Consider the following 272,202-nt stretch of genomic DNA (forward strand, 5'->3'; position numbering starts at 1 on the left):
TGTCATTTTGAATAGCCACAGAGGGCACAGACAATCCATATTTGCCTTTGGTTAGTCACGATAAGCTGCCATTCAGCTCTCAGCAGCTCCATCAGACCTCCACTGAAGTTCAGACACTGTCACAATGCTTTCAGTCTCATCATCGCTCGGTAAATTACAGGTTTCTCTTCGTGTGACGAAATGGTTTGTCAGCACTTCTCTGAAGAGTTATTTTAAGCTTTTCAAGAAAATGTTTGCATCAAGTTGCGGTATGGTCTGGGAAAGACGATGCACACAGAAGCATTGGGAACATTAACAGACATTTACTCATCTTCCATTTCCACTTTAAGTTTGTAACAAACATCTAATGTGTGTATAATATATATCTTTATCTGCTGTGTGTAAATATTGAGTTTTAAATTTATTTTATTTGGAGTAAAACCAAAAAACCTTTTAAAGAAAATCAAGCTCAGTTGCAGCAGAACAGTTTTCAATGTCAGTTTTTTTGGGTTTTTTTCTTTTTTTCCCCCCAAGTCTTTGAGATTTCACCACTTGCTTCTGGGCCGTTCCAAGTCATTTAGTTTCAATAAAAAGTTATACAAATATAAGCCTTGATTTTTATAGAAAAGCTGCAATAATCAGTGTTAACCAACTCGTTAAACATACACCCTCATATTGAGCTGAAAAACACAAATTGTGAATAACTTGAGGAAAATTGGTTCAGTTATAAGAAAAACTCCTGCTTGCTCTTTCTTCCTATTGAAGATGTAGGTCCTACAATAGAAATGACCTCAAGCTGACCCTGAATGCAATTCTGGACGTTAATGGCTCCTGACCTTCATACTTGATGCATTTTAAGATGACAAATGGAGAGTGAGCTGTGATAATGAAGCCCTTTTCTAATCTCTTCGACCTTTCAGCGCACCTTACGAAGCTAGCGATGTTCACTTGGTCTGTTATTGTGTGGCGCAAACTTTTTTGCTGCCTGACCCCTGACTCGACCTTCTGAACGCTAAATGTTTTCTTACTGAACCAACTTATTCGTAATAGAGAAAATTCCCATTAGCCGCAATTTAGCTCGACCGTTGCAAAATATAACAAATGTTCACAAATAGGTTTTTCATTTTGATATACAAGGCCAGTGCATCTATTTTTCCTTGAAAAGCCTCAGACTGCTGAAAACTCAGGACCGGTTGTAAATTATTTCACACTTTGTCAAAGGTTTTCCGTCCAGCAGGACAAATAGACTCAACGTGCAGTTAGATCTACAACTGACTACTTTAGATTATACTATAAGTGTTAAAAGTGCCTAGTCAAAGCCCAGGTATAAATTTCCATTTGAATCTGTGACAAAACTTTTAAACTGTTGCCCACAATAACAAATTTCTTCCCTCGATTCATGCAAATTAAATTGATGGATTTTAGAAACATTTTTAGTTGCTTTATAACTGCTACATATAAACATTAAAAAACATCTAAATGCCACATTTGAGTTCAGTAATTACCTGGGATATAAGACGGTGCATGTATGTAGTATCTTTCTCCATCTTCTCTCTTCCACATTGATACTTGAGAGACCAATGAGCAGCAAGTCTTATCTTGTTCTTGAAAATACCTGGAAACATTTTATTATCTGTTTGCTTCATGTTCTCGGTTCTCTGGCCAATCTTCTCCATCTCCAGGGTCCCTGGGTGCAGGAAGGCGCTCATCCGCACAGGACTCTGCTGGGGTCAGGATGCCTGAAAGAGGGAAAACAGATGGGTAGAACGATACTTGATGCGCTTTTTGCAATTTCCTACTGCCCTGCTTTATTACAGCGGGTACATTTCTCCAACTGCAGTGGGAGAATGACCACCAAGCTTTTAAACCTCCAACCAGAAGGACGGTTCAGAGCTGGTGATGAAAGTCGGCTTTATTAAATGTCTCCCTGTGCTTCCAATATAAGCAGCGATCAACATAAAAGTGCTGCTTTTTAAAAAAAAAAATTGTCTTATTTTACCATTTGTTTTGTTAGAACCGGCATCACACCAGAGGTGGAAAACTGCAGTAATGAGGCTTCACTTTGTGAAAGCTTTTTCCTGAATAACTTCAGCCACATGTGGAGCTGCCCTTTGTTGAAAAAGTCAACATGGTACTAAACGTTCACAAACGAAAGAGAAAATCAACTGATGACGGTTCAGTTGCCTGACATTTACCAAATGGCATGATGTGGCTTGTTAGGCTAGAATGCAAAATGTTGTTTCTGATGATTTATTTTAGTCTCTAAATGTTGGAGGACTGGGATGTGGAAATATTTATAGCCAAAATGATGATGTTGATGTTTGTTTTTAGCCAGGAATGTAGATAAAAAAGCTCTATTCTTGGGTTACTTTAACGTTTCTTGCAGCAATGTGGTTCACTAAAGTTTCCTCCTAACATTTTCAAACACTAAAAAACAAAGAGTAGGCACAATTGGGCACATTTAAGTGAAATTAGTTTTTTAATTCAACGAAATATGTCCTTTGCAATTTAATAACCATCAAAGAAATTATTTGTTGGGTCTATGAAGTTTTAGTGTTTGTAATGAATTTGTGTATAACAGACACATTTTGCAAAATGGAAACGCAAAGAAAACATAAGATTTGAGTCACTCAAAGATATGATGTTCTTTACAAGTCAGGCAAAAAAATGAAACTATTATCTCCCAAAATAGCATTTCTATTTAATCTGATGACATTCCCAAAATTAAGGTTCTTCATTTTGGTTATGCTATTTCAGCAAAAGTATCATTTATTTTGAGTCTTCTTTACACATTTGGTTCACATATGGTGTTTAATGTACTTTAAAATGTCCTTTGACTTGCATTTCATTTTAACTTTACACTAACATTACACTAACTAACTTTACACTAACATTTCATATTAATTGAAAATGTCCCTCCTTATTCTATTTCCAATAAGACATGGGGTTTAATTTAATCAGTCCTTATTAACCCTGGGGCACCTGTAATTCCAGCAACCTAATTATTTTATTAAATTTAAGTTTGAAAATAAAATATGTGCTAAACTGTTTAGTCTTTCTAAGACAATGACATCCTGTTGGGTAAATAATACTATAATGCTTTGTGAGATTTTTTTATTGTCATTTTGTGACAATAAAAGTGACAAACAGTAGTTTTACAAATATTGTAACTTAAATTTAAGGCGTTTTAGGTGCATTAACATGCAGGTTTTACACACTGTTGTTGCTCTGTTACTCATCGCTGGGTCAAAGGTCGAGTTTGGTGGGTTGTAAGAGTTTGTCTCTTGGTGAGGAAGTGATCTAATCCAAGAGCGCTTTCCAAGGCAACTGGAAGTGCATTTCCAGATCAATGCATAATTGTCTTGTTCAGTCACAATCATCAATGCTGAGAAACAGCCACAAAACTAATGGAAACCCCTGAACTGTTTTGACTGTCACAGACTTTTGCATTATTTCTAAGACTTCAGCCCAACAGGACCAGGATCTTCTGCCGTTGGTTCGCTTCGGCGCCTGATTCCTGCTCTTCACCAGCGGGTGGCAGCGTCCCCAGCGTGCAGTGGAGCCTCAGCCCATCATAAAAGGTTTTTGTGTTCAGTGATCCTTGGAGGCAATCTCCCCTGGTTGAACACCCTCATGAAATATTCGCCAGTCTGGGAATCTGGAATCCTTGTCATGAAAGATGTAATTTCATGTCCCACCTGTGGTTGGTTGGAGTCCCTTCCTCATGCGTCTCTTGTTGAAAAGGACACACATTACATAACAACCTGCTGCAACCCCCATAATATTGTACATGATATTTCACACCTGAATGTTTTTTTTTAAATTATTACAGTAAAATGTGGCCTCGTTGTTGCTGTGTCCATCATTTTTCCACATTTGCTCATCCATTTTAATAAGCCCAAACCTCCAGAGAGGGAGCAATGTGAATTTCAATGCTGCTGATGATTCACAAAGTCCAAGCCAGGCAGAATAGGAGGCGGCTCTGGGGAGCATCCGCAGCCTCTGAAGGTCACTCTACGCTGTTACCATGACAGCGCGGGCCTCCCTCCGAGAAGTTGTTGCTGTTTGTGTTTTGTGGCGTGATTTAAGAGAGGGCTCGCGTAGGGCTGTGTGCAGAAGCAACACATATGCACACGCAAACGCCTCGCTCCTCATCAGCAACACAAAACCAGCAGGAGGGAGGCAGAGATGCATGTTGAGGCCCAGAGCAGCGAGAAAATCCTCCCAGCTTATCCAGAGCGTTTAGCAGCAAGCAGTGGCCGAAGTTTCACCTCTGTGGCTTCCTGTGTGTGAATCGACTCAGTGCAGATGGATTAGACAGACACTTGTACTAATTACCCATCTGTCATCCACACTTTACTCTAGACTTTAAAAATGCAGCCGCACTCTTTGTCCCTCCATTCATCCGTCAGCCATACGCCGCCTGCAGATCTATCTATGGAGTTTGTGCATTAGCAGGTGGTCACTCTCAGAGTGGGAGGAGTGCAGCGGGGTGGTCATCCATATTTGCAGGAGTCCACAGGAAGCTCTAACCAGGCAAGTATCCCTGATAGGTTTAGGAAATGTCCTGGAGGACCTGGAAATGACCACCTGGTAAGAAATAACTAAAACTCACAGAAATTTCTGTAGCGAATTTTCTGCAAACTGACTGCAGTTTGATTTTTCACCAGTCTAGAAATAACCCAAGGCTTTAAACCAAAGACTGCAGAATCTCATATATTCTGTGCTTCTCATCAGAAAGTGTTATAAAATACATTTGATGATTGAATTTCATAAAGTGAAGCAGCGAGCAAAGCAGTGGACAGCAGGAAGAAGAAATGGAAAGAATGGTGGATGTCTGGAGTTTTAATTCTATATATTTGTACAACAGACGGTAAGAAGAAGTAGTAAAAAGTAAGTGAAATGTCTTCTACATTACAGATGAGGAAGCGATTAAATGTGATCGCTTCCTCATCCAGGAATGGAAAAAAAATGCTTAACATCTTGAGCTACTTATATAAACTTTTCAAAACTATTATAACATATTAAAATATTCAGAAATAAGCATTTCTGAATAAAAAAACTAAATAATCAAGAATGAGTTTACTGGACATAAACTGAAAATATGGAGCCGGTTTAGCCAAATATCACCATGAGGCATTGATTCAGAGGAAATACTCATGAAAGTTGAGATGTTTAATAAGGATGAATCTTCACAATATATAAAACATCAAAATAAGTAATTAACTGAGATGATGAGACGATAATATCGATAAATTGTTCCGCTTAAAAATGCCAAACTTCTCCTTTTTTGTCAAGAGTTTATATATGCAGCTCAGAGGGGTTTTGTGAAGATGGTGAAGTTTTCTATTAGTCTTGAAAGAAAAGTGTCTGACCTCTTTGCTCGTAGAGGAATTTGACATTTTGACAGAATCGCTGTTGAAGAATGACGTGTGCACACCTTCCAAATCACAACAAGGTGTCGTTCGCCGCCTCGGGTGCAACTGGGGAGCTCAGACTCTGGGACGTGTCAACAGTTTCATGGCCTCAGGAAACTTGCAGGAAAGCCACAAAAACAGGAATATTTTTAAGGTACAAATAGATTTTTGAGTTTCTTTATTTAATAAAAATATCTACATGCAAAGGGAGTACAAAAATAATTCAACATTTAATTCTGCAAAATGGAAATAGTCTGTTTATCTTTTTATGAACTCAAAAATAAAAACTGAAGCTTGTTGATATTCAATACCAGTGCAAACAAGTTCTTCTCTTTGTTTGATTTCTGTTTCATTTTTTAATAAATAAAAATATTAATGATTTTTTTTTAAAGCTGAAACTTTCTCTGATGTCCTCCTGGCTTGTTCTGGTTTTCTTGTTGCTTCACTGGGTCATCAGATGCTGACATTCAGATTGCAAGAGGGCCTCCCTGTAGCATCTCAGGCTGCTGACACACGGCTGAAAAGGTCGTTCTCCACATTGTGATACTCGTGACTCTCCACCACCAGGACTCATCCGCTGGACGCCTGTGTGATGGTATGGATACAGGCAAAAGCTGCAACCAGCTGGTGGGAAGTGGCCTTCGGGAATTTGTGAGATTTTGACCTTTAACTTAGAAAGAAACAGGCTCAGCGCTTGGATCGGCAGGATTATTTCTTTTTTTGTCTTTCCTAATGACAGTTTGCATATGAAGATTGTTTCAACCTTTCGGTGTCCTGCATAACATTAGAAACTTGATGTTGAAATCAGACGTTTTTACAAGAGATCACTGGCTTGCTTCTCAAAAGAAAGGTCATCTTGGCTGGAGGGAAGAACACTCAAACGGAGCACGGAAACAGAAGCAGAATATTTTGCTTTTTAATTTACATAATGGCTGCTTGTGAGGGGGGATATAGCAGGAAATGTGAAAAAACAGCGGTGTTGATGGTTTGAAACTCCCCTCCAAAGCCATTAGTGATTAGATAAAGAGTGTAGATGGATTTGTAATGATGCTCTCTCCCATGTTCTCTGGCTTTATCTCTTGCCTCGGCTACAGGAGATAAAAGGCAGCAGGGGGCCCACACAGCCTTTGTTGTGAATGTTATTTCACTGTTATAGCCTCTGTATGGCGACTGCACCACCTGCTGAACCACCTGTCTGCTTTGAACACTGATTATTGGTAAGAGAAATGAAGCTGAGTCACACAATAAGATGATGCATTAACGTATTTTATACATCGCTGACATGAATGCAGTCATTCAGAGGCTTAAATTCACCCAAACAGCTGGTCAGCTTGGGAAAAATACGTTTCAGTTTGAGTGTTTTTAGATCATTTTGTGGTTTTTCACATATGTTATAATGTCTGCAAACACAACCAACCAACCACACGCACATACAGCTCACTTTGGTGAGACCAATTAATCCAAGTCGTGTTACATTTTGATCTTTGAATTTTGATGATGCTGATTTTTTTTTTTTTACCAATTTGAATAATACACTGCAGTGTGTTGCTTTATAACCAGGACTCAATGAGTGTAGTTGAGTGTAGGTCTGCATCAGAGTGTCTTTTTTTTTGTAAAGACAACGTTTGTGAGTTGGCGCTATATAAATAAATTGAACTAAATTTCAGTATTTTGTTTAAATGATTTCTTCCTGGTTGCACAGACATTTAAAGAAAGAAAAAAGATCTCAAATTAACTTTAAGACGATTAAAAGTGACTTTTAATGAGCAGCTGGAAAGGACAATAAATGCAAAAGTTTGGCACAAGTTTCACATGTGATGAACTGCACCTGTTCATTAGCTGATTGCACTTCCGGTCTGCAGCAGGTGAGTTCCTGGTCTGTCTTGGAGTTAAAAAGGTTTGACATTTACAGCGTCTCTGAACTTTTTCTTTCAAATTAACTGCATCTGCTCGGGTTTCCCTGTTATTTATTGGCTGATATTAATTATGTGTGACGATGGCAAAGCTTGTTTGTTGATTTGAATCCCAATTAGCCATTGATAACAATGGCCACTTTGTGATCTTGACCTGGTTTAATCTGCTAAAGTGCAAAATTTGCTAAAGTGCAAAATTTGTTTACCTATGTAGTTTATTTATTTATTGTTGTTTGTCCCAGTTTAGAATATTTAATGGCCTCCTCAAAAATCCAGGTTTCATTTAATTATTTGCTTGCTTGAAACGCATCATTAAGGATTCTGCTAAACAGTCTGAGCTGTTTAGGTGATAATTAAGTCAAATGTGTTGGCGCAGCTACCTATCAGTGTTCACTCCTGGGATGATTTTTCTTTTGGTTTCCTGTAATTGCTGTAAAACTAGGGAAGACATTTCTAGCAATAACAAGACGACTGTTCAATTGTCACATTCTGTCACATTTGCATATATGCCAGAATTTATTTATGTATAACTAGTTTGTATGTATGCATAACTTTGCATTACTTGCAAATAACTAGCATTTGCCTCTGCATTATTACATGTAAATTTCTACTTCATCTCTATGTATGATGCTGGTTTTTGCCTTGGTTTAGTTTTGACTAAAGTCAATTATGATTACTTCATGCTTTGGCACATTTATATCTCGTAAGCTGTCATCAGTTGGGACAATGTTGGACAGACTTGTACTAAACTAAGGCTGGGATGAGGGGGATTGAAGCAACAAAAGGCAAAATGTTTATTCCTCAAGTCTGGAGCTACTATCTGATAAGATGCAGTTGTTTCATCGGGGAGGTTCACCATCTGAGGATCAAATTGTTTCAAAGTGAAAATCAACATTTGTTGTTTTAGGAGTAGATTGGATCGTAGAAGATGTTTGCCAATCAGTCCTGATAAGAATCAAAGCCTCAGTTGTACACAAGTAACGGTTCTCATATGTTGGATGTTTTTTGTTTTTTGTGTGTGTGTGTATTATTTTTTTTTATCTGAACCCTGCTGGATGGAAAATGCTGCACTGATTATATGCATTCAAGAAGAATTGCCTCACTGATTATATGCTTCAAAGAGCAGTACTGATCTGCTGATTTGAAACAGTAGTTTTTCTTTTTACCTATAGTGCAATAGCTGCTTTGAAACAGTGCATGCAAACACAGTTTACCTTATCTTGTCTGTGTGCCTTCACTTTCCTATCTTCAATTTTCTGTCTCAAACCAGATATAGGTATTATTCTCCCTCAGGTGAATCTCACCACCTGCTTCTCACCAGAGTCCTGAAATGACTGTTTCAGTGGTGCATTTCAAATGATCAAGAAATGGTTTCTCTTGCCAGTTATACTTGGAAATGATGTGCATCTGTGTCTTCTCAAAATGCATTACTGTCCCTTAATTAAAATGTAATTGAGAGACTTAATTTGATATTTGCTGCTAACTTGTTTCTTTATTTGCAACTAGAGTAATTGATGTGAGAAAATGATCTTCTGGCTCTGTCTGAGCCGCCTTGGGAATTATAATAAGAAATTGTGTTTGCTGTTTGGAATGTGGAACAGTTAATACTATGAAAGCTAACCCTGAGCTATGGATAGAAGCAGAGTGACAGAGCAAACCTTTTTGAGAGGTACTTTGTGTTGCATATGAATGTTCTCATTACTCATAGTTTGTACTGCCTGCATCAGCGACAAACACTCAAGAATACGTATTTAATTCGCACTGTAAGAGCAAAGTTTACTTTCAGTCTTTTTAAGCAGCCAGAAGATTTTCCAACAGTGCATTGTGTGAAAGAGGAAGAGGTTAAATGCACAGGATAAGATCTCCCCTGAGTTTGTATGAATGAGGACTCGGCTTGAACAGTGTTGAACAATGGCACCGAGCTGCAGGCGGAGAGCAGCGAGAGCGACTCGTCACGTGACGAGCCACAGCGACGCTTCATCTGCCTTTTAAATGACGAGCATCTGAATGGAGAGATATAACCAGGCCAAGCCATGCTGGGTAATCCACCTTCTCTCGTCTTTTCCACAAATGAACTGATCTCTGGCCGAAAAACAACAGCCGTTTGATTTGCAGTGAAGTGAAGAAAATGTGGCAGCCGGGAAAGCCACTCGACCCTGGGCTCCATTCAGCCTGCGCCTCCAGCTGACAGGCTGATGAGCTGCAATCAGGCCTCCTGCTCTGGCTGGGGCCTGCTGTGGTGATAACTGGTGACTGGATTTGGAGGAATCCTCAGTCCGGGCTGATAAAGACTCCATTTAATACACAAGTCTTTTGTTCTAATGTGTTGAAATGTTAATATCAGGTAAATGTTAATTATTCTGGGATTTTTAATGTGAGTGATTATTTAACAAATAGTGCAACTTCTGCAGCCATCAACAAACTTTTGATGTAATTTTGGCTGAATTTTTAAACTAATTATAAGAAATTTGAGACATCAGTTCAATTAGTTGATTGCTTGTCACTGAAATTACTTTTTGGCTCAGTCCATACATTTTCAGTGAGGTCCAGGCCATTGCAGAAGCTCAGGTTTGTTTGCTTTATCTATTTGAAAACCAGTTAAAACACTCAGCATGATTCTACCGCCGCCATGCTTGGCAGTTGGTTTAAAATCCACATTTGGACTTTTGCAAACCAGTGCTTGGTCAGATGAGATGAAACTCAATAGTTAATTTTCTCTGTATTTTAACTATCCCACTCAAACTGTCAGATGAAGTGAATATATATTAACAGAGGGTTGTAATCAAGACAGAAGCCTGCTGCAGAAGTGTTTTGACTGAAATTTGCACCTGCAAAAAGGCTTTAGTCTGATGAAGCGTATGTTGAATTATTTGGCCAAGTAAGTAGATGTGCATTTACAATAGTAACTGGGAGACCATCAAGCCAAATGGCAAAGTACAAACCGTCAAGGCAAATGGTGGCGTCATGCTGTGGGACTGTTTCACCGTCGGTGGAAACCGGTGCACAACGTGGAATAGCCACGCAATTTAAACTTCACCCTTTCTGACTTGCATGGTCTAATATATTTGCAGAATGAAATCTGGAAATCTTTGGAAGGCAATTAATTGATGTAAACTTTTCAGTTGCTCTGCATTACATTAATACTCTGATCTCAGCATAAAGGTTTTGCAGCCGAAGAAAAGTCCAAACTTACCTTGAAAACAACTGTTGGACTCATTGAAACCTAATTTCTCTTGTCGAATAAGGAGATCTTATAGATGTAATGCTGGCATGGTGACTTGAAAGCCTGTCATTTACACTTATCTAAATAGCTGTCTAAGTAACACATCCTGGTTGCCATTCAGAGTCTGAGTGCTTCAGAGTCCATTTTCAATAGGATTTCTGTTCCCCTTGTAGCTTTTATTAAATTCTCATTTCCTTTCTGTGTTATTCTATCTTTCTTTAAATAATACTTGGGCCTGACTCTTTTGAAAATAGGCTGAAATTGTTCCAAATGGACTTCCAGAGCTGTGGCTGCTTTTATCCTGAAAGCTTTACACATGTAGGCCTTTCAGCAGCGACGGGCTGCACCTATGTATGGATGATGGGGGACATTTTCAGCTGTAAAAGCTCAGATCCCAGAGCAGCTTTGTGTTAAAGAGCCATTGACTTATTATTTCTATGTACTAGCAACTTTGAATTACAGTTTTTAAAGAAAATTGCAAGAGGAAGGAAACAGATGATGTGAGGACAAATATACAGTGCAGCGTGTCTGATGGAACTTTTTTATTATTATTATTACAAAACTGATTTACATTTATAGATTTTTCTGGAAATAAAGTAAAACTAAACATACAAAAACCGGATTTTCTGGTGCACACCAGACAGTGTGCATGAGATACTGTCTGACCTTTTTGCAAAGTAGTACATATTTTATATGAAACTATAAAAATTTAAAATAAACTTTTCTGATATGAACGTGATGGTATTTGAATGTTGATGTTGCTGTATTCTTCATCTGTATCACTGGCATCATTAATCTCTCTGTTTCTGCCGCCAAAGATAGAAGTAAAAAAATAGAACAATAATCTAACTGGACAAATATCATTTTATTTTTACCCCAACAGTCATTGCAGCGCTTTGGGATATAAATATTACACAATTTTATTCTGATTACTACGACGGTGAGGGGATTTTAAGTTCATTGCAATCCTTATTTGGATTACAGAGAGGACTGTAAAATGCACAGGTTTGACATTTGTTTTGTACCTACTGCCTTAACTTTGTTCAGTGAAAAATCCATTGTGAACTACTTGCAAAGTTACTCCTGGCAGACTGGCCTCCCTTTATTTCGACTCGCTCTTGAAACTGTTGTACCAAACTATTTCCTCCACTGAGTGGGAGGTGGGATGTTCCAGTTTGTTGAACTTGACTGATATCTGTGGATGATCGCAGATGAAAATTACAGTGCAGATCCAGCAGCTGCGTCGGCCGCAACGGCATAACAAACCTTTGCTCCTTTTAAAGGTTGCAACAAAATGTCTAAATGAACATGCTTCAGCGGTAATCGAAGCCTTTTTGTGTTTTTCTAAAGAGCTAAATTATAGATAACATAGAGCAGGAAAATTACAAGGTGCCAGTCGCACCCATCAGTTCTCCTTTACCATCCTGTGGATAATTGTTCTGGCTCTGAGATCTGTGTTGATCCCTTCAGGTGTGGAGAACTCTGCTTTTTGTCATTGCAGCCTTGACTGTTTGGTCTCGGTTAAATTGCATGCCTCATTTTGTAGTTGGCTTTCTCATTTTTATTGTGCGTGTTGCTTTGAAATGTACAAAATAAACTACTTTGTGATATTAATGTAAACTAATTAGGTGTCTTCTTGTGTGGGAGGACACAGTCTTCATCGTTTCATCTACCAGATTGTCCAACATTTTGATTGACAGGATTTTCTAAATCCAACACTGCAGGATGTCTGTTTTATGCAAATGTGAACCGAGAGTGTAATAATTTTAGAGGAACAGGATCTTTCTACCTTTAAAAGGAAAGATCCTCAAATCTGTAAATGACAGATTTACTAAGCAAACTTATACAGTACCTGTCAAACAATAAAAAAGCACAGTGCTTCACGAGAGAAAGATAAACTGCACTCAGACACAGAGCGATGTGAAACATGGCAGAAATCTGAGAGCAAATCGCTTCATGCTGCTGTCACTCAGCCAGTGAAAACAAATGTGTGCATTTCTAATTAAATCAGGCATTTTCCTGTCTCCTTTCTTTATGGTGCATTACCAGGAACGTTGCATGGAGTTTTGTGGGTAGAGTGATAAGCATTACAAATTGTTTAAATATTTTCATCATTGCAGTTCAGTGACTTCACTGTGAAGTGCTTAAATTTTCTGACTTACTTTAACCGTAACAGTTTAAATCGCAAATGTCCATTTATAGCCATGTGTGGAGCAAATGGGAGTAAATCCTTCACTTGAAGGAATATTTTAGTGCTTCAAACTTTTTGTATTTTGGCTGAAAAAGTAAACACAACCCTGTGGATTGTTAAAGACCCTGCTGTTAAATTTATATTTAAAAAGTACAGAATTATTTAACTAGGCCACATTGTGTAATGCCATTTTATTTACTGAATAAAAAAAACATTTGTAGTTTCAGCACATTAGCTAAAAAGTAGACATTTATTTTTCTGTGGATATTTTGTTTATATGCATGTATGAATTATTCAAACAACTTCAAGTGGTTCAAAGTCAAACTACAACTCTGTAATTTAAATAAGGACTAATTGCTACCGTATCTTTGAAGAGTTGATAATTACATTAACATTTTTATGCTGAAATGTTTCCAAGTTATTCTCAATCAAGCTTGTGGGTTGTTCCGCTGTTTAAAAGTGCTGGGTAGATTCAAGTCGGGTGGATGTAGTGATTTAAGGCTGGGATAATAATGCCGCTGAAGAAAATGATTAAGAGCACCTATGAGGCTACATTAAAAATTTCCAGGATTTGGAGGATTTTATTTTTTTTCCTTCTTTGGTTTCGGGAGCTGTTGATGGAGTGTCAGACCAGCGACCTACAGCTGCACGACTCCATTTGCACTACAGTCACATGACTGGCTGACTAAAAATAACCCTTTTCTCCAAGATGATACCAAGACTAAGAATAGATTGACTGGAGGGAAGCATTGTGATTGTAAATCACTAGTGAAATAAAGAGGAAGAGGTAAAGAATTCACACTAAAACAGTAAAATATCAGTGATGATGTGGGTGAGGTACTGCTGCCCTCATTCCAGTTTTAGTTGGTATTCTGGAGACGGCTTCAATGCTGGAGCAACATAAGGATAAGATGTTTTTATTCTGAGGATTTTTGAGGGGAAGATGGAGGGCAGATGCTAAGATGTGCAGGTCAAGGCCTCGACCAGAACCCAGGAAGCCATTTGTTGCATTGCATTTCCACTTCAATGCCCACCGCCATGCTGTGAATTCATCTCTTAAAGTGTGGGAGTGCAGTCACTTGGAAAAATGAGGGAGACGTTATTAAAAATAGATTTGCTGGATGTTGGATCAGAGAGAGAAATGAATGATTAATCTACTCTTAAATTTTCTTTTAATCTTGTTGCTTAGATCACAGCATTTTAGATCTGGTTTGGGTCATTTGGAGGTTTTAATGCACTCAGAGATGAGACAGACTTAAGTCAGTTTCCAGGGCTGGTTGGAGCTTTGGTTGCAGCAATAAGAGAAATTGCCACAGGGATGCTTTGGATATGTCCGATGTTGAAAACGCATAAGAGGATGTGATGGATTTTGTTTTTTAATGTCACCTTAATGTTTTCTAGATAACTGCGAAAATGTAAACCCACATCTTGATTCATATAACGTTGCAAAAATTATTGAAACAAGAATTGCTTATAGTCTGATGATCTATTTTAATATACTTTAATGATTAAATATGTGTCCATAATATCCCTTCACTTCATAGAAAAGAAGTAAAAAGTGTCTTTGCAACAATACCTGACTTTGTGTCGGAACTGCCAGTTCTTCAACATTTGAATAATGTTTCAGTTTATCTATCCAATATATGTAAAACATTTAATTTTACACTCCAGTCTGACATCTTTGTTTCCAAAAATCGTTCTGAAATAGCTAATAATATCTGAAACTGTGATAGCAATAGTGAAACTATCAGGCAGCACCACAGACTCTTTGGAAACACAAGTTTTAGAGCAAGTATTAGAAAACTGAAAAGGCGTCATCAGTCGTTTCTTTTTCTAGTTTTTCTTTTACATGGAGGGAAAATATGTTGGACAGTTCAAAACCTGTTGAACCAAGTTCTAACTTAAGAGGGTGTTAAAATAATTATGTGAGCCTTGTTTTCTCATCATCGGAGCTTGGAAAGGAGTTTTAGATTCATAATTTAAATTAATTTGGCCAGGCTATTTGTTTGCCTGTCTTATAAAGTTTTTAATTGAATCCATTTTAAGCCATGTCACTTAGTAGAACGAGCCAAATTCTAATTATACACGAGTTCCTGCCAAAAACTACACTTTGAAACTTTTTATTTACCCAAACTGATTACATTTTGAAGTAGCATCTAATTTGTGCCTTTGTTTTCAACAGTAAAGCGACAACTGAGGGTGTTTTTTTTTTGTTTGTTTGTTTTTTTCCCCAACATTGACCTGTTAAGCAGCGTCAGTCTTTTTCTTTTTTTTTTCCTCTCTTAAAATGACACTGATGTGTAATTTCTTGGGGAATCTTGCTCATTTCTATGCAGATTCAGTTGCTGCCCTTCGGTCCTGTCACCTCTTCCTGTCTCCCAGTGCTGCCCTTCTCTGCTCCTGAGCATCGTCATCTGAGGTGGATCTTGCCTTTTCAATCAACTGTTAACAGTCAGGCATGCTGATAGCCACCCACTGTTTACCCATCAGGCTTTTCTCCTTAAGAGGATGCATGCTTTGAACAAGAGGTGCAAGTTTGAGCTTCATCAACATGCATGAGCATTAGCAATCCTTCCCTATAAGCTCAGAGCGAGTGGGTGTGGGGAGGTGGATGCAGGAATGACACAGAGGCACATGAGTGTCAAATCATCCATCAGGCTGTCGTATGCTGTCACCCACCTTCTCCCAGAGATGCTGTCGATCTGTAAACAAGAGAGAGAAACCCCAGGCTTCCCGGGGCAGAGAGGAAGGGCCAGATAAACGTCTCCTCTGCGAATCGCACAGTGGAGGATGGCAGGTTTTACTGAAGAGGGACTTGAGCCACTCAGCTAAATGTTGATGACTTAGAGTCCACAAAAAATAGCCTTCATGCATTTATCAAGCTATTTTTGATACAATTGACGGCAACATATGTCACTATTTTCCTTGGAAATAGATAATACATACTCGTGTTACAAAAAAATGAAATTGAAAGAACTCGAACAATAGTTTGTTCTTGTATTTATTTTAATGATTATTTTCATTAATAATTAAGTTTCCTATTCAACAGAGCAAATTAAAGCTTAACAGTGTTTGGTTTTTGATGCTGAACTAGTTGGGACCATGATGCTTAAAGTTTGAAATATTATTTTTGCGTGTATTATTTCAAAAGCTATCTCATCTAGTTTGAGCTAATTGTTGATATAGATGTCAAACTTTAAGAAAACTTTTATTTTTACTTTCAATTGTGATCATTGCTGCATATAATTTTTCTCCAAAGTAACGATGAGCGTTTCTTCCAGAGCCTTTTTATCACTGACTCAGAATCAGTTATCCACATGTTGGGGACTTATGCAGCCCTTTATTGGCCCTCTAATTATTTCTCACGTCACATGATTAATATTGTCACTTTGATTTAGTTCTGAGCTCGTTAGATGAAAGACTGTGTCAGAGGAGACTGCTTGCACTGTGATAGGTCGGGATGTTTCCTGCCTGATCGTTTCTGGGCCTGTGAGGCGGCGCCGTCCTCCAGAGCGAGAAGGCTTTGGGTCAGGATGCTGGAGCGCGGCCTGCTGGCTTGGGAAGGGCCAGGGCCGTGACTGTGGCCAGGTTTTTCCTCAGCAGAAACTGGTGTGATGCAGCTTTTGTTTAAGCTGCCGTCAGAGCGCCAGTGGAGCCCCTCCAGAACCAACAAGCCTGTTTTTCTTTTTTTCTTTTTTAACCTGACGATCCACCACAAAAGACAATAATCAATATGCAGCTCAGAGCTTGAGATGTGAGTCAAGATGTGCAAATAGAAATGTCTCTGGAGGATTTTGAGGTAACCTTCTCAACTGCTTTCAGATGAGGGAAATCTAAAAGGAAAAAAATTATATTTTCACAAAGACGTTATTATGAAATTTTGTTGATCTGAAATATTTCAAAATGATTTGAAGATTAAAGTTTCTATCCTTGGAAACATTGTAAACCAGCTGCATGTTGAGGGTGTTAAATGGCTTCAAAGCAGTTCAGTGAATGTGATCTTCATTAGTAAATGGAGTGTGCTGTTTTATTTGCATACGCTAACATAATAAACTCCACTGTTATTACCTTTTGATGAAGCTCAGGTAATTTGGCTGAAAGCTTAACTTGCATGAAATGATTACTTTCATTACCAGTTAATCTGTGAATTGTTTCAGTTTGTTAATAAAAAGGCCTCATTAACATAAAAAAGGCCCTTCAGGATTACACTATTTTAATTTTGCTATGACAAATAAAATGTTTTATTACTAGATGGAATGTTTCTGTAATTTAAAAATGGATTAAATCTATTTTTAGATTCATTCAACTTACCATACTTTTGTTTTGTTTGGTAAACCTAAGACAGCAAGCAGAGAAAAATTTAATATGTTGGTTCTGCAGTCCTGAAATAACAGGTTCTTGACCAAAATTCAGGGTTGAACCTAATTTATCAGGTAAATTTTATACAAATTTTGTCACATGTAATTGGGGAATAAACGTAGGACTCATGTTTCCTACCAGGTCTCAGGTTATGTGGTGAAGTTTCTGTCTGTGTGGAGTCGTTGTGCATCAGAAGAAATGAGTTTACTCCAAAAATGAGTCTCGTTTCTACATGAGTGCCGACTCTTGAGTGTTCAGATTTTGGTCCAAAAATAATTACTTCAGTAATGGTTTCTATTCAGCTGAAGAAAGGTGTCGCACATCAACGCATTGATTTGTTCGGTGCTTGAATGGTGAATATGCGTCGTGATGGTGACAGCTTATTCAGAGCTACATTTGCAATATAATTATAATCTTAGCTAGTGGAAGCATGTAGATGTTGAATAAGAGTAACTTTTGTCCTCTTGAGTGAATTGTAGAAAAAAAATGAACATGCATAGCTTTGTGGAACTGCCATGATAATAAGATTTATTATCAAATACTGACCTTTTCCAAAGTGTTAATTCTTTGCAGCTGCTTGCACATTTTTGTCTTGCTGTAAAACGATTGGCTACATTTTGCACAAGCTGCGGATGATGACGATGCCTTGTCCCCAAAAACAAAGAGCCGTTATTCAAGATTAAATGCAAATGTTGAATAATTTTGTTTTAAAATGAGCTCAATAGTGAAGGCAATCTGTTGGTCTTTCTTAGTCCATCAGGTGTTTCCTTCTTTAAGAGGATGTTTTAAGAGGTTATGTGCATGGATGTGTGTTTTTTTTTGCTCGTTCACATGCAAGGGCAGGTCATGCCTTGACACAATTACACACACCATCATGCTGAAGGGTCCTAACAAGGAAGGCTTTTTTATAAAATTGTCCTTGATAGTGACATGTACCCACAAGAGAAAGATGGATCAGGCATTAATCTGTTGAAGGGTCATTTTAGGTTACACAGTATTGCCCACCACAATTTGGCGTCTCCCTGCTATCCAGCCAATCAGAGACAAGGACTCGGTGATGCAGTTCACCTCTTACTGGAGGGATTCCGAGGAACTGCCGCGTGACGATGCTTGGGCTTAAACAGCTCAGCCTCTCCTGACTCTCACACCTCCTGCTCCTCCTTCCCCCCTCCTGCCTTCAGGTTTTTATTCTCCAAGCTGTGTATGAGGAGCATCAGCTGTGTGTGTGTGTGTGTGTGTGTGTGTGTGTGTGTGTGTGTGTGTGTTTGATCAGTGCCATCCACACTGCTTCCTCCAGCCTGGGTGTACAGGCAGCAGACAGAAGCCCTCCTTCTCGTGTCTGAGCTAGGCTCCACCTCTCACTTTCCCTCCCAGCTCTCTCTCCATCTTTCTCTCAGCATCACACCCACACCCACACACACACAACACATGCGTACACACACGCAGATACACACACCCTCTCTCTCAGACTCTCCACTCCATATGAGCCTTCTCGTCAGGGCTGACAGCTTTGGAGCTGAAGGTGTGCAGCTGTTGCCAGGTAGGAAAGTACATTTTATTCACAGCTCACTCACCAAGTTATTGATGACAGTGTTTGTTTTTGTTAGAAAATATGTGATGTATTTGATGACTGTCAGTCCTAATAATGTAACACTACTGTTACTCTTCACTCCCAACTCCCCACCGTTTCCCTGGACTCCATATTTGGCGCCTGTTTTTGCCGCGCCTTTGTCGTCATGTGCAGTTTGTTTTTTGTCCCCGTATGCTCAGAACCTGCTTTAGGTGCAGGGTGGAGCGCAACAGCTGATCGCAGCGCTGCTTCATGTAGGCTATGTCTCTAGTTGCGAAGGGACTCTGTGTTGAGGATGTGTGGGCAGATGGAAAGACGATAAGAAGAGGGGAGGGGAAATCAGAAGGAAGATGAGCAGCTGCTTTCATCCTATAGAAGCGTATCCCTCTGTTGTTCTCGCTCCATCAGACAAAATCTGAGTCTACATCTCTGGCATTTTTATTTTTCTCTACTTTCCTCCGTCCTGCACTTGTGATGGGTTTGTGAAGAGGCAATCTGTTGATTCTGAAATGAAAAGAATAGGGATTTTTCTCCTGCAACAATTCATGCCTAATTATATATCTCACTTTATTTTCTTCCATTTGTTCTGTGAACTGATAGGATTGAAATACCACTTTTGGTTCAGCTGGTTACCCAGGATCTCTGCTATTGTTGTGTTTGGTGGGAAGCACCCCTTGCTGTAAAGGAGGCTTATCACCTCCCACAGGTTTTACTGATGGAGCGCCGATTGGCTACTGCACAGTGCACATGGAACGAGTCTCTCCAGAGTCTGTGCAAACAACGTCAAGCAAATCCATGGTGACTGCCATGCATGTTCAACTAGGAGTCGCTAAGAGGCAGATGGCCTATCACCCTCTTCTCCCAGATTACCTAATAACTCTGAAAGCATGATCAGCCGGTGTTAGGGGAGGGTCTTGGGTTGCTGAGGGTTGCAGTGTTACCTGCTGCTTTGACTACGTTAAGGCAGGAGACTCACGTGAATCAATTTGTTACCAGGTGACGAAGACGGTGTGAGCAAGGCAGCACTTTGTGCTTCCATCAACTAAATCTAAATGTTTTCCCAGGTAGAACGAACATTCACTGGATCGTCTACAGATGCTCTATTTCATAATCCAACAGTCGGTGTTGCTGCATTACTGCTTAACACACTTTGATGTTTTTCACAATGTTCAATTATTTATGTTTAAGCTGCAATGGGTTTTTAGAGAATGTTGGGGAACAAACATCATAAAGATGAAATAATACAGTTGTGCAATAATTTTATATCAAGAAACACACCATTTATAAATGTTAACTGGAAAAACGAAACAGAAAGCTAAAATAGAAAGTGTGGAGTACCAGGAGAAAAGATGCTGGAGTTGTTCTAATAAAATAAAACAATGGTATTATAAAATTAAAAGAATAAAGTCACATTACAAGATTAACTTGTCATAATATTACAACTTTATTCTCATAATGTTATGTCTTAATTCTCAGCTTTTGTTCTTTTAGTACTATAACTTTATTCAAGTAATTTTATGACTTTATTCTCATATATTTCTCATACTGTGATTATGTTACTTTGTTGTATTTAAACAGGAAAACAATTTGCCATGCAGTCCACAAATCTGGCTTTCACAACAGGAATGCTGCAGTTGAAAGTTATTTACTCACAGTTTTTAAACCATGGGTAAATAATTTGTTCTCAATTTAAAAACAATTTGAAAACTGATCTGGTGGTTGTGGACCAGATTAACTGAATTAAGGGATGGTTCCTAGGATTAGGTTGCAATCTAAATGGCTTATTTTCCTGTGCCAAGCATGTCTTTCCATAATACAAAATAAAGCAAAACATTTTCCAATAGTCAGAAAATGTGGCAAATGAATAATAAAATTATTCACTGGCCCTCCTTATCCAGTCTCTGAGCTTGAACTATTTTGCAAAAGAGAAGGGGCTTTAATTTAATATTTTTGATGGACATCCTGGTGGAAATGGAGCCTAATAAAGTTTTTATGTAGTAAGGAAGTGTCAACTCAGGAGGTTTCTAGTTGTAAAAAAATGGTAAAAACCTGGCATCCTTTTCTTAATTTATTACTGCTTTGTGTTGTTTTGAAACATAGCAACTGAATAGAAATGTGTAGATCCAGTGGGACGAAACATTAAAAAAAATCAGGAGAGCTTCTAATTCCTGAGCAAGGTGATGCGCATCATTCATAGAAGCAGATGTTGACTTCCAGTCAAGTAGCCACTGGGCTGCTGCCCGGGGAGCTGTGAGGTTGTTAGCGAGCGATTAATGAGGATTTCGGAACCCAAAGTCTCAAGCCTGATGTTTAAACAGCGCTAACCTTTTGTATCGGACAAGCTATCGAGGGTGAACTTTTCACCAGAAGCCAAAGGCCGTCCGGATGAAAGGGCATCTATCCGCCAGATTTACTTTGCATTTATCTGGAGACCCTCAATTATGATGACTCTATCAGATGATAGAAGAGTAAAGAAGCATCGGTATTGTAAGGCAGAGTGGTGTGTTTCTCTCTACTGGAGAGCAATGTAAAATGGAGGATATAAATAGAATGTGTGACCTTGTGTGGCCGTTTGGTAGTGGGTGTCTGTGAGCTCGGACAGTAACACCGTCTCACTGAGAGCGAGTGGCGCTGGTTCATGAATCATGATTTGCCCTGCATCTCTAGGATTGTCCTCCGTATGGACGTACATTCACGTAACATCAGATTGATTTTACTTAGATCAGCATCATCATTAACACAGAAGGAGAAAATCAATGAATGATACAGCATCAAAGGGTTATGCAGGTGTCCTTTTGTCACTGTGTTGTGATCAATATATTAATAATTACAATGTGATTTTTTATTTTCCCCAACTCTTGAACTGGTTCAATGAGTCTTAATTTTCCTTGCAAAATAGAAATAAGACTTCCAGGTTCATTTAAAGTATTTTCATCTCCCCCACATTCTTAAACAAGATGAAGAAAATCCCAACATTAATTGATAATCTTAGTTTGACTTTATCATCCCTGCAGAGTCTCTATTATAGTAATATTTTCTTATTTGACATTAAGCTAAGCAAGTTTTTATGCAGCTTTTAACAAGTTCTGCTGCTGTTATTGTGAGATATTTTACTACTCTGATGTAAAGGCTGACTTTCTAAAGTAGTATCTCATTTTCAGTGGTGTTTAAACTGGATTAGCTTTTTTAAATCCCAAAACTAAGTTTGATGTTTGTTTGGATAATTGTTTTAATAAATCAAAATCAAATCAAATTTTATTTGTATAGCACATTTCAGCAGCAAGGCATTTCAAAGTGCTTTACATCATAAACACAATAACACAAAGTCATGCAACATATAATAGACAATACATTGTTACATGTTACATTTCAAATACGATTCTAAACAGGTGTGTTTTTAGTTGCGATTTAAAGGAAGTCGGGGTTTCCGCTGTTTTACAGTTTTCTGGAAGTTTGTTCCAAATTTTTGGTGCATAGATGCTGAAAGCTGCAAAACCTGTTTCAATTGGACAGAAAACGCATTTGACCCAAAATCGGTTCATGTCAGACTCCCATCTCAGTTTGGTGTCTGTGTGTCGAATGGAAAACTCAAGCACCTGCAATCAGACTGAAGCAGACAGAGCAGAAACGACTCTTTATGAGAAGAGAAAGTCTAACTTGGAAACAGGATGCAGAATCACCAAGCGTCGTTTATTACTTTTAGGTTCATGTTACTTGCCTAACTGATGTCTTGGTCATTTCAAAATGTCTGACAATTAAAAGCTGACACACTGGTTACAGTGCGTATTGAAAAACCTTTGTTCTTGCTAAAAACAACCAAAAGAAATACTCGAAAATGCTCAGTGAAGAGGGATGTCCTACAAATGGGATTAGTAGTATCACTGCTTACAGCAACAATTGCTGAAGAACCAAAAGAACCAAATTTTTGCATTGTTTTTTTTCATTAGCAATGAGGACGGCTCTGGTTCTAAGCTAACTTCATCATACTGCTTATGTAACTGTGTGCAGTCTGATGGTGTAAAGCTTTTCCATGTAGTCCTCTGTGAATGGGCCTCTCCTCACAAAAGAACAAAGGTTGTGGTTTTCTCATTTGCACAGAACCCACGAACCCATTGTTTTATCAGCAACAAAAGCTGAGTCTTCCAGTTGGATGTGATTGCAATTTAATTTATGCATCATCTGGAGGAAAACAGTCAGGAAAACACAACCTAGACTTTCTGAAAGGCCTCTTAAAAACTGGTTTAAATCTTAATTGGAGATTCAGAAATAGTTTACAAAATTACTGACTAATTAATACTTAATTAGTTTCTCTCAGTAAGTGGGCCTGAGTTTAGCCAGATTAATTTCACAATGATATGACTCAGATCTGTCATGCAAAGAGAAATCTTTATTAAATAGACTTCTGTTAAGGTAGTCCATGTTTCCTTGTGACTGTCTGTCACAGACTTTGCTTGACAGACGTTATCTTGGGTTTATATGTACGGTAATGGTGGTGGCAGGGAGGTAGGTGTTTTGTGATAGGTACGAATGAGAAAATAATTTTAATGGTAAGACTGCCAATGTGAGAGCTGTAATTTCAAAATCCCCTTTAGCAGGAAATTGCTTTTGCCCTCCTACAACTCTTTAATATCCTGATTCATACTCAGTCCCGGTAAAATGCATCTTCCAGCCATAGCATTTCTCCCTCTGCTGCCCGACGGTGCTCCCCGAGGAAGTTATTGGAGATAAATACCATCTGGGGGTATGGAGGCTGCTAAGGGACAATAACTTGGCCTCTTTTCTCCATGTTGGTCCCATAGAGCCTCCAGTCTTGCCTGTATGTAGTGGGTGAACTGTCCCCTTTGCCCGTGAAAGAGTGGATTAATTATTGCTGAAGGGCATGCAGTATAAAACAAATCAGCCCTGGAGCACGTTTGAGTGTCTCATGAATGTAATAAGGCTCCTTAAAAATGCTCTCCGTCTCCACACTCCGCTATGGAAATATGAAGGGGTATCGCATAATTCACCTGCTTAAACTACTCAGTGAATTTATAAATCAAGCAGGTTGTGTCACCTTAGCTCTGGAGTGTAATTTCAGTAAGAACCCACCCAACTGCCACAGATACAGGGGAAAATATGAAGCCTGCAAGCATTTTACAGATGCATTTACTAAACACTAGAGTAATCACACATTACACATTGCTACATTGAATAGGTTCTCTGTAATTGTAAACACAAAATTAAGCTATTGAATTACACAAACATCAGCCGGTAGTCATAGTAGTAATTAGGTGTGAATGTAGCTTATCTGAAAATGGTAATAGCTGCACTTTCAAACCTTCATTGAAAACTTGTAATCACAACTCTTGTAAATTGCATTGACCAAAATTACTATAATGAGCATAACGTTGGCTAATAACCTTCACTTCCCATCTGAATGTACAGAAATGCATAGACATTTCCATTTTATCCCTGCTTTTTATCTTCAAAATCCTGGTGAGAAAATTCACTATATATTGAGTTATACATTTATTTACCAAAACAAATCCGACACAGATTATTTTAAAGTTTGTTTCTGACACAGCCTAAAAATTGTACCTTGTCTGTATATTTAAAAATTAAAACCCAATGTAGTAGACCCTCTGCTCTTCACAGATATTTGTAGATTTTTCTGTTGAACTATTCTCCAAATTACTTGCAGAAGATCTGCCTAAAATGTCGTCTCTGCAATGCTATCAGAGACGTTACATTGGTTGTGGGGAGCTTTTTATTTGTTTATTTTTATTTTTTCAAGACGCTTTTCAGTATTTTTGTCCTTTTTTTCTACATTTTAGATGCTACAAAATGTTTTTTTTTATATATATTTTGTCTTTTGTCTGATTTTCCTGCTCAGAATGTTATTTTTCTCTTTCTCCTGTGCAATCAAACCAATGCACACTCAACGTTTCTTTGAAATAATACCAACAAACTGTTTTTATGGACTGAAAACGGTCTTGATTATAATTTGTCTCTATTTGATTTGCTCTTTTTGTGTCAGGAAGGCATCTGTCAACCAGGAGATGAGCCTGGGATGTAAGAAACTTCAGGCTTTTATTCATGAGTTTATAAGAATGATAATAGCTCCAATTTTAGGGGAATTAGGCAATCTGTGCTGAATATCACAAAGGGTGAACAAATGCACACCTTGAGCAAAATTACACATTTACCAATCTATCATCACCAGAAACTGAATGCCCCCCAAGGCAGCAAAGGGTAATTTCTGTTTTTCTGTCAGGATTTAGTGTCTCCAGAATATGTCAACTCCACAAAGAGACGCCGATTCAACGCCTTTCTAAGTTGCCTCTTGGCTCCGCTTCACTTAACTTGCAGCTTTTGGGCACCCTTGGAGGATGTGTTAGTCATGACACAACATGACACTCAGCAGTGTTTGTGCAAAATAAATGACCGTAATGAGATGGAGTAAGAAAGCAATTAAAATCAGCGTTGCCCTCGCACCACCCGGTCCAGAATATAAATGACCTTGATGGATTAAAAATGTGTCAGGATAATTTCAGCAAGTATTTGAGAAGCATGAAGTGTAGTTGTCAGAGACACACAGAGCATTCTGGTTTCCCTTTTCCTGTCAGTTGAGTGGATGTTTGTCATGTTTGAGTACACCGCATTTCTCTGTTGTTTTGCAACCAATCAAGGTCATGCATGCTCATTAAATTTACTGCAGGATTAAACACCAAAAATGACAATGCACATAATCAGCGTTGCAGATTTAATATCGCTAAGTGACCCCACTGTGATGATGATTTTATTTTTCAGTCCAACACAGTGAGGCCGGGTTTGTCATCGATGTTATCCCTGGTTTACCATTGGGCCGGACTCCCCCAGTGTGGCCCACGACCTCTTGTTGGAGGCAACAAGAAATGAATGAGGAGTGATGCCTCCTGTCCAACACGCCTTATTTTTACCCGTCTTTACCCCTGACTGTTCTTCGTCGCTGTCAGTGGAGTGGAATGTGTGCCCTCCGCTGCGGACTGCTGAGATTTTCCTCTGATGCAAACATCCTTGTTTGTCACCATGGCAACCGTGTCCTCTGCCTGCTGTACGTTGTCATGCCAGCCAACACCCCCCCCCCCCCTTCCCCTACAGCCCCCACCATCATCCTCTTCCTCACCCATTAGGGCTTTACTGTAGCTGACACATGCAAGTGTTGAACATCGTTCTTTGTCAGGTTGTCGCTGTAAAGATTCTTCTCGAGTTGCAAAAAATAAAAAAAAACAATTATGTTGTCTTTACAGCTAAAGTAAGAAGTGCTTGACTCGGTTCATGAACGGCCCCTTAAAAATCCACTTTACACATCTATTTCAACAAATGTTTGATTCTATGTTTATCTGTAGCTTCTGCAGAGAGTTTGCTTCGAAATACCCTAGTTGCAGAATTTTTACTTAACATCCCCAGACTAGTTTATTAAAACTATTCAGTATTTGTCACTTTATATGTACTGTTTTGTCTCCATACATTATATTATTGTTCTTATTCCAGGGTAGAATGAATGTACAGCTTCAAGTAAATTCAAATATTAGAATTTTATTTTGGATTTTCTCTAGTCCAGACGTGGCCCAAGTATTTTCATAAAGCCCCACTATCATTTGAATGATTGTTCCTTAACATGATGCATCTATTATTGAGGGTGGATGTCTTTATATTGACTGGGTTGAGGCCAGAAAAAAACTCTAGAAACTCGATAATAATCCATTTTATTTGTTCAGAAAACTGTTGATGTGTGTTGGGAATCACTGACCTGTGAAAACACCCAATTATTCCCAAAATAGTCTCATTTGCCTTTTTATGTCAACCACTAGCAATACTATTATCATTCCTCACACTCAGTACCATTTTTTAGGATCTGGAAAAATAAACATTGTAAACACCAGCCATCTCCATGCTTCTGGTAATTTTTCCAAAAGGTGCAAAATATATATTTGAGGTGCCATCTTCCATAGGTTTGTCTCTATTTAACTTAAATATTGTAAATTGATGTATAAGTGTATAAAGCAATAACATTATCTATGTTTCTTCACATGGTTTATGGGCAGAGGGACACCACATCCAGTCCCTTGCAAAGCTTTTATTATACGTTATCAAAATAAAGGTTAGTCTATCTTTTTTTGCACTGGTGCCACAGAAAGCTGTACTAATTTAATGCTCATCAAATGATTTTGTCTAAGAAAGAATAAAACCATCTGATTATGCTGCTTAAAAACTTGAAAGATAAAACAGTAAGTGGTCTGGATTTATCACCGTCTAATTTTTTTTTGTTTACTTTTTATTTACCCTTGTGCGCCATAATCTCTCTGCTTTCTAAGAGATCCTGTGAAGATGGATGCAAATGTGGAGGCTCAGTGGTCCATTTTGTTCATTGTGAGCACCAAACCCCCTTTTTTTTTTCGGGACAAACATGTCCACCCAGTCAGACGGAAAAAAAACACTCATTACTCCAGCACCATGGGGCCAGTCCGGCCCTCTAGAGGATAATAACTAGGCATCTGCTTAAATCTGATATAATGCTGTTTTAATGGCTAGTCTGGCCTCTGTGATAGAGGCAGAAACGGTTGCAGTCTCTTAAGCTGTTTGACTCATGCTCCTTGCTGCCCAGGCTGAGGCCGTTGAAACAGGCTCTCTTTATTATTCACACAAAGGGGTTTAATGGGGTCTTTACAGTGGATCTCCGGGGAAACTTTACTATATTTTGAGAGGATGATTATCCTTGTTTACGGTTCTGCAAAGAACCTTCAGCTAAAACTGTCACGATAAGCAGCAACTTTGCAGCTGTAGGCCCAAAGAGCCATTTAGCTGCAGGTGAAATTTCTGGAGATTACATTTGCTGTTCCTTATCTCCTAAATTAACTCATTACCTTGACATGCTCCTTTCCCTGGAAACGGCTCGGACCTGAATTTATGATGAAATTCAGCAGTCCCATCATGTTCAGCATTTATAGTGAGATATTCACTAAAGACCTTTAACTGCTAACCCTGTTCAACCATTGATTTTTGACTCCACAGTCAGATAGGTGACCTTGAAGGATGTCAGAAAAGGAGGATGTGAGCGAGGGCAAAACTGGAATGCATCCTCAGAGATTAGATTCTGTCAGACTGGCAGCTTCGCTTTTCATTTATCACAGTAAAATCTCCAAACCTCGGCTGTACGGTCAAAGAATTGAGTGACGTTTTGAGGCAGATACAAAAAGAGTTGAACTTATTCAGCATTTTGGGAACCTCTGTTAAAGAAAGGTCAACCCCTGAAGGAGCACAGTGTGGTCAGAAAGTTGCAAGGCAGAGAAGAAGTTTCTGAAAGTTTAGCATCATTTAACTGAAAGATTCCTCCATCTGGACTGAAACATTCAGATTCTGTCAATCACTTCTTGTGCTTGAAGCTTACACTAATTGCATATGCAAATTCCCACAGATTATGACTTTGCAGCTACTGTAGGGTTTGCTGATTGTAAGTTATGATTATGATGGATTTCCTCACATTCATTTCCAAAATGTTGTTAATGAAGAGGCAGTCAGTTACAAATATGCATCAGGCATGAATTGTGTATTGCAGACCTGGAAATAAGGACTGAATCTGTGGAGGGTTTATCATTATTATTATTATTATTATTATTTTAGTTGAACTTTTAGACTGAAGAGCTCCAGATGTTAATTCACAGATCAGACTGTGTGTTGCAAATTTCTAATAAATGGTAATGTAAACCTTCAGTAAGAGATTTAAAAGTGTTTCTGTGTATTTTAAACAGCAAACGATGTGTGAATGTGTCAGATTTGAGATTAGAAGAGTAACTGAATAATTTTTAATCCTCTGCATACTTTGAAGATGTTAGTTATTGGCAATGCATATCTCATAAGATTTGTCTGTAGTTCTAGAGAATATGAATCTAAATTATTGCTTGAAACACACATAAGAACAAAATAATAAAACCTTTTGTCTTTTTAGTGCTCTTATGATTTATGTACCACTTTGTGTGGGTCAAACACATTAAAATCCATAATGAATTATAGTTTGTGGTCCAAATGTTACTAAATTTACAAAATATATCAAGACGTTGTTTTTTTTCTTTTTGTAACGCACTGTAGGAACATTAAAATTTCTTATTTTTCAAAATGTTGCACAAAAACGTTCACCCTTGAGTAGCTTTGTGAATAAGAAACTGAGTGTTATAAAGGGCATAACTATTAAAACACTTCACTTCTGAAGACCTGTTTACATCTCTTAATTGGTTTTAGTTCCACTTTGGTGAACATGGTTTTCAATTTTGCTAACACAAATTGTAATATAATGTGGAAAAACAAAAATACAATACTGTAGTTGGATCAGCAGTTCACTCCTGACTAGTCAAGTGAGGAAAAATTAATTGAAAACATTAGGAGTCTTATTTTGGAAAGACTTAATCCCAGCCTTTTGTCCTCTCAGTATCCCATTGATTACAGAAAGCTCTTTGCTGCGCTCCCAGGAGAGCATACTCTCCCTCCTGCAAATCACCAGCTGCTGATTGACCCTGCATCAGTGCTGCACCTGTAAATGATGTCCTCCTATGTTGCGTACAGTAAACAGTCAGTGACTCGTGACTCCATCATCCAGCTTTTGGGGTCACTACCCACTAGATGGCTCTCTGTTTACCCTCCCTCTGTCATCTCTTTTCCTGCTGCTCTGTCCATCAGTCTCTCTCTCTGGGAAAACTTGGGAATATTTGGTTGGGAAACATGAAAGAGCAGAGCAGTTTCTGTCTCACTATGTTTTAAATTAACTTTTTGGAGCCTTGAAAGAAGCACAAAATCACAGCCTTTCAAATTGTCCAACGCAGGCTAATTTATGGTTTACTTGTTTGATCTGCTTCGCCAATCAACCTTTAATCCTTGACTTGAATCTACAAGACAAACACAACTGCAGATCTCTTTTTGTTGACTGCTGTGGAATTGGGACCAACTTGGGATTGTGAATCAGCAAAGATCTAGTTGATCATGATGATGATTTCCTCAACTCTTGTTTCTGAGACTGACGTTTCTCCTGCGATGTCGTTTAAAAGAGGATTTGGTGTTGTTTAGAGGCTTAAAGGGGCAGCGGCTCGTGTAATCGGATACAGCCAGAGAACCAGTCGTTTAAATGTTGAATCAATATGTCGCTAAATACGCTGGGGCTTTGGTGTTGTGCCAGTGACTGGATCCAAATAACTGACTCTCCATTCATCACTGAAAGACTAAAAGAGTCTCTGGGATTAAATCTTTCTTAGTTCACGTCTGTTTTAAATAAATCGGTTGTCTCTTGGAAATGACACATTGAGATGATGCAACACAGCGCTGCTTCAAAACCACATTATTTGCGTATTGGTTGCAGGTCCAACTAACGTGCATTTATTACTTAGAAATGAACCAAATCAACGAGAACATAATGAAACTGAAAACTCATAAGGACTGCTGGTAATTTGTATATTAAAATGATTTGGGCTGCAGTTTAACATTTGAAATTCATAAGGAATGTTTTTGATATAAAAATCATTCTTTTCAGGTAGCTGAGACTTCTTTTTAAAATATCCACAAAAAATTAATGGGCTAAGCTTAGTTTTAATTAAAAATAACTAATTAACATTTAAATAATTAAAATTCATCCAGTGTAGCTGCTTTTTTGAAATCCCTTTATTTATCTCATGATGATATTAATATGTTCAATATTTCACAGCATTATTGGCTACATAGTTCATTTTTCTTGAGGAAAAAAGATTAACTACACTTTTAGTGCAATTATTTGGATATATTGGTAACCCAGAAACCCAAAGTAAACTGCACAAATCTTTACTTATATAAAAAATTTGCCAAAAATCACAGGCTTTTGTTGAGTACAAAATATATGAATATGGTTATAAACTCTTCACTTTATTACAGTTTTGTGGCTAAATCATTACTTTTAACAGTATCTTACCTATTTGCAGTAGTTGTCACATTTCTTACTAGTTCTTTACATGAAAGTAATATTTCCACATGTTTAATTACATACATTTTCTTCAGATACAATCATCTGTTAGAACTTCTCACTGTACCGCTAACAACAGCGTATCTGTCCTAAAATGTTACTGTCTCCATTTGTTGTCTGTCTTTCCTTGCTTCTCACCTTGTCATGAAAATGGATCCCCTCCTGGGGGTGCATCTGTCACTTTGACAATCATTGAATAAAGAGGCGAATCAGGAGATGCAAAACATATTTTAGTCATATGAAGATATATTATCAATGTCTGTGTTTCTGGGTGATCCTCTTTCTACAAATAAATGCACCATAAATGCAGAAACTCATTGTCTTGTTCAGGTTTGTTTATTTTCAGTATAGGATCCAGAAGCTGTTGCCTATAAAATGAATTACGTTCCAACAAAAGGAAAATACAACTTTTTTTTACCATACCATACCAACTTTATTTATAAAGCACTTTAAAACAACCACAGCTGAAACAAAGTGCTGTACATAAAATAGATAAAAACAAATACAGTTTAAAACAACAAACTTACAATATAAAACTAGATCTCGCTGGAGTTGAAAGCCAAGTGAAATAAATGGGTTTTAAGACGAGCTTTGAAAGTGGACAGTGAAGGGGCCTCTCTGACCTGCAAAGGCAGGTCATTCCATAACTTAGGACCCACGACAGAGAAAGCTCTGTCCCCTCTGAGCTTCCTTCTAGATCTCGGTACCTCCAAGAGCAACTGATCTGCAGATCTAAGAGACCGATAAGGTATGTAAGGGTGAAGAAGCTCAGTGAGGTAAGCCGGGGCAAGATTGTGCAGCGATTTAAAAACAAACATAAGAATTTTAAAACGGATCCTAAAATAAACAGGCAGCCAGTGAAGTGATGCCAAGACAGAGGTTACATGCTCTCTCTTTCGAGTTCCTGTCAAAAGTCTTGCAGCCGCATTCTGAACCAGTTGCAGACGTGAGAGCAGTGACTGACTGACTCCCAGATATAGAGAGTTACAGTAATCCAGTCGAGTCGAAATAAAAACGTGCATCACTGTTTCAAAATGCTGCCTAGAAAGAAAAGATTTTACTGATGCCAATCGCCTTAAATGATAAAAACTGGACTTAACCACAGCTCTAATTTGGCTGTCCAATTTAAAATCACTGTCCACCTTAAAACCAAGATCTGTAATAACAGGTTTAAAATAAACGTCCAAGGGTCCCAGGTCAACAGAGGAGGACTCACAGGAGCCACTGGGTCCGAACACCATCACCTCTGTTTTCTTTTCGTTAAAATTTAAAAAGTTCAAAGCCAACCACGTTTTAACATCATCTAGACATGCCAGGAGATGTTTGATTGACTGGACATCTTTCTGCTTCAGGGGCAAGTAAATCTGGCAATCGTCAGCATAACAATGAAATGAAATCCCATGTTTCCTGCAGATAGAACCCAGAGGTAGTAAATAAAGACAGAAAAGCAGTGGGCCCAGAATTGAGCCCTGTGGTACACCATATGACATTGAAGCAGTAGATGATTCAGAGTCTCTAATATTTACTGAAAATGTTCTGTCCTCCAGGTAGGACCTGAACCAATTAAGAACAGTGTCACCAATACCTACAATATGTTGTAATCGCGATATTAAAATGTCGTGGTCGACTGTATCAAAGGCAGCAGTTAGGTCAAGTAAAATCAGAACAACATGATTACCAGAATCACATGCTAAAAGATGCTATTATTTTTCTTAATAACAATAAAAATCAATCTAAAACAACAATTTCCTCAGGTGAGTAATATGCTGCAGACTAGTGATTCCCAACATATTGTCAAATTAACTGCACATTTACAAAATAAATATAATTTTTATGTGTTTTCCTTTGTTGTAACTTTTAAATGCAGTGTAGATTCACAGATTTTATCTGTTTAATCCTGATGCTTTGCAGACATGTCTTCTTTCAATAGTAACTGAAGGTCCTGGTGTTTTTAGCTTGTTGCCTGTGGTGCATTTAGGGACCTGGAAAGAAAAAAGCTTTTTGATGATCATTTAAGTTGACAGTGTGTGTATTTTCTCTCTCAGGAATTAATGCATGCCCAGTCTTGTTGTGGAGAACCAGGTGAAATCCTCACCCAGCAGGACAGTTCCGTCCCGGAGCTGTAGAAGCAGTTTGTGTGCAGCCAAAATCCCCTAAACTTTGTCATTAACTTGTGTAATGAGCTGATTGTGGGAGCACAGCGAGTCCCAGACGTACCCGTCTCATGGCCAGCTCCTTCCATCCCACCATCAGTCAGGGAGTCAGAGGGTCACATGTTTTATTCAACACAGCTGTGAGTATTTTTGGCACCTGGCTGCTTCATTCAAGGATGGGAGGGATGGAGATGAGCGAGTTCTGGGCCTTCCAGAATGGGGTCACGATTACTTCGTGCTTCCAAACCTACTGGACCAATATAGGCTAACATCAAAGAGCTGGAACACCTGTTTCCAGACAGAGTTCCTCGTTCAGCCGCTGCTCAGATGAAAGGACCCGCATAGTTTGAGACCAGAGGGAAATTGCTCCCAGATCAAAGTCGTGACGTTTTTTTAAATGGCGGAACAGAACGATTCTCAGCTGATGAATGTTTTGAGGGTCTGTGTGATGTTCAGACGAAGCCAAAGTCACACAGTTGAGTTTGTGATGCTTTAAACTTGTGTTCCTCTTGAGGCATCACAACCGTCTGAATGTACAAAGTGAGAAAAATTCTACCTCAATATTAATTGTCAAACCGAATATAAAACATACTTTTTCTTCATTTCATCTGAGGTCAACATGTTGGTGTGTACAAGATTAAAACTGTATTAAGACTTGACTATTTATTTTGAGTCCCAAAAGATTGATGGAGATACTAAACAGTTCTTTATATCACAAGTTTGAATTGTTTAAAGTCCGCAGGTGAAATAAAAGAACAGATTGTGGGATAATATCTTACAGCTTTGAGTCAATCCTTAAATAACTAATTACATTCAAATAAAGCAAGTTTCCAGTAGCTGTGTCCTCTGTAGCATAATTCTAAATTAATACATGTCTGTGGCCATGCATACGGCATTTTTTTGATAATAGATTGAAAATGTTCTGGGAGGTTTTTTATTTTCATGAAGAGATAAAAAACAAACAAACAAACCAGTTTCAAAGTCCTACTTCCCAGTGCGGAATTTTAAGGAGTCAGAAATGTCAAAATTTCCATTTTTGCACACAGAGAGAGACGGGCAGAAATTCAGGGGCATGTGTTTGAAGTGCGTCTCTCCAGAGAAAGTTCTTCCTCCCTTTATGCTTCCTTTGCTTTTTCCTCTTTCTGCAGAAATAAATGGAATGAGCAGAGGCCAGTAAAACAGAAATGATAAACATTCTGGATCATCCCAGTGCAGTTTTATGTAGCTGGAAAAACTTCATCTGCATCTGAAAAAAGAAATACTTCTATATACGTGGTATTTAATTTTTTGGTATTAATTCTGTCTGGGCTGTAAGCTCACAGTTATCCATGAACATCCACCCATGGGATGGTTTTGGAGGGGGGTAGCAGTGAGTACACAAGCATGATAGACGCTGCTCAGACTTTCCTCCTGGCTCTGATTGGTTGTTAGTGGAAATTATGTATTTCTTTAAATGGCTATTGACCCAAAGAGCCAAAGAGCTTGATTTTGCTTTTCACAAATAAACTCAGAACATTTTGATAGTTTCAATAACTATGTAAAAAGTAATCTTTTATAAAAGTTATTTTGAGGAAATTCTTTTTGTAATTTATTTCCAAAATACACTTTCAAGATTTTGTCTTACTTCTTGTTCAAAACGAGTATAATGTTTGCTTTTAAAAAAGTTTTAGAAACCAGCTCATGGACCAAAGAGAGAGCTGCTCCTTGTTCCATTTAATAAACTGCATTTCTCTAACAGGCCGACAGATAAGTCATAAAAGTCCTAACATTGTAACAAGAGCTTTCGCTGCTCCAGCAATGAGCTCTTTGGAGTGGATTTGAAAATTGAGCAAAGACAACACACCATGAAATGCCGGTGAATCACTCAAACGCTCTGCAGTGGCCAAAACATAAAATCCCTGTCTTCTTTTTAATTCACCATAAAATGATTTTTTTCCTCACCTCCCGCTTTGTGCAGCGTCCATTGAGGTTAACGGCCAAACGTTTCTGCAAACATTCATTAAGCATAAATACAAAATCAGAGTGATTCACTGGCATCAGCCACCTTTTGCCCTGTCAATTTGAATGCATGGCGTATCTGTAATTTATTCAGTTGCCGTAATAGGATTGCACCACTGTTGTAGTGGACACCTTCAATAATGGCAACTGCTATAATAAACTGGGCCCTTTTTCTCCTCAGCATGGCCTACACCTCCATTAATAGTAATGATTTCTCCTCCTACATGGTAGAAACGTACTGTTATTGCCCATCAAGTCAGTGGCACTAAGCATACAGCAAAATCTAAACATAAATGGTTTGAAGACAACAAGGTGAATGTTCTGGTCAAAGCCTTGAAATAAGCTCTTAAGGCTTAATATCCAGGAAACCTGATAAAGTTTGGGCTGGTTAGTTTCACATTTATTTCCCCAAAAGATATTATGTGATTTTATTCACAAAACCATTTATTAACTTATAAATAAATCCTTTAGAAATCCTGAAATATATACAGTCTTATATTAATTGTAGAAGTTGTGCAAAAGGGATACATTTCTTAGTTATTGTCAGATTGACTGAAGAAAGATTGTATTAAATGTGGAAGATTATTTTTTTATCTTTTTTTATATCGTGGTGCGTATGATAAGAATGACAGTGTTAAAAGGAAATTATTGAAAGTTGTTTTTTTTTTCAAATGTATCAGTTATCATAAAGCAGGTTGCAGGGTTTTCTTTTTTTTGTTGTTGTTTTTTTAAAGCATTAACTCATTTAAATCCAGACTGCTAAAGTTTGAAAATAAAATGACAAATTATAGCACCAGGAATAAATATGAAAATTAAAAATGTTGTGTCATATTGTCAGTGGTGTAATGCATCAGTTGTCAAAGAAATAGTCATGTTGCCAAGGGAAGGAGCAGAAGATGGAGGATTTGGGAGAAGCCAATGATGAATTACACAGTGAAGGGTTTGATTAGCTTTTTATCTGCTTACGGGACTCTGGGGGATGAGCGGAGATTGATGGGCTGCAGTAATCTGACATGGTGTTGTTTATTTGGACGGAGAATACTTGGCTGGAGAGCAGAGTGGAGCAGCAAGATGAGCAGCAAAGAGCCATCTGAACCTGCACCTCTGCAGGCTAATGTGAAGTTAAATACGGCTTTATATCATTTTTTTTTTTTTGAGATTTCAAATGTGTCCCGACCTGGAAATGGTTCGGGACACCAGCTGTATTCCTGGTGGACATTCACCTTGGGCTTTTAAAACCAGTTAACAAGAACAATTGTTGATTTTCTGAATGAAGTCTTACAGTATGAAACATTGAGTTTGCTACTACAGAAGATAAGCTAAAGACTTCCAGGATGTGAATTACAGTCATGGAAAAACTCCGGAACAAATTGCATCTTGCAGATAATTTGTAAATAAAACTGGTCTTGGAACACCTCCATCTTATTTACTGCATGTTGAAAATAAGTCAGATATAATCACACTTTAATAATAAAATTAAATCTTGGCAAGGAGATCCCTTTGGAATAAAAATTTCAGCCTTGATTAATGATGTATTATTTATATAAATGCCCCATTTGAAATTATGACAGCTGTTTGGCAGGACTGGGTTACTTAAAAAGTATAACTGGTTACAACAAACAAGATAGTTTAGCAGGATTGGGAGAGTGTTTAGTTATTGGCAGCCTTGCCTCAACCTCTAGGAAAGTTTCACAGCTAAATAGAACCATAGAGATGTCACTCTAGGGAGAAAATTTTAAATTAACAATTAAAATAAAGACAAATAATTCAAATTGGACAACAGGATGAGAGAAATTGATCCAGTTTTCTTCCAGCAGAGAAAATACAGACTTTGTTCCTCTAGTTTTTTCACTTTTTGTGCAATAACAGATAATCAAATGTTGATTTTTTTTTTTTTTTTTACATAAAACAACGTTCTTGAATGTTGCATTTATATGACAGGTTCCCAATGAACCTATGACATTGTGAACTAGACACAGGTTCACAATGTCTAGTCAAGCTTAAACTTTAATTCAATTATTTTGTTGTAGGGGAAAGCTAAAGTAGCTGTAAATAATTAGAAAATGAATTACCAAAATTAAAAGAAGCAGATCGAGAGACAAATATGTTCTAATTGCTTAGGAACAGTGAAGAAATTAAGCTTCTAAGTCTGAATAGGAAACTTTGCATTGCTTTGGAAACTGGTGAAAAGGATGCTATTCATGTGACTGACAATGCAGAAGAGAGAGAAGTTTATTTTTTTCACTGCAGCTTTAACCTTTTATTTAAAAAGAACTTCTCTTGTGTCGGTGTAAATGGCAAAAAGTATTTATAGAGCACAAGCTCAGTTCTCCATTTTGGTTTCCTTCTTGAACTGGCTGAGATATTTTTACTAGTTCGAAGAACATGCGAGGATGAAGTTTTAAACTTTGTTAATGTTTTAAAAGTGAATGTTTCAAAGCTTTGTATATGGTGTAGTGCTATCCTGTCCTCTCTCCACCTGTTCCTGCACACTGGTATTCAGCAGGCTGAAATAAAGCGAATCGAGTTGCTTCCATAAAAGACAAATTCTTCATTTCTGAAATATGTTTCTAAAAAATTTGGATATGTGGATACACACAACCCTGACAAGAAAGTTGCAATGTGTAAAGTACCTTAAGTCAAGCAAATTGATGATATATTAGCATCATCATCATTATAGAAACTCTTACTTTGCCCATATTAGCTGCTTTAACATGAAAAAACTGCTCAAATAAATTAACAATGACAGTGTGCATAAGAATAGTTTTTGGTAAACTGACATTCTTTAAAATGCCTGTTTTATTTTCTAAAATATGCACAAAAAATCTCTGATTATAGAGCTGAATGTGGTAATTATCCTCACTCTGTCAGGCAAATCTCTCTGAGATAATAAAGCAACGGCTTTCAAAAGCCGTCGTTCATCTAGCAGACACAAATGTTTCTATATTTGATGAGCGGAATAAATTTGTCTCACTTCTCTGTTCAGTGTATTTTATATAAATTTACATGTGGATTCTGGGAGCATGAGGGGGATCCTGCTGCTGTTGCTGACCAGAGTTGTTGTGCCATTGTTTTCTTTAGGTATGTGTTCAAAAAGCTAAAACCACAAAGCACCGAGTAACAGTGTGGTTTTGGAAATACAGCTTGATGGCAGAGCTGCACTCCACCCCGTGTGCATGCTTGTTTGTGAGTGCAGTCTGCCGACATCCATTTCCTTCACTTAGTGTTAATACATTGTATTGAACAACAAGCATGCGTGCTCCAAACAGAGTCCAGAGCCAAATAAGCATGTCTAATATAGCCTAGTATTTCTAAAATGGGAATCGGTGCTTCCAGAACGTCTGAAACTGTTGGGCTTATGAGCCTTGATGAATGTCAGAGTGCACAGCTCATCCTTTCCTCATAGATTTATAGGAATTGAAACCAAAGGACTCGTATGCTACTAAAGTGGATATGGATTGATACTATTTACACAACCTGCATCACATGTGGAGGGAGAATTAAGCTGCGATGAGTCAAACTATGAACAAACACTTTGAATCTGCAGTTCCGTCCATATAATTCGCACCCTTGTTAACAATGCGTGAATGCCCTAAAATAAATTTGTCTTTCTTGGTAACAGCATGATTTTATGTTGAATTAAAAAATATATAGCCTGACATTATTCTTACAAGTCCAAGTTGACTATAATTGCTTTATAGCCCACAGTCGTCCTCAAGCTTTGCTCACTTGTTTGAATATTTTCTTCCACCTCACACAGAAAACCAAACAAAAGTATTTATCAGAACAAAAAAGCAGTAAATATGTAAGCACTGATTAATACTACATACATTTTAAAAATTTATTATTGTAAATAAGAGTGCAAATGCACATACATGGTTTGGTTTTTGAGAAATTTGCTGTCTGTACATGTTTTGTTGTTAATACACATCAGAATAGTTTTGCATTTTCATGCAACATCCACATAACTCTTTAAAGAATAAGCAGGATTTTTTGGAATAGCAGGAGAATAATGACAAATTTAAGGTGGATGCTGTTCTTCCTCCTTCCGGCCGCCCTGCTGTTCTTTTGGCTCCAAATGAAGCGGTAAAAGGTCAGAGCATCCTTTGTTTCCTGCAGGTCATTACATTTTCTAATGACGCGTCAGATTTTGCCCCAGTTTGGTGCTGATAACTGTTTGTACTTCTGCAAAGTAAAACACATCTTTAAAGTTTGTCTATACACCTTTTTGTACATACAGTGATGTTTTTAATTGATGAGTGTTTTTTGTCATGGCGTCTAATCATGATAAACTAATATAAATTTGTCTGTGTGACAATATAACAGTTTCACTTTGGGGCAGTTTGAAATAATCTGCATTAAATGCCTCTTTGATGACGTGCTGATGAGTTGCATCCAAATCCCCTACATTAACAGCCTTTTGCAGTATTTGAAAACTAAAAGATCTGTTTAAATTTTAAGGCAGACTCTGTATTGGCCTTACTCTGCATGGACCCCTTGTTCAGTTTGTATTGCAATATCTCTGAGATACTGTAGCCCCACCTGCTGTACAGGAGCTTACAATGTCCAAGCTATGTTTAAGTCAGAGTGAGGAGAAATGGAGGCTTCACGCTTCTGCTTCAGTGCTTTGTAATTATGCATGCAACTGGCACACTTCAAGTTATTTATACCGTGGAGTGTGTTGCCCAACTGCCATGAATCTTCTGATTGGTGCTGCTGCTTTTCTAGGTCAGACTGTGGATCACAAGCATGCTCAAACACAAATATTCTCTTTCTCTCTCCCACACACAGCCAAATGCTTCCACTGGGGAAGGTGATGTGTGTTATTCGCCTGGTTGCTCCTCTTCCTCCCCAATCCAAATATAAACATGACTCACAGCAAGCAGTGGCTCTTAACAGTGACTCAAGATGGCTACATACCTTTGGTGGTTCGTCAAGAGGTCTACCAGGTCCTCTTGCCCCCATCAGCAGGATAGTTTTTCTTCTCTCTGTGTCATTTACTTATTCATCCAGCAGCTCAGAGACAATCCTAAGCTCAACAGCGCTTTACTGCCCGTCAATGAACGGATGATCGCTGACATTGCTTGGGAATAATTTATAGGTAATAAAAGTGCCACCGCCAGCTGTTAGGTGCTGCTCAACGACCCCTAGGGAGGCGATCAGGCTAGTGCTCATCTGGCAGCTGCAGAAGCAGGATGAATCTTGGTGTCACCCCATTGTATCTTTGCATTTATCCCTCATCCAGTGTTTTCTGCTCAAATGTTTAATGTTTGCAACAAAATACTCAAAGAAATCTAAGTAACTGAAGCATTCTGAATTGGTAAGCACAATAAATCAGCCCGATTTAATGAATCTGATTAACTGTAAATGACAATGCATCTTTTAATATTTTTGTTTATTACCACCTTAATTTAACGTTTTAGTGTTAAGGATTACTTAAGGAGTTATCCTCATTAATAATATCATTTTTCTACTTAATATTTATGAAGGAAATTAAATGTCTAGTTTGTTAATTTACACAATGTCAGAATCTGTTTTACTGCCCAGCTTTGATTGATCATGCTTGTTTTAAATCCAGGCAAACCTCACATTAAATATTAGCAAACTTATTTGTGGATTATTTTCTAATCCTCTTCTTTCTTCCCATCACTTATCTGGACCCTTTGGATTAAATAAAACAACCTTTCTCTACATAAAAAGACCAACTTGATTCTTTATTCTTTACATATCATTTAATTTTTTGGTAAATTTTTCAAACAATAGTAAACAAATCTGTTGTTATGTTGTTAATGAGCAGAAGCAATGGCCATTTCTGCACTGCACCCACTATTAAAACCACTTGATTCACCATTTTGTCTTAAAAAAAATCAACATTCAGTTGAGCTCTAAAACTAACTTGATGTGATTCAGTAAAGTTTTCTTTTAGAGCTTAAGCATCTGACCACCTGCACTGGATTCTTGTGACTTGTCACCTATTTGTACTATTGATCTCAACTTTCTTTGAACTTTATTGAAGCTTGTTGTTCTGACTTCCAGCTTTGTCACAGTATTGATCATCTCAACCACCTGCAAGGTATCGCTGCTTATCATTTTGGCTTTGAAGATTATTTTTCTTAGTTGTTGCTTCTCTGTTGTCATTATTTAGTGCAATAAATCTTTCACCTTAAGCCTTAAAAGTAGAAAAGATGCATGTATTTCATCTATTGAGTGTTACAGGATCTGTTTCAGATCAAAATCAATTCCTTTGGCATCAGATGTCCTAATATTCTGGCTACAATGCACTTTCTTTTTTTAGCCAGGCTTTCCAGGACTGGACACTAAAATTCAGCCGCCTGAAGGAAGCGAGTCTTAAAATGTTCCCTGTCACTTTACATTTCCAGTCTTTTATTAACGTTGCGCTGTGAAGAACAAGGAATGAAATATAACATTTGCAGCAAAAAAATATCAGAGTATCCAGCTGCACACAATCTAGTAACATTTTACTGTATACATTTATTTTAAAATAGTACAAAAACCTCAGTCAAATGTAACTTGAGTAATTTTGTCTATTGTTCTGTTTTATCCATTTGACCATAATGACTCTAGCAGTGATTTCCTGAAGTTCTAAAGTTTTGCGACTCTTCCCAGATTCTAATCGGTGTCATTTGTTTTTGAATAGCTTTAGATCAGGTTATAATTGTTGCTTTTGGTTCTTTAAACCTTCGTTTTGCAAATAGTCTCCATTTTATGTGTCAGGAAGGACTAGATGGAAATAAGATGATATTTTAAAAAGCTTGTTTAATAAACTCAGGTTATTTTTGTCTAGTATTAAAATAGACAAAAAATAATGACCTGTAATATTTTAGTTCCACTAAAAAGCTAAAAAAGAATAACCTGATTAGTTTACTCAGTGGGATTTTGAGGCAATCCTATTAGCAATTCACAGCATTTTTATATCTGCATGGAGAATGATGTTGAATTTGTCACTTTTTGCCCTAATAATGAGTCTTTTTCAAGATTTTCAGGAATTTTGACCAAACATGATTGATTTAGAGCTGGAAAAGAAACAGATTTTCTTCTTTCATAATTGTAAGTTAAAGCCTGCATAAAAAACAAATACATCAGTGTGCAGCTTGGTCAAACTTTCACTTTTTATATAATTTTTAAGGCAACTACAAGATGACACCCTGTATATGCTAGGGGAAATGTCGTCTGTCTGCTGCAAGTTTATTTTTTACACCGTAGCGCTTCTAATTTGGAAAGCTACCAGCTCCAAGCTGGGCCCATATTTCACCGGCAAGGCGTAGAGTTATTGATTGGGGAACCAACAGGCTCAGACAGTGGAGGGCACCTCTGTAGACCTGCCCACAACCCACTGGGAGCAAAGCATTGGAGGACTGAGGCAATCCTGTTAGCGAGCTGGTGAGCAGCTGTTATCCCCTATTATTTCTCTGTTTATCTGTTCAAACGTATTCAGAGCTTTTCCTTCTTTTAGCAAGATCCTCTTGGATAAAGTCCCACTTTCCGTCTTGCATCCTTGAGTTTAACTAAACTTGTCATTCTGCTGAAAATACAGGAGCAGATACTTCATAAGAAGTACACAAAAGCCATAACACCAATGTCAAATCTAACAAGAGGTTTGCAATGACAGGAACAAAGCGATATTGTTATGACCTGTTGTCAAGGTTTATGCTTTTGACAATGGACGTAGGTGAGGAAATATCCAGTTTACTTAAAACACTGCAGCATAAAATCTGTTGCAAATTCAGTTTTTATTATCGTTTTTTCATTGATTCATGCCACCTTTGTCACATACATCCATAGACGAGCTCCAGTAGAAAAAAGCAGCTCAATCCTGTAAGGACAAGCTGATGTGATGCAATTGGCCACCTTATGTAACACATATCTGGTGGAACTGGAGCAGAAAAACCACGAAAACCAATAACTGAATCCCCTCTTTATCCTTCTGGTGAAGGATCCTCACCTAAACACTTGAAATACAAATTCTGCATGTACATCTGCAGAAAACTTAATCACAAAACATAATTATTTTTCTTTATGCTGGTTGGTTGCAATTTCATTAAGCGCTAATTAGCAATCAATACATGATTTTCTGAGAGGGTCTGTTATAGCACAGGTAATTGCTTCCTTTGATGTGCTGAAATGCAAATGGAATAGGATCAGTTCTTGAGTTGTAGACTGAAGCTGAGCACCGCGGCAGCAATAAGAGCTCTTTGTTTTCCTGCCCTTGATAATGAATGCTGTGTGGCACTGGGAAATAACGGTCCTCATTTTGGCATTTCCTATGGACATCAAGGTCCAATTTATAGGGGAAATAGGATATCCAGAAATGAATTAACAGACTAATTTTGATTATAAACACAACGTATTCAGTATCTCCCTGCTACAATAAATAAAACTTAGAATACTAACACAAATAACTGAATTTGTTAAATAATTAGATATCATTTTCTAGAGTTGGTGCATTATCATATAGTTTCAGGAAGAGACTTTACACTGATTTTGGTTTGTTCACATCTTCATTTGATATGTTTTGGTGCCTTAAAGGAGTCAAAAATTGAAACTGTTCATATTTTCTGACATGATGTAAAAAGAGAATGGTATTGATTTAATGTTCTGAGCTGTAATGACTATAAGAGCTGTTTAAAAACACTTTTCCTTACTGAATAGGCAGCTGATTACAATCATGACAGAGGCACTGCTCTGCCATATCACTTTTCAAGATTTGTTTATTTTTAAAATTGCTCAACAAATCCATAGGTCAAATTAGCATTTTATTCCTTGAAGAAAACACCAGGAGGGGGTATTATGCATAAATCTCTTTAAATATATATACATATATATATATATATAGATAGATAGATAGATAGATAGATAGATAGATAGATAGATAGATAGATAGATAGATAGATAGATAGATAGATAGATAGATAGATAGATAGATAGATAGATAGATAGATAGATAGATAGATAGATAATAGATAGATATAGATAGATAGATAGATAGATAGATAGATAGATAGATAGATAGATAGATAGATAGATAGATAGATAGATAGATAGATAGATAGATAGATAGATAGATAGATATCCCTGAATTTTATTCTTCTGAAATCAAGATGGAGAACCTCTCCTATGACGACTGGCATTACTGAACAGAGTCTCGCTGCCTTGTCTGCAGCCCTCTGCTCTGTTAATTATGAATAATGGACATGAGCAAGGGAGGGAGAGTCCCTTCTGGCAGAACAAAAAGACAACTGATTAGGTAGGGCCGGCTACGTCACAGAAACAGAATGTTTTCAGACTGACTGACTGCTCTGTTCTCTTTAGAGAATTACTTCAGTCCATTAGAAACAACCACAGAGCTCACATTAGTGTACTGCCCAAAACTAACCTCTCCCATGAACGGCAATGGTTGAAAATCTGATTTTTCATTCAGTGACCCTGATGATTTGATGGGTCCCCACAGACTTGTTCTATTCATACATTATGCATTCACTAAGACTGCACTAGCTTGTATTGTATCCCATTAACCTGTAACTGCATCTAGCTCCCCAGCTTTATCGTTTTGGTTCTTTTCAAAGACAACTTACAAAAGAATTACGTATTTAAAACTGTCAGAAACTCGAGACCTTTTTGTTTTGAACTGCCAGATGATGCGGTTTGACTCTTTCATGAAACAGGAAGGGTTATAAAAGAGATTCGGGATACCGAGTTTTCCATTGTGATGGGCCACTGGCAGAGTCTGGATGCACCCTGCTGGCTTCACAGCCTCCTCGATTGGAAGTGGAAACAGTCTGTCACTTTGAACTGTTATTGTGCTTCAATGAATGCGGTAAACCCAACTGAATTTTTCTTGTAATCGCACTCATGTAAGCACCATTCCTGTGCTCCTGCTGTGCCAATCAGCATCCCCACATGTTGGTGCTAGACTCTAGCTTGACTTGCAGATTGGCTGTATTTTTAGGAGGGCTGTCTTTCTTTTGGGGGAAAAGAGCCATATTTGCAGGCATTAATTCTTGAAGAACCAGTTACCGTGAACTCCTGCCTACTTGTGGCAAAAATCTGATGTTTCTGTGAAACGTAACTCAAATTTGCCTATTCTTGGAGTATTTTTGTTAACCATATAATAGATATTAAAGACAAAATCAGCCTGGGAAGCTGTAATACCTAAGGGCAGTGCTACTTGACAAACTATTAGGTGGTGCTTACAAAGCAGCCATTCATTTTCCTTGATTCACCTGAGATAAGTAAAACCATAGAGTTTAGCTTTTGCTGTTGTGCTTATATGGTCACCACTGTGATGCATTTTAAGGTTTATTTGGTGCTTCAACTATTGAAATTGGCAGTTATAAACAGGGAATCTCAAGAATCCTCAACCTTAAAAATACTGGAGGTCCACTGTGTGCTGTTTCTAGAAGTTCATTGTTTAAATAAGCACTGAAAAGTAACTTTTTGTTCTACATTTTTCCTTTTTTGTCCTGAGTTACCTGAACTTGAAAGAAACAGAAATCCTTTTCCTCACCAGCTCATTCTGAGCATCCCCAGGCCGGTGGGGAAAATCCATGTTTTCCTTTGTCCCAGGATTGCCTCACAGAGGAATATGCCCAGAACTCTTCAGAAGGAAAACGCCTCAGAGGCATCCTGAGCAGATGCCTGAACTACCTCAGTAGATTCATTTCTATGTAAGCAAAGCAGTAGAGCAGGAGCTCTACTCCAAATTCATGACGGCTGGATGATGCTTGTACCTTGCAGTCTGCTCTCCAGGTGATTTTATGGCTCTCGCTATTTGAAACTGGATATGCTTACACGCATTGCAGCCAGGCACTTGGCTCTATTTACATGCAAATATTATTAAATAATATTATTATTCTTAACAAATTGACACCATCCTAACTTTTTAACTCGTCAATATCAGTATGTACGGCTATCTCAATTAAAATAATGTGCTTTTTTTTTTACTGTAGTGCCAAAATCTTTATAACTCAAGTCTATTTTTGAGTAGTCTTACAGAACACTGCAGAACAGAACATCCTGTGTACTTTGGAAACTATTATGGCAGCAGCATTTAATAGAGATGTCTAATCTCATATTTAGGATTCTGGATCTGTTTCTCCTCACTCTTTCTGTTTTTGTTTATGCCTTGTGCCGACTGCAGTGGTGAATTATGTTTTTAATCCTCATCTGAAAAGCGTATTTACCTGTTTTGTCTGTGGAAAATGGCCGGTGCTTGCTGTTGGGAGCAAATCTCTTCAGAGGTTTACTGTATTGTCTACAGCAGGTCTAATTCAATTCATCTGTCCTCTGCTGCCAGCTGCATGTCCCAGTCAAACCATGCTCTCATCAAACAAACTTGATTAAAACAGTCTAATCTACGTGGCCACAAGATGACGCAGTTTGTGTGTGTATGTCAGTGTGTTAGTGTGTCCAGATATAACAGAGGACTTTTGTTTATCCAGTATTTCTGACAGCAGGCCACAAACATGCTTGTAGAACTGAGGGCCGCAGACATTGACCTCTGCAACAGAATCACAGTATAAGTATCAGCTTAAAAAACATGTTACTTCTTTAGAGTTCATGCTGATACAACTTGTGTGCTTCTGTAGTAAATGTTATGATATGTCTAGTGATGGCTGGATGCAGGCGACGAAGACAGTTTGCAGTTAAGAATATTGACATGTGAGGTGATTATACAAAGACAGAAAATACAGACATTTTCAAAGTAAAAGTAGCAATCTGCTTCAATTTGCTGTCACTTCTGCCCCACAGTGATTTCGCCAGTCGTCGAAAGTCTGAAAGTTGTCATCAGCGAGAAATATCACATTCGATACCAATTGCATGAAATGTGAACATAACATTCTGTCTCAAGCTGACTTAACCTCCAAACTGACATTTGATCACAGATTTGCAACAGAAAATGGACATCTGGGGAAAAGTAAGATAAGAGTTAAGACTAGGCATCTGGACATTGTTAATATTGCTCATTACTGTCAAATTAAAATGTCTACTAACTTAAAATTTAGGAAAATACTGATTTTTTATAAATTCCATGCTATAAGGAGTTTAAATCCTAGCAGGTCATCGACATCCTGTTTCTACATAGCTTTGTACGTTGTTGTTAAGGAATGTAAAACATTTTCAGAAAATGTTTAACCAGCTTTTGCATGTACTAAACGTAAGCAGGAGATAGAAAATCATTGTTGGCCGTGAAATGACATGGGAACCAAATACAATTTGGGCTCATGAAGTGGGCCACCTCAATACATGATACCCAAAAACAGAAACTGTGTGGGATGAAAACAAAATTAGCTGTTTTCTTCTCATTCCCACTGTTCATAACTGAACCTACCCAAACTAATGACATGTCTAAAAGGGCAGAAGTAACGTTTCAAACTGTTTTTCTTTTTCTTTTGCTTCACAATTATCATAACAAAGCCTCTCTGGAAGGGAAGTTTATTTAAATAAAGTCTAGTGTGCATGGATTTAGTGTGACAGGGAGCAATTTTTGCTTATTATAAGCTCACAATTGTCTGTTTCCATTTGTCCGTAATGAAATGGCTGAGAGAGAGAGACAGTCGCAGTTATCTAAATGACCAATAAGGCAATTATTGTTCAAGGTAATACCCTCTTTATTCTTTTATTTTTTTATTTTTATTATTCCCACTTCCTGTGCACATTTTTTGTCTGTTAGCTTATCTTGCATTAAGTTATTGCACTTGTCACATCGTATCTTGACACATCCGGAAGCTATAATGGAGTCTGATGGCAGAAAACATTTTTAGAAAACTGAAACTGTAGCTGTAAAAGGATGGACATGTTTTAAATCCAGTGAGTGATGGCTCTTTTTATAAAACCCCCTGATTTTATGCAACACAATGGAGGAAATTCATCAAAAGGCACAAGGAGGCTTTCAGCTTGATGCTAGTCACAAGAATACAATACAGCAACAGTAAGAAGCTTGATTTTAAGATTTTATTGTAGCTGTCAAAATAGATTTTAAATAGATGGTAATGTTTGCAGAATGCTGTATAATGACTTCATTTTCAAAATCTTTAAAATCGTATAATTTGATGTCAGATTGTTGCATGCAACATTGCAGATGCTTAGTCCTCAAATGTCCTGCGATTGGTATAATTGCCTCTGAGCTGAAGTCTAACTTTGGGTTCCCACATCCCGACTCTCCTTGACTCAGTGGTTCACGCTAACGAGTGTTTCCAGGCAACCATTAAAACTGAGCTGGTAAATCAGTGCTGGCAAAAAATAAAAAATAAAAAATGAAGAAAAAAAATCTGTGCTGCTTCGTGAGATCTTTTTCTTTTCTTCCCAACTTGCTATTTATGTGCCATCTGTGTGCAACAACAGTTCCTGTTTTCACATTAACATCATAGAGGTGGCTCTCTTCTGCCAAGATTTAATTAAGTTGGGGTCTTAATTAGCCACCATCTTGAAGCCATGTCTTCAGTAACATGGCTGATGGGGAGGAACCAGGAGAATTTCTTTTTTTAGTTTCATCTGTAGGCCCAGTTATTTTAATATTATGCGCTATGGAGAAGAGGTGCATCTCCATAGGTTTAAAATGTATTGAAAGTTTATTAATTTGGCCATATGGATGCAAACATTGAGACGCCGGAGTCAGGCACATAATCCTTGTTCTAATTCTTTGCTCTGCATCCATTTCATCAACTACTCCATGTTGTAAAAATAATACCTTGTTGCCACGTTTACACACCAAAGAGACAAACATTTTTCGCAGGTAACACAATTATGACACCTCTGGTTCTGTAGCCTTTGTGCACAATGCGGTTTTCCCTGTTGCTTGTGGCCTTTGTCTGCCAGTTTTTTCTTCCACTAAACTTTACACATGTGAATTACCCTTCTGGTATTGGTGCAAGGTCAGAAATCCAGCATTTCTGTATTTTGAATCCCTTTTTTCCTGTTTTATTTCTGAGAATTAACTTTTTGAATTGACATAAAATCAGGTGGTTTGGTATTTCCATGCTAGATTGAAGCAAATATTTGAATATGTTGGCCATGTAATGCTGCCAAGACCAGATTATTGCCAAAACGAAACATTTGAGATTGTTGAAAACAATCCCATCATGGATTAAATGGTTTCCAGAGAGACTTGTTGTGGCAAATGAGCCAAAAAACAACTCAAATTAGCATCAGCAGCAAATAATCCACATTCGTTTTGCACCTGTTGAAGCCAAATAATGCAATTTGATTGCATCATTATCCAGAGTGCAGCATCTGAGTATCATTCAGTGTGATTGTGTTACAATGAGAGAATTGAGTCTTGAGCAGACAAAATCAGAGAGGAGGGGAAACTGTACGAGATTTAGATTTACTTTTCAGACTGGCTTATCTTCTGTGAACGTATTTCACAGAAGATGGTCGTTAAACTTGGTATGTGGACAGATGTATAGAAAAACCTTTAATAAAGATATGTAAAAGTCGTCAAGTTATCGCATTGTTACACTAAAGTTGATTATTTTAGTGTGATATCTTTTTTTTTAACAAGTAAAGTTTTGGATCCTGAGCAGTTTTCTACACAAGATTTCTCAAGTTTTATGGAATAAAATAAAGTTTTTCCACATTTCAACATCCACTTAACAAGTGGATGTTGAAATGCAACAGATATTTTTGTTATTATTTATTATTTGACATTGATTAAACAAAACCTGAGATCGAAGTTGAGCAAACTCTGTAAACTCATTAAAATTCAAGGGCAAAGCACAGGAGAGGGCAGGCTTAGCAAACGCTGTGTCATCATCATGCAGAGAGACCATCTGAATGTTATTTCGCCGTCTGATTTGAGTGCCAGTTTCAAGGGCATTCTGCTTTACCCAGGTAATTATTGAGGCAGTTTGGGGCTCCAAGCTGAACCCAAACATTTAATTTATGCAATAAAAAGACATTTCAATTCATTTACTGAAACCTTAATAGGTTTATCTCATTTAGTCAATATTGTGCGCTTGCATTTGTTCCATTCATCCAGGTTGCATTACGGTCATGATTAGGCAGGCTGTGGCTCCAAGGTAACAGCTATTTGCTTGCTCCTTTGCAGAGAAGCATCTTTAAAAGGAGGCACTTCACTGCTTCCAAGTAAATCTAGCCCCTTCTGACCAATCAAAGAATGTAATCCGAGGTTGCCTACATGTAGTTTTGTTAATTGATCGTTCCACCCACATACAGAATAGATAACTGGAAAAGCCTTTTGTTTGTCTAAAGAGAAGGCATGTTAAAGAAATCAATGGTATGACTGCTTTTTGACCTTCTTCTGTTCTTTCTGCAAACAATTAGGCCAAATCTGTGAATGCGTTTTGCCTGTTTCATATATTCCTGTCACATAATCATTTTCATCTTCACACTTTCAGTTTTGACTCTTGTATTTTCAGCCAAGTAAACAGGCAAAAACGCAGTTTATTACTATCTGTCATGCGGTTTAATCTGATGACAAAGAGACATCTCAGGCAGCATAATTAGCAGGCACAGCATTACAGGGTTTCTTTCGCTCTCACTTTTTATATCTAATTTTTTTCCCTATTTGATTTCAGCGTCTGCAGCAGAAAGATTATCAAATGTTTTGATGTCAACAGAGAAACGTTGACTGACAGGCCTGGCCAGAGTGGAGCGCCAGATCATATGGTAACTGACAGTAGAGACCCATTCTTTATCCTCTGCACAGAGTAAACAAGGCAAACAAAGAATTTAATTATACTTTCCATCTCGGCAGAGTAGAACTGACGTTCAGGAGAGAATTTTGCTGGTCCATTTCTCCATTATCTTACTGTTAAATTTAAATAGAGCTTGAATGCTGATACCTGGTGCAGTGATCATTCAAATTTTCTAAATTTAATAAATAAATTATGTATGCAATTGCATCTCAACATTTTCAGTCTAAAATCGAAAACATCCCTGCTGCCTTCACAGAATATCAGTATTTATTCAGAAAGGTGAACTCACTTTACTGTGTGCAATATAAAGTTTGGCTATTATATGCAATGCCTTCATGCAATTTGGTGTAAAATCAAATTGCATTTCATTTTCTCCATCACAATGAAATAAGTACAAACTTGCAATGCTGTCCTAAATAGGAAATAGTGTCAACATCTGAGAAACAGCGGTATCCAGTCTCATTACATCCCACAAAATACAAGTGTGTACAACTGTGCAAAGGTTTGGCAGGCAGAAAGACTATTCATCTTTCTGCTATTTGCTAACAGCCTTGTTGCCACACTCCTGCCAAATTCTTCTGAGCCGAATTCAAGTGGGCCTCAAATCTGGCTGTCGTCGAGGGTGGCCGTCTGGAAGACAGGAAGAGTATGAAAGAGGGTCCATCCAGTCTTCATGCTGCATTAAAGTAGATGTAAGACTGGGAAAATGATTAATACTCCTAAGGAGTAATATCTCCATGCAGGATATTGACTTTGTGTCAATGCTGACGAACAAAAAAGTCGCTATTGTTCCCTAAACACTGGCCCTCCCAGGCTTCTTATTAAATAGATGTGGCAATTTGATTGTCAATATGAGCCTGAAAGTAATAATGCATGTTTGTTTCTTATGAGACTGCAATGTTCCTCAGCGCTACACAGGGGAATATTAAGTTCCTTGGGTCTCTATAGTATGATTGTGGAACAACAAATGCCAGAAGTATTCAGAAATCATTGATGCAGACTAGTAATCAAGTTATTGTGACTTTTTTAACCCAAACAAACTTTCTTTGACAGTACCCATTTTACATAAATATAAAATGTTGTTGCCATGGATTTTTCAGTGTTTTTTAATATACTGTAACCTTTTTGAGAGCAGTTTCCAGTAAAGGTGGAAAATAGCAATTTATATAATAGTTGGAAGACATCAATTACAAAACTTTTTGATGCATTTTAAAATTTCTACACATTTGTGAAATGCAATATTTTTAACATTTATTACAAAATGAATTTCAAAATGTTTGCTGAAGCTGGACAAAAAGCATCCATGAATACAAAATCTGTTCACAAATTCCCTTTTTTTTAACTAAGTCACTGTAACATCTGAATAGACTTTGATCTAAACCATGTGATTATAACTCTGGCTGCGCTTTAGATGGCAATTTTCTAGCTGGAAGGTGAACATTTGTGTCATTTTCAAGCCTTTCATTGAAGAAATTGAAATGTTTACAATATTAAATCAGTTACCTTTCGCTTTAATTCACAGACTTCCATGAGTCAGTGTATTAAATAAAGTCTCACTAGAACAGATTACATAGCATGCCCTACATTGCTTTTAAGATAGTTTGGATTATTTTGTATTTTTAGGATTTTGTCAAATCTTGCTTTAAGAATTAATAGTTTCAGGTAATATTAGTAGGGTAAGGGTTAGGCTTCCTAAAGTCTCCCAGAAGACTCCCAGAAGTCATTTGCAGATGTTTCGGAAGAACATTTAGGAAGACTGGGTCAACTTGTCAGTCCATCCTTATTTCACTTTTCAGCTTCTTATTACAAAGATGCATTGCTACAACAAATAATTAATGGACCAAATTTTATGTGTGGTTGGAGTGAATTTATCTTTTTTTTTTTTTTGTAGAGTGCCTTGAGTTCCCTTGTGATGTGAATTGGCCCTGTGTAAACAAACAGAATTGAATTGAATCGGCAACTCCAGCTTGATCAATACATTTTACAGATTTCTGAATCTTGTTCAAAACAGCCAATTTTACTCATGAAATTTCAAATTGCTTTAAATGTGGTAGTGGGTTCTGTCATTGGCCTCAAAATGTCACTACTGGTATACCTCTAGCTCCTCTGTTTATGTAACTTACCAAACTTGAAATGTCTGATCTTTTCATCTTCATGCAGCGTTTGGCGCAAACACAGAATATGTGCATGTGGAAACGTTACCATTTTACATATTACTCTTGACCTGCTTAATAGCTTCTTCACAACATTCTTGACATTAATCTAAAGACGCGCTCTGACAGTGCCATGGTAAAAATGTTTCTGCTCTCCTTCTCAACGTTGAGAGGATCAATGTTTGCTGTGGATATCACAGCTCAACTTATATCTTCAGTCAGAATAACAGCTAAATTGTTAAAACAACTTCTTACGAAACTCAGAAAAATAAAAAAAATAATTGGTTGTCTAATGTGTCAGTCTGCACCTTGTTATTGCTTTTGTGAAGTGCTAGAAATCTAATTAGATTTTAAACTAACCCTGAAAATGTATTTTTTCTCATTGGTCTCCACTGTTATTAGACTTTTGCTGGTTTCAGGAAACTTGTTTTAACTGTAGGACCCTTAGTTATTGTCACTTGTGGTTAAAAGTTTTTTCTTGAGCCTTTTCTAGGAAAACAAACATGTCTTGAGGTCTTCGTCGCCCGGCTTATTGGGTGTCAATGACTGCCAGTGAGCCAGACTGGTATCCCCAGGCATTTGAAGTCTATTTTGAGAGTATGTGTCCCTGGAGGTTGTTTGTTTTTCAGGCCCACATGACTGTTACACATTCATGAAACACCTTTTCAGTAAAAGCACAGAGTTGGCTTTGAAAGCCCTCCTGCTGTCTGCTGGTAAATATCAGCTGCTAATTAGTGCCTGTTTATATCTTTCACGGCTTCATCTTTTGGAAGATAGCCGGCCCATTCTGGTACTGATTTTTCTGCATTTTACCAATCGATGGACTTCACTGCTGCTGTCTTCTGTCTCTCTCTTCTCCATCTGGGGGTTTCTAGCAAAGGAAAGATGATGCTGGCCATTACAGGGTTACATTTTCATTTTCTGGTGAGAATTTTAGGATAACATTTGTGGGACAAAATTAAAAAAAATGCTCATCTCTTTTTGTGCTTTGAATGTTTTATGAGGCACATCAATTTGACCCCACTTGACTTTTTTAAAAAAAATTATTAATCAACCCACTAATATTGTGCAGGGAAAAGGCTCCAACTGATTTTTCGTCATCTGAAATTAGGGTTTGCAAAAATAAAAAAAATTTCCTTGATGTTTCATTCAAAGTGAATTACAAATTTTCTGAAACTTTACTGAGACTTACAAGAAAGTGTTAAATTGTGTGATTGTACATATGTATGCTTATGCAAGATGAGTTTGATCTCAGTGTTTCAGGAACAGTATTTCAGAGTTTTGGAGCTACAAATGCAATATCTCATCACTGACTTTTCTGTTAATTGTAGATATTCTACATTGGCACTGAAGGGTTTAATTAGTGGTTATTACTGGTTAACTACTGTTAAAAAAGAATAGCTCCAGGCACAAGGTGATTTTATTTAAAACTCTGGCTAATTATACATAGCTAATGCTGGACATCTTAGTTAGGAACATACAGTGACGGTGGTAATTTAATTTTCAGTAAAGCCTACTGTCTGCATGGACTCATTTGAGACATTGTCTAAAAACATTTCTTGGGCCACATGTGTATCGTCTTCTCTGTTAGACTCAGTGGAGCCTGGTTTTTCTGCTGTCAGGGTTTCTGGGTGTTTGTGATAATGGTGCCTGTGTTTGTTTTTCAGTGGACATCCATCTGGGAAAGGAAGTCTGAAAAAAAATTGCTCAGACTCAAGAACCTGTGAGTATGACCTCAGATAACTCTTCATCAAATCTCATTATAGTCCATGGCATTTATTAAAATTTTGTGTCATGTAAAGAAAGGTTAGAAAAAGTCCAATTATTTCATTTACACAATATGACATCTTACCCTCTGTTTCCCCATGACGTCTGCACACAAAATCAATCAAATCGGTAGATCCTCCAGGGAGTCAGGATGCTTGATGGCCTCTGGTCTCATTTGGGATGCAGACATTGTCCTGTTGCTTCCTTTAATGAGATCTGGAGGCGTGCAATCTAATATTCACCAGTGAGGCACCAACATGGCCCCTGAGCCTGTAGCCAAGAAAACTGTGTGTTAATTCAATGGAGTGAAGTCAGCTGTGATCAGAGCGACTGAAGTGGCCATTCACTCCAGAGGCTGAGAGGCACTGACTTTGTTTGAAACACGATGCACAAATACTCTGCGGCTTTGTTTATGCCTCGCTTAGTAGGTTGGACTTTTGCATAAATATTTCAGTAAATATTATTCACAAAGAGCTGCTTCGGGCTTGAACAAGCGCAGGTGTGGGATCAAAGGTACGGCAAGTCTGGCTGTGAATAACAAATACAAACATTTTCATGAGCGAGAGCTTCCCTTGAACTGACCAAAAAACACCAGTTTTTGTGAAATACTGTGACATGGAAGTTATTATTTTCATTGTTTTATTGTTCTTTGAAAGCAATCGCAAAGGTGTGCATGCTGATTGGTTTTCTTTTAAGCTTTTTCATTAAGTCATATCCATAAATGTGAAGGTTTTTACTGAAATTGCGTATCCTTCACCTCACATTAAAAGCTTGCTCATTATTAAAGCTGCTTCTATTATCAGAACTGCAACTGAGATATTGGTGAACCCTGGTGATAAGTAATCAAACAGAAAATGTTAACAATTTGTTCAATCAAAAAAAAGCACTGAAAATGTTTTCTCATATGCATGAAGCTGAGTTTATCGTGGCGTTACCAAGATAAAGGGCTTTACTAATGACGTTATCTCAATTTAAAGTCCTCAATCTCAGTTGTTTTAAAACAATCTTCTGTTATTCTCCAGTCTTTAAGTTTAAATATCTTCAAAAGCATCAAAATGACTACAAGTAGAAACAATAAAGTCTTGGTTCCTACTCATTTAGAGGGTTGAACTGATAAGAGGGACATATTTTAGACTTCTTGGAGCCAATATTACTAATTATTTCTGTGATATTTAGTGGCGAAACATCAATTTCTTTTATGCTGTTGATGATCCTTAAATCTGTCTCGGCTGTCAGCAGTGATTGATGGAGTTTGCACTTCCCACCTCCACTCGGCTGTGTTTTCCTCTGTTTACACCTCATACCTTATCTCACTTCCAGAGATCTCTCAGCCTCCTTCCATTAACAGACTTATTAATCATCCTTTGTGGTATGTGATTGAGTTAAAGCCCTTCTGCTGGTACGTTATTCAGAAATAGTGTTATTAAAAAAAATACTTATTCCCTAATAAATTCCTTGTGGTTTTGAATTTTTGTCACACTTCAATTTTTCAGATCATCGTGCAAAATGTTTCAAAGATAACGAACATCCATTAAATAATCAGTCTTGAATAATTTACCAAGCAGGAACAAAATCTGTTAAAACTGAGTGAAAAAGTTGTCTGTTTAAAAACCGATTGCACCTCTGCAACAGCAACTGCCATCAAGCACATGTGATAACTGGCAATATATTGGAGCGCTGGTTCTGAAGAGACAGGCAGTCCCAGAGCATGACATTACCACCACCATGTACGACGGCTTGCACAATTATCTGAAGTGCTGTTTATTTGCACATAAATCACTTAAAGCTTTCCACTTTTGTCTCAAAAGTATTTTCCAGTAGTCTTGACGATTATACAAATGTTTTTTGGCAATTTGTGGATTAGTTCTTCAGCTTTTTTTGGTCAGTAGTGTTTATTGCCTTGACACTCCCCTGTAAGCCATATTTGCCATGCCTTTCTTTATTTCTGTTGATTAATGGACTTTGACCTTAACAAAGGCAAGTGATGTCTTCAGTGCTTTAGATAATGTTCTTGGCTCTTTGTACAATTTTAGAAATCTGCCAACTACAGGGAAGATTTTCTAACGCTGCATGTTTTCTCTCTTTGTGGGTAATGGCTCTCAAGGCCATGTTTGAGGCCTGAAGTCTTAAAACATGGCTTTGTAATGCTTCTCAGATTTCTAGCTGCCACTGCTCTTCTGATTTTTTTTTACATCGAGGCGCTGTGTGTTGCTTTTGAAGCTCCTTTAGCCTACTTCATGTTGGCAGTCAGGTTCTGTTCAGGTGATTTCTTGATTATCCATGTTTTTCTGATCAAACTGAACCAAAAATGTGGGTGATATCTAAAGTATGAGCTAGAAAACAGGCCGGTATATTGTTTTATTTCTTTTAGAAATAGGTCAATTTAGATAGCTTTCCTTTTATTAAAGGATAATTTCATTTAAAAGGTCCCTGTGGTTACATTGATGCATGTACTAAATTATTAAAATATACTTGTTCTTTATTGGCATGGAAGCATTTATAAACATGCTGTGTTTCCTTTTTCTTAACACCTCTATTTAGTAATTTGATGTTGTAGTGGTTGAAGATTTCCGGGATTTGTTGTGAAGTTCATGTTACCTCATAAACCTGCTGGTGCCGTTTTCATGCAACCCTCTTAAAATGTTGAAAACAGAGCTCAGGCAAATAGCTGACCCATTCTGCAAATGCACATTACATTTCTAAGCCATTAAGATGTTCCATGGAAAGTTGTGTAATTGGTTGTAGTGGTTTTGCGGCTCTCTGATTTGAGTTTTACGGCTCTTAATGCATCCAGTTTTACCACAGTGCTGTTTACTGGTGGAAGTTTTCTAAACTGACAGATGGGTTGTAAACACTGCTGTCGTCTGGCTGCTGCATTCTTTGCTCTTTTTCTCTTTAGAAAACAGTTCCACAAAATACAACAATATGTACAACTTCAGCAATCATAATCACATTGTACTTACATTGTACTTACAGGCAGGGTTGTGATTCATTTACTGCACAACGTAGTTCCTGCAGAAGCAGGTTAATTTGTTAAATTCATTTATTGGTCAAATAAAACCCATTGTCATATTTAAATAATCGACTTTCACTATATCCAACATGATTCAGTTAAATATTTTTAGGAAAATGCAGCATCACAACGAGAAAATAAAGTTGTGCAACCATCCAGCCTTATCACATGGTTAAGGCTGACCCTAATCCCGAACCCTAACCCCGAACCCTAACCCCAAACCCTAACCCCGAACCTTAACCTTAACCCTAACCCTGATAGTGGAAGTTACCATGAAGTGATTTCTTTTGATGGGTAATTTAACATTATAAATGCTTGATGCTTTGAGTTTATCAACAAAAATCCAGAGTTGAAACTATTTATTCCACATTGTGGAATAAATAATCAACCAGAACAAAAAGCATTCACTTTTTAAAAAGATTCACAGATCTAATAAGAGCATATCAGCTGTAATTTTTAGGTTTATGACATAAGTAATGATATCCTTTCATGAACAGTGCAGTTTATATTTCTAAGCAAACCTCCAAATAGTTCCAAAATGGTGAAATGCACAATGTGGTTCTAAAAGATTTAAAAGCATAAAAAATGCCAGACCTGAGGTTGCAGGATCTCCTCCAGCTCTTCAGCATATGAGCAACCAGGCATCTGATGATGACAGCAGAACCCGGTGGAGATTCTTCCTTTAAAATGAATGAATGACGCACAAAAAAATATGTAAACTGCAAACTTTGCTTTTATTTCTTGAAGATTAAATTGTTTTATTGTTCCGTTTACTTGATACATACTTCGTTGTATCAAGTGATGACAAGGGGAGTCATATTGCAATCAGAGGGAACCACATTGAATCTTTTCCATCTTCTTTGAAGGAGTTTGAACCACAGTAATGATTTATAATATGCCAGCTTCTACATACATTTGCAGCCATGTGCCTTTTGGTCTCATCTAATCATTATCATTGTCATTTTTAATTAGAAAACTCTTTACTGGTGCAGCTGTGCTTCGGTTAGAGTAAATCTTAAAAAATGTGTTGCAAAAATAAGCATAATTATAGCTTGACACAATTGGATCCAAAAAGACTATTTTCAGTCCATATTGAATATGTCCTGCTCTGTTTTGGACCTCTCTCAGCCACATTCGCTTTCAGTGGTTGGTGCAAAATTAAGCTTTGTATTCAGCAATGTTTCCATTTCAGGAGGAGCAGGCAGAATTACTATTTCCCCATTTCATTCTCACTGAGCTACTATTTCATTTCCTGCCTTGTTCATTAAATCAAATCGCCGCCTGTCATTTGATAATAGTGCAGTGACATCAGGCAGAGACAATGTTGGGTCTAACAATTTTATGTGGTAATGAAAGACACTGCTGCTTTATTGACTTAATTTACTTTCTTGAAAATATTTGTATGGTTTTAAACTTCAACATTTTTAATTAAAATCAGAAATATAATATTTTGTATTTTAGGCTTCTATGAAAGTAATATGAACCATTTCTATGCATTTATGTACAAGAACCAGAATGTTACTCTGTTTGTTGTACATTATTATTAGCATATTTCTCCCACCTTTATACCCTGAACATCACCAAAATATTGCTCAAAAACATCCATTTGTCCTTATTTAAGATTATCTTTGCAGGGAGAGTTTTCTGTCTTCGTAAGCTGTAGGACAAGACATGGACACACCCTGAACTGCTTACCTGTCCTTCACAGGGTGACACAGAACCAAAAACGATGCAAACATCCAGACTCATCCTGTTGATCAATGTAGAGGAACCTCTTTGCTTAAAACTAATGTTTCTTCTCAGTTTTTAAAGTTCCTGAGACTCGCTGGAAAGATCCACGAGTTTGTACTTTTTGTGTAAAATATGACTAATTGTGTAAAAGTCCCTTCAAAGCCAGGAGAAAATAACATGTTTTTTGTTATACTATTTCCAAATATAAAGCAACAAAATTCATACTAAGAACCTACATTTGCAAGTGAGTGCCCTTTATGTTCCATTTAAGTCAGTGTGCGCTTAAAGCTGACTGAAAGTGTTCAGCTCTTTCCTCTGTGGGTGAAATTTCATGATCCTCACATAAAGTCCCTCCTGGATAAGCTTAAGAGAAGACAACATGAGGGAGGAAGGTCTGCTATGTTCAAAATGGCCACAGGGACGCCATTTCCCACAGAGCTCCAATTCCCCTGGCTCTGCAGTGCCAGGCTGTCCTTTGTGAGCCAAAGTGACTGAGACACATTGCGGTCACCATAGGCTGGAGGAGATATGACAAATACAAAAGCCAGACCCTGTTTGCTTCTTCCCATGAGAGAAGAACGTGCGGCTCATTGATACGGCAGGAGCTTAGCTGTCGAAGACTCTTCTGGTCTCCTTGAAGGGCTGTCAAGTTTGCCACTTAAGTTTTAGATCTTTGGTCATGAAAGGCTTCATGCTTATGAATTGAAATCCATTTTAAACATCTGCTGTCTTTGGAGTGCAGCAAGTGTTATTCTGATTATTTTAAATACCACAAATAGGATATTTTTAAGCTATTGTGTTTAGAACAGATGAAATTTCCCAGAATATATTTTATGCACTTCACTTTATGCAGTTCTGAATGGATTAACACATTACATGTTTTGAACAGAAGACATTGTTCTGAATTTTAAGTCATATCTTTCTTTTTGGATCATCTGCCTCAATTTTCTAAACATCTGCTTCAGTGTCACAGAAGTGAATCTGTGTGGATTTGTTCAAACACATCCTTCTCGGTTTTCACCTTCAGATTTTTTTTTCTTCACTTTCTTTTCAAGTGTAGACAGGAGCAGAGAAGTGTCAGCATGGCTATGTGCTAAAAACTCCTAGTGTGCGTTAAATTGGAAGCTGGTTGTGTTGCTCCTTGAGTTTCTCTTCTACAAGTCATACTGACCAATCTAGATCCAAGCCAAGCAGTCTAACATTTAGGTGTTTGTTATTCATGAAACACATGCAGTGGGAGTTGAACCCATTAAAAAGTGCATTTTTTTGTGAAATATTGCCCTAAAACATTGTTTTTTCTCACAGACATAAAAAATGTCTTTAGTTTGAGTAAAATAATAACATTATTTAGCTAATCAATCCAATTCAAATGTTGGCAAAAAAGGAGGAAAGCATTGGCCTGTTAGTATCAGGAACTGATACACAAAGCTAACTTTTAAAGGACAATATCAGCCAAATAACAAGCTGTAATCTATCTAAAAAGTCAGGACTTGTCAACAGTGTGTTCACTTTAAAAATGCTACAATTCAAAACACGTTTGATAAGAGATATTTAAGAGGTTTTTGTATCACTGAGTATTAAAACTCCCCTTATGAATAATTAATAAGCAGTTCAGAAACTAGTTAATAGTCCCCAAAAACTTCATAAATCATCAACATTTAAAGCTCCAAGTGCATCTTAATCATTTTTAGGAGAAAGTATCAACATATTTCATATCAGCCCTTTAGAAATATAAAGCAATGTGAACAAAATGTTCATTTGAAGTCAGAGTTATGGAGGCAGATTTAACTACAATGTCTTTGTACAATTATGATGTTCATCAGCTCCAACTTGGGCCTGGAATATGTAGTATTTTAGTAGTATTTATCTGAAATATTTGGTTCATAACAAAATACTCACATGGCTTAAGAACTGCAACAAACACTTTGGTGCTCCTTAGTCCTCTAAATAATAAAGATTATAGGAGTAAATGTCTGAACATTCCTCTATGGAGAGTTGCATCTTGTGCAGACTTGTGTATGAAAAACACAGTAATGTGTCCAAAGAAAAGTGGCGTTTATTTTTAATGCTAAACCTAAAGCTTAGAAAATAGCGGTATCTTCCTGTTTTACAAAGAAGACAAGAAAAATTTAATTACTGCAGAGATTTGTCCTTTTCTTTTTTCTGTCTTCAAAGAGCTTTGAATTAACTGAACAGATTGACGGGCTTTTTCCAGGGCTTCTCATCGTCCCTGCAGTCCATGCCTGTTTTTTACTTCAGCTCTGTAATGAGGAGCGCAGAGGCTAACCTAATTGTGGTAAACTGTGTATTTAGCAAACTTAATCTGGCAGAGTAATATTTAAACAAACTCAGTCATGCTGACGATGGTTGCTCAGCTCATGACGAGGATCAGCAGAGGCTGTGGTTGAAATTACTCAGAACGATTAGTGAGACAAAGGTGAAGTTGTCATTGACTGGCTGTCAGAATCTGACATGGATTTACAATTTCAACTATAATTTCATCCTACAGTCCTTAAAGTATATTCTCTTCTGTTGGCCCTTTAATGCTCCTGTTCTTCTCTTATTGTGCACTGATTTGTTAAAGATGCATAATTGCTTAATTACTGTGGTCTTTTGCTAAATTGTCCTGGATTGTGAGACAGTGATTTGCACCTTGTGTCTATTAGTTTATAAGAAATCAATTATTTGCTAATCAAGAACAAAAAACATTGTAGAACACGAAACAACATTTTTGTTTTGGAGGAATCGACATACCCTGAATAAAAAGTTGAATGAAGGTACAAATTAATCTTTCTGTTGCTGTAATATAAATTTTTACTGAGAAAATGTAACCATTTGAAAAACAGGACTTATACAAGATATTCATTATTTAAAATATTCTGAATTACACGATTGCTTTTGACTTGGGAATTGGTAGGAATGTTGATTCTGTATATTCAAATAATATTTAGTATAAAATCAAAAGTTAATACATAAAGCAAAATTATTCCTGCTGTAGTTAAACTAACATATTTATTATTACTCAGTTGGATCAATGATGAAAGGAGTTGTTTTGATTTTGACTCGTAAACCTAAGTAATAAAATAACTGGCCAATGACTGCTTGATGCTCAGACCAAAAGAAAAAATAGTTTTAATTTAATTTTTGCAATAAAATGTGTTGGCTTAGAATGTGGCTTCTTGTATGTCATGATTAAAAATTATATTTTCAGTCTGTTTATGACAATTAAGCCTTCTGACTGCATTTTCTCATCAATAGTTGCTCCATTTCTCTGACTTTATCCCATTTGTCTGTGTTCAAAGAATGACAGTAAGTTGTCTCGACTCTTTTCTTTCATAGCGATTGAGGTGAAGTGTTGTTTGCTCCACCCTCAGCTCAGCACATTTACAAATGCTGTTTGGTTGGTGTGCAAACTGGTCATGTGCTCTGCGTCAAACTTGGTGTGTTTCTAAGCAACTAAACACCTCCTAGCTTGCTGTTATTTCTGAAAACTACGTCAAGATTTTCACACTTCCAAGAATATGTTCTCTGCTCTGAGGCTGCTTCATTAGACCAGCATGCAGTGAAATAATTCACTTTATACATTTTAGTGAAAAATAAGAAAATAAGTTCTTTAAGTCCTACTTTGAGCTTAAAATAAATGTTATCACGAAATAAACAAACCTCCATAAATACAGGAAAATAAACTGTTAAAGAATACGGCAAAATGTCTCATTTTGAGAATAAACGTAAAAAATTGAAAACTAAACTGTAAAACAGAGGTTTCAGATTGCATTATTTATTATATAAACATCTGAGCAATTGTGCATATAAATTGCAGAAGCGTAAAAACAGCACAGCTGTAATTGCAGCAACAATTTCCACTCTTTTTTGCAGACATTTTGAAATGCACAACAAGAGTTTTGTTTTTTTTATTTTTTGTTTCATTTTAACTGTTAGATTGCTGGGAGTCACATGTCTATTACTGAAGCTTCTTTCAAAGCAACAGCTCTCAGTTACTGCTTTGAACCGGGAAAGTGATTGAAAGAACCGTTTTCCCTCTTAAAGGCAAGCAAGAAGAGCTGGAGTCAATAGATGATTTCTGTCCTGGAGTCAAGCTTTTTCGTAGGCCAGGAGCAGCTTTGATCATGAGGACCAAGCTGGAGAGGTGCATTGAGACCACTCTCTTTTGTCATTTTAATTTATTAGGCTTCATTTGGAGGCTGAAGATAAAAAGTCTGACTTATTTGCATTTGTGCATTGTCAGAGCAAGAGTAAGTCTGTTTTCAGATGTACAAATGAACCTGTTTTGAAGATGATAGGAAGCAACAAATAAAAAGGGCATGGATGATATTCTATTGATAATTACTGACACCCTTCAAATCAATTAAAAGCTCTTTCTCAATTACAAATTTGGGAGTCTCACATCTCTTAAAAAGAAATTGAAGAGCACAATCTAAGGACACTAGATCAGAAACCTCTAAATTAGACCCAGTCTCATGTTTGTTACGTTGATTTGACTCGACTTCTGTTTTCTGAACCATTTCTGTGATGATTTGATCATATTTTGGATCAATGTCTTGCTCAAAGCCTTCAAGAACTAAACATATTGGTTAATTAAACATTTGCTGGCCAATTAAACATTCAAAAATATAGAAAAGGCCTTGTTAGGCTTGCCTGTGAAGTCATAGTGCATATATAGTACATCCTGAAAGTTCACAACTTTCTAAGTAAAAATAGGAAACACAATGTATAGTCGTCGTTACACATAGAAACAACTTTACAGAAGTAGCTAATTTCTTGCAGCAATATTTTGACTTAAAGATGAATATTTATGTGCATTAGTTGAACAGTAATGTAACTAGAGACAAATTATTTGAATGTTTTTTTTTTCTTTCCTCAAGGTTTTTCTCATTTGGATTAATATATTTAAAACTTTTTTCGCTGTCACACCTTTACTTCCTATCAATAATAATAATAAAACATTATTTTGTTGCCTTAGCAAACTCAAAATGAAAAACAATGCATGCAATTCTTTAACAGGAGTTTGTTTTTACCATTGAAAACCTTTTACACAGGTACTGTGAGAGCAAAATAAAAAAATATTATCTTAATTGAACCAAACAAAATGCACTCTGAAATTAGTTTCTAGTTTTTCAGTATAAATATCAATTATATCAGTGATTTTATATGTGAATTAGAAAATTAATCAATCAAACACAAATTAAGTTGCAGACTGTTTGGAGGCTGCAGCACAAACACACTATTAAGCACAAAATAAGCCTTAAAAGGATGCAAGATGTATGTTTGTAGCTCTTATTGTGAAATGTTTTAAAGGAAGTTAATTATCAGTTAAGCTAGATAAACTACAGATATATTAGCAGTTCTTCTGCATGTAGGCACACCTTTGTGCAATGCTTAATATTGCCAAATTTTATATTGCTCGGAAAACTTTTTCAAGTCACACGTCTTAAAATTAACTTATTTTGCATTAACGTTGAGACAAACTGGAGGGAGAAGTCGGACAGCATGCATTAAAAAAAACACTCGTACGCATTTTAAAATTGTTTTTAAAGTTGAAAATTCACCAGATATAGATGAACTTCAAGCAGAAAGCAAAGTTTTATCGTAACACAAGAAAATTAGATTGTGAAAGTTTCCAAAACCAGGTATATAACATAACTTCCCCAAGAAGCTCTTGTTTAAATATAGAGTTTATAGATTCCTTTTTTTTTTTTTGCTTTAGTCACTGCTAGTGATATTTGCATCTCTAAAAATTCTCTGGGCCTGGAGCTGATTGACACTTAAAGTACCTTGACAGAAGGAGTAAACAAGCCTGCCTCTGTTCATCAAGGTAATCTTGTTTACTTGGTGGACAGCAAACTACCACAGGGATAAAGGCCTGTGAGCCAGATACTGTGATCCCTGCTCTCTTTGCTTTAAAGTAGATATAACAAGCTTATTATCATTTTCTGTCATTTTGAATGTTGCAGTTTATCGTCTCATTGAACATGGAGGTATTAAATATCAAGTATGATCTTAAAATTGTCTGATGCATGTTTATTTACTCTGTAAAATCATTTACTGTACATGGACTTCTTTCAGACTTCAGAGGGCTGGCATGAACATGCTGAACCGGGTCTGAACCCAGACTGGGAAAGACCTTTTTGTGTCCAATAGGTGGACAGAAAACCATTGAGGACATTCCTTCAATACAAGATGCTAGTGATTTTTTTTATTATTATTTTTCCACTTATAGACTTCTTTAGTTTCTGCATTTTTGCCACATTTAACTGTTGCAGATCATGAAGGTAATTCATTATTGAATAAATGATTATTTTATTAAGGCGGAAAATCTGTCCCAACCAACCTGGCTTCAAATGAAATAATAAATGTTTGATTACCTGATGTTTTTGTGAAAACTAAGTTTATTTTCTCCTACCTTTAGCCAAGCCTAGTTACTGCTAAACCTGCAGAATAATAAATCAATCATCAAACTGTGATTCCAGGACATCTGGTAAAATCTCTGAAGAAACTTAAATTTAACTAAACCCAAAACATTTCCTTCTAAATGTTAAACTGATAGAGAAAGTTCTTCAGGAGCAACTAGTGGCGACATGTTGATTTAGAAACTGTCAACATTTGATCTCACAACATTGTGCGTGTTTAGTGAATGTCCTCTTGATACTTAGAGAAAAATATATGTGTTCTAATTACGTTAGCATTCTGTAGAAACTACCCCCTCACTGTTGTAATTTGTAAATGACTGCCTCCTCATGAGGGGAGATTACCATTCGCAGTCATCTCTGTGATTCATAATTACTCTCACAGTGAGCAGCCATGAAATGCAGGGGGTGAGATTTTCATTTGTGTCAAAACATGGAACCATATCCACCATCACCACAGCTGCTGAAGTCTATGTTTTACCCCCTCAGAACTTGATTTGAACCCTTTTCTGTGATGAACAACAACACAGACTATAAGGTAGGAAGAAAACAATATGAAACAATCCTCAGTTTCAAGTTTCCGCTTCTCCAAGTGCTGCATGCTTTTCAGTTTTCTTATTCGCTCCATTCTTGCATGGCAGTGTTTGTGCCTTATAGGATTTAAAGTTCACCATCAGTCAATATTTTCAGCAGCTGAGTGGAGTCAGGAGTAAAACCTTATTATGTATAACAGAACAATGCTTCGGGGTGACAGCAAGGGGTGAAAGACAGAATGTGGCAATTGGGTAGAAATGGAACGGTGTGAAGTGTTTCAAGACCGTGCAAGTGTCAGACATCTTATTCACAATCCTGAATAAATCCAGTCAGGTTTTTTGAAAGCTGAGTGGCCAGTCAGCAGTATCTTACACCGTCTTTGTTACAATTTGTTGAGCAAGAACAGTAGAGGAATTGAAGTAATGATGCAGAGAAACATATTGCACATTTACAGTGAAATGGGAAGCTTAAAATATCTTCACTGTTGGACTAGTGGGAGGCAGATGGTGATCGTTGTGGAGACCTGTGCACATAGAGATCTGCCTGATGTAGAACTATAGCAGAAATAGCGTTAGAACGAGGCAGCAAGCTGCTTTCCATGGAGGGCTTCATTTCTTTTTACTTGCAAATATACAGCAGCAATAATCTTTGAATGCATCATTACTCTACAGCCGATTCAGAATTTCTGCTATCTTGATCAGTCAGGCAGTAAGTAAAGGATGAGAGCAAAGAGCGCTGACTTATCTATTTATAGATTGTCATAATTGGACGCTTCATATCTAGGTCGCGAAGCACACCTGTGACTAAAGAATGTTACTATGAGGATTTGCATGATGAAAAGAGACATGCAAGAGAGCACTGACACCTCATCATGTTCAACTAAAGACAGAAAAAGCTCTCAAGTGAATTATAACCAACTATGAATTGATTTTTTTGTAGGCATCAGCTGTAAATAAATTAAGCCACCTGCTTTTCCCAAACAAATTTTTAAAAATCCAGTTTATATTGGGGGGAAACTCTTAGTTCCCACTCTTAGTTCTCTGTAGCTGCTTCCTGTGGATATAGGACATTTTTATGCAAATGAAGCAAAATGCAAAGAATGCCATTTTGTGTCCTATTTTAACCTTGCAGCATTTCTTCATGCACACACACATAGATGTTCATTGTGAGCTGAGGTTTGGACTCCTGAAGCCAGACAAAGATGACCTCAGTAAGTCGGCTTTCTTGAGGAGGTTGAGTAGTTTTGGAGCAAAGAAATGCTCGAAAAGAGAGTTAGAGAATAATGATAATGATGTTTCTCTGTTTGACGCAGAGTAAATGTTGTAAACACACTGAAAAGACAAACGGATAAGTGAAACATAAGGGTGGACTCTTGCTGTTATAATGAATAGCTAGAAATACACATGGACCCAGTGTTTCTGCCAAAGAATTGAAACAGTTTTTTTTTTTTTTTTGTAGAACAGTGGCGTTTCACTAAATTAACTGTATTTATGTTTATAGTTTTTAAGACATAGCAAATATTGATTTACTTCCTTACAAAAATGTGAAGCTAAAAGATGAGACAAAAGACAAAGTTCACATTTTTAAAAAGACAAAGAAAAAGTTTAATGGCTTTATGAAGCTCCACATCCTATTTTATTTATGTTTGATTAGACAAAATAAAAGAAAACAGTTTTCATGAAGACAGAAAAAGAAAAACAAGAAATTCAGCGAAAGAGCGACATGGCTTAAAATGTTTTATTGTTCCTCTAGTTTTGTCATTCTTCCGCCATATTACTAAGATACCAAGACTTCAACTTGTCTAACATTTAACCTTATGCACAAGCGGCAGAATCCCCTTGGTGTCACTGAAACCCAGACACTGGATTATCAGAAAGAGTCATGATTCAGCTGCACTTCGCTAAAGTCCAGCAGCTCTGGGTTTTACACCAGTGCATATGATATGATGATGTAAGGTTTGCTTGCAGCAGTTCATCCCATGAAAGTCTCGACACACAGTCATCCAGTTTGCATATGAAAGGAGGTACATGTATGGATGCTTTTGTGGGACTTCATCATTGAAGCATCTGCTTCCGGCTGCCGTATCTTTGGCTCTGCTTTTTGCCTCTTCTCCTTTGAAAAACAAGAGAAACCACTCCTTTTTTTTATTGGCAGGTTAAACTCTTCAAGGTCAATTCGCTCTCTTTCTCTGCCTCTCACTATAGATTGCTGTGGCAATATCTCCTGTTGTGTGTCTCCTTCCCCCTTTTGACTGATTCTCAGTTTACATTCAGATCAAAAGATTGTGTCCTTGCCTTGTCGTCTGGTTCCTAAATAAGCGCCTGCATAATTTGTTGAGCATCATGATTGTTTCCCTGTATGTTTATCAAGGGGTAAAGAGGCAGAATTTCTTCATGTGAACTGTTTTTATGTTGGGCTTTGGACTAGATTTACTTTTGCATAAAATGAAAGATGCTTCCTGGGTTGTTGATGTCTACTTTAAGTGTGAATGATGACGATGGAAACTATTTTTGCAGACAGGCGCATAGAAAATAATTGTTGGACAAAGAGAAAGAGAAAAACTCTCCGCACAAAAAGAGAGGAATGAAGGAAAATTGTTACTATGAATCACAGTATTTTGTGGTGAAAGCTGATGAGCAGAAGAATTGGAGGAGAAAATGTGAAAACACAGCAGGAAACCAGCGCCGTGTTCTTTGAAGCTTCACAAAGGAACTTGCGCAGATGGCTGCCAAGACCCACAAAGGCAAATGCTCGGCTTCAAGCGGCTAATATCACGATGACTTGCACATTGAGTTCTGATCATGTCATTTGTTTAAACATGCATATTTTGCAGCGCGTTTTCGAACGACGATGCGTCATTGATTTGTGCACATGATTGTGATGGCACTCGCTGTCACCACAGGCTGCAAAGTCGAGATGTGATTTACAAGTGAGAACAGCTGGAAAGGCTGTGAAAGTCTGTGCAGATTTAGCAGCCTGAACGAACCCTGCGTACAACGAATACCTGACAACGACACAAAAAAATAGCCTCAGTTTGCTGTGAAGCAAAGCTGCTCTAGAGCTGATAACAAAAAGGAGAGAACCTATTAGCGTTTCTTCCTAAATGACGGTATCTCGACAATAGTTGATATGTAGTTGTTCAGGTGTATTTAATGCTTTCATCTGGTGTTGAGATGGTGAAAAAAAGTATAACAGATATTTTGTCATCTATTAAAGACTTGAAGATAACTGCCTTTACTATATTTTGTAAATAATTTGTTTTATAATCTTATTTGTTGTTTTAAATGTTAGTAATTCATAGAAACCTGTTTAGACAAACCGAGTTAATCAGAAATGCTTGACAAATTAAGATGAAAAATATTGATAGTCACCAAACTCAAACAAAAACATTTTAACACAAATATACAAATGGAAATCTGAAATTCTGCTTTGACTTTTGAAAGTGCTAATCTGCTTCAACATAGAAATACAATTTTTAGACGCAGTGTCTGGAAAATGTATGCAGACCGATAGATAGATAGTTTATTCATACTATATGTGCCTGGAAAACTGATCCACATTTTCTCCATGGGGAATGGAATCATCTTTTGACTGCAGAATAGTCCACATGTACATGCTTTTAAGACCTTTCAGTTTGGTAAATCTAATGCATTTTTCTGATAAATGCCCGGTTGGATAGATCCAGTAGCTCTAATAGGTTGATTTAAAATTATTCAGTCTTTGGAGAAAATGTAAAGCCTATGTGTACTGCTCTGAAGAATACCCTTACATCTGTAAAATACACAATTTTGCCTTGTAATTTACCTTGTTTTATACTAAATTAATATTTAATTATGTACTCCCACCTCAACTTGACACATAGTGCTTTCAAAGTAAATCCATTGACTCCACCCTCCGATAGTCAAATCTGTATTCTGCCACTAGTTCTGGTTCAGGAAAGGTTCAGTGCCTATTTACTGGGGTATTGTGAGTGATTCTGGCCTTGTTAAATCCCATTTTGTTCTGTGCAGCGTGGAGGTTGGCCTCCTCCAGGCATGTGAAGGTGGAGGCTGAGGCCGGCACACTGACTGCGTGAGCCAGAGAGCGGTCCAATTTTTCATCCTTATTGCCCGTGACATATCCAAAGTGGCAGAGCGCCGTCCACGGAGATACTAAAGATGGGCAAAAAGGGAGGAAAACGTGGAAGTGTGCAGCTCAGATGGATTGAGGGGAGTGGATTTCCATTTCCGTCTCCACACTTCTGAGCAGGGCTCCAATTTCCTTGGCTCAGAACAATGCAGCTCACCTGTGTCTATCAGGGGAGATGAAGTTAGTGCTGCTTTTCCATAACGTACGCTGCCTCTGGGCTTGTTGTGTAGGTGTACAGAGTGTTGAGCTCCATTAATTCATGTCATCTATGTCAAAACCATTTGTTATTTTAATTATATGTGATTCAGTTGTTGTTGGACGGCAATTTGCAATTATAAAATCTCTACCTGACATGTTTTGTTATCTTAATTCCAACCTTTCAGTCTGTCACATGCAGGCAGAACAGTTCTAGTGGCCAAGGGCAGCATCAAGGTTACCTGTGGGGGATGTGCTTTCCTCGAGTAGCTGGGACATCACACAGCCGGGAAGAATTTCCTCGCAGAGAGATTTCCACTCTCACTTTTCTTTCACTTTCATTCACGTCGCTGAGATTAAGATCTCTTGTTGTAATTATTGCTTTGTGAAGTGGCCCAATTCTGCCAACATGATGGTATCACGCGATCAGGTGAGGCGGAGGGTTTCCGCCACCAGCTGTTCATGTCCTTTGCATGTTTTAGTGGGCAGCAGTGAAATGCACGGTCATGTGATATGTGCTCGATGTTCGACTAGTTCCTGGAAAACTGCCAGTGGCTTCACTTTTTCCTTTGCCTCATCTCCTCCCCTCTGCAGCAAAAAAATATATAGAAAATCGACAGTAAGCAAAAGAAAAACAAAAGTAATCTACTTGGGTATTGGGGATTTTTACAGCTCCAGCTGTGCAATAAGGGCATCATTCAACCTTTGCAGTCCCAACATATGGCTGTCAGCCTCCCCAAACACAGATGCTTGACAGACAGTCAATTCTGCTTAATGAGCAATTGTTATGTATCACATAATAAAGTGTGGAAATAAGCAGACTGTGTCCTTTAGCACACAAACACTCTTTCACTGTTTGTAGCTTAAACCAAGGCAGGTTTAAAAAATATATCTTAGTATTATTTGCTGTAAGTAAAACTGAATTGCATCTGCACAGCCGTGATCCACAGAGGGATTATAATTTGTTTTTACCGGAAGCCTTTCCCTGAGCGAATAAATTCATTCACTTTGATTTAGTGGCTTTTCCTGTCAGGGTGAATGGATAATTGGTTATGGTTAAGGTTTACTAAAACAATGGCAGGTGTTTCGATGAGAACAAGCAGAGATTTATCATAAATGTTCAAGCAGAAAACTGACATTGTGTGATAAAAATGGAAATCTTCTAGTGCATTTGGGAAAAGAAGATTATTACCTTTCAGACAATATGCTATTTCCTTTGGGGAGTCAATGACTTGTTTTGATTTTGCTTAGTGTTTATATATTTCCACACATTTGAGGCAACATTGAAATGTCAGGGTGATGCACACATGCTTGTGCAGCTTATTCAGGATAGAGGGTTTGGGATTTTATCTTGCTGTTGCAGCTTATGGATCTATCAAAGCCATAAAGAAATAAATTGTGTGTTAGAGTTCATATTGTGTTTAGTGAGCACATGATCGCATTTCTGCGTGGGATATGTCATTGGCTATGTTTTATATATGTCAGTTTAGGTAGAAACATGAGAGCTGCTTAGCGGTGGATCGTGACTTTCAGTCCTGTGTGGGAAATGCTGCTACTCCCACACAACCACCTCCTTCCTTTTCTCTCACTCCAAATTCTCTTTAACTTCCCCTCATTTCTCTCTTAACCTGCTCTCTCAACTATAACATGTATTTTAAATCAAAGGTTTGGTTGGTGGCATAGGGAAAACTCAGAAAAGCATTAACAGTCTTATTGTTTGAGTGGATGCTTAATGATATGGAGGTCATTGGGTTATAACCTCAAAAGTTTCCTCTTTCAGCTTTTCTCCATCATGCTTGTATAAATCCATACGACTCAGTGATTAATAGACTTGCATCAGTTATTATTTATACCTTTTACTAAGGTATAAAATGTTTTATTGACTGCTGGTCAGCTGGCTGAAAGAAGACTGCTGCACTTTCCATCACTGCCAAGGAAGACAAAGTTGACAGGAATAATTACACTTGCATGAAATACCAAAACTAATATAAATATATTGTATTTAACTACAATTGGAAACTAAAAGTGTCACTCTCTTTACTGTTTTAGTTTAAAAGAAAAGCTTTCAGTAATTTTCTGTAATTACGGTGATAGAGTAAATGTAATACAGGTTGTGCTTTAACAGTCTCATCACCTAATTCTGTGTGAGAATGACACAATCACTTTTGTTTGAATAATAGTTTAACAGAAAGCCATTAGTTTGTACTAAACTCAGTAATTGTTTGATAAAATGTAGGTTAATGAATGAGTTAGTCCACCTTGTAAGAGTGGGTTCTTGAGATCTTTTTGATAACATAACAAAATCTTAAATACCAAAAACTGTGAAACTGAAGTATGTGTGTTTTAAAAATAGAGTAAAAGCAGAAAAACAAAGTAGGGATTGTCTCAGTGACAATCCTTGTGTCCTCAACCAAGAGTTCGTCATGGCTCTCTTATATTTTTATTTTTTGGATCAGAAACTAGAAAGTTTGAGAATCGCTGACACGGTGCAGGTTGAACATGAACCACACCAGCTGAAAATGTAACAGGTTTTGGTTCCCAATCCAACTGAGTCTACCAGACTGTCAGGTGTGGAAACACCTTTAGTTGAGACATTAGTTTTTACTCTTAGTGGTGTGTCACAAAAATATGACGAAGCCTGTGCAGCTCAGACAGCAGACGACTACAGTCCACAACAAGAAACAAAGGTCTGTTTCAAAGTTTCACTCTTTTGTTAAAACTATAATACAACACATAAAATGATACCCACCAAACACATAGTATGATGAATATGATATGCAAGGAAATAAAAAGTATTCAGTCAAGACAGAAGCAGAACTTCTTTCTTTTTTGTGATGATGATGCAAAACAAATTTTGCATCGTCTGGCATTTCCATCTATCTGACCTTGGATGTTCTTTATGGCCGGACAGTAACGGCGTTGCTAAGGTAATTCAATTAACAAACCCTCAATTTTACTACTCACTAAATCCACACTAATCTCCCCTCTGAGTCTCCTTTCACACACTCAGCTCGAGGCGCTCTGACATGCAACGCTGACTCCGCAACTCTGTCCCAAACGGGACAGAAGACGCGCAGTTTCTATCTGCACACAAATATCCAGATCCATCAGAGGAGTGTGTGCTTCTGTTTCCACCATGCCTCATGTATTTGTTGTCCAAATCTCAGTTCTGGTAAATTCCCCTCACTCTGCTCTCTCTCTTCTAGGTGTGTGAATCAATGGGGATCTAAGGTCAAAGGTCATTATTATCACTGCAGACATGATTCAGATCTGACCTGTGAGTAACTGGAGTTAGAAAATGAGGAGGAGGATAAGAAGAGAGGCGATTACTTGCACCAAAAACACCTGGATTTGTTAAAGTACTGAAGCTGCCTCATTCAATTAACTTTTGTTTTTTGACGTTCCCACAAAAAATTGTACTTAACAGCTGCATCAGCCTTAATTAATTTCAGATTACAGTCCATGTTGCATTTACAGTCATAAATACGAGAAAATATTTCTAAATTAGTACCAGAAACACTTTGATTTTTAGTGCAAAAAAGTCACAAAAACAATCACAAAATCCTGGAGGGACTGATATTAATTTTAAGAATTTATTAACAGTTTATCAAGAGCAATTTATTTTTTCTTCTCACCAATAAAATAATGATTTCTTCATATATTATCATATGTATATTATTGTAAAAACAAATTACTTCATAGTGAAATTATGTGTTTTTGATATAAAGACGCATAAATTATTACAAAAAAAAAAGATCAGCTTCACGCTTGCTCAGTTTGCCTATGCCTGGGGCCGGCCATACCATAAAGGATCATTGAGTTTATTTAGCTGCTTGTTTCACCCAGAAAATATTCAGAAATGTGTAAATGTTTGTAATCTTCTTTGAATGTCACAAAACCAGAGAAAAACCTTCAGATAAATGAAGAACAGTGGTTGCTGGAGGTTCTTAGAAAGACAAATGGGAACATTTACAATGTTTGCAAGTGAAATCTTTTGACAAAGGTTAATAGAATAAACATTGAGTGTCTAAAAAGTCAGCTGCTAAAAAAAATAAAGTGGGTGGAAAACAGCTTTCCCCTGGGCTTCCTATTCGCCTCTTCAGGATGAATTATTTTGGATTTTAGCCAAACATCTGTGAGACGTCCGTGTCATTGGAAAGTATCCCTGACCCAGCAGGTGTTCTGCGTGCATCGCTGCAGTCTGTTTGTTTGTGTGTGTGTGGGTGGGGAGTTTGTGTACAGTGTGAACCTCGTGCATGCGAGTGAGAGAAGCCGGCTGGTGGTGAAAAGCTGCACCTGCATGCATTGAGAAGAGTTCTCTGAATAGCTCCATATTTGAACAGCCTCTTGTCTACAGATAAAGCTGTAAGTGATTCGTGGCAGCTTCCTGCCTGCGGTTGAGAAGAGTGGAGGGAGGGGGAAGCATGTGGAGGAGAGAATCAGAAAAAGAGATGAAATGAGAGCATTAGCTGTAATTACGGCTTCTTTTCTCCATTTGAAAGTGCATTTCTCTGTTTCCAAGAGAATTAGTTCTGGATACTCTGGATGGGTCATAGCAGCATTTCTGTGCCATGAATCAAGTGAGAACAGTGTTGCTTCGAAAGAAGTACAACATTTACATATTATTCATTCACTTTAGTGTTGATTTTTTATGACTAAAGGTGCCACAATCACAATCACACCTACATTGGCACTTTTAAAGAGTCAGTCTTGCACCAAAACCTCATTTTGCCTCTCATTTAATGCATCATCTTGTCCAGACATGCTGATCTCTGATTTGGCTGTTCTTTTCGGTTTCCTCTTATGAATAGGTACATCATGTGAGTTAAGGTGGATTTTGTTACCTAAACCAATCGAGTCAGAATAGAAAAGTGGAGAAGCAATCCTGCAAGTAATTGCAACTTTTTCCAACAAAGGAGACTCTTCTGTACAAAATTAAACTTGCTATTAAATAATTAAGTCTGGAAATTGACATTTGACAAATGTTTAAAAATGTTTTAATGTGAGAAGACGTTTCTTCCACAAAACTTATATAGCAAGAAAACGTATTCATTTTGCACATAACCTTTCACATCAAACTGTACTTGTGTTGTTTTAAGGAATATTAAGGAAAATTTTTAAATAGAATACATTATATTTATTTTTTCACCCATTTAGCATTTACAGTTTTTAAAAATTAGCCATCAGTTAACATCTCAGTTTGTGAAACTGCTTTTAAAACATTACTTCTGACTCTTAAATGTTTTCTATTATAGGTTGAATAAGACCAGTAATTTGCTGTGTCCAAAGTGACCTCTGCGATGCTCCTGACATTTGGAAAATTGTCCTTTCTTTCACCTATTTCCTTTGATTCTGCTGGTGTTTTTCCTTCTAAATGCCATTTCAACCTGTTCAGTCCGTTCTGCTCTGTAATCTACCCATTTTCATCTTCCTTTCTTCTTCAACGGCAGTCGACCATCGATGAGTTTCCAACCTTTGTTGGGTTCACATTTCCTGTCCATTTCTTTTGAAACTGTCTCCCATCACATGGCAAAAACACTCTTAGAAAGTTCTCGGTTTTCATAACAAGAAGAAATGTGGCGCCTCATGCTGCACTTTTGAGGGGTAGAAAATATTTTCACAAAGGCCACATTGCACAGGTTTAGTTACTTGTACCAAAATAAGTTTAGCATATTTTTGGAACCATAAAACTATGAAACATACAGCCATATTTGAAGGTATTAAAATAAATTCAGCATTGAAAACATTGTGAAGCATTGCTTTTGACTAAAATGACACAAGCCTTCTCTACTTTTGAATATTTTGTAGCAAAACTTCAAGATTGTAAAAAATGACCAGTGGCAGACGAGGTTCTGTCCATTTATCAGTTTATTTAGCAGCAAAACTAAAAATGCTGCTTATTTTGTTGATAGTTTTTGATTAAACCTTTTTTAAATTAGCTTACATCACTCCTATTTCAACATCCTAGCACTGATCATCTGTTTTAAAATTCCTTTTACATTAATTTTAAAGCTCAGTTCTGTGTTCCTGAATTGCTAAAGCATCATATTTGCCCACACCAAAAGTTACTCTTAGTCAGGAGGACCAAATGTCCGACCCACTACACTGAGCCCTAGTTACAGTAGTAAAGCGCTGGGATGTGTTGAACCGACTCAGATATTTTCTTTACATGGTTGCTCTCCTTCCTGCTCTCATTAAGGTCTAGCTATAAGACTACTGAGCCACAAATCTGCAGTGGGAGCATCACTCGACCGAGTAATAGAGCTGCCCCAAACATCTGCAGAGCACATTGCCTATAGCAGACACAGCAGCAGGGAGGCGAGGCTTATTTAAAGAAGAGCAAGCTGCGAGGAGTCCAGGCAGAGAGCTGGTTGGCAATCATTAACAGAGACGCGCTGTTTGCTTTGTCTCTGTCAGCATTTGTCTCTGTGTGCGTTTCCATAGTCAAAATGAGCAATAACAACCTGGACGCTTTATTTATAATCTTATATCAGCATTAATGCATCTAAAATTAGCAATGGTTGATAATAGGATGGTCTGGTTTAGATATTTCTTTGAATTTATCAATTAAATATACGTAGTGTGCTTTTATTATTGACTGGTATTGTTTTCAAATCAATGGGCTGCAGCTCATCGAAAATGCTGCTGTTGAACCTGAAGGAAATGAACCATATTACACTGGTGCTAAAGTCACTAGACTGGCGCCCAGTTTGTAAAATGACCGATTCTAAATTCATGCAACAGATCTGGGCTCAAATACCTTTCAGATTTTCCGTCTTGACCTCTAAGGTCATCAGAGGTCATCAGTAAGTCGCTCAGTCAGGACCTGAACTGAAAAAGGTGAACCACCATTTATATTTTTTATGCTTCTCTGCTCTGACGCAAACTCTCTGAAAGTCTGAGATGTGCAGAAAATATTGGTTCATTTTCGTCAAAACGTAAAAAAATATCTACTTCAGTGAATGTCAAATATGAGTTTTTTTGTATTTGAAGTTATTTTTTATGTCATCCCTAAGTTTACTGTTTTTATTTTCATCATATTTACCTGTCTAGTTTGGAAAATCATGTAAAAAACACTGCTGGCATCTTTGGTCCGGCTTTGTCAGCTGAAGAGAAAGAACGACGGTTTGTCAGGTTTTCACTGCCGGTCCTCCTTCGTCATTTGCCATCCCCTCTTTGGGAGATCCGAGTGCCACATCCGGTCAGGCTGAGTGTCTGGAGGATGCTCGGCAGCTCCTCCAGGAAGAGCATTAGCATATACTTACTCTGGGAATGCCCTTGACTGGCTGTCTGTAGAATGGGACGTGAGCAGCATCAGATACACCAGCGACTTCCTGGGAGAGACAGAAATAAATAGAATGAGGCTCAGAGGGGGGAGAAATCAAGACGAATAAGCAGGAGCGAGCAACCTCAAACAGTCATCATATACACTGTGAATGCCTCATTCAGAGTGTTCATTAATCCCACCTTCTAGTGTTATTGAGCTTGCACAAGGGCTTTGTTTCATCCTCTCAGACAATATCCACAGAAATGGTCCATAAACCAAGAACAAGTTTGTAAATGATGTGTGGAAATGCACATCTAATAGTACCACCGACTGATATTTGTTTTCATGGAGCAGAAGGTGTGAGTGGGTGGGGGGAAAAATGTCAGAAAATAGTGAGCTGAGAGATCGAGGGGCTGTGTGCATTTTGTCTGACAGCGGAGGAGCAAGAGAGGGAGCGGTAGGGAAGAGAAAGGAGTCGGAGCGGAGGAAGGGGGAGGGGGCTGGAGTAGGTGGGCGGGAAGAGAGGGAAGGAACGGCGAGCCGCTCGCTCGCTCGCTGGAGCTGCTGACTGGGTGTTCAAGTGTGTGATCGTGAGTGCTTCTTGAGCCGTCGTGTGAATAAAAGGACGTTTCTTTTCAAGCCACTGATGTTTGTTTTTCCCCTTGTTCCTTCTTCTCAAAGTGCAACATCAAGCAGAAGTTGTCTGAAGCCCTTCCTGGGATTTTGAAGAGAACCCAAAGAAACACAGCGAGCTGCCAGGTAGGAGATCAAACCAAACATCATTCAGGCATACATTTACATGAAGGCAGAGCTTTTGTTTGTGTTTCTGCTTTGAAATGAATGCATGCCATGGCTGGCCGCTTGAAATGGAGATTTTTTGATATGTGTGAGCGCGTCCGTAAACACAGGACACTGTACTGTAACTAGAGAAGTCAGGCTGGATTGTGAAGGGAAAAGGAGTCTCTCATCATAAGTGATGGATGTCAAAGGGTTTCCCATTTATTCCTGAAAAGTGCTAAAAAAATGTAAAGGCGAGATTAACTTGGGAAAATCATTGAAGGTTTTTTTCTCCTTTACATGTCCACATTTCTGCACACGTTTTTTTTTTTATTTTGTAGTTCATTAATAATTAGTTTTTGGTTTCCATTCTGAGTGGGTCCTGGCAGAATTGGGCTCCTCATGGTGGTTAGGATGAGGGTTGGGCTCAGCTCCTCAGTGGAGACAATAACTGAGCTCTAGAGAAGCCAACAGATGTGACATATTTACCGCTTGTATCCAGTTTGGATCTGGTGTTGCTGCTTCCCGTTTGCCTGTGTTTGCTTTCTTTGTCATGTAATGAGAAGTTAACAGTGTAATCGAATCACTGCACTGCCTTCCCCGCTGTTTGTCATTTCCCCCCTCTGTCATCCCTTATCGCTTCCCCCTCTCTTTTTGGCCTCATTATCCCTGATTCGCCTGAAATGAACGAGTCAGTCTCTCTGCCTTCCTCCATCCATGCATGCTGAGGTGCCATAGATGTTTTATCAAAGTGTCTGGAGCTGAACAAAGCTTCCCAGCCTCTGTTATTGTTTGAACTTTTGCTCACTTAGAAACACAAGCGAGGTAAAATCCACTGTGAAGTTTTCAGACTTCAAACTAGTTTGGTGTCAAGTCCACTTTTCTTACATCTTCTAAATCCTTACTTCAGTGCTTTGTGGCTCCTTAGAAATACCTGGTTGTGTTTGCAGCATTCATTGTGAAATTGCAGTTTCTTTCTCTTTCCTTCCATCTTTAAATACAGCTGCACACATTAGAATCTCTCCATGTCTCCTTAGCCTGTGTGGTGTGTATCCAGCAGCATTAATAGTTAAAGAACAGAGTGTTTTTAATGAACAGCTGTTATGGTACACTGTACTACAGCGCCGTGCAGCAACATGCTGACCTTCACCTAACCTTGCAGAGCAACAGTGGTTGTTTAGACACTAAATAAAGGATGGCATCATTTACAAATCACATATTTTTTCATGAGAAGTTTGAAGGTAAGCAGCAGCAGGAAGCAATGAGATGCAGATATGCTGCTTTTTTTATTGAGTGGACCTATGTGTGGACCTCCGGACTGGTTCAGGACATTAAAGCTTCCCTGGAGGTGACAGCATCGCTGCCCAGAGCGGCATACGGCTTCTCTCGCTCCACTGGATCCAGACCACTCTCTCCGTGACTCACTGCCTCATCCGCTATGATTGGTTGTCCTTTCTACTCCAGGGAAGGACAGGATGAGGTGGGATCAGCCTTTTCTTTTACAGTTCATTTAAACATGAAAAAGTTTAAATGAAACCTCCTAAACCTTACAACAAAGTAAGGTTTAGGAGGTTTTGCGTCCTTTCACGACGAGCATCCCTCCTCCCACTCAACTCCTCTCCATCAGTGCAAGACGCTGTGACACGTGTGGCAGCTCAGAGAGCAAACAGGGCGTGGAGCTTCCCGCCTGCTGAGACTCTAGCTTGGTTGGCGCTTTCAGACGGTCCCAGCTGAGCCGAGGTCCGGGCCGCTCCACCCAGACAGGCAGCCGACAAAACGATCGTCTCATATCAGTGAGAAGAGCTTCTGGAGCGCTGGTTCAGAACCACGGACAGCGCTGCTGCACAGCACAGCAACAGAGACGATGCTGGGAATCAGCCCCTCCTTTTATAGAGGCCACAAGAAATGACATGAATGTGACGCAAAATATTCATCTTTTTTTTTAAAAGCAGTGATGTGGTGATTGGATTATGTAATGTGCAGAGGTGGCAGGTTCACCGTTTGGTTACAAAGGGAGCAGTTTGTTTCTAAAGTGCAGAAAATAGAAAAGGTGCTTTTGATCAGGTTGTCTGGCCTGCCGCTGTGGTGCAGCTGAATCCTCAGAGCATTTCTTCTGGATCATTGGTGCATTACATTACAGTCGATCCGTGCTTAATTACTTTTAACACAGAAAGCAGCTTAAATTAGACATTTTTGTCCTTTTTTTTTCTTGTTTTCTGTTATGTTTTTAATCACTGAATGCTAAACTAACTGCATAAAGTTTGTAATAACTTTGTATGCAAAAATCATTTTAAATTTTAATGTTATTTTTAGATGTGTTTGTTTTATTCCTTGTGCTGCACAGTCATCTACTTGCTTCCTGTGAGATATTTGGCTGCATTTTCCTTGAATCTAAACCACAATGTGCTCTTAGCAATGTTTTGGGTGAGTGTGTGTTTGACTATACCATTTAATTATGTTGTCAGTGAAAAGACCACTCAGGTGCCATTAAATCCCAGCAGAATATTAGCTTGCATTTATGCAAAATATGGCATTTCAGTTATATTATGGCAGTTTATATAGAAGGATTTTTAAAAATGCACTAATAGTTAATGACAAACACATAAAATATTCTCCTTTACATAATCAATCAAAATTAAAAGCAGATGGTTGACTATTTGTGGCAGTTTTTATGTTATTTATTTTTAAAAAATGGTTCTCAAAATGTTTACAATTGTGTGTTGAGAACTAGACGTAACATTGTTACCAAATCCTAAAAAGAGGATGATGATAAATGGATCTTTCTCATAAATTTCTTGTGTAAAAAAAAGAAATAACTATAATCTCTCGTAAACCAAAGTGCTAAATTACTGTATTTGTTTACTGCTTTTGTTGAACCATTAGCTCCAGTGTTGGAGAATCTTTATGAGTTGAAGGATACATCACAAAGAATAAATTTAATTAGGTGCAAAAATAAAAATTTCTGCTGATCACTATTTGTTTAAAGATTACTGTCCCTGATCATCATACATTTACAACCGAGTTAAAACCCTGAAAGGGACTCTTTAACTTGATCCTTTCAATTTGCCCTCATCCACAGGACTCTGCACACATTTACACAGCAGGAAAGTGAAACCAGTCTGGCCTCTGAGCTTTTGTTTTCCACAGTGGACAGCAAACCAGCCATTCTCCATGTACTGTAATTGAGAGTGCTAACAACCAACCAGGGACATTTGTATATGTACCCATTTGCATAATCAAATAGGCATAAGTTAAGTGTTTTCCACCAGTGTGTTAATAAAACTATCTGCTAACGTGTGCGGTGTGTTTCATGGCTCATCGCTGCAGTCAGATTTGTCTATCTGTAGCTTTCTACCTGGGATGATTTTCTTTTTCCATCTGTTCTAGAAATGATGCCGGTCCTGTTCTGTTCTTGTTTCTATAGGACGTGTATCTGTGGATCTAATGTTGAGATCTCATGTTAGACAGCTTCTGGGCTGCAGGTAATTTAATGTGTCAAACAGACCAGACTGGACACGTTGACTGCAAGAGAACGGTAAAAGGAGCTGAGCACATGAAATACAGTTGTATGAGTTTTGTTTTTGAAGAAGAAACTATATATTTTTTCCAACTTGGTCTGCTGGGGCTGTCTCTGTTGCTCCACTGCTTAAATCCATGTGCTGTCTGCTACAAATGTGATCTGAGCGGTACGTTTTATCACATATCTCTGACTCCACGCTATGCAAAGTATTCACCAGAGACCCCTGTTTACTGAGAGGGAAGAGGGCAAAGCTGACAGCATCAGCAAAAGTGCAGTTTCTGCAGCACTGAGTGCACAGGTTACTGAAAGGTAGAAGGAAACTCGAGAGAAGCTCACCTCAGATGTATTTAATAGTTGCATAGCAACAACTCGGAGCTTTTCAGCAGATATAGCACCAAGCAAAGGCTTGTTTTGTGTTTGACAGAATGTGGAATAATGGGTAATGAAAAGAGGAAAAAAGCTGTGCTGGAAGACATCTACTGTAACTACGTTTATTATCTTTATCCTCATTTGGTGAGCTGTTTAATTAGAAATGAAAGCTCCCTGCAGCCAGGTGCAGTACAGCAGGGTCCAATGGGGGGATACTACTGATCCATTTCTCTGACAACATACAAAGCGTGTTGGAATATAAATATATTTCACTCAATGGTTTTCATTTGTGCCTGATTGATTAGAAATAGCAACATTTTTGAATGTTTGAAGGGAAAATATGTCAGTACACAAGTGGTTAATATTGTTTTCATCTAAAAAAAAAAATCTGCAAGACAAAGTCTGAGTTGTTTACAAGTTTACATTCTGTTACATCTGACATGAAACTAACATTCCAGAAAAAGAAATGTCTGGTTTTGTTTTGCTTCTCCAGCCTCTGGATGACTTGCCATCCAGGAATTATGCTCTGTACCAGAAAACAATGTCCAGCAATTAGCTTGCAGTCTTAAGATCAAGTGTCTTTGAGCTGTGCAGCAGGAAAATAATCCAAAGCACACCAACAACTCTACACCTGAGTGTTAACAAAGGTGAATCATTTATTGTAAAATCTGAAAAAACCTTAAGAGTGTTGTGGATGTAGCTAGTAAATAGGATATTTGTTTCATGTTTTTACTTTCAGTCTTTTATTTAAAAGGCATGGAGGCTAAGATCAGCAGCTGCTTAGAACTTGCTTCCTAAAAAAAGCTTAAATTTGTCCTGTTTTCTCCCAAATCCTCCTCAACATTTAAGCAACAAACAGACGTTGTCTTTGTTTTAGTAGCTTTGTTTTCTGTACATTCATTGGGGTTCGTGGTCTCATCTTCTATCTGCGACCTTACAATACGGTCTTCTTTTCGCCGTTGAGAAGATGTGTTCTGTTAGGAGGCCAAATCACAGAAGGAAGAAAGTCACAGGGTTATCTACAAATCAGACACGTTCTCCCACCTCGGCCCTTTAATGCACTGACGCACCCTGAAGCAGAGCAGGCTGTGTTAAATGGAGGGTGATCACTGATTGTAGATGTTATTTTTTTACCCAGCTGCCCCATCGAGGAGAGTCACTGTAGGAGAAACAGATCCCATTACAGATGTGGCTTAAAGCACAACTACAGAATTACATGAGTAAACATTGGGTTTGTGTGCAAAGTTTGGATTTTCATGCAGATGGAGTTCAAGGTTCTTGGGTTTTTATCACAGATGCATAAATGGGTCATAGACAAGGCAATGAGGGAGAATACATCTACATTTTTTGGGTGAAAATCTGCACACTAATCAGGTAAAATGCAATCAGTTCTTTTGCTTTTCCTCATGATAACGCTCCCGCTGCCCTTCTTCCCCCACCTTTCTGATTTAATGCATGTCTGTGTGTTGAGACGAAGTGAGAAGATGAAAGTGAAATATGGAGCGAGTGCAGAATATTTCTCACTTTTTTATTCATTTAGCTGCGTCTGACTTCTCCTCACCTGTGCTTAGATCAGCTAAAGAAAGTGAAAGTGTCTGCGATCACAGAAACACTCCCGACCCCCGTCCTTAACGGCAACACGTCGAGCTCATGCATTATTCATTCCCTCCACCTTCACCTCCTGCCAAAAGTCGTGACTGACTTTTGGAAGAGGACGAGAAAATCTGAAGCCATGTGAACCAGATTTGCCCTTCTGCATTTAAATCAATTACCTGAGACCACCTGTGTGTGAGAAATGGTGACACATTGTGATAAACAGCTTCTTACTTCCAGTCTACTTATCTGCAGTGCAAAGTAAACATCACATGAAGATAATTGAGAGTTTTTGCAGCCAAGTTTCAAGACAAACTATGTAATTTGGGCCATAATCTTTAAAATTGATAATAAATGGAGAAGCTCCCTCCACTCAAAGCCTCCTCAGTCTCTCTCTGAGTCATAACTGTCAGCATGAATAACCTCTCTGGGTCCTGATGTGATAAATCCCCCAGAGAAAAAAATTACCCAGGATGCGCATATAGAGAGCGGAGTTCACGAGGAGAATGAGCTGCATGGTCACAGTTCGTTCTGTGCACTGAAACGTCTCCAGGGTGGGAATTCAGCCACAACTGACCTGTTTCACTCCTTTTGTAAACCAGAAAAAAAAAACATTAGAAAGTTTGTTTCACTCACAGCTGCAGACTTGAAGTTTACACTTTACAGAAACATTTCAGTTTGTTGCTTCAAATCACAACATTGAGAAGCCGAACATTATATTTCAATGGTTAGAAATCAGAAGAGGAGACCAAACGGAGAGCAAAGCAATCCTGTAATTGAGATATTCTGATCTGACCGTTTATAAACATCAGAAAATGAAACAAAACACTGGAGGATGTACAGAATACAGAAATCTAAATGATACCTGTCCCGGCTTTTAATCATCTCCACTGGATGACCCGTCTGCAAACATAATTCAGGGTTGAGGATATTGAGGATTCTGCATTCAGGGTGTTTGCAGCGTTAGTTTTCTGGCTCTGCTTCAGCCACTTCCAAAGAGAGAGAACTCAAAGCTGATGACTGAAGACTCCAGCAATTTCTCTCATTTTGAGAATCCGACCAGATTAATGTCTCGGACTTTTGGCTTGTGGTCCCAACGACCCCGATGTCACTGTTTAAAATGATTTCACTCATTAGATTACTTTGTGATGAATTATAACCTAAAAATGTTTTGTGTGTGACTTGCAGAATTAAATCCAGCTCACTTGATAAAAATGTTTTCAAGCTTCCTCAACCGGATGACATCTAATTAATCACATTCTGCAAATTTGTCTTGCAAACACTCAGTAAAGATTTGAGATGAGAAAAAAAAACGATCACAAGAGAAACAACCAGAGATACGTGTTCACAACGCCTCTGTAGTTGGACGCAATCTCAAGTCAGTCACATTATTCTCGCTGTACTTTCACTGGAAACGAAGCTGGAGTTTGTTGCTGGAGCTCAAGAGCTTTTTCAGTGAGCTGAATTGCACCTTGGGGGCATTTCTTTTTTCTTTTTCTTTTTTTCTTTTTTTTATCCGAACACACCAGTCAGATCTGTGACAGCGTCTAACCTCAGGCTCTCCGCTGCACCCGTCTCTTACCCCGCCCAGCTTCTCCCTTTTGGCCCATCAATCACTCCGGCCTGCATCACGCTCTAGTAAGCTTGACTGGCACTAAGGAGTGAATCTGGCTTTGCCAGCGCTGGGTGTGTGGGGCTGTTTACATCCTCATGTTTCTGTTTTCCTCCTGGAAATGTTCTGAAAGGATGCAAACTACCCAGGATTACTTTAAAATTCTAGATCAGAGCAGCGCTTTGATTCTTGTAGCTTTATCTCATCTTCCCATCCTGATCTTTATCTGCTCTTGCTGGCTGGTCACATCAGCTGGTCAAGGACCGTCCTTGTCAGGTCATTTGGCGTATAAACTGCCCGTCTCCTTTGTGGCTTCAGTGCTCACTCCGCATCCGTTTATCGATTCCAGCGCTGATCCCTTTCAGGCAGGCCCGAATGTGCATCTCAGACTCGGAAAACATCCCATCATGTCGCTCTGCTCATTACAGCATCTGAGCGGCGTCCTTCTTTGTGTCGGCACGATGAGCGGTGACAGCACTCCGAGTCATGTCCTTTTGTTCTGTTTACTGGAGTGAACTGGGAGCCATTTGCCAACCGAAGGCTGAGCTGTAAAGCCGAGTTGGGTCTGGGGTTGAGTGCTGACCCAATGTTTTTTTTTTTCTTCTCCTCCTTCCTCGCACCACATGGCACCAGAAAGGTACGCTCCGTCTAAAATCATTAAACGCATTGTGCGTTTTCTCCTTCCTGCTCATGGCTGATTGATAACGATGCAGTAATGGATGTTTCTTAACTAAAATGATAATTAAAATGTTGTGGGAATCCAAACTAGATCATTTCAGGCCTCGACTGTTAATTTTAATTTCTGAGCCAGGAATGCCTTGAGAGGGTAATGGACAGCATGGCCGTCCACATTTATAAACCAGAGTAAATTAGAGCTGTGACAGCCTCTAATTAAGTCTCAAGTCACAGAGAATGATTATTTTGCTGTTTTGTCATGGAAATGCGGAAGGCAAGGACAGAAATAAGGACATGTAATTGGAGTGACACACGACAGGATGAAGGCAAAGTTCAGCAGGGAGGTTGAAATTGAAAGTTTTCGCTCTTTTGAGGAGGTGGAAATAGGATGAAGGTTTTTTTTTTTTTTTGCAGAGGGAGCAGATGGGCCATCTGCTCCTGTTCTGGCCAAGAAAGGCGCTTTGGCTTCTTTTATCCTGCTTTCACAGTGTTTGTTCAGTCTTTCTGGATGACTCCCCACCCACCTGCACTCCGGTTTGCCTTCTTGTCCCTCACAGAGAGTCATTTCCAGACTTCAAGCACTTTTCCACTAGCAGGCTTCCTACAGCGGATGATGATTGAATAAGAAACATTTCCATACTTAACGTCCTATTCCTCCTGTCTGCAGATTCTTGTAGCTTTATCTCATCACACCTCCACCACCGTGCTTGACAGTACAATATGCTGCTTTGATGTATTGTCTTGGCAAATTTAAGTTGCAGTTTAATTTCCACTTTGATGAAAGAATTACAGACTGAGTAATTTTGGAAGTGGCCTTTTAAGCCTCCTCAGGTTGATGGACAGCAGCTGATTTTCTAAATCACTGCAGATGTCTCTGCTTTTTGGTAATTCCTTCAAGCACCCTTACAGGCTTTAGAACGGCAATCTGACAAAAAAAAAACTAGGCTTTTAAGAGCTTCTCAGACTTTATGATGACTAGTTAACCAAGTGGATTTGATTAGTGGTGCTTGGCCTCTACGTTTCCTCTTAATTCTCACAGAATGGGTTCTTGTTTTTAACAAATCTGGTTCTACATTTTGTGCAGCTTTTGCTGGATCCATCAGGATTTCCTTTAAGAAAATTGGATCCATGTTTGCTGTTATACAACCAAGTCAAAAGTCAGAACTTCTGTTGGTTAACTAGGGCTTAACATAAAGTTAAACAAACAAAAACACCAACTGAAAGAATTGGACCTAAACTTCTGGCTTATTGGATATACATGATACATTTATGGGTGTTTATATTAAGAGTTTACAGCCAACATTTTGAGGCAGGTTTGTATCTTATGAACCATTACCATGTTGGTTATGTTTCCCAGATTTTTCTGTAAAATTGTTCTGACATTAAACGGTTCATTCTCATCTGACCAAAGTGTTTGGATTCACTTAAAATCTCAGTAACATTATGTTTGTGATGGTAGGACAGAAAAGGCATTTCTTCAGTGTTCCTCCCAAACATCTGATTGGAACTTATTTCATAAAAACAAGCCATAGGTATAATAAAAAGTTGCTTAAAAATCTCATTAACTGGGAAGAAATTTAAATGAGTTGAATGAATAATTTGTTATTCCAATAATTATAATAAATCTCTATTCTCAAATTGATGTTTGTATTTAAAAAAAAAAGTTCAGTGTGAGATTTTAAATTGCACTAAAGTTTATTTTATTGCTGTTAACACATTTGTTTTCATTAAATAATAAATAAGCAAGTATTTATTGCTTTCTCAAACAGAAACTTCACTTTAAATTATAATTTTTGAGCATTTTACATATATTTTCTCTCTAAAACAGACTCACCTTATACAAGAAAATAATTATTTTTATTAATACTTAACCTTATCACTCCACACAATCTCTGTTCATGATATGTTCTCCCTTGAGACGCTATAATAGAAATGGCCCATTAAAAAGAAACCTGTCCATGGCTGTATGACTAATATAAGCCATCCTGTGTTTGCAGCTGTTTATTTTTTTTTCTCTAATTTGAGCAAAACCTGCTCAGTTGGAAGCAGTTTCTTTTTCCTGTTTTTATTTATTAACCCAACATGTGGCTTAAATATGTGACAAGCTAAGAAAAGGTATCCTAACACAAATCTGTTCGGAAATCTGTCCCTGCAGTGTTTGTGGGCTGGAACATCTGTTGATTTAAACAGGCGCCTATAAGTTCAGTTCAACATGGGAGGAGAGATTAATTGTGCATGAGGAGAAATTGTGTAAGTGTCTCAACATGCAAACTATTCAAAAGTGAGATAAAACAGAGCAGGGGTTTTGTTCCTGCTGCTCAGATAGTCTCTTAAAACTAAATGTGCCTCTTTGCATTCTCCGTCTTAAGAATGGATCCTGTCACGTCTCTATTTTAAGGGTGGCTAAATTTTCTCGCTAATTCCCAATGTTCTGAAATGTGTAAGAGACGGCTTAACGCCGTGCGCCGTCTCCGGTTTCCATGACGACCGTGATCCCTGCATAATAATCGGATTCCCACCGTAGCTGTGAAAACACTCGTTCCCGTTCAATCCAGGCAAATTGCAACAAGAGAATCTGCGACGAGGAATCTCGACTGTCCGGCTAAAGAGTTGTGTGAAGATCTGCTTGTTTTTGGATGCCGGGTCCAAGCGTGACGGGTCAGACCTCAACACGTCCCTTCATAACCACAAGGGCGTGGTTTTGAATAAAAAGAAAGATTTCAGATGTGCATTTTCATTTATGAGGAACAAAAGGAGAAAATGAAGCAAATTTACATTTCAAACATTTAAAGTGTAATTTTTGACACATATTTATCCCTGGATTCAGCTCCTTTTTTATTTCACTTCAAATTCAAAAGTACTTTATCACAAAGTTGTAAGTCATATCATCCAAGTATTTGTTGTGCATGGTGATCCTGTGGACAGACAGGATCTGTGGTAGCAGTCAGTCTTGCAGTGAATCTGGAGACCTCTGACTGAAGACTGTAGCTTAATCACATAATAGTTTCATAATTATTGGGGCAACAGTGACACTGTAAGTTGTTGCCAAGCCCTGCTAATCCTCTGCTAAAGTCAAAATGAGGCATAATTTACTGGATAGTGTGTTTAAAGCAACAACCTGAATGTAAAACAAACTCAATTAAGTGGAAAATAGTTCATTTTGAAATACCACAATGAGTCTTTTGTGCTTTCTCAGATGTTTTTGTAACATACAACTGGTGATAAAAAAAAGTACATTTTGAGAATTTTTCTATCAGTGAAAACTTCCACACCGAAGAGAAGTGCTAAGTATCAGTATTGACTAATTAGAAATGAGTGGAAATTTTACATTTCCCAACAGAATGTCATTGTCGTAATTAATATTCTGGTTTCATTTTTGCACAAAATGTAGCTGTTAATAAATAAATGGCTAAAAAAAATAAGAAATAACCATTTTAAATGTTTTTACGAACAAAACAGAAAACATTGCTGGAAACGAGGCACCAAATGAAATTCCTGCCTAAATCCTTGGGCTGCATCAGCTTTCTTTACATGTTTCTTTTAAACATGATTTGAAATTTGACAGAAATGCATGACTTGTTCTGCATATTGTGTTCACATCCAGCTCCGCTGTACCTCCCTGTTGCGCCTCAGGGTAGCGGTGCTTACTTGAGTTGTTTTTAACCCAAGATATTAAATGTGAAAGCACCTGAACACATTTGTAGAGGAATCGCAGACAGTGTCATGACAGTAAATATATTGCAGATGATGAAAATAGGGCATCCTTCAGAGTATGAAGAAGAGACGTACACCCAGGTTTAATTGCATCCTCCATTTCCAGTCTCTGGGTTTTGTTTTGTCATTTTTTCTGTCTTGCATTATGTCTGAGAGCAAAGGGGCTGACTCCATTAATTCTTTTCACTGGCACAGTCTTCGCCTTTTGCATTTATCTCCAGCTCAGCGTATGACAACTATAGATCCTCTCTCCTTTGCTCAAGACAAATGACCTTATTACCAAGGAGGACCATTCAAAGTAGGATCATGTCAGGCGTGGCGAAATGCTTTTGAGAACGTACAGAGCAGCTCCGCGCGCCGTTTCTCTGGGAGACCATCAAAAGGCCGTTTTACTGACCAAACGAGTTTTTAGAGCTTGTTTGGGCTTTCAGCTCGCATCAAGAGGCTCATCCAGAACCAGCACCAAAGCAGACAGCAGCCTCTTTCTCTATATAATCCAATACTCTCCAGACATTTCTAAAAGACTACCGTCAGCAGAACACAATTGTTTCACCATAATGAAGTTTTTGGTTTACTGACAAACATAAATGCTTGACTTTGTGTGTAGTTTTCAATGTGTTTGCAAGCACTCTTTCCCCTCCATATGTTGTCATAGCACTGAGGGCCAGAAAGATAGGTCAGGCACGCAATGTTCTCCCTTGTGGGAAATTAGCGTCTTCATGCATAATTGCAGGATAAGATAGCAGAGGCAGGATGCATTTTCCTCAGTTGTGTACATATAGCACCGAAGCCCTGATGCATTATCTACACATCACTGTGAGGAACTTTCTTTGCTGAATAATTCATGCTCACAGCTGTTTGTGCAACAGTTAGAAACCAGGTGAGTTCAAGCAAGTCAAACAAGACGCCATCCTATCAATCCAGAGCTGTTCTCGTATGATTTTCTTTCTTTTTTTTTCTTTAGAGATGAGCGGGAGATAAACAAGGCCACTGTGTGTAAGTGTCCAATCACAAACCATCAAGGCTAAACCATGATGGCAGATATTAAAAGCATGACTGATGGGCTAATAAACCTATCATATTTGTGTCAGTCATGCAGAATGGGCTCCCTGTCCTCAGAGTGGTTTCACTGGATTTGCGTGAATTCAATATTCCCACACAGATCACCTATTACCGAAAAAATTTAGATATTTATTTGTTCCTATAAACCTAAACATATTAAACAATTACAAAGATGGCTTTCTTTGAAGACAAAACATTAATTTTAAAATCTTTTCTGAAGATTCTAAAAGCATTTCTTTACTAGATTGAAATACATTTTTACTCAAGATCAGTCAGATCAGATGGATTTCAGACTTCTTCTCATTTGGATGTCAATTCGAACTTTGACTAGACCATTCTAATCCATTGGCATGCTTTGCTCCAAACCATTTCACTGTATGAAACTTCCCATCAACTATAATTAGCTGAAGAGAAGCATTCCCACAGCATGATGCTGCCACCATCAAACTCTTTCTTTCTTTGTTTGTTTATAAATGCTCTTCATTTCAGTTTCCAATTTTAAGTTTTTCTTTTTTTTACATTTTTTTGGAGGACAAAAATTCAGATTACTTGTAATCTGAATTACAAGATTTAAAAGATTTAAAATTCAACTCTTTGTCAGATTTCAAAGAAAACTGATGCTAAAATGGTTTAGAAAACCTGCCACGTATTTCTGAAGTTTCAGATGTGCAATTTGGCAACAGCGTTCAGAACGCCTCTCTTTAATTGCTTCAGTCAGAACTTGATTTTCTTGGCACATTTCTTTTCAACACTTCTGATCTAAAAGTGAAGCACTTGTGATGATAACTGCAATTTTTGAGCCAACATTGAGGACTGAATGCTCAAAAGTGGCTGAAAAATATAAAAACAAAATAACAGAGAAAATGTTGCTTTTTTTCCCAGAACCGCCTTTACGTGTTTTCCGTCTTGGCGCTGCCCATAGCTCCCATTCTGGGTGCAAAGTGCAAATTCTGTGAGGAACAAGTAAAATGAAAACTCTGTGCATGCAAGCATCTTCAGCACAGCTTGTTGATACCACAGGTTTAGCCTAACTGAACTTGTTCCCGCCTGAGTGACTTGTGGAATCATTCATCCTGGCTCTTTGCCCCTCAGGTGAGCTGCGTTCCTCACTCGATGTTTATGCAGGTTGTCAACATTTGACAGCGGATGAAACAGGGCTGGCAGTTGGTTTCCCCTTCGCCTGATCAGTGTGGACCGTTGGCCCACAGCTGAAGGTCAGAATAGGGCACAGCACCCTGACATGCATGAAAAGTTGTCCACTTGAGAGCAAAATTTATCACTGAATAAGGATTGTACAATAATATTAATATAAAATGAAACTTTTTCCCAGAAATCAGTCATTTTAGGTTGTTTTTGATGGGCTGCAGGAAATTCTTGGAAAGATTTTCCCCACATCAGTTGTTTTCTCAGCTCACAGACTGAGAAAAGCTGTTTTATCTCTCGAACAAGGACCAAATGGTTGTTATTTCCCACTAACAACTCATATTTTCTTTAAATGCCACAGAAATGCATTCAGCTGGAGCTAAACGGAGAGCAAACACTGTCAAATGTTGTGATTCTGCTTTCCTCCCGGCTGTTCTCCTTTTGAAAATCAATAGCTCCACGTTGCTTCTGCAGATTTTTTCCACAAGATAAAACCAATAAGGGCAAATTTGTCTACCTAAGGTCAGAAATTCACAATGTTTTCTGACAGATTCAGCTTCAGTTTTATTAAATTAAGATTTTTACCTATTTAAATGTTTGCATGTGCTTTTTTCCAAATCTAAAACATGTTATATTGTGAAACGAGTATCAGGCATAGATAACCTGTCAGAACAACGACTGAAGCTTCTTAACAGCTACAGAAAGTGAGTATTTGAAGCAAATAGCTAAGGGAAATTTTAAAATGGCTTGGAAAACTTATTTTTCTGAAGCCCCCTGAGCCTCAGCAGCTGCTATGTCTAATTTTGAAAAGTTTCCATTTTCCAATTTTTACATCTGAGCAGACATTTCTCACTTTCTGAACTGCTTGTGCTGTGGAAAAATGTCTCCCCTGAATAAGCAGGGATATTTCTTCACATTCCCACATGGAAAAATACACAGCTTGTCCAGTCAAGGGCTATCAGCTGCAGATGGCTGAAGACAATAAACATGATCAAACATGGAGGCTGGTATTCTGAATGCTTAAAGATGATGTAATCTGGCTCTTTTCTTTTTTTGGCTCCATTCTCTTATTTTCTTCCCAAAAGGATCTCCAAAACTTTTACATCAATGTGACCTTTCATTTCAGCGTATGATTAAATGTCCTGATTCATAACTTCCTTTCCAACCATAAACAATCTAAGTTGTGTAATGAGATGTGTGGGCTGCCCCTCACTATTAATGGCTTCAATAAATCACCTATTTATCTGAGTGGTGCTGAGTCTGAGCACTTCCCTCTCCCAGCAGCGAGCCACCTTCAAGCCATCCCGTCCTGTAATCTTGATTAATTCTGTTTACCTTGGAGCAGTCGTTATAGAGAATGGCTCCTATGATTTCAGCAGACTTCTTGTTTTGTAGGGTGGAGGTTGACCTCGATGTTGTTTGGCTCCTCGTTTTCCCCCAAGGTTACAGGCTTTTGTCGATTTGAAACAAAGTAAAAACGTTTGGCTTTCTGCACATTTGCTGGATTCTCATCTGCACCACAAACAGCGTTTATATACAGAGCCTTTTACGTCACAAGCACAAACCTTATTACATTCATATATTTATTCTGTATGGTATGACCAGTGTTAGCAAAACCATGCAAACTGAATAAACTGATCAGTGATTTTTTTTCTGAGTATTAGCAAAGGTAACTTTGGAGGAACAGCAGAGACTTGCAGCTCTGGCAGAAGAATCTCTTGACAGCACAAATATTAACTGTATTTATAAATATGACCATTGAGGAAATGGAGCAAGACGTTGGGCAAAAAAAACTATTTGGAGGTTGCAAGTTTGTAGCTTGGCATTTTAGGTATTCCACGGAGAGAAGATGGTTGCTTACATGCATATCTACAAGAAGAATGATGTATCTTAATTGCTTGATTAACTTTATTAAATCAACACTACATCCAGCATAAAGTAGGCAGTAACCTGTGTTTGTGTAACCTTCAATAGTTTGGCTTGTGTGTGTATGTTCTGTTTGCATGCAGAACATTTTGTGACAGAAAATAAACACGGCATTCTTATGGTTAAACATAGGGTTCACCTTCTAGAAGCACAACAACTCTACGTCTTTGTTGGACTAGATTAGATCTGGACTTGAAAATATAAACTTCTTCTCCAATCTGACACAACCTGAGCTGAAAATGGACAAAAATGTCAGCCCTTTATGTAAAAAGCAAGTGAATATTCTCCACAGCTGTGATTGTAGTGAAAGGTGATTTTACACAGCAGTGACTCCAAGGCACCGAATACAGATGCACACCACACTTTTGAGATTTCGAACGCCTTCTATTTCAAAGATATGTTCTGCTTTGAATTGATCAGTTTGGTCAGATCTGTGTGTCACCAGGTGGATTGTTGTTGCGATGTGCCGTTATAATTTGAGGAGGAATATTTCTTTTAGCATGTTGATTACAGCAAAGATGCCACTTTCCCCTAAGTCTGAGACATGAATAAAAATCATGGCAAATGGCTCTGCCTGCTCTCCATCTTTGCGTCTCTATTTGCCTAATGATCATGCAGGAGAGGGTCCCACTCCAGCTACAATGCTGCCTGATTGTATGGTCCTCAGCATTAGCAGAGATAGCATGTGCAGTGGGCTTACTTCCCCCCATCAGGTCATAGATGATGCCTCATTGTGTGTTCACTTTGTCGTTTTACTACTAATAGCCTTTTTCTCACAGGTACATGAACGGCTGAAACAAATCTGTGCTCTTTGGTGCTGTTTAGCTCGGTTGGATGAAGGTCAGTGATTACATCTGATTTTGTGTTTTGACAGGACGTTTCTCTGGATGCAGTGAGTGCAAAAACAAATAAAAATGGATTGCAGATATTTCTGCGGCTGCAACACTTATCAAGCAGTAATGAATTAAATTTTAGCTCGGTATGGGAGGTGATGCATCTCTTTATCTTGGTTAGAGCTGGGTGTAATACCACCAGCAGTCCCATGTACTCAATTTGAGCGAGTAAAGTTGATTATGTCCTACATGAAAATTTTATGAACTCTTGTAGAGTTTGTTGTAACAGGGGGAACTCATCCTGCTTCAAAGTTTCCCTCCACTTTTACTTACTACCTGAAGATGACAGCACTTCTAATAGTGGACTAGAGATGGAGGAGATGGGAAAAAAGCAGGAAAAAAAGAAAAGGCCCCCTTCCACACTGATCGCAAATGGAGTGGTGTAATAGAGCAATTTCAGCTCTGCCTGCAGCAAACTAGTCCCTTTATTCACATTCTCTGGTCTCTTCCTCTTTGGCTAGATTGCCCCCAGTTCCTTCACCCCTCACCCCCTATAAAATGGAAGAGGATGGTGCAGCAGTAAGCCATGCAGGGAGGCACAGCAGGGACAGAAACAGAGGCCACATCAAGAACGAAGCTGCTGCATTTCTATGTATTGTTCGTTCTGCGGGCTCCCAGGGTGCTGGACCTTGGGCTGTAAGGTGGCAGTGGCTTTGCAAAAGAACGTCCTTACAGTATATGGGTCCCCCTGGTGGAGTACTCGAGGTCCAATCACATATGTAGCTAAACTGATCCAGCTGCACACTGAGAACAACCAAACTGACTATATTTTGGGCTTCAGGTCGTGTTAATATCTATTTTTCTCCAAATCCTTTTCCTTGAACTACAGAAAAAATTTTATATAGCATAATAGGTCTTTTTTTTTTTTCGAACAGTTGTTTCGAGTCAGTGATTTCATAACCCTCTGGCTCATATTCAGCCGAGTTATTAACAGTTTTACTGTCTTGTTATTGCTGTCATGGTTTAATAAAACCAAACCTGTCACGGTTTTATGCTTAGGAATAATTTGAGGCATTGGATTAATGTTACAGCTCTTGCATACTTCCAGAGGCAGCTGAAGCTCTAGGCTATCATGTTTCCACCTGTAAGCCATACATCGAGTGAGATTTTAGCATTTAGTTATACATTAAGAAACAGATCGCCCCTCTGACGCTGCTCCTGTTTGATTTAAATCAGATATGAGGGAGTCAGCATAAAGCATAATAAAGCCCAAAGGGGCTGCACGTAGCAGAAGGGAGCAGAGGCACATCTGCTGTATGAGATATGACATACGCAAAAGCCACATGGCAAGAGATGCCATCGGCGAGTGCAGAAAAGTAACTATAGCAAAGTCAGGCGGCGTCTGACATCAATCGGCGTAAAACGATGGTCACAAAGACAGGATGTTAAAATAATCAGTAAAAATCTGATTAAAATAAACAAACATGACAGGTTGTAACATGTGTTTGCTGCAGTGAATTATCATTGATCAGAGAGTTTGAAAATGACATAAATGGATTATAAAAACTGTTTTTGTCTTTTTAAGTGCATCTGTGAGAATTTGGCAAATCCCAAACTCTGAGAAAAAATGGGAGCCTGTCTTAAATTGTCTTCATCCTTTAAAAAGAAAAAAACAAAGATGAAGCTCTGGAAAAATTACATAGTTATTAAAATGTCCTTAAAAAGTGGCACCTGTCCGCTCCTCCTGGGCGCCGTAGATAGGAAGCAGCCATGAGGATCTGGACAGCAGGCTGTTGGTGCTTTGACCTCAACCGGACTCCAGAGTTTGGCTCTGGACGGAGCCAGTCGGCCTCTTGTCCGTCTGATCGGATTGGGCCGCTTTGGAGAGACACAACTGTTCGCTGGTGCCCAGTGGGGAGCGACTGGCATTCTGCTCGTGCCAAACTGGCCCTCTGCTAAGACGTCCCTCCAGTCCAACTCCACCTCCCAAATCTCCTGCTGTTTTCAAAAAACAAGAATTATCACACCAACCCATTCTCCAGATTGCTACCTTTCATTATCCAAATTACCAAATTGGATCCACGCAAAGTTAATTTAAAAAGCTCATTTAAATTAGCAGTAATCTCAGTAGGAATATTCAAGAAATCAAGCCAAAATGAGCTAATTTGGTGCATCAGCCAACTACAGTTTGTTCTGCCTTTCATTTAATTTATTTACTCCTCATGCTCGCTCACTTCCAAACAGCGACGTCTCCTTCAGCGCCGCTCAGACTCCTAACTTGGGTTTGTTGAAAGGCATCAGGGTTGTTACTGGGGAAGGATGTCAGAAAAGATTCCACAATAGGAACCGGCGAGCCCCTGACATACTGCGCTCCATAAAAAGAACATAATTGGCTCCCTAATTGCTCTCAGAGGCATGTATCGCTGCCCCAGCTAGTCTCGGCCCTGGCTTAAGTCTCGGTACAAGTCCGGTGTCAGACTGTGTGACCCGAGAAAGACGAGAGGCAAAAAGGATCTCTTTCTTCTCCCGACGGGGGCCGCAGCTCCGTTTATTGGCCTGCGGGGGGCGCTTGCTTCCCCAGCCAACTTTCCTATTTGATGACCTGTTATTACGCTGATCCCAACAACATGACACGTCACATAGCATAACACACTTTCTTTGATTACTTAGAAAGCAAAGCAAAATGTTTTTGAATCTATTTTATTTAGACCAATGCTAAATGGTTTAATTTCATTTTATTTTCCTCATCTTTTAAAAATAGGTTTTGATCCCATCTGATCAGATCACCTTGCATTTCCTTCCATGTGAAATTTTAAAAAACAATACTTCTTATGGCTTTCTTTCCTCTAAACAATAATCTTGCATGTTTATCTGTTGTTTCGTCAGATTCTAAGGAGTTCAGACTTTCACACTCAAATTCAGAAATGAGCTTGTTTCTTTCAGCCTTGCTAATCTTCTCAGTGATCAGTCTGGATGATGATTACCTTCTGGCTTCCTCTTGGTGCCTCTTAGCCTCCCTGGGATATAATTACAGAGAAAATACCGGCTGAAGATAGAAAATTCGTATTTGATGAGCCATAAACGCAACACCTTGATGAGTTCATGGCAACCTTTGCACACTTCAGGCACACCTCTATCCATTCTAACTGAATGTTTTTGTTTTTTATTCACTTTGTCATTTAGTTAGTTTTACCAGCTATATCTCCAACGCATAGGTGTATAACTTGGATCTTAGACTTTGTTAAAGTCAAAGTCAGTTATTGCATATGCAGTAAATACACCAAACACGACTGAAATAGAAATGCAGGTGATCCTCGAGTTCATAAGTCCCATGCTGATTGTCGGGTAGAAGAAATAACAGACAAACGACATTTTCAGTGTGCGTCTGTCATCTCTCTGCTTCAGCCAGTCGTCTGTGAACGATTTTGTTCTGCATCTGAACAGACAGAGTCCATGTGGACTCTCCATGTTTGCTCTCCTGAGAAGACGCAGCTGTGGATGGGAATCTGGTGAAGTTGGTCGACTCTGACTCATGGAGTGGAGGTTTATTCAAGTGGAGATTTCATCAGCGCACATGAAATCAACAGTTTGTGGTGAAACTGGATGTTTTTGGTGTGTGGAATTGGAGTGATCTACTCTGACAGATTGGTGTGTCAGATGCGGTTATCTGAAAAGTACACAGATTGAAGTTTACTCAGACAAATTCTGTCACTAAGCTTTTTGGGAGGAAAAAAATAACGTCAATTGTTGTGAAACCGAGATGGCAAAACAAAACAAAAAAAACATGGCCACAAGCTTGACTTTGTGCCAAAGATATACACACAACTTTTCATAAGAGATAATAAAAGAGGAACTTTACTGAAAATTGTGCGTTGATTGTAAAACAGGGGAACAATCACGGGAATTTTCAGAGCAGGATTTTCTTTCTCAAAGGTATCATTTTGTTTGATTAGGTTAGTTTTAATAAAAACTCTTAAGTAATCAGTAACGTTTGGAAAAAAGATAACAATGAGTGTTAATTAAAAAATTCTTCCTAAAAAGCTACAAACTTCACTGTTTTGTATCTTGACTCTGACTTCTCACTAATTTCCATAAATAAAAACCAGATCTTTGCTGATTATTTGGTGTTGAATCATCCAAGGATCTTCTTTCTCAGTCGTCTTCTATCTTTGCACAATCAAAACGTTTTATACATCTTGTCCCTTTTGACAGAAATATGCCAGAATTTAGTTGAAATCACAGAAACTGCAGCAACCAAATCATTAGTAATAACAGAAGCCAACCTGCATCGATGCATCACTTGAACATGGTAACATGGAAGCTGCACCGCTGGCTTGGCTTCAACAAGCAACGATTATTATCACAGGAGGGCTTCTAGAGGTGGAGGGGGGGTGCCATTACAACGGTTGTTTATGTTCGAGACCTTAATGGTTGTACTGGGCACATGGTGATTATGATGGTGTCTCTAATTGTCCAAACCAGTGAGCCTGTCGTCGTGGAGCTGCAAAGGGTTAGAGGTTAGTATCTCGCTGTTGTGCAGTGATTAATCATTGTGCATTTTAATTTTGTGTGCAAATAATGTGAAGCTTGTGTCTGAGGACTGAAGAAGATGGAAGGAAGAAAGAGAAGAGAACAGGGAAAAATCACAGCTGGTGCTAAATAGAGTCATTAATCACTTAATTGATTAACTGTGATTTGGTTTGCTGCATGGTAATGTGTTTGAAGCCACATATTCACAAACTGCAAAAGGTCCAAGTTTAAATCTTAAGGGACGATGTTCTATTGTAGACATCCAGTGTAGTAATTTGCTTTTTTATTCATTGATCGTTGGAGAGAACCAGAATCTGGTGAGGGCATCTTGCAGAATCCGCATACAGAGGCATTATATCCCATCTTCATCCACTGTTTACCCTGCGAACCTCATCTCTGGCTTCCATCTGTGCAGGAATTGTTCTGATTTTAGTTTGCATTATTCCAGAGCAATTCTCAGTTCAATTTTTACCTCCTGATGTTGCTCCGTCTCATCCTACTGTCTTTTCAAATCTCTTTAATGGCACGCACTTTCACCACATGTAAGAGTCTATTGCCAAAAGCTAATAACTCTTTATGTGTTTTATTTACCTCCCAGTTATGAAGATTGCATATCAAAGCAGTGCAGAAAATTGTATCTGCAACAAGTACTTCAGCGTGATGTTTTTTCTTCCTGAAGCTCCGTATCTCTGGAGCTTCGCTCCACCTGCGGTCAGGGCTGATAATGACAAGCTTGCAAATGAGTGAGCCGCCTCTAAATGAGAAAATCAAAACTCATGTGAATGCACTGTCAGGCATGCCTGATGACAAACGATAAGCCTAAAGAGATCTGGACACTGTATGGGCTTTTTTCCAATGTGTCATGCACAGTGTTATCTGCATCGGCTATCAGCACCGTCAATAAGTTCTCTCACCTCGAGACAGCCTGCTTTGGGAAGCCTGTTGTGTTAATGAATCAGTCTGACACTTGAGGATAAGTCCAATTAAAATGACATTTTCTTCAATATTGTCCTAGTTCTTTTCTCCACCTTTAAATGCTTTGAATTACAAGTTAGTGGATTATGAAGGACTTCTGATTCGGTCTTCTATATGAAACGATAAAATGACCATGTGGTAATTTTATAATAAGACTTTAAGACATGCAGTTAAGATGAAACCCTAAATTAGTTAGAAATTTAACAACTTACAGATCAACTATTGCCATCTTGGTGTCAAGAAGCACATCACATTTTCTTGAGTTCATAACTAGCCTTGCAACTAGCATAGCAAATTCAGGACGGTCAAAATGTCAGAAAATATGTTAGTGGAAAGATTCTCCTGCAACATTTCTCAAACTGAAGTGATTTCTAACTATTTGTTCCCTCACATATTTATTCTGTTTGCTTTTTCAACTCATTACACACACTTTTACATCTAACAAAGATAATGAGTGTAAATACTGTAAGTAGTTTTCTAATGATGGTTTTTTTTAATGAGAAAAAGATTAGCTTGTAGGATAAGCTCTTGCAAAAGGATGATTTTCCATCCGTTTGTGGCCTTTAGGTTATGCAGTTGGACAATGATCCAAAGCACACTGCCAACATCCCCTTTGACTCAAAAAACAATTAAAACAGGATGGGTTACAGAGATCTTGTCAAATATAAGCCTTATGTTGCCTTGCAGGTCAAAAGTGACCCAGTGGCATGTTTAGCCGTAGAAAAAATACCCTAAACTTTTTTTTTTTCAACTTGAAATTTTATGACTTTTCCTCAATTGACCCCATTATCAGAAAAAGTGATACTTTATTTATGTTTCCATTTGGGCTTTACACCACTGGGGTACAAGGATTGTCTTATGGGTCATTTATTTTATGCTGGTGAATTGTAAAACACTTTAAACAGCAGAAAAAAGTTCAAAGGTCACACAGAAACTGTCTCTCATTTGTACACACACATTAAATAAACTGGATTGATGGATCAACCTGCACCTGCAGTGAACCCCTCGCATCACACACGCTCCCAAACGCAACAAAAAACTATCCGACATGATGAAAACAAATGCAGTACAGAGAAAATGAAGGTTTTGAACATCTTGATCTGCAAGATGAACATAAATCCTGCAAAATTATTTAACATTAATATAAGATTTCGAAGATCTTGTGGTCAACATCTTATGTCGAAGATGTTCTTCTGTTGAACACCTTCGACATTTCATGTTGCATGAGAGAAATATTTTCATAATTGACATTTTAAACACTATAAAAGACTGAGCTGTTGACAAAGTTATTGATGGTTGACTTTTTTCTTCTTTATGTATAGTTAATTCATCAGTAATTACTTCACATTTATATAATTACAATAATAAACCTTTACTGTGTCGAAGAAAACTTATCACAGTCGGTTTGTCGTAAAAAGAAAAGAGAAGTGTAATACCGCTGATTGTCTTTTTGTGTTGTGCAACAAAAAAATACATGATATAATGAATTAAAATGAGTTGAATTGATAAATAGCTAATTGTTTCAACATGCAAAAAAGATTTTGGATTTCAAATGCAAGTAAACTTTTTTTATTTTGGGGCTTTTGTCAGAGCGGGTCATTTAGAGAAATGTTGAGATAGTTAAGATAAATAAACAAATCAGAGGAAATGTATATGGTGGCACATACTTCCAACAGAACTGGTCACTTTATTAATTCGTTGTCAAATTAAGATGCTAAGGCAGCTACAAAGGGTTAATATGATAATCATCCCTTATCAGTTTCATTTTTCCTCCAGTGCTCTGCCATAATTCATTCACATCTGTTTGCAACGGCAGATTGATGACAGTTGGGCCGTTATTTCTGGTGAAGTATTTGTCGCCTCTAATCACACTTCCACATCCACTCTGTGGCACCTTCATCAGATTAGAAACCTGTCAGCCTCGTGTGGGTGTGCGTATTTTGAGCTGCGTGTGGAATCTCGGCGATCCAGCGACCGAAATGCGAAATCAGCCCTTCGATCTGTTGGAAGTGTCGATTAGATTCGAGATGTGGGTGCGTGTGGTGAAGACGTCCCAAAACGAGCCCAGTTATTCCGTCACTTAGACGGCGGCTGATGTTTAGTGACCCGCAGTTCACCCCAGTCAACAAGCATGCGGGAGGCTTTCAAACTGTGTAATTCAGCCTGTCGGCATAAACTTTCAAAGTCGAAAAGTCACGCGCTCTCATCTGCATTGAAGAGCAAATCTGATAAGGCAGGGCTCGTATTCCCTCCACAAAATGTCATCTCATGTTAGAATTTGCTGTGGACGCACACTGTTGCTGAGCACAAAAAGGGTTTGCAGTCAGGAAATAGCACCACTAAAGTACCTCATCCCCCCCTACTGAAAACTTTTTTTAAGACGTCTTGGATGATCTAGCTCCTGCTCATCTCTTAGTCACTGAGTGTTTAGCCATTTTCTTGTTTGAGCTCATCCACATCAGCAAACCACACACTCTAAACACAACTAAAAGGTCAGCTGCCAAGAGCCTGGAGAGAGCACTTGAAACACCGTCAGCTTGAAGAGAACATTGAGAGCTCTGGGAATGTTTCTCCTTTTCTTAAGATGATGAAAGGCAGCAAATAAAGACAAATAAAGAGACAGAAACACATCATCTGATACCGAACAATCAGGGATGACAAGTCGGTTCTAATTCATCCTGATGAATATTTTAAAATCTGCTGCTTTTTGCTGAGTCCGTCTCGATGGAGATGCTGTGCTTTGATTAGACCATGTCAGTTGGGATATCTGTGACTGCACCCTGCGGAGAGCGGGGTGCAGTGGAGGGAGGTGTGAACGAGTGGGTGGGGGAGAAACAAACCTAGAGGGGGCAGGGCTAAATAAAGTCAAAGTTAAATGCAGTTTCTCATTATGCATCCTTTTGCCAAGGTGAAATCCTTTTAAACAGACTTTTCAACTATCCTGTTTAAAAGCTTGTTTTTTCATTAACATTTTAAACTAAAAATTCAGTTTTCCTTTTAAAAAAAATGTGAATTTTAGGTCATCTAGAAAGATTTTGAAAAGAAAACATGTGACACATCAGGAATACTACTGATTGGACATCTGGTCAGCAGAAATTCACTGACATCATCCACAGCAACGGCAAGACAGAAAAAAAGTAAAGTCTTAGGAACCTGGTTGTTCAGAACGCTGCACTTTAGAATATAATTGGAAAGTTAAGTGGAAGGAAAACAGATCTCACCAGCTCATGTTACAACCATCTAGTTCTTTGTGTTGAGCCACATTTAAACCAAAGATGTCTTGAATGTTTTATCTAAGCTCGGCGGACTGTTGCTCAGATGAAAGTATATTTTGAGATAAAAATAAAAATCCCATAATCTAACAGTAATAACGCTTAAAACTGAGTTTAATGATTTTATTTAATTTTAATTTTTTGGTGACAATTTGTTGTCAGTTAATTGGTTCGTTGTGATTCTGCTCTCTGCTTTAAACATATCACTATGTATGCAGATTTTTTATTTATTATAATTTTGGAATTAATTTCCTGAAAATGTTTTTCTTTTATCATATCTAATGTATCGGGATGCACCTGCATAGAAAATAGAACAAGGGAAATAATTATTTGTGATATTAGAAATCTTAAATCAACATCCACTAGCTGAACAAACTCCTGAAGTTGTTTTAATTTTATTCCAGTAGGAATGTTTTCTACTGAAAATATACATTTGTGAGCGTATTCTTTCAAGGTACATCATTACTGTTGATTGATTGGCAGCAAACTACATCAACTCATTGGATCAATTTCTCAGAGACAAACACTAATGGAGTTTCACAGCAGGTCAGACTGACAGGAGAGTCATCCATTAATCACATTACTTTTATAATCCTGCATTAATAGAGCACCCTCTGCTGTTACTGGCCCCCTGTGGTTATTGCTTTTCACAATCCTGTTTGCCAGTAGGACAGCAGTTAGCCTTCTCCTAACATTTCAGAAATCTTGGAGCATAAAGAGAGAGAAATTATTTTTTTCCTCCTGCTTTTTTGATGTTAGTTTTTGCAGCAGCACCTTCTGGAAACTGTTTTTACACTCATCCTTGCTGTGCATAGAGGTTTTCATCGAGCCTCGTTTGTCACAGTTCCAGTTATTTTAACCTTTTTAATTAGTGATTGGAGAAATGGGTAACAGTCGACGAGCAGCTGCTTTTTTCTGGCTGCATCTTCTTATTGGATGTATTTTCTTCAAACTTTTTACAAAAGGTAAATGAATGTGATCAAATTTTAAGGTGGGACATTTTGAATTTCAATTACACGTTTATGCAGCTACAGTAAAAAAGTATTGTTGTTTTCACATGACATCAGCAGCACCAATTAATCACAAGTGAGAAAATAATTGAACTGTTTCTTAAACTATTTTTATGACACCAAGATAAAATGATAAAAGAAAAAAAAACATGACTTGGATGATTGAGAATGCATGTCCTTCCGGGTTCAATTTACCTTTTTAACATAAAAACCTTGTCGCTAAACCGCTGTCTCTCCCACTCTGTCATGCTCTCAGTGGTTGCCAGGCAGTTTTTCCCTGCAGGGTGACCCTGAATGTACATACTGGCTGCACAAACAGCCTCCTTTCATCTGTATGACTCACCTACCAGTGTTTGCACCACGGCCCCTGGCCTTGCCTCCTACATCATTCTGATTCCAGCAGACATAGCTCTCCAGGCGCTGCTGTATTAGCCCTGGCCCTCACCCACCTCTGTGCTTTAACCGCCCTCAACGCACAGACCAAAGGTGAGAGGCACCAAAGGCAGGGGGTGGGATTTGAAGATCATTCTGTCAGTCTGATAAGAGCAACAAATGGATGTTTGATCAAGTAAATGAGCGATCTGAGACACAGTAAACCAGAGGAAACCAAACAAGCTGGTATGAGTTCAATACCAAATCACTTCCAGTTTATGGCAGAAGCTTAAATTCCCTCAGCAGTGGTGAAAAATATCTTGTGCATCAACTTTGTAAAAGTCAAAGCTTAGATTTCCATCCAGGTCACCGTCTAAATGGTGGATCTGTTTCAGTTTCACTTGTTGAGCTTCTCGAGGCTTTCATACAGGCAGCCCTGTTTACGCCGATGTGTTCCTCCCTCATAAATAGACTGAACACATCATGCAACAACTCAGGCGGAGTATCAGACCTCCACAGTGCGAGGAACAAGAGGAGCTGATAAGAGCTGTTCAGATTGGGGGTTCTGGAGTCGTTCTCTCTGACAGACTACAAGCCGGATTTTTCTAACTTTCCTCAGCGCTTTGGAAACAGTAATTGAAAATGGGGGAATCTTTGTGCTTTGACTTAATAGAGCTGTTCTGGCCTCGCTGGAAAGCAGGGTTAATAACTTTTTGCAGTTCTATTACCCACTGAGATTGGCTTCAGGTGAGTTAAGAGGCTTCACTGGACAAGGAGAAGTGGCCTCAGGGCTTCTCAGCCTCCTCTTATCTCTGCCTGCTGCAAGCAGCTCACCTAACAATCATTTATGTCACGTTATATACGGACAGGACTCCCCTTGTGTGCATGCATGTGAGAGGACTCTGTCTTGAGGTCTTTAATCAAATGAGCAGATTTTGGTGGACACTTAACCGACGGGATGTAATTAATGTGTCACTTTGTCATTTTCCTCAAGTTACGAAGGACTGCTGGGATTAGTGCTTTCAAACAAGAGTGCAGAGGTTTTCTCCTTGAAGTCCATGGTGGTTCATCAGATGAATTGCTCTGATATTGACACGTGTCGTAGCTGCTCCATAAAATTGATGTTTTCTTGAAGCGAAGCAGCACTGACATCTCTACTGCCTTTCTTTAGAAATAAGGGAAAGAGTTTGTCCCGGGCACAGAGCTGTTTTTCTCTGATTGTTTATTTCATTCAGTTTTTTTATGCAATAAATTAGTTAAAAAGTCACATTTATTTTGAAATCCCCAATTTAAAAATTTATTTTGCAGTTATTGGAGTTGTTTTAAATAACCAACCTGGAAATTTACCCTAATGTTGTCCAGAAATATGTCTGTTTTTAATGTTTTTCCTACCTTATATTCTGCTCCATTGTTCAAAAGGTTAGTTGCCCCGTCTGTCCATTTGATCGGTATTTTAGGAGATTACATATATCCTTTAAAACTAGCTGATTACAAAATAACAAAAGAAATAAATAGATGAAAAAAATCACATTAATAAACCAGTTAAGCATTCTGTTGATATCTGTTTGCTGCATCATTGTATTATGCATGCAACATGAGGTCTAATTTGCTTAATATTTTTAATTTGTCATTCATTGTCATAACTCTGTTAGTACTCCCTTTGGATCTAAGCAAGTGTCCTTGGAATGATTATTAGTTTATCCAAATCTGCAAAGCGCCGTCTGAGTGTCTGTCAGAGGATTATGCAAAAACCACAGGAGCTCCCACACTTTTGAAGTGTAATCAAGTCTGGTTTAAAACCTCCGAGCAACTGCTGGCTGTTAAATAATCAACACGGTCTCACTTACACTCAGGAAGGCACATAATACGACTTCATTAGATTTTAATTGTTTCGAAAGAAAATTCAGTTAACGACTCCAGATTCAAATTAAAGGCACTCATTTGTTTACAACTACTGTATCTGACTGAGATGCTTCGCTGGCGGAGTTCGTTTCATAAAAGCACTCTTTAGTTTATCATAAATATTAGTCAATAACACGACATACATGTTATCTGAAGGATGTGCTCTGATTATTAGGACCCTCAGTAAAGTCTCAATAAATTGATCTTTCATTACAGGAAGATTTAGTTTTTTAAAAAACTAATTCTCCAGGTCTGACATGAAACTGAGGTTGATAATGTGGAGAAAGCGTTTCATTTGCTCTGCTAAAAACAGTGGAGAATCTGTAATGCTGTGGGCTTTTCTTCAAAATGCATGTGAATCTTGTTCAATAGATCAAAATGGGTCCACAAATGGTGGCGAAAATGGATATTCAGTGGTTTTCTCAATAATTTTGCAGGATTAAGTGTTTGACAGTCCTAAATATCTTTAATGGTGTCATATAGTGACTGGTGGAAATTGGTTTTGTTTTTTATCCTGTTAAGCTGCAGAAGCCATCACAATAAACTTCTGTCATGTTATATATGGACAGGACTCCCCTTGTGTGCATGCATGCATCTTTTCCACATTTACAGACAGGTTTTCTGTCTTTGTGGTTCAAACTGTGCAACCTTTAAGAGGACATTAATGTCTGTATCCCTATTTTCAGCTAAAAGTGTTCACTTGAAATACATACTGTATCCTCTCAAACAGAGAAGTCTTATTTTGGCTCCAGTGAACCAGGTTGGACTGGATTATGTTGGTACTAAATAACCGAGTGAAATCTAGCGGATAATTTTTCACGAGGTTGTTTCAAATAGCTTTAATTAGATGAATACCCCTGAAACAAAGCAGAGCCTTTGTTTGAAAACCACGCAGTTGTGATCATATTGTTTGACAAAATTAAGACCTGCTCTATTCTTCTCCAAAATCATGAGGTGTAAAACCAACCCCACCGGAAAAGCAGAGGATTCCAAGCCCCAAATGTGAGCTAAAAAAATGGTTTTAATCACATCGTTTGCTCTTGATTTATTCCATTATGTGCTCCATTATCAAAATGATGATGTTAACAGCGTTCTGATCCACGCTGGTGAGATGGGAATCTGTTGGTGCGGGAAACCAGGGAGCTGGTGAGGGGAAAAAAATAAACATGAAAGGATGATGAAGGAGATGGAACGAATGATAGAGGGAGAGGAGGAGGAGGAGGAGAGCGAGGAAGCTGACCCAGTTTGTGAAGGAAAGCGAGAGGTGATGGGAGGGAGCTGTGTGTCAGCTTTTCCGCTGCGATAGGGGACCTGCTGGGCCATCTGGCGGCCCTTTAATTGGGTTGGGGTTTTACACCTGAGCGGCACGCCTCCAAAAAGATGGCTGGTGCAGAAAAGAGGAATCTGGAAGCAGCAGTGTGTCGCATCCTGCAGTGAAGCAAAACCAGAATGAAGGCAGACTGGGTCAGATCAGCTGATGCTCTTGTCTTGCAATATGTTTAAAATTATTTTCTTACATTTTAACCACAAACTTTGGATTAGATGTGGCAAAGATCAAAAATAATTGTGAACTAGATGGCTAAGTATTCATAGTTTTCTAATTAGTGCATAAATTATGTCGTCAACCGAAATTTCCTTTTTATTTTACGTCTCTATCAGTGATTTTGTTTTGGGGGGAAAAAAAACTCAAGCTTACTCAGATTGGAGTAAGATCTGTGAACATTAATGTTGGTTTACTGTAACAGATTCTCACTTAGATTTTTAGCTGGACTTTGACTAGGCCCTCTCCCACACCTGAATGTACCAACCTAGCTTTGTTGCATTTATGCTTCTGGAAGACGAACCTCTGCTCCAGCCCCCAGTTATACGCAGCTTCAAACAGACTTTCTTTCAGGATTGCCCTGCATTTATCTCCACTTATTTTCTACATCTCTTTACCCACAGCATGATACTGCCACCACCGTCTTTTGAATGATGTGTTCAGGGTAATGTACGATTAGCTGTCTTTCAAAAAGCATTTTGCTTGTATGTCGAAAAACTCCCTTTGTGTTCCTCGTTTACGGCAAACTAAACAGAACTTCTTATGAATTTCGCCATGAACTTGTTGTGAATTGGTGTTATATGAATAAACTAAAATGAATTACCTGAGCTGTGCATCTCTGCAGCTCATCCAGAGTCACCGTGGCTTCCATGGCGGCTCTTTACTTTTTCTTCTGCTTGTCAGGTTAATGCTTGGTGGTTTACAGTTGTGCCACATTCTTGCTATTTTCAGATTTGTACTCTTAAAATGTGCAAAGATTACAAAAATATTCCAACCTAACCCCACCTTTTTCTTCTCCTTGACTTAGTTTCTGCTATTGACTGCATTATTTATTGATTAATGTTGTGTAATGTAGCTGAAACTTTACAGAACAGGTGCAGTTAGGGATTTCACAACAAAGCGGGGTAAATAAATACAGTGCACATGTAATTTGTTTAATTTGGGCTTGAATCACTTTCTGTGGGTGACGAAAAACCTTCAAAAATAGAGCGAAAGCATGATTTAAAGTGGATGCGATAGTGACAAGGTAAATATTGAGTCACACTACACATACGGCGTGATTATCCTGCGAAGGCAGACCTACGAGAGGGAAAAAGGTCAACACTCTCTGGTCTTCAAGGACGATAAATAAGCCTCAATCCACTCCAGCGGTAAATGACTCTGGGTTTCAAGTGGACTGCCTGCTGTCTGCCACTGCAGACGACGAAGACGACATGGAAGTTGTCATCTTATGCTTGACTGGGCAAGTAGTCATTAAGGCACAAATGTGAGCTGAATTATTGTTTCAGTTTTTGCCAGTAATATGAGGGCAACCATGAGAAGCACAACAGACACAGTGGGTGGTCCTCTATGCACAGTTTAGTATTCAGTTGTCTTTTTTAAAGTAAAGTAATGCTTGCTTCATCTCTAGGTATCTAATTCACTGCAATACATAAACACTCTTTTTTTTTACGTTGTGCAGAATTAATTCAGAAAATTGTACTTCATGTTTACGCTCACACAGAGGGGATGATCAATTCTTTTGTTCCACATCAGAAGCCTCCCACATGCACTCTGCAGAGCATCATTGTGCTCCCTTAAAGTCCTCGCCCCATGTTGAAGTATCTCTGTCACTGCCAAATGAATCGGCCCCCACACTAACCTTGCAGCATTCAAAGGGCGGCTGAGCCAACAGGTACATGCGTGGGCGTTCATGCAACCATGAGAAAAGAAGAAAAGGTTTCTTAAAGCTCATTTTTCAAACCTAAATCACTTCTGATGCATCATCTTGTTGTTTGATCACAGGCTGTTTTATTTGTTGCTTTTTTCTTGTTTTTTTTTTTTTTTACATTTTCAGCACCCTTGTCTTAAAAAGTCTCTGTTGGTGACGGTGAAAGATGCTGTGAAATAAATGTTAGTTTAATGTTAATATCACAGCTGGATAGTGACGGGATATGAAACTTTCCCTGAGTTGTGAAAGAGCAGCAGAGGTCATGAAAAAAAAACTGTTTCGCTCAATAGATTCTGATGTAAACAAATTAAAATAATCCCTTTGCTTCCAAATTAATCCTTTGTTTTTTATATCAAATATGTTTAGCATGTTGAGGATCGATCCCATCTCAGCAGCCAACTAATAATAGACTTAAATTTTGTGTATTTTATGTGGCATTTTTATAGAAGTCCAACAAAAAGCCTTTATGAAATAGTTCTGTTCCAAGGACTTCCTTATTTAACGCTGACTGAAAAAGAAAGAGAGAAAGCAATTAAATATTGTAATCAGCTGAAGGTAGGAAGATAAGACCTTCAGTAGTTAGTCTTAGTCAACTCAACTCCTTATTTAAATACCTAAAAAGACTGATATGTTATAGCAAACAATATTTAGTGTCAATGCAGTTATTTATTAGTGGAAAATGCTTTATTTTGATGTCATTTTCCTGTTTTATTTCACAGACTGTGTGCATTTGTACCAGACAAATGTTTCTTATTAGTTTTTGACAATTTGTCACTGGTCAAGGAAATGCAGAAGTCATTTCTTTTCCACATTTACAACACAGTCCAAAAAACTTAATTAATTGTCAAAAATGTTTTCCTTTTCAGTCAGAATGTCCTGACAATCTTCCAAGATTAAAATTCATTTGGATCAATACTGGGTCAGTTTGACATCTATCTTTCATAAAAGGCATGATTTATGCAGGAACATTGGCTTGTTTAAAAAAGAAAAGAAAAACATTTTAACTGCTTTCTGGTAAAATTACTCTTGGAGGCAAGTCCATATCTTTTCAGAATAATATATTTTTTAAAATATAACATCTGCTGGCAATCAAATTTAACTAATTAGCAGAGACACTGGTAAAATTATAATTATTTCTAATAAAAGGATTCATAATAGAAGTCCTAACTGAATCACATGAGCAATAATACGAATCTTTATTTGACATAATTCTAAGTTTAACAAACATAAATTGGTTTTTCAGTCTTTTTCCCCTCTTTTTTAAAGAAATAAAAGTGATTCAAAGAATTAATCCTCAAATATTAGAGATTTATTTTAAAATGGCATAAGCAGAGACTCAGCTCAGTTCAAATTAACTCAAATTAGTTTGAACTTCCCAGAATGAATGATCTTAATGCCAGTGAGGTTATGAAAGTGTAGAAAATAAAAGCAGTGTTTCCACTTTCCACATGAACTCTGACCTGTTTCTTTATATCATGGTTTCTGTTGGGGAGTTTTATGCTGGCATCTTGTTCTCCACTCTGACGCTCAAAAATAAATTTAATTTGTGTCCATTTTTGAGGTTATTTAGTCTTTCAAATTACTTTACAGAGAAACATTCAGTAAATCTTAGAGTCACAGCCACTGTAACGGCTGGGTATGTTAACAATAAAATAAATGGGGAAATATGAGTTTAGTGAGCACCAACTGTGGGAAGGAAGAAAAATTAGGCCATCAATCTTTGCTGTGTACTGGTTTTCTTTAGCACGCCATTATCCTTTTGAATTGCTATGGTGGCAGAGCAAATTACAACCTGTGCACCATCGGCACACAAATAGTTCCTATCTGCTGCAGAACTGCTGCATGGAGCTGCTCTGTATAATTACTGAATTTCACTTAAGCACATTAAAACATTTTATCTGGGAAGTAAATGCATCCATATCTTGTCACTCACTTTCTGTTCTGTTTTTATTTTTGGGTCTCAATGAAAACATCTTTACAACAGAAACATGCTGAATGACTGACTGCCACATTTTTAGTAAAAAAAAATACCCACTGGGAATTATTATAAACATTTCAGCAGCTCAGAACGTAAAGCTACAAGTGATGTAAACATAAAATATATTTGTCAGGTTGACTAGTTTCAACATTTATAAAATCCCTTTTGCACTTAGTAGATCATCATTTTGCTGCTATGATCTGCTGCAAACATATTTCATAGCCAGAATAAATTATGCAACATAATGAAAAATTTTAGCTCCTTCCTCATAGCAGATGCTTTTTCAGGTCAGGTCTAGTATCTTCCAAGACTTATTGTGAAACTGAGCGTTAGTGGATGAAAAATATGTTTGAGATTGCTGTCCAGTTGTAAGGTTGAAGTTTTCTCACCCTTTTCTCAGTTAAAATATTTGAATTTTGGTCAAATACTTTTGATATTCGTGTTATGCAACTATTGCAATACAGTTTGTAGTGGAAGTTGTGCAGTTTTTGGTCAAACTGTTGTAGGAGAGACGTTCTAGAAACCCCATACAGACGGGACATCCTATTGTGATGCTTGGAGATGATTTATCTGGTAAACGGTGAACATTAAGCTGCAGAAAACATGTGGCGCCGCATGAGCGCCTCTGCACAAAGAGCAGTGGATAACATATGAGTCACTCTGTTTCCTCTGCAACCAGACCTTAAAATAAAGTAAATACACCTGGTGTGTGTGAAGGGCTTTGTGTTGTGCTCTGCAACATATGTCACAACTGGGAGTGCAGGATCATAATTAGAGTTGCACTCCATCATCATTTCATTGCTATCGTGTGATCTTCACATGAATTTTAACATTGAGTGAGGATCTTTATTCTGATTTTAGAGAGCTGGCCAGTTTTCTGTGGACTCCAGCTGATGTTTACTAAAGCTGAGCCTGCAGCTGCTCACACATCCTCCTTCATCTGACGAGGCAGGCTCCCTGCCTCCGACATGCATCTGTCCCAGAGACTGAGGAGCTGAAAGAATCCAATCTCATCTATCCGAACTGTATTTATTTTTCCTTCTGCAGCGACTGCCTGGCTGCCCAGCGTCGCCACCATGAATGAGAGTCGAAGGGAAGCGCTGGCGGCTGCGGCCCCTTCGCTCACCACTGCCTCCTCCTCGACAGCTGGCTCCAACACCACCAGCATGGCCGGACCGGGCACAGGGGAGAAGGATGAAGCCTTCTCCAAGCTGAAGAACAAGTTCATGAACGAGCTGAACAAAATCCCATGTGAGTTTTTTTTCCCCTTTATTAACTCATGCATGTCTAAGTATTTACCACCATGTCAAAAAGATTCCTGAAAAGTAAAATCACTTTTGGCTGCAAAAACGACCAAAACTGAGTTTTCTGTCTAACTTTATCAGACTAACTTCCTAAACTTCACACTGACCTGATTTCAGTTAATAAGCCTTTGTTGAACTTCCATCATGTGATCATATTTTTTACTAAATGCTGGTGGGAAATCTCTGAATCTTTCCACATTAGAGCTCAGAATTTAAGCAGCTACATCTGTACATCAGTTATATGGTAACTAGCTCTTGCTTTCTTTGCTTGAAACTGTCGATGAATAAAGCAGATGTTTTTAATCAGTATCTTTACTAACATTCAGTCGTACCTACGACTCTCCAAGACAGATTTTCTTCAGGGTCTGTGATTCAAACAGCAAATCATTGAGAATCCTGTAAGAATCTCTTCGTTCTCCACAGAAACCAAGTTTCTGAAAAGAGTGAGTCACTGACTGTGCTTTCAAATGGTTTCACAGATGCAAAATGTGTGTAATTTGACTCCTTGTGGTTTTAGAGCTGTTTATCTGAAACCTTTCAATGTGATCCTGATTGTATACCCCATGAGTCAGGGATGATTCAGCCGTAGATCATGTGTTACTTTTTGTAGCAGTCAAGGTCTGACTTGACCTTTGATGAAAACGTCAAACAATCGAACGCTGAAAAATCATGAATTTCTCATTTTCTGTTCGGCTGTTTCTTAGGAAACAATAGGGGAAAAAAAGCTTTTTTCACTGAATATCTCAGTTTATACTATAAAAAGATAAAAAGTTATTTTCATTGTTCATGTTTAGTTTAGTACAAAAGCCGAATAGAACATCTTACAGTTTAAACAAAACTCTAACCCTTCATATTAATTCAGAAATTCTGTAGAAATGTATGTTTTTAAAAATCACTGTTGCAAACCCACCAGCAGGTTTGTTCGAGTGCCTGACTTGCTTTGGGTCGAGGTGGCTGTACGTTTGGGTCAAGATTTTGGTGCAGTGCATCTCAGTGTCTCTGTGTCGAACTACCTCTGTGCTGCACATATGGCTGCTCTGTGGGGGGGCATGGTGTCTGTCTACCTGCTCAGACTTCCTGCCCTTTGCTGCTCTTGGACGCTGAGAGTTGCAGACTTTTTGCCCTTATCGCCGTTTGAACAACTCTGCACCACCAGGTGGCAAATTAGCAGCCAAAACACAGTTAAAAACATAAATACAGCTCTAAGAGCTCCTTTAAATCAAGTCTTCTAGTTTATTGTCTAAAAACAAAACAGGACTATATCTCATGATTGTGCTCAAATGAATGCATTCATGTCCAACAATTATTGAGAATTTCCTCTCATTGTACGACCCAACCTCGTCAAAACTACTGGAGAAAAGGAGCAGAGGATTAAGAGAATTTCTTAGCAGAAGGGTTGATATTTTTCTAGCTTGTATCTATTTTTTTTTCTTTGTTTGAACAAAGTTTATTTATTTTTCACTATGAGACTTGTGTAACATAAAATGCTCTTTCTTTCTTAAATCAAAACTTATACATTTTTATGATCAAATCTCCTGACAAAACACATCCTCATCTGTTCCTAGTATCAGAACAAATCTCTCCACAGAGGTCTGAAGGTTTTGTTTTCATCAATATCCTAAAATATAATTGTACACAACAACAGGTTTGTGTGTAAGTAATATCATCTCACAAAATTACTTCCTATTCTCCCCAACACCACAAATGTCACCATTGCGGAGTTTCATACACAGGAAGTAATTTAGCTTAAATAAAATCCATTATTTATATGAAAAATAAACTCTCATGGCTGCAGCTAAAGAGCTTTAGCTGTGTGCATTCATTTAAAATAGAAACATGTTTGAATATCTTTGAGGATATTTGATTTCAGAGGATTTACAACCAAGACCTGACAAGTTTGATCTTCCCTCTGGCTTAACAATAAACGTCTTTCACAGAAATCCAGGCCCAACATATTTTCACGTCCCTTTTGGAGGCAGGTTGAGTTTTCAACTTATTTTATTTTCTATCATTTTTTAACTTATCTTTACCACACCTCTGGGAGAAAAAAGTTTTCTAAAATCATCCAAAAAAAACCTGCTGACCATCATGCAGGTTGTCACTGCTGGGTCAGACCTATTACTGTTTTCTATCACCTCATCCCCTCTATCAAAAGAAGGGACTTTGCTCTGCAGTGCTGCCAAGCGGATGATGAATGCCCAAAAGACTTGTTTACCTTGTGGAATATCGATGGAGTTTGGGGGGAAAGTCATGCAGCAAATTTAACAAGAAAATGTGAGAGGTGAAGCTGCATGCTCAGCACCGCAGCTGCAGAAGATCTTCTTTCAGGCTTATAACCCAATTTAAGCTCCACAGGCTTTGAATGTGTGGTGGCATGAAGCTGTCACAAAGGCCTAACTCGCTGCTCAATTTCTGTCAGTCATCACGCTTCTGAGCCGGGGATTTTTGTCAGCCCATGCCTCCTGCACAGCAAAAACTAAACCTATATAAATCATGACAAAATTACTTTTTTTCCATTTGACAGTTGGTGAGACGCTCCTTCTTCTGGTTGAGGTTACAAATATATTCTCTGAGAGTTTATATCATTAATTTGGAATTTTTTTCAGAATAATACATTCTAATTTGTGCAGCAACTTCACTGAAGTTGTATGATGTAAATTGCTCTGCTTGAAAAACGAACAGATTAAAAATGTTATTGATAAATTGATGACAGTTGTGCATCTGAATTTGCAATGTTTCTTTACAAAAACAAAACAAAAAAACTACATATCCCAGCATTATTTATTTACATTAAATAACTACAAAGATTTGTCAAAGAAGAAACAAACAGAAATCCAAAATGAGAAAATCCAAAATCAAAAAATGAACTTTTTTCAGCCAAACAGGAAATTGTACGACTTCACATTGTATCCGCTGCAGCTCAGTGTTTGGTGTAAACGTAAGATTTCCAGAGTAAAATCTCATTATCATCTGTTTTCAGCTATGATTCTGCTGCTGCTGCTATATTGTCAGCTTAACCAAACCACAGTGGGGTAAAGCCATGGGCAGAGTGTTGATCTCATAGGCATAACAAGATATAATGTGAAGGTTAATTGACCAACAAAGTCCTGTCACACTGAATTAGTGCGCTCTGGAAAGTGGATATAACCCAGATGCAATATAGCACATTAATAAACACACAAACATACCCAGACAGCATGAACCTCTCCTTCTGATGTAAAGTGCTCAGTATTACAAGTGAGAGGATGAATAATAATGTGATGATTATACTGAGACAGAGCAGGCAGCTTGTAAAGATCACTAAACACATGAAATGACAAAATAATTATTCACAAAGTTTTACACAGAGCATGTGTGAAATCTATTTATTGTTTCACTGAAATAATCCGAGTGATCAAGTCAATTTTAAGGAATAAATATTTACTATAATAAGAGGAAACGATATACACGTAGTGAGTGGATGTTTTCATGCATGCTTCCTCAGAAACAAGCTCAGAATGGTTTCAGTCACTCCTGCTCTGTATTATATATGAGTCACTATCTTTTCACACAGTCTGAATAAAGTCCCTATAGAATCGCCCACACCACCAAAAACGTCCCTGAGTGAAAGCTGACATTTACTGTATTTGAAGGTTTGAAGTGTTTCGCCTCTGAACGCTGATAAAAACCCAAACTCGGTTCTGTTTTCACGGTAACACCTGAAGCTAACTGGCTCTGATGCTGTGAAGCTAACGGGTGTCCTCCTCAAATAAACTTCATGTGCACAAATAACATTTAATGGCTTCACTTAAATGTAGTTCAAACTTGTTCAATAATGCAGTTATCATCAATTTTTCATTTAAGTGATGTCAAAATAGTTGGGTTGCAATCAAACAATTCTTCACATCGTCTTATATGAAGACATCTGAAGATAGTTGGTTTTCTTCTTTCATCATTTTAAACCCAAAAAGTGTCTTGAGCCCCAAGGGACAGCAAACACGGATCCACCAAGCATGTCCAGCCCATCAGAGAAACTCTTATTTTCCGAGCCACGTCGCCCGGTGGAACAACAGATAAGTGTCAGGAGTTAGAGTTCGGTGTGCGCTCCCGCTCACCCCCTTTTTCTCTCCCGAGAAAAGACACTCAGACAATGTAGTTAATTAGGGAATGCTTTTATTGCTTTCTGGGACTCAGGTTCCTTTAATTAAGGAACACAGAAGTGCCTTTCACTGGAAGACGTGGGCTTGATGAATAAGATAAAGTCGGGGAGTTTTTGCCTGGATTTCAGTTTAAATGTCATTCCATCAGGCTCTTTCAGCGCTGATGAAAGATTCCAGCCGAGTGACATAAGTATTTATGAGATTCCTGTTAATTAGTGCTTTCATTTGGGGGTGAAAAAAATAAAATCACTATTCTACAGTTTCCAAAGAAAGCTGATTGCTTTTTCAGAGCACTTTGCCAACTCAAGACCTGCCACATCTGTGACACTTTGCTTAAAAGCCGGTCTCCTCCCTTTCACTTGTGTTTGCATTTTGTGACGACAAGATAAAATATGGATCTTGAATCTTATTAAACATTGACACTACAAGTTGAGATGAAACATATATTCATGCATTTAAAATCTAAAGTTTGCTTGAGTTGTTAATGTTTTATCACCGTAATAAGAAATGTAGAAATGCCAGAGTTTAAATCGGACATTATGAACAGTGCCTGAGCTGCAGCTTGTTCCACATAAAGTTTTCGGAGGCTGATTGCGAACGAGGCCTATCCAGTGTCACCTCCATTACCGTGGCGCTGCGAGGCAAGGCCGGAGCTGTAGATCCAAAGTTATTTCAGAGCATCACTCACTGTTTTTCCTTGGAGGAGAGTGCTTATTGATTTTGTCAACAGGGAATCGATTTGTCTTCTTTCTCTCTCACCTCGGCAAAAGAACCACAAGCGAAGGCTAGTCAGCACAACCGCAGAGTGAACTGCTGTAATTTTAAAAGATTTTCTTTCTGTTTTGATGGAAACTTCTGGGGTTTTTACCAGATGGTCTTAAGAGGACTGGAGCTCAACCTGCCTCGTGTTTTCAATCAGCATGTTGAGTTTATGAGGATGTTTGGATTATTTTTTGAGATATGGATCGTGTCGAGTTTTATATGAGTTTTGTTAGAGTTGATTTATTTCTCTCTAAGGATATACATCTGCTAAACTGACTGTTTTATTTATCACAATGTCTATATCCCTTAAAAAATACCAACCACTTTAAACTTTTTACTGGATATTTGCTTCATATTGTTTGTTTGTATTTTTAAAAGTATTCACCTTTTAAGTGTTTCCACATTTTGCCACAATCTAAGCATAAACTTATAAGTATATTATTGGGCTTTTACATAATAAACTGTGTTTGTTTGACTTTTAATCACAGAATTGGGGTGTGGATTTATATTTCACCCCATTTTACTCTCACAATGACTAAGACAAATGGAGCAGGGGACTGAACCGACAAACCCCAATTTAAAAAAGTAATTAATCTTTATTTTTGCTTCCTAATTATTTTCTACTTTATGTTGTTCTATAAAACATTTTGGGGTGTGAATACCTTTGTTTTTCCAGGCGTTTTGATATTAGTTGGACGACCTTGACTGCTGGAAGAAGTCATCTCGTGAGGAGGTTCAACCTCCCGACTTTCCTCCAACCCTCGCGTTGTTGTGTCGGAGACACGGTGTTCCTTTGTGTCAACAGGAAGCAGGAAGCTCAGGCTGACGGCTGACTGCGGCACAGATAGGTGTCACTGTGTTTGCAGCTGGCTGTCATTGTGTTGGTTGAGCTGCGGCTCTGACAGTTCATATGTGACAGGAGGCTGACTGCTGCTTGTCCCAGTTTTTCCAGTCAAGGCCATGAAGGAGGCCAACAGCATATGCTGGAGGGAACAAACAAAATCAACCTTTTTCAGAACAGAAGAGCATTTCGATGAATGTGTTGTAGGTTTTACAAATTTAGCATGAATATAAATGAGTAGGTGACACTGTTATGTCTTTTTATAACGGTAATTAAATATGTCAGCCAGTGGTGTATTTTTTGATTGTTAAAATTTCATATTTTTTGTGAAATCCAAAAATGCTAAGGAAAATTTCAGACCAGATTTTAACCTTTAAAAGTATTTTTAAGCTGTTCATGCATTGGATTATATTCAAACATAAAACTAGCAAATGGAAATATTCTCTCTGATTCACTTTATTGTGATTCACGTTGGTTTGTAAAGATTAAGAAGAAAAAAAAGACATGGACAACAATATATTTTCTCATTTTAATGATTATTTGCCTCCTAAACTTAATAATTACTTGTGACACTCATTAGCAGCAACATGATAACTTATACTTGTCGACTAGATTTGTTCCACTCTTCTTTGCAGATTTTTTTAAAATCAGCTATGTTGGATTTTTTTTTTAAGAATAATTTGTTGATTTCTTCTTTTGCAACTTCCTGGTTCTCTTGGAGTAATTTTGGTGAGCTCCTGTTCCCTGTTTTCCTCATATTTCTGGAATCCTAAAGCTCTACAAACCTCCCTTGACCAACAGTCTAACAGTTTCCTTGTAGCAGTAATTAGGCCAAAATAAATCAGCTTTGCAAAAAATGTTAATTCATAATATTTTTTCTTTTACTTTGTCACAGAAGGGTGGGGTGCTTTGGATCACTTTATTTGCTTCAGATAGAAACTATTTGCATAAAACTGCTTTTTGTGTTTCGTCTGGCTGTCTTTCTGAAACTGAAATCTAGTTCAAATGTTTTCAACGCTGCACAGAAACCCAGTATGTAACAGAGGATGTGTCAAGTCTCAAAAAGAAAGAAAACCCCATTTGAACCTGTCCAGGTTGAGTGCATCATTGGATTGTCATGGTCACACCTGAATTAATGCCCATCAGACACGCCTGCAAAATCACCACCACCTTGACTCCCTGTGCACTCTGTGCTGACGCTGATTGCCATGAAAGTGTCAGCTTGACTCGGAGTCTTTTGTTTAAATGGCAAGTGGAAAATGCCAACATCTGTTACTTCCACTAAATTGGCTGAAGGTGTTTGGTCAGGTTTTCTCCCCATCGCTTGGAGTCTGCCACTTCTTGATGGGCCCAGGCGAGAGCTAAAGTGAAGCCCCACACCATTTCCTGCTTTTATCTCACCTCTTTGTGTGTGTAATCACTGCTTTTCAAAAACGTCCCTTCGTGTGCAGCGTCTGACCCAAGTTCTTTTTATTTAATTTTTTTTCCCCGCAGTGCCGTCATGGGCCATCGTCTCCATTGCTTTCGTGGCCATCATTCTGGCGTTGGCTTGCTGCTTTTGCGTCTGCAAAAAGTGGATTTTCAAAAAGAAAAACAAAAAGAAGGGCAAAGACAAGGGCAAAAATGCCATCAACATGAAGGACGTCATGGATGGGGCCAAAACCGAGGTACAGACTTTAATCTGCTTTTATCTCTTATAAATTAACTCTGAATCCTTTGAAGAGGCTAAGATTATGCTAAATCTTGTTCATGTGACCACATAAAAGAAGTTGAAGGTATTTCTCTGGAAATATGTCTTGATATGTTGTTTTTGCTTCTGTTTGGCATTATTTCATGCTTGTTTTCTTTTGCACATGATGACAAAGTTGCACTAGAATAGTGAATTTAATAATCAAATGCTTCTACTGCTTTATTTTGTATGAATTCACTCCTTAATTATTACACCCAAATTAACTTAACAATTCTCTGAATATAGATAAAACATTAAAGTTTTGGTTACTCAGATGACTTGACTTAAATCTCTGTCATCTCCTGCTGTGATTACTTCTTTCTTGTCATATGTGGACCTGCTCACTTGTTGCAGAGTGTGAGTAGCTGTGTAATGACGTGGTATCCACCCAGAGAAATGACATCACCAAACTTTAAACTATTTTTTTAGTAGTGCAGAAGGGGAAGTTGTGATGCGCAGACAGTGAATTGTGCCTTTGTGGCTTCATTAGAGGTGCCATCTTCAGCGGCCAACAAATGAAAATGTGTTTAATAAAATGCAACAACACCTCTGCCACTGGAGGTGGCTCAGAGTCACAGGCAGGAAGTAACAAACATGTTTTTGGAAATATCAGTTGCCTGACAACTGTGCCACAACTTTAAAAGCAATAAACTTATTTCCAGTTTGTTCCTGTAAGTAAGAGTTACTATTCTGCAATTTTTTGATGGATCCCTGCTTTGACACACCTCTGTTAAATAACTGAATTCCCTCATCTGTGTGTCATTGAGCTCTGCAGATGCCTTGTAAGCAGCCATTCATTTGATTTAGGTGTGTTGCAGGATTTTTGCAGCTAAATATTGTAGAATAATACCGCTTCAGGATTGGACTGGAGCTCAAAATGATCTCCTGCTAGACATGAAACTGCACTTGGTTTAGAAACATATGGTTTCAAAACACTGATGGTGTTTCTGCCTTTTTAGTAAGGTTGAAACTGATGGTAGATGTGCACAAACCTCCAGTTTGAAGAAAGAAATACTACAGATTGTGAGGAAGCCTCCTGATGCAATGGTTGGGTAAAAAGCGTGGAAGCGGCAGCATTGTGACTGCATTGCTCGACTGTTTCCCTCATATCCCCGCTGCCCTTCCACAACCAAGAATTCATACTTAAACTGCTAATATTTGCAGAAAAGAGATGTGAACCCTCTTTTTTTTAAAGAGCATATCTCTGAGCTCTTTGAATCTACTTCTTTAGAGGCAAGCAGTCATTTCTCCTGGTGTGCCCAGACTCTAGTGTGTTAACTCCTGTGTGTGGTTGTTTTAATTTGTGTTTCTTCCTTCTATGTCCTCCTTATCTGTGTTGTGTCTGATGACTGTTCGGGATGGTCACTGGCGGTAGGTTCCCAATTGCTGTTGGATCTTCTTAAGCCTGCTGCTCTGATGTTTTTTGTTTTTTTTTACTAGCCTCTTGACAACAACTACTGCTTCCATAGAACCAAATATATGTAACTATGCATTCTGTACATGTATATCTACTGTATATATGTGCCTACAACCTGCATATGCACATATATATGTATGAAAGAGACACTGGGTGCACATTGATGAGGTTGACCCACACAGGCTTTTTTTTTTTTGTGCCAAGCTGCCAAAAATATGTCTTGCTTTGGAATATAAATTATTTTGAATCATTTATATTCCAAATGAGAGCAAAAGTAAATGATTGAGAGGCTTTATAAGTACAGAGCTGTTTGTGATAGACATACACAGAACAGTGCATAATTGTGAGGTGAAAGGAAAGAAATTCGATTTTTTTTTACCATTCAAATGTGAAAAGCATGGTGTGCATTTGTATTCACCCACCTTGATATGCCAAAATTAAACCCAGATTGCGTTTAGATTTAGTAAATAGAGTCCACTTGTGTTTAATTTGGCATAAATCCAGCTATTCTGTGAAGCTTCATTAAAGATTAATATTGAGTAAACGACACCAAGAACAACTAGCACAACAAACAGGTCATGGATGAAATCATAAAGAAGTCGTTTGGTTAGAAAATGTCTGAGTGTCCATTGACCTTCAAACTGCGCAAATTGGAATAACAAAAATAAATTTGCTTATTGAAAACACGCCAAATTTGAAAAGTTCTTGCCAGGATGAGGTGGATTTTTGGAAACACTGCAATTACATTTTATTTTTTCTGCATTAGCAGTATATCAACAAAACTTTGCATACATTTGTAATGGAAATACAGCTACTGAGCCACGTCTATGCCGTCTTTTGAGCATAAGTCCAGCTCTAAACATGCTGTTTGACTTCCAGCAGCACAGTGAACCTAAGTACACAGACAGAGCTGCGATGAAATGTAGATGAAAGCATGTATTTTAGTTTGGTGCTGTCAAAGTCCAGCCCAAAATCCAATAGGGAATCTAAGCCATGCCATGAAAGTGGATGCTAGCAATTCAGAAAAGAATAATGAGGAAAACATTCATGCTACACTTTGTAGATGTTTGCTTCAGAAAACTGTGATTCTTTTTACTTCCTCTGCATAATTATGCACTTTGTTTCTCACATTTGGTTGTACGCGCATTTTACAGTGCACGTTTAGATGTAGCTTAGCATATTTTTTTTCCTGTCAGCTCAGATAAAACTGATCACACTTTTTCTCCTCAATCATTTTACCTGCCACATTTTTTTTCTCTCTTTCTCTGTAATATCAAATCGCTCTAATTGGATAATTTTCCTGCTAAAGGCAGAGACCAGACCCAGCAGCAGCTTCCTGATCCAGTCTGTGTTGTTCAGCCTCCTGCTTTCACATGATTAATTTAACTAATAGAAGCAGGCCCCGATGTTCAGTACATTACAACATCCTTTTTTACCAACACCTTCCACCCACCGCTGGCATGATGCTTCTAGCTACATCGGCGTAGAAGGGGGTACAGCTTTAGGGCTATGATGACAATGTGACTGTATGTCTGAGGTTGTAACCAGACATGGGAATGAGGAATCACTAAAGAGCACTGTTTGTATGACAGAGAATGCTCTGCATGCTAAACGATGAGAGGCACCTCGGAAAGGCAACTCTTGACTCTGAATGACTGCGATCTAGTCTTTGCCTCTTTAATCGCATGTTTTTTTTTCTTATGGGGAACTGCCTCTCTCCTACCACCCTACCTCTCCTCCCCCCACCAGTGCCACCACCTGCCACCCTCACCTCAGTGCCAGCCTAGAGAAAGGCCACGTTCACCTCTCATCCACTGCCACTTCTCACATTTCCCAGTTTTGTTTTTTCTTGCCAAATACTTAATCTGCCATCAAAGGAAATTGTCCTACTGAAAGCATCTTTCTCTCTGTCTTTCTGTCCTCCCCAAGTATCTCTCTATCCTCTCATTGCTCTCATTTCTGGCGCCATTATTTGATCTTTCCTCCCCTCAGACTCAAACACTCAGAGACTGACATAAAAGCACCAAAAGGACCAGGCCTGGGGCTTCAGTGCATCACAGAGCATGTCCTGATGTTAACTGCCATGTTTTAGTGCTTGCTCCCCTTTATCCCCTCCTCGTTTTCCACCTTTTACAGTTTGAAACAAGTGGGGGCTTTTGCAGGAGTAGGTTTTCGCAGGCAGGACCTGGGTGGGCGGGGGAACGGCTGGCTGGGTGCTAGCGCCCCGCTACAAACAGGCGGCACTGACTCTTGGTGGGTGTCTCCTTCAGGCCTTGAAGGATGAGGAGGATGCGGAGACAGGGCTGACTGAAACGCAGAAAGAGGCCGAGCCAAAGGAGGACGAGAAACTGGGCAAATTACAATACTCCCTGGATTACAATTTCACGGAGAATACGGTAAGGATCCGTTCTCCAAATCACTCAGTGTGTGTAGACTTTGCAAAAGACCCTCTTCTCGTAAGTATTGTCACATCCAACTTTAAGGCCGGCTGTTTGACAGCATCACTGTGAAGGTTTTATAAAAACCTTCAAAAGTTTGTGTTGCACCATTAATAAAGAAACACAGCCAGTTCTGCTTTGCACTGAAAAGCAGCTCCTACACCATACATATGTTCAAAAGACAGACATATTAAAATGTACAAAATAATTCTGCTTCCAAAACAATAGAAAGAATTAACATAATACCCTCACGAAATGGTTAACTTAAATGAGCTTGTTGTATTCCCAGGTTTACTCTATAAATAGCAAAAAGAACATTCTGCACAACAAAAGCTTGAAAACCTCTATTCTCATCAAGGTCTTTTAATTCAATTGAAAAATTATTCAACTCCTTCTATGAAGAAAATTTAATGCAATATGGATATATTAGGAGTAAAATACAATCTGTTTGTAGTTAACAAATCCATTTAAATAGCTACTTGAGGTGTTTTTTTAATTTAAAGCATAAAATTTAACTTTGAATGGTTATTGCTGTCTCAAAATAGTTTAAGCTTTTCATAACAGTTTGTTGTCAGTAGTATGAACAGTTCATCTGTTTCTGCTGTAAATATAAACAATTAGATTGTGCCCTTCAGTTTTGTCGTACTGAAAAGTTGGCTCACTGCGAGGAGTCGCTTTGAAATCCTGCTTTAAGATCTGCAGAGAATCAAACTCAGCAGAGCATTTTTGCTCTTTTTGAAATACTTCCTCTGTCAACCCTTGTTTGGAGTTGATGGTTAACTTTCCATATTTCCATCTGAAACTTCTAATCCTGCCGGGATTCAATTTGTGGTTTATCTGTTTTTCTATTATATTTCTGCCTAATCAAAAGTGGCCCCTGCAGATATCCGTCATCTTTGCAGTTTTTCCAGTGAGTGAGCTTTGAAAAAAAATCACCTTCTTTTCACCAGATGTTGTGCGACAGATAATGGAAGTGGTGCATGAACACACCGTCCCTCGCTGGGCTACCTTACTCCCTGTTATAAGCAGATCTGACAGCCTGTGATTAGGCGTCTTCCGGCGTCTGTGCACCAAGCATGCCTTTTTACATGAATTCAGACCTGATTGTTATACACGGGTTGAGCCTACCAAGACGCATTTCAGTTTGTTTGTTTTTCCAGGTGAAACAATTATGCAATAATCAACTTGAAATAGTTTTAAAAACTAGGAAGATTAAATTTCTATTTGAATCAGATCAGATGCGATGGCTGGCAGAACTTTCTTAAGAATAGCAATGGATATCAATCCGATAATTATCCCAAAACAAATTTTGACATCAAAGAATCTCCAAGTTTTTCTTGTAAATATGAGAAAATAGTCTTGAAATATCAAGGGGAAGACAGTTTGGCACAAATATAGCCGTTCTTTTTCCTTCGATCTACACCGGCCCTAATACTCCATATTACAGTTTTATATTTAATCAAAGCACTGAACATATTTGGACACCCTGTATGAGAACAATAGAGTTCAGATCTGCAAAATCAGCCCCTCCAATAAACAATGTATGTATATTTTTAAACTATACACAACACAGTCCTTTACCTGCACTCTATAATGCAAACAACACCCTCTCCCTGGTCAATATCAATATGTTTTACAGCTTCACCTGTGAATCATTCCTGACAGTAATGCTGCTAATGAAATTACACAGTGCTCACATCGTAGCTGATCAGTCATCCATACCTTATTTCTTTCGGAGGAGGCAGCCTTTCATGAAAGGGATATTTTATGGACGATATTACATTTCACAGTGCTGATCTGTCTTGTACAGATAGGCGGTGACAGCTCTCTATGAGGTTCTTGATTACAAAGGTAATGAGCTCCACCATGGCTCTGAAGTGTAATGAATAGATGACAGTTTTCACATTTGTGACACTGACCCCAAAGAAGCTATAGGCTGAGCTCACTGGAGATCTTGGAAGTTAAGAAACAGGAAGACACCTTTTAAAACCTTGATTCCTTCTACGAACATAAAACCTAAACCACTGTGCTGTGAAATTTTGCAGTAATAATTTGCTTTATGCTCAAATTGCTAAAACATTCCTAAAAAAGGAATGTGTCAAATAAAATGCATTATTTTCTTTTCGTTGTAAAAAATAAATACCATCAATGATCAAAATGTCACAACTATGCTTCATAGACATGCCGTAAAAGCACACTATTTTGTCTTTGCTTCACCTTTAAGACCCTCGCTTTAAGATCTCCCCGCTAATTGATGTCAGTGTGTTTAATGGGACTCTTGTCTCATGAAGGCCCCAAACTTAGCAAATGTCAAGTCCTTCCGAGGAGAAGCTGTAAACACCAGTTTCCATGTGTGCAAATACTAAATCAGGGGGATCAGGGTGCAGAAGCACTTGGAGATTAATGTCAGGTCCACACGGCAAAGCATTGTTTCTCTCTGTTAAGCACTGCAAATAGCTGCTGCCTGATGCTGGATTTATACACTAATGAGAGGAAAAAAGGTTTTGTAAAAGATCCAAATCGTTCGGGGAGCAGCGAGGAGACAACATGAGGCAAAGACGGCAAGTGAAGCACAAAGAGCCATCTCAGCACAGCAGGAAGAACCACTTTCTACATCATTACCGTATTCATTGTTCTTATACATACAGCTCTGAGTCCAGTCAGAATAAGTGGAATGGAAACTCAGTATTTAGAAGAGATTAATTTAAAAAACAATCATATTCATTTTATTATCAGACAGTCAGCTAATTTCCATATTTACTCTCAAAGACATTGTGGTGATATTACCCCGGACAGCCAGTTTTCATTCTGTGGAAGTGCTTATCGATGCATTAGGGAGAGAAAGTCCTGGGTGTGAGATGCCTCAGTGTGTGTGTGCTCATTCTGGTCAGCAGGCTGCTCATAGGACTGCAGCTCAACTTGCAAACAAAGGTTACACCAGCAGTCCTCTGCTGTAAGTAGCTAAACAGGAAAATCCCCACAGATGTGCAAACACAGAGCCACTGTTGTTCCAGTTCTGACTCTGAGGTCTGGTGTCAGCCAGATGGTTAAATGCAGTTTTTTTTTTTACCGTTTTAAATGATGAAACACAACAAAGCCAATTAGCAGAAGCAGCAAACTGGAAATCAGCCTTTCCAGGCACATCCTGCTCCAATCTTTCCTCAAGCATCAATGCCTTCCACAGTAAAGAAGGTGTGACATGATGTGTCTCCTACTGACGGTGCTGATGGATGGACGGATGGATGAAAATCAGGAGGACAGCATGCATTGAGCAATTGTTATACATAAAGTCTAAGTGCCACTTCCTGTCTCCGGTGCTAAGCGTACTTCTGTGAAGGTTAAAGTAAATGACAGCTAGATTGGCTCCTTTTTGTCTTATAAGATATGCAAATATTTCCTCCAGGAGGCTTCTGATGTGTTGTGTCATAAAACTTTAAGAGCTCAAATGTATTAACCTGCCAATAATGGAAATATTTTTCTAAACCTGGTCAACAGGTGACTGTTGCTCGGTTAGATTGACCACCAATACTCTGTGCTTTCTCATCTGGAAATACAAACTGCTGATTTATTTATTCATGCATCCTTTCATAACTGTTATATAAACATATATATATCACCGAGAAGATCCTGTTGAAGTGATCAAAGAAAAATTTGTAATAAACTTCCGCAAAACTGCAAAACTTCAACTTGTTTTTTCTTAAATCTAATAAAAAAATAATAATAATAAAAAAGGATAGACTGTAGAAAACATCTTTAAAGACTGTGAAACTTTCAATTATATTTTTAGGTTTTTTTTTAGATATATTAGAACTTAAAAAAAATAAGTTTTAGATTCCAAAAAAGGTCATCCTGATTTAAAACATAGAACTTTTTCTAAAATATTTTTTACTGTCATGTTTTTGTGCTACATAATTTTAAATCTATCTACACTGTAGAAGTTTTAGTAAATGGGGTTCTTTCCCCCAAAAAATAAAAATAATAATAATAATAATGCAAAGCCACAGAAATAGTCCATAAACCTTTTCTTTACATGTCTTGGTGGTCGTTTTTGTTCTCCACATGTTTATTTGTGGAGCTCCACACAGGAAGCTCCACACAGGAAGCTCCTGTCAGCTGTGGAGCTCTGCAGCTGAGCGCCATGGTCAGCCTCCAGATTGCGGCTTGATGGCTGCCTGATAGGAAGTTGATTGACTGACTAGCAGGACCTCCTGAGAGGCCTTTGAGTCGAGCCTCTGACTGACAGGTCAATCAGCCACCCAGGACCCCTGCTGTGGTTATCAATTGTCAACCGTATGAGGGGAAAAAAAACACACGTCTCATTCCTGGTGTGACACGCCGTGACCTTTACGGACTCTTCAGGAGCCGACATGTTCTGCCTTTGTAATATTGGAGCCAACTCCCTTAAAATGACACCAAATTATCTTTAGGATACCATTATTACCTAATGATTGATGCTGACATTTGCAGGAAGTTTCCTTTAGGTCCAGAGCCACACTTTGGTGATATTTCTTTATCTAATGTATGATTTGTGTCGGTCGACAGGCAGAGTTATAATTTGTGGACTCCCTTCCTTCCTGTTTCAGCTCATGGTGGGGATCATCCAGGCTGCAGAGCTGCCTGCCATGGATATGGGAGGCACATCTGACCCTTATGTGAAGGTCTACCTTCTGCCTGACAAGAAGAAGAAATTTGAGACCAAGGTCCACAGGAAGACCCTAAACCCAGTCTTTAACGAACAGTTCACCTTCAAGGTACGTCTTGCATTAGTGGTTTGAGCTTTGGCTGAGAGCTCCAACACATTTGTTCAATTTTGTAGCTGGAAATCTTTCACTTCTGTTGACAATCTGATTTGCATGCAGCCTTGAAATCTGGGAAGGTGTGCAGACAGCAACCAGCTGGTGCATTAACAAGCTCCTGACAGAATATCTCTCTCACACACTAACACTCAGGCTCAGTATGATTGGGATTAACACAGGCAGACGCACCACTACACCCGGGCCTCCACACAGCCATAATGGATGCATGGCTGCTGCTTCGCAGTGGAGAAAGTTTTGTCATTTGTTTGACAGTGGAGAGCTCAGGCGTTTGATGTATGTTGAGCATAATGCAATGAGATATTCATGTTAATATATCTTGGAAATAATAATACAAGACAGACAAAGAAAGATTCTTGTTTGTCTACCTGAAACTAGACCTGCATGTCAAGTCCTTTTAAACCTAATATCTCAATAAAATTAATGAGTTTCAAACAATTTTTCACTAATGTGAATAAAATCAAAAGAGAAAGCGAGAAAGCTCCCAAAATGAAAGACAACCATTCAAACTGACCTTGCTCTTGGCAAAGATGTGACTTGCATAAGAAAACTGAAACATGGAAAAAATCAAGCTGCCATATGAAAGGAGGAACGTCAGCATCTGTCAGGCTTTCCTCAAGTCCAAAGAAGATCCTGGGAGGGAGTAAAATATGAACCATCACAGCTGCTGCGATTATTTTGAGACGCTGGAAATGTACCACTTCCACGTGTCTCAAAATAATCCTGGCAGCTGAAATCGGGCCGACCATACAGTGACAGAAAATTCAGATTTTGATACGTTGTTTAGTTTTATTTTTTGTAGAACCTTTACAAAACCGTATAGGAATGAATTATGAATGTCCTTCTTGTTTTCATTACATCTTTCTGACAAGTTTTCCAAGTTATCCTAGAAATCAGCGTAACATTGTCAGATTTATTTAAATGCATAGTCCATAAATTAAAAAATCTGGGTGGTCTCTACAGAGTCCTAAGAAGAAATTGCGCATATGTACCAATCGCTGATAGACCACAGAAATTTGGGAGTTTTTCCAAACCGCCTTTCAAATGCCAGATATACCTGGCAAATTATTAGAGGGAAGACTTCAAATTTATTTCACCAGGAGGGTGGAAGATTGGGCTTTGCATGCACAATGCCTTCTTATTCAGAAATATATGCAAATCATAGCACAAGTTTCTTGTTTAGGATGGATGGCGCGTTGTGTATTACGCAGCATTTATATAGAAAAGCAATCTCAGCCACATCTTCTCATGCCGCTGTGGTGAAAATCTTGATGGCTTTTGCACCTATACAGCAGGTAGGATGTACTGAAACCTACTGATGGTGTTTCCGCCTCCAAAATAGGCGGAAACTGACTGTGGACGTGCAGAAACCTGGAAAAGGACAAATGGTGAAAAAGAATAATTACATAACAATTTGTGAATACAAAGGGAGAAGTAGTTATTGCCTTTACACTGAAACATGAGTTTTGACGTTTGATTTGACGTTTAATTTTGCATCCAGGTTCCTGAGACATTAAGTTGATCTTCATCCATTGCGAAGGGAGCCATTTTTAGCCTTTTTCTGCACCCATGATATCTTCAAAATGGGGCAAAATCTGATTTTAAGGTTAGTTTAGGTAAAATTCTTGTTTCAAAAGCCCTGTTTTCTCTCTAGGTGCCCTACGTAGAGCTTGGTGGCAAGACGCTGGTAATGACGGTGTACGACTTTGACCGCTTTTCCAAGCACGATGCCATTGGCGACATCAAGGTGCCCATGAACAAGGTGGACTTCAGCCGCGTAACAGAGGAGTGGAGAGATCTACAGAGTGCTGAGAAGGAGGAAGTAAGACTTCACATCTTTGCCACGATTATACAAAAATATTACATGTCTGCCATTATCCCGCTTATGTTGTACCACAGAACACGGCTCAAATTTGAAGTTGTACCTTGTTTCCATAATAGAAGAGTTTTTATTGCATAAGTGATGTCGCAGTCATTACTTTGCTGCTGCTTGTTCCTCCAACACGCTGGCGTGGCTGATGAAATCCATTTCTCCTCGAAATGTCACTTAATCATATGTCCACACTTCCCATTCAATTAATAGAAGTGTGAGTTTCCAGTCTCCAGCTCAGGAAATTCAATTTTCATGGTAAATGTCATGGCATATAGCACATGTTGGCAACCTTATTTTTAGCATTACAGTGGGTTGATTTGAAGGTTAATTATCACACCCGGAGTGGATATTTAGTTGAAGGGCATCAGTTGGCCATGTTTTGGTGGCTGCACGACTGTTTATATTGACACCAGAGTGACACTTTATATTTCTCATGCTGACCATCTATTTTCCAGCTAAGCCAAGTAATTTGGGGTTTTCTACACATTAAACAATTCTTTCTTGCATGTTGCTGTGCTTGATATTCATGGTTCTTAATGTCCATGCATCGGAAATTTTTTTTTTCAAATATCGACTCATCAGTTGTTGTTGTTTTTTTTTTTTTTTTGTCTAATTGGAAGAATAAAAAACCTAAGTCTTCACTATTCCCAAATGCTTCGATTACATGCGTTTTTACGGTTTGCAGCCCCTGGTGCCTCATGCTAAATAAAAGTAATATTATTTATAACTTTAAAGCTTTTATATCAGATACAATCTAAGGTTGCTGGGTAGAACAAAGTCAAAGTTGAGGATTTTAGGCAACAGATCCTGATTAAATCCTGATGAAAACCTTCTGAAAGGTCAATATTCAGGACAAGTTTGTTGATTTTGAAAACCTTTGTCTTAAAACTGCTACACATTAAACAGCCGTGTGCTGCAGTTCTTATTTCAATGAAGGAGAAATCCTGAATATGACTAACTTTTTAAGCCCATCATAACGAGTCAATGTTATGATGCTGATTTGTGAGAAGAGATGAAGTGATTGCAGCACTTTTCCCCCAAAGACGTAAGTGCAAAAAAGCTGATTTCAGAAGCCGTAAAAAGCAGAGGACACTTGAGAGACGCAGTTTAATCTGAAATAGACTTAAGTTTAGCAAACTAAATAGCATCGTTTCACATATTTGTACTTGACCGTAGACTTATTGTCTTTCAACAGCTTTTCACTCTTAGTGATTGACACAACTATTTGATTGGCGGACAATTTTAAATATATAAAACATTTGAAACATAATTGTTTGTTGTGTTATCACATTAGTTGTGCTGTATATTTTTCTTTAACAGTTTCCATATATGGAAGAAAAATCAATCTGATCTAAAACAGTTTCTGCAAAAATCCCCCTGGATGCTTTTAAAGCGACGATAGAAAATGTCTCCAGACTTTTACGCCTCCATTCATGCTGATTTGAGTTGAGCATTGTTTAATAACTCTGTCAGTGTTCGGTAGATTACGCTTTGATACAGACGCACTGACGCTTCTGAGCATCCAATCTCATTTCTTCTGCTGGTGAGGAGCTGAAATAAACAGGCATAAACATGTCTGCTGTCTTGCAAGGGGAAGTGACAGCTTTGTGTTTGCTCATCTGAATTGTTTCTTTGTAATCTCGCCTATCGACTATCCACTGAGATAGCACATTTCGATTTAGTTGTCCTGTTTTTTTCATCGTTCTGTAAAAGTTTGGAATCCTGTTTAATGGTTTTATGTCGACATATGCCATCCATTTGTTGGTTTTTGTCAGGTTCCGTATTCAAAACCTGATTGTAACATCCGGCATAAATTAATAAGAAAAGCATGGGATTCTGACATAAACGGTATCAAGTGTATCACTATCTGTGTTCTCCAACAGCAAGAGAAGCTGGGTGATATCTGCTTCTCTCTGCGATACGTTCCCACCGCGGGCAAGCTGACCGTGGTCATCCTGGAGGCCAAAAACCTGAAAAAAATGGACGTGGGCGGCTTGTCAGGTGAGGAGCGTAAATGGTGTTAATATGAACCGAGTGACTATTTCAGTGACGGGGCTTTTGTCTGTAATTATAGAGCAGTACTCTCTTTGTTTTTCCCACAACACTGTTGTTTCTCCATCTTCACACAATCTCTGCTTGAATTTCACATGAATAAATTTGTCCTCTGGTTCACGATAATGTCCATGAGATGCACATCTAGCTTGTAATGGTTATTTATTTATGTTTTGAAAATTATTTCAGTTTTTACATGTCTCATCACTAGAATGAGGTGATGGATAAGAGCTTCTATATTTTAAAATCACTAGTTATTACCTGAATGCTTTAAAGCTTTTAAGCTCCGAAAACCTTTTCCTGGATGTTCGTAGATGTCATGGACTGTTTCATACGTTGGATTTGAGGCTTGGAATAAAATATTTGTGAATTTCGCTGGTTTTGTGACACTTAATTGCACTGGTTACACAGCTATGCCTCTGCATTTTTTATATAGAGTGCAAATAAGGACTACATTAGAGATTACATAAAATGTTTGTATTGAATTTTAAATACAACCTCTCAAAATAAATTTAAGTTCTAGTTTCCTGTTTGGATATTTCTTATGGATGGATTGTGCAGTTCGATGTGCAGTGGTTCAGAAAATCAAGACACCTGCTCCCATATTTATCACTTCAATTCACTTTTAGGAATCAGCATGTTCTCTATTAAATTAGTCTATTTCTAATGTTTGACTCGAGCATCTTTTTGGTCAGATATATTTAAAGATGCACATACCCTAAAAGCACAAAATCACACTGCAATCTAGCTGTTCCTCCTTAGATTTTTCAATTTACATCATTCCCCATTGTGCATTTCCCTCCTGAACTGCCTCAACTCTTTCCAGCACAATTACCTCACACCTGGGTCCACTTGCTTGTGCTTGACAGGCCAGTCTCACTATGTGCCTGAACAACGTGCAGGACAGTAACACAGTGCGCATTAAAAGCTCAGAGCTCTCTTTCATCTTTGAAACCAATGTGAGCAGCCATTTAGCCACAATGGGTGGAGGAAACCAACCCCTGCTGCCATTTTATGATTGCAGCATCAGCTCTCGCCACTGCCGTTTTTGCATCCTAAGATTGTGAACATTTTGAACTTTCACCACGTCAATAAGCCAAGGAAAAATCCCACCATTTTTTGACCAAACAGCCTGAGAACCGTTTTGTTGTCACGTTCAGCTTTGCCTCTGTACAGCTTGTATCTTATGGTCAAATTTCACTTTAAATCTTAAAGTTTTTGCTGCTTTTTATCTGTTAAAAAAACAAAACAGTGTGTAGCAGAGGGATGAAATAGCGGTCTTCAACAGCAATAATTAACTTCGATGCACAGCCAGAGCTTAAGAAGGAGGACATGTAATTGATGGCCTGGGATCAGCCTTCTCCCCTTTTGTCATCCTGTTTACCATGCCTAATTATGGCTCACAGTGGAAGATGTGGGAATTATCATTAACCAATGTATAATCAGACATTATTCTTTTGATTTGCTCCTCATGAAGCAGACTGTGAGCCTCCTGGCATACTGGGTTACTCAAAAAACAGGCTGCAAAATGTTGTTTTTAAAAGTTGTAGGTGATTTTTTTCTGTTTGTGCTTCTTAACCGCCGTGATGTTCAGAGCACCATGTTCTTTAGCTGTCGTCTTAAAATAATCCCGCCCTCATTACAGACAACTTACTCCTTCGTTCTCTGTGCAGGCTGCACAGTTTCTAGGGACAATACAAAGCCAATCAGCCAATCAGATTTAGCTGAATTGTTTAACTCCAGGGGGCTTTTTTTGTGTCCAACAGCCAAGAAAATGACTTATTCGCTCATAACCTCTAAAACACTTTCAGTCTCCCACGGATGTGTCATTCTATTTTGTGCAGTTTATCTAATTGCAGTGCAAAATGGAACATTTACATTTTTCAAGTGAATGCACTGTAATACTGGTATTAACATCTGAAATGATTCAGAGGTTTAGTGAAAGACTAACTTCCTGAGATCAACTCAGTATGACGATATTAAGACTGAAAGTGTTTTGTTTGCCTCGTTTTGTATTTCCAAAAGTATCTCGGAGAGACAGCATAAAACCAAGTAATGGCCTGCAAAAAGTGGGGTTCTGAAAGCACACAGGTGCTGTGTGGACGGTAATGAAGCTGTCCTGACCCGAGGCAATGTCTCCACATCACGTCTTTCTGCTGGACGGTTTATTTGTCTTGTGCTTCTGAGCGGTCCCACAGGGAGGCTTCCTCCAAGTTTCTATGTGCGCCAGTGAGTTTGAGGGATCATTAGTTTGACATAAAAGCAATTTAGAAGTGATTAGAGAACACTTTTAAATTGGTGTCTTTTTCTTTTTCGAGAATTATTTAAGCTTCAAACTGTGATACTTAAATGTTTACCTAAAAGCTTAATTACCAGGTTGAACTCAAACTTCCAACTGTTAAAGCTGCCATCAATAGATCAGAGTAATTTGTCTGACTACTTAGCTTTGGCACAGATGAACTATGCTGATTTCAATTAAAGCGATATTTTACCATTGAAGCTTTGGCTGTTATCTCTTATTGCCAAAGTAGTTTGAACCCTTACAGCAAATTATTCATTTCACTGCTGATCAGCATTCAAATGTTTTGGAAAAGTTGTTTATTAAGTTATATCTCATTGGGTTATTTAACATTTCTAAATCTTACTGAACAGAGATCACATGAGGGTGATCTTCAAGGTTTGATTCTCAGGCTTTTTCTCTACCTCTAAATCCTTAGAAAACACTCAGATTTTAAGATTTCTGGTCCATTTCTAGCCCATTTTTAAAGTAACAGATAGTACTCAATGGGAAAAAAAGGTGGTGGTTCTTCTTCTTCAGTCTCTCTCTTTAGTGGAAATTTGTTCTCAAGAAATAAAAGGATTGAGTTGGAGATGTGGGAAATGCTCCAGTGAGCTGTGAGGGAAGATCTGACCAAAAGAGTGAAGCTTTTGATTTACAGGTTTGTTTCATGACTGAAATAAATAGACCTGTTGGTTGGAAAGGCTCTGCTTTAGAGATGTGAAGCTCCATCAATTAAGTAAAGCCATCAAAAAAAGTTTGCTGAGTTGCTCAGGCTTCTGATCCTAAGGTTTTCCATTCTACCTCAGTCAAAAAAAAAAACTGCAGGATCTCCCTGAATGAGCCAGAAGATGCTGCTGTAATGTTTGTTCGCTCCTCTTGCACATGCTAATAAAAGTTAATAGATCAAATGTTTTTTAAAGAACTTGGTATGAAGACTGTGATTATTTCAGGTGAGCTAAACAGCTTAAAAGCTTCCACTGTGGGTGAGGCTTGTTCCAGTCATGTAAACAAGACAACACTATGACAGTAAAGGCCTCAACTAGATAGTAAAGAGCTTGTTAATGTGGATGTGGACCACAGAGGAGAGTTTTTACTGGATATGCTCGCGTGTTTGTTGGGGACGTATGATTCACCACTGAGCTGAGTGTGTAAAACTGAACCGACAGCCACCCCTGGGTGCACCCACCATGGCAAATCCTAAATGATGGGAGGAAAACTAAGATGACAGGCGAGCTATATTTAACTGAGCAGTATTGGTGTTCATTTGGCACAACTCTGTAGGCGCCCACAGTGGCCACACTCGAGGAAATATCTGAAGATGTTCTGTATCTGTGTACAAAACCTGTACTGCAGAATCGATTTCAGGCATCTCCACTGCAGTGAGGGAGAAAAGGAGTCACCACTTTAGGCTCTTCCCGGCTTGAAATTCAAAAAATTAGACGGTTTTAGGAACTTGACTCTCCTCTGTCATGGATTTAGATCAGAGCTTATCCACAATCCTGTGTCTAGCTTTCAGAAGAAGATGTATGGATCACTGATGATGCACTCCCCTCCCAAAAAAAAGACCTGGGCCCAGATCCAGGACGCAGATGAGTAACCCTCTGGGCAGAGGAGACAAGTCCCTGCTGTACGCATATGTGAGGAAGCACTCTTGCATCACAAGAGCTGCCATTCAACCATAAAATGGGAGCGATTACATCCGTCTGGGAGGAGACGGAGAAATGGGCCGGATATGAGGTACAACGAGCCTCCCGAAACCCAATAATGCCAAACCGTCGTCTGCTGGCTGCAAAGATAAGAGCATCTGGACGGCCCTGATGTGGCATCACATGTGTTATCATGTGTAATCCCATTCAGCTGCTTCGTTGTATTTTTGGGGCACAAAGAAACAGTAGAAATGACTGTTGCAGCTGCGCTTTATTTCTGGATTTAAAAGCATGAATCGGGGAATCAGGCTTAAAAAAAAAACAATAGGATACCATTCTTTACTTCCTTTTATGCCACTAAGGGAAAAACCAGGTGCAAAAACTGATGACAACAAAAAAACAAAACTATTTGAACAAAACCATGATAATCCATTCTTGTCAAGTGTTTAAAATGTCATTAGATGGAGCACAATAAACTAAAGAACTAAGATAATTTCTCCTTTAAATTCTGGAAGCTTTAAGTATCTAAATTAACACCCTTTTAAAACAGTGAACATTAACTATCCTAGCAACCTGAATTGTACTTTTATTGCTTTATTATGTTTAGGCCAAAGATACTGTTTATTAAAAACTGTGTTGGTGATGTGAATTTTGTAAGTCACATATTTATTTCAACTTTGCTTGTATCACATTTAATGAACTTCAAACATAGTTCAGTGTTTAATTTGTTAAATCCGCTGTCCAGGCTCCATCTTGCTGTTTAATATAGTTCGTGTTTGTGTTGGATAAGCTGTACATGCGAATACTTTTGGATGCATTTGTTTCCTGCGACAATAACAGTCTCTTCCACTCCCATGCACTCAGCCCTCCTTCACAGTTTTCATCTTCCCAGCGCTTCAGCTCCTCTCAGCAGGAGAGTAATAATGGACACCCACTCCATTAGAGGCCTGTTACCTTTTCACTCTCTGTCATCTATTTATTCTCCATCCCCAATTCTGTTTGCGCCGTTTTCTCTCTATTTTCATGTCAGATGCCTTGCTCCAGTCCGCCACTCTGCAGTCAGGCCCTTATCCCTCTAAATTGGATGAAAGATTAAAGGAGCTAAGCTCATTCAGTTGTTGCTGCTACTGGAAATCTTGCTTTCTCTTCTAAGAATATTTTCTCCACCATGCAAACATGGCCTCTCTCAAACTTTATAAAGACTTTGTGCATATTGAATTCAGAGATAAATCCAGATTATCCAAGTCAGTGGAGTGTCATCAGCTAATTATGAGATCTGATTCAGTTTTGGTGCTTATCCATTCTGACGCTCTGAGGCTTGGTGGAGGATATTGTTAGCTCTAGATCTCATTTGATCACGAATATCATTGTGGGTGTTTGTTCCTTCCTCACATGCTTCAAGTTTTACTAATTAGTGACTTACAAAGAAAATATTGCCATAATTCAGAAAGAAACATTTTGTTTTTGCTTTTTTTTGGGGGGGGGACATTGAAGGACATTAATTTTAATAAAAATAAATGTTTTGAAACCAGATCCACAAATGTGAGAGGTAAAAGCTCACAAAGTCCTCGCCTTCCTTGGGTTTTATTTTTATTAAACAACTTATTGAAAGTTTGGTTGGAGTTGGATTCTCTGTTGCATACAAAATTGTTTAAACTGAAAAATATCAAATATTTAATATGTCAGGCAGTTGCATGAAGCTTATGTCAAACTTAAAATTTACTGGGAGAGAAAAAAATCTTTTTTTTCGTAAGAAATTTTTTTTTAAACTATCTGAAAATTTCTGATTTTCCTTTAACTTAAAAACCAGAGTTTCTGTTGCATTTTACAAAACTGTTTTTTAAAGTAGTCTGAGTTTCTTTTAATTTTTTAAAAGTGATTTTAGCAATAAATATGCAGCTTTTCTGAAGCATTTTGCTTATTTTTTCCCTGTTTCTTTCTTTAAATTTGATAAAGTATATTTTCCCTTTCCTAAATGTTGAGAAGAAAATGTGTAGCAAAGTTGTTTTTTTCCAAACTCTTAGACCAATAAAAAAAAAGAAGACATGTCAGAATTACCCAGAATGAAAATTAGGAGTTAATTAGAAAAGTTTGCAGTATTTTAAGTTTAATGTTATAATCTCAGATTAAACCAGTAACAGAAATGATCGCAGGAGTTCAAAATCTATTAATTACACTGTAAACCTATAAATCCTACTAATTCAAACATCATTAGACTGATAGTATGCTAACTTGCTTACAGTATTCCTAGTGTTAAAAAGTAAAAAATAATTGAGAATTTATGGGGGTATATTATTGATTACAGGGACCAGATTTGAAGTGAATAAAGAAATTAATAATAAGTGTAATACTGTAATACTGACATTCTGAGATGACATTTGCTGGTTTATCAAACAACTTTTGGGATAATTTTCTCTCAGAAGAATAAATATTCCTTCATTTTCCTCATTTTTATAAAAGAGAGCAGCAATGCTTTTTAAGAGATGGAGAGGAATATAAATTGACAGGAGCGGTGCATATTATACCCAATACTGAATCCTTTTTCCTCTTTTTATCCCTTTGTGTGTCTGTAGAAATTGTAGTGGACCTTGTTACATTCTTCTCCTGCCCATAGTTTAGTCTCATTAGGCTCCCTATGAATGTGCAAATTAACTGCCTCACCTTGTCGCTCCTAATGGCTCGATTAAAGCCAAAATATAAAATAAAAAGCCTTCATTTCATTATTTGAAAAGACGATTGTTCCCGTGTTTAGGAATCCAATCTCATTTGCTGACCAACAAGATGGCGGCGCGTGTAGACGCAGCGGCTCGGAGCTCCCGTGTTTTCGTTTTTGTTCGCTTGTTTTTATTGATGTCTTCGCTCAACACACTATTGGAAGCCTTGACAACTTATAGCAGATCAGAACTGTGGAACATAGGAGCACAGTTTGGACTTCACACACCCACCAAGCTGGACTTTATTCCTCCAGAGCTGCTTCGAACACCAGGGACTATGTTCATTCCACCCTTGCTGCGAAGGCGACGGAGGGGGCCGAGCAAACAAAAGAGGGGTAAGAGAGCCGGCGTGCGTGCTAGGCTACAAGCTAACCCTCACAGACCGGCCCTCCCCAGCCTCTTCCTCGCCAACGCCAGGTCCCTCGTCAACAAAATCGACGAGGTGCGACTCCGAATTATCTCTCGCCGGATGGACAGCTGTGTGACTGTTGTCACAGAGACTGGCTGGATGAAAACATCCCAGACTCAGCGGTGGAGATAACGGGGCGCGCTCTGTTCCGGGCGGATCGGACGGCAGCTTCGGGTAAGAGCAGGCGGAGGTTTGGCATTGTATGTACACAATGCCTGGTGTACAGCCACACACTCTGTCGGCACATTCTGCTCTCCTGACTTGGAATATCTGGCGGTGAAATGCAGACCCTTCAAGTTGGTGAGAGAACTCTCGTCCATTGTGATCGTGGGCCGTCTACATACCACCGCGGGCTAATGCTAAGTTAGCATTAGAGGAGCTATACTGCCTGATCAGCGGGCAGATGAACTCCAACCCGGAGGCGGCCATGATTGTGGCGGGGGACTTTAACCACGTGGAACTGAAGGCTGTGTTTTCCCAAATTCCACAAGTTCATAAACTTTCCCACCAGAGACAATAACATTTTGGATCAGGTTTACTGCAATACCCCCGGAGCCTACAAGGCTGTAGCAGGTCCACATCTGGGCATGTCTGACCACATCTCAGTGGAGCTGATTCCTGTCTACAAGCCTCTGGCCTGCAGAACTAAGCCGACCACCAGAATAGTTCAGGTCTGGACTGAGGAGGCCTCCTCTGCACTTCAGGACTGCTTTGAGCACACAGACTGGAGTGTGTTCAGGGACGGAGCAGACTTGGAGGAATACTCATCGTCCGTTCTGTCCTATATTCAGTTCTGCACCGATGCTGTCCTCCCGGTTAAGACCATAAAAGTGTTTCCAACCAGAAACCATGGCTGGACAGCACAGTACGGGCCCTGCTGAAAGCCCGGGATGCTGCCTACAGATCTGGAGACAGGTTGGCTTATAGCAGGGCCCGGTCGGAACTGAAAAAAGGAATTAAGCAGGCCAAGCTCCAGTACAAACAGCGGATTGAGGAACACTTCATCAACAACAACCCCCGAAGCATGTGGAGAGGCATCAGGACCATGACGGACTACAAACACAGCACTCAGCTGACCAGCCGCGACCCCACCCTGCCTGACACCTTAAACAGCTTCTTTGCCGCTTTGACACGGTGGGCAGCAGAGAAGCTGTACATCTACCCCGACTGGAAGAGCAGTACCAGCCTCTCGTCCTGCAGCAGCACCAGGTGACGTCCACCCTGAGGAGGATCAACACCCGCAAAGCTACAGGACCGGACAAGGTGTCAGGCCAGACGCTGAAAACGTGCGCCGACCAGCTGGCAGGAGTGTTTCTGGACATTTTCAATCTGTCCCTGCAGTTCACCATGGTTCCTGAGTGTCTCAAGTCTTCCACCATCATCCCTGTACCGAAGAAGACGACCATCACCAGCCTGAACGATTACCGGCCCGTCGCTCTGACCCCGGTGATCATGAAGTGCTTTGAGAGGATTCTTCTGAGGTACATCAGACACTTCATCCCTGCAGACCTGGACAGCCTCCAGTTCGCCTACAGAGCGAACCGGTCAACAGAGGATGCTGTCTCCATCACTCTGCACACAGCCCTGACCCATCTGCAGCATCCCAACACTTACGTCAGGATGCTATTTGTAGACTTCAGCTCAGCATTTAACACCGTCATCCCAGACAAGCTGGTGCTGAAGCTACTCAAGGTGGGGCTGCCTGCTTCACTGTGCCACTGGATCAGAGACTTCCTCACCAACAGGCCTCAGGTGGTGAGAATAGGTGGCTCAACATCGTCCCCACTGGTCCTCAACACAGGCACACCGCAGGGCTGTGTGCTCAGCCCAGCTCTCTTCACCCTGTTCACACACGACTGCGTTGCCATCCACCCCACCAACACAGTCGTCAAGTTCGCGGACGACACAACAGTAGTGGGTCTCATTTTCAGACAACAACGAGACCCACTACAGAGAGGAGATTCAGCAGCTCACTCAGTGGTGTTCAGCCAATAACTTGGTGCTGAACACAGGGAAGACCAAGGAGGTCATTGTGGACTACAGAAGGTCCAGGAGGACGGGTCACACTCCCCTTCTCATAGATGGAGAAGAGGTGGAGCGTGTGGACAAACATCAAGTTCCTGGGCCTCCACATCACCTCTGACCTCTCCTGGAATACCAACACCTCCCACCTGGTGAAGAAAGCACAACAAAGGCTCTTCTTCCTCAGGAAACTGAGACGGGCTGGACTTTCCTCACGGCTGCTCGTGAACTTTTACAGGGCGACGATCGAGAGCGTCCTCTGCCTCAACGTGACTGTGTGGTATGGTAGCTGCACAGCACTGGAGAGGAAACAACTGACACGGGTGGTGAGAACAGCACAAGGCATTGTGGGATGCCCCCTCCCGGACCTGGACTCTATTTACATAGGCCGGGTCAAGAAGAGAGCTGGATCCATAGCCATGGATTCAAGCCACCCGGGCCACAGACTGTTTGTGCCGCTGCCATCAGGCAAGCGGTACAGGAATATACGGACTACAACAAACAGACTGAGAAACAGTTTCTTCCCCACAGCCGTCAGAACCATTACTCCCTGCCGCCCCCTCCCACACATATCATAACCTCACATACACCCCCCGCCCCCACACAGCCATATTGTTTCTGCACTTGCACTGTCACATCATCTGCACTTTACCATAATTGGACCTGCTGCTTCTTCTTTGGTGTGGTTGAGTGCCTTTAGTTAATTTTAGTTGTATATATTATTATTATTGTGTATTTGTTTATTTAATATTGTATTTTTTGACTTTTTGCACGGGAGTTGCAATAGAAATTTCGTTGAATCCTGTTCAATGACAATAAATGCTATTCTATTCTATTCTATTCTATTCTATTCAAGTATAATTTTGGTTACAGTTTGGAGAACATAAACAAATTGGATGGATGGATAAATGAAAGCAATAGGTGGCTTGTGGTTTTCAGGAGGACACTCAGCATGATTGCCAGAGAGTGGGAGAGGACGGACAAAGCAGACCGATTGGGCGCCACTTCAGGTGGCGTTCGGACAGATGACAATGAGGCTCTTGAGAAGAGAAGGTTAACTGACTGATGCAAACACAAGAGGCTGATAGCCATCATTTGTAACCTCATGTTGATCTATTGTAGCATACATTTTCTAAGGATTTTGCTCCTTTTAGCTCATATATTTAATGACTTTGGGAACCATTCTAACTGTGCAATATTAGCCTTCTGTAAAACAACACAGCTGGTTGGTGCCGGAAGTTAGAAAAGTAGCAGTAATCACAAATTCAGTGGGCGATGTTTATTTACATGTATTATTTTTAAAAGAAATAGGTAGAAAAGATAAATGTTAATATTATAATTTTTTTGTCCACCTGACCTGATCCTTGTTTTTGCGGTGTTCCTCAGAGTATAGTTCTCTGCCCTTTTGTTCTTTCAACTTTTCCATCGTATTGAACAAGAAAGTAGTGTGATTTGGGTGTTGCTTTAAAATACATCAACACTTGCCTCAGACCTTAAACAAGAGAACTTTGGTTTGATTTAACTTCAGACAACGAGGACAAAAAGTGTCGTCCTGTGTATGGTTTCAATTGCACACTGACATTGTTTTGCAGAAGGTTTCATTCTAAATATCAAACTTGTTTGCTCCTCTTTTCTAGATCCATATGTGAAGATTCACCTCATGCAAAACGGAAAGAGGCTGAAGAAGAAGAAAACGACAATCAAGAAGAACACCCTCAACCCTTACTACAACGAGTCCTTTAGCTTTGAAGTTCCGTTTGAACAAATCCAGGTGCGTTTCTTCTGTCTTAAAAATCCTGTCCCCTAATTGGTAAGTTGCCAGAAAGTTAGGGGGGAAAAATTATCTTTGCATATTAGCTCTAATAAGTAGGAGCTCATTTAGCAAATAATCCTTTTAGCATCTTTTTCATCATAACAGTTTAATCAAAGGCAGTTCAGTTTAAATCGGCCTCAGTTCCCCAATTAGACGAGCCGGTGGCTGAGTGGTTGTGATTCTCTGCAGTCTGTTATTGTGTGCGGCATTTATCTCATTTATCTGTTTGCAGAGTTTCTTACAGCGTAATGATCATCAAACCTATCAACATCAGGCTGATTTTAACCAATTGTTACAGCAGCCATGATGTTCTTTGGGCTGCAGGAGGAAGGAAAAAATGTTTTCATTTAAAATAGGTGAATCTGTTGACTCGGAAAGTATGAAAAAACAAACAAGGTTATCTTCTCTGGCAGGTAATTGAGTGAAATTAATTAAACCTGTCACAGCTCACCAATCACGAGTTTGATACCCCACAATCAATGTAATCAGATCTGATCCTAATCAGCTCTGTGCAGATAAATACTCATACCTGCTACCTGTTTATCACTGAGGTGCATTGAATTGATTGAATCAGAAGCGTGTCATTGATTGAATTTATTGAACACTTTTTGGACGGCACTAAGCACACTTTAAAGACCTAATTTGAACACTTTGAGCTGGCTGTAAGCGTTAAACTAATGAGCTGTTTAAATATCTTCTCCATCACCAATGGCTCCTGAACACTGTGAAATCTGCTGACTTTAATTACGTTCTCACACCCACATATTATCAATGTCTTTGAGGAACACAGTTTAAATTGTTGATTGAGCTCTCTCTCTCTTTTTGCTTCAACTTGTTTACTTTTCCATCAAGTTACACTTAATGAAAAGTGTTGAATTTGTTTTATTTCTGGTTTAACTCTGAGAAATGTTTCTGTTTTGTTATGCATTATTTATTTTTTGTTAGACCTAAATGGTTCCTATGATTAACCTGAGTAAATACAGCAAACAGTTTAATTTAAATACAGCCAATATAATTAATTTTCTTGCTTAAAATGTATTTTCAAGACAGGAGCGTGTCTCCTGAACTCAACAGCCTCTAAGGAACACTTGGTTAATCTAAACGGGAAGCAATACAGGTTTAGAGCAAACATGCAAGAACCTTTCTAATTAGAGCAGCTTGTTTATCTCTGATTGATATGAAGAGTCAAAGCAGAAGATTTTGACTTTCCAGATGAAAGATTCAGTCTGAGGGAGAAACCTGCTGATTTTCCGTATTAATGAATCAAGGTGTCTGCTGATTCAGAATCAAAGGAAGCTTTATTTCAATAAGCAAACTGGAGGTGAACTGCAGCTATAAAGCTGAGCTAACCCCAGCTGGCCTTGAGGGAGCCTTATTCAGTGTTTCATTACATGCTGTATTAGCCACGCTCTTTTAAAGCAGTGGCTTGGATCGCACCCGGGTGGCGGCGACGACGGCGGCCCCGTCTCAGTGTGCCGCTGGATCGAAACTTAATCAGGCCGGTTCGTGCATTAATTCATATTCTGAGCTGTGGATTGATGCTCAGGTCACTCTTCTCTGCAGTTTCACTTTGAATAAACACACTAAAGCTGAGGGCTGGAGGGCGAGGAATCAAACAATCAAGTAGCAGTCAATAAAATCCCTCTGCTTCTCTCAGAGGAAACTTTATGGTTACTGTGGAATAGAGAGAAGCACGTGTCGTAAACATTGTAGACTTGTTCTACAAACCAGAATGATGCTTGCAAAATGGAAAAACAGCAGCAGGGATTGTGCCCAGAAAGACATTTCAATGATGTTGGTGTTTTTCATTTATTTTTAAATGGGCATTATTATGTAAATTTTACTTATTTTAAAAGTTCTAATGTTATTCCCTCATCAAAAACATACCTGAAGTGTAGCCCTGATTCTTTCATGCATGTTTTATGAGTGTGAGAGAATCCCTCCCTCATGACTCCTTCAGACTAGCCAGCAGGAATTAGCAAACACCTGGTGGAACTCTGCATGTGCTGAGCTCATTATACGAGAAACTTCTCAGTGCAACACTGGTAAAAACTTTTATAGTTAATTGAGGAGTAATGTTGTGTTGAGTTCAGAAAGAGCTTGACTTTCTTAAAGAGACAGAGGCCTAATTTCAATGCATTAAATTAGAAAATCAAATTCCTTTTGTCAAATTTAATACAGCAACAGGGTAGCATAGCAGGATGTGGTATAAAATGACAGTTGCTGGAAAACACATAATCCTGCCTCTTTAAAGCTAAAATGTCATAGTTTGTGGTCCTGCAACAAAAATGTGGGATTAGGGATTTCTAAACAGAAACTTGAGCGTTTCTAAAACAAACTGTACGTCTGCTGTCTTCCCCGCCTCCTGTCTCTTCCTCCCACTGCAGAAAGTCCAAGTTGTTATAACTGTTCTGGACTATGACAAGATCGGCAAGAACGACGCCATTGGCAAGGTGTTCGTGGGCCTGAACAGCACAGGCACAGAGTTGCGCCACTGGTCCGACATGCTGGCCAACCCGCGGAGACCTATCGCCCAGTGGCACGTGCTGAAGCCCGAGGAGGAGGTGGACGCGCAACTCGCCACCAAGAAATAGGCAGGGCCACTTTCAGCTCCCTGCCTTGTAGTACTCTTTAGCCAGTATGTGTAAATACCTCAGTGATATATGGGTCCATCCATCTGAGCCCTCCCTTTACCTTCTGATTACAGAGTAAATCAATCAAATGTCCCGCTTTTCTTTGTCTGTTAGGTTCTCCGTTTCTCTGATTTGATTGGTTTCCTCCTCTGAGCCCTTCACCACCACGACCAAAAGCCCCCTTCTTTTAAGCAATATGATCTGTATAGATAGCGCATGACTGAAAGAGTTTATTGTACCACGGTTGTATATATAAGTATGCAGACAAAAATGATTTCTAGTTTCTGTGTTTGTATGTTGTTACCCGTTTCCTAATCTGTGTATATCTTGATGTTTTTAATAAGATGTTCTATTTTAAATTATGTAAATGCAGATATAGAGGAAAGCTAATATTATATATCCCAGGATTTAAAAATTCTACCTTATTACTTTATTGCATTCCAGAGTAAAAAGACAATTAACTCCAACCTGCGAGTGAGGAAAATGTTCAGATCGTAAAGGACGGCGTCTGGCTTTAACTTCAGCATCAAGCATAGAGAAACAGATGAATATAAACCAATATAAGGCCATTATCTGCTATGGTTCTGTTGGGAAAATTATGCTGGATATTTTACAAGCACATGACTCCTAATGACGTACTTAGTTCTCTACCAGGACCTGCAGTATTTGTTTGGGTTGAACAAATCAGAGTTGAGTCTGTCTTCTTTTCATATTTGGCCAGATATTTTTTTTTTGTTTTTTGTCAAAATTAGTTGAGAAACAGACCTGATGTTTGAGGGGGGGTAGAAAAAAAAAGCACCAAGCTGTAGCCATTGTGCCCTTAATCTTGTTTGACAATATTTTGTTTAAACAGCCTTGTTGTACTTGGAAGAGTCACGTTTTAAGAAGGTTTAAAAAGAAAATGCAGATCTGGACTTAAGAGGACTATTTTTTAGTGCAAATCAGCGTGTTGACTATTTTTAGTAAAGTGCATGATACTTTTTATTTTTACGATCTTTTACTTAAGGCCGGAAAACACCAGGGAGAGCTCTTCTGTTGTGATTCCCTTGCCTTCAAACAGTGGAGTGGCCTAAAAAAAGACAAAAAAATCTAACTTTTCCTCAACAGAATGTTGAGCTTCTAAACACTGCCATTCAGGGAGACGGCTTGACTTGAGACGCTCTCTTCATGCACACTCCCACTCGCTAGTGGTTGTAGCTTCGGTTTTTTGGGAACAATGTCTCTGGCTGCAGTGGTGCCCTAAGTCGCAGTCCTTGCTTTGCGTTGCCTTCTCACAGTGACAATAGAGCTAGCCATGTTTTACTGCCAATTTTAACTTTTATGTGGCTGCTGTTTTTGCACTGGACGTCTTTGAAACTCGCTCATTTACTTCTCTAGAGAATATGTTTGCTTTGTGATGGGTCACCTGCAGGGGGAGCCAGAGATCCTCACAAGGACAAATTACAGCGTTTTCTTTTTAAGCAGGCAAGGAATTAAAAATAGAGGTGTGGGGAAATTGGTCCATCAATTTAGTAAACTGTACATTAGTAGCATTAGTTTGTTTTTAGGAGACATTTGTAAACTTTTTATGCTCAGAATATAATTTCAGATTGTTTTTTTGTTTTTGTTTTTTCGGTTTTATGCTGCTGAAAGGTTTAAGTGAGCATTTCAACTCCAGTGCTCAAAATTTATGCTTTTTTTCTTGTTCTACAGCAAGAAAATATACTTTTCTCCAAAACTGCTCTCAAAGTGGAGTGTAAAGTACTCCAAGAGTGCTCAAAATAGAGAAAATGGGCTTCAATCCATATTCCAAGTGTATAATTTGAGAAAAAGATTCCTTAATTCCTTAATATGAAGGATAAGAATATAGCGTATGCATACAACTTTCTACGCTGAAACAACAGATTGTGTGCATACAGTTTGTATAACTACTGTAACTGGTTGCAATTTGTACAGAATATTCCCTAAACTGGGTGTATTTGTACAGCAGCCAGAACAAATGGTTTGCAAACCTGCAGATTCTAATCCATGTATACAAGCTGACGGGATTCATTCCCGGCTAATCTGAAGGCATGGATTGCAACCCCACTGTTTGGTTTTTAAACTCCTGGAATAGATTCCAATCTGTGCTTCCTAAACTGTGGAGAATATTTGCATTCCATGGTTTGGTTTCCTCAACTAAACGCAACTGATTGCAATCATGTCACTCTCAAAACTGCAGGAACAGATAGCAGTTGTTTATGGAGTTTCTGATACTGATGAAACTGACTGTAATCCACACATGTAGTTTCCCAATTTTAATGAGTAAATTGTTGTATGTGTTTAGTTTCCCAAAGTGAAAGTTTGAATTTCAAATTGTAGTTTCTGAGAAGGTTTGAACATCTGGTTTTCTCAACTGTGAAGAAACTGACTGCAAATTCCTCTGTACAGTTTTCTAAACTGAAGGAAAAGCTGGTAATCTGTGTATATTTTTTATAAGCTAAAGAAAGGAACTATAATTATGCACAGAGGAAATGAGTTGTGTAGGTTTCCTAACCTAGAGCACACGTTGCAGTCCATGCATAACTTTTATAAACTGAGAGAACAGATTTCAAACTGCGTACAGTTTCCTAAACCAACAAAATGTATTTCCCCCACCTCCATTCTTTTATTCCACCTCCTTGCCTGTGTTAGGCTCCGCACCATTAGGCCAACAGCTTCAGATTACTATTGTCGCTAACCTGGGGAGCAGGTAAACAACCATAAAAGTTAATGGTCTGCTGTGACCATCGTGTCCTTTACTTACGGGTCCAATTAGGAGCAGAATAATCCATGAAAACCATGAAGTCTCTTATCTTGGAGGAACCTCTTGCATATACTCGATGCTTATATTTCAGGAGGACTTTCTAAATGTTTTCAATGTTATTGTGTAGTTGATAGCACTATTATGAAAAAGCTACTTGTCATTCCATAGGAGTCTCTGAGGACTGCTTTGTGTATCACTGTGACTGCCGTGTGTGCTTAGAGATGTAGATTTATCAGTAGGTAGCGAGTTCGTTCTGTAGTGATGTCGTAGCATTTAACGCCATCCCCCCTCCCCTTCTACACGCAACCAGAGAGACAGAGTGAGCGTGCACGCCGCCGCACGACGTCACGCGTTTTTATCCGAGCGGGTCGCTTTCACACAGCATTTTGTTGAGCACTGTGCAATACTTGTATGTTCATCCCATAGTGTAACAATCAGCAAGGATGGCGTTTGTCCTTCCCGGCGAGGCGGTACGAACCGTACATCCACCTTGTTCACCTCCTTTTAGAGTTTTCCTCCCTCGTTTCTTCTTTTTTTTTCCGCAGGTTTGTTTTTCTCCTCTTGCACACAATTCCAGCATCAGACGCTTCAGGGAGTCTCAGTTCAAAACCAAACAAGATAAATATCCCTAAAAATGCCATGTATATATCCACATCATGTCAGAAGAAAATAAAACGGTGAAATAAATATATCTATTTAGCAACTAGTATCATTCAACATTTTAAATCTCATCATTGTTAATTTTCTGCCTTAAGTCAAAATCCCTTTTTTATATTTGAGAAGAAACTCTGAATGTACAATACAAACTGTTAGTGTAGATTTCTTCAATCGTGAGATTATTAGATGTACTTTGCACTTTTTGTTGTAATAAAAAAGTAAACATAGTAACTTAAATGATTTTTAAATATACATTCATAACCTGTGTGAGGTGAAAGCTCTCCCCGTCTATTAATGTCCACACAGCTTCAGCCATGTTGAGGGCTAAAAGTGTCACAATTCAATAAAACCAAATATAATTTACATTTGTGATGAATAAATAAATAAAAAACGTGACTTAAATGCATGACTAAATACACAATGAAATCAATGTGAGTACTAATTTACATTCTGAGCAACAATCAATCATGAAATGAATAATCTGCACCGCAACTCAACTCTTACCCAATCACATTGTGTACAGCTGCATTAGCCCCGCCCACCAATTGAAATTAATTTAAATAGATCTTCAGCCTTCAAATGAAGTTTTGGTGATGAATACATGTAAATGTTGTGTATTTATTGGATTATTGAAACAGTTGAAAATTTTTAAATACATGTATTTTCTATTTTATTTTAATTATCACACGCATCATTTAGTTATTTTTGAGAGATGCATAAATGTATATGTTTATTTTATGATAAATAAAACAGCAAAAACATGTCAATTTGTTAAATACACAATTAAACTTGTAAATATGGAAATTAAGTAAAACTTTCATTTAACTTCTCTTAAAATTATGTATTAGTCTTTAATTATTTCATATTTCCTGTGCATGAAATTATTTAATTTAAATTTTATGTAATTCATAAGATTAAAGAAACAATGAGCAAATTAATATTGAATTGTCTCACTTTTGGCCATCAATACATCTCCTCTCTTGGACTTGAGAGAATTTTTGTTTTATTTGACATTTTTCACATGTTAGATCCATTAAACCAACAACAGCTTCAGATTTCAACAAAAACTATAAAAGGATTAAAGTCCGAGGCCTCGGCGAATCCAGGCCACGCTGAAGAAATTATCCGATCAAACAGAGACACATCAGGGAATTCAGACGGAGGGCAGCGTTGCAGAACCCATCGGATCGTGAGGTGGAAAAAAAAAAAACCTCACTAAACAAAAAGCCATTATTACCTGCACTGCAGCGCCACGCCCTCCCCCGCCCCCGTAATACGGTTTCCTACCAAAGCGTGCAAGTATAATCAACACCAATAAAAAATCTCCCCTGGAAAAAGCTGATCAAGCTCTCTGTGTGACAAGATTCTCTCCAGCGACAAAGCCACACTGACCTTTCAGAAGAAAAGCTGTGTAAAGTATTAGAATCTGATGCTGTAGAAAGATCCTAGTTGCCTTTGTGTATATCAACTGCCTGCTTGAGTATTTTGTGTGTGGAAGTTTTCTCTGTAATCTCGTAGAACTGTTTGGGGTGTTTTTTCCTGCCATATCGCTCGCAGCCAAAGCGGGCCGCTGACGGTTATATTTGCTGTGTATACCTTCATTTTCTGATGAGGTGTTTTACAATTTCGTTTCACTTTGTGTAGTGATTCACTCTGTGGAGTTTTCTGACTGTTGTTATATAACTTCATATACACAAATGATCAATAAAAATGTTTTATTTCCTGTTGATATGTCTCATGGCGTGTTTTTATTGCTCAACTGAAATGCAAAAATGCTTTTTCTGTATGTTTTATGTGCTGTGCATGTTGGCCAAATTGGTAGGTGTCGCCTTGCAGCAGGAAGGGGTTGGAAGGCATGGGTTCTTTCCAGGTACTTCCTTTTCCTGTGACCGCTGAAGATAGCCACTGACCACCCAGTGACCCCACAATAACAAGCAGGCAGACATAGACAATGGATGAAAGTTTTACATCTCCCAAACTCCAGGCAGTGTATTAAAAAGACCAACACTGCCATCTACTGGGAACAAACAAATCCAACCATCTCCATGAAAAAGAATGTCTCTTTACAAACAAAAATCTGAACGATGTTGCCCCTTTGCTCTGATTATCCCAAATAAAATCTGGTGCAACCAGAAGGCTTCAGGAGTCATTTAGTGGCTAAATGAGGTCCATCGTTCAGTTTGTCACCTCTAAACAGTGAAAATGGGAAAATACCGCAAACCACTCATTTTCCTGGAGGACTATTTTCCTGGAGGAGTTGCAGAGATCCTCAGCTCAGGTGAAATTCCCCTAGTAAAACAACATTATATTCACCAAACTCTGGGCGGTGAGGATTCTTTTCTTCAGGAGAAACAAAGAAGTCGGTCAAAGAAGTTAAGGGAAAGATAGAAGCGGCTAATTAAGATATTATGAGAAGATCAAACACAAGTTTATTCAGGCTTTTGCTGAAGGAAAACAAAACTGGATCTGTGCACCAGTTGATCTGATCTGGTCTGACTTTGTGACCGCAAGTTGCTAATCCTGCAACAAAACTGGTACAATCCAGTTCTGTGATTAGGTGTTCTTACTAAGCAGTCAACAAAAGGAGGAGCAACACCTAGCCAAGGGGACAAAAGGGAATAAAAGAATGACAAACATCTTGTCATAGTGCATCAACTAAAATGTTTATTACTACACCTATTTGAGGTCTGCAAAAGACTTGACTCTGGTCAGAGGTCCTTCCAGGACGATGACTCTAAATATACAGTCAGAGGGAATGTTATTGTTTCGGAAAGGCCTAGTTAAAGTCCAGACCTAACTCTGAGAGTTGACAAGTCTGAAGCGTTGATGTTCATAGCTTTTTCAATGATTCAATGTTTTTTGGTCTTCATAAAACTGAAGTATTTGGTGTGATGTGATCAAGTAAAGAATTGTTTGCAGAGCTAACTTTTCAATGAACTCAAATGTAGACCCACTTTAGCTATGAAGTAGCTTACTAAAAGTCACATTTCTACATTTTTTTGTGGCTTTTTATTTATGTTTTGCATCATTTCCACAGAATACTGTGCTAATCTTCATCAAATGAAAGATAAGAAAAACAGACACCATTAGAACTTGCAAATGTTAATACCAGGACAACCTACTGTCAAGCTCGCTGCATGAATTTGTTCTGACTGCAAAGTTTAAAATGAAGCAGTTTGGCTGCATAATATATTTTACTGCAAGACCAAAATGTGACATTTGTTATACCACGAAGTGGTTTGACACATAAGGTAAGATAAATAATGTGTTAGAGCTGCAGGAGGAACAAATTGATATGTGTCACTTATCTAGCAGCGATTATGAAGCATGTCAGCTAAAATAAAGAGAACCGGGTTCTGCATGAACAGAAATATAAATTGGGACAGAGTGCATCTTCACAGTGTGCAGTTTTTATGTTGCTAAAAATTATATAAGAAATATGCTTAGTTTTTACTTAGTCTTTATTTTTAGGAGGTGTGGAAAAAAGCAGCAACATATAACCAAAAGTCTTCACATTTTATAATTTTATATATGATTGGATGTTTTATGTTTCTTTGATTTTTAATCCATGTCTGTTCAAACTTTCACTTCCCAAGAAAGTTAGTTTGAAGGCATGATCTTTTACCGCCCCTCTCTGGTGAAAACGGTTTATTACAACATCCTACCAATGCAAAAATCTTTTAACCTTGCATAATTGCTAAGCCATTTTGTTATATGTGTGTGACGCAATTTTTATTTTGATCGTGAAAAAGAAACCAGGCATACAGACAATAAACAGACTATTTCGGATAAAACTAAATATTTATTTATCATTGAAGTAATGTATTTGTAGGGACAAATGTGTGCACATTCACATGCAGAGTGGCTGTATATGATGTGAATGGTCAAAAATGTAATTTTAAATCTACCTAATCGAGTAAGTCAAATGATTTGTGTCTGTAAATGTGAAGCACAGTAAAGAAACGGTTTCACTAATCACAAAAAGGGATTAAACAAGGTAAAGTTGCAGTGTAACGCCTGTAAACATTCATACGTAACACACGTAAGACATCGCGTGCTGATCCGGGTCTTTTTCTGACAACGCAGTTTTAAAATTTATGGGAGATCTCATTTACACCCCCAAAATTAGCCCCTGTGTACAATTATAATGGCATAATGGTTGATCTAATTGTTCCGTTGGAATACATAAAAAGCAAAAAAAAAAAAAAAAAAAAATTATAAAAAAAATAAAATAAAAAAAATTGTTTGCAGATTATTTCCATCAATTTTTATCAGAAATGTTAAAAATGACGTTGGATTTTCAAGGTTTCAATTATAGTGTTTTTGGCAAATAATGGGATTTATTTAGAATTCATTGAATTATATTTATTTCTCAAAAACAACCAGTAGTGTCCCCTTTAATCATTCATTTTCCTTGATTTACTAGAGTTAAGTAAATTAACCTGGTTACATCCTAGACCAAGACACCAAAAGATGTCATAACTTGATAATAAAACAAGAGTCCAGTGCACACGGTGGCTGCCTCGCCTCGTAGGAGAGAGCACGCTGCTAAAACGTGACCACGCTGTGACACGCACGAATCGGTTTGAACCAATCAGAGCGCAGCTACGAACCAGAGGACGTCGCCAGTTGGCGGAGGAACGGCAGTAGGTGCGGCTATACAGGACGAGCGGCGGTCTTCTGGCTATAAGGGGAAAAAAATCACCACATATTCTCACTTAGACGTCTGTTTTCTCGCGTGGAAACCCGTTTGGAAGAGAACGAGGAGGTATTTTAATAACTGGATATTTCTTTGGACGACATTAAAGCGACGAATTTCGTGGTTTGGAGTTTACATAACAGGCTTTCCTGGTGTTCACCGGTTCTGCTACGGAGTATTCTGGTCATTCGCCTCCTAAAATAACAGGCTAGTTAAATATTCCGTCTTTAACAGTCATATTGGGTCATTAGAGTAAGGGACAAGTCGAAAAGTTTAGTGTTTTTTCAATATTTACGGGTTTTTCATTTTTCTGAAAAACAAGTTATACAACAAACCAGGCTAGAGCGCTGCAGCCACCAGGGTCCTAAAGCTCGCGGGGTTCGCGTCATCACAGTTCCTTGGAAAACTCACTTTTTTGCGTCCAAATGCTTCAGGAATCAGCTGTTTATCAATTCTTCCACATTATGGAAAAAGTTCTGTTAGAGCAAGGCTAATAAAAAAAAATCCGGGCTCAAGTTTGTTTGTTTTTTTCTTATCTGAAGTGACTTTCTATATTATTCTGCTTGGACTAACAACTGCCTGCGAATTGGAATAATAATCAACGGAGCTCCGTTAAAAGAAGAAGAAGAAGACTGCTGATATCATTCACGAAAGGAATAACTGAAGGGCTCGTCCAGTTGAGTAATGGTCATTAATACGATCCACTGGTTCCGGAAGGGTTTGCGGCTCCACGACAACCCGTCGCTGAAGGACTCCTTGCTGGGGGCTGATGCAGTCCGCTGCGTTTACATCCTCGACCCCTGGTTCGCTGGGTCTTCCAACGTCGGGATAAACAGGTGGAGGTGAGAACAGCAACCTAATAACACACACCTCACAATGCATTCATATCAGGATTTTTACCAGGATTAAAATTAGGTCAATACAACATCAGATTATATCAATATTTGGGACAAACTGAAGTAAAATGCAGCATCTGCCAGGGGAATAAGTGGAAATCCGGTGATGCAAATCAAAGAAGTTCAGTGTGTGGTGATGCAAGAAAGCATTTCTTAGAACAGTTATTATACAGCAAGAAAACTTAACATTACTTTGATACCCTTAAAGAAAAGCCTGTGCAAACAGTTAAATTCAAATGCAACCTACCAGCAAACATGACCTTTAAGGAGGTTGATGTTGGAAAACCACAAGACATCCTGTTTGCCACTCACAATGTAGGGGACATGTGAGACATGTAGAACAGAGTGCTACAAAGATGCGAAAATGGCAGAACACAATGGTGGCAGTATGATGCTGTGTTGCTATTCTTCAGCATAGATAGGTGTGATGGATGGAGTTGCATAATGGTTGATCTAATTGTTACGTTGGAATTGTAAAGAGCTAAAAAAATTGTAGATTATTTCCATCTATTTTTATCAGAAATGTTAAAAATGATGTTGGATTTTCACTAGAAAACTTGCAAAGAAACCTCAGCCCTTTTATTTTTAAAAATATTTTTGAAGGAAACACATTCTTAATTGAAAGCAGATCTAGAGTTACTAGACTTCATTAATGTTGTAAGTGGACAGAAAGTTACTACAGGTACAGAAGAGACTCACAGTGACCCAAATTATTACAAAGGTTTATAAAAACAGTCCAAATAAGACTTGAAATAACAATGAGGGGATAGAAACACACAGAGTTACCAAACCAAAACATAACAAATAAAATCAGATGCAAATTTAACTTGATGAGACTCAGATAAAAGACCACAAAATTACTATATTTGACAAGTGAAATGAGCCTTAATGAGACTTAATGGATGGTAAATACTTCCAAAATACAAAATACAAACAGTTGGATTTCTATTGTTTCTCTTCTCATGGGTTAGTTCAATTAAACGTAGAGGTTTGTGTCATTGAATGAAGAAATTAATCAAAGATTAATAAAAAAAACATGGCTGCTGTGAATCAAAGTAAACCTTCGCACATATAAAACATGGCTTGACCCTTCAGAATCAAACAAGTTTCATCCACATTGTTGTCCTTTTCAAGCATATAGATCATTATTTGAGAAGTTAGTTTATGTCTACTAAAGGATGGCTTACAAATAAAAAAAATACAGCTAGTTCATTATTATATAAATGAGCAAAGGTCAAAGTATCAATAATCTGACTGATATATAAACCTGATTACTCATAGAACCAATGACTTTACTCTGTTGTTGTTGTTGTTTCAACTGATCTTCTAAATATTAATGATTTCCAGGACATCTGAGAAGTCTCTTGTATGTTTTTTAGAGTTTCTAGAATGTTATTTTTGAATTAATATCTGTATCATTGAAGTTTTTTGAGATAAACTTACACAAAGTAGAATAAAATGGAATAAGAGACTCACGTTTTCATTCTTAAAAAACAGATTCATTTAGAATCAGATCCTACATCCTTATAAATATATTCCAAGTGACTGTTGTCAGAAGTGACCTCATTATATAAATCCAGCTGTTCTGTGAAGGCCTCAGATATTTGTTGGATCGCTTTAGTGAACATCCAGTACTATGAAGTCCAAGGAACACAGCAGGGAGGCCATGGTCAACATTGTGGAGAAGTTTCCAGCAGCTGGAAAGACTCACTTCTTAACATTTAGAATATGTCGACTACTATCATTAATTTGGCAAATTTTAGCTTTTTTTGAAGAGCAAAACGTCTTGTTTACAGTTTGTACCTCAAGCAATGTAGATCATCATCCACTAATTATGTTTGAGATATTGTTTTTAAAGGAATGGCTGAAAAAAATCAGTGTATATTTATGTAAAGCTAATAGATTAAAGCTTATGCTAAAGCTAATTCAATTTTAAAAAATACCTTTTTGAAAGTATTTTTAAATGTTGTTGTATAACCCATGTATTTTCAGAGTCATTGGGAATTAATTGTGATGCTGTGTGCAGAAAGGATATCCTCCAGCAGTCAGTCATGGATTCAGTTTAAAATGCTTCTGACTGGAGACTATCCTGACATCCTAACAGCTCAGTTTCCAGGCAGCAGAAATGATATTTCACAGTAGCATCTTAAATCACACCAGCAATTGTTAACCAGTTCTGCTAATCCACCTCATTTGCTTTTGCCGCTGAGAAAGAAATTGTCAAACATTTGCAGCAGTTCCAGTAAACCATGGTTGTACAAATTATTGTAGAACCTCGCCGTGTTGCTCTAACCGCATAAAATGTTGATGTAGCGCATTAACGTTTACTTTTGTAGGGGTTTGAATACTTTCCCAGGTTATGATGTCGGAGGAATGTTTGTCCCTGCAGAGTTGTCCTTTTGTTAGATTGACGCTTTGGCCAGTCAAAACATGCATTCCCTCTGACCCAATCATTTCTCCATGTCAGTCTCCACTTCAGCTGCCGCTGCGTGTGCAAACCTCAGCGTGTTGTTCATTCATCAGTCCACAAATTGATGATGTTGTTTCCATCCAGAGTTTAATGTCATCTCCGAGAGTGGAGCTTCAGTTCTGATGAGCATCCATGTTTTTCATTCAGTGTTACGCAACAGCAGTCAGCTGTGACGCAGCGCAAACGCACAATGCCCTGATTCCTTCCTTCGTTCCGTTTACTGTGTACATATTCAACATTTCCATGCAGATTTTGAGTCAAAACACTATTAACACCGCATTACTCTGAGACTTTTCTCGAATACGGTCGCTCCAGACGACTTAATCACGGTAACTTCTCACTTCTCGCTGACTTTCTCCGGTCTGAAACAAGTAGGTCAGTGTGTCAATAGCAAACCCTTCAACTCTGTGGTTTGTCTGACCTATTCCTGCTGTCCTGGCAGACTGAAAGACCCCAGCTTGGTCCACAATGAGCTCTAATCCCCGCAAAGCTGATGTCGTCTGATATTTACTTTCACATCATGATTACAGACTCCTTCTTAGTGGTCGTGTTGGTGTAGAATGGTTCTATGAAGTAGTTAAAGATAAGAGGGAGAAACAGTAAAAGTTGGATACGGATGGGATTATAATTGAGCTGTGTAGTGGTTTTCTTTCTGGGTCAGTCTCACGTTGTTAAGCTGACCTTGGATCAGAACAGCTGTCAGCTTAAACCTCCATCTTTGTCCCTGAAGAGGTGCGTAGATTTCAGGGAGGGACGTCAGATGGTGACTCAACTAATCTCAACTAATTTAGCCAAGAGGAGAAGGTGAAAAGTTTCAAAAAGTTTCCATCGTCAGGTCATGGAAGGTTGTTTATGGTGGATATGGGGAGTCATTTTATTTGTTGCTCAGTGTTGTTGACAGGCAGGGAAAACTAGCATTTTAACACAAGGTACTCTTTAAATAAAAGCTTAACTCAAGTGTAAGAAAGCTTCAGAGTGGCAAGAAAAACACTTTAATTTTACAGAAAAGCTCAAAAATGACAAAAGATATCCTCTACTCCCCATCTATTCTCTAAAGTGTTTTAAGAAATGTCCAGATCTGGAAAAAATGAACCTCATGGTTTTTTCACCAAATATTGATTTCTGATCTCTTCCTGAACGAAAACATTAGTATTATTGTTTCTAAATAAATATTAACTTGTTTTCTTTGCATTATTTGAGGTCTGAAAGCGCTGCCTCTTTTTGGTCTCATTTTCTGCAAATAAACACAAAATTTTGGGGGGAAATTTCAAGGTTTCCCCCAGAAAACTCAAGTCTGGTGGTTGGGCTCTTGGCATTGATTCATCCAGAGGTCATTGCATTTTCGAGTTAAAAATGTTCAAAATTGACAGGAAATTTGAAAATATCACTTGATAATTATGTGTTATTAAAAGATTAGGGAATTAATACCTGAACAACAAATATAAAATCTTAAAAAATGTAAGCATTTTAAAAAGACTTAAAAAAAAACAACAAACAAACAATACTTTGAAGAGTAAAATAAGATAGAACATTTTTTAGAACTATCTTCCTGTTCAGGAAAAGTAAAAGTGAGTTTAGTCTCTTTCACCTATATATACATATATGTATTAAATATATCATTTATTCAATGTGGTTTCAGAAAATGCTGCTGAGGTTAATTTGTGTCATTAGGACATTAAATAACATCTGTTAATAATAAGCTAAATAAAAGTTTTATGCAGCTCTCTATGATATAAGTTAGTTTTACATTGTATGATTAATTTGTCTGACACAAAAAACAAATACATTTTCAACATTTTCTTAATTCTTCCACTGTATAAAGATTGTTTGATTCATCCAGTGTTTTTGTTTGATTAGTCATAAATTAAATCCAAAATAAGCATTGAAGTTTTCTTTAGTAACAGTTTGAAAAAGTCTCAACAATATTAAAAATGTCACAGCTTTAGAGCTGCTGTTACAACAGCAGGATCATCTCTTAAAAATACAGCTTTGCTTAATAGAAAGTTTAAAAATGGCCACTCAGTGTTTGGATTAAATTAAAAATAGCAAAAGGTTTTTAAAATAACGCCTCAAGTAATTGTATTAATCATCTTAGGTTATGGGCTTGTTGTATTATAAAGGAACGTTGGGATTAAATGTTCCCAGTATAGATCCTGTCTTCAAACCAGTTTAACTTTTGAGTCATATCATAGATTAAATCTGAACTGCACTCTGTTTCCTTTCTGTATAAATATAATTATTTTGGATTGAGTTATCATTGGATTTCATTCTTTTTATTGGAAGTATAGAAAAGAACGTCACTTAAATAAAAGTACAGGAGCTCAGAGATTCTGACAGCCATCTTGAGTTTCTTCCATCGTCAGCAAACTGTTAGCATGTTGCCCTGTAGTCCAACCCACTTTTGCTTTTAGTTTTTTGGTCTTCTCCTTGGTGTACATGTTGGAGTGTTATTGATTTATTGAGAGTGTGGACAGGTGTAACAAGTTCAAACAGGTGCAGTTGATGAGCACTTTCTTAGTGGGAAAAGTCATAAAATCTGTATAAAATTCTTATTTTGCTTAAGACCAACTTAAACTATATATGCTGACACATTATCTACCAATGCACATGCATGGCGACTGTTATGTCTTTCATTACCCATAAATAAAGTATTAATCAAACACTAAGTATGCTGATGATTATTTTTAAAAAGTTGAATCTTAGAGATAACATCTGATTTCTTGCCCAGTTATTTGTGTACAAACACCAGCTTCTTCTGCCTTCTCCCATTATCACCAGTGACACACTTACCTCTGCTTCACCATCGAGGTTTGTCAGTTTTGTCTTGGTTTACTGATGTTTCTGATTACTCATCTTTTCAGCCTTGTGAGCTGCAGCAACATAAGATCAAATTGCTTCTTTCAATTCTCAAAAGTGCAGGTTTTTGGATCTGGTTCACCTCAGATGAGAGACATTGTTCAGATGTAGGTCATCACAAAGAAACGTTCTGTTTTGGACATTCAAACGTAGAAAAACACTCTTATTGCTGTAAATTTTGTGCATAACATCTGATTTATTTCGAGGTCTCCGGGACATCCAGGAAGCTGGAACTAGAGCGCCACATGCAGGTTCAGAAGGAAAACTGGTTTATATTAAATTGATGTTTGAACTTGGAAAATTAAACTAAATCTATCCTATTCTCGGGCCTGCATTAGTATCATAAAATATCCAATGAAAATGAGTTTAATTTGATTCCTGATCTTAAATTGTTTCCTTTATTGAGTATATTTTTTCTATTTTCTCCAACAACAGCGTTCTTGTTTTACACCAGTTTTAATAAATAAAAGTTTGATGCAGCTCCTCTTCCTTCCTCTCTGCAGGTTCCTGCTGCAGAGTCTCGAGGATTTGGACTCCAGCCTTAGGAAGCTCAACTCCCGTCTGTTTGTGATCCGGGGCCAACCCACAGATGTCTTTCCCAGACTCTTCAAGGCAATTTGACCCACTATATCCCACACACTCGGGTTGCTGCTGGACTCTCATGGAAGTCCTGAATAATCGTTTTAAATCTGTTTTGCAGGAATGGAAGATCACTCGGCTCTCTTACGAGTACGACTCTGAGCCTTTTGGGAAAGAGCGAGATGCTGCCATTAAGAAGCTCGCCTCTGAGGCCGGAGTGGAGGTGACAGTTCGCATCTCCCACACGCTCTATGACTTGGACAAGTGAGTTGTCACACACCAAACAGTCCTGCTGCTGTTATTACTGTGTTGTTTGAAAACCAAATGTTTCTTTTTTGTGCTTATCAGGATCATAGAGCTAAACGGGGGTCAGTCTCCCCTCACCTACAAGCGGTTCCAGACTCTCATCAGCCAGATGGATGCAGTGGAGCTGCCTGCAGAGTCCATAACGGCTGAGATCATGGGAAAATGCACTACGCCGCTGTCTGATGACCATGATGATAACTTTGGGGTTCCCTCTCTGGAGGAACTGGGTGAGTTTAGCCTAAAGATGCAAACAATTAATCAAATTACGTTTAATATTCAATGAATGATTTATTAGATTAAAATAACACCGACTTAGACCTTACTATGTTGTAGTTTGGCCTCCATCTAGCAGAGGGCGCCACTAGTCATCTGTAAGCAGAGAAAGCTGATTCAGAATTAAAAATGGAGGAGATGTAACAGAACAGGAAAGAGAAACAGTTCAAACCGAGTTTTTATGTGGATTTGTTTTAAAATATAAACACTCGACAAACTTCTGAAATTTCACACTGACATTGATGGAGCAGCATCCACTTCTCAACCAAAAATTCCCGATTTGCTACGAAGGCGATGATGTAATGAGAGAAAAGCAGAAGGCAAAGCGCAGAAAAATTGCAACATGATGGAAAAAGACATGATGTCGGTAAACACAATTGATTTTGAGGGCTTTCTGAGTTTAATAATGTGAGAAACATTTTGCCCTTTATGGAAAGACAAAACTCCAGTTTTTAGCAAAGTGGCCACTTATCAATTAATCATTTGTCAATCAATAATTTGAACCAACTTCAGATTAAGTTGAATTTCTAGTTCAGCCATTCTTAAACAGCATAGAAGGAATTCTGATGATGTTCTGGGATATGAAGATGGCTGTAAATTGTGTGCTTTTATCATGAACTTGCAGGTTTTGACACCGAAGGTTTGTCTTCGGCTGTGTGGCCTGGAGGAGAAACCGAAGCGCTCACTCGACTGGAGAGGCACCTGGAGAGGAAGGTCAGTCCCAACTTGGTTTTTGTAAATCGCCTCGTCTTCTTGCAGTTCTAATAATGTGACTGGTTTTGCCATCAGGCGTGGGTGGCGAACTTCGAGCGTCCCAGAATGAACGCCAACTCTCTGCTGGCGAGTCCGACCGGCCTCAGCCCGTACCTGCGCTTCGGCTGCCTCTCCTGCCGCCTCTTCTACTTCAAACTCACCGACCTTTTCAGGAAGGCGAGTGTTTTTACCACCATGATACTTTTTGCTTTAATGATGCAAGTTTAATTATTTTCATTTCCGTTAGCTTTATATGTAGTCGAGTTTAACATTAAATAGAATAATTAAAGCCAAATGGTAAAAAGTTATTGGTCTTAGAAAGTTCAGCCGACTTTGATATGAATCCCTCATCCTGAGTAAGCATGTGGCGACAGTGGGAAGGGAGGACTTATTTTCAGCAGGAATGAAGAAAATCCGGTTTAGTTTGAGCGGTCAGCTTGGACTTGAGTACTTTCTATAAAAAAAGAAATAAACAGCTCAGCATGGGATCCATGAAAAAGAAATACAAAACAAAAATAGCACCCAGCAAAATCTCCATTAATGAGATCATCCTTGAAAGAAACAACAAAAATACAGAAGAGAAGACAAAGTCAGCTGCAGGAAGAGTAGCATTAGCTTTAATTAGGAAAAATAGCTCCATCTACGTCTTTGTGTGGAACCAAATCACAAATCATAAAAGTGACAGCTAAACACTGAGTCACTGCACCAGAAATTTCATAGTAAATGTCAGAAACATGTCCATCAATCTTCTTTTTCTGGATAAACACAGAATAACTGAGCGAGGAGTAGATTTAAAGTAAGAGACAGCAGAAGTTTTGTTATTGACTTCATCCAGGATTCAGACTCTGAATGTTGCTTGATGTTAAGAAATATATAAAACACAACTTTTCTATTTTGCCGTCTACCCCGAAATAACATAAAAAAATCTCTAACGTCTGATTGCAGGTGAAGAAGAACAGCTCCCCTCCTCTGTCGCTGTACGGCCAGCTGCTGTGGCGCGAGTTCTTCTACACAGCCGCCACTAACAACCCCTGCTTCGACAAGATGGAGAGCAACCCCATCTGCGTCCAGATCCCCTGGGACCGCAACCCCGAGGCGCTGGCAAAGTGGGCCGAGGGCCGGACGGGCTTCCCGTGGATCGACGCCATCATGACGCAGCTGAGGCAGGAGGGCTGGATCCACCACCTGGCCCGGCACGCCGTGGCCTGCTTCCTGACCCGGGGAGACCTGTGGATCAGCTGGGAGGAGGGCATGAAGGTAGGGGACGCCGACTCTGAGTCACTGTCAGGTTTCGCAGAACGTATCGGACCGTTTTGGTTTGGTCTTCAGGTGTTCGAGGAGCTGCTGCTGGATGCAGACTGGAGTGTCAACGCCGGCAGCTGGATGTGGCTCTCGTGCAGCTCTTTCTTCCAGCAGTTCTTCCACTGCTACTGCCCAGTTGGGTTCGGCCGACGCACCGACCCCAACGGAGATTACATACGGTACCGTCACTGACTCGCACTCCGAATTTAACGTTTCACTCGTAGGTCGATTCTGGCGACCGTACATTCTTAGAAGGTCAACAGCCATAAAATTGTCTGAGGTTTTTCAACCGTTTCAGGGTTATTGTATGAAACAAAATGAAGATGTTAATTTTTTCCTTCTGAAGTCTTTTTTGGATGAAAAATATTAACGGAAATGAACTGATAATGTCACAATCGGTTTAGTCAGTGGATCGGATTTCAAATGAAAACATGACCTGATTGAGGAAAAATTGATGTCATTTTTGGAGTCAGTGGTGCAAAATGGTCCTAATTCAGTTGAAAAAAAAACTTCTAAAAAATATTTTTTGTAACCTAGTGTAATCTCAGGTCTAAAATGTTGTCCTTTCATATTCTATGTGTTTTTTTGACATCTGTCCTCGTCTTCGTCATTGGCTCTCTTCTGAAGCTAAACATAAAAAGCTAGATACTCTCTGTACAAAAACCTTTTCACTACCACAGTTAAAGCTGTAGAGCATCACAAAATATGCGATTTTCTTATATTTGAGTTGTTGAAACCTGCAGGAACCATGTCTCACCTCCTTAGATAGTTGAATAATCTCTGTTTCCATCCCGCTGCTCAGGCGCTACCTGCCCATTCTGAGAGGATTCCCAGCGAAGTACATCTACGATCCGTGGAACGCTCCGGAGTCTGTGCAGAAGGCTGCCAAATGCATCATCGGCATGCATTACCCCAAGCCCATGGTGAACCACGCCGAGGCCAGCTGCATCAATATCGAGCGCATGAAGCAGATCTACCAGCAGCTCTCCTGTTACAGAGGCCTCGGTACACTGACCCGTTACTTTCTTTCTCTCTTGTTCATATGTGAGGTATCCTTCCACGTCGATTGACTCTTTATTGTTTACATCCTCAGGCCTTTTGGCTACAGTTCCATCCAACACTAATGGAAACAATGAGACGTCCTCAGATGCTATGGCGTTCTCCGTCGAAGCTTCACCACAGCCTGCTGCTCCAGCAGGTAAGAAAAAAAAAACAGCTGCTCCTCCTTTTTTTACATTTCTCATTAAAATTCAATATAAATGCGATTTGTCTTTGTTTGACTTTTCAGCCTATCAGATGCCAGTTCATTCAGAGACAGACTGGCGCAGCAGTATGATGGTTTACCTGCAGGGGGATCCACAGAACAGCACCAGCACACACAAGCAGGGTAAGGTTTAGCACATTTATCACTTATGAATTATTCATATTTTCATGTTAATCTGATTGTTTTAATCGACTCTGATGATTGTTTCATCTTCCTGAAGTTCCCAGTTACGCTCCAGCTACCAGCATGATGCGCTACACTCAAAGCAGCCCGCAGAATCCAGGTCCTGCACTGCAAAAAGGTGCAAAATAAATCTGTTTAAATGGGCGATGTGGAGAAGTTTCTGTGAAAACTTTCTAAATGTGACTTTTTCTTTTTGTTTGTCTCCAGGATTTGAGCATCATCCCGTCACACAGACCAGCGGAAAACGTCCCAATGAGGACTCTGGCCACGGCAGAGGCTCTAAAGTCCAGAGGCAGAGCAACCACTGAAGAGTTAGTGGCACGTTTATTTCACACACTCATCCTCACTGGCTTTACTGGGATGAAATTTGATGTTTTATGAAAAAATCAGCTTCCGATTCCTTATTAGGAACACCAAACATCACATTTTCTAGATTAATTTTGATCAATTATGATGATTTCTCGCTAACCCTGTCAAAATATAAAATAAACACTGAAGGTACAAATTTTCATTGGTTCACACAAACACGACAGAAAACAATCTGATTTGTTTTTCCTTTCTTTCAGACGTTTCTGCACATCGTCCTTCATATTATCAGCCAAATCAGACCAGACACTAAAGGACTAAATGTTTACCTCCAGCACCATGGTGTTGCATGAACGCACCATAAATGCACACACACACAGACACACACACACACACACACACACGTCCCCTGATTGAACAGACTGTGGACTCTGATGAGAACTGCACATCAGCGCCCGCCGGTGAGGCCGCGGCGGCTCTCACTGAGCGCTTAATATTGACAAACATCCTTGTGTATATAATGAATTTGCAAACTGCAGCTCACACAACTTGTACATATTTGGATATTGTATGTATGTTTTCTCTCCTTGTGTAGCCATAAACCCATTGATATATTTTTGATATGAGATCATGGATAGATCTTTTTTTGTTTTGATAGTTCTCAATAAATATTAATAATAAAAAACATTTAAAGACTTTCTGACAAAAACAAAAAACACTGAGAGCTTCTGTGTTTGCTAACCATCGTTTTCCCCAAACTTTGTTCTTTCTTGACCCACCTATCGTAAACTGACAAACAAAGACGAAGTGTTCTGGTTGATCTCAGTAATTGTAGACGTGTCTCATTCCTTTCCAGTGTGGAGGCAAAATAACATTAACCATCTTGATGTTGCCCTTTTTTTTAGTAGTTTTGGAGAGTAAAAAAAGGACTCAAGAGTCTTTGCATCACAGTGACTTCCCTGTAAAATCCTTAATAAAGAAGTGTCCCACAAACAAGACTGTAGCGTCTTCATTTGAATCATTGTGAGTTTTATCTTGAACACATGAGGAGTTTATATAGTTTACCATTTGATCATTATGTTGCTTCTGCAGCCGGTTGGATTTCAGCAACAAGGTAGTTCATAAAGCTCTATAAGACGGAAATAAAAGAATATTGCAGTGGCAAATTAAAGGAAAAACAATAAAGAGTTGCAATCAAGACTAAAACTAATGATGTTCCAGTTATTAATTGAAGCCAATCATAACCAAATGGGTTAGGATTTAAACAGTTTATTCCAGATTAGAGGAGTATTACAACTAAAGGCTGCTTCTCTTCCCACAAAAGATATATCTTTAAATAAATAAAGTAAGGTCACATCAAAGTGAGTAGATTCAAACATAAAACAGTCATTAAGGCAACAAAAAGAGGCTCTTATGTTGGGTATTGAATAATTTACAGATTGGTGCTGCAGATAATTGAATATTTCATCAAAATCTTTCAAATACAGATACAAGACCCTAACTTGGCAAAATGTTCCAAGGGGCTTTAGAAAAGTAAATAAATAAATCAGAAATTAGCCACTGAAAAATTCAAGATGGCTGCCGTGGTCATCAAGGAAATCTGCCAATATTAATCAGAGTTGAATACTTTTGGTTTCAAGTGATACATAATTAGAGCCATAGAAATCATATTTGCTGATAACTTTTTCATTTTTCAAGATGGCCCCCATTGAAAATTAATATGTAAAATGAAAGTGTTTGTATATCTTGAAGCATAGAAATCATTTTTTTTGTGTGTCCATTTTCAAAATGTCTGTTGTCCCAAAATTCAAGAGGAATATCAGAACCATAAACTGCGTGTTGAGCCTGTATTTTGAAGCCTGTATCCACATTTGAAAGATTTTTAAAGTGATGTGGTTTATCAGGTCAACATCTACCAGTTTATTAGCATTAGTCTCGTTCTTCACTCCTCAGCAGTCCTGAGTGGAGCCACAGGGTTAAAGAGCGGCCTCTGCTGCCGGAGGTTCAGCTTAGCGTAGCTCATCTCAAAGTCCTTCTTGGTTCCTACGATTACGTCCAAGCTGCCGGAGCGAACGTCGTACCCATAGGATGCCAGCTTATGGATCCGATACAGCACTATCTGCGTGGTGAGCTCCAAGACGTTTGGGGATTCCTTCACCTGCTCGACGCTCGCCCCGGCATCCATCAGTCCCTGAAAGCGTCCCGCCAAGGTGGCCAGTGAGTAGTACAAAATGGCCGGGCAGCGGATCACGACCTGCTTCAGTTCGTCCTCGGAGCAGCTGAGAGCATCCTGGACGTAGGCCAGCGCCTGCCGCATGGCTTCAGGCTGCAGCTCGGAGATGGAGGCTCTGAGGCTGGACACCAGGCTGAGCAGCTCCTCCGTGGTGAAGCCCCTCTCCCTCAGGAAGCCCAAACTGTCCCTCCAGCTCTCGGCTGGACGCAGCAGGATGTACGGGTTCTGGCTGAGGAGCTTCTGCAGCCAAACCCGGAGATTACCCTCATCCCCGCCCAGGTCCAAGTAGGTCTCTCTGAGGGTGTGGATCACCTCCTGGTTGCTCTCCACAGGTCGACTGAAGCTCTGCAGCGCGCTGGCCATCAGCTTGCTGATGATCTTCTTGTTGAGGCGAAGGCTCTGGAGGTAGAGGATGTTGGCCTGCTGGTTGCTGTGGTGGCTTACAGTGAAAAAGGAAGCTGGGAACTTCTCGATGATGCTCAGAAGGGCGCGTTGGCCGGAACATACGGACCCCCAGAGGTCCCGCTGGGCCTCCACGTCCTCTGGTCGGCACAGGACGGCCTCAGGGTGGGTCTCCAGGATGTGGGCGATCACCGCCGTGTCGGCGCCCATGTCTCTCAGCAGACCGGCTGTCTCAGCCACATAGGCGGTCTTCTCAGACAAGACCCAACCCTTCAGCTTGCGGACCTTTCTGATGTCCACTGACAGCTCGTACAGAGAGTCAACCGTGCGTTGATTCTCCTGCCGTTTGCTGTGGGAGGTGAGGGAGGCGGAGGGAGGCAGGCGCAGCCTCATCTTCTGGCAGGAGGCGCACAGAGACGTAGTGGTGACACGAAGCATCGCAGCGGATCTCTAAAGAAGAAAAAGAAGAAGAGCGTTCATTCCTCCAATCTGTGAAGAGTTGTGACAGCTAGCATTCAGCTAGTCCCTGAATTACTGCAACTATTTGCACAAGTCTCATAATCACTGACCATTTAGGCCTAATGCAAAAACCACTATCTCCATGGAGAGACATGGTGGTGGGAGCATCATGCTGTGGGGGTATTTTCAGCATTTTTGGTATATTGCTCTTGTATTTATTCCCTATTTCTACCAGATAACAGCAATAATTGATGGGAAGATAATTCTCTTAAATCGGTACTACTCTAACTTTTTGCCCTCTGGGCCAAAACTAGCAAATTAAAACAACTCACAGGCCTCAAATTTTGTTGAATTCAAAATGCAAAAATTTGTACGTTGTAAGTTTTTTTTTACCTGCTAAAAAAAATAGAAAAACAAAAAAATATAAAACATTTTCTGGGTCTATTTTGTTTGAATTTCAGTTGTTTTTAATTTTGTTGGGGATCAAAATCATTTGGACAAACATTTTGGACATTGTTGACTCAGGGAGCTGAACACAAAAGCAATCCACACTTTTCAGATTTTCATTCGTTTAAGAAAATATGGAGAAAACTTTACATAATTTTCTTTCCACTTTATAATAGTGGAATATTCTGGGTATCATAAAAACATCCGAATGTGGGAACAAATTAAGGATTGTGTATAATTTAGACGGGGAAAAAAAAACACTTATTATTGTTTTATCTAAAAGGATTTAGATAAAATGATCTCCACTGATTACAGTTCTCCCTGCAGTCTTCCACATGTGATGCTGCATGTGCCTGTTATGTATGTATTCTGGCTGCACCAGGCCACAGCTGCAGAGCCGCAACACGGAAGGAAATGATTGCAACGACAGCAGCCAAAAACATTCATCTAAACATACAGTTTATTTGATATCAAATGAACAATAATGCGGATTATTTTACCGGTTTTAAGGGGCTTTGTTTGCTGTGACTCCGTCGTCATTCCCACTGCTCTGCTTTCATAACGCAACCTGGTGGGCGGAGCTTGTGAGGCACGTAAAGGTACGTAACACCGGATTTGACTTTTTCCAGTCCAAACAGAGTAAAACTCATGTTAATAACACTATATGTCTATCACTAATATAGTCTTTAGAATAATTTAGTCATTAATTTATTAAAACTCTTCATAGAGCTGTCTTTTGATTTGTCTCTAAATAATATAAGTTTATTCATAAATTACTTATTTAAAAATGCACAATGAAAAAAATAAAAGTTTATAAAAATAAATAAAAGTTTTGTAAAATAAATGTTTGCCTCATCTTTTATTAATTTATGCAACAACTTTTATTAGACGGAGGAGAAACGAACCTAAACAAATAAATACATAATACACAGTAAATTTATGGATTTATGCAATATAAAACCAAAGACAAGTATAAAACTTAAATAAAAGAGAACGATCAAACAGATATTAACAGAAAAGGTTTTGAATGCACCACTCTGAAGTGAATCTTTATTAAAATACCTTGAAGTTGTTTGCAAGATTCCATGATCAAGAAGAAGAAGAAACGGTTTCACTGTCTAGCTAAATTATTTAAATTAATATTCTTTAAATTACTGATGCACATTTGGTTCGCACCTCAAATTTAGAGCTTAGTACAGCGTACGGAAATGTTTTTATACAAATGCTTTAACTTTGAAAAGCTGTAACCGGATGTGGATTCACGTTCAAGCGTCGTGACGACGTAAACTTCCGTTACAGATCAGACAGTAGCAGCAGTCCGCGCCTCCAGAGCTTCGCTCTCAACAAACAAGCAAAGCTAGCGGTCTGAACGGACTCAACATGTTGTCTTACATCATCGGGGTGAGTTTTCTTCTCTTTTGCAACATTATTTAGCTCGTTTAAATATCGGCTAGCTTCTCAGAGCTAACATTAGCCAACACGCAGTTTTTCCACATGAAGTCCAGTCGTCCTCCCTGCAGGAATTTGCGTGACTCATTTGTCTTGTTGCGGGGGGATTAAACCAAGATGACTTTTAGTCGCGACAACGCCCCGCAGGGCTCCTGCCCAGCATGTAGCTAATGCTAGCCGGTGGTCTGCTGTCTGACCTTCCTCTCGCAGCTGATCCGAGGAGGCTTTGACAGCATCATCAACCTCATCTTCAGGCTGCTGTTCTCCAAGAGGAGACCTGCCATCACCTTGGAGGACCCCAACATCAAATATGCACTCAGGTTAATCGACAAGCAGGTAGGAAAGAGGCTGTTTAGCAACGTCTGGTAATGTATGCAAGCTGCTGGTGCGTTCACGTGACAGCTGAAGTGTTTGATCTGATTGTTTTGTTTGCTGTAGATTGTGAGTCATGACACGAGGAAGTTCCGCTTTGCTCTGCCTTCTCCTGAACACGTCCTCGGCCTGCCCATTGGTCAGCATGAGCTGCTAAAACACACACACACACACACAATTTTTATTTCGACCACAAAGGCAAGATTTTGTGCACACCTAGATTTATTTTGACTGAGTCCCTCTACCCATAGATCTGAATATCTGCTAATATAGATAAACAGATCATCTCATAGCATTGCAATACATTGTCATTACAACACTGCTGTGTGCAGTGTTGTAATGACACTGCACACATTACCAATGCAAGCAGTAATCACATAAAGAAATGTGATTGTATCACTAAAATGTGATTGTATGACCAAACTGGAAAAAAAGTAAAACTATCAATCCTGACAATAAGAAATATTAAGAAATAACATTGGAATTTTATTTCTTAATATATTCCAATAAATGCCAAATTTACTCACACTAGACTAGAGTATTGATATTGCAAAGGGCTGTTGCACTGGATTAGATCCCAGTGCAACAGTCTGCTGGATGGAGTCTCTCACTAGAGTAAAGTGCTAAAGGTCACAGAGTTTTGGAATCTCCTTCGTTGATCTTTGTAACCTTTGAACTTCTGAGGCCGTCACAGAAAAGCTGCACTGATGCTGAGAAACAAAATGACACAATGACAGAAAAAGGCAACTTTTAGAGCAAATGAATTGACCTGGATTAGATTGAAGTGGAACTTAATAAATACACATTTTACAGATTCTCATTTTCCTTTTGTTACATAAAATTTATTGGAGTGCAACATTTTTTTGGTGTCTTTTCTCAGAATTATAAAACCGACATCCATCTCTGCTTTCGTCTTCAGGGCAGCACATCTATCTGTCCGCAAAAGTAAACGGGCAGCTCGTCGTCCGCCCGTACACGCCCGTCTCCAGCGACGATGACAAAGGCTTCGTGGACCTGGTGGTGAAGGTGAGGTCCAGAAGCAAATCGCTTCTCTGCCCATCTATTGCATTCCATGAACTTAAATGTCTTCTATCTGCTTTTCTCTAATAGATTTACTTCAAAGATGTTCATCCTAAATTCCCAGAAGGTGGGAAGATGAGTCAGTATTTGGAGAGCCTGAAGCTCGGCGACACAATCGACTTCAGAGGACCCAGCGGTCTTCTCATCTACAAAGGCAAAGGTGAGATCTGCTGGATTTGATCAATTTTCACCTTCGAACAAAAAATAAAAACAAGTTTGGAATCTTTATTCTTTTTTGTATATAAAATAAAACTGGGCAGAATGTTTTAAAGTTGTTGTACAAATCTTGAAAATTAAACTGAAGAGTTTTGAATCATTAAGCTCATAAGAAAAAAAGAGCTGAATTAGCGTCACTGCTACCAGCTGCTCGTCTTTGGTGTCTGACCTGCTGGTGTCTGTTTCTGCAGGTGTTTTTGCCATTCAGGAGGATAAAAAGTCTCCAGCTGTGAACAAGACGGCCAAGCATGTGGGCATGATCGCTGGAGGAACAGGTGAGTTAGACAAACACCATTTGAGCTTCTGTTTGCTTTCTGCCAACTCAAACCAGTCAGATAATTCTGGTTCACTAGATGATGTATCTCTATAACCACCGGAGATTATGTGAAAATCCCAGCAAATGGAAATATTATTTTTCTATGTGATCATTTACTTGTGGAGCTGATTTGATGCTGCAGCGTTGTGAGATACTCATACAGAAATTTTGTCATGAGAAACTTTCATTTGTGATTCTCACGAGTTCAGATTAATCTGATCAGCTGACTCTTTCAAACACAATCGACTCCAATTATTTAGTCACCGATTCTTATTTTAACTGCAAAACTGTGTAGTTACTCATAACACCAGAAGCTTTCTTGTTCTTTCCGCAGGAATCACCCCCATGCTGCAGCTCATCACCGCCATCATGAAGGATCCTCAGGACCAAACGGTGTGTCATCTGCTGTTTGCCAACCAGGTGAGGTCCACAGTTTATCAATAATGTTCTGCACATGTGAAGGGACCGTTGTACAATAACCCAACTCCTGCGTCCTCAGAGTGAGAAGGACATCCTGCTGAGAGACGAACTGGATGAGATTCAAGCCAACCATCCAGACAGATTCAAGCTGTGGTACACGGTGGACAGAGCACCTGAAAGTAAGTCCTGGAAGAGTGTTTGACCTGAAATCTGTCAGGTTTAAAAGCACTTCAAATGTCAACTAACCATTAAAAACAGTGTTCAGAAGACTTAACCTTGTTAAAGTGGGATGCAAACGCTATATTTAGCTATGAAACTAGTAATTTAAGTCTGTAAACGCATCATGATGTGATGCACTTTCAGTTGAATATATGTGCAAAGGACTATATACAGAGCCTTGAGGAACTCCAAAATCTAGTTCCATTTTCAGATTAAACAGACTTAATGCAGGATATGCAGTGTTGCACATTAATCTGCTCTGACCATTTTGCATAAATTAACTAGTGGAAATCAATCTTGAAATGTTTAGTTTGTTGAGCTTTTTTAATTAATATTTTGTAAACTTACCAGATTTTGACCAGTTTAAAAAAAATGCAAGACTCAAGGTTTGCATCCTAGTATTTTTACCCACTATGCATCTAAGAAAAGTTAATTTTACAGCATGAACAGTGACATGCAGTTTGTGTGGGGAAAGTGGCGCCATCTAGTGAACATAAATGAGGTTAAAGATGAAAAAATAAGTCTTACAGCTGAACTGTTAGTTATTTGTAGTTTTATTTTTAAAATATTCAACTTGAAACTGTTGCAGTTCCATGTTTTCACCAGCAGGTGTCATTAAAAACAAACTTTTCTGTGCTCAGACTGGGAGTACGGCCAGGGCTTCATCAATGAAGACATGGTGAGGGGGCATCTGCCCCCCCCTGGTGATGACACGCTCATCCTGATGTGTGGACCTCCACCCATGATCCAGTTTGCCTGCAACCCCAACTTGGACAAAGTGGGCCACTCCCCAAACCGCAGGTTCACCTTCTAGACGTCGGTCCGTTTAGAAGAAAAGGTTTGGATGTTTAAGGGCGTTGTTATTGTCTCTTCCCTAACGGCACTAAAGCAGAGGGATTTGCACAGTTTAAACAATGTTTATACAGCTATATTTTTGATGCAAAGGAATCGCAGCTAGGACCAAATCACAGGGGAAGCGTTGGATAGACCCGGAAGTTGGGAATCATGGTGAGATGGGATTTTTAGTTTGGCGTTGAGACATGTGAACAAATGGCTGTTCATCCAGTGCCTTAAAACCTGCAGAACTCTATATATTTTTTTTTGTTTAAGGTCATCACTGCTTCATTGTTCTTGAACGCCACCAAGCTGAACATGTTAGATTTTGCTAAATGTTACCCAAAGTGTAAATCTGGTTGCTTGTATTTAACATGGAGCATAAAAATCTGTTGCTACTGAAGAAACGTCTGGTGTTGTTTTTTAGACAGCAACTTCTACTAGAACAGAAAAAAGTCTTTAAACATTTATTTCTTCACTTTTATTACCAAAACAATTAAAACTCAAAGATTTGGCTTCTAAAAACAGTTCTTTGGTTACAAGTTTCTCACTTAGTGACTTCCTGCTTCACAGTTTTTGGCTTAAAGGGATAGTGCAGGATTTTTAAAATGAACAGAAGCTCACTTTTAAAAAGTCAGTACTATCCCTTTAACTTCAATGTAGCTTACAGTGGCACAAATGTTACATTTTTCTTTGGGGTAGCGATGAGGAGTCACAATTCACTCCTGAAACTACAAGGATTTTTTCCTGGTTCTCAAAACTTGACGCTATATTGTAGGTAAGACGATGACGACTCAGAACTACTCCACAGGAAGCTGCTGAACCTACATTATTGTAACAAATCAGCCTCCTCTGCTGTAAACAAAATAACTATTTTGAGTTCATGCATACTGTGAGAAACCTCAATAAATACAGGATGGAGACTAAATACTTTGGTCAGATGTAAAACCTGCTTCTCAGGAGTTCAGAGCTTCTGTTTTATCCTCCGAGGGACTAATTGAGATCACCTGGAACAGCTCATCCTCCTTCAGCATGCTCTGAAACACAAACAGGAAGTAACATTTCACATTTCCAGTCAATATGGAAACAGTATCGTAGCATATCAGCGAGGGAGGCCTCAAACCGTCAGGTTGTTGATTCCCTCTGAAAAGGCTCCAATCTCTCTGACTGTTCCTTCAGAATCCTCCATCTGCGTGGAAAAGGAGACATGGCTCAGATTTTACTTAGTAAACAATCTTGAACGACTTGCAGTGGAAACTCCTCTACCTGCTCCAAGTGCTCCAGAGTTTCTTCGTAAATGCGGACGTTTCTGTGGAAGCTGCTGCTCTTCGGCATCTCCACGTTCATAGGACAGATGTAATCCTCTCCGTCGTCATGACGTTTCCTCCTCAGGGAGCCAAAACCACCAAACGATGAACGTCTCGGCTGAAACAAACAAGTTCTGCAAGTGCAATTTTTCCAAAAAGACATTAAACCACAGAAGCAGATTTGCAGAGTGATTAATTACCTTAACCTTAGTGGTTGCTGTGAGGACGCTGTAATCCGGGTTTTCCAGACGTTCCTGTTTGAGGCGCTGCGCCTCTGAGCCGACCAGCAGGTGGAAGTGTGTGGCCAGGTGGCGTCTCAGCAGCGTTTTACTGGGAGGAATGTTGAGCAGGAGGGCGAGCGCTTCCACGTTGAACCGAGGCTCCAACACCTTCGAAACACAAAGCGGTTTGTCGATTCGATTCCGGAGGTTCCTGACTAAAAACACTCATCAGGTTTTCACCATCAGTCCTCCATGAACGCCGCTCCCTCTAAGGTTGGGCGCGTATTCTGCCAGATCCACGGAGCGCAGCCACTCCATCACTCTGTGGTTGGTCCACCGAGAGATCTCAGCCGGCGTGATGTTGCTCTGCACAAACAAAATGAAATATTAGCATCAGCTGTGAATCAGAGCAGAAATGTCAGGTTTCGAAATACCTCGTCAGAAGGGCGGCGGCGCAGACAGTTGGACTCATAGGAGTTCAGACGCAGCACCTGGATGGCTCTCTTGATGCTGAGGTGATGAAGAACACTCCCGACCTTCAGAGACAGCAGGTCTTCCTACGAAGGACGAAGAAACAGCAGCAAAGTCTCAACATCTTCAGTCTTTTGTTTACTTCTTTACAATGAAATTCTACAATTTAAAGCAGAGAATGGAGTTTGGGTACTAGAGAAACGTTTTTTTTATTATCCAAACTTGTTGTCAAAAGCTCCAGCTCACCACGGTCATGTAGTGCAACATGCGTCCATCGACTCGGGCTTCATCGAAGTTGCTCTTGTACTGTGGGAGGCCGATGTCATCCAGCCATCCTGAAAAAGAAAACAGTGCAGAAACTGAACCCGCTGCTGGAGACAACAGGCCTGCTCTGAAACGCCGTCACTCACTGGTGACCCAGTTGTGGTCCAGTTTGCCCTGAAGGTCATCGCCCTCTGAGCCAAGAGCCTGCAGGGCAAGCTGCAGCTTCTTCCTGTGGAGAGGCAGCTTCATTCCCAACTCCTAACAGGGAAAACAGGAAGAGTTTCAGAGTAAAATACATCAATCTTACAACAGTATGATGCTAAACCTCATTCAACAAGTGAAGTTGTGATTTGTGAACAGGAAACTACTCCCACCTTCTCCAGATCATGCTGTGATGCCTGCAGTAACGTTTGTCCCGATTTGACCCAGTTCTGACCCTGAGCTGAGTACAAGCCGAGGCCCTGCTCCTGGAGCCAGGAGCAAACATCCTCTTTCCTCCACCGAGAGAAAGGAACGTCAACGGCCCTGAACACACACAACAGGAAAACCCAGCCATTACCAGCCATTCTAGAATAAATAATTCATGTCACTTGGGTCTTTTTATTTACCACCCAATTACTTTATTTTGATCTATTAGACCACTATTAGGAACCATGTTAACTTCTGCAGTCGCTGTCACTTCTTCTTCATGGCGCTCGCTACATTTGGCCTTACTGCGCCCTCTGCTGATCATGTGGCACACTTTCAGATTGTTTGCAGTTCACATACTAGTTGCATATATTTGGACACAATCTGATTTCAGAAAAAAGTTGGAATTGAGCATTAAAGCCTGCAGTGTTACTGTAGCATTAGTTTGGTATAATCTGACTAAACGATCTCAATAAAAGTAGGTTGTTTTTTTTTTCCACAAATTGTAAACAGAATTTAATAAGTTTAATCAGGTTTGAAAGTTATTTTCATGAGTTACTGTATTTATGGTATTTAACAGCTGAGTGTTAAATAAAACAAAGAACAGAAAATATACCAACAGAAAGCAGATGTGTATCAAATGAAATATTGATAATTATTGCAAATCTCAACTTGTGTTTTGTGTCGCGTGACCAGCCGAGCCGAGGCCCGGCCGTGGCTCGGACTCCGCCCCTCCTGAACTCCGTCTCAGCTCCGTCGTCCAGGTTCAACGAGGTGGAGTGGCTTCTCTTCAACCTGCAAGAGACGCATGTTTAAATGACAAACGCTGAGTCCAACCAAAGATCATACTATACGCCTTGTTTTACCTGCCAAAGAATTTCCTGAAACCGCTCGACTTCTTCTTGGTTTCTGGAGACGACGGAAGAGGAGCCGCATCGCGGGGTTTCTGTGGAGGAACACCGGCGAGGTCGAGGTGATCCGTGCCTTTACGTTCAGTCTCAGCTGTCGAAGACCAAGCAAGGTACACAAGATCATTTTGATTCACTTAACCTCACAAAATAACATTTAAATACATGCATTTTGTTCTGACTTTAGCAAAATGCTGCTGTCAAAGTCTCTATCGACACTGCAGAATCTATTTCAGGCATCGTTCTTAATTAATAATGACACTATGTGCATTCAGTGGTACTCCAGGTACAGTATCAGTTAAGAAACCATAAAAGTGGTAAAAAAAAATAAGGTTCTGCTCACCCAGGTTGGGCGAGCTGGCCGTCTGTTTGCCGCCACGCAGCTTAAAAAAGCCTCGGCCAAATGAAGCACGAACTTTCTTGCTGCCAAAATTTCCATCATTTGTGTTCCCCTTAGAAGAGGAAGCAGTTCCTGATTTGTTCTTAACATAAAAGAAAACAAAACAACCACTAGATGGCAGCAGAGGGACTTGCAGGACAGCTGCAGAATCAAAGCTCAAAATATTTATCTTTAAATAAATGATAGATATTTAGCTCTATGTGCTGTTCAGGTGGTTCTACCTGCTCAGTGTTGCCAGTTACAGCTGGACCATCACCATGTGAATCATCTGAGGGGCTGAAAAAAAAATGCAATTCAGTGAGAAACAACATAAACATGTTGTTCAAACATCAACTGAAATACCAGCGAATTGGAACCGAAATAAAATTAAAAATCATGGATAAAGATCTACTTTCCACAAGGACAGCTAAAGTTGATGTTTCATTTGCTGATTTTTTTTAAACAGAAAATGACAGAAATCACCAGAGTGAGGATGCAAACGTTTCATTAGGACAAACGATCAACAGCAGGTTCTGCTAATGGGCCCATAAAACAATCAGTTCCAGTAAAATCACATGGTTTTTAGTGCCGGTACAAACTTAACCTAAAAGTTTTCACTCCTCCTGCAATTTTACACTTTTACTTGTTTAACAATTAAAACCTTTAATGTATTGGGATTTTATGTGGAACACTAACCCAAAATAAAACAAATTTTTAGTTAAAGAATGTTTTTAAAAAGATGGTTTTTGTATTAATTTAAAAACAAAATGGTTGTTTATCAAATGACTCATCTAAATTCTTAAGTTAGTATATAAGGAAAACAGAAACTACTATAAACATTTCTAATATTTATTATTATATTGTCTCATAACCATTTCTAAGCATTAAAAGACCATCAACTTGTCAACATTTTCAGACTTTCAAGTGTCGTCGCCCCCTGCTGTCCGTTCGATGAAATGTAAAGCAAGGTTCTGTTTGTACATTATGACTAACCGTGAAACTTCAACATGTCCCAAAGCAAAGTGACTCAAAGATGTTCCAAAGGAAATGGACAAGAAAACAGGACAAATGACAAACTTACTTACAGCAAATTTACGTCTTAAATTAGTTTTACCTTTGCCCTGCTTGCAGCTGTCGTTCTCTGTCCAGTTCATTCATTTCAGAGAGCACTGCTATGCACGGTATTGACTGAAAAAACAGGAGAAAAAATGATTAATTCATAACAGAAGCCCTGAACTCTCCAGGGAGACCATTTCAGAGTGGGAGGCTGAGGTTGGAGCTTTTCTAAAGGAAGTTTCCAGTCTGGGGTTCATCCTGTGTCAGCTGTTTGGACAGAGTTGTGTTTACCTCATCGCAGCTCCTTCCTGCATCCCCCTCCAACTCCAGGGTGACCGGATCCACCTCCATGGACAGAGAAAGCGAGGGATCATCTGTTATATCAGCGTAGTCGTCTTCTTTCAGCTTCTCTGTGAGAGAACAGGTCGTACAGTCATGCACTGAACCACAAAGACGGCTATAATCTCCTTTCAGAGCTTTGGCATCCTTTAGGGCTCTAGAAACCCCAAAGAAAAAAGCTCTGCAGTCAAATATAGTTTAACTGATTGGGTGTAACGTCATGTTTGCAGAGTGAACCACCATCTCACCTCTGACCAGCTCTTGTACTCTCCTGCACTTCATGAGTGATTCCTCCAGTTCTTTAATCCTTCTCTCCTGTTGACAGACAAAAGCTGAAGTCATGACGCATCTGGGAAGCTGGAGCAGCTGCTGACATGCTGCTCTGTACCTTCTCATCGTTCTCTGACGTCAGCAGCTCCAACACCCTCTTCATTTTCACCATCTCTGAATCTGGAAAGGTGCAGAAACAAAAGTTTTGTTCTGGAAGTTTAGCTCTAACTCCGTGTGGCTTTCAAGGAGCCAATAAAAACAAGAAATAATGAGTCAACAGGGACTCAGGTTGCAGGGCAGCAAGGTTCTTATTTCAGCTTGTTGGTGTTAATAGCCTGAAGCAGTCAGTCAAATCTTTCCAGTCTCGAGTTTCCACTTCTTTTGGTCCAATTTTTAAAGTATAAATCCCAAAGTTCACCATTTAGTTATGACACATATGAGCAGACGGATAAATAAGAGAAGGATTCTTCATAAAAATAAATATATATACATTTACAACCCTGACAATCCTCTTTATAAAACTGTCTTCAGAAACCAATCTTCAGTCAATTCCCTGTAACGCAAATTGCTACAAGATTCATTACAATAACTTGTTGGGGAATTTGAACTAATATCAGTTAGGACAACATTTAATTTCCGTTTGGGATCAATGAATTTTAACTTAAATCAATGGATGGATTCATAAATAAACAGATGGACTGGGAAACGTCTCCTTTCTCAAATGTTGGCAAATGTTTCTCAGTTGCTCCATAAACTGGTAAATGTAACTGCTATTGAACAAGGAAGTCCCTCCCTCATGAATTTTTTCACATTGATGGAAAATTGTTTGAGTTTAAGTAACTGCCAACTCCCACCTGCAGGTGGCAGTATTTCTTCTCTCTATTACATAGTCGCCTGTCATGTTTCTTCTTCTATATCAATAATTCGGAAGGTGTTTTAATGAGGAAAACAGACTGTAAAATTGCTTGCAAATATTTCTAAATCAGTTCCACAAACTTAATGATTTTGACTGCAAAAAAAAAAAAAAAAAACAACTCTAACAATCGCAAAATTCAGGACTTTACATCAGTTCAACATGTAGACAAAGTTGTTCATCAACTACAGGGAATAAAAAAAAATCTTTTTGGTGTTCAAATGAAATATTTTCCAAAGCAGTAGTCACAGAGAAATCCCAACAAAAACAAGAAACGAAACAAGGAATTCAGATTGTTGTGAAAACATTTCACACCTTTGTCTGCCCCTGTGATTTTGTTGTGGGTCTCTCCCTTCAGCCTCCTCAGCTCATGGTCTTGCTCCTCCAGATGCCTCTGCAGATCCTGCATCTCCTCCTGAACAGAGTCAAAATGAGTCAAACTGCAGCAAAAAGATTCGCATCTGAGAAGACGTGAACCAGGCGGTTTGTTCCATTTGCCATCGCTTCTGACTGAGACCGAGGCAGGACAGCAACATGTGTGCACAACTTATACACATTTATCTTAAAAACTGTACAGAAATCAGTGGATAAGTTAGTATTTTAAGTTGTGGTACCGACGGCATTCAGTGCAAACTTATGCAGATAAAACATGCAGAAACAAATTTAAAGAGTTTCACTTCTTCCTTTCACTTCTACCCAAAAGATTAACGTTCAGAAAACTCAAGCAGCACTCATTGAGGCACTTACAAAAGTGTGATGAAAGTCAGGAAAGCAGTGCTGAGCAGGTGAGAAGTAGGAGCTTTTAGAAAGAAGAAACAGGCTGGAGATTAAACCTTCACCTCATCTCCAGTGAAGAGCTTTGAGTTCCACTTTGGATGCTTAAACGGTAAGCAGGTTGCAGAAAGACATTAACAAAACGAGAGATGAACATCAGGAGCAAAGTTAAGAGCTCAAGAACGAAATAATAAGCAGAGATGATTAGATGAGAGTAAGTTATGGTTGTTAAAAACGCTCACTTTGGCTCCTTTTAGTTTCTTCTCACACTGCAGTCTTTCATTCTCCATGTCCGTCAGCCTGAACCTCAGGTCTGTTACTTCCTGGTACAAACCCTGAGGAGGGAAAATAAGATGAAATTATCAATAAGTTCAATGCAGACACTGTTTAGCGAAGCTTGGTTTCAGTATTAAGTAATAAAACATAAAAAAGAGGTGCAAAGCCAAATTTCAGTTTTATTTCTAACTAGAATTAGAATTTTTATTTGTTTGGCACATTTCAGCAAAACAGTAGATCCAAATGCTTGAAAGTGAAAGTTAGAATGAATCTGTTTCAGTTATTAATTAATTAAAGACAACTTCACAAAGTTTGAAACTGTCTTTATCTGTCTGAATATTCAGGTCCATCACTACAGCCACAGTTTGAGCCTCAACAGTTTCTACCTGTAAAACTTTCCACAAGTTTCACCAACTGAAGTTTAAGGCCTTTTGATTTTTGATCTCTTTTTTCTTGTTTTTGTTGCTGATGCGAACAAATCCGCCTTTTTACGGCAACAGTAAGAGCCAGCTATTCTGTAATCAATGTGTGTCTGCCAGGTAATTCAACATGATGATTGTAGGAGTTAAATTTAAAATGGTGATAGAAAGAAAAATAAACATTCATAGATGAATGTGTGCTTTTAGAGTCTATCCCAGGCAGTAAAAGGACACGATGGAAACTCTTACTCTGGAAAGTTGAAATCTGAGTGGGTGGATGGGGGTGGGGGGATTCAGGAAACAGCTGCTTGAATAAGAAGGGAGTTTGGGCCTCCTTTGTGACCCCCTAAAAAAGTTCAACCAACACCACATGACAGATCCGAGTCCTCAAGCCGAGCGAGACGGACTTCAGTGACTCTAAAAACAATGAGTGGACGGACTGGACGGCCGCCAGGATTCATGCTGCAGGTGCAACTTCAAAAGATATCTGCTCCATTTCACAGCCACTAAAAGTACATTTTCAAAGTGCGGATGGGGGGGCGTCTTACTTCGTTGCCCCTGTGATCTCGCTCCAAAGTGGCCAGCTTCAGCTTCAGACTCGACACCTCGGTCATCAGCTCCAGCTTCTGGGTCTCCAACGCCGTCCGGTTTAGCAGCTCCTGAGGATCAGGACGGACGGTCAGTAAAGTAGCAAAGCCTTTTCTAAAACAATAACAGCTTTAGTTTCCAGTCTGCTGCAGTTAATGAAGGCAGCGGCCTCACCTGCTGAAGCAGCTCCTCTGCAGCATTCAGCTTCTCCCGATGAAGCTCCAGACTTTTATCCAAGTCCCGGATCTTTTCTCCCTGCACCTCCACCTGGTCTGTCAACACACTGACCTGCAGTAACCACAACTTTCATTTTAAAATCGTGGCGTTTAACCTGACTTGATTTGCAACCTGATGAGCCGTTTAAGCAGTTCTAGCAAGTCCTAGAGCAGCAAACTACTGAAAACAGAAAAAACTTATTTGACGAAACTCTGCAGAAACAAAACATGTCAAGTATTTTTAGTCTCATCTTTAGAGCAAATACCTTAATACACTTTAATTAAGAAAAACTAACTTACAAGTACCTTTTCAGCAAGATATAGGAGCTTGTTTTACATAAATCATTCCTTAATATTGATGAAATTACATCTATTTCATCAATATTATGGAGTATTATATTATTAAACTATAATAGTTTAATTTTTTTTTGTTTTTTAAGCATTTCATGCTTAAATTTTGCCCCTTTCCCACCAGAAAACTTAAACAATGCCCTTCTTGGCTCAGCCAGCTAAGCAGTAAATTTAAACAATCAAACCAAATTGGATATTTATTAGCAATAGTTGTGTTTTGCAGCAATGAATGGACGTTTTTTTGTTCTTCACAAACCTGCAGAATAAGACACTCTTTGTCACTCTCCAGCCGTGAAAGACGTTCCTGGTAGACGGCCTCAGAGCCATGGACGTTGGTCTGAAAGAAACAGAACAGGCCATTGTTTCTACTGTTTGTCACACAGGAGCTAAAGTTCATATTTCATAGGAATCAACAAAGGATGGGTGAATATCTAGGGCATTATTATTTTAGAAAGGGCCAATAAAAAACCTCTGAGGATTCTTTGATTGCACGTTCCAGGCCATCTAAACAAACAGAAAAGAAATCTGTTGATGCCATGAATGTAGAAATTTAGTTAAACATGCAATTTGCAACATGCAAATCTTTATAGATTTTTCCACGTCACCGTTGCAGAGGGACTGACAGTAAATGTTTAATTTACTGTCAGTTAAACATGACAGTAAATTAAATTGTGGAAATTCTCCAAATGTTTTGGTTCACCAAGGCGAGTCTTTCAGCGATGAATCTGAGGTCTCGTCTTAATCTTTCAATAAAAAAAAGATGCAAATGATTAAGATTCCTGGGTTTTGGCTCAAATCCAAACTCAATAAGAACCAAATTCTTTAGCCGTTTTATACATTTAATTAAGAATCAAAGTTCCAACTTGGCTTTCAGGCCAAAAGTCAAAGTTATTACAAAGTTCTCCACCATTTTCAGGGTAGAAATATGAAAGTAGATCAGGGTTTAGATATGGAGCCTTGAAGTAAAGGAAAAGCAGATGGATAAGAAACAAATGAACCACTAAGTGGAAACTACTGCCAGGTAATAAACAAAGCTGATTCTCAAACCTCTTATTTTATTGATAATCAGACAATTAGTGTGAGTAATGAAGATAATGGAGATATTAAACCGTGATGCAGTTTCCAAAGCTCAAAGCTTAACATTACTGTACTTATTGTCAAGTCATGATGTCAAGCATCCTTCTCTTGCAGAAAAATTTATATTTATACATGTTCTCATAATTATTTCTTGCTTGACTACATTTTTAAAGAGAGAAATCATTTTAATCCATACTTTTTTTTTTCTTCACACTTATCTAGGTCTAAAAATGTACTTTAAATTCATACATTTCCATATTGAATCAGAATGCTGCAGTCTCTGTGAGACATTATTCATGTTTCCTCCTCCGTGTTACATCAGAACCAGTCAGGTCTCTGACGATAGCGGCTGAAATCACTCCATCTTTCTCTGACTCATTAAAGCAGTGGGAATGAAGTGGCTCCAGCGGTTTAAACACAGACATCAATTACGGCTTTGGAAGACTCCAGGTCATAAAAGCCCCTCTCCTTCTCTTACTGTCCGTCCGTGCAGCCACTCTGCCAGCCCCTCGGCGGTGGAGTCCGGGATCTGACAGCGCAGGTTGTCCCGCTCCTCGTTGTCCATCAGCTCCAGCGCGGCTCTGAGGTCCTCCAGCAGGTGAAGCACGCGGAAGCCACCCAGGAAGGGAGACGTGGGCGACTGGCAGTCAAACAGCCCGTTGGAGTAATCAATGGCCTTGGAGCCTGCAGGAGCAGACAGGAGAGTTAACAGGAAGGCTAAATTTATTTCTGATGAGTCAGAAAAGAAAAAGTCAAGCGATGACGGAACTAGAAGTAATTGGAACCCTAAATGAGAATCAAATGTGTTCTCAGTCGCTTTAAAGCTGCACTGTAACTTTTCAGAAAGATTTATGACTGAAGAGACTTTTAGTGTTAATCTGTGGGAGGAGAGAGCAGATGATAGAGAAATAAAGCTTTTTACGCAACTGGGTTTTTACTTCTGTTTCCAAAATGTGCCGATTTTATAAGGTAACAAAGTGGAGAACAGCCTCATGTCCATTAAACCCGAGTCACATGATGAAGTAAACAAACTTTGCTGTGTCCCTATTAATCTGAACAGTTTCCTTTAGAGAGCTCTCTGACTAAAACTGGATTTAAAGGCTTGAACTTTACTAAAACAATATAGCTCTGGACTCATTTCCAATTGATGTAAAAAGAGATTCAACGTTAAGATGATCGGTGCCTTCATTTGGAACTAATTGACCAAGAAAATGATGTTATTTTACTATCTTGGGGTTGAAGCCAATTCAAATGAATCAATTACATTTTTTTTAGTTCTGACCCTTGTTATCAGTTTCTTTAAGGTACATTACATTTTTTGTTTTCTTTTGCAAATATATTACAGCATATCTTCACATAAGATATGATCCTGTACAGTAACATAGTACCTATTTTAATTTTTATTATTATTATTAGGATATGGCAAATATATAGTAATATTTCGGCCCACTGACTTTATTGCTTTAACGATAATATTGTTGCTTGAAACAGTTTTCAAGTAATCTAAAGAGAATAATGGCATAATAATAATAATAATAATAATAATAATAATAATAATAATAATAATAATAATAATAATAATAATGCAAGAACCCATTATCAGAAATCAATAAACTTTCAATTCTAATTAACAGTTAACACTGTAACTGGAAGATATTTTAAATATCCAAAATAAAAAAACAAAACAACAGAAATAAATAAAATGAATAATAATATCTGTGTAAACAAAACTATCTTTCAAAAAAAAAAAGTCTGAAGTTTATTGTCATCCAGTTTTTGGTGGACAAAGAGAAAAATTATAAATCATTAAAATGGAGATTATTGAGTTTACATTTATCATGTGATTAATTGATTTATTGCGACAGGCCTACTGGTGTTTTATTTTGATATCACCCTTTTCCTAACTGAGCAACTCAAATTACAGCTTAAGCTCCATAATTATTGTTAATTATATTCTTACTTCAGAATCCGTCAAACAGCATAAATCAATCTTCTCCATTTCTGCATTGTTTCTAATTCTGTCTGCTTCATAAGCATCAGCCTTCACCAGAACACACAATGTTCCCATCATGCATCTCTGTCGGCTCCACGCCATCTGCCTTAAATGTCAGCTGTAATCAAGATCTCCCAGATTAACAATGAGGGAGCCGAATAAACAAATGAATACTAAAATATTCAGACAATCACAGCAGTGAGGAGGTGAGGCTCAATGATGGTTGCGGTTTCTGTGGAAACTGGAGAGACCGACGGGTGTCATGTGATCAGCCGTCGCGCTCCCATTGGAAAGGTCAGCGCTATAATTACACACATCAGCGGAAAAGTGGGGACTGTAAATCTGTAGGCTGGTCTGCTCATCTGCAGCAGTGGAAGTATAGCGAGCAAGAGCCAAAAGTTCATATTCCAAACGCAGAGCTTGAAGAGTCATCAGCTTCCACCAATTCAGGGACGACGGAAACTTCCTGCAATCTCTCTCATGCAGTGATGCGGACAAATTCAAAACGCCTCCATTTTCACAAACTCATTATTAAAGCAAACGTAGGAGAACTAGGAGGACAACGAGTTACAGTTAAGTAGAGAGTGGCCTTTGCAGCCTGCAGTTTAACGTCTTCCAGATGGGAGCAGATCCCATAGCACGTTCTGCCCACTTACATAAAAGCTCTTGTTTAGAGGGGTTACCTGCAATAATCCCGTCCATCTGCTCCAGGGCCGCTGCCAACATCTCACTAGCGTCTGACATCATCTTCTATTCAACCGATCTGAAAGAGGAAGAGGGGAAAAGTTAAGCTCAGCTTCAAACCAGCAACTGCACACATGCAATTTTCAGCTTTATTAGCAGATGTGACCTGACAGTAAATCTAAGAATAAAAGGAAAAGTATTGAGAGAGTTTGTCTTCTGTGTTCTGGGAGCTTCAGCAAACAGTCTGGCGGGTCTGGCTGCCCTGCAGCGTCAGGTCAGATTTACTTTACAAAAAGTTAAAGGTTCATCTTGTTGCATAAATAACTTTACCAAACTCATACAATTAAGTAGGGCCAAAAAACATCAGGTGGACGACAATAAATCAAAATATGAAAAAGTTCAATAACTTCAGTAAATGTTTTATACATTAAAACTTAGATTCACAACACACAGTGGTATATTTCAAGCAATATGTAGGTTTATTTTTGGTATATAAGGCTTTCAAGTAATGAAACCCAATAGTTCAGTTCATCTAAACATTTAAATATTACATTAGCCCAGTATAAAAATGATTTTTTATGTTGCAGTCATGCACAATTATAGGGAAGGACTGTCTAATAGATAGTCACTGCAAACCTCCTCAAGGGAGTTGAGCTTTTAAAAGCTCACTGACAAATGAAAACAATGACTGTTTAGTGTTATGTACATAAGAAACATTAAGTGGAAGAAAAAAATGTCACATTTTGCCATGTTAAGCCACTCCTGCATCAGCGACAAGTAAAGAGGATGATGGGATTTTTGTATTATTTTCTGTGAAACTGAATTTTGAGTTTCATTAACTGTCAGCCATAATCATCCAAATTACAAGAAAAACACTTGAAAAATGACCCGTAGAGCCACTTACCCAGCTGTTCTTAATTAAAACCAAAAACCACAGCAGCAATTACAGTTTACCACAAATCTGCAGTCCTGAATATCAGCAATCAGCGCGCAATAATGAGAGCGCTCTGCTATACCATGTCAGGCCTCAGCAACACAGAGTACAGACTGGAATTCGTTCAGAAGGATGTTTAGAGCCGCTACGTGAGGAAAAACAGGAAAGACGAGCCACTTCCGTCGAGTGGGGGGACAATAATGAGCAAATTACTCACATGAAGTCCTAAAAACTGTAATCTTCACTGCAGCATGCAGCAAATCCATGAGAAAATCTAACAACTTTGCTGAGCTGATTATGAGAAACAAGACCGTTATGTTGATTTGAAATGATTAGATGTATTCTTTTTCTTAATTTGCATGAAATAAAAAGAGAAATTGCATTATCGGGAATTGGACGTCAGCTTGGTACAGGGTCTCATTCTTCTCCCAAACTGTATCAAATTAACCCTGCAGTCCTTTCAGCCCCAGACAAAAACAAAGTGATCTCCACTCCAGGGTTTATTACCCAGCAGGCTGCGTTTCCGGTGCTGCTATCAGGAATAAAAGTACTATTCTCCCAGGGGTCTCCAGCCTTACAGCGTTGGCATGATCGGCATCTCAAACCTCCATAACAAAGCTGGACAGCATCCCCATGACTGCTCAACACGCATCACATGTGTTTCTGTAGCTAAAGTGAGTCACTCATCACTTCCAGCAAAATGTGATTTGCAGAAATGGCGACGGTGTGAAGTACGCACAGCGCCAGGACGCAACAGGAGGGAGGAAGGGGGCTGGAGCAGCGGCTCTGCTTCATTTCCTCTGTCTCTGGGGTCACCAGGTCAGAACCCTCAGGGTACCAAACGAGCATTAGGAGTGTAATTAAACCAATGACCTCAATATATAAACTTTTAAGGCTTCCTTTAAGCACACAGGCAAAGAAAAAAGGCAGGAATCTCTTTCAAAATGCTGTTCATTTTGATTTAGATTTGCAGCAGCCACAGCAAATGAATTACTGAGCAATAATGAAAAACAACTTGCTTTTCTGTTTGACTTTAACGACGCCCCGAGGAGTTCAGGTTAAGGAGACCCACAGACGGACATCTTACTGAAGTATTTCCGTAGTTTAATGGGAATCATTCATTCTCAAGGCAAGAGCTTTATTTATTTAGCTGTTGAGAGAAACTTACAGTCTAATAATCCATAAATACTGAAAATAAAATATCCAGTTGCGCTGATTCAACATGGTGAACAGATCAGTAAAGATGAAATTGAATCAGCTCCAAGGCAAAGTCGGGGTCGTCTTCAGAAAAAGAAAATGCTTTTTTGAGTTTCATGAGAAATCCCCTTTAGCATTTAGCAGATAGACTCTTAATAGCCCACATGGAAGTAATTTCAGGATAATATCCTGGAAAACTGAAATCCAATAAGCAGCCATTTCTGTGGCATAAAGTTCCCACGTTTAGCCCCTCAACCACAACTGGGACCCCATGAGGCTGAAGGAATCCCCACATTCACATCACAGCTAGTGACGGTTCCCATAAAATAACTTAGAGCTTTTCTAATGTCTAACATCCATTGATCAGTGTCCAGGAACCTTTAATCAAATTTCCATGACTTTGTGTTCCCTCAGGGTATAAATAAAGTGTGACACAAAGACTCCTAAACAGAAGGAGGGAACCAATAGCTTATCTTGGCAAAAAAAAAAAAAAAAAAAACAGTTTTAAATAAGATAATAGCATCTTTTGGCACCATTATAACGGGAGCCTGACACAGAGAAGAAGCTTGTTTACATAACCTGTTGGGATCATTAAGTCTCGATAGCAACCATTTGACACCATCTGCTGGGTGAAAGCATATTTTCCAAATGTTGGGAGACCTAAAACTGATCAATAATTACAGTAAGAGTTTTCCAGTAATTACTTGTGTGCATTTATCTTCCTACAGCGAAATTAAACAGAACATCATTCCTAATTCTTTTCCGTTTGTATTTGTATCAATCACAATAAATTAGTGATTTTCTGACCCCGAACTAAGAGAAAAACCCGTAGATGAGATCTCACCACTCAAGCTATCCAAACAAGGGTCTGGATGGGGGGGACTGTGATGGATGACAGAGTCCAGACGCCCACAGTGAGTGGAGGCCGAGCGCTACACACCACTCACATTCCTGAGCAGGTTAGTCTCCTTTAACGCCTGGTACCAAAATCCCTGCTGACGTCTTCGACCTTCACATTTCAAAACATTTCCAATGATCCAAAAAAAAAAAAACGCACAAAAAAAAAACACAGGAAATGTGTAAAATTATCATCAACACAGATGAAGTTGGCTTTCAGAGCAGAACTGCTCCTCCAGCAGGTATTTTTTCTGTAACCAGAGCCTAAATTATCAGTGACATCAGGCCTCTATTGTTGTTCAGGTTGTTTTGACTGTAACACACACACAGCATCCTGCCTCAAAGGATCCCAAAGTGTATTCTGCCCTGATGAGAACAGCATAAACATCTGAGAGTAACTGAATGAAAGAACAAACTTGTTTAAACCAGACAATCCCAGAGATCCAGGACCAGATTAACTAGAATCAGATAAAATCAGGGTTTAAAAAATGGAGTGAACCATTTTTTAAACTACAGACATTTTATGTGAATTAGGAAGGATCCCAACTTTAGAATCACTTTAAAAATGTTCTTAAAGAATGTGGCTAAAAGAAATTAAACATTATTGAAACTATAAAAAAATCTTGATCTGCAGCCAAAAACAACTAAACATTATTCATCTTATCGCTTTCCTCCTACGTTGAACTAGTCTCTCTGTGTCTCTTGCAGAGTTTTGGTTTTAACATCAAGCAGCTGGACTGAGAGACATACAGAGGGAGGAAGGAGTAGAAATCCTAAAAAATAAATACGAGGATAGGATTACGTGCCCATATAGTGAAAAGTTGATCTTCCAGTCTCACAAGCCTCCTTCCATCTGCAGCCTACTTCCAGCTGTGCTGCAGATGTGCAACTCTTAACCAAACTGGCTCATTGGAGGGGAAGCTGTATAATTTCTAGAGAAAATACAGCATCTAGATCCAGTGGAATTGCATTTTTTATTAAAATAAGGATGAATTCAATATTTTAAGGACTCTATAACAATGTGTGTGCTTCCAGTTGCATATAGTGATGGTGAAACCATGCTGTGTGTTGTTTCCTCCTGGCTTTCTGCCAACCACTTTGTTCCAGTTGGTTCTTACACTCCTCTATCAAAGATGTTTAAAACAGACACAGCGACTAAATCCACACACACACGATCTATAGACATAACCTAAAGCTTTGAGCCACCATTTATAAGTTTAACCTACATCTAAATCAGAAAATTAGATCATAGAATCATGTAAATCAGTCTGGTTCAGGCTAATGCAAACATACTCTAAATGGAGGCAGCATTATATTTAGGCTCCATCCAAAACATTGGTTGGTTAAAACTCCTGCTCCTTATTTGGTGTGCCTGTAGTTTTCCTTGTTTTATAGGTAAAGATAATTGGGGTAATGAGTTTTAATCTCTATTTTAAAAGGTACGTAATACAATATCAGTATTTCCCCCAATGTAATATAAGCCTGGCAGGCCACCAGGCTTTACTTGTGCCCCCACCAGGCTAGGCATTGTTTATTTATTCGAGTCTTTTCCAAAAGTTTGCATTTTTTAAAGACTTTATGGTTGGTGTTCAGGTGTCAATATCCCAATTTTTCAATAATATGATTATAAGAGATATTTTCAAATTCCCAGTCAAGTTTAAACTTTTTTTTTAACTCAAAAACACGACGGGCCGCTGGATGAATGACTTCCCTAGCGCCCAACCACCGGGCTTAGCAAATTTTCTGGGGGAATCCTTGAACATCATTAGAATCAAGATCATGAAATGCTGATGCTGTGCTAATAAAAAGGACTATAATATGGTCAAGGATAGATTCAGTCTTTTTGCATATCCTCAGAAATATCTCCATTTTCCTTTAGTACTAATCACCTGACTGTCTAAACCATCCAAGGCTTATTGTCTGAAACTGGCACTAACAACTTGCATTCTTTGGGCATAAATGTTTTGCTATAAATGGTTCTCAGAGGGTTCTTCCATACAATACTCCTAAGAAATCTGCAGAAGTAGTTTTCCTGAACCAGTCTTACAGGTGTGGAAAAAGAAAAAATTAGGAACAGAAATGTTTCTAAAGAACATAAAAATTGGACTAAATTACAGCTTTTTGTGTTGATTTCATCCAGGGAAGAATTTCGTTTTCAAAATTTTTACACACCTTCCAATTCAAGAGTTAAAAAAATTCACTAAATCTGGAGCGCACCATAAAATCCAGATTATACATTACCAGATTAGACGTGGGAAAATGATGCTAATGTTTGGACTACATAGATACACTGTGAATTTTGCATAAAAAGTACATGATTTGTCATTACAGAGGCGGTCCTAGCCTGTTTGGTGTCCTGGGCAAACACCCCAAGACGCCAACAATTATTTAAACTTTGGAGAATTTTTAAAGATACATATATAGAAGTAATGACGTAGACATGAAATTAACTTTTGGATGTTGGCCCCACTTTAAAGCCAAGCTTCCATCAAACACTCCTCTTTTGTTTACCCTCCCCCATGAGAGATGTTCTGGACTTTTAGTCTGAGCTGCTGTGAGGTCAGATTGTTTGACAGAAACGTCAGCCAGACTTTAAACGGCTGCTTTCTTTCTCTGCAGTGGCGGTGGCCACACGGACACGCCACACAAACAAGCCTTTGTCTTTCCCAGACTCACATGGTAGCACGGTAACACTGATCCCAAGTTATTGCAGATTTTCCACGTGGCCCCAACTACAGAGGCACAAATCACATTGGAAGAGGGAAAAAAAAATAAAGAGCTGGAGGAAATGAGTAAGACTTCCCAGCTAGCCAAGAAAAACTGCAGATATTTCCTTTTGTTATCAAGAAGAAGCCAACAGATATGGTGACTTATGGCTTAATCTCAAAGTTGTTGCTTTAAAGATAAAATAAAGCTGAAATAAACTATTTACATAAAAATAGACCAGAATTAAAAGAGAGGCATCCCAAAGTTCAGGAAGACCTTGACAGACTGGTGACAGGAAGCGCTTCCTGGTACATTGTGGATTTAGAAATGTCTTCCTTCTCAGAAACGTCCATTTTCCTGTGATCCTGAAGCTAAACACACAACATACGCTCAGATACTGAAGCATCAACTGAGCTCAGTTTAGAGAGGACTTTACACAGCTCTTATGGAAAGAAAATATTCTTGTTACCAGGATGATTTGAAGCAAATGTTTTAGATTAAGCTAATATCTTAATTGAATTTTAAAAGCATGTAAACATCCCTATAAATCTGAAAGTGACAGCTCGCTTCTTCCAAAAGACGCCACAGCAAAAATGCAAGGAATGCAGAAAGGATAAAAGGTTCCAGAGACAGAAAGGCCCAGGCAATTTTTGGACGCGTGACTTCAACACAGGCAAGGACAGGAAGTTACAAATCTATCAGTATTCTGATAACAAAAACCTAATTTTGTCCTTCTATCAGAGTCAAATAAATGACTCTTTTGTTTAAGGCAGCCAACTGAAAAGGCTAGAAAATATCAGTACAACTTTTTGGAAGCCATTAGTTGGGTGAGTAAGCTCAAAGTACAAATATGGCTGCAAAGATTGAGGGACACAAAATCCTTTGTTATGATTTCAGTTCTGGGGAAGCCAAGAGAGCAGAGGTACGCATGGCGCTGCCAGAAGCCCCTGCTGATCCTCACTGGGAGGTTTTTATTTAACTCATATTTATAAAACAGAGGTTTTACCTCTCAAACTCTACACTGTTTTAAGATAGGATATAGCCATTCTATGTAAATGTTACGTCAACTCCAAGAATACAAGTGCAATAAATGATGGATAGACTATTTGTACTTTATCCATACAAATAATCACAAAAGCTAAAACGCTCAGGAAAGAAACTTATTTAAAAACAAGTTGAGATTGTTATATATATTTGCTGGAGACTCTGGGATTCAATAAGACCCATTTGTCACTTTTTAAGTTTTAATAACCAATATTTGTGCCAAAGTTAATGCTAAAGGTTAACAGTTAAAAACATTGCATCAGAATTTAAAACTCACATGTTATTGTGTTGGTCCAAACTGGTGTCCAGTTAAATGAAAATATTAGGACATATTTGAAATTATGCATCACAAAAGGTCTTATCTAGATGTTTTCAATCGGCTTTATTCTTCATGAAATGACAAATTAGCTGGTAGCAGACAGCAGAGATAATGTAGTAGTCTAAGCATGTCCCTCTGCTGTATTTTGTAGCATGATTGGAAAGAAACACCATCTATTATCACAGCTTCTGAATAATCAAGACTTTATATTCTATATTTTGTTTTTTCTTTATCAAACAGGCGGCTATTATGCAAAAATAGCACAACATCAATGGAAGTGGGAAAGTTCTGATTTGGGTAAAAATTGAAGTTTATAAGTAAAACATAAACTTGTATGAATTTTTGAACACATTAAATGGACAGATGTGTTAATATTGAGAGGGTGGAAAGTGTGAGTTTTTAAGGAGGGAAACCCGTAATAATGCCAGCTAGTTAGGAAAAGGAGTAATTTTTATCATTTAACATTTAAACTGTTTCAGTTATGATTAAAACATATTTTAAATGCCTAGTGTGTGAAAAATTAGACAGCATTGAAGCAATTTTGTAGCTACAAAAAAATTCCTTTTAGTCAAGCTATTCCTGAACTGCAGTGCATCCTCGGTGCACAAAGGAGCGTAACTGCAGATCCTTCTATGTAAATATTAAGTATTAAGTTTTCTTTAAATCTATTCTTGGTCTTTAAGACTTCAAGTTGACTTCAGTAGATTGTTTTGTTCATTTTAGATAACCACATTCCTTCTTTAAATCGATGCATATAGATCTGCCAACATGAATTGGCAGCTTTTTATTCCATTTATCAGCCTGGAATAAAAAGCAACGTTCAATCAGTAGATTAATGGTTAATTCATTGAGATCTTTACCCTCATCACAGTATAAATATGTTAAAAATCACTAGTTACATGTAATTATTTCTTAGATTTTACTCATATTGTGTGGTCCTACTTTACAGACAGGTTCCATTTCATTTATTTCCTGACCACTTTTTATATAAATCAGATCATTTATTGAACTGAAACATTAAACTGTAATGAAAACAAATGATAGCTGCAAGGGGGCAAATGTTTTTCTAACAAAAAGCACAAAAATGAACTTTGAAGATGACAATTGTGACTATCATAAAAAGCAATGTATCTATTAAAAAGTTAATAAAAAATTAAGATTCACTTCTAGTTATTTTATATTAAATTGGTGTAAAGCTGCTTTGTTTACAACTAGAAGAAGAAATTAAAGCTGCAAGCAGCCTCGAACGGCCCTCGCAGCCAAGCGCCGCTCCGGCCTATTGCCACCGCTGGGTACTAGCAACCGTCGCCTCACGTCAGCCACCACAGAAGCTCTCACGCAGTTTTCAGCTCCTCCGCCCGCACCGCGGAAGCTGTTGCTCAGTTTCCATCAACGCTGGGCACGTGCTAACACAGAAGTTGTTGCGCAGTTTCCGCGCCCGTCCACCAGGCGGTACGCACTGATGCGTTCGGAGGCGCTCCTTGACGATGCAAAAAATGTGGTGCAGATTCATTGGTTTAGCGAGGAAATATAGCTGGCGGATTAATGTAGGACGTGCAGTGGAGTCAAAATATATTTCAATGCTGTTGTTCTCTTTAGAGGTCAACAAAGGTCATACGTATCCAATTTGGCGTCAGTCGGATGATCCACGTGTCATTTACAGCCGATCATATGCACATGGCGAAGTACTACAGTTCGTCATTTTTCATCATTTTCAGCTGTGTTTCTAAAGCACTCTATTTCATTGTTGGAGTAATACTTACTCAGAGTGGCGAATTACTGAAATGATTTGTAAGAAGTAAGAAAACGCTACATTTACTGCATGATTTAATTCAACAAAAATTATCTGAGACATTTCCATCCTTTTAGAAATTTCATGGCAACGCTCTCACAAAGTTTTCACGCCCATCCGCCCGTGGATCTGTTTGGCATTGGTGGAGGAACACTGACACCTACTGGCGAAATACTGATATTGTTCTTCATCCTGTTTATCTGCTGTTTCATTTGTGGAGCAATACTGACCCCAAGTGGCGAATTACTGAAATGGTTTATAAACGCCAAAATGGGATCAAAATCTGAACTTCAATCTAAAATGGCCGACTTCCTCTGGGGTTTAGACCATGGCTCCAAGAGACTTTTTTGTAAGTCCTGACATGGTACACATGTGTACAAAGTTTCGTAATTGTAGGTTAAAGCATGGCTTGGGGCTGATCATTTAAAATTTTCTAGGGGCGCTATAGAGAAATTAGGCCACACCCTACAAATATTGTGATGGATTCCTGTCGGGGAGTGGATGAAGATCCATCCTTGTGAGTTTGGAGCAGCTGCGCACAAAAATGTGGAATTGAGAGCCAAACGTATGGCGATGGCGTTACAGGTCACTTCGCCACGCGGCCACGCCCAGCTGCTCCATCGAAGCTGGTCGGGTTGGAATCCTCAATACACCAACATGTTTTCTGTGTCTGGGCACAGTTTCATGTTGATGAGGTCAAAGGGGTCAGATAGCGACCCTCCACAGTAAAACATGACACTTCCTGTTCTCATGGGGCGTGGCCTAAGTGATGTCATCATTCGACCATTGGGTATTGTAGGACACCCGATGATGATCAATCACAGAAACTTTGGTGCCTCTGTGAGTTTCTTTTTAGGAGATATAGCAGTTTATTTTTTTATGGCGAGTAGGTGAACTTTGACCCCTGCTAACCCCCCTTCAGCATACTCAAAAACTCACCGTTTTGATAACTTTAGATAGGACATGCCTTATGAACAGACTGACCGAGTTTCAAGCCGATCAATCGAAACCCCTAGGAGGAGTTCGATCAAATACCAAGGCTGTAAATGGCAAAAATGGGGTCAAAATTTGAACTTCAATCTAAAATGGCCGACTTCCTGTGGGGTTTAGACCATGGCTCCAAAAGACTTTTTTGTAAGTCCTGACATGATACACATGTGTACAAAGTTTTCGTAATTGTAGGTTAAAGCATGGCTTGGGGCTGATCATTTAAAGTTTTCTAGGGGGCGCTATAGAGAAATTATGCCACGCCCACCAAATATTGTGATGGATTCCTGTCGGGGAGTGGATGAAGATCCATCCTTGTGAGTTTGGAGCAGTTGGGCCTGAAAATGTGGAATTGAGAGCCAAACGTATGGCGATGGCGTTACAGGTCACTTCGCCACGCCGCCACGCCCACCTGCTCCATCGTAGCTGGTCGGGATTAGAATCCTCAATACACCAACATGTCTTCTGTGTCTGGGCACAGTTTCATGTTGATGAGGTCAAAGGGGTCAGATAGCGACAGTCCACAGTAAAACATTACACTTCCTGTTCTCATGGGGCGTGGCCTAAGTGATGTCGTCATTCAACCATAGGGTATTGTAGAACACCCGATGATGATCAATCACAGAAACTTTGGTGCCTCTGTGAGTTTCTGTGTAGGAGATATAGCAGTTTATTTTTTTATGGCGAGTAGGTGAACTTTGACCCCTGCTAACCCCCCTTCAGCATACTCAAAAACTCACCGTTTTGATAACTTTAGATTGCACATGCCTTATGAACAGACTGACCGAGTTTGAAGCCGATCAATCGAAATCCCTAGGAGGAGTTCGATCAAATACGGAGGCTGTAAATGGCAAAAATGGCCTCAAAATTGGACCTTCAATCCAAAATGGCCGACTTCCTGTGATACTTGCACTATGACATTAATTGTAAATTTTGAGCATTCTGGGGAGCTCTACAAGTGTACCAAATTTCATGTCTCTAGGATAAAGTAAGTGAATAGCAAAGGGTCCTTTTGAAAATTTCTAGGTGGCGCTATTGAGCCATTTTTTTATGGGATTTTTGCAATGACCTTAAAATACAAAATTTTGAAACTCCCTTCACGCGTCCGCCAAGTTAGGTGAGTTTTTGAAAATGATAAAGCCCCCAAAAAGGCCCCTCTTTAGGGGGGCAGAATAATAATAATAATTAAAGCTGCAAGCAGCCTCGAACGGCCCTCGCAGCCAAGCGCCGCTCCGGCCTATTGGCCACCGCGGGGTACGAGCAACCGCCGCCTCACGCCAGCCACCACAGAAGGTCTCACGCAGTTTTCAGCTCCTCCGCCCGCACCGCGGAAGCTGTTGCTCAGTTTTCATCAAAGCTGCGCACGTGCTAAGACAGAAGTTGTTGCCCAGTTTCCGCGCCCGTCCACCAGGCGGTACGCATCTATGCGTTCGGCGGCTATCCTTGACGATGCAAAAAAATGTGGTATAGATTCATTGCTTTAGCGAGGAAATATAGCTGGCGGATTAATGTAGGACGCGCAGTGGAGTCAAATATATTTCAATGCTGTTGTTCTCTTTAGAGGTCAACAAAGGTCATACGTATCCAATTTGGCGTCAGTCGGATGATCCACGTGACATTTACAGCCGATCATATGCACATAGCGAAGTACTACAGTTCGTCATTTTTCATCATTTTCAGCTGTGTTTCTAAAGCACTCTATTTCATTGTTGGAGTAATACTTACTCAGAGTGGCGAATTACTGAAATGGTTTGGAAGAAGTAAGAAAACGCTACATTTACTGCATGATTTAATTCAACAAAAATTATCTGAGACATTCCTATCCTTTTAGAAATGTCATGGCAACACACTCACAAAGTTTTCACGCCTATCCGACCGTGGATCTGTTTATCATCGGTGGAGGAACACTGACACCTACTGGCGAAATACTGATATTGTTCTTCATCCTGATTATCTGCTGTTTCATTTGTGGAGCAATACTGACCCCAAGTGGCGAATTACTGAAATGGTTTATAAACGGCAAAAATGGGATCAAAATCTGAACTTCAATCTAAAATGGCCGACTTCCTCTGGGGTTTAGACCATGGCTCCAAGAGACTTTTTTGTAAGTCCTGACATGGTACACATGTGTACAAAGTTTCGTAATTGTAGGTTAAAGCATGGCTTGGGCTGATCATTTTAAATATTCTAGGGGGCGCTATAGAGAAATTGGGCCACACCCTACAAATATTGTGATGGATTCCTGTCGGGGAGTGGATGAAGATCCATCCTTGTGAGGTTGGAGCAGCTGCGCCCAAAAATGTGGAATTGAGAGTCAAACGTATGGCGATGGCGTTACAGGACACTTCGCCACGCCGCCACGCCCACCTGCTCCATCGTAGCTGGTCGGGATTAGAATCCTCAACACACCAACATGGCTTCTGTGTCTGGGCACAGTTTCATGTTGATGAGGTCAAAGGGGTCAGATAGCGACCTTTCACAGTAAAACATTACACTTCCTGTTCTCAGGGGGCGTGGCCTAAGTGATGTCATCATTCGACCATAGGGTATTGTAGGACACCCGATGATGATCAATCACAGTAACTTTGGTGCCTCTGTGAGTTTCTGTGTAGGAAATATAGCAGTTTATGTTTTTATGGCGAGTAGGTGAACTTTGACCCCTGCTAACCCTCCTTCAGCATTCTCAAAAACTCACCGTTTTGATAACTTTAGATGGGACATGCCTTATGAACAGACTGACCGAGTTTGAAGCCGATCAATCGAAATCCCTAGGAGGAGTTCGATCAAATACGGAGGCTGTAAACGGCAAAAATGGGGTCAAAATCTGAACTTCAATCTAAAATGGCCGACTTCCTGTGGGGTTTAGACCATGGCTCCAAGAGACTTTTTTGTAAGTCCTGACAAGGTACACATGTGTACAACGTTTCGTAATTGTAGGTTAAAGCATGGCTTGGGGCTGATCATTTAAAGTTTTCTAGGGGCGCTATAGAGAAATTAGGCCACGCCCACCAAATATTGTGATGGATTCCTGTCGGGGAGTGGATGAAGATCCATCCTTGTGAGGTTGGAGCAGCTGGAACAGAAACTGTGGAATTGAGAGCAAAACGTATGGCGATGGCGTTACAGGTCACTTCGCCACGCCGCCACGCCCACCTGCTCCATCGAAGCTGGTCGGGTTGGAATCCTCAACACACCAACATGTCTTCTGTGTCTGGGCACAGTTTCATGTTGATGAGGTCAAAGGGGTCAGATAGTGAAAGTTCACAGTAAAACATTACACTTCCTGTTCTCAGGGGGCGTAGCCAAAGTGATGTCATCATTCGACCATAGGGTATTGTAGGACACCCAATGATGATCAATCATAGAAACTTTGGTGCCTCTGTGAGTTTCTGTGTAGGAGATATAGCAGTTTATTTTTTTACGGCGAGTAGGTGAACTTTGACCCTGCTAACCCCCCTTCAGCATACTCAAAAACTCACCATTTTGATAACTTTAGATGGGACATGCCTTATGAACAGACTGACCGAGTTTGAAGCCGATCAATCGAAATCCCTAGGAGGAGTTCGATCAAATACGAAGGCTGTAAACGGCAAAAATGGCCTCAAAATTGGACCTTCAATCCAAAATGGCCGACTTCCTGTGATACTTGCACTATGACATTAATTGTAAATTTTGAGCGTGCTGGGGAGCTCTACAAGTGTACCAAATTTCATGTCTCTAGGATAAAGTAAGTGAATAGCAAAGGGTCCTTTGAAAATTTCTAGGTGGCGCTATTGAGCCATTTCTTGTGGGATTTTTGTGATGACCTTAAAAATCAAAATTTTTAAACAGGCTTAAGGCCTCCGCCAAGTTTGGTGAGTTTTCCAATATGATAAGGCCCCCAAAAAGCCCCCCAAAGAGGTGGGAAGAAAAATAATAATAATAATAAACAGTAGGAAAACAATAGGCCTTCGCAGCGCTTAGCTGCTCGGGCCTAATAATAATAAGAAACAGTACAGAAACAATAGGCCTTCGCAGCGCTTAGCTGCTCGGGCCTAATTAATGAGTAAATATAATCAGGAAAGGTTTAAATCTGCATCATCTGACCATAATAAATCTCCTCCTAATGAGTTACTTAAGGTCTAAGAATAAAACACTCTATTCTTCTGTCCTTTCCCTCCACATTTCATTAAAAAAATGCTTTTTAATAAATTACATTAAAGTTCATTCTTTAATCTGCAGCTATAAACACTAAATATTCCTGTCTTCACAAAATTGATGTAATTTAAACTCAGTTATTTAAAGGGAAAGTGAAAACAATAAATGTAAAAGCAAAAAACATTCACAGCCTATAGATAAATGTGACATTTTCAGAAATTCACAATGATTCAAGTGACCAAACTTTCTACTAATATGTATTAGAAAGACCCCAAAACTTTTTATACAGACTTTACATAAATTAAACAATTAATTTGCAGAGTTAGGGGGTGAAGGCTTTTAAATTACCCGAAGAAACTGCAGCTGGAGTCGTTAATTAAATGAAGCCAGAACCAAAAACCCGTTCATCTTGAATTCTGCCCCAAAAAACTGAACAAAACTTCAATTACACTTTGCTCAACTCACCGCCTTCGGTGTAGAAATAGTTTCCGGCCTGTAATCTTTAACCTCCAGGAGACTAAAATCCCAAAAAGAGTCTTTATTGACTTCTCAGCAGAGCGGCATGCTTCGCCTTCACCTTCCCATTGAATTATCCCAAAGTTTAGGCTACAGAAAGCAATAAACCAAGTTAAGCTAACGGTCCAAAGTCACAGCGGAAGTTGTGCCTTCAAAATAAAGGTTTTTGACAGCATTTCCGCTTGCATCTTATGCCTCCTGTTTTTACTGTGAACTGCTTATTTTTTTCATTTTAAAGTGAACAAATAGCTTTGAGTAGTATGAGGTATCATTTTCTCAGTAATTTTAACTTCAAAATTCTGTAAAATGTCGTAAAAATATTGAGAAATAAAACATTTTTCGGAGACTTTTTGTACACAAATGTATTTTTTTGGAACCATTCAAGATAATTCAAGTTTTTTTTTTTCGAAAAAATAAGTTAAATAAGTCAGATAAATTTATCAAAACACAAAATATTTTAATATAGTAACTGCCAATGGAATACGTTAAAGAAAAATAGACAGACAAATAGAAATTTTGTATCTAACAGACAATAATATATATATATATATATATATATATATATATATATTATATATATATATATATATATATATATATATATATATATATATATATATATATATATATATATATATATATATATATAGTTGATTAAACTCAAATAAGTGCATAAAAAAGTATTGGTTAATCCAATACTTTTTGTCAAATGTGCATTAAAGGATCATTGAATCGTTTCTGCTGCCATCTAGTGGTCAAAGTAAAAACAGCAACTCTCTTTAACCTGCCCTGTCATCCAACAACGAACCAAACCAGCACTGGTTGGAAAAAATAAATAAATAAATAAAATCTTAGTTATTTCTTTGTCGTTGATCAACTTCTTTTTTTTTTTTTTTGTTTGCGTATGTTTTTTATGCTTTTTATATCTTTTTGCTTTTCTACTTTTTTGTGCTTGTCCTCCTGTGTTATTTTTTTTAAATCTTGCTGTCACGACATAAAAAACAACACCATTTCTCCTCATTTTGGTCTTTAGGCAATTGTAAATCTGAGTGAACTAAGATCAGCTGTGGGTTTCCTCAAAGCTCCATTCCAAGACAACTTTTATTTAAACTCAAAATATTGATATAAACATGTGGGTGAAGGGATTGCAGCAACAAACTGATCTTAAATCACGGATTAAAAACTTTTCAGTGCCTCTTACAATGTGATCTGTTGAAATCTCGTGATAAATCCACCAGCAGGGGGCGTTAGAGGTATTTCAAGCTGAGAACAAGCAGTCTGTTCCCAATACAAAGGAGTTATAAAACACAACATGTGTACTACAGACATGATGTAACAGACAAGAGCAAAAATAAATAAATAAGATATTTCTGGATGTAATTTTGTTTTTTTGACAGAAGTCTGGCGAAAACACGCGGCGTTTGATTTAATGGCAGTAAACAGCAGTCTGTTGCTGGAGGAGAAACAAGGCGATAATGGTACAGCAGCCTGCAGTGCAGCATAATGACTCTGCTAAGATTAAACCTGCTCTCTCACGGGTGGTCTTAAAGAACACAGAGAAGACCTGAGAGTCCTCTCAGATTCCTGCAAGTGTTTGCAACCAAATGTAAAATATTCTGCTGTTTTGTCACATGTTGCAACAAAATTACAGGCTTTTATTGCTTACTAAAATAAGATTACCTATCTTTGACTGAATACATTTACTGTAATGCACAAAATGCTATTTCAACTTACATAAATACACAAAAACTAAAGGAAAAACAATTTTAAATAAACTGTAATAAGAATGTGAATAAATTAGGACATTCCCACAGTAATTCCACCTTTAAAGCTCTGAAATTGGACATAGGTGAATCACTTTAGGTGTGCATGACTCGGCGTTTTGAAGGACATTTTTCTGTCTTCGTACCTCAGACATTTACTTTGGTGTCCTCCAGATTGTTAAAGTCAGAGTGAGCGCCACAGAGAGATTCAAAGAGCCATCTGAGGCCTGCAGAAGGGAGATTATACTCTTGTAAGATGCAGCAAAAAACTGTCCAGAAACTGTCCGTCAAGTGGAAAAGATTCAAAACATCCTTAAGAGTTGGTTCAGTACGAATTCTGCAAAAGAAAAACCGGATTAAACATTTTCCGATACCTTCCTTTAAGACATCTCACAAAGTATTGACTGCACCTGGATTATTGCAATGCTCCTTAACAGATTTAAAGTATGTAGACTTGGCAGATTATCCCCTCCTTTTTCAGGTGAAATAATCTCAAGAGGTTGAGGTAAAGTCCACTCCTTGTTTATAATAGGACAATGTTTGAGGATATTGTCTTAAATCAACTTGTAGTTTGTTTGCATTTGATAACTGACTAAAACCCTTGTATTGTTATCGAAGTAGACACAGAACAGATGATTAACATTGATTAATTATGAGCTTTTATCATTTTTATTTGAGCTCTATTTTAAATATTATCAAGGAACCATCTGTTTGGAGTTTATATCATCTTTCTGTTTGCTGTTGGGTGATTTTTCTCCAGGTAATCCTGCTCATTCCCACAGTCTAAACAGATATATCATAGATACATTTCTTGTGGGTGAAACTGTAGCAGTGTTTTCTTGCAAGAAGGTCTTGGGTTCTAATCCAGGCTTAGGATCTTTCTGCAAAGAGCTGAGAGGTTTTTCTATCTAAATGTCACAAGCTGTTGTGAGCTACAGGCAGACATGGGTCACATAAGAGAGCTTTTAAACCCTTCGGTTGGGTGTTTGGCTGTTAAGTCTCCACTCTGAAGCTTTTCTCCTTCAACCCTACTGGAGAAATCTCCATGTAAAACTTAATTTTACAAATCGATGTTGCAGATTTCTCTGTTCTCTCTGTGTTTGTGGAGAATCTTAAGAAATGTGCCGAAACGTTCAGGTGGGAATGACTTGAGAAAACCGAGCGGATTAAAACCGATCAGAAGTTTTCTATATTTGATTTGTGCGCCGGATGTTTGCCCAAGCTTAAAGATGTCTGCTCTGCACTTCACAGTGCAGACGTTTGACTTTTCAGTCCAGATATTAAAGTCACCCTCTGTTCTCTTGAAAAGCTTCTGTAGTCTGATATTTAAAAGCCTCTCATGTCCCTTTTAAAGTAAAATATTTACCAAAGTCCAATTTGTCAGTCAGATCCCCTTTATTTTTTTTAACAGTTTTAAATGTGAAACCCTGCTCTTGCTGACGTGTTTACTGTCTCAGTGCGAAGCTGCTATAAAGGGAAAAAGCCCAAGGGAACTTCAGTAGACTTTGACATGCTGCCACAGATCTGACGCAGTAAACTGGAGGCCAATTCTTTGAAGCAATACTGAGTAAAAAAAGCTGCTGACCTCAACTCTGTCAGCCTGCTGCTGTCTGTTGTTACCATACAACGGTAGGATGACATGAATAAGAGGCTCAGCCTCCATCCATCAATGCCAAAACACCACAGGATGAAGTTGGACTTCAATGAAAGATTTTTCTTCTATGTTGGTTTCACATGCATGTTTTCCTTCCAATTTTACCATTTTATATTAAACAGTAATATATCTGACCATTTTATATGAGAGAATGGTAAAATGTATTACCATTCTCTCCATTTTATGATAAAGTGGTAAGATTCCAGAAAACTACAAAACAGCCAAAACACTGATTGTGTTTAAAACCGACCCGATTGGAGTTGCTTTTGAAACATTACAAACAAAATATTAGCATTCAGAAATTGACCAAATATGATGCTTCTGTTGTTGATTGCGTATTTTATGACTTTGTTTTTTTGTGTGTTTTTATGATGTAAATCACTTTGACCCACCATGTTGCTAAAATGTGCGACTTAAATAAACTTAATTGATTTTTTGATTGATTGTTTTTCTAAAACATATCATCCCAAAAACCATTATTCTACTGTGCCGTTTCTGACTATTTCAATAAAAGAATTCATAACCCGGGCCCTAACCCTAACCCTAACCCTAAAAACCCACCTGTTCTACCTCTTCTTAATTTGTAGCTATTTTACGTTTATGTTGTCTGTGTTTTCTTCCTCTTTGGAAAGAGCCGGGCAGCTGGTTTTCTAAAATCACACAACCTACAAAAAACAAATAGCAGCAGGAAAATGGTGAAACGCTGCTTTCAACACAGCAGTCACAGGAGGAGCAGCGAGCCGGTTGGACGAGGCCTGACCTTTCTGTTGCGATCCGTGTTCCGCTAAAGTTCGGACGTTTTCAGAACTTCTGCATAACATAAACTGACTGGTTACAAACACTGACCTTAAGTAGCATTATATTATACTTTCTAAACATAGTCCCAGGGCTTTTACCAAACCTACTGGGTTTATTTTACCCCGTTTCACCTCTCACTTTCACTTCTGTTTGATAAACTTCCAACAAAGTTCTCATTATTTGTTAATTTTGTCATAATTATTTGATGTGCAGGGAAGCAGCTCATGTCCAAAAGATTAGCAGCTCTGCAAATGTGATCATGAATTTGTTCCCATCAGATAAATGATACTTCAATAGGAATCTTTTAGCAGGAGAACAGCAGAGTTACCCTTCTGTTGCTTCTTTGCATGACCCTGTTTGTCAAGTGTGTGTATGTCTTGTGAAGTTAATGTCAAACACCTCCAATGTGAGTCTCCAAACTCTCACACTCGCCGTGTTTTTTCTTCTTCTCTGGTTTTATGCCACCTGCTGAGTTTTCCTAAGGATATGTCACCATTCCTGTCATGGACAAAACAAGACGAAGGAAAGGAAATGGTGGAGAAAATTAATTGTCCAATTTGTCAAAACATGATTCAGATCAAATCTTTCAGTGGTAATCAACTGATTTAATATCAATTTTCTTGATTTTTCAAACTAGAAATTTGGCTTTTACTACTTCCAACTTGATATTTTTACATTCAATGCATCTTTATGCTTTAATTTCTTCAACTTTCTGTTTGACTTGTTTGAAAATCTGAAACAATTCCAGATAATACATGACTGCAGAAGCTTAGCAGCGCGAGTAAAATGGATTTCAGCCCCTTAATCTAATTTCTGCACTTCAGCCTGCAAGAGATAATATAATCTGCTCAACATTTTTTGAGGGAATAGTATGAGAGGTTTGCCTTCACCCTAAAACACTTTGCACAATTTACAACAAAAGACAGAAACTTTTAGTAAAAGTCAAAATTAGTATTTAGCAAAATAATTAAAAGTAAAACTGGATGTTTCTCAGATTGCAAAGTATAAAATTGCTATGATCCAAAGGTTGGGGTGTAAAATTGTGATAAAAGTGTTTTACACTTTTATAAAAATAAAAGAATCAGCCTGTAAAGACAAATATTTCAGATGCTAATGTTAATATTAGGTCCTGTAGAAGTTATGCAATGAAGACAACTCAGAGGTGGTTTTTTTATCCAAAAGCTGTTTTGAAAGAGCTTAGCCTGCAGGAGATTGATCACAGGATTAATGCAGCAGGGCCTCAGAGGGACGCCTACGCTTTGCCCGTTGTTTTAATCTGGGGATTCTGGCGTTATTTACACTACTTTCAAAATGAACCCTCAAAGGTCCATTTTCTCTGTTTTCTCATAGTTGGTGCTGAAAGAATCGAAGCTAAATATTTAATCATACGGTATAAAAACACAAACAACTGCTCTGCTAGCTACTATTCCCAACATTTTGCTTTTATCGAGTGAATAAACACATTATTTACAGCCAAATATGTTGATTATCTAACACTGATCTAAAATTTCAGCAGCAGTTTTTCCCAAAGGTCAAGAACATTTTATATATTTCAACTTTCTCCAAAGTGTCCAATTAAAGGATTGATTATTTTGGAGTTGTTGTTTGATTTCACTCTTTTTCAACGATTCCTATCTTCCATCTTATGCACAACTACACAAATTTATTCATGCCCTTCAAAGATTTGTTCACATTTTATGCGACAGACCAAGACAAAGTTAGAAATACTTATGAAGCAGAATGGTGTTTTGCAAACATTAATCTGAAATGTTACATGTTCAGACCCCTTTTTACATAAATCCAGTGACCTTCACAAATCTCCTAATTTTGAAATAGTGCTGCATAAGTTTGCTTTGCTGCACAGATGCAGATGCCAGAACATCACCAGACAGAGAAAACCTGACATGTCTCATCTGAAGACTAACAAAAGTAAGATGGAGCGGTGATGCGTTCTCCTCTGTGGTCGGACAGATATATAAACATAATCAGATTTACGACAGAAACACGCCACATCCCATCAGCCAGACGCTGGACTGATCTGTTTTATCGCTTATTCAGACGGTGGAGTGGGAATATCACCTCACACACATCAACAATACCGCCATAAATCTAATTTTGCTGATTGGATAAAGATCCAATTACAATATGAGTCTTTATTGCCAAAAGACTCATCTATAATCACATCTTTAATATAAAAAGTACTTGTGATGATCCAGTTAGAAGAAATTAGTCCACAGAGATACGTTCAATAAATTCAATTAGGATTTATAAATCTGCCATAACTTTAATTATTCGATTTAGAAATCAATATCTGACATTATCTTTATGATCATGATTATTAACAACAGCTCTGTTCACATTTTCCTGAGTCTCGCATCGTTTTGGCAACGCGAGAGAAAACAAATGACAGCTTGAATCCTGAATCCCCTCCAAGGACTTTATTTACCCGGTAAGATGCAGGCGGTGCTTCACCGGTGCAAACGATGCAAACAAGGCGAATTAAAGCAAAATAAACGTAACGTGGAGTTTTATCATCATTTTCCACACAAAAATGAACCTTCTGTTTTAATTTCAGAAGAGTTTGAACACGTCAGGGCTTAAATCTCTTTATTTTCTTGTTTTTTTTTTTTGTTTTGTAGATGTTAATGACTTTGTTTCTCATTTGTAGATGAATTTCTTTATATAAGTGTGGAAGTTTTTCTGTTTGAGATGTTCCAGGTTTTCAAACTGGTTTCAGTTTGGTGGTTTGTAAAATAAAGATGACAAAAACAATTAAAATGTAAAGTTAAAGTAAATTTTGTTTTAAACAAAGAGAAAAATTAGAAAAAGCTTTGATTTTCAAAAGGTCGAATCCTCTGAAAATTCACAAGTTTTTTGCCAAGTATTGTTTCAGAAAGTCACAAAAAACTTTTTGTTTGCTCATTTAAACTAGAAAAGTTTCTTAACCTTCATGAAATGACAAATGCAAAACTCCAGTCTGGCCTTTTTGATTCAGACACTTTGTTTAAACCCTGAATTGCAGCACAGAGGAAATCACACACTTTCATCACATCGATTGAACACTGTAATTGGTCATTCCCTTCACACAGGCGGGTAAGACAGAAAGCGATGGGTAGCGTAGCAACCTCTTAGCGGATGACATCATATTCAGCTCCGCTGGTTGACGTCGTTTCAGATCTGCCACTAATAAAATATTCAGGGTGCAGAGAAACATGTTGTGCATCAGTAACAGCATGAGATACTTTGGCATTTTATTCATCCAGACTCAGCAGAGAATGCATAAACAAACAATGACCAATATCTGATTATTTGCTACATTCATTAGTTCATTCAGTCGTCTTAGAGCTGAGAAAGGCTTTCAGAAATAAGAAGACATTCTTCAAAAACAGTTTGTTTGGAGTTAAACAGCAAAAATTCAAGTTTTTTCCTGTGATTTTAAGTGGAGTGTAAAGTCATCATTAAGTTTTCGACTTGAAAGTTACTTCAGTCTTGGCTCTTCAAATTTAAAATTAGTACAACTTTCTGCAGAGTTTTTCTTTAACAGAACATTTTTTGATGAACTCAGGACAACATGTTCCTGTTCTGAACCTTTTGGCTTTTATTCAATTTGCGTGTCCTAACCTCGGCTTTATACACTAAGTGCCAGCTGACGGCAGACCATTTGTCGTTGTTGCAGGAAATCAAAAGCATTTTCAGCCACATGTGAGAGTCTGAAAATGCCAGTGATTCAAGAGGAAACAATTTGCTTTTATCTCCAGGTTCTGTTTTCCAAGCGACAGTGAAACGGCTCCACTGATTCAGCACAAACAGATGAATCATCCTACCTGGATTTTCAATTAAATACGGTGAGCTTCTCTTCGACCCAAGAGAAAATTGTGTCAATTCAGAGGCTTTCGTGATTACTGAATTATGCTCTCTGGGGTTTTCCAACTGGGATCAACAGGGTGGAACGTGTCGGGGTCAACGTGGTGTGTAGTGTGCTTCCTGTGGCACTCTGTGTCCTGGCCGCTGAGCTGCAGGAGAGGCTGTGTGTTTGTATGGGAGTGTGCTGTTTGTCATCTGTACCTTGATGATGTGAAAGCGGCGATGAGCTCGATCCTCTGCAGCCTGTTGCTAGGTTTCCCTGCGCTCCACCTGGCAGGAGATCGACACAGCAGAGGCTTTTTTTCAGCTGATGTTTCAACACAGAAGTACTTATAATATAAGCTCATTTCTATGGATTTATTTTCTTCTTCAGACGGTAAAAACATTAAAAACATGAGAGCTTTTTATGTGGACCCCTAGCTTAAATATTATGTTATCAGTCAAATCAATGCAGTTTCTATCTATTTACTGACCAAATTATATCAATCAGTCCCTCCGGTTTCTTATTTAAAATGAACAAATCCCTGCAAACTTTTCTCAAATTTTTCAAAAACTTTCTTACTTGTATTAAACAGCTGCCTCTGCTTTAATTGATGTTTATATGGCGAGTAATGACAACTCACATTTACCGTCATAAGTAAGCGCAAATATTTCCAAATTAGTACCAGAAACACTTTGATTTTCACAGCAAAAAATTACAAAAAGAATCACGAAATCCTAAAGGGGCTGAACAGATGTTCAATAATATTTAATTTCAAGAATTTATTTATATTTTAACAGTTTTTGAACAGGTTTTATCAGGCACAACCGGCCCTTTAAGAGCATTCAAAGGAAAATGAGTTTGACTCTCCTGCTACCCCGACAGAAACAAACATTTAAAGTTGTTTAAAGATATTTATTTAAAACTTGATTGCAGTTTTGATTATTCAAAAGCGACAGTTTAACTGATTTTCTCAAACTGTTTAATGATTTGATGCTTCTTAATGTTATAAGGAAGCAATTGGAGCAGGAATTATTTTTTCCTGAAATCATTATTCTGTACAAATGTCGTCGTTAAGGCTGGATGCATTTTACAATCTCTCTATATTTCACTTCCAAGAGGCCAGATTTTTTCTTGCAATCTTTCAAAGTGGACTTGATCAAAAGTTCCCAGACTTTCTGAAGGTCTTTCATTGTTTTCTTTGGCTGATTTTCTCCTTATGTTGGTCCGTTTTCAGCTGAATGTTTTCTTTTTATAGTTATTAATCCTATGAGTCACATACAACAGACAACGAGGAAAAAAGCCCATTTTAAGTTGCAGAGTGACACACCATGCAGCTTTGCCTCAAATAATAAATAAGATTATGTTTCAAGAAGAATCTGATTCAAGAAAACAAGTTTCTTACTTTAATTCACTTTGGCCTTTTTGGCTTCAAGCCACAGCTTGATCGTTATCGCCCTGACGACCACAGACTGATTATGGGATGTCACTGGTCTCCGAGCCGCTGATGGACAAAACTATTTACGGAGAGCTCTTCACTTTGACGCTTTAATTTGCACCTAAGAGGCAGATGGGATGACATGGAGCAGAGAGAGAAGACTTGGATTCAACCCGGACCAGGAACCGGACCAGGAACCAGAACAAGAGCAGGAGCCAGAGCAGGAACCGGACCAGGAACCGGACCAGGAACCAGAACCGGACCAAGACCAGGAACCGGAACCGGAGCAGAAACCGGACCCGGACCAGGAACCGGAACCGGAGCAGGAGCCACAGCAGGAACTGGACCCTGAGCTCCTGGATTCCTCCAACACTTTAACTCCAACACTGCATAAATACGGATTTATTCATCTTTAAATAAATACATATTTATATTGTATTTTTACATATAAATCCATTTAGATACAGATTTTACTGTGAAGATATGATAAAAGTATTAAAAGATTTTACTGTATAATTGTGGATTTTTCTGTTTTTATTTGATAAAATTATTGTGAATTATTTTTACAGTGTAAATTAATTGTACATTATAAAACAGGGACTTTCATGAAGCTTTTGTTCTATTTGTTTTAAGTTTTGCTGTGATTTATCTGTTTCAGATCTCCAGATTGTTTCCAAATATCATTTCAGGAATATATTTAAACAGATTTTAAATATTTCTTTTCATGTATTGAGAAACAACACAAATAAAGTTGGTTATTCGGCCAGAAATGTGAGTGAATATTTGTACTAATTTATTCCTTTATTTATCATTTGTGGTATTAAACAAACAGCGTCTCATTTCCATCTCGGTTTTCTTGATTTCTTTGCACAGATGAGATGAAATAACGGTCATAACCAACATAATGGCACAGTGAGCCCAAAGTCTGATTGAACTCAGCAGGAAGAAGATTCAAAATAATTCAAAATGGTCATTTTTGTTTATACCTCCGGTTCTTCCACAGCCGTTTATATCCGTCTGTGATTTATGAGCTCAGCTGGAGTCCAGCAGAAATAAGGACAACTTGACATTTTTTCAACTATTAATTCCTTTTGTAAGTTCTTTCAAATTGGTTGACGTCTCTGAGAAATGTTGCCACAAAACTTGTAGAGCTGCATGGAGAAAAAGAACAAAATTGAGGAAAATCAGCTTCCGTGCAGAACAAGAAAGCAGCATAGATGAAGGAAAGTAAGTTAATTAAAGTGTTCTGATGAATAATGAGTTCAAGTCTGATATTTATACTCATTTTAAATACAATTTTTCGCTCTACTTGAAGTTAAATCAGGTTAAATATTTTCTATTTTAAGTCTGAAAGGATTACTAAAATTATTTGTTTGCTAAATGCCACAAAATGAGGCTTTAGACATTTCTTTAAACAAAAACTGTCAGGAGAACGACGCTTAAAAAGAAATCTAAACCATTAAATGGGTCAAATTTATTCCTCACCAGAAACGATGGTTTATAACTGACCTTTATTTACATAATTAAAATATTTTAAGGTTGAGATTGTGTTTTGGTTCAAAGAAAAGCAACAGATTATGTCATAATAAAATGTTAGAAATCAGAAACAGGGCCTTTCAGGCAGAGGTGTTGATGCTCATTTTTTACGTAAACTGTAATTGAAGGGTTCGTTAATTTACTTAATTTGCTCATGCATGCAAGCAGCTAAATCTCACCTCAGCCAAGACGCCTCAAACGCGTCAACACGAATATATTTCTGCCTCACGTCACTTTAATGGGATTGCACCAAAGCAGTGCACGCATAATTTAGCGAGCTGGCATTAACCCTCCAACCTCAGTAATGTAATAAACTGAAATTGCAAAGCAACTGGTCTAATCTCCACTTTATTAGCTGCTGCATATGAATAGGAGCTGTAACTGTGAGGATGTTGCTGGAAGCAGCTCTTCTGAGTTGACTGACAGAAGAAGAAGAAGAAGAAGGGCAGGGGGACTGCAGCGTCAGTTGTGGGTCACTGGGAGGACCGGCTCATTATTGCAGCTTCAACGCCGCGCGGCGAGAGGCGCGCCTGGAAAACGCTCTCATGTCAGAGGAAAAGGCGGGGCGGCGGGATGCGGGACGGACAAAATGTGAAAGTAAACACACATCCTGTAATGGTTCTGGTGGGGAACTGATTGAGTTTGAGTCGAGCTAATTGTTATTGATGACTTGATTAGTGATAGATCATCATGAAAACGTTTGAGATGCTTCAATTTTAAGTTTTTTAGTCAGCTTCACTCAGATTAATTCAAAATTCTTGTTTCATTTTGCTTCTGGTCATGGATACATTTCATTTATTTCAGATTGTATCACTATTTTGTGTCAGTGCAAGTTTTAACCAGCTTCTGGTTTCCAGATCAATACTGTTCAGTTTGCTGAATTGATTTGAAAGTGCAAATACAACTACTGCTGTGTTATTCCTGCAGTTTTTTCTTTTTAGGCTAAACTTCAGTAAGTTATTTCTGATTGATTTGTCTCTCAAATGCTGATTTTACTTCTGAAGTCTTAATTTATTGCCACACCGAAGGCTTTCCTCTAAAATAACTTAAAATGCTAAAATAAGAAATAAACGAAGCAAAAAGGGCAATAAGTTAAGAGTTCAGAGGTTATTTAGTGTGCCTGACCTGGTTTCTTAGTGTAAAAAACCCCTGTTATGTAACTGAACAACTTTGCACCTCATCTTTAATTGTGTTGACATAAAAACATTAGGTGTGAAAATGACTCAAAGCAGCTTTTACAAGTTTTCCTCTTATCGTCTCTTTAATTACTAGGGATTTATTGAGACTAAGCAGTAACTACAGACAGCAAACCAAAACACATCAAGCAGAATATATATAGATATCTATATATACACACATTTGTGTTTTTTCAAGCATTTTTCCTTATTCTGCATCTCGTTGTTGGTCAAAAACTCAATATCTTTCAGTCATTCAATGAATAAAAGTATGAAAAGTTTGATGCTGTATTGATTGTAATGTGTTGCTAAATTTACAGGAATCCATCATGCATCTGGTGACCATTGAAGAACCTCCAAAAAACCCAGACTGACCTGCCACCACCGACTAAGACTTTGGAAACATGGAGGCGACACCAGAGAAAACACAAACTCAGCAGTTCAGACAAACCCAACACTCAGTGACAGAAACAGCTCCTTCAGTTGGTTTGTCAAGGAGAAAGAGGTTTAAATACAGAAATATGGGTCATCTATGGAAAGAGAGTGCGAATTTTCTACTGAACTGGAAATAAGAGAAACTCTGAAACGACTTCAGCAGCAAATAACCTTCCTTCGTTACATCATTTTAATTTCATTAACAGGCCAAATCTTTTTAATCTGTGTAAACAGAAAGAAGACATCAGTCATAAGAAACCATGTGGGGACCGACTGGGTTTCCTGGTGTCTTTCCAGAGCAGACTCACCTCCTGGTCTTTATTGGCTCTGTATCTCCGACCCTGTCACTACACGTCGCTTGCAATCACAATTGCGCCTTGTTTTTTTCCTGTCATCCCCTTCAGCTCGAGGACGATGCTTATGTAACACAATGCACGACGCGTGATCACCAGCCTGCTTGTCTCTCTCTAGAAAATCAATCTGCTCCATCTCTTCTCACCTTGCCCTTTTCTCGTAGCGCAGTGCTGCTACTTTGTTTTCGCTCTCTGCCATGGGTTCAGAGTGTTTCCTGCCTGTACGGCTGCACAGCGGGGGTTCCTCTGTGGTGACTAAGAAGCAAGACTACCACTCTGCCTACAAACAAAAACACATACTGAGTTTGAAGTTTATTCCTCATGAAATACGGCGCTTAAAGACAAAATATTTCCAAGCAGCTGAAGGCGGTTAGCAATTACTGTCTCTGAGGGCTGATATTTCACATAAACCTCTCAAAAGACTCAAAGCAAACTCAAGTGAGTCTCAGAGAAGGATGCGTACAATTAATTTGCTGTCAAACGAGACTGAGAAGGACAAATGTGATGCACATAAAACATTCTGTTGCACTTCACTGCACAGGAGAGGCAGGAAATATATTAACCTTTCAAGCAGCAGGAGAACCATCCAGGTATCAGGACGGCAGTGAATGCATCTGCGATTAAAGGTTACGGGAAGATGTGGAGTAATGAGGCAAAGATGCAGAGGAGAGGCAGGATGAGCGATCCAACAACACAAATACACAAATCACACTTCATCCCTCTAGATGTATTCTTGTAAAATACAACCTGTAGCTCTCGATTTTTCATTTTTTGTGGCTTTCAGAGTTTAAATTGTTGGTGAAGATGATTTAGAAAACTGTTCAACTGGAGTTATTTCAGCTAAAGGGAGCAATTCTGATATTAGGGGGTTTGTTACTAATACAGTTTAATAAGTACAAAGTGGGATTGTCCTTGATGTTTGCATGTAATTAAATGTTTTTCTTATTTTTTCACATTGCTTTAAGAAAAGAAAAACAGAAATAGTTGCATTAGTTGTTTCTTCAGGTCCTATTGATGAAGTTAATGTTGGAGTTTTTTGGAATAAATGAAAGCATCATCAAAAAGCAGAAAACTGTTCTTACATTCTGTGAAAAACAAGTAAACAACAATAAAAAGACAAAGAGGCTTTACGTTATTGCCCAGCAGTTCGTTCTGAATCTCTGCAGATAATTGTCTCATTATCTCTGATAATGTTGTTTTTGTTGATTCAACGGAGGATTAGTGCTGCAGAGTAGTAGCTCTGTTTTCACTGAAAGGATTGTGACCTTTTTAAACTAAGAAGTTAAAATAAAAGAGTATCAGAGAGTCTTTGGTACTAGACCGGGTTAAAGAGATTTGGAGAGCGCCCACTGACACTGATGAAATAATCTAACAGCAACCTTTCTGGGAGAGTTAGCCTCATTTTTGTTTATATTCCTCTGGAAATTCTTGTTTTCTCTCTGGATCAGCTGGAAAATGCTGAAGTTTATCACAGCATATCTTCAGCTCCACACTTCCTATGAAAATCAGGCTGTGTGAAATCAGCAAGACGTAACTTAATGTCCTTGAATCATGCGCTTTGCTGCAAATAAAAACATAATAATGCATTTTTCTCATGTTAATGGCTGTTTGTCCTTTGTGTATCTCTGACAGGATGCGACCCGACTGTCGGCATCGGTCTCACCTTCTGGGAGTAAAATATTACGCTTCCCATAAATGACATGCTTGATTGTTGTCACCCAAAAGGTGAACGCTCTCCCACACGCAGGATGGCAGGGGTGTAAATTGTTTGGGGTAAATAATTGATCTGTCAGACAGGCGCATTTGTCTTTGCCACTCACTAAAATTGGAAATACAAGAAAACATGGCATTCATTAAAGGCAGAAATGACAGCAAGGAAAGAAGACAAGATCCATAATTAAAACAACAAAACTGAGATTGACAAAGCTAAAAATGGGCCAAAGTTTATGTTGCTGGTGAATCTTTAGAGGCTCTTGATTGAAAACTGGAGCCATTTTTAATTATTCTGACATTTGGGGTCGTAGTTCGGGAAACATTTGAGCTTTTGAGATGCTAATCAGCTGCTGCTGGCTGTATAATACCTCGCTGCCACGGTTATGTGTCATAAATGTCTGAAAATTAAAAAGTTTGAGCAAAAATCCAAAACTAAAGCATCAACAGCTCCAACACAAGAAAGGCACGTCAGAGCAGAGCGAGTCTCACATTACCAGCTAATGTGCTCAGCTAATCAATAACTGTAGATAACTTTCATTCATCAGCGTGAATTGCTGTTTCCTGTCCAGCAGACGCCCACACTGAGCCTCAGAGGGAAACGACGGCGCAATGAGTCGGTGGATTGATGCTTCGACCCATGCATGCACCCACAATACTCCCATCACGTCTTCTTCTGCACGTGTATAAATGCACAATAAACTATTCTGCTTTTCCATCAATTAAAAAAACCAAATTACGTAACCAAACTGGAGTAAAACATTTAATCAGATGATCCAGAAATAGCAAGTTTAGTTAAATAAGCTGTTCGTAGCTTGTGCTAAACATGTAATGAGGAAATTTAGCAGTAATGTGAAAATATTTTCTGGGTTTTTTTCCACTTAAAGGTTTCAGCAAATGTGTCTTTGTGCAGTGTAAAAATGTGAACACTCCCTAAACTAAATTACTTTTGTGAAGTATAAGTTCAGACTTTGACTGGGCCACTCTTTATTGAACTATGTTAATTCAAGACAGCTTGAGACTAAAGACACAAACTGATAACCAAACATTCTCCAGGACTTTTTGATAAAAAGCTACATTTGTGGCTGTATCAACATGATAAATTGCCAAGTTGTATATTTGTTATAATTTTATTCTGAACTATTTTTCTTTTCTTTCAGTGGAGTCGTATGAGAATCTGGTTAGACCACAACAATCACCAAACATAAACAGAAATGAAGAACATTTAGATTATTTTTGTGTTTATAAAAAGGAACGGAAACAAAGTGAAAACAACAGAGTTTGTTTTGTCGTGATAATTAATCATCTTAATATCAGGGCATCACTTAGGTTGTGTTTTTTTAGATAACAGCTTAATAAAATGTGATAATCTGAGTGATAAATTAAACCAGAGATGCTGCAAACATCCCAGTCACAGATTAAAACTTAATGCTGTAACTAATCACCTTCACAATATCATCAGAGGATCCTGAAAACAAAACAACACACCTCACTTCTGCAGCATCATGATCTCAAGAAAACAAAACAATGTTCTTACCTGAAGCTAATTTTTCATTATCACACAATGATAAGCTTTGTTTTCCCAAGATGCCTTCAGATTAATTCGTCATTAGTGGCACATAACACATTAAAATCGCATTCGAATCACTAACGCAACACGTGAAATACTGCAAATGCAGAGATCTGCTTGGATCTCATATTTATTTGTGATTTTGATTTAACTGATTCAAAGAACGATTATTCATAAAAATGTGGTTTGGTCCCAAACTATATCCTCATTGCAATTCTCAACTATATTGTCTCAAACATTCTGCAGCCTTGTTTGTAATTTTGGGAATTCAGATGAAATAATCTAAATGTTTAACAGAATCTCCTCCGACTGCTGAAAAAGCAAGTGAAACATTTTGCTTTTGCATCCTGTGAGACAATGTTTTGGTTTGTTTTTGTACTCCACAATGTCAGTTCTGCTTTTCCAACTGCTCAGTAACAAGGGATGTATTGAAATGATTCAATTACTTTGATATAACCTTGAATAGCGTTTTGTTTGTGCTGACTTTGAAAGAGCAGGCAGCAAATTAAATTAGCAAAACAGGCAAAAAGCTTCCAGGGCAGAAGGACAGCCAAGAACAAGTTTCCAACATCGCCATTTATTAATTTTTGGGGTGTGTCACAGCTTCAATAATTCACTATTTGTAGTGGTAACATATAACAGAAAGCAAAATATTCTCATTTAAGAAGGCAATGAGTTTCTCTAAAATGTATTTTCTTACATTCCCTTCATGCCGTACTGTCATTCTCTGTGTAGCAGAGTGTAATGCTCCTGGTATTACCCTACATATGGGGAGAAAGTAATCAAAAAGATAATTTTGAATCCATCGTGTTGCTAATATTTCTCAGAAATGCTTCAGTAATTTTGTGCAAGGAACTGAAAGGGAGCGTTCAGACAAAGTGACAGCTGCATTCAGACTCAGACAGACAGAACAATCTGGGAGAAAAACACTTGACAAAAGAAACTGTTTGAACAAACTTCATTTTTATGTCGAACTGCACAGCAATCCATGTGTGGAATCTGCTATACCATTGCTAGGACAAACAAGGACGCCGTAGCTGTAAAGATAACGAGCTAATTAGTCATCCATCCACAGTAGCTCTGAGTGCTAAATGAAAACCTTTTAGTCTGCAAAGCCTTTCATAACCAACATGTTACTACTGTGGCTGAAAATCTAACGTTCTTCTTTTCTCAGCAGGCGTCTCGGAGGAAACACGACCGTCATTAACCGCCAGATGTCGAGAGTACCGCAGAGGGACTCCTCTTTAAGCTCACAGTTTGATCGATCTGATGCCAATGAAGACGTGCTTATCTATCGTTAATATGACACACATACCCTACAAAATTTAAGCACAAAAATTTTTTGATGATGCTGATTTGTATCCTTTCGCTGAAGCCAGGGGATGCAGGAATGTTACAAAGGTATCAATCAGGAGAAGGGATGACAAATGCAAAATTTTGTCATTTGTTTCACCAGGAGTTTCAAAATCATTTTTATTTTGAGCCAAATCAAAAATCTGGATGTTCTTAAAGGGCCGGTTGTGCCAGAATGTATAGATAAAACCCATCAAACTGATCAAATATCAACGAACAGCTGTTTGTTTCAGCATTCAATAAGTGTTTCTTAAAATTAAACAATATTGAACATGATCAGCCCAGTCAGGATTTTACATCACACATTTTGTGATTTAGAAATATTTTTACAATACTTGCGCTATGATGTTAACATGACTTTTTATTAATCGCCGTTTCACTCACTATAACTTGACTTCAAGTAAGAATGAGGCAGCAGTCTCTTCAACCCAAAGTTTTGGCCAATTTTGAGGAAAAAGAAACTAAGCAAAATCAGAAAAATTTGTAAATTTTGGAAATAAGAAACACTGAAATGGCAGCTTCAATAACAACTTACTGTATCTTCAAACAACTTACTGTATCGTCTTAATTAAATGTGTCAAAAAAGGGAAACAGAAGAAATAACCTCTGTTCTTTGACATTTTCTCTATGGATTGGGAATGAATAAGTTCTGTTTTGTACATCCAGTTCTTGCTTGTCATTGAAGTTGCATCCTCTATAATCAAGCAAAAGACTAAAATTACAATCTCGCCAAAGATGAGTAGATAAAAATGTCAAGCAGCAACTGTAGCGTCCGTAGCATTACTTCCTAAGATGAAGAACGTGAAACAGCTGCAATTTTGGTCCTAATGTGAAATAAATTACATTTCCATTAGAGCTTTACAGTGATGTTTCATCAGCATGTTCCCTAAGTTAAGTGGAAACCCGCTATTGTTCATGAAATGATGGAAAACTATTTTGTTTTGGTGAACTAAATTTCCCCTTCTCTGCCTGCCAAAATATTTTTGTATCAATATTTTACCAGTTAACAAATCTTTGCCTCTACTTTAACCAGCCAAAACTTGAGAAAGTAAAGCAAATCATCCTTCAGTCATTGTTTAGGAGCATCACTGTTGTCAGTCTAACAGCACCATCTTGTTTTTCACACATTCGCCTCCTGAAAAGCAGCCTGACAGCCCAAACTGTTGCCTTTTACACTCCTGCCCCATTAATTCATCCAAAACCATTACCCCATGTCTGATGGTGCACTCTGATAAAAAAGGAAATCAACTAAGACTAAAGCCGTCTCTCACAACACTGTTATCCCTTCCTTTTGCTTTAGTGGAAGGTGATCGTTGATGAGCTGCTGCTTCTATAGGCACGCTATCTCAGGAACCCATCCAGGCACAGGGGTCGCAGACGGGAAGATAAGATCATCGCCTGCCTGAAAAAGAGCCGAGCCAAAGGCGAGACATTGTGATGGCCTCTTCTCCTTTGTCAGTGTGTTTTACAGAATAGGAGTTAGAGTGAGAAAAAGAATCAATGGGTTATGGGAGTGAGGATAGAGACAAACAAATTGATAGCAGATACGGAATGGAGATCATCAAAATAACTTTGTAGTTTTTTATTCTTTTGAACATTTGAACGAAGCTCAACACTAATGTAATATGTTTGGTTTATTTAAGGTTGCAGGTTTAACAGATAAGGAATGCGATCTTGAGTCATGTTTTTTAAAGGTTTGTTTATATTCCCCTAATATTTCCGTTTCTTGTTTTTAAAGCCTTAAAGCAGAGCAAATATATTCTTCTGAGCTCTCTTAGCATCAATACATGCTTGAATTCTACTACTGAGGTTAGCATCTCCAACTACGCAGATGACACTAAGATTTATGTTCGATTATGCAGACAGCACTTAGGTTTACATGCAATTACGCAGAGGACACCCAACTTTATGTCCAACTACGCAGATGACACCCAGCTTTATGTCCAACTACGCAGATGACACCCAGCTTTATATCCAACTATGCAGATGACACCCAGCTTTATATCCAACTATGCAGATCACACCCAGCTTTATGTCCAACTACGCAGATGACACCCAGCTTTATGTCCAACTACGCAGATTACACCCAGCTTTATGTCCAACTACGCAGATGACACCCAGCTTTATGTCCAACTACGCAGATGACACCCAGCTTTATATCCAACTACGCAGATGACACCCAGCTTTATGTCCAACTACGCAGATGACACCCAGCTTTATGTCCAACTACGCAGATGACACCCAGCTTTATGTCCAACTACGCAGATTACACCCAGCTTTATATCCAACTACGCAGATCACACCCAGCTTTATGTCCAATTATGCAGATGACACTCAGCTTTATGTCCAATTTATGTCCCACTAAACAGATGTAAAACATATTTCGACTTTTGTTTCATACATTTTCAGATATTTTTCTAAATTACAAAGGAACTCTTCTATGAAAGGCTTTTTCATAGCTTCCCAATAAAATAGCTTATTTATGACTCTGAAACAAGCTTCTTCAGAGTCTTTTGAGCTTTTCCATGGATGACAAAACTCCTAAATTCACACTATTAGACATGAAAAGTGAATAAATTACTGTGCGTACAACACATAAATCTAAAGATAAATTAGTTTTTATTGTAAAGGAAAGATCAATGCTTGACATCTTAATCCAGTTTATTTCTATCAATGGATTTTTTATTTGTTCTGGGAATAAAATCTGCCTTTTCCAACAGTTATGTTCATCGCAGCAGGTAAGCGCTCTTTGCACAACGTGTTTTATGTAACACTGCACCTATCTATTCTTATGTAACCATCAGAGTGAATCTCAGCCTTGGTTTCTCTTAATAATAAGCCCCCCACCAGATGTTCCTCAGGATCCTCTTTAATAACCTCGGACGGAGAAGAAAGGAGTGGATCCGGAGAGGAAAAAGGACTCCTTCAAAGGACGCTTCATTCATGTTTTCTCTGAGTGGGCGAGGGCTTAAGGACGGGTCATCTCATGTTTGTCGAGGGCTGTCAGTAGGCGCTGTTTGTTTGGGTTCTTGCAGATGATTTCAGCCAAAAGTACCTGGTGACTCTAATAAAGTCAAAGACGCTCTGTGACTTTCTGGGTCATTAGGTGTTCCTGTCTGGTAGAGATCAAATGGCAGCATTGAACAAAAGAGAAAACTATTTGAACAAACTGCTTTCTGCCTAAGCTATTGCATCACTGAATTATATAAAATGTGTGGATCATCGCTTGGATTTGAAAGTTTTATTTAAAAAGTAATCAGCCGAATAAAATGACGAGAAAAAAAAAACAGAGTGGAAAATAGATAAAAATGTGACATTGGGGTGGCATGCTGAGCATTAGTTATCATATCACTCGTCTCAGACTCAAAGTGAGAGCTTTGTTGAGTTGATGGACCAAAAACTCATCCAAAAATCACGCTGAGTGCCACTGAACCAGCATGCTCTAAACTGTGTTTAATTATAGCTGTGAGAGAAGTGGGGAGCGCGTTCTCTCTCTCTCTGCCGCTCTCTCTCTCTTTCTTTCTGTCTCGGCTTCAGCATGGGAGCCATTAAACATCCAGGTAGCCATGACGACAACTCAATGAAACCGAGACTCTCAAATTGTGGACGTTTGCGCTTTAGAAGAGTCTGTGGAAACAATCAGACGGTTGGTTGCCCGAAACACAAAACTGTGATTCAATTTTACAGAAAAAAACAGAAGGAATCATGAAAACAGGTGGTGTCGCCTTCGCACCGATGAAGATCAATTACAAATTCTCACTCAAACAAGTGCCTAATTTCAGATAATTAAAATCTAATAAGGGGAAGATAACCTGAGTAAAGAAAAGCAGAAAATACTGTTCCTGATTTAAGCAAATAAATAAAATAAAATCTGCAGCAGAGCATTGATCTAAAGTGCAACAAGTCCAGCTCAGATGTTGCGGCATAAGCTCCATCAGGTCATCTATCAAACACAAAAAGAGTTGGCCAAAATTCCTCCACAACATAAAAGACCCAGTTTTTGCCACCAATAGTGACAAAATGAGTTAAGAGCCAGGTTGATTTGCTTGTTGTTGTTTTTCCTTTAACACTGAAATCATTATTTCAGATCTACTTGGGTTAAACCCCGGGCCGATATCCTGGTCCGGAAAGCTTCAGTGAATTAAGAAGAGGTAAATAATTTCCTCTTTTATTGGATTTAAGGTGGAAAGTAGCAGCTAGGTTTTACTAATCAGATAGCGATCACCGGTTATTGCTGCCAGAACTCCGTATCAACAAAGCCAATGTACAAAGACATGAGCAATTATTTATATTTTTCCTCTAAAACCTGCTTGCAAAAGCCTGACTGTGTTTTTTTCTAGTTAGTTTTTCCTATTTTAGGTTTTATCCTATATCTTATAGCTATCTTCTTGGCAACCTTGGCTGCCAACTGACAAATTTCCAATGTCAGTTGGAAATTTCCACTGATATTCAAATTTCCAACACTTCACTGAAACTTGGATTTTATATCGATTTGATGGACAAAGAAGAATTTTAATCGTTAAAACTAAACTCTCCAACAAAGTAGTAGATTATGCTGCTGATAACGTTTCCAGTTCATCCATTTTATCCTTTATCTTACTTGAAAGCAGATTTTTTTTCGCCCACAAAAGTTGATTATATTTAAATGTATTCTCCTCGGCTTTCTTCCCCAACAAAACCTTGACATGTCATTTTGAAATCTCCAAAGTGTCTTTTTAACTTCGGCGTTTCCAGCTGACCCAAATGCAAAACGTCGCTGCCTTGTCCAGCAAATGATTGTAATTTGAACCGTGCGTCCGGATTGCCCTGGCGGCTCAAACTCTGCTGTTAATGTGGATTAATTGTGACGGTAGTGAGCAGCCTCTGGGTGAAATAATGACTTCACCTGAGGGGTCCTGAGTGGCAGCGAGGCAGAGGTAATTGTTCCGAACATCCCAGTGAGGCGCTCTCAGCTTGATCAGTTGCCACTTATTCAAGTGTGTGTGTTTCCGTCGGAGTGAAACAGAGATGAAGAAGAAGAGAGGCTCTTTATTACCGCAGTTCATCATGAGCAGCACTACTGAAAAGTTTCACACCCCAGCCAGGCGTGAACTACTAGAAGAGAATTGGATTGATTCTTTCTACTGACTGTATTTGATTCCCTGAAGAATTTGTATCATTTATTACTGATAAATAATCTAAAATCAGATTAGAGAAGCATTGCAATTGTTTGATAAAAAAAAAAAAAAGAAAAGCTGTAAAAAGTTCTCAAATTCAAGTGTTTTATTAATGAGAACAAACTGTTGGTTAGAAATTGTATAAGATTTTCAAAGACCAAAAATGTTTAAAAATATATATTTAAAAAGTATAAATAAATGTACATTTAAAGATGAGAACCTGAGATTTAAGTGTCATGTGATTTGGAAACAATTTAGGTTTGAATGTTTATAAGTTGATGAGTTTGAGAAGCGCATAAAATCATAAGACCTTTTGGAAAAGGGCATGATAATTTGTTTTAATTAAAAGTTTTCTTATTTCTCACTTTTACTTTTGTCCATGATGGGTGTATGGTTTCCATTTAGGACACAGGTGTCAAAATGTAAGGCACAGGGGCCAAAACTGGCCCGCTGTTGGCTTTTATGTGACCTTCCAGATTTTCACAAATCTGCTAAATTCAGACAAAATCAACAAATCGCCACATTTTCTTTCCTGATTTTAAAAACATTGAGTTTAATTAACAGACTGCTGTGTCAGCCTTACTTGACTTTATAGTAGCAGAATAATAAATAGTCACATTTAATATACATTAGCGCAAATATTGTACAAATTGCTTGCAGACATTTCTAAACTCGCACCACAAAATCTGTCATTAATAAATCACAAAATCCCTTATTTACTGAAATTTAATTGGTTTTATCAACATATTCTGGCACAACCGGCCCTTTCAGAACATTCAGGTTTTTGATTTGAGTTTGACGTCGCTGATTTAGGGTCTCTACTTTGAGGCGTTGCTTGTGTTAGCAGAAGAAGAAATAAAGACTGCCGGCTTGGCATTAAAGAGAAAAATGCTAGGAGTTGCAGGTGATGACCTAGAGCAAAATGAAATGGAAAAGATGGACAACTTGTTAACAGGTCAGCAGTGAGTCCTGACCCAAAGCATTCAGGGAGGTTTACTGACAAAACCTCTGCTACTCGCAGAGAAAGACAGGTTTTTATTTCAAGGAAAGCTGCAGAAATGTCCTGTTGTCTGACCTTTATGTCAGTGAAATAAAGAGATGAAGACTTTCAGAGTCAAAGAGAGCAGCTCCACTTTTTCTCGCAAAAATTTAAAGTGCATGAAGGAGAAACAGTAGTTGTTTATGCAACTCCATGGGCTCTAATAAAATAAAATGCTTCGTGCACTTATGAGTGGTAGGTGAAAGGTTCATATTTCACAGGAAGTATTTATGCAAATAGTGTTTTTTTAATCTGCTCAGTTTTTAGTCAGTTATATCAGGAATGTCAAACTCATTTTTGTTTTGGGCCAAATCAAGATCAAGGATGCTCTTAAAGGGCCAGTTGTGCCAGAATGTATTGATAAGATAAAATTCTTAAAATTAAATATTGTTGAACGTCTTTTCAGTCCCTCCAGGATTTTGTGATTTTTTATTTTTTTTGCTCTAAAAATCAAAGTGTTTCTGGTACTAATTTGGAAATATTTGCGGTTATTTATGGCAGTAAATGCAATTTCTAAGATATTTCACAAGAAACAGGAGGGACTAATTGATACAATTAGGCAGTAAACTGATAAAAACTGCATTAAATTGATTGTTAAGTATGTTTAACCAGAATTAATGTTTAGTCCAGAATATAGAGGGCCACATAAAAAGCTATTGCGGGCCAGATTTGGCCAGATGAGACTTCTTTCATGATCAATGATTGTGAAAAGTGCGAAGAACAAAGCTTTAGGTCTGCGCTGTTTTCAGATAATGCAGATTTTAACCACTTCTGATTTATGGGCATAATTTCTCACTGCAACAGGAAAACTTTGAGTAATCAAAGAAAGAAATATTGGATTTTTTCTCATTGGATTTACTGTTTCTATTTTAAATTTTAATTGCATATTTTGTTTGATTTAGTGTGTTCGGGGGAAGAACAAATCCGGAACGCTGGAGGAGACAAACGAGCGTCATCTGAAGGCTGATGTGGGGAAATGGATGTTGGTTAGTGCTAATTATTTCTAAAGGTAGAGAGAACGCTAAGCTTGTTTTTGTGGCGTTGGAGCCGAAGCTGCAGAGGGAGAATGTGGTGAGAAATGTCTGAGTGTTACAAATGTGAGAGCAGTTAACCTTTAAATGGCCTAATTAAACCACAGAGCCATTAGGAAACCTGTGATTAAACCAAACCTGCGCAATGACGGGAATGAGTCTATTTAGCAGGTTATATAAAGATCTTTTCTACTATTCGTCAAATAGTGAATATTTTTTACTATTTTATATATTAATCGAATGTTTCTTAGAATATCTGTTCGGTGTTCTGTTAAGTTTAGAGAAATAGCAACAAAAACTGCCATCATCTCAGCTACAGTGTGATTAAAAGCAGACCGCTATTCTGCGAAAATCCCCGTTCTTTTATGGAGAGCCATAAAATTGATCAACAAATAAATAAATATTTGTTTAACTTATTTATTTTAAAACAATTTTAAAAACCAATTAAAAATAAATCCGAATGTGTTGAATTAAACCGTTTTTTGAGGCTACACAAAATGATTTCAATCTTATTTAAGGTGTATTAAAATACAATATATAATTAGAAGAAAATGTATGTCTAATTGTAACTGGAATCCCACAGGGAACTGTGTTTGGTCTCTTTATTCAATTTCACCATTCAGTTTCTTTTATTTCAATTAAAGCTGCAAATTTTCAGACTTTTATTCTAATATTAAAAATCTTAAATCCATTTAGCTTTTAGAAACTTAGCCTAAAATTTAAAAAGAAGCAAATTAAAAACAATCAATTTCATGTTCTTAAAGTCAAAATTAAAAAAAGCAAAAGTGTCTTTATTAAACATTGTTTTGTGGAGTAACATTTTATACAAGTCTAACAAATGTGTTACTTCTGCTTTTCTTCCAGTTTTGTTTTTGAACTTCCAATCATTTTACTCCCAAATTTTAATGTATAAAAGAAAGTTAGACTTTAAAAATGCAGCCTGGAGACCACAAACTTTGACAAAGGATTTATAGTCTGTCAGATGGATGATTAACTTTTAAATAGCAGAAGAAATATTGTGCGGAAATGCAAATACTTTTTATGTAAATAAAATAAAAATGCTCCAGAATATCTAAGAACCTTGGATAAAATATGAGCAGCATTTTCTGAAGCATTTTTTCCAAGTGTTTTGGTATTTACCCAACTTAGCACAACATTTCAGAAACCAGCTTTATATTCTCTGGGGCCTGTAAATATAAGACGATAATCCCTGTCATGTCACTTGCAAGTATAAATCTGCCAAAAAGGCACTTAGTGACAACAAGGGCTGTGAGGATAATTAACACAAAACAGTCTTTTCAGGATCGCGCCACCAGGGTCGCTGGGGTGTCATTAAATTGTTCAGTAACAAATTGATCCAGCTTCACTCATCACACCTTTGCGAATGGGGAAAAAAAGAAACCAGAGCAAACAGAAACATGATCCAGCTCATCTAACACTGCCAAAACCTGAGAAGCTCCTGAGACAGAAACAGCGAGCTAACAGTGTGTTTGTGTTATTATATTAGTCTCACATCAGTGAGCTTGACTTTCAGAGACAGGACTGCCTCTCCGCCTCACGTTGTGTCGGCGCATTTAGATTCCTGATGATGTTCTCGTCGTCTCCAAACTAATCAATTAGGGAGGTAATTTCAGTGTTTTCCTGCGTGTGTTTGGTAGCAGCATGCTGGAAGCCACCAATGTTCCTGCTCATGAATGTTAATGATCAAATCGTTTCTCACTCATCAGCTCCTTTTCCAATGTCAGCCAATGTGACAGACTATGTGCTAAACGTCCGTCTGTATCATTTTTTTTCAGAAAATGATAAAACTGCTTCTAGATGAATGTGATCAAACCTGGTTCATTTAAAAAACGTGTTTCTTCTTTTCCTTCCTTCATCTTTACATGCTGCTAACTCACCTTGTTCTGTCTGCAGGTAACGGAGGGTAGGCTGTGTGCCGTTCCTCTGAAATATCAACGCTGCTGCATTGGAGGCCACTATGCTGACATTTACCATGACATTTGACATTATCAGACTCCGTCCTCCTGCAAGCAGACACAAAGGAACACAAGCAATGATTAGAAACTTGCTTCAAAAGCCGCTAAGTGTTTGAGTTTCTCACCTGCTGACACTATAGAGTGTGAACTTAGTCTAGTTTTTGCTTTGCCTCTGTGTATTTTTAAATGTTTCTGCATTGCAAAAAGTTTTTAAAATCCTCTAATTTTCCGAACTTTCTTGCAATCTTCATGTTTCTTCAGCTCTCTACATTTTTTGACCTTAAGTGTCTTTTTTTCTGACTCGTTGAGTTCTAGAAATGTACATTTCCACCAAAAAGCTTTAATTCAGACATTTTCTAGAAAAAACAAATATCAGAGCTCAAAAAGTGAACAATTTGTGACAAAAATATCAGAACATTTTTGATTAAAGGTACAAAATTTTTGACATTTAAAACTCAGAAAATGTACTCAGGAATTTCTTAAGTTTTTTTTATATAAAATTTCCGGTATGAATCTAAAAATGTAGTAGAAAACCCGAAGGAAATAACAGCTAAGGCTCAGAAAAAGAATCACAACTAATAAGTTGGCAATTTTTAGCTAAAATAAATAAAAAAGTAAGGCAAGCTGTGACTTACTTCCAGGTTAAAGCATATACTGCAGATAAGGCAGATTCATTAGTGCAGAACGAAATAAAAAATCAAATTTTTTCTCTATCAAACTGTAATAAAAAGCATCAAAAGTCCAAAGAAAACCATCTTTGGAAATTTGCAAATCCCTAAACAAAACTGGATTAACCAACACGCAGGAATGTTTGGTGTAATTTTGTAATCCAGAATACATATAACACCACACACAGATTTAAAATCAGATAAAAATGAAAACTGATATTCAACTCAAGCAGATATTGCAGCACAATCACTCATGGTTTTATGACATCACTGCAGAAATCTAAAAAAATTCTCAGTTTCATTAAAAACCACACAAAAGATTGAAATCCAGGTTTTAATCACAATACACATTGAAAGAGTTCAATGATAAAAACTATTTAAGGATTTGATTACAGTTGTGGAGTCAGAATAACCAGAAACCGACCCAGGAGAAAAATATCATTGATTGTAGCAACAATAGCAGAAAACACTGCAGTTCAAAAAAAAAAAAAAAGAATCATCAGCTGAAAAATTAACAAAAGCTAATTATATAATCAAAGAACAAAACTTTTCGCTCTGAATTATGAGCATTTATTACAATTTATCTCTATTCTTCCCTTCTCCACTCTGAAAACATTCCTAATTTCTGCAGGTTGACACAAAAATGTTCTGATATGTTTGCCTGCAAGTTGCTGCTTTAGATGCAACTGAAGCTTAAAAACTTTTAGATAAAATTATTTTGGCCTTCATCTGGCATTTCAAAACAATGGCTGATTTTACGAGATTATTTATGACCGAGCGTAAAGATGCAGCAAAATCTCAATTACTGAATAAATAAAGTATGTTTTAAATTAAAAGTTAAATGATTGGACTCCTTGCTAAATTCTGCAAGTCCATATCTCCACAGATTTGTTTCTAAAAGTGTGTTTTTCTAAAATGTCCTTTCCAAATCAAATGAAGATGCAAAACTACAGCAGAAGTAAAAAAAAAAAATTCTGCCAAAAGGGCAAGAAGATTAATTAAAATCTAGGGAGTATAATAGAATAATTAATCTGAAACAAATTAATTTGCCATTACTTTTCCTCCTCACTGAGGAAAAATGAATCAAGGATAAAATATAATAATGCTCATAAAGAAAGATTGAATCAATATATATTGTTTGAAAAATCAGTTTTTCTAGCCAACAGCATCAAAGTAAATCGTCGCCTCTTTTTTCCTGATGTTAAATCAATCAGAAATAAAACAAAACATAACGAAGGCCAGATTTGAAAACGATCTCATGTCTCTTTTCACTACATGAGGTGGTGGCATTGAGCAGAATAACTGTCTCACATATTAAACCTGCAGGTAATCAGTTCGTCAAGCTGCAGGAACCAAAATAATTATCCAGAATTACCACAACGATGGCAATTCATCCTCCCAAAAGGCCAGATCAGTGTCTGTGGAGGAGGGTCACTCCAACTCCTTAATCCAACAATTAATCAAATATAACCTGACCTTCTTTATTAGCTCTGATTGGTAGCCAGCAGTTCATCCTGGAAATGCAATATTTCAGAAACAAACAAACAAGTTCTTTGTGTTTTCAGGCACCAGAACGAAATGCAGAAGAGTTCAGAGTTTGTTCCTTCAAATCTCTGAGGGTGATAAACCAGCAGCCAACAAAACATTCCTGCTAACAGTGTTAGAAGCACTCATGTTATTAAGGAAAGCTTCACGTTGCTCTCGGGTCTTACAGTGTAAGAAAACATTTCTGTTTCCAGGCCATTTTCTGCCTGGTTTTGGCAGAGCTGTGATGAGACTTATTTAAATAAAAAGCAGTCCTGGTTATCCAAAGAGCCACAAGTCGGAGTTAATATTTTATTCTGCTATCTTTGGGCTCCTAATGAGAAAGCCTGTGAGGGGGGAGACAAATAATGTGATTGCTGTTATGTTTACGTCTTTGCATCAAGGTAATCACCCCGAAACGTTTCCTGCTTCCAGCGTTCCAATTACTGACCTATAAATAACAATTAAGTCTTTACTATAAAGTCATTTTGATTTTTTTTCAGCCACAAGCAGAACAAGTCCAGAACAAAAACAGAGCGTTGGGAACATTGTCAAGGTGACAGCAGACTTTTCCCATCTCACGTTCTTAAATATTAAATATAAAGTTTGAAAATGAATCTACCTTTTGGCTTTAAATCGATTGAAATGCAAACAAATGAACATCAAGATATTTATTTATCCTTTGACTGCTTTGTTTCTGTTAATGGAGGGAATAAGCTTTATTGATCGTTGATACAGCTCTGGAAAAAATGGAGACCACTTAAAATGATCAGTTCTCTGATTTTGGTAAATGTTTGAGTAAAATGAACTTTGTTCTTTTATTCTATGAACTACTGACAACAAGTCTCTGAAATTCCTAGTAAAAATTTAGTATTTATTTGCAGAAAATGATAAATTTTCAAAATAACCAAAAGATGCAGCACTTTCAAATGTCAAATAATGCAAAGAAAACAAGTTAATATTCATTTAGAAACAACCATAATAATGTTTTAACTCAGGAAGAGATCAGAAATTAACATTTGGTGGACAAACCAGGAGGTTTTCAATGGGGTTCAGTGCAGCATTTAGGAGTATTTATGGATAATATAAATATTTTACAACTTTCACAATAACAAGTGTTTCCAGAACAGCCAAACTGCCAATGCAGCTTAATGTTTAAAACTAACCAATGAAATTAAATCGCAACCTGATGGAGATTAGATACTGTCACCAGCTGGATTATTGTCTCAAAAGTTTTTGATTTAATTGAAACAGTCAACCGTACGTGACGGTTTGAGCGAAGCTCTCACTTATGAAGTTGGTTTGAAATGTGGTTTACCTTGGCTCTTCTGTGCCTGACCTATTCATTTCAATAATTTGACCCACAACTCAACTACATCCAGTTTTCACTCAGCAGTCACATCAAGGTTATGAAGCTCATTCAATTGATGAACAGACTAAGAAACAAGTTAAAGCACCAGAAGAAATACAGAAAGAAAGTATTCAAGTTGAAATGTTGAAACTGTAAAACTGTTTTAACTAATTTAATTGTAGAATTTTAAACTCCAGAAAACAACTTAAGATTAACAGCTTCTGCAGCTAATCTGACTACAGCTCATAAAATAAACACTTACTGCCTCTACAGTGGTGCCAGAGTTTATTTTTTTGATTAGTTTCATGACATTAAACTCAGAGAAGCTGGGAAATCCAACAATATAGTGAGTAGCGCCAGAGGATTTAACGCTCTGCTCGTCCGACACAACAGTTCCTCCAACCTAGAAAGGTTGGAGCGACTTCTGGCATCTGATGGCGTCCATGCACAGCAGAAACAACAGTTTAGACACGGTCAACACCGACCTGGCAAAGCACATGTGACAATATGACAAGCCGCCTGTTGGGGGCTGGAGGGTGACTTCCAGAAAGTACTGCATGCATATGACAGAAAACTATTCAGCCTGCAAATGTTCTCATCCTACAAACACTTAAACATTTTCGTTCTTGTAATGTACCCAAAACAAAAATGAGTTTGCTGCTCCGATACTTTCCCCTCACAAACATGTTTGCAGTGTGTTAGTCAGACATGTTTCTGTGACGTGTCTGAATCATAACTTTGGTGAAAAGCTTTCTCTTTCCTTTCCGGCTCATTTCCCCTCGGTGATAACATCCCTTCAGGACAGTTTCGTCTCAGAAGCCACAGCTGAAGATTTCCGAATCACCCGCCGTTTGGATGTGTCACTCTCCCGCCACAGCTGTTATTGCTCTCCTCTTTCCACGGCGATTTCCAGTTTCCCTTGGCTACAGCTTCATGCCCCCGGCTGGCACAGGGTGTAAGATAATGAAGAGAAACGCCATGTGAAGACGGGTTGGATAAGCATCTCCAGGGAAGCCATAACAAAGATTGAAGAACTTTCTGACTTTAGATTGCACAGCGTTCTGAACGAAGCATTCATTGCTCAAGATGTTGATGTTATAATCAATTTAATTCATTTGTTACTGAGAAATCCAGACATCAAAATAATTCAATTGTTTGTATGTTTATTGCAATAAAGTAAGATTAAATTATTTTATTAGATAATAAATTACTATTTATTATTTATGAGGTTAATGCAAACTGGGATGTTTTTAAAGGTCCGATTAGCAAAGTTGGACAATTTTTCTGACCTTCAGAAATGAATAAAATGGACAATCATAATATTAACACCACTTTTGGTAAAACATTAAATAATCATCCTTCTATGGTGCTGGGAAAAAAAATCCTTTTTTATCCTCCGTGTTCCTCATGTCTTAATCCTGCTTAACGTGTTATTTTTGCACTGCCTTGTTAAAAATCCAACGTTATTTTTTCAGTTTAAAATGGATTAAACAAAGCCTGAATTTCACCGTCAGCCATTTTTTCTATGGCGTTCTCTTTTGTTAAGACCAAACATGTAATCCTAAACTCCTTGTTGAAAGAGTGAACACATTTTGGTCCAGACTGACACGATGGTTGCTGCAGATTTGTCGGCTGCATCTTGTTGTGATCTTATTGTATTTTAACCTTTATGTTAAATTTGGACTACATTGATCTAATTTTCCTAAGATTTTTATCATTACATGATGTAAGAAAGCCGACTAGGTTATAAGAATGCATTTTGAATCATTTTCTAGGTTTAATCAAAGCATTAATGTACTGAAGTGCTTAAATGACACTGATTACACATTGTTACAAGATTACACCTTTTAACATGATTAGTAGTGGTTCTTCAGCCTGTAATCAGCTGCAAAACACTGTTTTACTTAAAATTATAAATTATTTTAATTAAATGAAGATTAACGTTCAGGTTTCTAAATGAAAACTTTAAAATCCCATCCAAAGAAAGTTGAGCCTGTGGTCAAATCAGCCAAAAACCTGATTTAACCGACAGGGAAACTTTTCATTGTTGATGAAAAGTTTGTTTCACAAAACTGGAAGATAATACCTGACATGAGCCTGAAACAAATGTTCTCTTTCCAGCAGAAAAACAACTTTAAAAATACAGATATCTGCGTGTTTTTCAGTCAAAGTTCAGGACAAAACACAGGTCCGGATCTGTGACCAAGATAGCAAATTCAAATCTTCATCCAATCTGATTGAGATTCAGATATTTTGCAAAGATGAGTTTCAGAAATGTTGGTTTCTGGATGTCAGAAACAATTAATTTGGAAGATTTTTCTTTCTCTTCATAATTCTGCACTATTTTGAGTTGATCTAATGCATAAATGTTTGGTTGAAACGTCACAAAGAGTGGAAATTGTTTTGGTAGGCAGCATATGTGCATGAATATTACAAAGAGGTCAAGTAGAGTTTATCCATGCGATTTATGTGACAAACTGTTTTATACCTGCTAAAAGCTGACATGCCCTGAACATTATGTCCTATCATTAGAATAATTTGGATTTTTTTCACAAATACTAAAACTTCTGGTGACCATCCAGAGACAACCGGGCTGCAGACTGGAGTTTATAATCCAGCATGTGTTGGACTGCAGACGGGGACACGCACAGGTCGTCTGTCGCTCATAGGGAGAACTCCAGTCATTACCAGAAAAAGTAATCTCGTTACAACCAGCAGCCAACGGGATTCACTACCAAACCGAGGCGCACTGCTATTGGGTGCAGCGGATGGGTTGGACTCCGTCACCCCGCTGACTGCTCCTCTAATCGCGGGAACGCGGCGCGGCCAGTCGCTCCTCTGCCTCCGCTGCGTTGCGCGCTGGTTATGGATCAGGACGCAGCGCGCCTCCCTGCTGTCTGCGGCGCGTAGAAAGGTGCCCAAATGAACCGCCGCCCTCCCGGCTCCTCTGGAGTGCAATGGCTTAACAGGAGAGACATGAGTGTCCGAGCGGATGACAGCATCACCCTGTGCCAGAGGGCTCTGCAGATCGTTACGGAACTTTGCCTTGCGGGACACGTGGACCGAGAGAAATGCGCGGACATTTTCCCCTTGGAGAGCAGCATACAAGGTAAAGGACACGCAGGTAAATTGTGAGAAAAAGTTTTTTCTTTTTATGTATTTTTAGTCATTTTTGGAGTAAAGAAAGCGAGCGCAGCAGAATCACGACAGAAAAGCAGTTTGTGTTTAGTTCATCATGTTCTGAAACTGCCTGTTACGCCACACCGATCAGTCTGCAACAGGTGCATCAGAACAGCTGCAACGTTCCTCTCTTTCTCTTTACTTTATTTCCCTTCTCACTCTTTCATATTATTATTTTAGGGATATGAAGGGTGGAAGGAGAGGAAGATGTGGAGGTCAAAAAGTCCCATAGTTTAAATATTAAATACAGACTACAATTAATTTAGAGCTCTAATAGCTTTAAATGATATATTACGTTTTTACTGTATGATGGGTGTTTTATGGTCTGGAGCTGCAGCTTAATAGGGGAGGAGCCAAGAGGACACAACTCAATAGATGAGAATATTCCCCAAAAGTGAAAATATTTGAATATTTATATACCTAATATAGATCAATTATGTTGGCATTTGATTTGCTGTCTTATAGAAAATTTGTAAAAATGCTTCAAACTGTCCAAAAAAAAAAAAAAAAAATCATCATTTACTGAGACTTTGTTCTGACTGAAGATCTTTAGAGCAGATCAGGATTTAAAAAATGAGATATTTATGTTGGGTCAGTTGATTTACTACAGACCATAAATACACATAATTACAAGAATATTTTTGTAAAACAACTTCCTCTTCTAATGAACAGCTTGATTCTGCTAAAAACTAAAGTATTATTAAAAATCCAGCTTTCCAAACTGTTTTGGATAGTAACTCAATGCATTGATATGAGTTTAACTAAAAGTGATTAATGATCAATAAAAAAAATCATTAATTCCTGAAGTAGATAGATATATGAAAAACTCTTTATTGGGTTTGGCTTCACAATATTCTCAATACTGTTGGTGTTCCTGTTGTTTGAGCATCTTATTGTTCATTCCATTTTTTCCTTCCACTAAATTTCTACAAATGTGCTTGAAAGCAGCACTTTGAGTTAATTTAAGTCGTAATTTGTGGCAGACCCTCCTGATGGAGGCTGTTCCTCCATCATTGTCATATAATACCAGAATATATTTTGATTCAAAGCTGGCACTGTGATCTGCAAAATCAACAATTGGGTTAAAACTGTTTACATGCAATGAACCTTTACTTTTTTAATTGAATCTTCTAATTTCTTAAAATGTGTTTTTGACATTGTGACACTTTGCAGATGCAGCCAGCTTTCTTACAGCTTTCTCTTCTGTTTTCTCTTTCTCTGCACGTTTGTCCGTCATATCTTTCCTGTGTCACTCGTCTTCTTCTGTGGCTTAATAAATGCAGACATCTCCATCAGTCTCCTCGCTGTGGTCGTGGGTTTCTGTGGCCTCGCCTTGCTCGTAGTCTCTCTCTTTGTCTTTTGGAAGCTGTGCTGGCCCATTTGGAGGAGCAAGACTCTGTCGGCCCACGCCGAAAATGGCCTCCACGTGGGTTTCCCCGAGGCGCCTCCTCCCAGTTCCACTCCGGTCGTCGAGTGCAAAGTGGCGGAGGTGGAGAAGAAACACCCGCCGGAGGTGAAAGTGAACGGACGGAGCAACGTGAAGTACCTCGAAGGAGCCATGAAGATCAGTCAGACGTCGCCAGACATCCCTGCAGAGGTGCAAACAGCCCTGAGGGAGAAGATCAGCAAACAGCCGACGAAGATCCAGAGGCAGACGACTGAGCCAACATCCTCCTCCAGGTAGCAAACGCAGCGCTGCATCCTCTAAACACCACCAGGCTGCTCACGTATGCGCCAGGATGGGAAAACTACTCAGTTTCCCACATCATTCCAATGATTTAGAATTAATTTAATGGGCTGGAGTGAGGTTTCAATAATGCAGCACTGCCCCTCCCCCACCTGCTGCTGTAACTAAACTAAAAGGAAGTAACTATTCTCATATATGCAACACCTGGGAAAATAATTTTTCACTTCATTTTAGATTCTAACTACAAACTTTAAGAGATTTTCTGGAATTTTTGTGCAACAGATCATCATGATGTTTCCTTCATATTTCAGTGCAGTTGAAGCTACAAGTCTTCAGCGGCTTGTTGTCATCAATTTTGTGCATCTAAATGGTCAAAGTTGTTAATAATCCTTTTTACCAAATATGAACGACTCCATCAAGGTGGATGGAGAAAATCCAATCATCAAGATCTGCTTCTCATGTAAAAATCGGCCGATCGCCGATCTCCAAAATTCAGAAAATCGGCACAGATAAATCGGTGCACCCTTACTGAGAAACTGTTCACTCTGGTAAAAACGTGGCAGCTTTCATCTATATGCAACAGTTGTTTTCCCCTGTACACCTTAAATATAGATCAATGTCACCAGGTCATTGCCAAAAACATGTTAAAAAATTACAAGCTTAGTTTTAGAGTTGAAGTAGATAGATATATTTTGTTTAACTTCAGTACAAAAGTTAAACAAAATAAAAGCATATCACAGTTTTCATATCAATAATATGCCATGCAGTTATAATTCAAAGTAGATTTTGTGGCAGAATCCCAAATTCTTCAAGTGTTTGCAATAAACAAAAAAAAAACACAAGAACAGTTCAGTCAAAACTAAAACTGAACTGTTAATGCGACTTTCAGTGACTTCTGACGTCTCAAAATTTACATTCTTGAAAATCCTTGAAACAGGAAGAAAACTGCATACATCAAAGTCAACCAAGGTTTAGTTTCATGACTTGTACTGGATTTAAAATCTCTGGTGAAATTGGAAAAAAGCTCTCAAACCCAGGAATTTTAGAAAACATGAAATATTTGCCTACTATTCCTCAGAAAAGCTGCTAGAAGTTGGTTGTCTGGTCATGAATTATGTTTGCAGCAGAAAGTTGCTGAAGCTGAGTTAATTTGGTGAAACCTCATGTTACATTTTAAACTGTTATTGATTTGTTTTGTTGCAAATTTCTGCAGGTCTGTTTGTTGTGTTGGGATGAATATTTGCACGTAATTTAGAAGAAAAGATCTCATGCCAGCCTCTTTCTGCTTTGGTTTGCATTATCCTCTCCAAGAAATATTCAAAACGGCTCCCTCCCTCTGTACCGAACGCGGCTCATGACTGTGTCCTTGAGGTAGTTTGCCACGGGTCGTGCAAATCATCGCTGACTGCCTGGTGACCTTGGCAAACTGAAACAATACAGAGAAAGTGATGCTCTATAGCATATCTAACATCTGGTTCGAACCCTATAATCACTTGTGCGTGAGAGTCGAGCTGCTATAGCAACGTCGGGAAGAAACCCCAGTCATTAAACAATCAGCTCTCACTTCCCTTTGTTCCCCAGCTCTGTGTTTAAACTAGAACGTCCATAATTAGCAGAGCTGCAGGCCGGAGCTGTCATGGTGGAAGGGCAGGTTCCTGGTGACACGCAGCAGCCAGCTGTGATCGGCTTCTCACAGGGAGCCGCTATTGACACTTGCTTTTTGCTCGTCATTAAGCTCATTAATTCAATTATTTTGCAGCCAAGGTCTTCATGAATCGCACACCCACCGGTCAAGCCGAGAGGCCGAGCCGGAGATTACGACGCCCACTTTCACAGGCCTTCCTCCCACTTTTCTGACAGCCAGGCCACTCTCTAAGAAATTCCTCCGATCGCTCAGCTTGGGGATGTTATGAAACCAAAGAGAGCATGAAAACAATCTTGACGTTTTGCGTTTTTTTTTTTATTAGGAGCTATTGATTTGTTGGAAAAAATAGCAGCCGCTCATGTTTTCACTGAGCTTTGGCTTCACATTTTAATGAAACACAGTTTGAATCTAGCATCGATTGAATACGTTGAGTAATGAGTAAACACAGATCACACTGTGAGAAGTATTTTTAGATGGGGGAATGTGTTTTATTTTTTTATTTTTATGTTTCAACTGGAGGTGGACCAATCTTTCGTGTGGAGAGCAATCCAGATTCGCCTCGCCGTTTTCTTTTTGTTTTTTAATTCCTGCCAACAGTGACACAGTGTGGCGTTATCTAAAAATACCACAGTCAAACGCAATGTAAACACTAACTCAGAGTTAGACTTACTCTGTGGATTCCAGTTCATCAACCCAGCAGTGAAAAAATGGCACGAAAAATATAACAAAAGATGATTTTTTGAAGTAATTATGAGTTTTGCTGTTTGGCATAAACAGGAAAATTGCAACATATTTAGGCCAACATGTTCAGTTAATCTTGGATCCGTTTAAGTCTCAGGTCAACATTTTGAAATTACTTTTGCAACAAAGATTTTATTCACAGCACAATCCCACGATCCTGCTCATCTGGTAGTTTGTACGGAGGCCCTGAGGTGCAAACCACTTCAGCAAATCGAAAGCACAATTACAAATTACAAAAGCACTACAACACGAATGAAAGAACGCAAAGGATGTAAAGAAAAAATTTAAAAAGGCTGAAATTAATTAAGGTGATGTTGCGCTGATTTTTCTAATCCAATCTTACATTTCATACTTTGTGTTGGGAAGGGGAAAAAAATCCAACACTAAAAGAATTTGACTCCTTTTTTTCATCACACTTCTCAGTTAAATTGAAGGCAAAGTTTAAAAGAAGATTCAGGTCTTTCTGCAAACTTGGTCATATTTCAGTTTCAGTGAAATGCAGGCTTGCATCATCCACCAAAGTCATGTATCTTTAGCCAGAGTAACTTCTTGTTCAAAAGTAAAAATGAGTTGTAGTCCAATCAGCAATTTCTTAGGTCTCCCACTGGGCTCTTCCGCTTTGCTCATGTTGTAGCGCTGTTGTAATTGTGCTTTCAATTTGCTGAAGTGGTTTGTACCTCCAGGCCACCGTAAGAACACACCAACCATTCTAGCTCGATGCTTCCAATGGTTACTTGCACTAAATTGTTTCCACGACCTTGACAGGATAAGCAGTTTTTCCTCTGTACCTTCTAAAGGCCAATAAAAGATATCTCTGCGTTTTGTCTGTATTTGAGCACAGACTGGTTTCTACAGCTGCAGATTGGTAATGCGTTAACTATCCACAAAAGTGCCAGTTTTAAGAATTTTATGTTGAAGTGGAATTGCAAACAGAGGTAAAAAAAAATCATGACAAATATTTAGGTGCAAAGTAAGTAAAATTTATGGTGATAATTTTCTCTTTAGCCTCACATAAGCTGCACAGCCTCCCTGTGTTGTTTACTATGCTTTAGTGTTGCATTTAATCTTCCGCTGTGCTTCCCATGCAGTATAATTTGTGCCTCTGCTGTGATTGTCTGACTGTCGGAAAGCAGAAGGGCCAGTTGCTAAGTGACAAGATTGGAGACTTGAGCAGAGTTTTGTCTGAGGATGTCTCACCAAAATCTGAACAAGGAACATAATTGGTAAATGGGTCTAAATCTGAATCCATGGGATTTAACTGTTTTTTCCGTACAACATAAAGAAAAAAGTCTTTTTGCGTCAAACTGCATGAAAGTACTTTATTTAAATGACAATTTAAGGGGGGAAAACAGCTATCCAATCCATTCTTTCTTTACCTGGAGGTATAATCGCCTTCTTTGTTCTATTATGAATGTGACTGAACATATTTTTGTTGCTAAAATGCTAAAAAGATCTCAAAACATAAGACATAACCCAATCTATAAAGTTTAATAGAGGACCACCGAAGCTGCTCTTGGGTTTTTTTCTTTCTTGCCATTTATTCTTGCATTTTAAAAACATGTTATGTTGGTGTAAACATGGTGAAATGAACCAAAACCACTTCTGAATAATGTTTGCACTGGCACCAGTTGTGTTCAGTTCACTTTTTTCACTTCTAATCATGTCGATTGATACCAACCCGATGCAGAAAACAGTGAAGAATTAAGTTAAAACTTTTGTTTTTAAAACATGAACTGAATTAATTTGTTTGGTAACTTATTAATAACTCTCATTTAAATACACCAGCAGCTCCTCAAGCAACTTTGGAAAAACAACTTCAATTTGTCCCATCAGTGCAGTTATGAGTATAACTGCCAATGTAAAACAAATTATGTAGATAATATAAACAAATAATACAGATAATATAAATGTCATTCCTTTAACTTCTTAATTTAAAGCTGGAGATGTTCAGTGCTCCTAATTTCATGTGAAATCCCAAAGTTTTTTAGGTGTAAAGACAAATCTTAAGTTTGAATAGATGTTTCCTTGAAAAACACCATTAGAAATCCTCTGTTTGTGTTTGCAGGTGAGATACTAATCATTCATAACTCCTTCAAAAAAACTTGAGCCGTCATATCAGACGTTCACAAAATGTTCTCTAACTGTTTCCACAGGCACAATTCATTCCGCCGCCACCTCCCTCGCCAAATGAATGTCAGCAGCGTAGACTTCAGCATGGACAAAGTGCCTCTCCGCCAGTCGTCTACGGTGAGCATCGGAAGAATAAAACCAGAACTGTACAAGCAGAAGTCTGTGGACTCTGAGGATGAGGCTAAAGGTCACGTGGAAATCTGTGGGAAGCTCAGTTTCTCGCTGCTTTACGACTACGAGGAGCAGGCCTTAGTGGTGAGGATCCTCAAGGCCTTGGACCTACCGGCCAAAGACTTCACAGGCACCTCCGACCCGTACGTGAAGATCTACCTGCTGCCAGAGAGGAAGAAGAAGTTCCAGACGCGAGTGCACCGCAAGACTCTGAACCCCACGTTCGATGAGACCTTCCGTTTCCCCGTGGCGTACGACGAGCTTTGCAACCGCAAGCTGCACTTCAGCGTCTACGACTTTGACCGCTTCACAAGCCACGACATGATTGGCGAAGTCGTGGTGGACAACCTTTTTGAACTGTCTGATCTGTCGAGGGAGGCAGTAGTATGGAAGGATATCCACGCAGCAACCACAGTGAGTAGCAGCTTAAAATAAAGCCTCGCCAAATCCTCTGATTACTGCTACCACGAGTATGACTGCAGCCATTGAGGGTAAACATTCTGTTAATAGGGTATTTATGATGTTTTTAGAAAGCTCTCATCAGTAAACATCGCACCAATCGACTCTTGAGAGCCTGAAATCCTCAGCAGTGCTTGACATATGAAGCAGGTGGAACGCATTACATAATTCAAACGCTTTGGGAAATGCATTTAATCAGCCAGACACCCACACACATTTTCCAGAAACTGCTGGGTATTCTGCACACATAAATATAACCAGCGAGTAAAAATATCCAGCAGCAGATACAGTGGATTTATAACAACAAAATAAACTGAAAATCCAGACTTCACAGCTATAAACTACTCCTGATAGACAAAGTATTTATCTCTTTAACACCAACATTTATCACACATTGCCCTTCTTTAATAACGAAAGCATTTATTGCGATGAACGCCGGGTTTATGTTTATAATGCATACTAATTTTGAAGCAACTGAGAACCTAAGATTTAGTTTCACACAGAATGAACCCAATGAACAAATAGATCAGAGATTTTCTAAAGAAGCAAACAGCTTTAAAAAGCTTTTATGGTGTTTGCTGCTACATTTTTATGAAGATTTCTGCTGTTTGCTCCCTGAAGTTACAGAAAATGTTGGCACACAGAAGTGACCCTGATTACAAGTTGGTGTCTCTAAAACACCAGAAGGTAACAGCTTCTAGTACTTTAAAAACAAACACTAAGATTAGGATGTTTGCAATACAGTCTTTAAAAGTGCATCAGCTTATGGAAAGTTTGTTTATTTCCATTTGAATGACAATTAAATTCATTGTAAAGTCAATGCATTGCAGAGTATGTGGAAAATTCAGATTCCATGTTCTAAATGTTTCTCCGACATTCGGTGAGGAAACTGCAGTGACCTTGCAGATAGATGCATTGGCATCTCAGATTCTGATAAGAAAACCAAATGCTTTAGACACTTTTTCTTATCTAAACCCTGAAGCAGCCATTCCCCAGATTTCTTATTTCACTTTTTTATACTCAATACTAAAAATAAAAAACAATACTAGATTGTATCTGGGGTTTCACTCTTCTGCAGAATGTTGTTTCAAGCTGTAGACTGTCTTGTTATTTGGGAACTCTATCTAAAATTGATAGAAGCTTGTAATGGGACTTGAAATCCCAGATTGATGTTATAATTTGGAATATTTGCCTTCTTAAAGAGTACTTCTTTTGTTGTTTGTGTGCTACATTTAAAAGTTTTGTGTCATAAAACACACAAATTTTAAGTAGCAGCATCTAAATGATGATATAATTTAGTTGTCAACATGTCATACTGTCAAGGTGCAACTGCACAAGATTAGTTATCATTAAGATATTGACCGAAAAATATTTTAAAACCTCATCGCTGGACAGAAAGGCAAACTTGGTTGTTTAACTTTACAATAATTTCTGGTCTGATGACTATGAATGCAAAGTTTCGGTGTTTTGCCAACTGCAATAACAAAAATAAGGCAAACTTGTTGTTCAGACTGTCATGAAAATATCAGATACAGGTCGCATTGAAGCAAAAATAAAAAATAAAAATCAAAATTGGGTCACTTCCCGTGTGATCGCAGCTACAATGCTTTAAATGTTACCGGCTTTTTAATTCACAGAATGAGGTCTGCTCATTCAAAGCATGCTAAATTTTTTTATGTTCTCTCCTCTCCGTCGCTGCAGGAGAGTATCGACTTGGGCGAGATCATGTACTCGCTGTGCTACCTGCCCACAGCGGGGAGAATGACCCTAACAGTCATCAAATGCAGGAACCTCAAAGCCATGGACATCACAGGCTCTTCAGGTAACCCGACCGCAGATAAAGCTCACATCAAAGCAAGCTTAAATTAACTGAAACGCGACGGAAAAAGTGGAGGAGACGCAAGATAAAATTGTTGTTTCAACCTCCAGAGAGAGAATGTATTTTCTTAGATGTTCCCTTTTTGGTTTTTCTTGCTTCAGTCAAATTCAGCACATTAAAAACACTACATTTGTCTAAGGTAGATCCGTATGTGAAGGTTTACCTGGTGTGTAACGGACGGAGGCTGAAGAAGAGGAAAACGACAACCAAGAAAAGCACACTCAATCCAGTTTACAACGAGGCCATCATCTTCGACATTCCCCCTGAGAACGTGGAGCAAGTCAGTCTCTCCATCATGGTGATGGATTACGATCGGTAAGTTGAAGACTCACTATATCTCCTGTTTTACATTAAAAAGTCGGATAAAAAGTGACATGGCCTTTCTGACTGCTGATGCTTGGATACATACCCACCACCTAAGGAAGTGGCACATGTCTGATTTTCTTGAAGAGTGAAATGAGCTTTCCATGAAAATTATAGATATGGGTCACAAATGAGCAAACTAAAAAGGTCTTTTGTGGCATTCAATGTGTAAACGCAGCAATGACTTACAGCCTTCATATGTTGATGCCTGCTCTTCCTCTTTTACATCTTTTAATATGATATAAAATGAAAATGTTGATGTATTTAACCTGTTGATCACCAACCAGAGCAAATTCAAATATTCAGTTTTAAAAATCGCAACTGCTCTTTCCCAAAAGAATTTCAAAACTATTTATTTTTCCTTTTAGGCCTGGGAAAGTCATTGCTTTATAAATTGAGGTGCATGTTAATGTAAGTGCCTTACTCATAACAGGGTTGGACACAATGAGGTGATTGGTGTGTGCCGAGCCGGCCCAGATGCTGTGGGCCTTGGACGAGATCACTGGAACGAAATGTTGGCTTACCCACGAAAGCCCATCACACACTGGCACGCTCTGGGAGAGGTACGCAATCATCCCCTCTTTTAATTCAGACTTTTTCATTCCTGAGTGAAAGGAGCTTCAACATACAGATTCACAAAGGTTCCTGAATGCAACATTTACCAGAATTTTCTCAAACTCTTTGAGTTGAATGGATATAAATCGGCAAATGTTAAAAATTGATCGATTTTGTCTTTTCAGGCCAAAACACTCATTGAAGAACAACCGAATATTTAATTCTAAGATTTACTTCCAGCTTTTTTTATAATTTTAATGGAAGTTTGAAATACCAAAAGCACAGCTGGAGAGTAATCTGCAGCTGCTTGTCGATGCATGGAGACATTTAAAGCTACTCTGAAAAATTCTGTTTTTGGCATAAAATCTTACAAAAACAAAAAGATTACGTGTAAGCAAAAGATGCAGAAAACAAGATTTCTTTCAAGTTTTTCTCATTTTACTTTTGCATCTTTAACCAAATGAAACAAAAACTTTTCTTCTATAAGAGAGCTGCTTCACTGACGTTAGTGTAATTAATTTCTTGTTCTTCTTTTGTCACATCTACTCTCCACCTGATGAATAGGAAAATACAGGTGATTGCATATTTTCAGTAGCAAAACTGTTTTACACTTTAGTTTAAGAAAAACTGTGATCAAAGGCAAAATAGAAAAAAATAATTATTCAACTGACCAAACAAATTGTGTTTTGATCCTAAGAGATGTTTCAGAAAGTCGCATTTTACAATTTGTGTTCGTAAGTTTTTGATACGATTCAAGTTTTGCTTTCATTTAAGTTGTTTGTTGCTAAATAATACAACTATACTTTTCTAAACTCAAAGGTTAGTTCTGAACCTACAGATCACTTTTCTTAAACGCATCTAAAACCTTTTCCCTCAGCTCAAAAGTAACTGCTGAAAATATACATATTTTTACAGATCTTATTGGTTATATTCATGCCATTTCCTGGCTTCTTTAAAGAAGATTACACTGTCCTTCAGGGTTGCACAATATCATAGAAAATCTTAATAAATGTCTCTGTAAGTTTTCATTAACGTCTCCAGAAATTATCCGTTATTTCCATGTAAATTATTGACTTCAGACTCCACTTTTTCTAAACTTACAAGTTTATTTTGAAAATATAGAGGATATTTTCTCAGGTCTGATAAGACACTTTTGCATAATTTACAAAACATGCACCTTATTCTCACTAGTCCTGTCTAAAATATATTTAAGTGCAGTTGCTGTGGAGCTGAAAGTAAAACCTTGGAAATAATTTTACTTAAATTTATAAAAAACCTTTCCAAAAACTTGCAAGAAACTTTTCTGAAAAGCACAAAGAACTTTCTTGGTAAACTCTAATTTTCAAGCATCTGAAGTAAATTATACCTGAAAACGTTATGACATTTATGATTTTGAGTCGTTGAATTAGATGTGGCTGTAACAAGGAAATATTGGGCCTTTTCTTAGTTTAATACTTTACATTTTTCTAAATTATCAGTGGTCAACAGAAATAGTGTTGTCTATATTTTAACGGTGTTAAAAGATAATTGACAGACTTTCTGAAGGTCATTTAAAGTTGTTTTGGGGACTTAATCTAAACAAAAATTTTCAGGTATGTTTCCATTATTAATATTATTTGGCTGAGGTTTTATTTGCCTCTGATCACAGTGAGTCCTCAAAGCTACAGAAATACCAGATAAGTTCCCAAAATCAAACCCAATGCCTCAGTAACTTTGCTCTGTTATATTTTGCCTTGCAGTGGCAGGGAAGAGCTGCAAGCTTTGAGAGTCAAGGTTCGTGTCCTTCGCCCAAACCTCTGCAGACTCCCTGACGATTCCAGGTAGAGTCAGAGGATCGCTGCTGTGGGAAACCAGAGATATTTACTGTTCTGCAGGGCACAGGGATGGAAAGCTGATCATTTGTTCTGGGAATTGAATCCGACGGAGACGGCTATGCACAACGCTCACAGTTCAACAGTTTATTTACAGAGATAACATCAATAATAATAATATTAATAACAAGAGTCTTTTCAAGGAGTCCATAATAGTTCATGTGCAACTATTTAATACCTTTCAGTATTTAAGCTCTTTTAGCCTTTGCTATTTTAATTTGAAATGGCACAAAGTTAAAGGGCTACGCCACTCAGAGCCATGGGAACATTTAGTGAATAAACAAGTCACCATCTGATGTCTGCAGGTAGCTAAACATCTGCAAGCGCTGAGTAAAATTCAGAAAATTCATCCATCACATTTAGAGAAACAGCTGCTGCAGGAATGAGTGGCAAACAAATTATCAGAGCAACAGAGATCAATGAAATACAAGTTAGTCTGAAATTGTTTTGTGCTGTTAGTTTCTGAAAGCCAAACTGAATCGCAAAATCTAATAAAAAAGCTGAGTATTTATTTTTTTACTGACACTAAAGTATTTAGGTAACACAAATAAAACTTTATTTTGTACTTCCTTCATAGTAAAGCTGAGGACTCTATTGATTTAGCTTTAGTTGGTTAGAAGTTTCCATTAGTCTGGGGCTTTTACTGATCTATTTGAATTGTTTTTTTCTCCAAACTGGATGATTATAGAGCTGTAAGGAGTGAGTACATTTCCCCCTTTTACCTGTAAAATTGCCTTAGTTCCTAATTAATTTGATCAATCAAAGGGTCCATTTTGACATTACAGCTTTAAACAGCAGCTACAAACTCATCCACTGCATCAAAGATGTGTCTTGAAAATATAAAATGTCCTATTGCAATTGATTAAGGGATTATGATGGGATTTGAGGGAATTGCTGCTCTCTTTAAAAAACTCTGCTACAAGTTTCAACAATATCGCAATTCTTTGGATGGACATTTTCCAAGTTGTTGTATGGTCACAAAACGACAGTTCAAAGTAATGATCAAACATCTAAAAGTGGTAAGAAGGGGTCGTTTTTATCTGCATATATACATAAACCAATCCCACATTAACAGATTATCTCAAATATTGAATTAAACGTTACTTGAAGAATTGGGAGACTGAACAAAAACCTTTTTTAATTAAATATTCTTCATAGTCATAAATTCAGGGAAACATTCTGAATTCATCCATATCAAATTTATTTCTGAAATCTTCGTGTTAATAATAAAATATTCAGCCTAGCAATTAGAGAAAGGCTATGTACTGTTACCTTAATGCACATGCAGTATATGATGCTTTCCTTCTGCTTTATCCTCAGTATGAAAAAAGTCCTATTTTTACTTGTAGCATGCCTGTTGCCACTTTAAATAAAAAAAAGCACCTACTGAAGGGAAAAGAGTGTAATGTTTAACTCTAAAAATCTTACATTTTGTGTTTACAGTTGTGTAGATATCAATGCACAGAATCCTGTGCACACAACTCTGTTTCATAAAAAGTTGGGACTGTGTAAATAGAAAGCAGAATGCTGCGATGTTCAGATGACGTCAACATTAAAGTATTATAGTGGCATCACAACAAAATTTGGACTTAGACTCGTTAGAAAAATCACTCAATAAGTAATTTTGCAGATAACAGGGATCCACTGCAGTTCTCTGATGAATTATCATGGTTTCTATGCTAGAAAACTAGAAAATATATATTTATTATCCCTATGTTACTGAAAGCATATTGCAAAAATACTGACTGATTGCAAATGTTGTTTAATTATTTAAGTAAAATGCATGAAACAAAGAATTGATCCGATGCCAAAACTGCAAATATTGAACAGAACCAAAAGCAGAAAGACATTAACACTTTTTAGCTTTTTATTTTCGTTCACATTTCCTTGCAATAAGCAAATATCCCCGGTCTACTTTGTACGCAGTCACAAATGTCAGTTTAAAATGTCAAATATACATACATTTAAAGAGCCTCATTGAAAACGTATTTCTAAATTCTTAACTTTAATTGAAAATCGATTTGTTCACTGCATGTTCATGTCTGTTTGAGGTTGAGATGGAATTGCACATGGATTTATTAACCATTCAAAACTGTCAGAGATTATTACCCCATGAAAATAACTCAGAAATAGTCCAAATAGTTTGGTTGCATTTTTTTTCTTTCCTCCTTTGAAAAAGTTTCTGCTTATATTTTAGAAGGGATGGGAAGAGATAGAAAGCCAATAATTGGCCTACTTTTCTTTTGCATTTTGCTCGTGGTTTGTGGTGCATGTCTACGCTAAAGAAAAAGATATAAAACCAAGATATCTCACAAACGATCTGTTAACATACATGGAAAACCTTAAGGAAACCTTATGTTATAGCAGAACGTACAGTGGCCACCGTAAGAAAGACTTTCAGTATTCAATTATGAACTGATCAATAGGTTATTGCGAGAGAACGCAAAAGAAAACAAAATCCTCCTGGTCTCTTAGATTAAGCAAAACTTCAATTTTCAAAATTAAAAAAAGAAAATCCCGTTTTTAGTGTAATACAGTATTCTGCTTCTAATTACATCCCACACAGACCCAACTGCGTTTTGGAAACAGGGTTGTTCTCGTCAGCAGATCTGTTTGTAAATACCAAGAAGTGAAACCTGGCAAGTTGTTGTGATTTTGTGGAAAAACAAAGACATCAAAAATGTATTTCTATCGTTTGGTGACACTTTAAGAGACTCAGACTTGTATTCAAGTGACATTTCTACATGTCCTGTAATAGTCGTGAACAAAAAAGTGGAGCTGGGAAACCCAGCGAAGCCAACTCTTAACTTATCAACTCGTTCTGTATGTAGGAGACTAGAGCTTTGAGCTGTAATTGTTTAACTATTCGGTTCAAACTGTATTAAGCAAGAAATAACTGCTGCCAATGTCATGATGTGTACAGTTTGTGATAACTTTTGTAAAACATTTGAGATCTGATTTATTGTAATTGTTTCATATGTATTTTAAAAACCAATAAAAATGTCATGGTTTGTCTTTTAGGTGTTAACGGGAATTTTTTTTTGCTTTTTGGAAAAATTTTAAGAAGTTCTAGTCAGACAAAAACTCAGATTTGAAAGCTTTAAGAGATGAGTTATAATAAAAGATAAAAAATGCCGACATTCCACAGTCTATTTGATATATTTACTGAATGTTTGGGATGTATTTAGTCTTTCTAAGCCGCCATAAATGCGCCTCTTCTGCTATTCCACACTGATAGGGGGCAGTGTTGAGCCCCTTAAGCACAATGGCTGAAAGGTGTTCTTCTATGGTCTGAAAAGACTGACAACATGCAGTCTTTTCAGAACAGAACCAACCCAACCGACTCGTCTTTACCAATCATCTCCAATGACGCAGATAAGGACAACGGACAGATATATACATGGACTTTATCTACTAATAAAAGGGAGATCAGTTGTAATTACAAAAAAGAGACCAGATGTAAAAATATTAAAAACTACAAACAAAATTTGACCTTTTAAGCTTTTAAAACAACTAAACATTTCAGGTGAGTTTGAAATTGGAACATAAGCTGCTATTTTTGGTTTCATATGTTTCTACATGTAACTCCACAGGTTTCTGTGCCTCACAATGAACGTCACCAGCACAAAGTTCGAAGTTCAACTTGATGTAAAAACATTTGGGGTAATGGGAGCAGAGACTGTGTCATCTGGGTCATCCAACATCAGCGTCTGATCTCACAAATGGTCAAAAACTCACTCCTAAACCTTGAGGAAATCCTTCCTGTTAAGGTTTATTTTTTTTCATCAAATTCAAATTATCCAAGCAAATACAAATAAATTCATAGATCAGAAACATTCCTGCTCACAGTAAAAACAAAACAAACAAAAAAAAAATGACATTTTACTGACTGTTATTCCACATCTGAACTTTTAATTAATGTCACTGAAAAAACCTTTTGCTCTGCAGGTGAAATCATCATTCAGTGATTCACTTGTGTCACCTGGCTGGACTTTTTACACCTGTCTAACAGAAGGAGGGAAGAGGTCGAACACAGGCCGACTGCTGACAGTTTAAACATTTGCTCTGCTCTTTGCAACATTTCTTCTCTTGTTATTCTTTAAAGGTGAACACATTACTTTGGACTCTAGTTTTCTACAAACCACAAATACTTTCAAATTTCTTATGTCGTTTATAAATTAACATTTGAATCCTTCATTGATCAAATGGATGTCAATAAGTATTAAAATACAAAATGGAGACCGCATTACTGCGGAAACTAACATCCACTCTCTTCCATATTTCTGCTTTTTTAATTCAGCCAATAAGCACCAAGGAAAATAAATGCTGCTCCCTGATTGGCTGCTTTGTAAATGCCAGCCAATGGCATGTCAAGTAGCAAGTGGCTTCACTGTACTGGTAAATGTATTCTTGATTCTTTTAGTGATTCTAATCTTTTCATTTTATTTAAAATGTTAGTTTATTCTTGCATGAATATTGAAATACAAAAATTTTCTGATTCCTCATTTTACGATGCTCAACAGAAAAGTAAAGAATTCATCTTTCAAATTTATTTTGGTGGATCGTAAAGCCGAGTATGAGTTTGTATACGAGTATAATGCTAAAATTTTTAATAATTTTCTGGTTTGCATTTCATATAAGTCAGGATTTTTTTGCCTTCTCCAGCTCACCTTGTGTGTTGACCGTCTGTCCTCTTCCCTGCGCCGTCGTCGGCATCGTTCTCATCTCTGAAGGTTACTGAGGTCCCGCTGCATCCTTGAACCTTTGTTAACAGACAGAAAAAGGTAGTTTGGTTTGGGCTCTGATAAAACAAAAAGCTCCCATCATCTTTTTGATGAAGAGATATCCAGAGGACATTTTGATCATTTGCTCCATAATTTCCTTTTGATCGTTAGCACAAGATGAACAGAAAAAGGAGGGTATTGCATTAGTTTCCTGTTGTTGAGTGCTAAGCCTGTATTTAGAGTGGAGTTGTATCTTTAGTTAGCGTCTAATAGCTCCACATGGTGATGGGTGTAATTAAAGCTTTGCTGTTTCCTGACTGCTTATTTGTGTTTGGTATTTAAAGCTGTGGAAACACAGACGGGGTAATCGTCCTTCTTGACGTCAAACAAAAAAGTGGAAATTGATTTAAGTTCTGTGATTTTGAAGATTTGCACATTGGACACACAAAAGGGTCAAGAGTCAATTCATAACCTGCAAACTACATGGAGCTGCTTTTAATGTGAGAACAATTATATTTAAAGGGGGAAGATGACAGACTATTACACAACGCCTCACAAACACTGCAGCCTCATGACTATTTTTATGGCTTCTGGTGTCTCAGTTTGTTGCTGCATGACATAAACCCACAAATCAAATTTAAATTCATGACTTAAAATATAAAAAGCTCCAAGAAATATGCAAATTTCATATGGTTATGATAACAGGCTTCATCCTGGGGATCCTAAACAGGAGTAGACATATAATCTACAGAACATCAGATGGAAATGCCACATATTTGGATTTTCTGTCGACACATTTCTCCGTCTGGTGGAAAATCAAACCCTCGCCCACATTTCCTTCACTCCTCTTTTGTCTAAGTTTTCATGGAAAATGTTTCACAAAGCAGAAACAATAACAACAGAGCACAATATTGCAAGATAATAGCATGAAAATTATGCAAATATCAGAGAAAAGCAATAAATAAATACCACAAAGAAAGCATAAAAGAAAGGAATAAACCAGAGATCTGCAAATTTTGCACAGTAGTATGAAAAAGTCTCTGTTTTAGCATTTTTTAAAATCAAATCAAACCAAAAGCTATCTGAGCCAGTCTGGAAATGGTTGAATGCCCTTTTTAAATGAATAAATTATTAGAATAGCCATATTATGCCCTCAGTACCATCCTGGCAACATGAAGTAATGCACTACAGACTAGTTTTCAATATTTGGCAATAATAAATTAGTTAGAAGATCAAAACAAACCACTTTAATCACATTTTCTAAAAAGTTTCTTGACGATTCAAAGACATTTGTGGGTGTCGTGTGGATCCTGATGGAGAATATCCATCTGTAGTTACATAATCAACCACATGTCGTACGTCAATTTATTTTGTTTATAATTTGAAATAAAATGACAAGATTAATACTATGCCATTGCTTTGCATATAAAGCTTAATTTATTTCTAATCCAACCTGAACTAAGGTATAAAAATGCCTCTTCTGGGCCACCAGTTATCACTATTACTGGCTTTAAGGAGATAAACTGTTATGAAGCACTTTTAATAAATGAGAAAGGAAACCCAGAGGGGTTGTATGGATAAAAGTGGCTGTGAATAGACGTTTCCCCGTTGGGTGAAACCAAAGGAATCCTCTTTCACTCTTCATCTGATTCGTCTTGACAGAGAAACCTCGCTCCCTGCAAACATGATTTCAATTCATCCTGAAAGCAAGAATGGAAGCACTCGAATTGCACGTTCCTTTAATTTATGAAGATTAATCTCAGTGATGTGAGGCGGACCTAAACCAGAAAATGACATATAAAATAACAAAAAGATACAGCTTCTTTTTCCGCTTCACTGTCTGAAGTTCAATCAGACCAAATGTCTCTTTTAGGTCAGTTAGAAATATCAAAATTATTTCTATGTGCTAAATGGCACAATAATAAGAGAATATTAGTTATTAATGTCTTAAAAATCAGAAATTAACATATGGAATGATAACTAGGGAAAAGTCCAGATGATGATGTCTGTGTGTATTTTAAGGCCAAAGCCAAAACTGGAACAAATATCTTAGTTCACTTGAATTAAGACAAAACTTATCAGCATGACATAGGAGTTTGTTTTAAGAAAATAATTCCTTAATATTGATTTTCAAAAAGTTCTAGTTCTGCTGACAGATTATTTCACTTATAAATGGGGAAACTGTCTTATTTAAGGAAATAAGAGAAGCTTCTATATCTTGCTGTATCGATCACGGACTATAACTTGCAGAAGTCAACGTTTTTGACCATGTTTGAGAAAAAAATGCAGTTAAATCAGAACAAATGTGGGAATTTGTTGATTTTGTTTGACTTCTGAGAAAAACTGGAAGGACGTATTGATGTAATTTGGAGCCTAATGGGCCACATGAAAAGCTACGGCGGGCCAGATTTGGCCCCCGGATCTCAGGTTTGACACATGGTAATGCTACCAACTGAAGAAATGTGTGCAAACTTCACAAATTCTGTGTTTTATTATTGTGGCATTTAAAAAATTAAATAATTTTAGTAATTCTGACTGATCTGTTAATATCAAGCAGTGCATCTTTTTACTCAGTGTATGGAAATATCTGGTTTTAAAATGATGAGAAATATGAACAATTTGCTTCCAATCAGTTCTTGGAGGTACAGATTAAAAGCAGATTCATTTGTTACTTTTGCTAATTGCCTAAAGATTTGTTGTCCAACATCATGATCCTTTTTGTTCTGCTTGTCTGCAACAAAAAACTGATACAGATTTTAATGCAGCTCAGTTTCAGGATATTTATAAATGGCATTGTGAGCTTTCTAGAGAAAGCTGGATCTAACAGGTGTGTGCAGCAGCCCTATCATCAGCGCCAGCGGTGACGGGAAGAACACGCTGTAATAACAGGTTAGCGGGAGAAGCGTCACTGAGATCAGGCCTCTCTCCAGCTGCTCTGCTGATTTACGTGGCAAGCAGAGGTGGAGGAGTCGTCATGAATCAGCCGGGAGAGAGCGCCCAGCGGAGGACGTGTGCGTGAATGCGAATGCAGGCGTTTGGCCAAGGCTGCTCGTTCCGACACAGGTATGGCTCACCCAGCGCTACAGTGATTCATAGCTGGAGACAAATCCAGAGTCCAAATGAAACAGGTGGGAACATTTGCCAGACCAGAGAGGAAGTATGAAAAAAAGAAGATGCATGTCTCCAACCGACTACGAGCAAATAATGCAAACAAACGTCCTGACATATTGTCCTCAAGCATGCAGTTTGGCATTCCTAATCAAGTAAATAAACACACAACTTGGACCAGACACACTGGTCAAGTCAGAGAAAGAGGAGAAGAATGGATAAAAGTAAATTCAGAAAATAAATATGCTGCAGTCACTATGCCAAAACCCTTTCTTCCCCATCACTAATTGCCAACAAAGCTACTTTATAACATTCACTCTGGATAACTGATATTATGCTGTGTATGGACTTAGAAAGGAAAAACTTTACTGTCCAAATTTCTAAAACTAGATTTTATAAACTTTGAAACCCCTTCTGAAATGTCTAGAGTATCTTGCCATTTTTTTATTCTTTTAAATTTACTTAAAATGATCTGTTTCTCTGATTTTACGTTTTATAAGTACATGTTTGAGCAAAATGTTCTGTCACAGCTGCCGCTGAGCTGTGACCACTCGCACCTGATCGGCATCCGCCTGATCCTCAGCTGCTGCCATATTAGGACGGAACTCCTCCTGCACGGCGTCAGATTGTTGTGAAACCCTCAGCGGTAACACCTTCAGGCCTGCTGTAGTAACTGGAGCTAACTGCACAGTATCTAACCTGTCTGTCTCTACCTAGATTCCTCTCCTGTCCCCGATCCCTGACTCTCCCCGCTGGATAAGGACCTCCTGGCTTCGACCCCCTGTCTGTCTGACCCTGAGATTGCCTGATCCCGATTTGGATTCCCGGTTCTGACCCTGGCCTGTCTGACCAAGAATAAGCAATTTCCCAATAAACGTCTGGTTTGGTATTCACTGTTCAGTCCCTGTGTCCATCCGTGCCTGGGCGTGACATGTTCTTTTATTTTATGAACAACTGTCTCCAAAATCCCAGGCAAAAATGTTTAATTTATTTGGAGAAAATGAGAAGATGCAATGAAGATGTCAAAAACGTTAACTTTATTTCAAGCTAATCAGATTTACTGTAAATGACATCAGATGTGAACTCAAGAACACTCAATTATTTCAATGGATTTAAAAAAAGGTATTTCAATAATGTTTTTTTAAAGGTGTGCTAACCTATCCTACTAGGTTGTTCAACCACTTTTCAGTTGAATTGATCAGGAAATGTTCCATTAAAAAGGTTTTGTTATGATTTATCATCTCAGTTGTAAGTTAGTGGAACTTTTCTTTTTATTCGTTGTACGTACTCTTTTCACATCTACTATATAATCAAACCAGAGGTTTTTCAGGTGCTATTGAGTCCTGTTCCAGTCATTGACAAAACAATCTTTATTTCCACTCTGAATGTATAAACAGGAACTGGCTCCTGTTGGGTGTTTGTACTGTATCAGCGCTGGCTTTTAGTGAATGAAAAGCTCCCACACACCACAGAGTGAGTCACAGTTTAACCTGTTTTAATGCCAAGTTTAATCTTTACACTATCGTGGTGGGAACTGTCTATATTTGTCATGCATCCCCACAATATGTGACGACAAAAAAACACACGCAAGCTTGTTATGACTCAGACAGTCCAATAAATATTAATGCTCCACTCTTTTTCTAGTAATGGGTTTCAGACAACATGATCAACTTTTCCTTCTGGTTTATTTGGACAGAAATGATCTCAATATCATGAAGCTTAATGCTGGTCAGCATGGTGCTTGTACGCAAAAAAATAATTAATCAATTAATCGCATTAAACAAACTCAATTTCTCTTAGAAAAAGTTATTTTTCTTTCTCTTTCCATCACAAATTGCATGAATAAAATCAAATATCTCACTTTAACATTAACAATTAAAAGTATTTTAATATTAGGACATTTCAGGAATGAAGGTTGTGACACAACAGGAATTGAACTCAAACTCTGTACATTACAAACCCTTCCTGGGGTTTACAATACAGCACTGATAAGGGACATGACAACATTAAATCTTTATATGGCCAGGGGGATTGTGGCTTGAACATTTGCCTAGATGGCACACAGAGATTAATGTCCTGCCGGATTGGCTAAATCTCCCTTATACCCCTCAGTGTTACCAACTCCCTCCTCAATTTGAAGCAGACTGCAGATAAACCCGAATGGCTCCATCTCTGGGGAGAGATAATTTATCCTCAAGCCAAAGGTAGCAAGAGACAAAAGACGTTTTGTGTGATTGTGTGTTTAGAATAAGACGGTACAGAAATCTGCCCCAGAAACAAACAACTATAGATAAAAAAACTGCCAAATAACCAAAGTCTCACCAGCATTACTGTTTCATTCTTAAAAGAGTGTTGAGAAAACTGAACCCTGTTATGCATTAATTATGATCCTTTATGTCAAGATTTTTTTCCCCCATATTGTCTAAAGGTGGGGGGGAAAATTGCAAAAAAAAAAAAAAACATTTTTTGGATTTCTTTCTGGGTGATCAGTTGTAATTTTCTCCAAATACAAAGTTGTTATTTGGACAATAAATCAGTAGTATTAGTCTTTAGAGGTTACTGGAGGTCATAATATTGTAAAATACTGCAAAAGTTCTCAGTAGTAGAAGGAGGGACTGGATATTCCTGAGTAGCTATTTTGTCTGTTGGCCATATTGGATTTAACAAAAATTTCTTGCACTTGCAGTGAATGACCAGTAGTTGGCAGTTTATTGGATGACGCTCTAATGTCCACTTCAGTGGTCTGTGTGCATTTAAAGCACAAAAATCCACAAGAAAATGGCCTTTAGATATTGATATAGCTGTCCACTATTATAGTATTTTTACTCCCAAAAGAACCAAAATAATTTGGTTATGTGACATCAAACCTATCAAGACTCAGAGGCCAGCATTGGCATGTCAGCAGGTAGTTTACTGCAAATGTCCACCATCTGTCAGCACTGCATGCTTTGACACCTTAAATCACATGGAAAACAGAAGTTCACTTTCAGAAATCGTCACAAATATTGGCATACATTCAATTCAGTGAAGGCAGCCATTAATCTTCTTAAATTAAAAAAAAAACTGATTTAATAAAATGGCTCCTTGCCTAAACTTGCTCATATTTCAAATAAAAATGTGGTAGCAAAACAATTACCTCCACTGAGTGTATTCAAAATAATGCTAATCTATTGCAAAAAAAAAAAAAATACATATACATTGGGAGTTTTAAACATCTTAATGATGTAAACACAATATATTTTCCAGAACCGTGTGGAATAAATCAAATTATCTCAACACACGACACCTCATAAGTAATCAGAGCGCAGCTCTTCCTCCTAATTAAAAAAGAAATCCAGTCTGAACCGAACCAGACAACAAGAGTCTTGTTAGAGTTGAAAGTCTGGCTCAAGAAATGTCAATCATGCAGAACACACATTATCTGCCAGTCTGTGCTGAGTGCTTAATTAACAAACAACAGCCTTCCTCATCCACCCCCTGATGACCCTACACACACACACACACACACACACACACACACACACACACACACACGCACGCACACACACACAACCCACTTTATGCGTTTTATAATGAACCGCATCCTTCACATCCACAAACAAGTGAAGTTCTGGGAACATCTTGTTCTTCATCTCTGCACAGTTTTAACCTCCCATGAGGGAGACCTGGATGCAAACGCAGCCTCTCCCCTTCTCCATGGCAACTGGTGGGCATGCCGTCACATCTGGCAGAGTTTAATGGCTCCTTACGGCCATGAGGGCACAGCAACAGTTAGGAGAGCAGAAACTGCAGTGGGGAGAGGTGTCCACTCATTTATCTGAGCTGGGCTTCTCTGCAGCTACTGCTGGTGAAAAGAAGGGATTTCCCTAAAATATCTGCAAAAATATAAATACTTTTAAGAAGTACTCACTCAGAGTTGCTGTGTTGTTTACAAATGTTGCTCTTCTGGACATTTTGGATTAAATTTATGTTAACTGAAAAAACATAAAACTGGCTTCATGCGCTATATTATAAGTTTATTTCTACATAAATGTAATTTACGTAACATGAATTAAGTTGTATAGTTGAGAATTTAAATGTTTACAAAGTGGGTTTGTATTGCCATCTAGTGGACAAATCATTTAGTTACTGTAATGGAGAGACGATGTAGAGATTATTGTTCTGGAGTCCAAAATGCTCCGATATTCAGTTTGCAAAATTCTGCCTCTGCCTTTAGAGACATTAGTTCATTGTTGGACACCATTTTGCAGAGACTCTAAGAAAATCTGGCAGCTTGGAAGAAATTATGAGGAAATCAAAGGTGTTTTTGAAAATTTTAAGTGTGTGATAAAAGATGGAGTAACATGTGGTGTAATAGGTAAATGATGCTTGAAAGATTTGAGGTCATGAAATCAAATGACTCAATTTGTGTGGACTTTCAGAACATTTCTGCTGCTCTGATTAAATACACAAAAACACAACTTTCTCAGATTAAAACTTTGACTATGCAACTTCGAACAATGTGCAGAAACATTGATATTTGCACCCAATTTCTTCTTGTTTCACAGAGGAATAACGAGGAAACATTGAATGCTGCTCCTCGGTCTGTGAACCAAAATTAGCTTGTAAAAAGAAAAAAAGCCGGCCAAGTCGCAGCTGTTTGACTTTTTGGACTTTCAACTTGACCCGTCCCAAATTTAGGGAAATGTTTCAAGAAGTTTCCAAGACCAATAACCAGTCAGTCAGTCACAAATTAAAAATAGACAGAATAGCTTTAATGAAAGGTACACAAGTCTTAGCGCGTCAACAATAAACAGAAATAATCTTCAGGAGGGTTTGAGGAAAAATTTAAAGATTTACCAAAACATTTTATAGATGGATTGTTTTTTTTGAAGACTCAATTTAATTAATTAATTCATATGACTCCCTTCAGTCCCCTGAGTGTTCAGTTGAAAAGGCATCTGCACCAAAAAGTCCAAACGGACCTTAGCTTCTAAGTTGTTGTGGACCCTGAGCTTTACTTCCAGGAACCAGCTTTCCCTTTGGCCCTGCGGGAGCTCTTGGACGTTTTGGAGCCTCTCTGGTGGTCGCTGACTCGGTTCCGGAGAACGTGGATTTCATATTTTTGCATCTTCAGCTTCTCAGCCAGCTCAAACTTCTCGGCGTGCAGCTGGTGGAGCCACTTCCACAGGTCCTGCACCTTCTCCACCAGCTTCTCCTGGCTCAGATGGTCGATGTTGAGTGGCTTCCTGCGCTCCATCAGGGCTTTCTTCTTCTCCTCGCGGGCTGTTAGCTTCTTGCCCTTCTTCTGGTCGACCTTCTGCAGGTAACCCCCAAAGGACTTGTTGGAGAATATCTTCTTCTTCTTGGCCTCCTCCTCAGCCCGCAGCTTGGCGGCCTCCTCTTCACGCCTCGACCTCTCCTCTACCACCCGAGCTTGGCGCTCTCGCTCCTGTTCTGCTCGGACTCTCTGCTGCTCGGCCCGATCAGCGCGGCGCTGTTCAATACGGCTGCGCAGAGCAATCAGCTCTTCCTCCTCCTTCTGGCGGCAGGAGAAATGCTGATCGATGAGCGTTTGGAGGTCATTGTAATCCTTCTCCACTCTTTTCCGGTGGAGATCATCAAAGTCTACCTTCTCTCCATCAGGGAGCTTTGGAGGAGCCATGTTTGGTATATAAGTGGTTTTAAACCATTGTTTGGACCCTTTGTCATGCATGTTTTCATCCTCTTCCTCCTCTTCATATTCCTCCACAATCTCCTCAGTGTCTGACATGTTGGATCCTCTGAGCAGAACAGACCAGCTGGAGTTGTGAGCACAGAAAATAACTGGAGGTCTAGGTCTGCAGGTTGGACGTTTTAAAGGTTTCCTTCATCACGTGATCCTACAGCAGCAGTCACCGGGGATCGGGTCAACAACAGGGTCCATTTGGAGACAGATGGAGGGGTCTATTTTCTCCTCCGCCAAGTCGTGTCATAAACACTCCCCTACTTTATCCTCTGAAGAGCCTCCTGCTGCCTACACTGACCCCAAGGGCCTCTTCATTCCTTTGTAAGGACAAAATGAGGGACTATTTCAGAGACGCAACAGATGCACGCATACTTGTGTTCTCAGATCTCCCACAAAGCATCGCTGAGATTATTCCAGCACAAATAGCATGCATACTCTGAAAGATGTAGAAAAGCAGCTGGTAATGACCAGAGGAATAGTAGCAAAATAAACTTTTGCAGTGATTCTCTTAGAAAAATCACTGATCCTCCACTTAAAGTGAAAAGCCACACTGTTAATCCAAAGAGTGCTTAAAACCTCCTTAACCAGAGTAAGCCCCCACTTAGCAGGATTTTAATAATAGGGAAATTAAACAATTTCCCTCTAGTTACATGTTCACCATTGTTTAATTAGAAAAATATATCTAAAATGTGATCTTTGAGTGTTTGGATCAGTTTTTATCCCTAAGACATGCTGAACGTGCAGCTAAGTGTTCCTAGCATATTTGGACATATGACTATTTGACATCATGCAAGAAAGAAAAAAAATTCAAGACCTTTTAAAATTTTGGTGAGGAATAAATTAGGAGATTGTTTTGTTGAAAACTCAGTTTTTTGGGATAGAAAGAGCTCTCTGAAACTCTCAGAGCTGATCGTAGATTTCCATGATTCTGGTAATGGGTTTACAAAAGTAAACTGTCCAAAAGACTGTCACACTTTACCTGTGACAGGCATTCAAAACAACTTTCAACCTGAAAGAAGCCCGCAAGATGCTAAAACAAGTATTCAAAACCCTCCAGGAGGTTCTTATCTTTAATATGAAGGCACCAATTTAACTTTGATGGGAGGTTTAAGAGAAGTAAACATTTGCTTCTTAAGACATTAATGACCGTGGAGAACATAGAAAAAGACTTCTGGAATATTATTCTTTCAAGGGATATGTCAAAAAGTACATTATTTGTGCATTTAAACAAGTAAAATGTTGGCATTATCCAAATATAGCATTTTATTAAATTAATGTCATACCAGCTGAGACGCATGGAGGTGAAGGTGTCATGATTTGGGAATGCAACGTGAGACCATCTGTGAAAAAACAAATTAAATTGATTAAAATATACCATGACAATGAGCCCCAACATACAAATAAATCCAACAATGACTGGCTGAGATTTAAGAAATCGAAAGTCTTGGGTTGAGTCAACGGTTGATCTTTATCTGACCTTTGATCTCTCTGCAGGACCCAAAAGCAGAGAAAAGAGACGGTTCTACAAAGATGCAAGTTTCCATAAAAACAGAACAGTTTGGGCTTCACTTTTAGGGCTTTAATTAAAGGAGGCATAATTTAGTATTTCCAAGTCTTGAGTTATCCCTGGAAAAGGACAGAGCTGAGTGCCAGCAACAGGTGCTCCTCCACGTCTGGGAAACCTTATTAACTCGATCTGTGTGCCTCCTTGGAATAAAGCTCTTGATGTTATTCTACTGTAAATGTCAACAATAGACACGCTTTTATCTCCGGGGGATAACATTTCAGGCCCAGTGAAAACTTGTGAGGCTCTGTCAGAGTGAAGACAGGCTAATTACAGCCTGAGAGGATAACAAAGCACATTTTTAATATCTTTCCAGTGTCGCCCCAGAGAGGACTGGTAAAACATGACAACAGGTGGTTCAAACTATATTCTAGGCCCTGCTTGCTGCTGGAAAGGGACAACTGTGTCTATCACCAGAAACAGGCAGCAAATGATAAGAGCTACGTATATCCCCAACTGTTCTGCTTTTACTCATTTGTTGCCAGGTCTTTGGGGAATAGATGTCACTTATTTAGCTGAAAATGCGTGCGTTCAGAGTGATATTTGTCCAACTGTTGTAACTGTGTAACATTGTTTTGTGCTTGGTAAAACAGCGACCCCATGTGGTTCAGAGGCGCAGACTGGCTTGTTGAATTTTTAGCAAAATGTTAACGCGATAAGGTTCACTTTAAAATAAACGTTCTGTTGTTGCTTAACGGTAAAAACATAAAGTATTAAAGAATTTGAGATTTAGATTAAATAATTATTAAACAAATCGTGTTTTCTACAAACAGAAAGAAGTTTGGTTTGTAAGCTAGCTAGTTCTAGCTAGCTTACGCTAGCCGAAACCTAGCAAACAATTAAAGAAAAAGAAAAATTGGGTGTTTAATTACTTATGTAAGGTGTGTTATTCTACCTTCATGTAAGCCAAGTGTCTCCATATGGTTGACAGGAAGTGTTCCTTCAATGAAGGAGTTTATTTAAACACATGAAATCAACAAAAATAAATTGAAAACAAGAATGTAAATATTATCCGTGGAGGTCTAAAAGTCATAAATTCAAGTTTTGTTATATAATGTCATGCCAAATTATTCTATGACCACAAACCTCAGCTGACTTTTCTAATTCCATGTTTTTGCAGCTATTTCATTGGTGCCTCGTTTTCATATCATAAATAATATCATACTTCTGCACTTTCACAGTTTAGCAAATCTATATGCACATATCAAACCTTCCATTTTATGTAATCACATTTCTAATGGTGCAACTACAAATACTCACAGTAACAAGCCATCCAGTCCATACATTCAGAAAAATCTAATAATTAATTATCCATAAATTATGTGTAATAATATTGATATGGTAAAAAAAAAAAAAAAAGTATTGGGACAAATAAAGAAAGAACTACGCAGAAAGATGACATCTATCTACAGCAGTCCTGCCAGTTCCAATTAATACCAGCTGGTTCAGTTCTTGCGCGTCCCTACAATTTATTTTAATATATTTCTTTACTTCAGCTGCTCTCCTATTTACCAGCCGAATCATTTATGTAAAACCTACAAAAAGATTCGACTCTTTTGGCTATAAAGTAATTCTTCACTTACTACTCCTCCTTGTAGCTTATGTGCTTATTCTCAGCATACTTATTGATCAAAGTAATCTTTAAAATGAATTATTTTTTAAGTATGCTGCCTCATCTCAAACGGGAACCCGCTCCCGTAGGTCACAGTAAAGAACCCGCATATTAAATCGGCTCGGCCGCGAACGACACAACGAGAGTGCGCTAACGAGCTTGGCGCGCATGCGTCATGCTGGGTAGAAATATGACGCAGCTTCAGATGAGCGTTTTACAGAAAAGACGCGGCTAGCACCCGGCCGCGGCGAGACACAAACTGCTGGTCTGATAGTCATGAACTTTGGATTAAAAATTATATTTTCGGAATCCGAGTGGACGTGCATACTGATGGGTAAATGAGGCGTCATGAAGCGTTGCGACCCACAGCAACACTGTATTGATACTGTTATCCATACTGTGTCACTGAATACTGACACCTGCTGGACATTCGAAATCCCTACAGGCAACGAAGTTGACAGACTGATTTGATGACCGAGTCCAGTGGTCCCCCAACCAAGAAATGTTTGAAATCGCAGCGTTGGTTTGAAGGTAAGTTATTTTTCAGAACCCTTATTTTAAGTTGTTTGTCTTTTTCCTCTGATGACGTTGTTAGACAAAGCCGAAGTTGATTTCCGATTTGGGTAATGGCTAAAGGGCGATTCCACCTAATTTCTTACTACTATCAGCATCTTTAATCCACTCCAGTTAAAAACTACAATCAATTTTGGTAGATTGAAGGTTATATTTAACTGAGTTTGGTAGGTAAAATGTTGCATTTAACTGGGTTTGGTAGATCAAATGTTGCATTTAACTGGGTTTGGTAGATCAAATGTTGCATTTAACTGGGTTTGGTAGGTCAAATGTTGCATTTAATTGAGTTTGATAGGTCAAATGTTGCATTTAGCTGAGTTTGGTAGGTCAAATGTTGCATTTAGCTGAGTTTGGTAGGTCAAATGTTGCATTTAGCTGAGTTTGGTAGGTCAAATGTTGCATTTAGCTGAGTTTGGTAGGTCAAATGTTGCATTTAGCTGAGTTTGGTAGGTCAAATGTTGCATTTAGCTGAGTTTGGTAGGTCAAATGGTGCATTTAGCTGAGTTTGGTAGGTCAAATGTTGCATTTGACTGGGTTTGGTAGGTCAAATGTTGCATTTAACTGAGTTTGGTAGGTCAAATGTTGCATTGGTAGGTCAGATGTTGCATTTAACTGAGTTTGTGATCGGAATCGGAAAGTGAAGCCATTCTTTTGTATCAAAACAGGGAAGCACACCAGGAGAGACCCGACCACGGCCTCTCGGCGGCGGTTTGTTTGGTTGTTGGCGTCGATAATGGACAGACTACAATCAAGGATTCCCTTCACTGAAGCTGAGGATCGCTTCCGTCAAGCTGAGGAATCCCTACAAGGTGCCTGGCGGATCCGCCCAACCCGTCAAAGGTTGGTTAAATCTGTAAAGAACTGTTCCAATGGCGGGTCCAGAAGACATCTCAGGGTAGGAGCTGTTGTGGGTTTTGCTATGCTGCTGATGCTAATGCTGTTTGCTGAAGGCCAACGCTAGGCCTCTTGGTGCTGGTTTGCTTTGACTCTCTGCTGAGAGTCAATGAACTTGGAAGGACTCTGCTGTGGTAAATCTGAGGTCTTTGCAAATGCAGTTTCGAGGCTGAAGGAAGTGATTCAGCTGAACATATTTACTTATTAGTATTAATATAATGTGGCAATGATGGGAGGATAGTTGCATTAGGATAATTATCTTTCCAAATGGGTGAATGAGGTGTTTTTTCAACATGCGTACATTGTTTGTATCAGTTTTTAATATTTAGTTTGAAAAATAGGGTCCATACTTTAATAATTCAAACAAATTTAATGTACGTTCAATTTAAACGCGAAAACCGATAAATTTTTGCGCCAAAACAACGCGTGGCTCGTGCAATTTCGTCCTGCGACTTCATTTCTTCTGGATGACAACTGAGAGATCTGCTGGAGCTGCAGGCCGGAGGTCACAGAGGTAATGTTCACACTGTAATCCACCATTTCTTATTTGCAGGTTTTCAGCTGAACTCCAAGTTTTTCTTCGAGAGGATCGACTGGGACTTGTCCTTCGGTGTTTAAGTTTGTTTTTAACCCATTTTCTCTTCTAGATTAAGCAACTGGCAGACCTTTTGCTGCAAATAACTTCTTTTTTTTTCTTCTGCTAGATAAAGCAGCCAAAGGAGCTTCTACTACAACTATCTTTTCTCCTATACTAACATGCCTGGAGTAGCTCTTTTCCTTTTTCTGTCTCCCTTTATTCTGTCCTTTCAAATCCCCCGGGGGTAGTGACAGATGGCCTTTCATACAGAGCAGACTTCTGGTTCTGCTGGAGGGTTATTCCTGTTAAAGGGAAGTTTATCCTTTTCACTGTCACTACATGCATCCTTAATAGGAGGCATTGATTTAGCTTTCTTAAATGTTAACCAATTTAAATAATTGGTGCATTGTTGACCTTATTTTGGAAACACTTCCTGTTAAAAGGAAGTCTTTTTGGAAAGTCTTTCTGTTAAAAGGAAGCTTTTCCTCTCCACAGTCACCACTTGCATCCTCAGTAGCAGACTCTGCTTAATCTGACTTTACTTTCCATGAATTTAAATGATTGGCGCAGTGTTGACCTTAGGTTTGAAAGTCTTCCTGTTAAAGGGAAGTTTTTCCATTCTTGTTACCTCGTGGATCCTCAGTAGGAGGCATTGCTTAAGCTTATTTATGATGAATTTATGTAATTGGTGCTGAAATGTTTCTGAAAGGGAAGTTTTTATTTTTGGAAAGTCTTCCCGTTAAGAAGACTTTCCAAATACATGTGTCACCACATGTATCCTCAACATGAGGCGTTGCTTAAGCTTTCATAACTTTAATCAGTTTTTATTTTTTGGAAAGTCTGCCTGTTAAAGGAAAGTCTTTTTGGAAAGTCTTGTTTACCACATGCATATTCAGTGTGTGTGGTGGTGAATGATAGTTTTGAGCTCATGTTTGAGAATTCAAGGCCTTGTCAACACCCCATGACATATGGACTGGGAAGATATGGTATATGGAGTAGGAAGAAATAGAAGCCGATTAATTTCTATTGAGAAGGAATGAAGACTGAAGAAACCAGATGTCCCCAGACTGTGAAAGGAAGGAGTGTGAATCAAACGGCAGAAAATGCGATTGTTATTTTTGGTAGCCATTCCTTAAGGTTATGAGGTCATCGGATGGGGTCAAGGAATTTGGTATCAAACGAGTACAATGAAGGGATCGATCTATTTTATGCGTAATTTTCCATGCAAGAAAAACTTGGTTGGCCATTTGAAAGTTATTTGATGTGTCAGGAGCTCATGGTTGAGAATTTAAGGCCTTGTCAACACCACATGGTATATGGAGTGGAAATATATAGAAACCGATCAATTTCTATTGAGATGAAATGAAGACTGAAGACACCGGATGGCCTCAGACTGTGAAAGGAGGAATGTGAATCAGATGGCAGGAAATGCGATTTGTTATTTTTGGTTGCCACTTCTCAAGGATATGAAGTCATCCGATGAATTCAAGGAATTTGGTATCAAACGAGTACAATGAAGGGATCGATCCATTTTATGCACAATGTAAGAAAAACACGCTAGGCCTTTTGAAAGGTAGGTAAAGGTGTGAAAGCAAACCCGCTTCCCCCCACCTCCAATTCAATTCAGGAAATGCAGTTCAAAAGATGGGTCTTGAGGCTGCTTGAGATTACTCAAGACCCATCCTGCCTGTTAGTTGCCTTTCATTTGGGTTTGTGTGAAAACAAACCCTACTGATGGGTAAGTGGTTAGTTGACCTTTCGATTGGGTGTGTGAAAATGAATCCTTCCAATGGTTAATGTGTTGGTTACCCTTCGGTCGGGTTTGTGTGAAAAAGAACCCTCCCAACGGGTACGGGGTCAGTTACCCTTCGGTCGGGTTTGTGTGAAAACGAACCCTCCCGACGGGTACGGGGTCAGTTACCCTTCGGTCGGGTTTGTGTGAAAACGAACCCTCCCGACGGGTACGGGGTCAGTTACCCTTCGGTCGGGTTTGTGTGAAAACGAACCCTCCCGACGGGTAGGGGTCAGTTACCCTTCGGTCGGGTTTGTGTGAAAACGAACCCTCCCGACAGGTACGGGGTCAGTTACCCTTCAGTCGGGTTTGTGTGAAAACGAACCCTCCCGACGGGTACGGGGTCAGTTACCCTTCGGTCGGGTTTGTGTGAAAACGAACCCTACCGACGGGTACGGGGTAAGTTACCCTTCGGCCGGGTTTGTGTGAAAACGAACCCTACCGACGGGTACGGGGTCAGTTACCCTTCGGCCGGGTTTGTGTGAAAACGAACCCTACCGACGGGTACGGGGTCAGTTACCCTTCGGTCGGGTTTGTGTGAAAACGAACCCTCCCGACGGGTACGGGGTCAGTTACCCTTCGGTCGGGTTTTTGTGAAAACGAACCCTCCCGACGGGTACGGGGTCAGTTACCCTTCGGTCGGGTTTGTGTGAAAACGAACCCTCCCGACGGGTACTGGGTCAGTTACCCTTCGGTCGGGTTTGTGTGAAAACGAACCCTCCCGACGGGTACGGGGTCAGTTACCCTTCGGTCGGGTTTGTGTGAAAACGAACCCTACCGACGGGTACGGGGTCAGTTACCCTTCGGTCGGGTTTGTGTGAAAACGAACCCTACCGACGGGTACGGGGTCAGTTACCCTTCGGTCGGGTTTGTGTGAAAACGAACCCTCCCGACGGGTACGGGGTCAGTTACCCTTCGGTCGGGTTTGTGTGAAAACGAACCCTACCGACGGGTACGGGGTAAGTTACCCTTCGGTCGGGTTTGTGTGAAAACGAACCCTACCGACGGGTACGGGGTCAGTTACCCTTCGGTCGGGTTTGTGTGAAAATGAACCCTACCGACGGGTACGGGGTCAGTTACCCTTCGGTCGGGTTTGTGTGAAAACGAACCCTACCGACAGGTGCGGGGTCAGTTGCCCTTCGGTCGGGTTTGTGTGAAAACGAACCCGCCTGACGGGTACAGGGTCAGTTACCCTTCGGTGGGGTTTGTGTGAAAACAAACCTTACTGACGGGTAAAGGTATAAAAACTAACCAGTTCTTCAGTCAAGGTCCTGTTGTTGTCCTTCAGGAACCCTCCTGGATCACTGCCTCATCAACATCGGAAAAGAACCTCATGGCCATCCTGCTGATGGATGACCATAGTGACCCTACCATCAGTTTCAGAAGTCTTCCTCAAGAAATGTTGCAGGTATTTTGCTGTTTAAGTTATAGCTGCGTGTTTTTGAAAAGTGACAATTTCATTCTGAGTTGATGATTTTACCTTAAACCTGCACCTGTCCTGTTCTTCAGGAATCCTCCTGGATTATCTTTGTTTTTTTTTTGCCTCGGATTTCGCCCTTCAACGCCCCCCATCCACCGACAGAGGAAAATAGCTGAACTTTATACATTTATCAAAACAACTTCAGTTTTTCTTTTTTTATTTCTTCCAAAAACTGGACAAGTCTTCAGTCTAGTACTTTGGCTTCATCTAGCCATTGTTTTTTTCTCTCTTTTTAAAGGAGAATTTTGAGACTTTTAATTATATTTAAAATATCTTATTTAATTGTTAAATATTAGACCTTAATATTTATTGATTTTTGAGAATGTTTTCTTGCATCATTTTAGTATGACCATGGTCATGGCATTGAGTGTGAAAAGGTATAGACTGCTTTATTGTGATCTATGTATTTTTGCTGGTGATTTTTTTCTGTTTCTGTTACATTGTTTGTTTAAACTGTGTTGGTTTCTCAGTCATTGTCTTTCCACAGATTCTGCACTTGGTCTGGTGTTCTGATTGGCTGTGATATCTTCCTGGAAGGAGGGCATTGGCTGGCATGAGTTCATGAACATGGAAAGTTCTCCTGGATCAGTTGACTTGTGTCTCTGCTCGGTCTTCTCTCACCTCCAGTCGGTCGTGGCAGATGGCTGCTGGTACTGAGCCTGGTTCTGGTTCTGCTGAAGGTTTGTTCCTGGTAGACAGTAGTTCTTCTCCACCATCACTACATGCCTGCTCTTTATGTTGGACTGCTGTTAAGTCAACAACTCAACACTAGCGATATACTGTCGCCCCCTGCTGGTCAGATAGAGTGAATGCTATGTGTAATAACTCCATAGAATCTGCTGGGTTTTGTTTGGTACAAACTTTTTAAACTACTTTGATAATCATCTGAGCTTATTGTGCTAGCAATTGGTGTACATGTGATTAAACAAATTATTTCAAAGTGCATTGAGATGACATTTGTTGTGAATTGGCAATATATAAAATTTTACTTTCAAACTAACAAATAAGCCTTACCTATAAACAATACAAAAATGCCAACAACCAATATAAAAAAAGTTCAAAACAATCAAAAATAGACATCAAAACACTCAAAAATAGACATAAAAACACTCAAAAGTAAATATCAAAAGCTTTTAGATATAACGTTAATTCACAACAATGTTGTCGAGGCATTTTACAAAAAGTCATTTCAATTTATTCAGATCACTATTGATTCAAGTTATCAGTTCATTAGGTTCAGTTAATTATACAGTAGTTTAAAAAGTTTGTACTTAATGAAACCCATCAGATTCTACGGAGTCATTACTTAAGGCATTCACTCCTCTTGACCAGCAGGGGGAGACAGTAAATCGCTAGTGTTGAGTTGTTGACTTAACAGCAGTCCCTCATACAGAACATCCATGTAGTGACAGTGGAGAAGAACTACTCCTGTCTACCAGGAACAAACCTTCAGCAGAACCAGAACCAGGCTCAGTACCAGCAGCCATCTGCCACGACCAACTGGAGTTGAGAGAAGACCGGGCAGAGACACAACAACAAGTCAACGGATCCAGGAGAACTTTCCATGTTCGTGAACTCATGCCAGCCAATGCCCTCCTTCCAGAAAGAAACCACAGCCAGTCAGAACACCAGACCAAGTGCAGAATCTATGGAAAGACAATGGCTGAGAAAATAAATTTTAGTTTCTAGCTAAGCATTTTGTTTAGTTAGAAACACCAGAGCGCCACCTTCTGGCCTCTCTCCAGATCAGTTCAGGTCACAGAATGGAACTGTTTCTGTCTTGGTTTTTCCCCTCTGTGGGCTGCCACCTTATCGTGGTGGAGGGGTTTGAGTGTCCCAATGATCCTCGGTCTGTCGGAGGCGGCCTGTGTCTAGAAACCTCTATTTGGGTCGGGTCTGCTGGGTCAGACAAGTCCTTGGTGAGGGATCGGACCAAGAGCAGCCCAAAGTTCGCTTAGAAATGTAAACACAGAGTGTTCCTGTTTAGAGATGGCGATATAAATAGGGTTGTAACAGTTATAACAGTGCGACAGACAGAAGTCAGCATTTCTCCCTGTGTTTCATCAGCCTGGCGGGCCACCAGGCTTTATTTTTTCCCATCCAACCTGTTTCCCTTCATTCATCCATCCATCCTGGCTCCCTTCCCTTCCTGGGAATTATGTGACCATTTTTATTTCTTTACAGGGATATTTTCACAATCTATTAAAATAAAAATGAATATGACCAGAAAATCCTTGGAGTTTGTCTTTGAATGTGAAGATTTGACATGAAGAAAGGAATGTGATTCTGCGGCACACGATCAAACTCGCTCTGCTCCCCATAGATTAAATTTTTTTTAATAATGTGTGTGTTCATAAATTGCTTTTTCAAAATTACTCTGAAATGAGTTTTTCTTCATTTTGTCAACAAAGGGGGAAAAAAGTTTTGACGTGTACTTTTACTTTGACTAGAATATTTTTTTCACACAAGTATGTGTTCTTTTACTTTAGAGAATGAGTGCTTTTGTTCTAGTCCTCCTCAATTAAATAACCGTTATTGTAATAATACAACCAAATGTGATACATTTTTTATTACCGTTTGCTCTAATGCTGTAAAAGTATTTTTTGACTACACAAACAGATTTGCGATCTTTTATTGTCTTACAAAAATGCTCCAATAGACTTTGTTGTTATCAGATTTTTTTTTCTTCTGCAATTAATATCCAGAAAAGCAAAATTTATCATGCAGATGATCTGGGTTAATTATGCAAGTGTAAAATACTTTGACAATGAAATGTAATTCACCCTGTTCGCCTGAGTGTGGCAGCATAAAATCAAAATTGCAAGGA

At 38.6% G+C, this 272,202-nt stretch overlaps 7 protein-coding genes across 13 annotated transcripts; 4 read left to right on the forward strand and 3 right to left on the reverse strand.

The window, feature by feature from the left end:
• Positions 1-18,398: 18,398 nt before the first annotated feature.
• Positions 18,399-152,240, forward strand: syt1a (synaptotagmin Ia). Of its 4 annotated transcripts, none has more exons than XM_055020458.1 (11): positions 18,399-18,622; positions 54,299-54,354; positions 78,373-78,450; positions 113,253-113,456; positions 120,746-120,918; positions 124,668-124,793; positions 129,419-129,586; positions 131,304-131,471; positions 133,406-133,523; positions 144,284-144,417; positions 146,847-152,240. In XM_055020458.1, the coding sequence occupies exons 4-11, from the start codon at positions 113,282-113,284 to the stop codon at positions 147,051-147,053; spliced, it is 1,269 nt and encodes a 422-aa protein (XP_054876433.1). In that variant the 5' UTR covers positions 18,399-18,622; positions 54,299-54,354; positions 78,373-78,450; positions 113,253-113,281; the 3' UTR covers positions 147,054-152,240. The 4 variants fall into 4 exon arrangements, with proteins under 4 accessions (XP_054876433.1, XP_054876435.1, XP_054876437.1 ...); XM_055020462.1 differs by having other exon boundaries at positions 18,400-18,622; positions 124,677-124,793; XM_055020460.1 differs by lacking the exon at positions 54,299-54,354.
• A 2,913-nt stretch (positions 152,241-155,153) lies between these two features.
• On the forward strand, positions 155,154-167,398 carry cry1a (cryptochrome circadian regulator 1a). Its single transcript, XM_055020464.1, has 14 exons — positions 155,154-156,054; positions 161,938-162,046; positions 162,135-162,277; positions 162,362-162,546; positions 163,218-163,306; positions 163,382-163,522; positions 164,291-164,602; positions 164,675-164,826; positions 165,450-165,652; positions 165,741-165,845; positions 165,936-166,034; positions 166,132-166,212; positions 166,302-166,405; positions 166,661-167,398. The coding sequence occupies exons 1-13, from the start codon at positions 155,897-155,899 to the stop codon at positions 166,400-166,402; spliced, it is 1,878 nt and encodes a 625-aa protein (XP_054876439.1). The 5' UTR covers positions 155,154-155,896; the 3' UTR covers positions 166,403-166,405; positions 166,661-167,398.
• A 255-nt stretch (positions 167,399-167,653) lies between these two features.
• On the reverse strand, positions 167,654-170,528 carry LOC129351553 (transcription termination factor 2, mitochondrial-like). Its single transcript, XM_055020463.1, has 2 exons — positions 170,442-170,528; positions 167,654-169,485 (listed from the first exon to the last, which is right to left on the reverse strand). The coding sequence occupies exon 2, from the start codon at positions 169,471-169,473 to the stop codon at positions 168,343-168,345; it is 1,131 nt and encodes a 376-aa protein (XP_054876438.1). The 5' UTR covers positions 169,474-169,485; positions 170,442-170,528; the 3' UTR covers positions 167,654-168,342.
• A 682-nt stretch (positions 170,529-171,210) lies between these two features.
• Positions 171,211-175,254, forward strand: LOC129351524 (NADH-cytochrome b5 reductase 3). Its single transcript, XM_055020413.1, has 9 exons — positions 171,211-171,342; positions 171,601-171,726; positions 171,829-171,901; positions 172,682-172,788; positions 172,873-173,002; positions 173,250-173,333; positions 173,709-173,794; positions 173,874-173,973; positions 174,655-175,254. Exons 1-9 carry the CDS (start codon positions 171,322-171,324, stop codon positions 174,825-174,827), a joined length of 900 nt encoding a protein of 299 aa, XP_054876388.1. The 5' UTR covers positions 171,211-171,321; the 3' UTR covers positions 174,828-175,254.
• A 59-nt stretch (positions 175,255-175,313) lies between these two features.
• On the reverse strand, positions 175,314-202,397 carry LOC129351523 (liprin-beta-1-like). Of its 3 annotated transcripts, none has more exons than XM_055020411.1 (26): positions 202,239-202,397; positions 187,760-187,839; positions 185,562-185,767; positions 184,263-184,343; positions 183,615-183,728; positions 183,401-183,511; positions 182,400-182,492; positions 182,223-182,261; positions 181,699-181,798; positions 180,589-180,650; positions 180,449-180,515; positions 180,153-180,271; positions 179,920-179,993; positions 179,048-179,102; positions 178,770-178,878; positions 178,385-178,520; positions 178,191-178,313; positions 177,485-177,635; positions 177,257-177,368; positions 177,093-177,181; positions 176,810-176,932; positions 176,616-176,741; positions 176,355-176,543; positions 176,114-176,272; positions 175,971-176,036; positions 175,314-175,884 (listed from the first exon to the last, which is right to left on the reverse strand). In XM_055020411.1, exons 2-26 carry the CDS (start codon positions 187,821-187,823, stop codon positions 175,804-175,806), a joined length of 2,649 nt encoding a protein of 882 aa, XP_054876386.1. In that variant the 5' UTR covers positions 187,824-187,839; positions 202,239-202,397; the 3' UTR covers positions 175,314-175,803. The 3 variants fall into 3 exon arrangements, with proteins under 3 accessions (XP_054876386.1, XP_054876385.1, XP_054876387.1); XM_055020410.1 differs by having other exon boundaries at positions 178,770-178,908; XM_055020412.1 differs by lacking the exon at positions 182,223-182,261 and having other exon boundaries at positions 178,770-178,908; positions 202,239-202,396.
• A 33,088-nt stretch (positions 202,398-235,485) lies between these two features.
• Positions 235,486-250,344, forward strand: syt10 (synaptotagmin X). Of its 2 annotated transcripts, none has more exons than XM_055020455.1 (7): positions 235,486-235,787; positions 237,127-237,523; positions 242,070-242,631; positions 244,378-244,498; positions 244,699-244,870; positions 245,352-245,481; positions 247,213-250,344. In XM_055020455.1, exons 1-7 carry the CDS (start codon positions 235,586-235,588, stop codon positions 247,282-247,284), a joined length of 1,656 nt encoding a protein of 551 aa, XP_054876430.1. In that variant the 5' UTR covers positions 235,486-235,585; the 3' UTR covers positions 247,285-250,344. The 2 variants fall into 2 exon arrangements, with proteins under 2 accessions (XP_054876430.1, XP_054876431.1); XM_055020456.1 differs by having other exon boundaries at positions 235,486-235,772.
• Positions 250,345-259,908: 9,564 nt separating this feature from the next.
• On the reverse strand, positions 259,909-260,987 carry tnnt2c (troponin T2c, cardiac). Its single transcript, XM_055020414.1, has one exon. The coding sequence runs from the start codon at positions 260,926-260,928 to the stop codon at positions 260,173-260,175; it is 756 nt and encodes a 251-aa protein (XP_054876389.1). The 5' UTR covers positions 260,929-260,987; the 3' UTR covers positions 259,909-260,172.
• Positions 260,988-272,202: the final 11,215 nt, after the last annotated feature.

Source organism: Poeciliopsis prolifica, unplaced genomic scaffold (genome assembly GCF_027474105.1).
Source record: "Poeciliopsis prolifica strain line A6 unplaced genomic scaffold, Auburn_PproV2 SCAFFOLD067, whole genome shotgun sequence".
Classification (NCBI taxonomy): Eukaryota; Metazoa; Chordata; class Actinopteri; order Cyprinodontiformes; family Poeciliidae; genus Poeciliopsis; species Poeciliopsis prolifica.

Excerpts from the sequence above, each read along its gene's own strand:
- syt1a (XM_055020458.1), top strand. The coding sequence starts at position 113,282 with ATGAATGAGAGTCGAAGGGAAGCGCTGGCGGCTGCGGCCCCTTCGCTC. Across the intron at positions 113,457-120,745 it reads CGAGCTGAACAAAATCCCAT|TGCCGTCATGGGCCATCGTC; the intron begins GTGAGTTTTTTT and ends TTTTCCCCGCAG. Across the intron at positions 133,524-144,283 it reads GGACGTGGGCGGCTTGTCAG|ATCCATATGTGAAGATTCAC; the intron begins GTGAGGAGCGTA and ends CCTCTTTTCTAG.
- cry1a (XM_055020464.1), top strand. The coding sequence starts at position 155,897 with ATGGTCATTAATACGATCCACTGGTTCCGGAAGGGTTTGCGGCTCCAC. Across the intron at positions 162,547-163,217 it reads TCCCTCTCTGGAGGAACTGG|GTTTTGACACCGAAGGTTTG; the intron begins GTGAGTTTAGCC and ends ATGAACTTGCAG. Across the intron at positions 164,827-165,449 it reads CCCAACGGAGATTACATACG|GCGCTACCTGCCCATTCTGA; the intron begins GTACCGTCACTG and ends CCCGCTGCTCAG.
- LOC129351553 (XM_055020463.1), bottom strand. The coding sequence starts at position 169,473 with ATGCTTCGTGTCACCACTACGTCTCTGTGCGCCTCCTGCCAGAAGATG.
- LOC129351524 (XM_055020413.1), top strand. The coding sequence starts at position 171,322 with ATGTTGTCTTACATCATCGGG. Across the intron at positions 171,343-171,600 it reads TGTTGTCTTACATCATCGGG|CTGATCCGAGGAGGCTTTGA; the intron begins GTGAGTTTTCTT and ends TTCCTCTCGCAG. Across the intron at positions 171,902-172,681 it reads CGTCCTCGGCCTGCCCATTG|GGCAGCACATCTATCTGTCC; the intron begins GTCAGCATGAGC and ends TTTCGTCTTCAG.
- LOC129351523 (XM_055020410.1), bottom strand. The coding sequence starts at position 187,823 with ATGATGTCAGACGCTAGTGAGATGTTGGCAGCGGCCCTGGAGCAGATG. Across the intron at positions 179,103-179,919 it reads CAGCTGCAAGCAGGGCAAAG|CCCCTCAGATGATTCACATG; the intron begins GTAAAACTAATT and ends TTTTTTTTTCAG. Across the intron at positions 176,933-177,092 it reads TGTTGCACTACATGACCGTG|GAAGACCTGCTGTCTCTGAA; the intron begins GTGAGCTGGAGC and ends CGTCCTTCGTAG.
- syt10 (XM_055020455.1), top strand. The coding sequence starts at position 235,586 with ATGAACCGCCGCCCTCCCGGCTCCTCTGGAGTGCAATGGCTTAACAGG. Across the intron at positions 242,632-244,377 it reads ATATCCACGCAGCAACCACA|GAGAGTATCGACTTGGGCGA; the intron begins GTGAGTAGCAGC and ends CCGTCGCTGCAG. Across the intron at positions 244,871-245,351 it reads ATGGTGATGGATTACGATCG|GGTTGGACACAATGAGGTGA; the intron begins GTAAGTTGAAGA and ends TACTCATAACAG.
- tnnt2c (XM_055020414.1), bottom strand. The coding sequence starts at position 260,928 with ATGTCAGACACTGAGGAGATTGTGGAGGAATATGAAGAGGAGGAAGAG.